The sequence below is a fragment of the Patagioenas fasciata genome, chromosome Z (genome assembly GCF_037038585.1).
Source record: "Patagioenas fasciata isolate bPatFas1 chromosome Z, bPatFas1.hap1, whole genome shotgun sequence".
NCBI classification, from domain to species: Eukaryota; Metazoa; Chordata; class Aves; order Columbiformes; family Columbidae; genus Patagioenas; species Patagioenas fasciata.
Window position 1 is genome coordinate 25,226,782 of NC_092560.1, and position 230,674 is coordinate 25,457,455.

Here is a 230,674-nt window from a genome sequence, read left to right on the forward strand (position 1 = left end):
CACAGAATCACAGAATATCAGGGTTTGGAAGGGACCTCGAAAGATCATCTAGTCCAATTCTTCCGCCGAGCAGGAACACCTAGATGAGGTTACACAGGAAGGCGTCCAGGTGGGTTTTGAATGTCACCAGAGAAGGAGATTCCACAACCTCCCTGGGCAGCCTGTTCCAGTGCTCTGTCACCATCACTGAGAAGAAGTTTCTTCTCAAATTTAAGTGGAACCTTTTATGTTCCAGTTTGAACCTCTTACCCCTTGTCCTACCACTGGTTGTCATCAAGAAGAGCCTTGCTCCATCCTCATGACACTCACCCTCTGTATATTTGTAAACATTGATAAGGTCACTGCTCAGTCTGCTCCAAACTAAAGAGCTCCAGCTCCCTCATCCTTTCCTCATAAGGGAGATGCTCCACTCCCTTAATCATCTTTGTTGCCCTGCGATTAGTGGGATCTGGTTGTCAATCAGAACCATAATGTTAAAGTTGTCTGTAAAGGATCTTTTAATATACCACAGTGGCATCTAACTAATGTAATCCGGGCTGGCTTTTTTTTCCCCCCTTCTTCAAATAAACTTCAAGCTCATTTCCAGCAGATCCTGTAAGGGTGGAAAGGGTAATGGCAAAGCGGTAGATATAGGTGAGGTCTCTGGCCTGGTGGTGTTCCTTAAAGCCTACAGGAAAAGAAAGGATGTCAAAGCTGAGTGGGAAACGGATAGCTTGCCAAAGAGATCTGTAATAGAATTTACATGTTAGTGATAATCTCAAGTAACTCAGCAAAGCTTAGAAAAATATACCAAGTGAATTACCTCCTTTATTTGCTTTTCTGTGTTCTAAAAAAAAAATAAAATCTGCTGTGAGTATTCAGCTGTCACCATTTCGTGGCTGGAAGCCCAGGCATGTTAACAAGAAGGCAAACCCATGTGCAATAGGGTGATTTTGGAACACTCTGAAGGCATCACCCTGTAAACAAAATGCACAGTGCACCATGTAGCCTACATGGTGACATTGAAGGTAGTGGGAAATATCACCTGATGTGATACTACAAAGTCCTATTTTGCTTCCTGAATTGCATCTTATAAAGGCTGTTGTTACGGGTATAAAACTATAGATGTTAACATTATTAAAATTGAAGGCTACAGAAATGAGAATCTGCCCTATAACACTACAGCTATTGAACTCACCATCAGCTGAAAACAACCTCAGGACAACCCTGGAAACCTGTCTGGCACCTATCAAGTTACCAGTCTGAATCACAGAATCATAGCATAGTTTGGGTTAGAAGGAACCTTCAAAGGTCATCTAGTCCAGCCCCCCTGCAATGAGCAGGGACATCTGCAACTAGATCAGGTTGCTCAGAGCCCCATTTGGCCTGGCCTGAAATGTCTGCAGGGATGGGGCATCTACCAGCTCTCTGGGCAACCTGTGCCAGTGTTTCACCGCCCTCATTGTGAAACATTTCTTCCTCATGTCTGACCTGAATCTCCCTTCCTTTAGTTTAAAACCATTACCCCTTGTCCTGTTGCAATAAGCCCTGTCAAAACATCTGTCCCCATCTTTCTTACAAGCCCCTTTCAAGTACTGAAAGGCCACAATAAGGTCTCCCCAGAGCCTTCTCTTCTTCAGGTTGAACAACCCCAAGTCTCTCAGCCTGTCCTCACAGTAGAGCTGTTCCAGCCCTCTGATCATTTTTGTGGCCTCCTCTGGACTCTCTCCAACAGATCCATGTCTTTCCTATACTGAGGACTCCAGAGCTGGACACAGGACTCCAGGTGTTCATGTGGCCTCAGGAGAGGTGAGGTTGCACCCTTTGACAAGGGTGACATGTGCCCCGGCGTGCTCAGCAGACCTAATGCCGCAAGTGTTCACTCTCGGTCAGACTGGTATGGCAGGCGGGTGGCAGGCAAGAGGGAGGGAGAACAGGAGAGGCCTGGGCTCATGTTGATTGCCATTTCTCTTGCACAGTGTAAGGCTGATAAAATAGTTATTTGATACCAGTGGTAGGTTCATCAATGATGTTAGAAATAAGTTTATGTAATAAAATGGAGAAACTGATCTCTACATATGTGTTTCTCTATGTACTGTGGAATAACACTCCTGTGTTTATCTTGTAGAAGAGTGCATAATGTTATGTTGTAACTAGAGAACTTAGTTTTAAATTGAGACCTAACTTTAGTTATATGGGAATGTGCATTCTTAGGCAGAATTGGGGATGCTTACTGTAATATTTACAAGTGGTGATGGGACCTAAGTGTAGAACTAACCAGTAACCTTTAATGAACTATTTTCATGGGAAAGTATATGTAACCAGACTTTTAAATGAAAATGTTTTTTAGATTCAGAGTCATCCTAAGAAGTTTTTCTGGGCCAGGGATGGAATCAGCAGAAAGCAAAGATCTGAGATCAGGGCTTCCCAAATCCCAGCTGTATACATTACCAATCAGATATTTTACTTACATGAGGAACAGTCTTCTGAAAAGTCTATTTGCCAATACAATTCAGAGCAAATAAATGCCAAAGGCAATTCTTCTTTTTCCTGTTTTAAGTGGACTTCTGATAAACTTCACCTAGAGTCTGAAAGCACCTAACGGTTCTATTGTACCTGACTATTATTTTTGCTATAAATATTTAACTGTAATCTTATTATTAATAAACCTTACACTTAATACAGAATATTTTTTGAATGCACACAGGAAAACCTAACCTGTGAATTCTTTAAAAGAAGGTTGATCTTGCAATGGAAATACCATAATTAATGGGTTGGTCCTTGCATTTCTTTTTAAGTGTCCTGCTGTCCTTTTAATTAAATGAAAGTGCATGTAGTGACCTGAGGTTGGAGAGGCAGGAACTGTTCATAGGGACATATTTTTATCTTTTTTCACCTGTCTTCATATGAAGACATTTGCAAAAGCTTTCACAAACTCCATGGTATGAATACCCTTCAAAGGCAGAACTCCTTTGCCTCTAATCATTTGCAGCCTAAAGGGATCACATTGGGCCATCTGTGATCTTTTGTCTTTCTAACATTTAGTCCAAGCAATCAGAAGGGGAAAATAGCTGTAAAACGACATGGCCATCTACTGATAGAAAACTGTATAGCTTCTAAAAGATGTGCAACTGGAAGGAAGGGAGCATAGTTTTCAGCACTTGGTTAACAGGAGTTTTCCAAAGATGTCATCCTCCACAGTGGGAAATTTCATGCAGAGCCAAACAGCATTTAAGGAAGAGCAGGTGTAAATTACAGATCATCAGATTACTACTTACAATTCATCCATCTAGGAAAAAATACTGGTAAAATTACAGCAGCATAAATCTTCCTGTGGATAATATGTTGTTGATACGTGTGTGCATGCATTAATTTAACTGTTCTAACTTTATGCAGGTAGTTATGCTTTCAAGTCCTCAGTGCGAACACAGCCTAGAGGTAAGCAAGTCATTGCAGAAGTTCAGATACTTGAGAAACTCCAAGGTCCCTTCTTCTGCCTTTCTTCTTTTTACACCATTGGAAATGATCAAAGATTGTAGAAATCCCCAGACTGTGAAAGTAGTCACACACGATACAATGTAAAACTTCAGTCAATCTTCTTGGTGGTGTACCACTGATACTCTGCGAGAAATAAGGACCTCTATTCAAAATTATAACATCTCTAGTTTATATTTTACTAAAAACAGCTGAGAAAGATGTTAGATATTTAGACACTGTCTTGGTAGAAGCAATATTGGAAACACCTAAATGAATGGATATTGTGAGGAATAAAGCCATGACAGTATCCAAGGGGTTACCCCTCAAGTTTGCTTATGACTAATTCTTCCTGACCCTCCTGAGCCTCTTCAGCATTGCTGTGATACAAATGTCAGCAAAGTAATTATCTTGGGGACTTTCAGGCCAATTCACCTCTGAGATCTCTGTGAATGCACTTTTCTCTGCAAGGATGTGTAGAGAGCAATTAATGGTTCTTCTGTGTGCTGTTCTGCCAACTAAGTTTTGCACATAAGGATCAAGTTTGATATCAGCTGCAGCCATTTCAGACACGGTGAAGCACCATCTCAAGGGAGATTATATCAATTTGCCCCGGGTTTGCCTTTACGGGGAGGGAGGGGTCCTTCCAGAAAGAAATCACCTCTTCGCTCCATACTGTGCATGAATATCAAAATTATCTGAAGAGAAGGTGAGATGACAGAACTAGGCAGAATTCAAATGCCAAGCAGAAACTAGAAATAGCAACATTTGACAGAGGTGAGAATAAGCTGCTACAGATTGAGGCAGAGATGCAATATCTTTCAATGAGCATTAACACGCTGTGTTAAGACTAGAAAAATAAAGTTTAACTTTCCCTCATGGAGTGACATGATGAGTGGATCTTGCATATGAACTGTGCACTAATAGCTGGATGCTTATGTGGTTATATGTATACTTGTACTCTGTGTGAAGGAAAGAAGTCAGAGAGGTGTGGTCAATGGGGCAGAGTCTAGTTGGAGGCCTCAAGGGTCAATACTGGGACCCGTATTATTCAATATATTCATCAGTGATTTGGATGTGGGAATAGAGTGCACTGTCAGCAAGTTTGCTGATGACACCAAACTGAGAGGAGTGGCTGACACACCAGAGGGTTGTGCTGCCATCCAGCGAGACCTGGACAGGTTGGAGAGTTGGGCGGGGAATAACCGGATGAAATTTAACAAGGCAAAGTGTAGAGTCCTATATCTGGGCACGAACAACCCCAGGTTCCAGTATAGGTTGGGAAATTACATATTAGAGAGCAGTGTAGGGGAAAGGGACCTGGGGGTCCTAGTGGACAAGAGGATGATCATGAGCCAGCACTGTGCCCTTGTGGCCAAGAAGGCCAATGACATCCTGGGGTGTATTAGAAGAGGGGTGGTTAGTAGGTCAAGAGAGGTTCTCCTCCTCCTCTACTCTGCCCTGGTGAGACCGCACCTGGAAGATTGTGTCCAGTTCTGGGCCCCTCAGTTCAAGAAGGACGAGGAACTGCTGGAGAGAGTCCAGCACAGAGCCACAAAGATGATTAAGGGAGTGGAACATCTCCCTTATGAGGAAAGGCTGAGGAAGCTGAGTCTCTTTAGTTTGTAGAAGAGGAGACGGAGGGGTGACCTTATTAATGTTCATAAATATATAAAGGGTGAGTGTCACGACGATGGAGCCAGGTTCTTCTCGGTGACAACCAATGGTAAGACAAGGGGTAATAGGTGCAAACTGGAACACAAGAGTTTCCACTTAAATATGAGAAGAAACATCTTCACAGTGAGAGTCACAGAGCACTGGAACAGGCTGCCCAGGGAGGCTGTGGAGTCTCCTTCTCTGGAGACATGCAAAACCCACCTGGATACATTCCTGTGTAACCTCATCCAGGTGTTCCTGCTCCAGCAGGGGGATTGGACTAGATGATCTTTTAAGGTCCCTTCCAAACCCTGATATTCTGTGATTCTGTGTGTGTACGTGTGAGTACTCCTGTGAGTATGATGATGCAGATACCTTCTGATGTGTTGCTATACAACAAGAGTCACCTTCCTCGCATCATCTGCTATTGCCATGTCCAGACAAGTGCCATAATTAATTTTAGGAAGAGTGTGAACATGAATGACACATGAATATATGTATGTGTGTGTGGAGAAGATTTACTGGTAGTTGAGTGACCCTCTCTGATCAGATGGATGAGCAATGGACAAGTGGAAAAGTTCACAGGCTTACACCTTCTTAATGTCCATGTAACTAGGAGCCCAAAACAAGTTACATTCATCCTCAATGCCTAAGAGGAAGACAAGAGCAAAATTAGTCTTTTCCTTTCCTACAAGTGCTGAGTTACTCTATTTTCTGACATGACCTCTCCACAATTAGAAATACACACTGATATATATTGTATCACAGTGGATATCTTTCAGATGGAAATAGAAAACACATTGTCAGAAGAGGATAACAGCATTTGGTAGCTAGCTCTGGGTTATGTCGGTAAAATAATGCAAAGTAACCTTTGACAACTGCCAGTTCTTAGGAAATGCATGTGTTAGGATGGTCAGCGGAAGAAGGAGTGTATATGGTACAATGTGACACCAAAGGGCTGAAGTTCACCTTGTTCTGTTTTTGGTCTCATATTCTGTTTTATCTTTTCTGCAGCTGAAGTCTTCCTGTTAACCAAACTCTTTCTACGTCACTCTTTGAGAAACACTCAGCAGTTACACAGCCAGAGGCTCCGATTACTGAGCTACTTCAATCCAACATAAATTCATGCTAATTCTAGGAGAAGCAATGCTGCTTCACCACCACTTATCACTGCTGCTGGCACAGGCATTTGTGAGGCCATGTGTCAGGATGGGTGAAGCAAGTGATTAATCCAAAACTGGTTGGTGTGTGCCAGCAGGAGAAGTATTCACACTGGATTGAAGTAAAACTGCAGCTTGTGGCCCAGGTGTCCATAAAAGGCCATGTGGGGAAGTGGGAGCTGATGGACAATGAGAAGGGGAACATGAAGTCTTAAATCTGTTTTTTGAAACACTGAAAAAATTGCCTGTCCTGACTAAAACAGGTGAGGTTTCCTCTGAAATTATGAAGAGAGGGTTTTACTAGATCTGGCTGAGGCAAAATCACTGCTAGAAACTTTTGTATGAACAGTGCACTGTACCCTGACTGCTCTTACCTTAAGCCTCCACAAATTTCAGATCTCCAGAGAAAGTATGAATCAGTTGTCTCATAACAGTTAAGAATAAAATTGTTCTTAGAAAACGAAAGCTGCTAAATCTCAAAGTGCTCACATTTCCTGGGGAGCTGGCTGGCTTCCAGCGATGATAAACCAGCACTCAGCCCATGGGGATGTGGAAGATTTGAGGGCATCATCAACAGGGAATTAAGTGTTAGCTTTTTACTGACAGTTTTCTTGTGTAAATGTAGCAACCGCCATGACATTTCTCCAAAAAAAAAAAAAAACCCAACCAAACCAAAACAACAACAACAACAAAAAAAGTAATTTGTAAGATTAAAGTAGGGCTTGGTCTTTTTCAGGAGAGAAAAGGCAACAGAAAAGGTATTGTACGTGAATCTTTATTATGTTCGAAAATCTGAGATGTCAAGTGTTTCAAATTGAAAGTTTTCTGCCACGATATTATGCAATAAAATTGCTGAATATGAGGTAGTTGGCATAGGTGTCAGACTCCCAACAACTTACCAGGAGTCTGAGTTCATGGGTATTGCTGAAATTTCCAGATTACAAAGTTGAAGAAACTATTGTTTTCTCTATCCAATGAGCAATAATGATGGACCCTGGAAAATTATTGGTCAGTCTTGCCTAAGGAACCTTACAAATATGCATAATAAAACTAATAAAAGTAATATTGCCATCTACCCCTGGCTAATCATCAGCAGTGGGTAAGACTCTCTACACTTAAGACTGGTCTCTAAGGGTTGGCTCTTGGTTGTCCCATTCAAAGTGCTTGGCTGGTCACTCTGCAGCAAGATGGTTTGATGCAGGAGGGGATCAAATCTGCGCTAGAGACTTCCAATGGTAAACACCTGGCCCTTATAAGCCCATGTTTTAATGAAACACAAAAGATTTTACAGTCTATAGTTAATTCCAGGGTGTTAGGGAAGGACTGCTAGAGAGAAGTTTGTACCATCACAAACTCAGATTTCGGAGGACAACATAGATGTTTCAATTGTAATGTTTTTAATGTTAAATCTAACAAGTGGTATTATGATACCTTATAGTTAGTGTATGGGATTATAGTGGAAGATCGGCGAGGAGGTTGGTTAAATGTAAATACGCTCAAGTGACTTGCAGCTGCCTGTAGAAAAAGCACATACATCACACTAATGGTTTTACTGACCTTGTGTGCTTGATGAGTAGAATCTCTGTGTTAGACAACATAGGCCTGTGAGAAGCTCTAGGCACCTTATCACTTGTTTGAGATTCCTGCTTTGTTGTGAGAAAGAGCGGGAGGCTGCACCTGCCTGAAGCCTTGAAATACAGGTGAGCTCAGCAGGCCCAGTGATCTTCCAGCAGGGCTGAACGGACCAGCGCCTGCGTCCCCGCTGGTGTCACCTCTGCCTGGGAGCTCAGGTGTGGCTTCGGAGATCCCCCAGTAGAGAGGTAACTAAAATAAAACTTGCTCTTTGCAATGCATTCGTGGCCTCGGGCTCTTCTTGCAACGTGCCTGTGCTTGTGCACACAGTTAGTAAGATTACTTTTAAGCATATGTCACGGAGGCACCCCGAGGCTAGTTTGAGGGACAACAGGGTCCAAAACAACTTTTATTAAACCGGTGAGAAACAGGGTTTTAGCACTCCAAAAGTGACTTAAATATAGGTTCGAGTATCAGTTGAGGAAAATTATTAAGGGGCAGCAACTAGTACAACAGGCGGTCCACAGAGTGCATGCACGTGGCTTCAACCAAAACAATGCCGGAACCGCCCCTGAGTCCCAGAACACAGTGCGGGATTATTCTTAAAGAGATATAGGTACTCATAGTGAGTACGGAAAGTGTACCCTCGCGATTGTGCGAGGGTAAATTTATAATACACTTGCAATCCTGTGAGGGTTAATTTACTTACATGTGCAAATATACATGGAATACTACACGTGCTTATATGGAAGCACAGGAGGAAAATACACTCACGATTGTGCGAGGAAATAAAGTTACACTCATGATTGTGCGAGGAAATAATTTAAAGTACGTGTGCAAATGTGCACGGAATATAAATACACTCGTGATTGTGCGAGGAAATAATTTTATACATGCTTGTATTAAGCACGGGAAGTTACACGTGCAAGTGTGCACGGAATATATATATGTACTCGCAATCTTGCGAAAAGTTTTACTCACACACGTGGCGGCAAGGCAAGCGGAGTTTCCATCCCGGGGAGGGGGGCTCTCAGCAGCAGCATCTTCAGCTCACGCTCCGAGAGACCGGCGACAATGGGCCCAGACTCGACGAGAGAGTCCCGTTTTTATACTGGCTGATCAGACCTGACTGTAGGCATTCTAGAAGCTTCTCTGCACCCCCACACTGGCTGTGGGGTGCCCCTGAAGCCTCCAAACATCCCCCACACTGGTCACAGGTGCCCAGCGGTTCACTGGCGCCTTGGCAATCCCTTCTCCTAATGGCCCTGGCCAGGGTGCTCTGGGCCAAACAAAAGAAGCTGTTGGCCTCAAACAGAGAGAGGGAGATGTGCCTACTCCTTTCATGATGAAGGAGGGAGGGGGAGAAAGGTGGGTTTGCATCCTGCCACAGCATAAAATTAACAATTTTGAAAAATATTGCAGGTCATGCTAGTATTTTTTAAATAAAACATAGCTCTAACCCACTGGATTTTCTCCATGCCATGGCATACAAAATTCAGAATCTTGTAGTACCAAACTTCGGATGGCTAATGTTTCTGCTTCTGAAGCACTTCCATGAATTTTGATATTCTATGAATCCACAATGGATGGAGAGCAGTTTGTGATATACGGTACAGTTACTCCATACTGACTGGTATATATCTTATTATAGAAAGGAAATTACCTACTAGTTCTATACCTTGCTATTTCTCAGAATTTAGGATATTAGTTTTTTTCATATAAAATTAATTCCACCACTTTAAATGAAGACAAAACTATTTTTTCTCCCCCACAGACTGATTGGCTGACCATATTTTAAGTCAGTTTCCCATAAAATAAGGATATCTCTCACTGATTTTTATTAATATTTTCAATATTGTATTTTAGAAAACCAATATGCTCATTGCTCTTATCATTTTACCAAATGAGCATTTCCAATAAAAATTTTGTTTATACTTGTGCAATAAATGCACATCCAGCCTGTGTTGTGTTATATGTTGGAGCACATGGTGTTCCAGCTTTTAAAGAGGATGACTATGTCCTACAGAACCAGAGATATCATTCAATAGATAATTTTTTTTCTGTAGGGAAAATGAAATTGGGTATGACTTTTTAATCAGATATGACAGCTATTTAGGTGTACTTTGAGACTAAATCTGATGTGCCAAATGCATTTAAAGACTGAGCCATGTGCAATGTGTTAAAATTAGAACCGAAGCAGTAGATCATACAATTTGGTTCCTCCAGCACATTATTGTGGTTTTTGCAATGACCTATACCGTATTTTTCATAAAATGACCAACTGGTCACTTACCATTGGTGCTACATTTGGTCAGTTACACCGTATCACAGACTGCACCTTGTAAGCAAGACCGTATTTTTCCTAATCTCAAAAATAATGGATGTATCCCCAAATAACCGGGGCTTACACTTTACTTGAAATTTTAGATCTGCTTCATACCTGAGAATTCAAAACACTCTCCATGTCATTTGTGCTTTATCTAGCTTTTGAATACAATTGCCTGTGTGGGGCTGTGTAAACTGAAAGAGTGTTTGTATATTTGAGTGAGGTGGTCCAAACCACACAGTGAAAAGGCAAAAAAAAAAATGGAACAACAAGGAACAGAAGGTTAGCATCCAGAGGATCTTAATGCTTCTTTATGGCATCACTGTAGTTGAGGGAAAGATCTAAACATTGGTGATACGAAAGTGAACAGCTAGTCTGTACACGATAAGCATTTGGTAATTCTACAAAATAGGTGATTTCTTTGTACAGGGTGGATGAGGACTACATATTAGTAGCAGTTTTGTGGCTTCCCACAGCAAGAGTATTGCTAGTATTGCATGTCATTTGGACTGATGATAATTTAGCAGAGGTATTTAAAAATTGTTTACATGATCAAGTCTAATCTTATTAATGGAAAGCTCCTTTTAATTCATGCAGCTAATCCAGAAGTCAAAAGTTCATTCGTGTTTCATTTGGGAATGTGAATTTGTGTAACAGGTTAAGAAATGCAATTTACAGTAGAAATAGCTTTATAATCCTGTTTTTTCAGAAGCTGTATAAATTGGTGATATTTTTATAAGTAAGCCAATTTTATAAGTAAGCTGAAAATTGGCTTACTTATAAAAATATCGCTAACTGTGATCAACTTTGCATCATTGCTGCATACAGTTAGTAAGTTCTGTGCAAAATGCCTGCCTTACAGAGTTTGTAGCTCATTGAGAGTACGTTTCAGAGACAACATGCGATGCTTCCATGTTAGGGTAAAAAAAAAAAAAGAGCTGTGAGAAGAAGAGGAACAAAAGTAGAAATAATATCCCTTCATCTCAGTTCTCTATAGCTTTCATAATAATTTCAGAGTATAATTCTTCTGCTTTGAAGAAACACTTCTGATTGTGTGTTTGCTAAAAAAGGGACTAATGAAGCAGAAGAATTCAAGACAGTAAAATGCATCCAAATGTGGCTTACTTAGTAAGCATACGTAGAGGTAAATTAAGCCATGTTTTAGCTGTTGCATAACAGCACAACTGTTTAGATTTTATGGAGTTCATCTCCCAGTTCATACTTGTATTCGTAGATTTTACTAGACTGATTTTCAGAGAAAAGTTAAAAATGTGGGTAAGGATTACAATCTTGAGTTCTAACCAAGCACAGGTGACAAATAGCACCTACATCTTGGCACCGTGAAAGGAATTTCTTCTAATGAGATTCCTTGAAGGATGCTTGTTGTCTTCAAGAAGTGGGTTTTCCTTCTGGCTTCTACAGTGAAACAAATCAGGCAGTTGGCAACTCTCTCTGCTCTTTCCAAATATTTGAACAGAGGTAACAGCATTTTCCTGAAATTCTTCCCTAGGAATAAAACTTCTGATGACTAGTGAGCAGGAGCATGAGCAACAGGTGGGACTAGAGACTAGTCTGTACAAAACGTCTAATGCTTGATCCTTAGATTCAAAAAACAGTGTAATGAAATTGCTGAAGGATGGGGAGGGAGGAGGGGATAATGCATAGCTAATGGCCATAAAGACCCGCTTGTGGTGAAATATGCTCCGATAAACCCAATTTACAAACTGGAACAATCCAATGTACATGAAAGAACAGGAATACTTTGATTCAGAGAGCCTTTCTACTCCACTTAGCTTATACTCTAGTTTTTCTTCTAAGCATAAATTTCTACTGCCTTTCAGCATACAATCATTTTTAAAGATTATTTTTTAAAAATTTTTACCTTCTACACTAATTGCTGATACTATAAAAGCTTTTTACTAAACTTAAATCTTTCCTTGCATTCTTCTTAAAACTCTCTATGTGAATCTTTATGTGGCCCCATAAATGACCAACAGAGACTGACTTTTATTTTGAAGCTCAGCCTCAGCATAATCAGCATTTCCAGGTCTCCATGATCTATTCATGTCTGGTTTACAGAAGGAAAATATTATTTCCACTCTGTAGTGAGATAAGAATGATACAATAGACGTTTCTACATATTTTATCTTGAAAACTTGTTTTTCTCAATTTTTTAAAACACTGGGCAGTTTCCTGACATAAGTTCCTAACATAAACTTTTATACCCAGTTCTCCATCAACTTTCAGCATTTCAACTATGTTTAGAATTTTGGAAAAATCAGTGTCACCCCCTTGTAGCTCTGTGAAGCAGACACCTCAGGCTTTACTGCATTTTCAAATTTATTTAAAAGGAAGTTTCAGGAAAGATGGTCTAAGAGATCACAGTAGAACTTGCCTCTTTGGCAAGCTGTTGTCCATCTCACAAGTCAAGATAAGTTTCCAAGGAATTTCTTTCCCATTAGATAACAGTAAACTCAATAACAACTACTGCCATGATCAGTAATTTGGAAAACAAGGGTATATTCAGGTAAGTGAGTGAACCAAATCAAAACTAGTAAACAGCTTCCCACTGGCTCAGTGTTTGCTCTCCAGGGGCAAATACAGGAGGGAGAGCTTGGAATAAGTGAGAACTGTACAGCCAGGAGGAGCATGAAAGGCCCTTTATTTGTCCAGGCCAAGTTCCAAAATTAACATATTTCTTTTTCTAGTGCCTTCATGTGAATCTTTTGACTTATCTGGGACTGAGGAGATACCAGTCACTTTAGAAGAGGAAAGCCATCCCATGGCCAGAGGTCTCCTGGGAGCAAGGACGCAAACTTGCTTGAGAATTTTAAACTCATCTTTCAAGCTGACACCTGACAGACAGTACTCGTCATATCTTTGTGATAAAACAATACCAGTGCACGTGCCAGACCAGCCTTTGCCAAGACATTTGCTGTACCATTTAAGAAAAGTTTTCAGAAATGTAATTCCTTGTAATCCAACATATCTACTTCAGTTGCAAGGGTAAGTAACACAGTAGCTTAAATGAATAACAAAGTGACGTATCTGAATGCGTGAAATTTTAAACATAAAGATGCAGTCCTGATTTCATGAAAGGATTTTTTTTATTGCAGGACTTTTTTTTTTTTAATTTTAGGACTACAAAAAAAAAAAAAAAAAAAGAAAGCTGAAAAAAATCACTGTAACTGCTTTGTGCGTGGTGGTTGTCAAAACACACAGGGGGTTTCAGACAGATTTTTACAACAAGAGCAGGATTTAAGCAAAAATTGCATTGCTTAGTGTGGCTTTGTAAAGAGTTTATTGCTTCTGCTTTCTCACTCAAGTGACCAGAAGAATGTAATACAGATGTTCTTTAACATAAGGGATGACTGGTCACAGTAACTTAGTGTCAAATTAAAATTGCATGCATTTTTCTCAGAGCAATTTTAAGAGGAGGTAGAAAAGCTGCAAACATTAAAAAGGTATGTCTGAGATCACAAAAGAATATAGTCTCTTGCAGTACTTAAGCACTATTGAGTGCTCTTCGAGCATTCAGAATATAATTCTGAAGCTGCTTTAAAGTGCTGCAGACAGTGTGCTTTAATCTTATGGGGGCATCCAGTAGGCTACAGAAAGGAAACTTGCCTTACAGGTTGCTCATCTTCAAGTTATCAAGTTTTCAAAAACATAGCAGCTGTGCCATAAGGTGCTTTTGTTTTTTTTTTCCCTGTAGTGTCCTTGTTTCAAATCAGTTCCTCTAACTACTTGAATATTTGAACGCCTTGCTGTAACGCTGGGAAGTTTATGGGGCTTATTACTAAAGCATTTTCATTGTTTATTTTTAAAATTACTACTTTTCAAATAGAATACCATAGAAAACAAAATTTTTATAGCAATTTAGAACTGCAATACTACAGCAACTAGAAGTTGTGGGGAAAAAAAGAGTTTGTACTGTAGATTTCAAATAAAATATTAATAAACATATTTCAAGCATCTTCCTGAGCAGCTCTCCTTTTTAATGACCACTGATACTGTGTAAGTAGATTTAAGAGTTAGTATAAAAATGAGTCATAGTTTTTTGCCTGTAATATGATAGGAGAAAAAGGCCTGATTCAACATTTTTTCTGAGGAGGTTTGCAACACCTGGTCAGGGGATAAATTCTAGAAAAATTGAGGAGGGTCAGCAGCTTGAAGAGCACAGGCATTAATTCTAGGAAAAGGGCTAAAACTGAAGTTCTACTACTTTATCACTGCTGGAATTTTGGACAAGTCTTGCCAGGAAACGTTACTTCTGGAAGTCTGTTTTTCTCTTAACTGAGTATATTTGTAAGCCTTTTCTGGCCATTTAAGAATTCATTTCCTAATACTTGAGACAGCACTTAGGATGGGAGCCTTGGAGCACACAAGGAAACAATACACTCAGCCTTTCCTAGGAGAGAAAACTTACTGTAAGAATTTGTGCTGTAACATTAAATACTGGGAACAGGTGCAACTGAAATAAAACCAAAAAAGGTCAAAAGTGAAAGAATAAAAATCCTGCAGTGAAGGCAGGAAACATCTTCATTTATGAATTGAGAAAGACAGATGTTAAATGATGGGGAGCGAAACAGGAAGGCAGGAAAGAAGCAGGGCCCAACGCAGTTATAATGAAAGAGGATACTTGAGCCAAATAGATTTAAGCATATGAAAAGCAGGAAGCTTCTGAAACTAATGTTGCCTTTGCTGCATTTCCAGCAGGTGAAGGGAATGTAAAGACTCATTAGGAAAACAGCAATTTATTTCCTCCCTGCTGAGCATGGTGAGGGTGCATGGGGCAGGTTTATTTACTCAGTAGGTAAAGCTCAGGTTCAACTAGAAAAGGAGAGCAAAACTGAAGTCACTGGTGCAAAGTAAACTTAGTAAATTCTGTATGCCAAAAGCTTGTCAAACTGACAGATCATTTGGCTGTATTTCTTGACAGAAACATTTCAGCATGTTAGAGCAGTGAAAACCAGAACATCTAACAAAAATTTTGTTGCACCTTAAACTGTCTGTTTTACACAAGTGTGACTAAGGAGATGCAAGGTCATACTGTTTTGCAAGTATCTTAATAACGATTACAATACAGCAGCAGCCAGTTGAGCCCTCACTTAGGAAGATGAATGTGCGGACAGGACACTTGCAGTAAATGCTCTTAGTCAGACCAGAGAATAAAGCAGGGAAAGGATCCCTTCTGAGCATCTGATGGATGGATCATTAACACATGTGGCTGTCAGACTAGCAGCAACCAAAAAAGCTCTCTTTACCAGAGGAAAATATACCGCAGGGTGTCATTAATGTGCTCTGACCTAATGGCTCCGAAATGCCCAGTTTTCTGACACACTCGGTGTTCCACACAGTAGGGGTTTCTTTAATTTTTAATATATTATTTACCCAAGTGTGTACTGTCTTGAGTATCACAGAAAAAAAAAAAAACAAACCCACAACGTTTTGATAAGTCTTCCTTCCATGCCCCAGTGCTAACAAGAACTTGTAAATGGGAATAAAACCTGGTAAATGGAAAAATTTTAAAGTGGGGTAAAAAACATTATGCAAGCTACCCTAGCCTGTGTTGCCATCAATAAACGGCAAACGCTCAGTCAGTCAATTGATTGTGTATGGATTTATCACCAGGACAAACACGGTGACACCGTTCCTGCTGTCACTCATGATGACTTCAATATCGGGTCAAACCAGGGGCCTTAACTTCATCTGGCACAAGTAAACATGAAGAAGGTTTGGCTCACTGTGTCTTCTGGCTTCAGGCAATGAAGCTCATACACAAATTTACCTGCTGGGAAATCATATTTGCCCTGTCCCAATGAGCTGTTTTGGTCAAAAAAAAAAGGCACCTCACAGTGACTGCCAAATCGTCTGAAAGGCAGCAGAACAGTCCCTTTCCCCTCAATCCTCTGGGCCCCTCTTTCCCCCAGTTCAGGTGAAAATACTGCATATTAACACAATTTATCTTTCGTGTGTGGAAGGGATACAGTAGTGTGACTATAAATTCACTCAGCATAGTCGACTGTGGGTAAGGTGAATTGATTTTCCATTCTCTGTCTCTCAGAGCTTATTTCCTTGAAAAGAGACAAGTCTGGATACAGCCTTAGTAAGCAGTAAATCAAAAAGTCTTTTTTTCCTTACTGTATATTTGGATAAGTTTCAGTGACCATTGCTTTCGTTTTTTAAAAATACTTTTAGTATTTTTATACAATAATGTATCCTAATGTCACCCTGGGGATGTTGGGAACAGTCAGCAAGGATAAGAGCTCTGAGATTCATTGAATCAGCTCATGTACTACAGCTTAAGCCTCATGTTTGAGCAAAAGTACCTTGTTATTACTTATAATAGACTATAAATTCTCCAGTTACCAAAACCTGGAATATTTGAGGTTTCTTTTTAGGATTTGGGGGTTTTGTTTTCTGAATCTTTAGTTCCATAAATTTCCTAGGTGTTAAGACATTGTAGTCAGTGCAATAAAAGTACAATTATCATTACCTACCTACCATTGAAAATACCTTGTCATATAAGATCAATTTCTGACTCAGGCTGTTTATGATTTAGTTCAGATACAACAAATATGGTTTATAAGGAGTAGCAGAATTAAGAGAACCCACATTGTACCAAATTATGTATCAAAACATCTTTAATTTTGAGTGGGAATAGGGTTCTCTGAGTAGAAGGGCTTTGGTCCATGAAGACAGTTGTAGTAGTAGTAACAATGCTGAGGGTAAAAACGGGTAGGATTTGGGGTTACATAGAAGGGCCAGTAGATCAACATCTGATTTGCAGGAAACCTCTAACAGCCCTGCTGTTCACTCAAGATGCTCATAAAACTGAATGTAGACAGGCAAGGCACCTGATCTAGGAAATGCACATGGACATCAAGACATGTCCGCCACCAGGGCTGCTTTTGAGTGAAGCCTAAAGATGCACGGTTCCTCAAACACCACGACATCTTGCTCAACCCAGCTGCCAAGCAGTCAAAAAACTGTCAAAATAAGTGGTGCCTGTCTGCATAAATGAAAATCTGCGTGGCAGGGAGCACTGTCAGCTTTCTTAAAACTCCTCTTAAGCTTTGCTCTTGTCGGCCCCCTGGCCGCACAGGCACGTGCGATGCTGAGTAGCAAGGGATGCTGCTTATGTCCCCTTGCTGCTACATGTGAGGTGCTTTTGCTTTGGAGCAGGACTAACTCATTCTCATACATTTTACAGCATAAAGCTAGAGAACAAAGTTTTGTTTGTTCATTTGATTTCTCATTTTCTTTCTGGTTCTATTTTTCCATCAAAAAAACTATTTCATTTCCACATGGGTTTTTTTTTCTTAGCACTTTGTTGAAGCTTGACCTCTTTTGCCTCCCAGCAAAATGTGATACCTTGTTGTACTACAGGTGTTACAATAAGAGAAATGCGAACCAAATCTGAACCAAATCATTTCACCATAATCTTATAACAAGGACACTTGTGAGCTTGTTTCTGTCATGGGTTCATCATTGAATCATGGAAAACAAGCACTGCTTGGAAAATAACCCACTGCTGGGTGGGTGGTTCCATTTAACAAACAGCACGTGCCCTTCTCCAGCCCGCTGAGGATTTGCAGGAAGGTCACTTGGTGTGTGCCTGCGGTGGACCTGCACATGGCTGGTTGCAATGCTAATAGGTGTAGTTCAGGTACAGTTCAGGTGCAGTCAGCGTCAGTTTATGCTGCAGGTGATACCTGGCTACCCTAAGCACAAGATATGAGCGGCAGAGGGAGAACAGCGAGGCTGGGAAACCTGGGAGCTCTATCTAGCGCTGTTACCAGTGACCTCTTGTGGCTCTGGCAATGCTGTGACAGGAGAATATTTTGCTTGGGGCAGGATGGGAGGCTGCTGAGAACAGTCTGCATGGCAGCTGTCTCATCTGTTGCTTTGCATATGTTGTTGCCCACTTCCCTCATCCTGCCCTCCAGCATCGACGTGTGAATAATCCGCTTGTACGTACATTGAATCTCTCCTTCTAAGTCTCGTCTGAGGAAAAGGATCAGTTGCTTGAGAGATAGTTTTAGATGCTGCTAAAATTATGGGTTTCCTAGACTGTTTTTACCCTGGGTTTCTACCTAGTAATTTCTCAGTCAGTCCCTCATGTATGCTGGTAGTTTTTGGCCACATTAAATTCAAAACACAGGTGCTAACAGGCTTTTTCCATGAAGCCTGCCCCTCTTTATGTACAAAATTTCTGGGAAAGTACAGGAGTTTTTTGAGGGGAATATCACAAAACCTGTGATTTCTTGGACATATGTCTGGATGTTACTGCAAGAAGCTGGCAAAGATAGGGGTCCATTTTGTAAGACATCTAGGGCAGGGAGTGTTTCAGTGCATAAAACATCTGCATGACAAAATCAAGAACAGCATTGGCAATATCTAACAAGTCCACCCTGCTTTGAGGAGTCTGGTCTATAAGGTTATATCTCCCTGACCTACCCTAATTAATCACCACCCAGTGATCAAATAAGGAATGAGTAGACTGGGGGAGGAGGCAGAGGGTCCTCCAGAAAATGTCTTGAGAGAAGTCATGGGAGCTGCTCCTAGTGCCAGATATCCATGCAATGGCCACTGCATGACTGAGTTTATTGTCTGCGTTTTCTGGTCAATCCAAGGAATAGTCTGAGGAGAGTGTGAACAGAAATTGATGTATTGGGAAGCCCTCAGGAATTTGTGGTAGAGTCTGAGAAATGCACTTGTCACAGAATAGGGGTTTGGGAACATATGAGTAAAAGGTGAGGGTAAAAAGGAAGAAAGCTCTTTTTCTTTGGACATTGTCAGATGAGAAGGAGGAAAATCACAGGATGCCTGGTTTTAACTTATCATTCTTCTTCTAAGCAGCCAACTATTATAGTATTTGCCTTAATAATCCATGTTGCTGAGACTGGTTCTCTGCTGGTTACATGCCTGTAAACCAGCACTGTCCTGGGTCCCCTGGCTTACTGCAGTAACACAGTTTACATTAATATGGTCGCGCTTTCCATCTGGCAAACTTACATTCCACGGTCAACCTTTGGGTGTCCCTAAGCTGTTTTTTTAATTGTATGGCTTTTTGCAAAAGTTGTGGCTAAACAAGCTAGAATGATGGAGGGTAGTGGACACAGAACAAGCAGTGCAGAATCGCTCCCATTGCTCATACCTGTAAGTGCAATATTCTTCTGCATGTTGCATCTCTGATGTGTCCTGTACACTGATTTATGAATTATCATCCGTGATCAGTTGCCATTGTCAGTAGACAGATGCGTGCCTTAAACAAACTGTGAGTGTGAGTGATTCTACTTGTGTTTAGGTATTTAGATAAGCAGCCATTGTAGTCCTCCTATCACTTCTGGAGGGTCAGTTAGGTCTATAGCATTTTGGGGCAGTCGACTTCCAGATTGTAGCTACCTAGTAGGAACTGTCTCAATACATTCCTTAGTAAATAGAGCACAAGTTCTTCAAATTGCTGCATAGGCATGGGCTTCCTGTGTTTTCATGTTCTGCTACAGAGACCTTGAACCTGCTCCCAAGGCTTTGGGGTGGTGTCAGGAGGTGTGAAGATTTGAAAAATCTAGGGAAAACAGCTCATTAAAAAGGCTATATGAGCATCATGAAGCTGAAAACAAGGCAAAATAACAGATTTGACTCAAGAGATTTTATTGCTGTAACTTCCAAGAGTTAGTTCAATTTGCTTGGAGCTTTGTCGAGGGATAGGTCCTAGACCTGTAGCAATTGTAAGGAGTGAAACCATCAACCTGCCAGAAGCAGAGCTGAGAGCTAAGCACACAGTAGGCATCTCTGACACCTGATCTCTTTCTGGGGGCCATTCTTTTACACAGTGCTACTGTCAAAAGAATCACAGAACTGCTTGCACTCTTTAGTTCTGTTTATATCTGAAAAAGATAAAGTATAATAGCAGATCACAAACAGATTTCCAAGTATTTAAATTTTATCAAATTTGAAGAAATCAAGGTCATTCAAATGACCTTTTGTCATCCTCAGACACAAAGACTAGTGTAGCAAATGGATCAGTCCCTGAGAGAAACGCCACAAAAGTATTTGCAGACAGATCGCCAGCACAAAGTTAAGTTGTTGCTTTGTATTCTATTAGCATTTTCTAGATCCTCCAAACTTCACAGTTTTCCTGCACTTGCATGTATATCCTAGCTTCAGGACACAGTAGCAATGACTAAGAAAACTCACGAGGACTGAACTTGAGATTCTTCCAGTATCAAGGATTGATCATAAAGAGGAGGGCAAAGCCTGTAGTCGTTTCTCACCTTACACCAGGTAACCAGATTTGAGGTAAATTAGGTGACTCAGAGGAGAAACGAGCCTGGCAACACAAGGAGCAATGTAGTGTGGTCACTGTCACCTTTTACAAAATGTAAGTAACATTTCTAGTGGTGGGCAAGTCAGGTCAGTGAGTTGCAATATTGACCCATCAGACAAATGGAAAGAGGTCTTTCAGGTAGAGTTGTTAAAAGCACTGTTGAAAGAACAGATTGGAAGGTACCATTGATTATATTCCCTCAGAAGAAGCTCAGAAGTATCCATCAGTCTAAAAGAGGTTCACAGTGCAGCAGATTTAAAGAAGGATGCAACTGGTGTCTGAATGTCACTCAAACACCTTACTCTTGACATTCTTCGTAAGTGAGGAAGGGCTAGTATATATTACCCATCACATTACTGATGCTGATTATCATGTGCTTTCTGAAAAGCTGAGGAACAGCTGAACCCCAAAGTGGAGAAACAGATCAAACCAACGTTGATACTGGAAGTCAGTGAGCCATGGAGTTCTCTGTGGGTTAGCCATCAGTGTCATCCCAAAAATGGAATGGGGAAATCTGGCTTAAGATTCTAGGAAATTAAGGTCACTTCAAGAGTGTGTTGCACAAAGTCCCAAGGATGTGTGTCCCAAACTCTTATTAAAATTTTTTATTGCTGGGTTTCACAGAAGAGCTGTTGGGGACAACTGTGCTCAAATCCAGTTACTTCAGGGATCTGCTGCTCACATCCAAAACAGGCAGCATGCTTGGTGATTGTATTCCTCTAAAGAGTGACTGAAAGTGTTGCTTGAGTCTTTTATAAGTTTCTACACAATGAGACATAAGAGACTATCTTAACTTTAACCTCCAGGTGTGTGCTAGCCTGCTTGAGGACGACATTCCCAGGATATCTGGTCAGTGAATGGAAAAGCTGATCTGAATTTTTCTAAGAATAAAGAAGCTGTCATTCTTTTACAGAGAAAAGCGGTGACCAAGGAAAAAAAAAAAAACCAAACCCCACAAGCAACAACAACAAAAACCAAAACCAACCAAACAACTAAACAACAAAAACAAACCCCACAACAATGCCAACCAACCAACCCAAACTCCTAAAGCATAGTGGAATTCCCTTTTATGCCTCAGAAAAGGTTCTCAGCTTGGAACCAGCTTTGGCTTTAAAAAAATATTATAGTGGACATACACACCAGGCTAGCGCTGCAAGTTGTAGTAATCCAGAAGAAAGAGGAAAAACATACCCTTAAAAATTAGCAGAAAAGTGGACCTGCAAGAGCACTAAAGGCTTTGTGTGTGAGGCTTTGTTTCTATATTAGTATCAAAAGCTTCCATTGAACTGGTAAAAAACAATCAAGTATAAGAATGCCACTTACCAAATTCAACTCAACGAAATTTGGTCTTGTATCATTACACACCAGGAAGTGGGATATACAAAGTTTCAGGGCTTTTTTATTTTTTTATCCCCCACCCATGGCACCCATCCTATTTTCATTTAACTTCTGATAACTTTTACAGCAGATCAGCCAAATTCCATCACAAAATCTGATTGCTTGGGTTGCAACAGGTTTTCTAGCATTTGTGGAGAAGCACTGTATTAAGTGAGCTTGTAGTGCTGGCTTTGCAGTGATATTAATAACTCTTTCTTCTACAAATTGATAAAGTAGCAAAAAAAGAAGAAAATCTCATTCAAACATGCGCGCACACACACAAAGCCCCAAATAAACTAACCAACTAACTAAAACAAAACCCAAAACTACTAAAAAAAACCCAATGCCAAATCCACGCCAAATTTGCCACCCTCAGCTGCTGCGTGCCAAAAGGTATCTGGGATGACTAACTCATTCCTTTGAATACAGCAAGGATTGGCAAGAGCAGGGAAAAAGGCTGAGAATATTTTAGAAATCCTCTCTCAGAAGACAAAATGAATTTTAAGGAGAGATTACAGCCTGAGCAAAATCGCAGTTCCCGATTCTGTAACTGGATTCTCTTCATTCCTCCTTCCTAGGTGCATAACTTTGCATCTGGCTTTTTTAAAAATATCGCTTCATTTGAACAGATCTTCATAAATATTAAACTACATCACTATTTACTGTTTCACAAGTTTGTTATTACACCCACAGATCTGGTTGTAAATAATTGACATAATTTGTGTTACATAGTTTTCAGCATTTAACAGATCTTTGCCAAAACAGACCTTTTCCTAACATGTGAGACATTAACAATACCCTGGGTTGTAACTGTGTTTGAATATCATGTCACAAGTTATATGTTGTATGAAAACAGATATGCTGTTTCTGAAAGCTGGTAATCTTCAGAAATAGCATCATCAGGTTTGATGAGACACTCAGGATAACTGCTTTTACACTGCTAGCCTTTATTAGTAAACTCCATTGTATCAAATTTCTGCAGGCTTACTGCAGCTGTGCTGCTTTGTTTCCCATGTATGGACAAAACACTAGTTTTCTTCTGTTTGACTGGAATTTTCTAGTGTTCAGGGTTATGTTCCAGCTTTAAATACTCGTCTTTAATAATGTTAATAGCCTTTCATACTAAGGAGCTGGAAAATATTGCATCTTGGTACATGTTAATGGATAATACATGGCCTGCGCTTATCAGATTTTTGATGCTTGGAAAAGATCAGCCAAATCCTCCTTTTCAATTAATTTTATCACAATCTCCATTTATGCTCTCTAGTGCAGAACTGAACATGATAACAGTCTGCTGAATTAGGACCATGTCAAACAGTTGCAACAGCTAATAGAATTAAGGTAACTAAGAATGCAGTGACTTGTCTTGCCTACAAATTACATCTGTTCTGCCTTTTAAAGTGAGAATTAAGTCTTTCCAAGTAATTGGTAGAAGGTTAGGAAATCAAATTAGCAGAAAAAATGTTTTTAAGGAAGGAAAGACATACAGTATATCTGGACACATAGGGGAGCAGGAAATGACTAACCACAAATCTTCCTACTGATGAGAAAAGCCATTTGCAGTGGTTCTGCCTCTGCAGTGGTTCGTGCTTTCGAATTACTCTTGTCTGACTAGAGAACACTCTATAGCCTTTTAGCAGGATGAAATCTGGAAGCATTTTGATTACTCCATAACTTTCCACTGCTGTAACTCCTTGTGGAAACTTTAGAAAAGTTCTCACAGCATTTTAACTGAATTGGCCACCTTATCTGATTAGATGGAGTTGTTAAAACCAAAGTAAATGCTACCTCAGGACTTCAATCAATCTACATAAGTTTCTCATAAGTACAATGCCTGCTCTCAACCTGCCTCTCACATGAGTTTTTCATTAATAAAATGGTTACTGCTCTCACTTTCAGCATAACTGCACACAGTCCAGACACAATTTCTTTTCTTTGTTACTCTTTTGTTTTAAACTCATAGTTGGGCAGTATGGTGTCAGATCTCCATGGGATTTTCCAGGAAAATAGCTTTAACAGAAAAGCATAAATTAGCTTTTGTAGAGAAGTAAAAATTGATAGACTGAGAAGGAAATGTACTACTCTTCCATGAATTTCAGATTATGTGAAGTGTATCATAACTTTACCTACTTTAGGGAAATAATGTGAAAAGATAAAATTAAAACCTTCAATTAAAAAAGCCCCAGGTAAACTACTAACACTCCAGAACTACTTGTGATACAGAAGTCTGCTGAATAGGAAAGACATTAAAATTGGATGTAAATTTTGAGGATTTAATTCTGATTTTATGTTGAACATCTCCAAAGAGGTTTAAGGATTCGGTTCAGTATGTCCTTGTAGACATGAAGTCAACTGGAGGTCTGACTGCAGCAAAGCTGGGAGCAGAAATATAGTACATTAAGTAACACAAATCATGAAAACAAAACCAGGTCTGTACTGATCTTAAAAACAGAGTTACTCCATTTCCTATGTATTTTCACTGTTTTCCAGAGACTTCAGACCTTCAAAACAGAAATATGAATATAATCAACTTTTAAATGTCCAATTTGCTTAGTGGTACTTCATGTCTTCACATATGTTTTATGTGAAATCTCACTAAGGTCCTTTAAGTTAAGAGTCAGTCTTTGGAGAGATGAGGAAGAAGAAATACGGATTTTCAATCTAAGAAATAGCACATACTCCAAATAATCCACCTCTATAAGGAAAAGCTCCCAAGTGAGGGTGGAGAACAGATATAGATCCTCTGATATGTGCTTCAGGATTTCAGTGAAAGCTCCAACTCTCAAGGGAACAGGGTGAGTTATGGACCCTTTTCTGGCTGCAGAAACTTAATGCACGGGGAACAGCTGAGCACCGGTATCCCGCCAAGATCTGTGATGTTTTATATGCACTAAAAAACTCACATAAATTACTGTTACCTTTGCAAGAGGCTCCCTCAGCCTCCAACCTCAGGAGGTGGTCACAATCACAGGAAATTGCCCCAGTTCTGTAATTGAGAGGATCAATATTGGTTGGACCACACCAGTTTTTCCAGTGACATTGCTCACGGGTCAGCTAAAGATCACTCTCACAAAAATCTGTCTCCCAGGAGAGTTCTCTGGCACGCTACAGACCTGCTCTACAGAGCCCAGAGGAAAGCCACTGAACTTAGTAGAACGAAGTTGAATAAAGTAGTGATGCGGCTTTCTAGGAGAGGCTGCTGGCTGGACTTCAGCATCATTGATCAGCCAGGAAACATGAGGCATCAAGTAAATGGGTACTTGGTAGTTTTTTCCCTGCCACAGGCAGACACAACCACCATTCCAAATTCTGCCCTTGAACCTGTGAAGTTACATTTTTCTGAACTGCTTTTGTACTATCATTTTTAGATTATCTGTTTTTTATTGTGTAACTTAAAAAAACAAATAAAGAAAAAACAACCAACCAAATTAAAACAAAAACAAACAAAAAACCAAACAAACAAACAAAACCCACCAACCCAAACAGACCAAAAAACCCCCAGCTTTTCCCTTTTCATCTGTTCAGCGAATGAAGATACTGACTTGGTATCGAATTAATTTGATATAAAACTAATTTATTTTGAAGAGTCCTGTTTCAAGTTATTCAAAACCATTTCTGCTTCTTTCTGTCTCCCAATATGGTCAAAGCACAGTACGACTAACATTGTCCTGAAACACTTTCTGTAACTTCAGCGTACATCTGTCTCAAGAAGCAGCAAATTGATGGCCTGTTACTTTTCACAATGTTCTATGTACTGTTTCAATGGCTTCATTAGAAGTTGTCAGTGGCTGAAAACAAATCATTAATTCAGTGATGTATGCTGAATGCTCAAACACCTGACTTTGTAGCACATAACTGAAATGATCACAAGGTCAGGCTAAATTACTTTCAGCAATTTTTGGGTCTTGATATACAGCACAAACACAAGCAACACAATGCTGTCGTGAGAAATTAGGATTTGGGTGGCAGGGAGGGTTCTAAACTGGAGAGTGTGTTAGGAAATAGGCCACTGAGTCTAAACATTTAGTGTGAACTTAACTGTTCTAAGCATATTACATTTCAGGTAATAACCGAATTCAGTACGTGGGTTTTTCTTAGTAAAACAGCATAACTTGAAGATTATCCACATGGACTCTCTAAGAATCATACTAAAGTAAATTCAATAAATATCTCATTTTCTCCTGTAGAAAACAGGGATTAAGCATTTGATTTTTGATGAAGTAGAAAGAAAACGTACTGTTTTAATTTGAAAAAGCCTCAAATAAATTAGAACAATTTCTATCTTCAAACAGCACAGCACTTCCAACTGGAACAGAACTGATTTTCAAAAGAAAGCCATGCATGTATTCAACCAGAAGCATGAAATATTGAATAGCCTTAAATGTGCAGTCAGCAAGCCCCATGAGCTTGACAACTTTCACTTTGCTGCTCTTCTTAAAAGTCTTTTCTTCTTCTTGTTACAAACCTGAAAGCAGCTCTCCTTGGAAAGAGTCTTACATTTATGCAAGAGCCTGCAGTGACACATACATTGGAGAAAAGTAAGGGGAGTAAGCACGTTTGCATAACTAGTAAAACATGGTATCATCTTACTCCAGCTGTAATTTCTTCTAATTAGAAAGCTTTTGCTCTGGGTTTTGTTTGTTTTTAAATCAAAACTTAACTGCTAGAGTTAGGCAAAAAGTAATTTATTGCCTGGAAGTTTGCACAGTGATTTGTATTTCACAAGATAAGTAGACAGTTGCATGAGGAAAAACAAAGTCATGAACAGAAGAAAAAAAGCAGGAGTAATTTTGGTCCTAAAAACAAATTATAGCACTTGTTATCTGCGTTCTGATGTTATGTGCCTCCTCCAGGACACTCCAATGAGGACTTCACGGGCAAACTCTGAGCCCAGCTTTTGCTCTTGTCACCATTATGCCCTTGCAGCACCTACATCTGTCTGCAGAAGAACACACAGTCTTCTGGCAGCAGCTAATTCCACAGACCTCGCTATAACATTAAATTTTTAAATCAAATGCTGCAATTAATTTGGAGAATGTTGATCCCACGGCAGCAGAAGGCATCATGTTAAGACTTCCTTATGAATACAACCTCTGCCTCCAAAGCTTGATAGAGAAAACAGTGACTTGGAAAATGTCACTCTCTCCATGACAATGAAGAATTTTGACCTTGTGAGCTTCATTTATGCAGGAAAAAGACGTGTAACATGGTTTTTTTGCTTGCACTGTAAAATTGCATCATGTTAATCAACAGCATGCACCATGTGTCTTGACTGTGGTAGAAGTCTGAGTCTAAGCTAGTGAAAACAGCTGTCCATAAAATGTGAAGCAGGACAGTCTCTGTCTATTACAGGTCATGTTCGACCACGGTTCCAATGAAAGTTAAAGAGAAAAACTTGGTGTCTTTGGTTTTTATTTCTTCCTCTGTAGGATCTCCAAGTTCACACAAAATAAAACATTACTGTTCAGTTGACCACAGTCTTTCATAGGGTTAAAACATTCATTCTATGGTTGTAACACTTAAACAGTTTAAAATCATATCATCTGCAGACTACTATTTGTGCAATGCCCCCATCTTACACGATTCTGGTCAATCAAATGCTGCCTTCTTTGGTAAGTGCTCATTTAACAAGCTTTATTTGTATCTAGTTCTTTCCAGAATAGTAAAAATACAAAAATCTGGTTCAATACATTTTTTAAGCGGGATGTTATGAGTGCTCTAGGCTTCTTTTAATCACTACAAGACTTAGTGTGATTTTCATTTATCCCCAATCTTTGACAAGTGCTTTTCATTTATCCCCAATCTTTCACAAAAGCTTTTTTTTTTACTTTTTTGTTTGTTTGTTTGTTTGTTTTAAGCATTGCAGACTGCTGTGTTGGACTCAATCTGTCACAGTTGCTCATAGGGAAGTTAGCAACAAAAAAGGAAAATGAGATTGTATCTCAAATACTTGTAACATTTTCTTACCATTGCAGTAAGGAAGTATCTCCCAGTATGGCATAATATTTGGCTGTAGCTACTTGAGCAATTTGAAGGAAATACTTATTTTTTAACTCTGCAGGGAAGCTTGAAAGTGGTCTAATTTATTTTTTAGTTCTCTTTAATTCACAGGAAGAAGCAACACATTTTTTAAATGTTTATTCAGCTTCAAATACATCTTCTATAGATTCCTGTGGTATATTTGATATACATCTTCCCTCACTCCTTCAAATATACTTAAGCTTTGAGGTAACGTACGAAAAAAATATAAGAACACTTTAAAAAAATAAAAGCAAAAGATCAGTAAAAAAAAAGTTATGCAGGATAAATAGAAAAATATTCTGTCTTCCTTTCACTAAGAATAGTTTCAGCACAAAGCACTTCAAAAAGCAAAATAATCAAGCCATTGAGTCCAACATTAAGCGTATTTGTCAAGCAAAACTGACTTAAGCAAGCATTTCACCTGAGTTTACATTTCAGGGATTGAGCCCACAGCAATAGAGAAAACAAAGCGTCCAGGGCAGATGATCCCATGTCATTCTACCCCTTACTTAGAGGGGTACACAAAGGAATGGGGGGGGAGAAATAATAATATATATATATAAAAATTATATATATATATATATATATATACACACATATATATATATATATATATATAAAACCTTGTCTTGTTGGTTCTGTGTGGGCAAAAGATGGTCACTTTCTACAGCAGCATCTCTACTCATGCCTGTCAGCCAGTACTGACTCTGCCAGTACTATCCACACAACAGAACCTATATCCCATGAGATTTTGGGAAATTATAGCAGTGCTGTCCTGCTATCCCGGAGGGACCTTTCAGTTTGAGGAGTGTATTCAAGAGACACAAGGCACTTGCTGGGAAGGCCTGAGATGAAACCTGTGAATTTAGAAGGTGGTCCTCTGCCCATTCAACAACAAGGGTATGCCACATTTCACCTGTGAAATTATTCCAAAGGAACTCCGATTTAAAATGTGGCACCTTCTGGCACACATGAAGATTATTCCTCTGGAAAGCATGATTTCACCCTCTCATTTATATACTATATTGTAAGACTGCAACAGTCTAAGAAAAATATTTTTACAGTTGTAAAGATATGTTTTGGGAATGACATAGGAAACACAAGTCATAGTTCCTCAAGCTGAATCAAAAAAGCTAATCAGAATCTTCATCATCGAGGTATTCCTCTGCGTTACTTAATGTTCGGACTGTACCTGGAAAGAAAAAAAGTTCTATTTTAATCTAGGATATAATCAGGAAAAGCCTCATATTTACAACGCTTGCAAACCAGCATCTGAGAAACCTGATTTCTCTGACATTTAGAGATACTAAGGCTACACAGATGGGGCTGTAGGTCTGGATCTCAAAGACAGGACTAAGCCAGTAGCCACATCACCTACATATGTGATTTGGCCTGTTCCTGTGAACTTCAAGAGCCATCTTCTGGCTCAATGGAACCTGTACAGCAGAGTTGGAACTCTTTAATTCTATTTTCTGTATGTATTACCTTTAAATTGCAAAAGAAAGGATGGGTAAGTTTGTTGAAAAGCCTCTATGATTTTATTCTGAGTGCCCAGATGGCTGCCGTTCTCTGCTTAAAATCAAAAACATTCCACCTATTCTCTCTGTCTTTTCTCACCTAGGGTTTTTTCCTGAATAAATATTTCTTATATCTATTTATGAGCTTTTGCTATTGAAGGACAGCAAGCAGAAAACAGCAGTAATTAAAGTATATTCACCAGATGTGCAGCAGTGCCTGGAGAACTACATCTACCTTTGGGACTGCACAAAGATAAACAGCATGGGCTTTTTGTGATAGATAATTATTTGGCTACACATTTTCAAATATATAGGAATAGGAATACAGATTACATATAACATATATTATATTGTACTACAGGGAGCCAGGAACCACGAGATCCTAGTCAGTCATAGCTTTGCAATAACATATTAAAACAAAGTATTAAAAATATTGGGTGCAGGCATAACAAGACTGACATAATTCACAGAAGTGATAATCATATTATCCTAGAAGAAGAAAAATAAGTGCATCTAAAACTAACCTGCTCCATGGTTTTGGTAAAAGAAATCTAATACAGAAAAATAATTTTTTTTTTCCTTTTTGAGTAGGAGAAGCAACAAAGGAAGAAAGGAAAGAAAAGAATCTGTAGAGCCCTGTGCTGAAGGGGTCATACTTCAAGAAAAGACAAATCTCATTTCTTCTGGATAGTTGTTCCCCCATTCAGGAGCAAAGATGACATAGACTTTTTGTATTTCTGTGACAAGATTTTAGTAACTTTCATTTCTTAGAATATACTTCGGTAATCAAAACATTTGAATGTATGCGTATACATGCAAAACAAGAAACTGAACATTTAAGTGGAAGGAAAGTAAGCTTCCCTGGATAAAACATTTTCCAGATGGACTATGACAGAAGCCATTTCTACATAGGAACAGATTTGAAACCAGGGACAGGAAAACTACTGATATCAGAGTGAATCTGAAAGATCATAATTGTTTCACTCACAGTCACTGGAAATACTGAAATGTAGAATCAATAGACACTGAAGAATGAAATTAACAAAAATAACCAAGAAAACACAAAATACAAGAAGGGTATACAGATCAGCTGTGTCACAAAGATTATAAAAGGCCAATTAAAACAGAAAAACTAACAGGGAAGCTAATACTGAAACTGTAGGTAGACTGAGAACATCAGCTCTCTTATCAAGGCAAACAAGAAATGAGAGTGTGCAAGAGTACCAGAGACTGGTGATAGAGAAGCGACGAAGGATGAAAAATCAGTCACCCACAAACCAAAATTAATTTAGAGGGAGTGAAAAAAAATGCACTAGAAGCAAAAGATTAGTTAGCTAGCAATCAGAAAAGGAAACATAAATATAATTATTAGAGACATTAGAACAGAGAATACTCCTGCAGCGGTTGCCTACAACTGACAAAGATGAAATAAGTGCTCCTAACAGAGATTAACTAAGATTAGAAGTAAATATGGAAACAGAAGAAATTCTGCCATTTGTAACAACTGTTTTCTTTAGAGTCAAAACTGATGGAAATATTTTGTCAAGGTTTTCTGGGAAATTATGATACTACTTCTGTCAAAGAGCTGCACAGTATTTTTGCTGCAATTACTCTTCTCGGTCTTCTAAAGCTGCAGTCAGCTTTTCCACCATTAATTCCCAGATCTGCTAACTGCTTACAGGTTAGCATTCCTCTGTTCTTGCTTAGCCCTGTGACAATACAGTTGCTAGTCTGGATATCCCACTGATACAGGCTGTAACTCAGCATGTGTTTTTCAGTAATTTCTCATCTTATTTGTAATTCACCTAGGATTTCCACCTGAAATTCAGCCTCCTGAAAGCTACAGATAACATTAATCACGCAATACTGAACAAGTAAGTCTCTGCTATGCTTTTAAAAATATCCTATCTCTTTAAATCTTTTGTACAAGGACACTGTGCTATTAGAAGAGATGAACGCAAGTGGGAGGCAGTGAGACTATTTTGATAAAGCATTCTTTCTTTATTTCTCTATTAGAGAGCCACTCAGAGAGACACAGGAATAAGAAATTTAAAATCATTAGCAGCAAGAAAACAAAAGAAGAGCACCTGCTAGTGTTTGTTTGGCTTAGTTCAGGGGAACAGACAGGCATAAGGGAGAACATACCACATCATTTTACTCTCATACCCTGTCCCTTGTGGCATACTGCTTTTAAAGTACTTTCTATCCTTGCTTTCTTTCTGTCTCTCCACTCTGAAGTGCTTGTCTTCCATTTCTTTCCCTTTCCTTACTATTTCACATCTTCTGAACTCTTTTGCCTCTCACCGACACCAGATGGCATTTTGAGCGCTCAGCAACACTGAATGTGATAAACCACAGGTCTCTATCACAGCTCTGCTGAACTAATCCTCTCAAGTGAACTCTTCCAAACACAACCCTTACCCTATGTAGCCCACAAGTGGTTTTACAGCTATGAACATATTGATACTTAGTTGAAAAATTAAGTGTCCTTTAAAACAAAAAAATGTATCAGAGTAAAAAAAATCAGAAATACCTGCACTCTGTTTCTTCTTAAGCAGGGAAGCGCAAGCTGCATTGGTTGCCATATCTAAAGCCAGTTTCTTCTCATTGTTCTTCAGATCTGTTCTTGCCCCTTTATAATAGAAAATTTTCATCATGAATCACTGTCTCAGCTATCTCTTGAGCAATGGTATTATGATACTAGTTTCAGTAGCATGAGTGGAACAGTAATGGACAAGGGAATCTCATCTGTGGACCATTCTGAAGCATACTAAGAGCTATGGATGCTCTTCCATGAGCTACAGTTGGCTGGGGAACTCGCTGGCTGCTCTACCTTTCCAGGAAGCAGGTGTCATTGCTGTTCTGCAGTTAAGTGCTTAATTTTGTCTGCAAAGCAGGATGAAATTTATCTTGAGCAGGTGAGATGTCTACTTTCCAAATAGCTGCCAGAATTTTCTGCAAGGCTTACAAAGTCAGGAAGGTAAGTTGGCTAAGGATTTTACCGGAGTAACAGTTTAAAAAAATACAGATTAATAAACATTCAGGAATCTAGTCTGCCACACAAATTGTTGAAACCTTGGTGAAGATCTTTACCCTTTGCCAGCAGCATCTCTACAATATCTGCATAACCTTTCCATGCAGCAGCATGCAAAGCTGTGTCTCCCAATTTGTTCTGTGGAGTTAGAGGGAAAAGCAACAGGATTAAAATACAGCAAAAAAACTTTCAGCTTGTACCAAGGATTAATAACACCACACCTCTTCTGTAGAGGTCTGTTGGTTTAACTTACCTGTTGGTTTAACTCTAGATTTGCCTGGGTAAACAGAACATCCACTATATCTGCAGAAAAGAGGGAGAGGGAAAATAAAGATAAAAACTTCAGGAAACAAATGGGATTTTTTGCATTCGGAGTATAAATTTTGTCTAAGATTCAATGAAAGAGACATCCAATCAGCTAACAAAGATCTGTAACAATCAGACAGCATTGAGCAACCAACCATTAGTCACAAAGAAATGCTACTGCATAAAATAGCCAAAACAATACAGCACTTCTTTTTGGTTTGTCCTGCTTCCCACTCTGCTTCTAAATGTTACACTGATTTGAATGTCTGCTTCAACAGCAACAATAAAACGCACAGCATTTGATGGAGCTGAACCTTCCCTCTAGCTTTAACTTTTAAAAGAACCAGAATGATCTTTAAAAAATCTTGGTTTGGTTTTATTATTTAGTACTGCAATTTTAGCAATCAGTCTAACAAGCAAATGAAGAAAACCATTGAACAGTCATTTCAAATTAATTCTGTTACCTTTGTGGCCTCCATGGCATGCCCAGTACAAAGCTGTGTTTCCAGCTTTGTCTAAGCCATTGACTCCAACTCGATTATCCAAACACTCTCTCAACCAGCTCAGGTTGCCTGAAAGACAAATTCAATGTTGATAATTTTTTTTTTTCTTTGAAAAAATAACAGAACCATTAAAGGCACATAGTTCTTTCTGAAGGGTGTGAGCCCTCCTATGAACTTATTAAGGGAATAAGTATTTAGCACCAACACCTACAATTCATAAAACAACCAAAGTCATAACAACCATATTTTCTTCCACTCCCAGAAGACCTTTAGATCCCTGTGCAGTTAAATGGATGGTACTAAACACTTTTCCTGTGTATACAATCACGGAGTGGCAATTCTTTCAGGCCGTAAACCAGCTCAGCTTCTGAAAGCTGCAAAACTTACCAGATAACTTGTTCAAGATACCAGACAACCAAAACAGACAGGACATCTTCATTCTAAATATATTATTATTTTGAAAGAAAACAAACAAATCATCCTTCAGCATTATACAACTAAAACTCAAATCACACTTACCACGTTTGGCAGCTTCATGCAGTGGGTTATCAATAGACTCAGCTTGCTCTGCCACTGAGATGAAAAAGAGAGAAAATTCTAACTACTTAGAAACTGAGCAGATATTTCATACTGGTGTGGAAATAAACCTTTGATTTATTCCAGAAGAACCAGTAATATATTCGACTCTAACGTGAAAGGAGATTTGTGACTGATGGACTAGTCAGATGCACTTCAATTCCCTGTGTATCGGAAACCAATTCAGAGAAGAGCTTGTGAAAACTTCAAAGAACGACATCAAATTGATCAACAGTTGCAAGCCACCAGGAATCTGGAAATACTTCATCTCAGCTGTTACTTCTCTTTCTACACTTGTAAGACGGTTTTGAGCAACTGCATGTGGCTAGGCTTTAAAACTACAGCTTGCCATCTGTACTTATGAGTGAATTATTTCCAAGAGGTCTGTGAAGGGTAACTAGAAAAGTCCACTGTCAATACGCTTCTTTGTTTTATGGAGTCTTTTTATTTTCCCTGGAAAATTGCAGGAGGTCTGCAAAACAAAACTGCTTAAACAAGGTATGTAGTGATGGGCAGATTGAAGTTCAGGCTTCTATAGACCTTTTCTTAATCTCACAAGCTTCATGTTTCACTAGAGAGGAGCAGCGAACAGTTCATGGTCACAAATAAACTGAGCAGCATGGTCAGAAGTGGGACCATGATCTGGAAACACTTTTTTAAAAACTTAGGTTTTGGGTGTAAAACCAGGTGACTACCACAGGTACAGGCAATAAGGACAGTGTACAATCTGAGATGAGTAGGATCTCTAAGACCTTACAACTGTGGCTTGTTACAGGAAGCAGTGAGAATGTGAAAGGGTGTTCCTCAGATCAAATGTTACTGTAATCAGATCCAATGCAGGGAAATGCTATCTATGTCAGTTACCAGAAATATTAATGAAAGTCTCAAGAATGTTGTGGCCTATCCAGAGCTCTTCTTACTTTGGTGTGTATTTCTCCTCCAATGCTTTTAATTGCAAGATTTCACATGCTTATCTCTCTACATGTAAGTAAAACAGAACACAAATGCTAGACTCTGACCATTCAGTTAGAAAAAAATTTGTGCAAACAATGAACAGAATCCTAATGCAGAATGGGAGAAGCCAGTGCCAGAGCAGTCAGGCACTACACAAGCAGAACATGCCAGTCATCCTGAGCAGTGCTTGTGCACAGCAGAAAGCATTAACACTAACCTAGCAACACTGTCCTGAAAGCCTAAAAATCACTTTGTATTCAGAAAATTCTTATCAGAAGTTAAATAGTAAGGATTTTTAGCACAAATAGAACTGATCCTGTCTTCATCAGCTTTTCTATTCACAGGCTTTCCAAACTTGTTCCTTCAGTCCTATCAGGTAGAGCTCAACACCTGACCAGACACTCAGTAGTTTCAGATCTGTCTCCACCATTTGCAAAAACATTGTACAAGAGCACAGGAGGTGACAGTGTTTCAATGGTTAAGACTGAACCTAGGCAGTCCTAATGGTGGCAACTAGTGGTAGCAGGCCTTTGGGGATTCTGCGCAGTTTGTCTAAATCAGAAAGACTCATTCTGGTACTCGTCCTTCATAGGGTCTGCAGAGGCTTCTGTTCTGCTTTCGCATTAAATTTTTGCAAATCTGCAGAGACACCACCACCTCGCACCTCTCCACCTGATCTAAAATGGAAGTTAAATTGTTGTTCAAATAACTTTTCAGTAAAGCACTCTGCAAGCAACTTTTCCAAACTATCTCAATGGGAACACAAACTGAATTCTTAAGTTTTTTGCCTTATTTTGAATATTACACACTTTAATGTTGAAAAGAAATTTGAGTACAGGTAAGCATGTATAAACTCTTCTTGTATGTAACAGTGGCCACCTCTGAGAGGTGGTAAGAGTAGAAACAGCCTGGAAGTCACAAACTATGCTGAAATTTGATGTGATGTTCTCACCACAGGCTTCTATTCATGTACTTCTACTTATTACAAGTCAGTGCAGGGAATTGTAGCACTACTACCATAATATCTTCTAGTGAAGAAGCAACAACATAAAGCTACCGCAGTTTCTAATGTATTAGCAGTTTTGATACAATCTTTCACATGACACTACTGCTCTGCCCACATTTTCCTGGAAGGACTTGGAAGTATTGTGCTGTGTTGTCTGTACACAACGGTTTTTCAAAGTGATTTTAGTTGAATCTGAAAAGACAATTTCTATTCAGTCCAAATCAGTAGAGGATATTTAATCCACAAGAAAACAGTGTTTTCGGTAGCTGAATATATTCATTAGAAGAAACAAATGGCAAACAGAACAGTTCTATCACTTAACTGGGGGAAAAAAAAAACCACAAAGGTCTACAGAATTGCTCACAATCTGTTTTAGCTTCCTGTCCATATGCAGGTTTACTTAACAATTTCAGTATTGACTATCTATCTCTGTAAGAAGCCACCCCATGCTGAGTCAGACTTCTTGATCTGAAAGCTACTAAAGGCTGTGGCTGTCCATCCTGTCTACTTAAAAAAAAGGCAATATACAGACTGAAGTAATGTAGCCAAGACACTGCTAATGAGAAGATCTTAAACACTGCAGTGTGTTTATTGAGAGTATTAAGAATACAAGTCAATCACTTTCACGTGCCATCTGTAAAACCTTACTTTAGATCCAAGTGCTCTTGCCCTCAAAACTGAGAGCATCTATTGCTGTTACCTGCACAACCAGAAACATGAACAGTGAGCAAACTCAAGGTGCCTCCAGGTTATAAAAACATAAGACAGCCTGTCTATTGCTCGTGTACAGTGCTGATTGATATTGTAGATGTATCTGAAACACTTTGGTAGAGGACTGTTAAACGCTAATACTGTGATCAGTTTCTGGAAATAAGTGTATCAGTTATTTTTATTCAGTGATTTTCTTTGATTGTGAATGATCTCACCACATGAAAATATTATAAACATTACCATAGTTGCTTGGAATTAGTCCAGTTCTCCCTTTGCAAGTTCCTTTCCACCAATTTGTATCACTCTGCAGAGAAAAGTTAAAATATTTCAGAGGGGATATGCTGCATCTCAGAAGTATTCAGACTGTATGGGATGTGTTAGACTCACCATGTCTGAGATGTAAATGATATCTCCTTCTTCAAAGTACAGTTCATCTGGCTTAAAAAAAAAAAAAAAAAAGGAGGAGTAAACAAAAATCTCAACGTGTGCATTTCTGTAAAACAAATACTTGGATAAAGCAGAGTACATTCATCTCTTCTTTCAAAAGAACAATAAATCTAATTCTCTAGCAACTGGACAATACTCTCACAGTCTTTCATACTGTAGTTTGACTTGCCTACAGGTAACTTTCTGGAGCTGTGACCTTCCTGACAACTAAAGAAAAAGACTGTGGCCTTTCCAACAGAACACTGTCCAACAAAGCAGTGAAAAGTATCTCATGTTTGTTAACTTCATTCCTTTCTTGGTTGGTCCCAGTTCATCACATGTCTTAGTTCTCAACTATCTTTGTTGCCTTTGGAAGAAAAGAAAAAAGTCACTTAAATTGCTCATCTTAGATTGCAGGTAACTGACATTAGGGAAGAAAGTATGTTGCTTTTAAAAAAGCTGGACTTAAAATAGGAGAGTGGTGATTTATCAGACAGTTATGGTCACATTAAGAATCTATATCCACCAACAGGCTTTTTTACTGAAAATATAGTACAGTAAGTCTAATAGGTTAACCCTAGTAGAACTGAATAAATGTTATTATAGACAAGACTAAAATTAAGCTGCTCAAAACCCTAAAATCTAGATGTACTTACCGTTCTGGGCTCAAATGTATACAGGGCCCTGAACACTTTAACCTGCCCTAAAAAAAGAAAAGAAAAAAACCAGTATCAGTATCACATCTTCTAAACACAGCATTCATGTACAGTCCTCAAAGCCAAATAAATTACTCTTCTTAATCCTTAAAGCTGCCTGCTGAATGAATTTATGCTATACCTCCATCAATTAAAATCATGATGAATAAGACTTAATCCAGCAGCATGGTTTCTGAAGGCAATGGGCCAACTGATCCGTGAAACGTAAGCTGTCTCTTGTGCACACCTAACACAATCTTCACAGATTACCATGCAAGTCACCTAAAGCATTGCCAGTGATTTCTGAGGCAAATTGTAGTTTCAGTCATATACACTCCCACACACTCATACATGTTTTATACATTAATAATACCTATATTGTCAAATGATACAAAATTAAGGGAAAAAGGAAAGAAACAAAGCAACGACCAACATCTGCAACATGTTCTCATCCTTACTTCAGTTGTTACTAATTAGGAAAATCATGCAGCAGCAAAGAAATCATTGCATGTGAAAAAATGGTAAATAGTCATCAAGTCCTATTTATGGAATGTACAACTGACATGGCACTCTGTTCAGATGCTTAAAATAAGCTATAGTATTTACAATTCCACTAAGTGGGCAATGTTTATTTTAATAGGACAGTTTTGAAGACACTGTCAGCAGCATCCAAGCCAAGAAAAGATAACCTTAATGCAGAGAGGTACAAATTTTATTGCATAAACTGCAAAAGAAGCATCCCTATAAACATTAAAAAAAAAAAAAAAAAATCCATATAGGCACATTTCAAGAGCACAAAGCAGAAAGTATAAGAAGAGTACAGGAGAAGAAACATGTATCTTATGTAATTCTATTAGCTGAACTGCCAAAGCCCACTGAACTCACTGGAGAAATGTATTATGTAAATTGTTCTGTATTGTTTACTTTTAAATATCTTAAGGATGTATCTGTATTTCAGGGTCTTCCACTATACTTTGCATGTTTATATAGACTAATTAGTGATTGAAACAGTATTTGCTGCATCAGGACAATGCATTACCTAGACCACACTTAGCCCAGGCTGGTTTGTATCCTCAGAGAAACTGATGAGCTTACTGTCAGAGGTTAGTACTGTATAATAAAGTGTGCATAAAAAAATCTTGTGTAGTGTAATACACAGAGAGAACTGAGTAATGAGACAGCAGGCTTCCTTGTATCTCAAGGATAAGCCTTTAACCTTCCATGAAGAACCATGATTGCTTAAAATGTTTTTGCCCTTTTTTTGCTAGATGTACTCTTCATTACCCCAATTGCCAAAAATCGTACCGACAATTGTAATCATTTTCAAAAGTTAACTTAAGGCCTTTAGAACTGTCAGTTTAAATTGATATATGCTGACAGGCTTGAGAAAGGAGGATGGTACTCAACTGTATAAGATGACAGTTTGCAGCATACCCCACCGTCTTGAGGTGGCTCTTAAAAGACATTTCAAATAACTGGATATTCCTCAGCAAAAGCCATGCCACAGCACATATTTATGTAGTGGCATTTACCACATCATAACTACTAAGCAAAACTTTTCTGTAGTCCTCTGTCTCAGCCTTTTTTGGGGTAAAGTGTATGTAAAAGTTTAACCATAAAATCAATCCATGTAAATCTTCTAGATTGCTAAATGTATATAGAAACAGTATATATGATTTTTCTTCCAATTTATAACTGTATCCCATGCTACTCCCAGATCTTATTTTTTAATAACACTACAGATCTTCAGTTTGGCTTTACTGGTTCTCTTTCTCACACAACAGCCATTTACTAGAGATAAAAGGTCAAACACTTCTTAGATCTTTGCCTCAGAAACTAAATACCTGCATTGTGGCAACAGCTAATAAGGATGAAACCTTTGTTCTGTCTGTTATCCATACAGAAATTATGAACAACAGTAGACAGTAATGGGTCTCAGATCTAAGAGTTTCAGAATTAAACATCTAAACTGCAGCTGGAGATAATTTAAATGAAACAACATAAAACAACACAAAAAGAAGAAAACAAAACAAAATAAAACAAACAAACAAAAAGAACAAGATGGCGAAACAGGATGGGTGACACAGAGTACTGTTCCTTCTCCTTGGCTTTCTTACACAGATGACAGCAAAATGCAAGACAGAACTGCACACTGGTGACTTTAACTTTCACCTATGGATTTTCAAGGTTTTATGTAAGCAAAAGGAGGAAATGGACAGCAAAAGGGACGAATAAGAAATATTAAAAGGGGAAATGAGAATAGGGAAAAAGACAGGGAAAAGCAAGAAATACAGATATGTGTGTCGTATGTGTGACGTGTAATAATGTACTGCATCTCTGTCAACAGGTCTTCTAAAGCTATCACACCCTAAGGCAAGGAAAAGAAGAACGAAGACACTGATGCTGATAAAAGTCTTGTTGACATGTTTTTTAAACAAAAAGCAATTTACACTTGTGGAGTTTTTTGTGTTTTGGTTTGTTTCTCTTTTTTTTTCTTTTTGCTTTTTAAATTCTGTACATCCGAAACAGAAAGTTACTTCCATAAATGTCAAGCTGTGGTATCACACATAGCGCAACACATTCTAAAGTATTTTCCTGTCATCAAATACAAAGTACAGATTTGCATGTATAGAACTGCAGGTCTGATTAATTTTGATTTTACAGCACAATACGTGGGAGTTAAACACTACTCATTATTGGCATCAGTCTTTTAAAAGTTTCTTGGTAAACAGACATTAAAGCTGGTTATGCTGCTGCATAAGAGCTGCATTTAGGAGCTAAGAGCAGGACTTCAGCACTTGGTATGGCAATTATTTGTGCCAAATTTTTAAGGAAAAAAAAAATCAGCATAGGTTACTTTAAGTAACAAAATGTAAGGACACAAAAGACACATTAAAACTCAAATCTCTGTTCTGCAAATACTGATGAATTGTATCTTACTATGTACATGAGCACCAGTAATCACCTGAGGTACTTTTATCTAGCAATGCCCATCCCTAAGCATGCAGACAGACTTATTAATGGGTGTCCTTTGCAAGAAGCAAAAAATTAGAAAGTGCTTAATGACCTCCTGTGCTCCTTCTTACGACCATCTCTCCACTATGAATCACGTTGTATGATTTATGTAGGATGGAGAACTAATACATTAGCACTGATCTGAACTTATCAAAGTTGACTTACTGCACATCCCCATGTACTTCAAGAAGACATAATAAGTAAAATACACAAGACACAGGTACCTTTTCAGGATTTCAAGGCACCAGATAAACATTAATTATTTTATTCTCAGCATGACTAATGAGGGGAGTATCCTTTTAAAAACAGTAAATGGAGGTCCAGTGCAGTGATGTGTCTCACAGTAATTTTTTCCAAGTGCAGGGACAAATTTAAATGGTTCTTCTCTTCAACCCCATACTTTAGTCACAAGGCTATCCTTTTCCTTCACATGCAATTTGCATTAAACATCTGTAAAACAACTATCTGACAAATAACAAAGGCAATTTATTATAAATACCAAACAGATACAACTACTCTTAGCATACAAACTCCCCCAACCACAATTTGCCAAACCCTCACCCAGCAAAACAGGGTAAAGGAGTCAAACTAACAATTCTCTCTAACCAGCAACATAAACCAAATGGTTTATCAGGCTGCTAGGCCAAACCCATGCCCTTCAAATTATTTTGGATAATGTCTCCTATAAATGTCTCTGCTTTTATGAGGAAAGGAAACAGGCGATTCAGATTTCTAATATGACCCTCTCCCAGATAAGTGCATAAAAGTGAAGAAACTGAGGTAACAGCTTCAAAATGCAGATTCTGATATTTACTGAACTAAAGCAAGATCGCTGCTGTGCTTTGTAACACAAACTAATAAAAAAGAGAACATCTTCTCAAAAGAGCAGGAGTTTTTGTTCCATTCTAGAACTTTTGAGGTTAATTTTTAATTAATTGCAGCATAACTATGAGATGGTTTCCAAATAAGTGCTAACTATTTTTGCAACAAGGACTTACTGTTTCTCTCACAGTGACGCTTCTTTTTCCCCACTTCCTTTCTACTTTTACCTCAGCTTCTCCATACCAACATCTTTTACTCAACTTGCCACCAAAGCACTCTCTGTTTTCTGCTTTCCTCTTATTTGCTTTCACCCCTCAAAGAAAAGAAAACGGCAAAACCAAAACAAACAACCAAAACAAAACCAAACTACCAAACAAACAAAATGACCCATCCCTGATGGCATTACTTATTTTGGCATTTGAGTTAGGCTGAACTTTCAGTACCAAACGGGAGGGAAAGCAATTTCATAAACTGCCAACTTATATTACTTCCTCAACCAAAAAGAGGTGCAAGAGTCATTTATTTTATTTAAGAAAATAATCATGGCAGTAGGCCAATGTTCACAGCAGTTTCCAAGGCCTAGCCCCAGTGAACTCATATGAGTCTTTTGTTACCAAAAACATTTTATGATTTCAGGCTTCACCTGCCACTGACAGACACAATCAAATCTCATTGAGGCAAAAAAGATTTTACAAACCAGATATTGATATTTTCATTAGTTACATTTCATGAGCAGCTCTAGACTACCAAAAAAATCAGAGTAATTAACTTACTTTAGATAAACAGGCTCAGTGCGTATCACAAAGCACTTAAAGTGCCTGTAATACAGTAAAAGGGTAATCTCCCTACTAAAGAAAATAAGAATTGGCCATGGTCACCTATGGATAAATTAGAAAACTTAAAGTCTATCAACTCCTATAAGGGTTCAAGCTAAACCTGGGCTAATTGTCATCAGCCATCTTCTCCCTTGCTCCCACAAGGCTGCACAAGAGCAGCTGAGAATCAGGTACTGTCTCTAGCACCAACTTGATGGAAAACTACTAATTTGAATCCCCACATGTAACAAATGAAACAAAAAGAGAAAATATGTATACAATTTAGGATGGTGGGAGAGGGAAAGGACAGTCTGCATGTTCCAGGGCCTATGTTAGTTTTAGAGTCTCCCTCACAGAATATGCGTAAATGGGAATCTGAATTTTGATACACAGTTAGATTGATTTCTCTGAAGGAACCAAGAGGTACTTTCTGCCTCACCTCACAGAAAGCATGATGGCAAAAGGACAGTGTGTTTGTTTTCTCAATAATGGCCTAAGAACCTTCAAATAAATTACCTAACCTGGCAGTGTACACCAGCAATTCAAAGTCACAATCTTTTGGTCAAGTGATAATATCAAAGGTAAGATACAAGTCAGAATAATTTTTTATATACTTGCAGTTTGCCTTAGTAAGCAAAGAGATGTTTGTGTTATGATCTGCATGTCTCTTAGGAGATGTGCAGTTTCATTCAAGGACATTACTGGCCAGACTGAAACATTTTTTCTGGCTTCTTACGAACTGGAAAATAAGGTGGTTTACACCAAGACCTTCAAGCATGAATAACAGTAATGGAAATACATTCTACTGGAGTGCTACTTGTATTTTGGCATTTTGCTCACAGGATCTTGCACAGAGACACAACAGAGTACAACACAGCATTCAAGGATTGCCACAACTGAGACAGAAAAAAGTGCAGTCCCCACTTTAGAGAACTATCTTCCACTTCTAAGTAGTGCTTGTTACAAAGGGGAAGCGAACACATGGCACACAGAGGGGAGAAATAGAGGGGAGGAAGCAGACAACAAAAAAGCCAAGGAATCTGTTCAGGGACATGTTGAAAAGACTGCAAAGGGTAGGCTGTGCCAGTGTAGATGACAAACCGGGGTCGCCCAGGAACAACCATGGACTACACCATTGAATATCTGGAGTGGTAGGAACAAATAGTATTAATATTTGTTTACAGAAAATCAGAATTAAGAATATTCTCACAGAAGATACCTGTGAACACAACTTCCCAAATTAATTTTGGCTGACACAATTTGATGCTGAAAGCTTCTACTTCTTATCAAAATTATTTCTGCAAATACACGAAATTTCTTTACTTGTAGGAAGCTTGTTTTTGGCTCCAGCAGTTTGCAGTACAAAGAGGGTTTGGGGTCAGAAATGAAAATTTAAAATTCATGTTGAAAGCAGACTTGGAACTGTTTAATTGTTCCTCTGTTGTCTTTTGCAGCTTAGAGCTGATGATCACAGTGTATTTCCCCACATTCACACATGCACATCTCCCCAGCTAATAGAAACCTTTCTTCGACTACAGGTCTGCTAAGACCTTAGGCATGTGACTCAATGGTTTTCTGCTCCTGTGAATGCTATCACAGCTTCTACTTTACCTAAGATTTAAGGTGAAGTGAACCTGATTGCGAGTCAAATTCAATATTTATCTTCAGAATCCTTTTATTAACTGTGACAACTACTAGTGGCTGGAAAGTCAATAGACCTACGTCAAGAAGTAACCCTTTATATTACATATGTTATGTTTCCTCCTGCTTCTCTTCCTCTCTATTGGCATAATTTAAAACTGTAAATTCCTTGGGACAAAGACTGGTCTTTCTCCATAAAATCTAAATGTTGTGTGAACTCTAGGCCAGGATCAACAAACCTTACTCACTCCATCTGGAGAACATGAAAATAAGTCAAGTTTCTTTAAAATATCAATACACCACTTTCATCTCCCCAAAAGCTGTTGCTGCACAGTAGGAAAGGCCCTAATGGAAAACACATGATAAGATAGAGAGCACAGTTCAATGAGACAACTAGCAGAAGACAATATAGCTTGCCAGGTTCAAAGGACCTAATAAGTAACTTTTTAAAATAGGATTAATATCCAACACAGAATGTTTAAGAGGTTTATGAACTCTGCAATAAATAATGTAGTTTGAGATACAGATAGAATTTTTGAAAGACAGAAGAGAAAACCTACACTTGCACAACACTGACAGAAAATAAAGTGTCTACAATTTTCAACCCCCACTTCACTCCTTCAGTAGCAAGTTTAAAAAGGACATACAGTTAGAAAACAGTACTACTATAGAGCCCCAAGAGAAAAGCAAAGCTAGGCACTTGGTTTTTTTTTAAAAAAAAAGGTCTCAAAACAGTAGAAATTAAAAGCCTTCAAAAGCATCTAAAAACAGCAATTACCCCTTACAAAGGGGATAATGACAGACCCCAAAATACTAGCTCAAATGTCGGCAAATGTATCAGATGATTGTCTAATACACATTGATGTCAAAATCTGTAACTGAAATCCTAATATGTTGTGCATGCTACAAGATTAATAGAAGAGCCTTCCATCAGATAAAATGCTCTCATGTACTGAAGAAAACCACACTTAAGGCTATAGCTAGTTAGTGTTTCTCCTTTCACACCTCCTTTTTTCCCCACATTTTTAAAGCACCATCTAGTCATCCAAGTCTTATGTCCAGCACCCCTATGAGGAACAGTGAACATTCACTGTTATAGAAAGGATGAATATATATTTCACTTCCCAGCCACCTGCTGTATCTCCTTTAATCTCTACCTAGCCTGCACTTTTTTTTCTTTTTTATCCTGAACACAGAGTAAAGGACTATAGCAACTAATGTCTTGTTTTTCCTTCTGTCTTGAACTGTAGCAATGCAGCAGCAAGGCAAGCAGGTTCACCACCCTCTGACACAGGTCACAGCCCAGTTTACAGACTGGATACCTGATAATAGTCAGTGATGAAAAATTAACACAAGTTGACCGAATGCACTAGGACATTCCACCAAAGCCACCAAAAGAAACATCATTACAATGCTGTTGCAACTGTTTCAACACTGCAGTTTCTGTATTTATCTGTCTTACTTAGCATATTTTAACATCTATAATCCTGAGGGACTGAATGACAGTACCATAGGTGTAACTGATATTATAGACAGAACAAAGCCAGACATGCAACTACCGAAATATTTTGGAGTATGCCAGAAGACAGCCTGTTTCTTAAAACGCCTTGAGAAAAAAATAGCACGTTAGCCTCCATAAGACTCTCTTCAAAAATTAGGGATTTAGCAAAATTAATCTTTTTACCCTTAAAGAGCTCTGAAAGCCACTACCTTCTCTTATTCTCTTCCTCTTCCTTCTTCAGCCATTTATTTCTACCCATTTCCGTTTGCTGTGTCGAGCACTCATGCGGTAAACCAGCTCAGCAAGTTCATTACACATAAAAATAACCTAACATAGAAAGTCAGAGCACAGATCCAGCTTTTCATGTCACTAAATGGAATGGAAAGGGGGTGGCAGGGAGTGGAGGGGGTAGGGAACCTGTCCTTTTGATGGTAGTATGCATTTTATTACATCAAGCATACCACAAAAGTGCACGCTGGTAAACTAGTGAGAAACACCTAGTATTAGACATAACACATCTGAGTCTGAGAGCTCCTGCAGGTCAGGTAGGGTTAGAGCCTTTAAATCCTATAGAATCTAAGGTTAAATTTAATACCTCAATTTTATGATCTAAAAAAAACCAACCAACCAACCAAACAAACAACAAAAAACAAAAAAAAAAAAAAAAACCAAACAAAAAAACAGCTTAATGGGAAAAATCTACCGTTCTTACATATTTGGCTGTTAAGAGGCACACCACACCCTTTCAGTAGCTCACAGATTTCCTCAGTATGGGTTTTCAGTGAGAGTCCACAACAGCAATCCTTCTATTACTGCCTTTTAATTTCAAGTAAGCTGTTTTCAAAGAGGCTTTGCAAACTGCAAGGCAGAGAAAATTCTTCCAAGGATGAAACTCCGCATTCAGAGAGCTTTAACACATTTTCTTCCATGGGAAGGTTGAGACTGATGGTTTAAACAGCCTAAATTAGGTTTGCACTTACTTGACTTCAAATTAAAACTTGTTTTATGAGCTGTCTAGTTACAATACACCAGTAGTTTATGTATTTAATTATTCCTAAAAAAATACTTATTTCAAATAATATTTAAAATATTGAAATTCAAATGTATCTACAGATCAGATAATAATATTTTGGGAGACACCAGCTAGTGTTATCTATTTAATTGCATCCACAATGAATATTTAACTTAAAGTAAGAATTCAGCCTTTCATACTGGGAGATGATATGCAAACATGAAAAACAGCAACTGAATTTTCCTGATCAAGGCCTTATTTAAAACAAAACAAAACCAACTCTATATCTAATGGCTTAAATTTTAACAGAAGAATGTATGTTTACCTGAAATATGCCATTTCTATTCCAAGGTTTAAAAATGCAACTTCCAATGCTTTTTTCTATTTGTTTTTAGAAAAATATGTGATTGTTACTAATTTTTTGAAACTGACTTTGCACTAAATTAATCTGAAAAGGCTACAGGCGCATGGAATTTATGCATTGATAACTAAATGCACTAGAAAGGGCAACGTGCACATCTGCACCAGGATGTGGAAGGCCACATCATGAATTTGGCTGCAGAGAGTCCTCCAAGGCAAAGCAGTGGATGCCACGGAAGAAGAACAAAGTAGCACGGAGCTATACTACAAAACCATTTTCACCCATCAGCGTATCGCTAATCCATGCAATCACAGGACAAACGTCAGAGTATTGCAACGCCTGTTTCTCAAGAAGTTAAAAGGTTTCCTGTGCAGCTCATCCCACGCCAGCCTCCCCTCGAAGGCCGCCCGGGCCGCGCCTCACGGGACGACGACCGGGAACGAGGAGGTTCCGCGACAGCCCGCGACACGGGGGTCCCGTCCCCGGAGCTCTCGAAGGTTCTCACAAGCCGGAGTAGGCGCGGGATCCCGCCCAGACACGATGCCTGCGTGATGAGGGCAGCTCCACGAACGCTTCCAGCGGGGCCGTGAGCGCTGGAGCCGCCGGAGGGGCTGCCCGCCCCCCGGCACCGAGGAGGCGATGCGGAAGTTAATGGCGGCGGGGCTGGGAAAGAAGGGGTAGGCGGCCCTGCCCCGCTCCCCGCCAGCCGGGCTCCCGGCTCTGACAGCACCGACCCGAACCCCAAGCCGTCCACGTGTCAGCAGGCAGCGGACCGCCCCACGCCCCGCACTGACTTCGCGCTACCGCTGAGGCGGTGGGGGGCGACGGGACGGGCCGCCGGGCCCCTCCCTTACCTGGTTTGGCCGGCTTAGGTGGTGGCTTGGACATGGCTGGGGCTGGGCCGAGCACGCACAGGGACGCGGCGCGGCGGCGATCAGCTGCCTACAAGCAGGCCCGCGGTGCCGGGCAGGGCGGGCGGCGGTGCAGGCCCTCGCCTGGCTCCCGGAGCGGTGCGCGGCAGGCAGCGGCGGGAGGGAAGAAGGAAGGAAGGGCGGCAGAGAGGGCGGCCGGGCGGAGCCGGGGGAGAGGGAGGAGCCGGTGCTACAGGCAGCGCCCCCCAGCGCCGACCACTGGCGCTTCGCCAGGCCCAGGCAGGGCCCAGCCAATCCCCGCGCTCGCCCAAGCCCCGCCCCTCCCCACCACTCTCTCCCACCCCAACGCCGAGTGCCGTGGCGGGCGGGGTGCCGGAACGGAAAGTGGGTTGAGGAGGTGGCCGGTGGAGGTTCGCGCCGAAGAGACGGTTAACGGCGGCCGTGCCCGAGGAGTGCGGTCGAGTATCTGCGGAGCGGCCGGTGGGCGGGCCGCGGCGTGACCCGGCGTGACCCGGCGACACCGGTGAGTTGCGAAGTGCCCTGTACCGGGCGTGTGACAGAAGCGTCCTGCCCGCGGGGGCTGCCACACCGGGCGCGGCGGTGGGCACGACTCGGACAGGTCCATAACCGGGAGTAAGAGGCGGGGCGCCCGCGTGGGAACTCTTGAGTTGGGACCGTTTCCTCAGGGTACCCTCACGGTGTCTTCACGCAGTGGTTAAATGCTAACTCAGCGGCGCTGAGGTGTTGTGACCGCTGGGACAGGTGCGGGGCCCCGTGGCGGTCGGAGCGCACACCGCTTGGCGCCTCTGCCAGCCCGGGCGTGCGGGTATGGTGCTCGGGAGAGTGGGTTCCTAGCCGGGTCTGGTGGTGCCTTGAGGGAAGCATGCTTCAGCTGTTAACCCTGTGCTGGACCTTTGTCACGCTATGCTGTTAAAAACAGGATGATAGCAAGTCTGCGTTAGAGTTATCACAGGTTCATGTTCTGTTTAAAGATGCTAAACTGAGCCCTGGTAGAGCCATTTAGGATTTTTGTGTTGCACTATTGATGACAAATTTGCTTTTGCAATTCATGTTATACATTAGTGAAGGGGGAGGAGGAGTTTGTGAGTTTTTTAATCCTCGTGGGTTTTGCCTGAACCTGGGATTAACTTTCACATACGCGATGATGTAAATTAAAGTCCAAAGCTCAACACGTGTCCAGATGTTATTTAGTTTGTTACCTAGCTTTTTTTGTGGGACAAAGGCTAGACCTCTGGAGCACAAATCTTACTGATGGTTTTTAGAATTTTTTTTTTGAAGTGGACCGAGCATCATGATTTCCTGAGAACAGATCATCTGTTTGCACTCTGTGAATAGACAGCCGATACCATAAACACGTGATGCATCATTGAACTTGAAATTACAATATTCTTAGAAAACCCTCTCATGCTAACCCATGAAACTTGCCAGTGCTAGCTAGTGTAGGTATGCAGCACCATTGTAGAGTAATGGCTGTAATACTGATGATGACTTGAACTGGTCAGTATGTCTTTTTTTATTATTATTATTATTATTCTTCTTTTATTTTTTAACAGAAAAAGCATATAGAGCAACCATGCAAAGATCACATCACGGACCTGTTCTCTGTTGAACTTCCAGTCATTGCACCAAGTGCAAAAGGATATTATTATTTTTAAATGTTACTTTGACAGAAATAGTGTGATTTTACTTTCATACTGATGCTCTGTAACAGTCTTTTTTTGTAGTATAGTACTGTTAATTGTTTGTCAGCAAGAGGAGATGGTGTTACCTACTCAGTCCTTTCAGATCTTAGGTGTCATAGGCCTTATCTCCTTAAGTGTGACCTAGGAGGACAGAGCAGGTGAAAAACAGGGTGTTTGCATGCTATTGAATAGTTATTAATTGTTGTGTGCTCATGGAGAACAATGTTTGACAAATGTTAAACTGCTTTGACAAACCCTGTAGACTAGTGCCGCCGCAAGAGAAGTAGCCTCGTTACTACCTGTCCTGCTACACCGCACCTTTGCAGGCATGGGTAACTGGGTGGTAAACAGGAGGGAATTTGTTCAGCTGAAAACCAAGTCTTCCCCTCCCTTTACAGAACTGTTTTTCCGCTGAAGTAGTTTTACAGTTCACTATGGATTCTGCAAACACTTGCTCCGGGAGAAAGTTCTAGGAAAAGAGCCAGGGAAAGACAAGATTGTGTCTGCTGGTAGCTCTGACTGCTGAGTGTGTTCAGCCAGCTGGAGCTGCAGGGTTGGTTTCTTGGCAGCACCAGGGATATGGGTAGACAAATGTAACCTTTTTCAGACTTTCAGTTTTTGATCTTTTCTGGAGAAGATCGAGTGCTACCTGGTCCTTCACAGTGCTAAGTCAGCTAAGATGGCTTAAACTGACTTTACAGATTATTCTGTGTTGGAGCAGAGTAGGAGTAATTGTGTGGTCTGTGATGTTAACTCTGACAACAAGGGAGTGGTGAATTCTTATGTTGCTGAGACCAGATTAATAAAACAGTATTTTACCATAGGGTTTCTTATAACCATTAATGAAATTCTAAAAACATCTTTCTCCTCAGCACGTCTCTTGTTTCTTTTTCAAGTTTTTGTTTGTTTGTTTGTTTTGCCACCACAGCTTCTGTTTACTTAGTCTTTTTTATACTGTTAATGCTTGAGTTAGAGATTGTGCTTTTCTTTAGGGACTCCTGTGATGTTAATATTGGTAGAACTCTCAGAGTTTCCCCAACATGACAAAAATACTTTCTAAGGTAAAATACATTGAAATCTGTGATGTGGCATGTATGTTGCAGGCTTTTTTTTAGCATTAGAACAAGCAGTTGAGCTGCTGACAGTAGCTTTGCAAAATGAAAAAAGAAAAAGGACAGAAAATAGGTCTTATCTATAATTGGTATCTTTTAATATAATAGCTGCTTTACTTGTTGTTAAGAGTTTTCAATGGCTGCTATTTTTGACAGTGAAAAGGAAGAACTGACAAGAAAATAAACTATGAAAGTATGGGTTATTGGCCTTGGAGGGTAAGTATTAGCAAATTAAATTTCCTCTACAGCTCAAGACTGAACTTCCTTTCAGAATGATGTAATTTCTATTTCTGCATGCATATTTTTTGAAAAGAGATTACAAATACACATGTATTTGTCTCATTTTATGGCACATAACTCTTAAGAAATTGTTCTGTCTCAGCTGGAGATGCCAGGTACCACCTCTTTCTAACCTCTTTCCTGGAACTGCTAGATTTACTGTCTGAAAGCTGTTGGAACCTTCCAGAAAATTTCTAGAGGTAGAGAGTATTTAATGTGGATACATTCTTGAGGGGGGTTGGATTGTGTCACTGTGTCTATATAAACATTTGTGAGCTTGTACATGTGTTTAAAAGATTGATTTTTTTTTTAATTCATGCAGTTTTTACTATGTTTTGTAATTCAGTGTAACAAATGGGGGGAAAACAACGCTGGCAGAAAAGCTTAAGAAAATGCTTCCCAACTGTGATATAATCTCTCAAGATGACTTCTTTAAGGTAACAGTATTGACGGAAAAAAACCTGATAGGTAAAAGTAGTCTTGAGTAGATTTTACTATAATTTCTTCTCTTTTCAGTTCTCCTATTGATAAACTTTTAAAATGTATGCTTCTTAAAATAATGTTGACTTCATGAGAAAAACAAAGAAAATGAGCACTGGGGTAATTGAACTTTCAGTGGCCAAAACCACTGAGCATACTCAGCAAAAAGAAGTTTACTATCTTCTTTGATACCTTTTTTAAATAAGAAACAGGTATACGTTGGATGCATATTTCAATTTACTTTGTGCTATTCAGTTTAATGATAGTGTGTTAACCCTACATCCATACAGCAATAGGTAGTTCTTTATCAAAACAGAAAAACAACTTTTGCGTTGGTGTTTGTTAAGGAGAGCGAAGCAGTTCTTATTTCTGGACTAAAGCTCTAATGAACTTAAGAGGTGTGATTTGGAGAGTTTGTTACTATAAGTGAAGTATTTGTATTGTATTTTAACAGTTGTATACAGCAGTTTAATTTTTAAGATAAATATAATGAATTGGGAAACAAAAGTGTATAACCCTTACGTTTGTAACTGAAGAGCATATATCTGTGACAGTTGTCATAAAAGTGGCCTTGAAAATATTCTGGTTTTTTTCCCCTTCAGCCAGAGTCTGAAGTAGAAACAGATGAACGTGGATTTAAGCTATATGATGGTCAGTAGCTTTGCGTTGCTTTTAAACATTGTGCTGAAATTCTGTTGTGCTCAGCTTCAACACTTCTTCCTCTCCACTCCGTACCCCTCTTCCCTTCTGAGCATGGCAATAAGCAAATGGTTGTTTCAGAGCAATCCTTTTCTCAGTTTCTTTCAGCTCACTGAGATAAATAAGGAAACTTGCTCAACTAGTGAATAGCTCAAGCTACTGCTTGACCTTTCCTTTTCACTTTTTAATCTTTTCCTATAATTCTACAGTTGTGTCTGGTGCACTAGCAAAAAGTACTGTTAAAAGCCTTGGCTTGCAGCATTGGCATAAACTTAACTTCATCACTTGCTATGTAATGATGGTGGGGTTTTTTTCACTCTGATAATGAACTCATGGGTTATCAGTACTAAGTTTTTTTCATTGTCGTGTTACACATAAGTCAAAACTTGGGTCTAATCCTGATACCTTTATTTCATGTTAGATCTCACATAGAGGCCAAATGTTTTGAAGTTTACAGTTAATGCTGACTCAATGTAACAATTTACTTTTATAGACTTCTAGATCCAGATCCATTTTAGGCCAGTGCTTTGATTCAGGTCATATCTAGTTGTGAAGAGTTACTTATTAGCTAATCTCTGATACTTGGTGATCACAAAATGCATTACTCAGAACATTGGCCAGAACCTTAAATTGTACCTGAAAACTGACTATTATCACGTATGAAGTCTCTGGCTCAGCTTCTAGACTTCATGAAACTGGAATGTGTAAGTGGAGGGATAAATTGAACATTCTGGTTCAAATATCTGGATTTAATGCTGCTCATGAAAGCTCCTCTAAAACATGTTCTCTCTTATGTTATCTCAAAGGCTGCCTTCTCTGTACTATTCAGTATTTATTCAATATTCTTACTTGTCTACAGACAAAAACAGGTGCTACGTTGTATTGTTTTGCTTTGTATGCTATCCTCCTTTCAATCCATCCATCCCCACTCTCCAAATATCTGAACCCAATAAAAACCCAAAGCAAAAAATTTTCAGTGCCTGCCTTTTACATCTGTGTCAGTGATACCTGACAGAAGGGTAAGTTTTTACAATTTTTGTGGACTAGGAGAATGCTCCCTGAAGTTTCTACTGTCAAGAGAAAGGCTGTGAAGTTTGTTTACACACTTTTTTTGTGCCACAGAGTTCAGAGAGACCACACTCACCAGAAATACCCCAATCCTGGGGAAAGCTTTAGTTTCAGAGTATCATCCGTTGTGAACATGGAACTACTAAGTGAGGATTTTTGGGGTAATCCTGTTCTGTTTTGTTTAGACTTACATGTAGATTATTTGATTCTTACTGATTAACCTAGGGGTACTTGGGGTTTTGGTTTGGTTTTATTACCTGTTTTTAAGGGGTGCCTAACTTCCTGTTTTCATCTAGTACTTGATGCCCTCTATATGGATGAAATGGTGAAAAGTATTCACAATTGGATAAAAAGCCCGACAAGCTCAGGTGCTGGGACAGAAGAGCCACAGAATACATGTGACAATCTGAAAAATACTGAAGATGTTTATATTTTGATTGTTGAAGGCTTTCTGCTATACAATTATGAGTAAGCAGTATTCTGTAACCCAATATATTCAAAGCTGCCCTAAAAAGGAAGAGGGAACTAAATATATTATTATCTTAGGCCACTTAATGAGCTGTGGAATAGAAGATATTTTTTGACCCTTCCTTATGAAGAGTGCAAAAGGAGAAGGAGGTAAGATTATGCAGTTATTGCTCACGGGGGTTCACTGTATTCCCTAACCTGGAGTGGTTCTTTTGTACTAGCTTTTCTTTGGTTCTTGCCAAATGTAAGCTATTAAGGTCATCTGTCCTCTGTGATTCCCAGTGAAAACTGTGTGGGTATTTAACCAACATTAACAAAAGCATGCTGAGATGTATAGAGTTATTTTTTGCTTGATTTGGTGTTTTGTTTTGTTTTCATTTTAGAGCACAGGGATATTTAAGTGTTAATTTTTTTACAAACACTGAAAATAGTATTTATTGTCCAGATAAATTGTTTGAGATTACTGACTGTATACTGGAGTTAAACTATGTTTAAAATGAGAAACCATTAAAAATATACTAGGCAGTATTATCCTTGGTTGGATACAGCTATGTGATGATTATTGTTAAAGTAACAATGTCCATATGTGATTTTAGTGTATACTTTGTTTAGACTGTGCATTGGTTGTACCATATATCTGATTTAGAGTATTGAGCCAGTGTCTGACTTGCCTCCAGTTTGGAGCAATACTGTGTTCTTGGAGCAATACATGTGCACAAAGTCAGAATCTTCTGGCTGAGTGAAGAAATCCTCCATTCAAACGGCTTTGGTTAGTTCTGCTTCTTGGTTCCTCACTAGACTCACCTTTAAAGGACTTAAGTGTTCAGGCTGGAAGTGACTAGACAAAACTGCTAGTAATTTAGAACTTGATAAATCTGTATACTAAATAAAAAAAGAAAAAGTAATTTGTTTTGTTAACATTTTCAGTGCAGCTTGATTTATAATTAGTACCGTTTTCAATTAAAAAACACACCAAACTTTTACCTTATCTTAAATGTAATTTGATTGACAGAAATAGGTGAGTTAGCAGATTATATTAAAACAAAAGAGCCTCCTTTACTGCAGCAGTTATACAGCCTGCTAGTCTGTTTTGGTTTTTTTTTTGGTTTTTTTTTTTTTTTTACTGTTTTGGTTAGATGCTCTTGTTAAACCATCTGACACTAGGGAAAAAAATGTAACGCATGTATGGGAAAGCAAATATATTTTTGTGTAGCACCAGAGTCTATCAGCCAGCAGATACACCGGGGTACTTCGATGGACATGTGTGGCCTATGTATCTGAAATATAAAAATGAATTGGAAGAGAATGCAAGTAACGTTGGTATGGTACCCTTAATTTTAAACTTCTAATACGCTTAAGTGTGTTACTTGTGCAGTTTTTATTGGGCTGTAGGGCTTTTTGAATGAGACAAAGTTTTCTTCAAATTTTTTGTGGCACTTGGACAGTAGGTTTGGACCTTTTGTTGGTTTATTTTTCATGTCTATAGGGCTTTTTGTTGTTGTTGTTGTTTTTGTTTTTAAATAATGATAACTATGAAGTTTAAAAATAGTAATGTTCTGATTGCTAAGTCCTTTTAACAAGCTAGTTCGTGTGTGTGTGCATATATAGGAAGCTTCTGAGACAATAGCTGTTGCACTAGCTGAATTCTTCAGAACAGAATTGAAATCTTGCTGAAGGCTGAAGATACTTTCTAGGTGCTGGATGTGCAAACTACAGCCATCAGTCTTGCAGAAGTGTCAAAGCTAAGCCAGCTCATAAGGCACTGCCATGGGCTTGTCTGCTGTTCACACTTGTACAGCTCTTGGACTGCCTTCTTCAGGAAGGCGGGGGAGGGGGGTGTGCAGAGGAAAGAGATGTCAGGTGGCTCTTCATCAGCACGAAGAATAGTGCGCTGCTTCTTACTGTACAGTGAGAATGGGAACTGCAGTGCCCTACCTTGACTTTCTCAAACCCTGAAACTGAGGTCTTCCACTGCATAGGCACCTTTCTGCTGAATTATTCCATTGCTCTAGAATATTATAACTAGAATATAGAATATTATAACTAGAATATAGAATATTATAACTAGCATATTTTCCCCTTATGTTATTTTTAACATGTAAAATTAATTTGGGAAAATAAAAAAAAAAAAAGAGAAGTACTGTTCTTGGCTTTTATTTTTTCATCTGTTCTGATGGCACCCATAGGAATACTGAAGACTTTGCCAATTGCTGTTACAGATAACTGGCATAGAACTCATGAAAACTTTTTCTTTCGTCTTTTAGTTTATTTGGATGGAACAAAATCACAAGAGGAGCTTTTATCTTTTGTGTATAGTGATACAATGCAAGAATTGAAAAAGCTAAGGGAAGGAAGTAAGTAATGTTGTACCTGCCTATCCCATTCCAACTTAACAAAAAGCTAATCCTTTTATATGGAAATACTGCAAGGATTATGTAGATCTATTTCTCCTTATGTATTATTATCCTTATACACATTTGTCCATTACTTTAAGTCACCATAAGCTATAATTTTAAGTTCCTTGAAGCTGGATGTTCTGAAGCAATAGGTGAATGCACTGCTATCTGATGATGAAATAATAAAGAAAAACAAAGTGGGGAACAGAAGGAACATGGGGCAAAACATCAATGAAAGCAGACGTGTTGGTGGTATTAGTTTCTAATATGCAGTATGTCACGTGCAGTATGTACAGTGATGTCATGTGCAGACAGAGAATGACACTACAGGTTAAATGTATACTTTTCATTTTTATTGTAGATCAGCAGGTTACAGCATGATAATGTAAAAGCCTGAGTTCCATTTCATATGAATTGAAAACCCCAAGACTGTCAGACTTGGCAAGCCAACCAACTGAGCAGGTGTTGTGTATGTCTATAATAGTAGTTCATACAACACAAGTGGATTTGTAGTGACTATTAATTCTGTAAGCCTCAGATATTGTTGAGTAGTATTGACAGTGCATTATTCTTTAAAATGCCATTAATCAGTCGTTTTTTTGTTGATCTTTAAATATGATTGAATATGTACATTTTAAAGAATATAAACATGTCATAGCATCCAAAACTAAAATATAAATATGCAGTTCTGTTGGATTAATATGTGTATTTGAACATGGATAAATGCAATTTGAAATGTTCACATAGAAATGGCAGTGATTACCTCTATTTTTATGAGCTTCTAATTGCTGTTAGACATAGAGGACTTAGCTATATGTTAGCTAATACTAGACGTAAGGTTGTATAAGCTGTTACACTGCTTACTCAGGAGCTGAAACTGTTATTGAACACATCATAACTGAACTTACTTAGACTTGCTAAATACCTCTGTGGTGTTTATCAAGTAGTTTTTATGTTTTGTATTGATTGGAGCAGTTGGGAATGGATATTTAAAAAAAAGCCGAACACCTGAAGAGAAATCAGGTTGCTGGAAAACATGGGGGAATAAGATGGAGAGAATGCAGATGCATCTCCAACAAGATTAAGTGTATGTGTTGTGTAGAGATCAAGGATCGCGATGGCACAGACTACTAGACAATACATGCATGCTTCAGGGAGAAAGAAGGAAGAAAGAATTCTTATTAATAGTTCAGATTGAAATTATAGTAATGAAGGTGTTCAGAAAGCAGGTATACTAAATGTATGCTAGAGCTCCGTTATAGGATTTGTGTACCTTTAGATAAACTAGAAAACTGGGAAGTTGAATCATATTTGATTGCTGAATAAGTAATGTATTAACTCTTACGTTTTCTTTACACTATCTTAAATTTTTATCAGCTAGAAAAAAAAATCGAGCTACATACATGAAAAGCAAAGGATGGAGTGTATTACTTACTATATGTCAGCTGATCTGATCACAGTGACTGCAATGTAATGCTTTATTGTTAACAGTATTAAGACTCTTAAACCTCTATGTAAGAAAAAAGTCTTAAACAGATTAGAGCTGTGTAAAGGTGTGTTTAAGACAAAGTGCTTCCAAATACTATTTTGTATTATTATTTTGCAGTAAAAATACTTGAAGTTGCATTTGTTCAAAATCAGTGATGGACTGACTGACTTCAAAGTGTATTTTTGCTTTTATTTCCCTTTGGAAGGGCTACAACCGTGACATACAATAATGCTTGGATGGTTGTGGTGGGTTGACCCTGGCTAGCCACCAGGTGCCAATCAAGCTGCTTTATCACTTCCCCTCCTCAACTGGGAAGGTGGAAAAAAAGGCTCTTGGGTCAAGATAAGGGCAGGGAGATCACCCAGCAATTACAGTCACAGGCAAAACAGACTTGCTGGAGCAAATTAATTTAATTTATTGCTAATCAAATAGAGTAGGAAAAGAAGAAATAAGAACTAATATTCACACACCTTTTCCCCCACCCCTGCCTGCTTCCCTTGAGTCCCAATTTCTCCAGCTTCTACCAGCAGCACAAGGGGACAGGGAATGGGGGTTGCAGTCGCTTTACACATTGTCATGTTGTCTCTGCCACACCTTCCTCCTCACCCTCTTCCCTTCTCTGGCCTGGAGTCCCTCCCACAGGAGACTTGGAGAACTTCTTCAAGCTGGGTCTTTCCCATGGGCTGCAGTTCTTCACAAATTGCTTCAGTGTGGGTCCCTTCCATGGCATGCAGTCCTTCAGAAACAGACTGCTCCAGCCTGGGGTCACAAGTCCTGCCAGCAAACCTGCTCCAGCCTGAGCTCCTCCCTCCACAGGGCCATAGGTTCTGCCAGGAGCCTGCTCCAGCACAGGCTTCCCATGGGGTCACAGCCTTCTTTGGGCACATCCACCTGCTCTGGTGTGTGGTCCTCCCTGGGCTGCAGGTGGGTCTCTCCTCCCCAATGGACCTCCACATGTGCTGCAGGGGACATCCGGTCTCACTATGGTCTTCATCACAGGCTGCAGGGGAGTCTCTGCTCCAGTGCCTGGAGCACCTCCTGCCCTCCTTCTTCACTGACCTCCATATCTGCAGAGTTGCTTTTCTCACACGTTCTCTCTTTCAGCTGCTGTTGTGTAGCAGTTATTTTCCCTTTTTAAATGTGTTATCCCAGAGGCATTACCGCTGTTACTGATGGGCCCAGCCTTGACCAGCAATGGGTTCATCTTGGAGCTGACTGGAAATGCTTCTCTCGGACACAGGGGAATCTTCTCACGTCTACCTTGACTTCAGTAAAGCCTTTGACACAGTCCCTCACAGCATCCTCACAGCTAAATTGAGGAGGTGTGGTCTAGACAATAGAGTAGTGAGGTGGGTTGCAACCTGGCTTAAAGAGAGAAGCCAGAGAGTGGTGGTCAATGGTGCGGAATCCAGTTGGGGGCCAGTATCTAGTGGAGTGCCTCAGGGGTCAGTACTGGGGCTGGTATTATTCAGTATATTCATCAATTATTTGGGTAAGGGAATAGAGTGTACCATCAGCAAGTTTGCTGATGACACTAAGCTGGGAGGAGTGGCTGACACGCCAGAAGGCTGTGCTGCCATCCATTGAGACCTGGACAGGCTGTAGAGTTGGGCGGGGGATAACCTGATGGAATTTAACAAGGGAAAGTGTAGAGTCCTGCATCTGGGCAGGAACAACCCCAGGTTCCAGCAGAAGTTGGCTAATGACCTATTAGAGAGCAGTGTAGGGGAAAGGGACCTGGGGGTACTGGTGGACAACAGGATGACCATGAGCCAGCACTGTGCCCTTGTGGCCAGGAAGGCTAATGGCATCCTTGGGTGTATTACAAGGAGGGTGGTCAGTAGATCGAGAGAGGTCCTCCTTCCCCTCTACTCCGCCCTGGTGAGACCCCATCTGGAATATTGTGTCCAGTTCTGGGCCCCTCAGTTCAAGAAGGACAGGGAACTGCTGGAGAGGGTCCAGCGTAGGGCAACAAAGATGATTAAGGGAGTGGAGCACCTCTCTTATGAAGAAAGGCTGAGGGAGCTGGGGCTCTTTAGTTTGGAGAAGAGGAGACTGAGGGGTGACCTTATTAATGTTTATAAATATATAAAGGGTGAGTGCCATGAGGATGGAGTCAGGCTCTTCTCAGTGGCAAACAATGATAGGACAAGGGGCAATGGGATCAAGCTGGAACACAAGAGGTTCTACTTAAATTTGAGAAAGAACTTCTTCTCAGTGAGGGTAACAGAGCACTGGAACAGGCTACCCAGGGAGGTTGTGGAGTCTCCTTCCCTGGAGACATTCAAAACCTGCCTGGACACATTCCTGTGCGACCTCACCTAGGCGTTCCTGCTCCAGCAGGGGGATTGGACTAGATGATCTTTTGAGGTCCCTTCCAATCCCAAACATACTGTGATACTATGAAGCCACCCCGTTACCAAAACCTTGCTACATAAGCCAAATATAATATGAAAGGAATAAATTTTTGTTGTTGCTTTTCCCATCCCTTCACAGAATTTGTAGGCTTATGGTGACCCTTTGATAAACTTTTGAAGTATTTTGTTACGTGGAGAAGTGTGCGTTGGTTCCAGAGGAACATAAGGGATCCTTTTATGAACTGAGAAGGATAGGAAGTGAAGAGTTAAGACTTAATGGGCTCCTCGTAGGAGGAGGAAGCATTTCAGTATTGGAAATCCTTGAGTGATTTTATTCAGCAAGTTTAGCCATGATTGAGAGGAGTAAATGAACAATGAAACTACCCACGTTTGCAGACAATACCTAGCTTTCTCAAGTGGTCTAACATTGGTCCAGTGGCAGGAGCACAGTTTTGTGAGATCCTTCCATGGACAAAAGTGGTAGATGAGTCCCAGTAAAGTTTTATGCATTTGAGGTGTAAATCATTTATCAGACTATAGATGGTAGTGAAGTTGTACTTCAGCAAATTGTAGTTACAGCTCAGGGCAAATATCTTTGACAATTCTTCTGAAACTATGAACCACGGTGTGGAGCTGCATCAAAATATTAGGTAGGCATCTCATGAAAGGGTATTGTGAACAAGACTGGGAGTGCTACTTTGCTCCTGTGTAAAACTAGTGGACTCACATTTTTGGTATTGGGCAGTTCCAGTTTCTACATTTGGAGGGAGTCCATAGTGGAGTTAAAAGAAGGACAAGTAACGTGATCACATGAATGGAATAGCTGCTTTGTGAGGAGAGACTAAAAATGCTGGGACTCTTGTCTAGGTTTTGGTTAAAACAAGACCAGTTCTCTTTCAGATAATTTTTCCTTCAGGTGAGTTCTTCTAGGTAACTGCATTTTTCTGAAGTGGGCTGCATGTTTTTCAAACACTGTCCACTCTAGAGCTGATAACACCCGATGTTTACAGTTTGACTGAGCTAATGGTAGGAATGGTATGCAGAAAAGGCCCAGGTTTATCTTGTATTGCTGTAGCGGCCAAGGCTGCTGATACTTGTTTCCCTGAAAATAAGCCTTAGCATGATTTTTCTGGATTTTTGAGGATGCTCAAAACATAAGTCCTGCTCCAAAAATAAGCCCTAGTTACAGTTCATTTAAGAAGTCAATTTAAACAGTGTCCAGGCAGGTATAGATGTAAAAAAGTAATAAGTTTTGGAGCAAAAATTAATAAGACCCTGGCTTATTTTCAGGGAAACAGGCTAAACTCCCTATTTCCCATAAGTGAGTGGGTCGTACTTGCAGGGAGGGTCAGACAGAACAGGTGACCCAAATTGACCAACGAGGTGTTCCATGCCATACGCATAATACAGTTTAAAAGCTGAGAGGTCATGAGGGTCTCACTTTATTTGTCCATGTGCGCCATCTGAAGACCCTGCCTGTTCTCTTGCCTGCAATCCTGATCCTGGTTGCAATCCGTGTACTCCTGAATCCTGTTTCCATCTAATGCTTAATCCAGTCCAGGACTTCCTGGTGTCTGCCCCGCAGCCTCTGCTACCAGCTCTCCATGGCTGCTGTGGTGCTCCAGGAAATTCAATCTTGGTGTTGGTATAGAGTGTTTCTTTGTTTATTAATATTATTAGTAAAGCTTGGTTTTAACTTTCCAGCTTGTAAGTCTCTTTCTCTTGTCCTCCTATGGCCTTTCCTTAGTGGGCAAAGCAGGGAGTTTAATAGAGAGCAGCTGCTACAATTTATTGTTGTTCTGCAATAAACGGTGACAAGACTCTTCACTCTGGAGATGAGAAGACTGAGAGGAAAAAAGGTCAAGGTTTACAAAATCTTCAAAGCCATGAGTCAAGTGGACGCAGAAATACTATTCACCACGTACAAATACTAGTTTAAGAGGCACTCCTTCTTCACATGAAACAGATTGACCAGTTATATTGAGGTAATACTTCACACAATGGTGAGCTCCTGAGATTTATTGCCACAGGAGGCAGAGAGTACCAGCACGTTCAAAGGGATTGGGAAGATCCATTGATGCAGGACCCATAGGAAGCAGATGGGGCTGTAGAAACTGGCCAGGCTCCCCTGTGGTGCCTAAACCATGTGTCCTCTTGACAGTTGCTACAACAATTCACGTCAGTGGGAAAAGAAGATGAACTCTTCCGAGTCTCCTTGTGAGATAAGGTGTTTCAGATGCTGGTATAAAAACTTACAGAACTCCACTGCAATGTGTGTATGGTGGCAAGATGGATTTGCTTTGAAGGTGTTACAGCCCCTGACAGGAATAATCTAGTCTGGCCCTGGCAGTTGTCTTTTGATGGCCAGGGCTGTGCCAGCTGTAAAGTATGTTAGAAAAGTTCCTTTTCCTTAGGTTTCCCATAGTGGAGACTCAGGCATGGATTCCAGAAATTCTTCTAAAATAAAAAAATTTATTCACAAGGTACGGCATTGAGCAGCTTGAGCTGGGTGTTTCCTGAAGAGGGGACAATTAGCAGAGGAAAAACTGTGACAATTATACCCCCACAGTCCAAGCCACCACCCCTTGCCTGTCACTCTGGGCCAACTGCAAAATTAGGGTCTGGAGTCTCACTGTTCTTCATTGCATCTCTTTATTTTTGTCAGGCAGGCTGTCAATTAAACCTCTAGCCTTCATTTGCTGTTTTTCACCTGCAGTTGTAGAACGTAAGTTCTTGGCAACAGCCAAAACATTCTTCTGGTTTGTCTTCTGTTAGGTGCAGTTCTGTTGCATTACTTACCTCCAGGTATGCAGCTACCCTTATCCTCTATAGCTTGAAGACTCTCAGGCCTTTATTACTTTACGATGCAGAAAGTTCAAAGTTTCACAGCTTACAGAAGTTATGCTAAGCAAACTTACTTATGCTAAGCAAATTCTATATTATCAGTTTCTAAACAAGTTCTACAAAAAGCAGTTGTCAAAGTTTAATTGCAAGGTGACAATAAACCATGGCAGATGCTCTCTGTTACCCCCTCTCTCACCCTCCCCTCAGATAGGAAAAAGTGATAAGGAGGAAGAAAAAGAGACTTCAAGTTGTAAAGGTTTTAAAGGCTTTACTAATGTTACTAATAAATAGAGAAAATGATACAAAATAGAGGAAACCAATCTTGAATGTCCTGTGCAGAGCAGGTGTGGCTCCAGTGGCTGCAGGGCAGGCACCCAGAAATCCTGGGCAGGACTTTACAGCAAATTGGAACTGGATTCAGGGATGCAGAGTCTCAGGCCTTGGAGCCCAGGCATGGGTGACGAGGTCCTCTCCAGATGCCGGCTATGGTCGAAGAGAGCGAGACCCTCATGATCTCCCTCTTTTGTAGGGTGTATGATGCGTACGGGATGGAATACTCAGCTGGTCAGTTTTAGTCACCTGTTCTGTCCGCCCCTCCTTGCAAATACACCACTTTCGTGATGGGACATGTGAAATCTTATCAGAATACCTGGTTGTTACAGTAATAAATCTAAACATGAGCTGCTTCTGCATTCCACTGGTCATCTCATCAGTCCTGGAGTGACCAGCATCTCAAAAAATGTGCAGCTAACTTCAGGAAAGTGCAGTTACTTAGAAGAACTTAGCTGAAAGGAAAATTCACTAAAAGAGAACTGGTCTTGTTTTTAACAAAACCAGGACAGCAGTATACCAAATAATTCAATAAGCTAAGGCAATCTGTTCTCCTACAAGTGTTTGGGGAGAGCTGTAGGACAGGAGCCTGTGGTTCGTTTGTGAAGAAAGGATGTTTTTTTGGAAGTCATGTCACCTTCTGCTGGCTGCAACTTTAGGTTGTCATAGCCAAAGGAAAGCTTTGCTAAGTGTCTTGCATATGTTTATAAACATGGTGGTGATAGAAGTGGTGCTGTTCTATAGGAGGCTAAGGGGCTGCGGCTTATACAGGGTGTTTCAGAAAGATGGCCCCAATTTGCAATCGCTGTATCTCTGCAACCACTAACTGCCCACTTGAAAGGGCAGGGCACAGAGTTTCCAATTATTTCAACCTAATTACTCATTAAACCATTTGTAAATTTTTGTGTAATTGTAACATGTTGCCATCGTCAAATACAGTGCTTTCAAATTGGGCCTACCTTTTTGAAACACCCTGTATATAAGAAGTACAGGATTAGTTTGACATCAAGAAGGTGTCAAAATAAGGGAAAGACCATTGTAATGTAGTATTCATAAACTCCTATGTAGTAGCAACAAACTTTTTTATCTCACAGAGCTAGTGCTGCCAGTGTTAGCGTACCAAAAATCTTCTCCTGTTACGTTACTTGGTTAATTGCACGAGTACCACCTCCTGCAGGGCTTTTAGCGGATGGTTGATGAAGGACAGTGCTCTTCAGGCTCTCAAACGGAGGAGGGGACGGTCCTTACGAAGGAAGACTAGATTATCTCCGGGGGTCCCTTCCAACCCTGACCATTCTGTGATTCTGCGGTTAAACACTGTCCGGGGCTCCCTACCCCACGGAGCCGCCCGTTAACTATCCGCCTCGGCTGCGGGAGTGCCCGGTAGCCCCGAACCCGCCCGAGTGACGCTCCCGGCGCCGCGCGGCCCCGCCCCGCCGCCGCGCGGCCCCGCCCCCCCGTCGCGCGGCCCCGCCCCCCGTCGCGCGGCCCCGCCCCCCCGTCGCGCGGCCCCGCCCCCCCGTCGCACGCCGCAGTGGGCCTGCGCATGATCGTCTTCTCGCGATACTCCCTGCCTGAACGCACGGTCGAGCGCGCTCCGTGCCACCTCCCTCCCTCCCGCCTGCGCCGGAAGTGAGGGCGGGAGCGTGCGCGCCGGCGCGACCGTTGGCGGCGGTGGTTGCGGGAATGTCGGCCACGTGCGCTGTGTCCCGCAAAGCGCAGCCGCCGCTGCCGCCGCGCCCCGCGGGCGAGAGGGACCCGCCGGCCAAAGCGATGCGCAGGGGGCTGCGGCGAGGCCACGAGCAGGAGCGGGAGCAGCTGCCGTGGCCGGGGGAGAGCGCGGAGGGTGGAGGCAGCGAGCCCGAAGGGGAACAGGCGGCCGCGCCGAGCGAGGAGCGGCGGAGGCGGCAGCCTGAACAGCCGAGGGTGCTGGCGGCCAGCGGGGAGGAGGAGGCGGAGGAGGAGCGGCTGGAGCGGGAGCATTTCCGGAGGATCATCAACGCTTTCCGATACTACGGGTAACCGAAACCGGCCGCCGTGTGTGGAGGCCTTGCCGGGGCCCCGTCCTGTCCGCCGCGTTCTTCTCGCACCTGCCTGGCTCCCCGGGCTCGGGAGCTCGCCGGCCGTGCGGCGGCGCTCCGGAGCTCGTGGCTCTAATGAGCCTGTGGTGTGTCCGCCTCCCGCGGTCCGTGCTCCGGGAGGCGCCGTGCCTGCAGCGGAAGCCCGGGTCAGGAGAGAACCGCTGCTCCCCTCACCCGTCTGCATGCGCACGAAGCTGCCTCGGTGCCCTTGTCAGCCAGGCAGCACAAAAAAGGAAGCCCAAGGCACCTCGAAGTGCGATGCACCTGAGAAGAGTGTAGAATCTCTCTTTAGAAGTCAAAATGCTTTTTGACGCTGTGAAGTCCTCAAAACGACAATAGCACCTGCTGGCAGAGACGCAGGATTGTTGGGGACGTTTTTGACAAGCTGTTAATTTGCGCTAAAGACCTGTTGTTAGGGCTAATGGATGCTATTTTGTTATAACTTGGGTTTTTTTAGACAGCTATTGAGTCAGAAGACGTCTTTATGGCCCCATAGGTGTGAGGGAGGGCCCAGCTTTATGTCTGAATGCATTAGATGGAAGAGAAGACAAAAATTACTCAAACTGCTGGTAGCGGGGACTGGCTGAAAAAGTTCAGTCCTCTGTAGTACTTTGGTAAACAGTCTCCATTACTTTAGGTTTGGGAAGCAGATTTGGGATGTAGCTACACTGTGTATTTCTGTGGATCAGTTGAAAAACCCGCATCATGTGAATCGTTATTATATTCTTCACCTTTTCTATTAACGTTAGACAAGTATAATTTTTACATGATGGTTCTTGGAAGGAGTGGGTGATTTTTATTCTGTATGCTGTTTTTATATAGGGATTTTTTTTTGTTTTCAGGACTACTGTTTGAGTGGGAGGTTGGTCTAGATGATACTTCGATGTATTTTTCCAAACTGAATTCTGTAATTCAGTTTGGCCATACTAAATACTTTATGTTAGTGCAACAGTCAACTGTAGTTTTCTTATATCCGTGATGTAATTGCATCCTCAGGCCTTAGAAACTGGGAACATCTTTCTCAACTTGAACTGTTTTTCTGAGTTGTTTTTGAATACTTCAGTTTCAGTAAACACATAACAAAAGGATAGGACTCAAATTTTCAGTGCAGAAATTGAATTAAATTACCTCTGCCTCAAATAAATAACACTGAATATAAGTTAAGTTACATATCTTGGTAATTGAAAAATAATTTAATTTGAAACATCTGTGTGAGTAAGGCAATAACACATTTTCAGTCCACACTAAAGTTACTGTGGTCTTGAGACATCATTATTTGTATGTAGTTCTGATTACAGTGAATTATTAGTCCTGCTAGAAGGTTGCAATTCAACATGAAAGGGTGGAGTATCATGGGTGAAAGAGTTTTTCTGATAAAACTTTGAAGATGATGTTAAGCTGAGCTTATATGCTTTATATAGTGGATGGGTTTCTTTTTCTTATTGTTCCTTCTCTTTTTTTGTTCTTAAATGTAGTTTAAAACTAGTGTAGCTATTGCAACGAACATGCTTTTTTTAGTAGCACATATGTGATGTTGGAGATATTAACTCATCAAATTTCTAGACTGAAGTTGCAGTTAAAATTGCAACAGTTGCAACTTATGCTCTCTGATGGCTAGTTTTCAATTCCTTGCTGCTGACACAAGAGTTTGAGAAACTGAGTTATGACTTGACCTGATAAAACGTTTTGCTGCTGCCAAAAGGGGCAGTATTGCTTGTCCTGGTTTTATGACCTCTCTAGAGTCCCTATGACCGTACTCAGCCAACTTTGCTTGCTAAACTGACAGAAATCAAATCAAGTCTGTGTCAGGGTCTCTTCAGGGTTAGCAAGTTAAATGAGCTCTATGATAGGTCCGCTGAGTGCTAGAACAAGGTGGAGGGCAGCACTGTTCTGGGTGAGGAGAAGGAAGAGAAAAGAAAAAACAGACCTCTTTCTCCTGGCAGTAGATTCGTCTTTTTAATGGAACTTTTATTTTGGGGAAATGGAAGAGTTATTTTTATCTTGGATCAGTTACATCCTCAAGTAGCAGTACTCGAGGGGAATATGCAGTTAAAAGAAGGTAGTTTAGTATCTTAGTGCGACTGCTAGGATGCCAGTATGGTCCAGCTGTGACTTGTACGATTCTTTCAGTAGTAGTTGATTTTGAAGGTCCCTGTTCCCATTCCACTTCTTGTTATTTCATCCGAAGTTTATCACTACATTCAGCAATTGATTCCATTTAAATTGAATTTGTGAAACAATCTGGCTGGTCTTTATGGGTTTGGGGGCTGGTTGTTCATCAAATTTTTTAGATCTGTGTATTGATCACCTGTGCTGGAAGTGAATGGCAAATGATAAAACTGCAAGAAGAAAACAATGGCCCTCTTAAACTGCAACATGTTGGAAAGAGTGGTAATGTAGAACTAGGGCTTAAAACAACCATCTTGCCTAAAAATTATTGAAAACTCGTTTTTTAGTGAGGAATTACAAAGTCTGGTCACTTTCTATGTCTAAAAAAATGAATAATTGTAATTGGAGTAGCTTAAAGTTAATTATCTGTATTTAGTGTGTGTATTTCTTATAAATATCTCAATGACCTTAAACTTTTTGGTTTTTAGAACGAATATGCATGAACGAGTGAACAGAACAGAGAGGCAGTTTATATCTCTCCCAGCTAACCAACAGAGTCTTCTTCCTCAATTCCTTCCTCACCTTGACAAGATTCGGAAGTGCATTGATCATAATCAACAGATACTACAGACCATTGTGAATGACTGTGCTCATATGTTTGAAAATAAAGAATATGGAGAAGATGTATGTTAAAATGGACTTTTTCATACTCCAAATTTAAATTTTGTATGCTTTTGGATTTTCTGCCTTCATTTTTCACAACTTTAGGCTCCTTGACTTTCTTTCCTTTTGCCTTTCTCCTTTCTTGCTTCTTGTTTGCTTATGTTTTCTCACTCTTGTTTTTCACATCTTATAGAGCTGACGTGTAATAAAATGATTTGTGGTTAGTCCTTTAGTTACTGTTAAGAAAACCAATGGTGAATCTGGCAAATGACAGTAATCATGTATTGTGAAAAAGCAGTTTTTCACTCCAGAGTTCTAGCTCTACCCTTATTACATTTTAAAGTTATTTTTTCAGTTGACAGTTTAGAGTATAAATGGTATTGCCTGTCTTACTGTAGGTTATTATATGTTATTGCATTCTGAATCAGTTACAATTTTAGATAGGCCAAGTATTTTTAGCGTTATCATCTAAAAACTTTTTCACTACTTACCTGCTTTTTCAGTGTGGCATCTCTAGCAAAAAAAATTGCACTCAGACTGGCAGATATGGAAACTAAAGTCCTTTTTTGGTATCTGCAGGCAAGGTACAGTAATGGGCAGCTCTAACGTGAGCTGCTCAGTATTGCCTCATGAGTACCTAAAGGGATCCTCTTCTCAGTGTAAGCAGTTCAGACTCTGCACTAGCGAAGCCCCAGTCCTTGAGTGAGGACTATTGATTATGCTCTGCTATGCCATACTTGCTGTATGGTTTTTTTGATGTGGAACCTGGTCTCTTTGGTGCTGAATTTAAACCAGCAATTTTAATTTGTGTAGGATTCTAGGTTGGATTTGAGCCCTGGTGCCAGGAGTGAAAAGCAAGTGCTTTGTCAGCTAAAACTCCCAGCAGGCCTTATAGCATGGCTTTTATCTGTTTTTTATTTTGTTTGTTTGCTTGTTTGTGTGGTTTTGGGTTGGTTTTTTTTTTTCCTAAGACTGAAGAAACTTTGTATATTTTCCATTAACCTTTTTTTTTTTCCTCCACTTTAATCAGGGAAGAGCGAAGATTACACCAGCTTCAACATTTGACATGGATAAATTAAAATCCACTTTGAAACAATTTGTGAGAGACTGGAGCGAAGAGGGAAAGCCTGAGAGAGATTCCTGCTACCAGCCAATCATTAGTGAAATTGTAAAGAACTTTCCGAAAGAAAGATGGTAATAGTGTTTTAAGACTTTTTTTTTTTTTTTCGGATGTCCACTGTTGCAGAAATATAACAAACTTTTTATGAAGTAATGAAAAATTTGGATTTAAAAATACAGAAATTACTGTGAATACAGTGGAATTTATTTTTTGATCAAGAAAGTTTTTGTTTCTAATACAAGGTGTTGGAAAAGAGCATAATCATAAACTTCACAAAGGAATAACAGACCAGGAATAATTGTTTTTTTGCAGCTTGATATGGTGGGATATCTGTTAATGTTTAAGAGACCTTGGGAGGCTGTGGAGTTAACTCAGTTGGGCTCAGTGATGTAAAGTTTGCAGATTCTCAGAGTGCATGTACTGCAGATAAAAGGAAGGATCTTTGTGACAGCAAATATGAGTATTGTCTTTCATGGTAGAATGAGAAAGGAGGGAAGAAGACTTATAAGCTCTAGTGCAGCTTTATTGCACTAAGAATTTAAGCTCTAAATACTGAATTCTAGCCTTGATCTCAGCCAGATGTTACAAGGCAAGTCTTGAAAAGAGCTTTTCTGCATCTGTGAGGGTAGCTTTGTAACTACTTTAGCTTGTTAATGCCACCAAAATAGTAATTGGTGCAGGGTTTTCTTAGGTAGCTTTAAGTAGAAGTATACTGGTAGAATCTCAGAAGATACTGCTGCTGTAAGAATTCTATGTGTAACTTTTCTGCAACTTAGTCAGCCAAGTCATCATAAAGTACATTTCAGTTTAAAGTTAACACTTATAATGGGAAAATTTGTGAACTTTTTACTCATAAATGTAACCGGTCAGAACTTAGGTTTGATATAGCTGGGTGTTTCCATGGGCCGCCTTCTTTCTCACTAATTGCTGATAATGCACTTGTGCCAATTTGAAAGCAAGTTCTGCTGGTCATCTTTTAATTTTCATTAATCAAGATTGTTAGTGGTTGCAGAACATGGAGTGGTTATCGTTGATTTATCCTTTGCTTTGGGTTAACTTACCTCAAGGTGGATGCACCACTAAAGATACTTTTTCTGAAGGTAAACTTTCTACAATATGTTTTTAGTGCTAATAGTGCCCCACGTAAGATAAAAATGAATTAGATACTATAGGTTACCTGATGTACCTCTTATATGCACATCTGTAGGAAGAGTCATAGTTTTGAAAGTAATCATTCTAATCTCAAAGATAGCACATTTTTCTCTGTATGCTAGCTTTTAAAGCATTTTCATTATGGGAGAAGTAACTTAAGTCAAGTCTTAGAGATTCATGACTGAATTTGGGAAGTCTTTTAATTTATCATCAAGGATCACTATTTCAAAACACCCAGTTGGTATTAGGAAGCAACATGTGGTAACAGGTTGGGTGAATCTGAAGTTGATGGTTTTGTGCTTCTTCACTAGGAATTCTGTTGTTGTTGTTGTCAAACACACCAAATATGACAGTGCTTCTGTCCCTGTTGTCGTGGCTCTGAATTACCAGTTAGGGTTTTTTGTCTCTAGAGAAATCTCAAACATCTCCAGTAAAAGTTGCAGTTTGTCAAATTAAACATTTTTTTATTTATAAAATATGTATTACATACCTATTTATTTAATATTAATTATTGTTATGGAGCTGTAGTAGCACTTACGCAAAACCTGTTCGCTGTGTATGTGTTGTTACTTACTGCCATCAGCTTGCTCTTTTTCTTACTGACAGAGGCTCTCTAGCTCAGGTGCACTTAGCTTTTTGAGGCAAGAAGCAGTGTATTAACTGTCAGTGCCACCCCACCCTTGTGCAAGAAGTAATTTCCCTGGCAGGGCAGGCTGGCTGACCAGTTTGTTCCTTTTTCACAGTTTTGGAGGGGAGCAGTTGTTTCTGATTGAACAGATGGACATGGCCTGAACGAACCGTCGTGAAGTTAGTCTGACTGTTGTGTATAATGGATGCAAAGTCCATTTCCTCTGGAGAGGACTCACTGTGGGCACTAATGCGGGAAGATGTTTCTTTAGAGTTCCCTTTTGTAGCACGAAGCGCTGCAGTCTCGTGAGATGATGAAAACGCTGGAGTGAAAGTGTATTGTTGGCACTGGGTGATGAAAAGAGCTTTGCCTTGGTGTCTTTTGGGTTGAAAATTATGAATAAATAATGCCTTTAAAGTTGTCAATACAAGTCACTTTTTGCTCTTTAATGTTTTCGATGGAATTGTACATTCAGTTTCTAGTTAACAATATTTGTGAACATTATTGATTTCATGCATTGGAATAATGTGAAAAAAGAGTTTAAATTTTTGAAGCTATTGTGTATATCTTGTTCCATGCATGCTCATGTTGCTTTGTTGCTCTTTGCACAACTGGCCTGTATTGGTTCAGCTGTTATGCAGAAAAAGGGAAAATAAATGATGAAGTGCTCTATATGCTTGCTTTTCTGTCATGCAGAAGAGATACAAGCAGGGTAAATAAGAACAGTCTTGTGATAAGGTGCCTAGTTATCTTGTTTTTCAGCCCAGTCTTCTGAGAAGACTGTCATCTAAAAATAAAATGGCAAAAGCTGTTTCTTCCTCCCATTCCTCTTCAGAGAAAATTCCTTCTTTCTGCTTAGCACCTTAACACAGACTCTGTTAACAGGATCAATAAAGTTTTAAGTGAAGTCCCATGAGACAAGGTCTTCCTGAAGAACTGATAGATTTCCTTTATTATTCATGTTAGAATTTGTCTGAGCTCACAGGATGTCTGTAATGCTGTGTGCCTTTTGATGATGCCATTTAAATTTCTTGGATTTCTTGGATCTGAATGAAACATGATTACTGCTTTCTGTAGGAGAAAATACTAAAACATAGATACATTATTATTTCTTGATACATTATTATTTCTTGTTTGTCAAAGCATTTTTATGTGGAAACACTAAGTTGAAAATCTAAATGAGCATACTGATACATTATTTTTTTTCTACTTTTGTTTTCTTTATTTTCTTTTCTACTGTAACCATTCCTCCTTATGGGAAAGGATGTAAAGATCATCAACTTCTTGTCCAAAAGAGAGCAAAGAAATTATTAACCTTTTAGTTAATTATAATTCCACAGCAGAGAACGGTAAACCTAAGGTATTTTCTCCAAAGTTTTCTTTTATTCATTAACTTGGCCTCTGAAGCCAGTTGAAGTTTTAATCTATCATGCAGTCTAGCAGTTCATTGCATTTTCCAAGACGCTAAGTAGAACGGCCCCAGTCACCAGTGCTTAGTTTCCATTTTATCTGAAAAACATAGCTTATTATTAGTTGTAAGGCTGAGCTTGGCTATGCTTCCTGCATGTGCTCAGCCACATTTCTAGTGATGGTAAGATTTCTGCTGTTTACCTTATATGAAATACATCTGTCTTTATAGGGTTTTTAATCTCATCAAAATTTGTGCTTTGCCTAAACTTTGCTATAAGCATTGGATTTAAGAACAAACTATGTCTTCAGTGTTATTGCAGTCCACTGAAGGCTTTACAAGTCTTTACATGGAATTACAGAAACCTCAGCTGCTAAGGTTGGAGAATAGTTGGTCTTCAAATGATTGTGCTTTTTAGCTATCTTCATTATTTTATTTGAAAAATAGTAGTTAAAAAAAAATCTGTGATTCTGTGCTGTTTCCACTGATTTCTATGTATATGCTGTATATTAGCACTTATCAATCTTAGCTAACACAAGGTTGCAGTGATTATTTAGTTTATGAAAATGAGGTTTGTGTTTAGTCACAGACACTGACCTTTCTTTTACTGAACTTCAGTCTACCTTCAGCACCATCTTTTTTTTGTTAAAGCACATTAGTCATAAAATAAGAAGCCTCTATTTTTGTAATTTTGCAATTTCAGGAGTTGAGACAAACAGAACCATGCGGCCTGTTGTCTTGCTCTTTGCCCAGCCTCCTCTCCCCACACCTGTCAGGTTAATGGGCCGGTGTTTATTCCCTGCTACCACACAGGTTTGTAGTGGGTATTTGTTGGATACCCCTATGTGCCTAACCTATGCTAGATCTGTGTCATAGAAATCCTCCTGCTGCTGGCTAGTTTGGGGATAGTTTTCACTGTGGGTAACCATGGATTATTACCAGTTATCCCAGCATTTTTTTTTAGTTGTCTTTGCTATTGCTGCAATTACATATCCACTGGAAAAAAAACCAGGTCTTTCTAGCCTCCTAAATTATCTTATGACTTCAGCCAGTTTCTGTGCTGGTTTTTAGCTGTTCTAATGATTCAAATGATAGCATAATACAGGCCATTGGACTGTTCCCACTATCACTGGGTTTGTACCTTCATTTTTTGGAAATTCTTCATTTTTCACTAGCAATTCCTTTTAAGTCTTGAAAAGCTAAAGGTGTTTGAACATTGCTTTTGATAGCTGGACACTATCAACATTCAGTACTTGTTATGCAGTAGGTTTGCCACATATCTGATTTCTGATTATAGCTCTTGAACCAATTTGGAAGGCTGATATCAGTGTTATGGCCTCAGATTTGATTATATTGTGTTCTATTAGCTGTGCTCTGTATGCTAAAATGAAGTTGGTGGCCACCACCAGATCCTAGCAAAAGATATGAAGAGTGTAGATAGAAATTAAATTGCTAACAAGTTTCCAAACAGACTTTAATCCTTTACTAAAGGTGCAAAGGGAAGTTCAGTTAAAATCAACTATTTTCTAAGAGTGGGAATTGAGAAAATTAGTTCAGAGATACAAAAGCTGTATATTTACAAGCAATTTAAAATTAACTCGCTTGTCTATTAGAGGCTTTATCTTGTTTTAGGATGAACAAAGGTGCAGATTTCAAAATGTGATTACATGTGCCTAGTTATTAGATTGTTTTAAGAGAAGTGTCTTTTCTAATCAGTGCCACTTGGAAGTGGCATAGGGCTTTTCAACCCACTCATTGTAGAAGCATCCACATACAGCTGCAAAAATCTGTGTAAAGCTAATCTGAATACATCATAAATAAAGTTATATATAAGGAAATAATAAAGTTAGAAATGCATTTAGGATAACATTGTACCACTACAAATAGAAAAAACCAAGATTGTGGTTTTTCTACCATCCCTTAGAAAGTGGATTTTCTTCCTTGTTCTTCTGAGTCCCTATTTTCAAAATTTTCATCTTGATCTGGTAGTTTTCCCCTTAATTAATATTTCTTTTTTCAGTAGGACTTTCTGGCTAACTTTCTTCTGGCTTTCCTTCTAGAAGAGAGGTAGGGAGAACTGTTGTTTCGGAGAAGTGCTCTTAAGTATTAGCGAAGTCTTGATTTCCTGCTTGTTAATCAGAAAATGAATCTGCAAGTATAATGGAATGGAAATGAAAATCAGAAATGAGAACAACTTTGGTTTTCCATCTGGGAGGCTTCACTAGTCAGATGATTAAACCACAAACTGAAAGTCACTGTTAAAACTGCTTTGTTAGTTTGTGTTGCCTTTAGAAAATAATAGTACTTTGGGGTAATGTTTTCAGAAATGTACTACTTCTCAGAATTTACATAACTCCCTCACTCCTCTTCATGCTTATGCAGCATGCTCTTTTGAACCCTTTCTGGCATCCTGAATTTTTATGTAGTCAAAGACTTTGCATTTTGCTTCCATTTTATGTTTGGAAGTACTGATTGTGGCTTCCTTTGTTTAGTTGCATATAAATTGGTACATGTATGTTTTGCCTTTGAAGGTGACACGCAAAAGGGAAGGTGGTCTGAGTGTTCACACTTGGCTTGTTGGTATATGAAATTATGAAGTCCTGTTCATGACTGGAAACAGAAAAAAATATTTCTTTTTAGATGTGTCTTTCAGTTTGGTGTCGAAGCAGTTTTTGCTTTCTGAGTGAAGGTTTGATTGTATTGTGAGTGAAGGCTGATGGTTAGAATACCTATATATTACCTTTTCTGCCTGAAAGAGGAGAAAATTTTGAGATTCTTAGTTCTATTTATTAGTTGCTAAAGTTGTAGATGGGAGAGATTTTTCTAGGTATCTCAGTAAACACACACTGCTGGATGTCTTCTGATTGTCTTCAACTTGATACCTAGATAGGGAAAGTGGAGGGTTAGAGGCATGCAATGTATTTTGATTTAGAAAATCTTATGTCACTTAATGCGCTTGAGTAAAATCGGTGAATGGCATATGTGAAACCCGCAATTGCTGAGAAGGTAACTACTTCAAGGCTTTTACAGTCCAAATTGCTCATCAGCTTATGGAAGTTTGCTTTGCTTTGTGTTTGTGATGTCAAAATACTTGTTTGGTTTTCATGTAATATAACCAAGAAGATTTCTAGAATATTTACTAGTGATCAGTGCACCTCATAGAAAAAATAAATGGTGATATTTGACAGTGTTCTTTCTTCTATTCACTTCAGAGATTTCTAACTTGATAACTGCGAAAGTTTGCTGAAAGATGTTTTGTAATTATGATCTGTATTCTGAATAAGGGCTGTATATGTTCTTTTGAGTAATTTTCTGTGATTGTTTTGACTGTACACTTAGCCAATCTGAGAACTCACTTGGTTTGCATTTAAAGTCATACAGGAAATATATTAAAATATCTAAGTATATGGGGGAAAATGTTTAACTAGCCCTCTGTAAGTTTTGTTAAGAGGTATCAGATAAAGACTTAACTACTATTTTTGTTCTGTTGCAGGGATATCTCCAAAGTTAATATCCTGGTACCTGGTGCTGGGCTAGGTAGATTGGCGTGGGAAATAGCTATGCTCGGTTATGCTTGCCAAGGAAATGAATGGAGCCTCTTTATGCTCTTTTCTTCTAACTTTGTACTCAACAGGTACATAGCTTATGTTTTACTTACTGACTGAAACCTAGGGAGGCAAAATTATAAATGAGAGAACCTTGAATAAATAAAACTCAAAAGAAGAGATTTGTAAGTCCTAACACAGGACACACATAACCACTTCTGAGAATGTTTTAATGAAAAAGTAAAAAAGGTAGTGGGATAAATGGGGGAGGGAGGCATTGTATTGTGACTCATTAAAATTATATCAGGTAACCTGGCTTTTGTTATGAGACTTAAATCCCTAGATTGTGCTGCCGATCTTCTGCATAATGTTGAGTAGATTTTATGATTGATTTCATGTCTGTTTCTGTAAAACGCACACTTAATCACCGGTGTCAAATATGAACTAGTTAGTATGTGCATGATACTTAGTGGTGGTGATGAATAACACAGGAAACCTGTTGAAGTGTTACATTCCATACTAAAATTTTAGGCACTGTTTAGACATGAAAATCACTAAAACACACTAATCCACTTCTTAGGCAAGTCCTGTCACTGAGTAACAGTGAAAATGATGTAGTTAATGTTCTACAATTACACTGCGGTACTAAATTTGAATGTAGTAAATTTCACTTTATGGCTTTAATTTAGAGTTACATTTCTGTATTGGTATTCTGTCACTTGCATTGGAAAATTACTGTTTTCATGACAAACTTCTTAGAGGGGAAAGAAGGCATCTACTGTAGCTGTTCTTTTAAGAAAGAGGGAGGGAGGACTATGGGTGGGCAAATATGCAAGAGGTCTGGGGGGTGTTTTATTTCGGGGGGGGGAGCTGCTACCAAGTTCAGAGAGACAGAATTTGCCAGTTAACTCATTCTTCAGTCTGAATTAGACACCTTTGCTGAAAACACGTAAACTATTTGCTTATATTCTATATTACTGTGACATTTTGGAGCCCTGTTTGTCCACAGAGACAAATTTGTCTGATTGTCCACAAATCCGTTATATTAATAGCTTACTGTTCAGAAACAAGGAGAAAACACTTTATTACAGCTGCTGCATGTCTGCTTTAAACAGTAGTGGTCAATGTGATGAAAACAGGTGTTTGGTATAGATTTTTGGTCTTTCTTTTGTATTATTCTTAAGTGACTCATCTGGTGGTGAAAGTGTATACTACAGTTGAACTGGTCTAATGCCTTGCAGCTACTGAAAGAAGGTCACATTCATCTTGTCTTTAGCTATACAGCCCTCCTGGCTCTTTGGCTCTTTGGAACTTCTGAAATTATTTAAAGCAGCAGAAAAGTACTCATATCCCTTCTTTGGGACCACTGATCAGCTGTCAGAGTGGTTCAAATCTGAAAGTTAACTTCACTCCTAGTTGCCTCTGAAGGCATGGGTTTTGTCTTCCTTAAATAATGAGTCTTGGGCGTATATGTGGAATTCTCCTTAAGATCCATGCTTAACTTACAGTAGTAATCATTCTTAGCCTGTAATGCTCATATTTTTCTAATTTATATAAGGTATTTAGTGAAGAGGTGTATGTCATTTAGACTTATTAATAGTATCAGATCTTGAATAGCAAAATTGAGTGTTGCTCAGCTGCTGTAATCTTCAGCTTTGCTGGGCAGATTATCAGTTCCAAGTCTTCTTGCTAGCATGGAAGAGAATACTGCTAACCTGACTCTGAGTTTCAGCTGGTTCAGTTGAAGTCTCACCAGCCCTTGCTGCCAGATCTCACTGTGGACTTCTTATGTCTCTTAAGGTTTTAAGGACTTCTGGGATCTTTCATTTTAGTCTCAAGTGCCTGTTCCCAGTTAGCCTTCTGAAATGGACATGTTTGCCTTAGTGGAACTAGAAAAAAACAGCAATGATCAGTGTGAGCCAAAGATACTAGTTATGGAACCGTTCTAAGAAAGAAGGATTTTGCAAATCAGCTTTCAGCTACAGTCTTAATTTAATTAACTTGCATTCTCAGTTCCTAAAAGCATGAGGAATTTGCTAACGTGTTTACAGTTTGGATCCACCTTCTTTCTCTGACCTTGGTTTATATTTAGGAAGACAAAGTACTACTGCAGTGGGCTCCTAGCTGTGGTACAGTGACTTAAGTCTTCTGTACACAAAGTGGTATCTGCTGATTTGTACACGTGTAAAAAAACCTTAATTCTCTTAAATTATGAACTTTTGTTGCTGTGGATAAAGTTACATGGTGTGTAGAGAGTGTGTCAGGACTAACTATGGTCACTGTAAGTATTTGAAATTAATTACAGTGCATTATTGAGCAAGCTCCAATTCGAAAATAAATTGACCCTGGAATAGTTAAGCTACAATGGCTGCAGCACTGCTACAGTCCTTGTATGGGAAATTGTGCTTTTTCTTGTATGGATAAAGTTCTAATTGCTCGTGTATTTTTCTAATGTTTAGATGACTTCTGGTTATAATGGCAGAGGTGATCACTGGTGATGTACAGATACGTGTAATTTCTTAGATGTTTTGGAAGAGCAAAATCTGAAGAGCGTAATCTGTTTTCCAGCTTCTGGAAAGCATACTGAAGTTTTCAGGCAGTCTAGAGCCGGAGGACACACGTTACTTCCCTTTGACATCTGGTAGGAGGGGAAACAACGCTATGCTGGTGTCTGTGTGGAGGAGACAGGAGTAGCTTGTTGATTTGCTGTTTCCTGCAGCTGGAGATTCAGAGTACAGGGTCAGCAGCCTCAGTCCCATAGCCCTTCAGTAGCAGTAGTCCCACTTACTTGAGAAAGCTCAGTTGAAATAATAGAAAATCATTTTGTACTGAAGTCAGAGTAGGGTTAGTTCAAAAAAGTTTTAATACCGGTAAGGTTCATGCTAATAATTGGCTTATCTTTACTTTCTGGATATAATGTAGTCTAGGTAAATCTTGACACTTTGAGAGAGCTGCTTAATTGTATTTATTGCATGTCCATGAATACATTAGGATTAAAGCAGTTAAGCATTTTATCTTTAAGTCAGTTGCCAGAAGTAAGATTTTACCTACCCATTTTTTCCAGAACCCTGTTTATTAACTCAATAGTGAACAGTAAATGCCCTGCCCCTATGGAAGAAAGTGCATCACAGTTAAAGATGATAAGATGATAGAAGGAGGACTTAGTAAAAATTACTAAAACTGGAAAATGAGGTTTTCAAGCTTGAATATGAACAGGAATTGGTCTTTTATGTTAGGGTGGGAATGCCTTTTGGAATTTTTTGAAGGTCCACATGAATATGCTTTGTGCTGGGGGAAAGAAAAAGTACAAGGAGGTATGTGTTCTCCCACAGTATAGCCCAGGGAAAAAAAAAAAAAAACCAAACCTTTCTAATCTGCTTAGATCTCTTATTTTCTTTATCTTACTTTTAGAGAAGTTTTAATTGTTTAAAAAAATGTCCTGAGGATAATACAAATTAACTGGAAGCATATGGAGAATGCTAGAATGGTTAACATACAGCTTTTATTGGCCAACATGGGTTTTTTTTGGTGTGTGTTTGTTGTGATTTGTGGGGGGAGGAGTGTTGGGTTTTTTGAGTCAAAATAGAGATGCCTTTCTTGAAGAAATTATGCCCATGTTATGAAGGCTTTTTCCCTGCCTTTTTTTTTTTTTTCTCACACTGACTGTATATATCTGATTTACATTTGTTTATTCATTATATATGGAGACAGTCGATGAGTGCAGTATGCTGCTGCTCAGATACAGGGGGTTTTGTGTTATTTTTTTACTGACAAATGAAATAAAAGTATTACATGGAGAAGGTAAAAAATGTTATTTCAAAGACTTTACCACAGATGTTTTCTGTCCCCTAGTCAAAAGAAGTAGTTCCTATAAACTCGTAGATTGCTTGCAGCTTGTTTGATATGTGTTTTATGGGACAGATGTGTCCTCTGTTGTCTCTGAAAGGGAGGGGCTTAATTTTTAAATTATGAACTTATTTTACAGAACTGTGGGAAACACTGCTTTTTAGATGTTAATGGTATTTTTTTAACTCTTTAAAATGAGTTGACTTAGTCATATCAACTTACAAATTTTATTTTACAGAGACATGTTTACACAGCATAATTGCAACACTCTGGATGTTACTAACTTAAAATGACACCTAGTGCAAAACTACTGTGCTTTACAAAACGGATTTTATTTATTTTTTTAAATCTAAAAGCACCCTTTCTGTTAGCATCTGAAAAATTATTTTTTTCTGCTGTGCTTCAAGACCCCTATGATTATGGTTCAGAAAAGATACAGAAGTCTAGAATGAGAACAGATGTTTCCAATAAAATTCATGGAACTAATCTTACTCAATTTTTTTAGTAGAAAAAAATATGATCCAGAAAGGCTTAGCTTTACTGAATGTGCCAAGTCACAAATTTCATTAATCTTGCAAAGCAGTCTTGTGTATTTTCTTTTTAGCGGAGAAGTAAGTCTAGGAAGAGGGTAAAAAGTGGGGAAATAAAATCTTAAAATTAAAAAGGCAGTTATTTTTGTAGTGGTAATTTGTGTGTCAGAGTAAAACTGGTTTTCTTGATCACTTGATAAATTGATGGACAGTCTGAAGTGTTATGAGCTATACAAAAGTGCTTTAGAAAATGTATAACTTTTGCAAGAACTTTATCAACATTACAGTGGATGCTGGTGTCTTTGACTCCTGCATTTCTAGATCATAGATAAGTGTTTAGTTGAAACTGAATTGTGCTGATTTCTGTATTTTGCAGATGCTCTGAAATTAACTCGTGTAAGCTTTATCCTTGGATTCATCAGTTTAGCAATAACAGAAGATCTGCTGATCAGATACGTCCAATTTATTTCCCTGATGTTGACCCTCACAGTCTTCCTTCTGGTTCAAACTTCTCTATGACAGCAGGGGATTTTCAAGAAATTTATTCTGAGTGCGGTGAGTAAATGCAAACTTCTAGGTTATCCATGTAACTATATCTTCAGAGTATTCGTTACAGGACAGTTAATGAATACAAATAGAAGGGAACTGTTATCTACAAGCATTAAGCAAAAAGTACTAGTTGCTATAAGATTTTATTTTTCCAAATCACATTTTCTTTTCCTCTTAGTTATAAAAAAATATGAACACCTTCTTGCTTAACAAATTTTTGCTAAAGTAGTTTCTTTCAGAATAAAACAGCATAGTAATATTATAGAAAGGTTTACTTGATTTACAAAAGTGATGTTACAAGTAGAATGTCACAAGTAACTTCTTTAGTGTAAAAAATAGAATTTTTTTTTGTTGACTCATTTTCTGTTGTAAAAACAAAGCAAACTTTCAGTAGTAGTAAATTCTAAATGAAACATATATACTTTGTTAATATAATAGTAAATGTTTCAGGAGCACGTGATGGCGACAGTAATTATGAAGGACTGAGACTTCTGTTAGTAGAACTAACCGCTTCTTCGTGATACCAGGTTAATTGTGCTGTCCTCATTGCAGCTATGAAGTAATGTTTTATGACTAACCTAATGCTGAATTAGCCTGCAGAAGACTATTGTATTTATTGCTTACTCTGCCAGTTACAGATTGAGGATTTGAGCAAGGGTCATACTTAACCAGTTCTTTTTATCTAGTCTAATATTCTAATATATGCCTATTTAGAAGTCACTATTTTTTCCTTACACAGTATTGGATTATCACTTTTGGTCCCTAGTAGACAAATAGCTGTTTTTCACTAGGATTATATAGCTATTGATCTGCCCTTTACTTGCAGCTAGACTTGCAGATATTTTCTTGTAGGAGCCTTCCTTACAGTTGCTTAATTTTCTGAAGGTTCTGTCTTACATGAGAACATCTTATACTAGCATAAGTTGATGGAACCTTAAATTTTGCAATTTCAAGGATATATCTTTACAGAGAAACAGAGAGACTCATGCTCTAAATGGTAGACTTTGAAAGATTCTGCTTGTTAAATTAGTAAAAAAATAGTAAAAAACAGTTGGAGAAATATTCAGATACTGGATAAAATGTGGTGAAGCTATATGATTTGTGAAAGTACACTTTACTGTACAGACTTGTGTTCTAGATATTAACTAGAGAGACCCCAAATTACTGGGTGTTTTTGCAGTTGTATTTTTAACAGTTGGGGTAATGAAGTTTGTAGCTCAGATGAGTAATAGCACACTTGGGCCTTCATTTATATAAAATGTTTTATGATGTTTACATTTTACAGTATATAATACCAATCTCATATGTGTATGAAAAGTTTTATTAAATGTGTAAATAATGAGTGTGTTTAATATTTTAAAGTTTGTGTATATACATATATGTATCTAGGTCACAGGAACCAAAATTTAACTGTTGTTAACATATACTGAAATATTTTATTTACTTGTAAATTGAATGAAGAGCCTTCAACTGTTGTTAGTTCAAGTTGATGTTGAATGTTTCAAGACTAGGCTTAAATGATGAATTTTTACAGGGGTAGAAACATTGAAACTAATCTCTTGTATAATTTGCCTTTTTATGCAGATACCTGGGACTGCATAGCAACTTGCTTTTTCATAGACACAGCACATAACGTTATTGATTATATTGATACTATATGGAAAATACTGAAGCCTGGAGGAATATGGATAAACATAGGCAAGTGTGACCAGCCTCTCTTCCTACTAGCTTGACTTATATTTGATCACATAACAGGCATCTAGTACTTGAAAGGAGTTCTGGGAATTCATGTCTGTTCTGAAAGCTCTGTAGAGGTAGAAACATCTACAGCTTGGAAATTCTCAGATGTATTCAGAATAGGTCCAGATGTTTGCTAGTTACAATCAAATCAACCCCATGTGATATTTAAATACAGAAGTAAATTTTGCTGGTGGCAGGTCTTGCATCCATGAATCAAACATTTGTTATTTCACAAATGTAGTGTCTTGTATAATTTTTTTCTGTTTCTGTGTGTAAATACATCCTTACATTTTTTTTCTTACTCTGTTTGATTTGTGCTAGCCTTGGAAATCATATCTATGTATGCCTTGTCTCAAAAGAAAAGAGACTTAAATCAAGCCTCCCATGGTGAAGAAATAGACAAAACACAGGAGATAAAATATTTTGTGTCAGTCATTACACCGGTCCTGGGCAGTCACAGAATGCAGGCAGAACTTCCAAGTACACCACAGCGTGTTCTGCCTCCTGCTCTATGGAGACAGCAGTGATGCTAGGCTGAAGAAATTTTAGGATACAGAAAACACAATCTGGTGGGAAATGAGACTTCATTTTTGAATAAGCAGCTGAACTAATATGTTCTTATTTTGCATTGATTCTGAAATGATTATAAAAATCACATTTGAGTGACAGAAATGCATTCTTCTGTCTGTATTTGAATGACTGAATATAAGCATTCATAACAGCACATACTGAAAATGTAGATTTTTAAAACATTTTCATGTTTTTAATAGCCATTTCCATTGAATCTTTACTCTAGGTCCTCTCCTTTATCACTTTGAAAACTTGGGAAATGAACTTTCTATAGAATTAAGCTATGAGGATATAAAAAATGTTATACTGCAATATGGATTCCATATAGAGGTAAGAAGATGCTGTAGTTTGCAATGAGTAGTGTTGGTATCAACCAGACAAACTCCTTTGAGTAAGCCTTTATGTTAAATATAGTTCATCATAATGTCATATACTGATAACTTCTAGGGTAAAGGTTTTTAAATGTGTTGCAGATTATTTGCTGTCCTCATTTTTTAAAAAGCGCATATAGATGGGCCTTGAAATCTAGTAAATATGTAGCAATTTCTTTGTTAATAAGAGAAACATGTATAGTTCTTGTAGAGAAGATGTTTTGAAAACTGCAATTTTTTTTTCAGGTGGAGAAAGAATCTGTACTGACAACTTACACTGTGAATGAACTCTCCATGATGAAATACTACTATGAATGTGTGTTGTTTGTGGTGAGAAAACCGGAATAAAAGTGGTCTAAATACATTAATCAGAAAAAAGAGAATGAAGTGGACTGGGGGATGTCTGGACACAACCTCAAATCAGTGGTGCCTTCTTAATACGATTTAGATAGTGTCTATTTTCTTAATGTCTCTGTTGCTATCCAGACATGTACTATGCCATACACATTTGTAATATAGTCATGAAAAAGGAGGAGGAAATACTGTCATACACTGTCTTTGTGTTTAGAATGCATTAAAAATAAAAGCAAAAGTGGTTTCTTGGGAATAAAGTTTAACATTTGCCATAACCAGGCTGATTCTCCACATATGCTGCCTCATTTTTAATGGATTTATAATTATTTTCTTTATTTACTGGTGTTAGGAATGCATAGAGGTGCTTACTGTACTAGCTGTGTCACATTTAGAAAAGTATTTCTAAATATATACTTAAATTATGAAGTCTGAAATGTTTGGAAAGTGATAAAATTATTCTTGATATGTACAATAGCCATCAGAACTGTTGCAGCATTTTCTGTAGAACTGAAAAAAGTAGATGGTTATACAAATCCTAATCTTTGTACCACTGTTAACAATTTAATCAAAATAAAGAACCTGTACGCGATTTGAAACACTATGTTAAAGCAGAGCGCTGAGTAAAGAAGCAGTATGTTAACATTAGTTCAGGAATAACACCAATTTTGATTAATCTCTTAGTGCTGAAACTGAAATACATTAGCTGCTTTTTAAAAATATATTGATTTTGAGTCACCTACTTACTGCTTAAGCCAGAACACTGAAGCAGTAATTTTTCGCGAAGCGTAATTAACAGAAAGTCAAGTTATACCTTGAGCTCGTTCCTTTGTTTGAAGTTGGTAATATAGCTGAGTTACCATTTGTAGGTAGTACAACAGAAAAATCTGTTTCTCAATGGGGAAAAAAAAATTACCTGTAAATATTGTGTTCTGTAACCTAATCATCTCTACCAGCATGTGCAGGCCAGTTGGTAAGGCAGTTTCTTTGTAACTTCAGGCACTTTACCACTGTGACTTTGCTGACTTCTTGGTTCCTTATCCTACTTCTTTTTTTTTCCTCAGCAGATGTGGCTCAGAAGTGATGTAAATGAAAAAAACATAACAACTGTGCTGAAAGGAGGTATCATGTGAGCCATTTTGTTTTCTTAATATATTGATTACCATAAGTATCATTTTCAAAAATTTCTTCAAAATATAAAAATGTCATGATAAGGAATCAAGGGGGTTTTCATATTTGATCATAATAGCACTGCACAGTAGCTTCTTTGTTTCCTGCTAGTTCTAATCCCTTTTTCATGGTGATGTCCTAGTCACAACTCTTTGATAGATCTGTTACTGGCTTTCACATTTTTTCCTATTAAGGCCAGAAATTTGTGCCTTTGTTATGAAATTGAAAATCTGCAAAGAGGGAAAATACAAACTTTTTTTATAATTTCAGCACTGCGTAAGAAAACGCATGCCAGGGTATGTTCAGTACTGTACCCCTTTCCGCTCAGAATCATTGTTCAGAATAAAGGCTTCTTGACTACAGAAGTTTTTTATTAGAGCTTTGCTTAAAATAGTCGTACTGTGTCTTCTTCCTAGAAGTGCACCACTGAGATTTAGCTCCATAAACGAACTGTCAAAGTTCTACCCTGCTCCAAGAAAAATGTGTTTGCAACACTGCCATTGCAACAAGTGGATAAATTATAAAAACCCTTGCACACCTAAAAATAAAAGTTGCTTTAATTTCTTTATTTTACTATTTATTTTTGAGGGACTTGGTGATTCTTTGCTTTCATTCTGATTTTTTGTTTCTCTAGATAGAACATGATTAGTACTTTACTTTATTTTCAAAGTCCTTGAAATAAAATGAGATTAAGTGACTGTGGATTATGCTTTTGCTGAGTAGCCTATAGATCTGTAATATTGCCCAGTTTCTGCTTCCTATGCAGTCTGTAGTTGGAATGTGATTTTCATGTTCTTCATAAATAGGCAACTGAACTCTTGCTTTGGGGTTGAATGTTAATATCCTCTGTTCTGCCAGTTTTGTTCTTGGCCACCTGGCATTGTCATAAGTGCCATTTTTTGTGTTATTTTTAGGAAATGTTTTTTTTAGTTATGTCAGGTGTATAGTGATGTGCTTTCATTTTTCATCTAGAAAACGCCAGTTTTCCCCCCAGTGTTTTCCTTTTAAAATTTAACAGTTGCATTAAGAGATGGAAGCAGAATAGTTTTGTGAATGAACTTCATGAGTAGTGTTGTACCTGCAGTACTATTTACAAATAATGAATTTGAAGAGTTTATATCTTTATGCATGGGGATAATTGTGTATTATTGACTGTGATCATATTCCTCTTGTGAATTGTATACATGGGGGGAAAAAAAATGCTTAAGGTGTTTGTCAACTGAAGCCGAGACTATTTCATTGAGGTTGCTATTAAACCGCACATGGTATCAGGTGTGAAATAAAATGCTGCATAATCTTTGGTGTGATACTTCTTTACATGGAGCAAATTTGACAAATGTAAAGTGTCCTGTATTTTTATTTATATTTAGTATGCTCTAAAATCAGTTATGAAGGAAAGAATGGGAATGTTGTGTCTGTGTGAGCTTCCCCCCGTTTTCAGTGTCTGTAACAGACTTGATTTTTCTTGGATATTAAAGTTTGCGGTATGACTTGTTCTCGCTCCTGTTTGGTTTATCCTCTGCCACGGGTGAGATGTAGTTTTGGGTGCCTCATCCGTGCCTGAGCGCGGCGGCGTTACGGACCGCGAGGGCGGGAAAGCGACCCCGCCCCCAGCGGCCCCGCCCCCTATGGGCCGTGGGGCCAGCACGGCGCGGGCGGCGCATGCGCCGTTTCTCGCGTGGCGGCGGTGCGTGCGCGGCGGGAGACGCGCGCTCCGTGGGGGCGCCGGTGTTCAGCCCCTCATGGCCAAGCGGCGCGGGGAGCCGTTAGTGTGTCACGTGCCCTCCAAACGCCTCCTGCGCGAGCCGCCGTCGCCCGCCCGCGCTGCCGCGCCCGAGCGGCGCCCCCGGGGCGAAGCGGCGGCCGCGAGCCCCGCCGCCCCGAAGCGGAAGCTGGAGGAGGTGGAGGCGCCGCCGGGCAAGCGGCCTGGGCTGCGGGGGAGCAGCCCCCGCGGGGAGCAGGAGGACGCGGGGGCCAGGCGGCGGCGGCGCGTCGGGCCCGCGGTGCCCCAGGACGAGCAAACGGCGGAGGGACGCGCCGGTGACCGGGGCAAAGAACGGGCCCCTGTTGCTGAGGTAACGCGGCGGGGCTGGGACCGCGGGAGACTTCCGGGGCGGATACCGCGGTGGGCGGGCCCGGGCTGCTCGCCTCCGGGGAGGGAAAGTCGCCGGCGGTGCTGGTGGCAGTCGAAGCGCTACCGTGGGGCCGCCGGGGCGCGTGTGTCCCGGGGAGGCTTAGTGGGACGTGCGGACAGAGTCCCCGGCCCCGGCCCCGGCCCCGAGCCCGTGCTGTGCCTAGCGCTGTTAGTCGGTCGTGGGCTGCAGTGCTTTTTTTCTGTTTTCCTTATCCCGAGGCAATGAAGTAGCATTTCTAGCTTTTTTTTTTTTTTTTTTTCCCCTATGGAAAAACTGATGGGAAACAGCCTGTCTGGAGTTCGCTTTAGTTACTCGTATCTTCAGCCACATTCCCATCCTAAAGTATGGCGGAAGCCTGAGGAGTTTATTTTGATGGTGACTCTGTTGTTTGAGGTTGCATATCAGGCTTCCTACTATATCTGACAACTTACTTTTTAAAATTTTTGTTCGGGGTGGGCGTTTAGTAGCGATATCAGAGCTATCTTTTAACCAAAACGTCTAGTGAGGGCAGTGGTCAAGTGAAGAGGATCAGTTATTTCATGATCAGGATATAATTGAAATACACAGTTAACTCCTGACGCTTCTAATTGTCTTTGTATAACGTACATTCTTCTCCATGGCCTTGACCACATTTTACACAACAGGCCAGAAGACAAGACATGGTACTAAGAAACTTTTCTTCTTAGAAAAAAAAAAAAAAAAGAAGGTGATAGGTCAAATTTGGTGCCTGCCTAGAATTGTGATATATGTAAACTCACCATTCCTCCCACTGGAACCTTTTCAATAAGACCAAAGTATTTAACCCAGTGATACAGATGTTGCTGGAAGTATAATCAAATCAGATAGACTTTGAACTCTACTTTTAGACTGTGGTTTTGAAAAGTTGGGGTCTTCGATAGTATAACGCCTTTCTATGATCTGTAAAGAAAGTTGTGGCTTTTCTTTCTCAGGCTGTGCCTTTAGATGTTTTCATGTTTGGTTGTTGGAGGGGGTTTTGTTTGTTTTCTTTGTTTTTGTGTTTTTGTGGTGGTTTTTTTTGTTTGGTGGTGGGTGGTAGAATTAAGGCACAAAGTAGTTGAGCAAAAAATTCTGTCCTATGGAAATTATACATCCTTTTTAAGCTATGCCTTTTAAACACAAGCATATCTTTCATTTTTCAAGAGCAAACAAGCATCTTCTGAAGCAAAGCATATTAAACAAATGGAGAAAACTATACAGAACAGTTTTGCTCCATCACGGATACGATGCTGAATTCTTATACCTAGGGTTATTAGGCATAATTTTGTAAGCTTTAGCGGTGGTAGGAAGCCAATAAGCCCCTTGGATTTCACACAGTGAAGAGTATTTGTCTCTATACAATATTTTTGTAAGACTGTGTTTTTAACAGGTTGTTTCCATAAGTACAGTATTCTATAAAATATTTTTGCTTTAAAGTGAAGCTTGGTTAACTGCAAGCAAGAGGTGTTTCTTCCGTCTTTTGTGTGTTCTACCTGTATGTTTTAAATCTTTCATGAAGATGTATCTGATGATAGTTTTTGTACCTTTTTGAAAATAGATCTGTAGGTTGGGATTATTCTTTGCTGTTTTGTGCCATGTGTAGTTCATTACAGTAATAATAAGCACGATCAGGCTAGTGTTCATTTCACACTGTTTTTGTTAAAGTTACAAGCAATTTCAATTACATTGTAATAGATAAGTTTTCATCTACTGCTTACCAGTTCTGAAACTTTTCCCACCCTGCCCCTAGAAGAGATTTTCATTTTTCTCATGTATTCTTGAGTAGAAAATGTAGATACAGAAAAGAAATGGAATGTGGTAGAAATACTACTCAATAGTTGACTTTTCCTGCAAGTGTCATCCTCTGAGTTGATGTGAAATAGCCAAATGCATTTTTCTGAATACCAGGTTCTAAATGTGCATGAAATCTGCATACCAGTGAGAAGAAAAAGCAGTGAACAGTTTTTGTATGCGAAGTCCAATAATTGCACAAGTCTTATAATACTGTTTTGTGCAAAGGTTGCAAGTTGAAGAAATTGATGGAGTTATGGAAGTATTTCCCAGAGGTTGTACAGTAGTTATTTGCAGGAATATTTGAAAAGACAAAACACAGCTGGTTAGTGAGCCTACTAGGGAAGGAGCCCCACTGGATGTGTAGTTTTTAAATAGAGAAGGACTTGTGGGCAACTTGTTGGTTGGAGGTCACCTTGGGCATAGTGATAATGAAATGACTGAATTTTCTATCTTTGGGGAAGTTAGAAGGGTAGTCAGCAGAACTGCTGCCTTGAACTTCTGAAGGGCAGACTTGGATCTGTTTAGGAGGCTGGTTGGCGGAGTCCCTTGGGAGACAGTCCTGAAGACAAACGAGTCCAGGAAGGCTGGTTGCTCTTCAGAAGGTAATCTTGGAGGCTCAGGAGCAGGCTGTCCCTGTGTGCCAGAGGCAAGCTGGCGTGGAAGAAGGCCAGCCTGGCTGAATAGAGAGATGTGGCTGGAACTTGGGAATAAAAAGAGCATTTATAACCTTTGGAAGGATGGTCAGGCTACTGAAGAGGAATACAAGTATACTGTGAGGTTATGCAGGGAGAAAATCAGAAGGGCCAAAACCCAGCTAGAGCTGAGCCTGTTTACTGCTGTAAAAGGCAACAAGAAATGTTTCCATAAATACATGAACAACAAAAGGAGGGCTAAGGAGAATCTCCATCCCCTGATGGATGTCAGGGGGAAACATAGTGACAGAAGATGAGGGAAAGGCTGAGGTACCAAATGCCTCCTCTGCCTCAGTCTTTAATACCCAGAACAGCTGTACTTCAGGTACCCAGCCCCCAGAGCCAGAAGACAGGAATGCGGAGCAGAATTAAGCCCCAGTACTCCAAGGGGAAGTGACCTGCTACACTACTTGAACACTCACAAGTCTGTGGGGCCAGACAGGATACACAGAAGGGTGCTGAGGGAGCTGGTGGAGGTGATCACAAAGCCACTTTCTATTATTTATCAGCGGTCCTGGCTAACCGGGGAGGCCCCAGATGACAGGAAGTTGGCAAATATGACACCCATCTACAAGAAGGGCTGGAAAGAGGATCCGGGGAACTACAGGCCTGTCAGTCTGACCTTGGTGTCAGGAAGGCCATGGAGCAGATCATCCTGAGTGACATCACATGGCACATATAAGAAAACCGTATGTGATCAGGTCCAATCAACATGGGTTTATGAAAACCAGGTCCTGCTTGACCAACCTGATCTTCTATGACAAGGTGACCCACCTAGTAGATGACGAAAAGTCTGTGGATGTTGTGTAGTTAGATTTCAGTAAAGTCTTTGACACCGTATCCCACACCATTCTCCTGGAGAAACTGGTAGGTCATGGCTTGCATGGGTGTACTGTGTGATGGGTAAAGAACTAGCTGTTTGGCCGGGCCCCAAGACTTGTGGTGAATGGAGCCAAATCCAGTTGGTGGATGGTCACAAGTGGTGTTCCCCAGGGCTCAGTAGTGGGGCCAGTTCTGTTTAATCTCTTTATCAATGATCTGGATGAGGGCATTGAGTGCACCCGTAGTAACTTTGAGGATGACACCAAGTAGGGTGGGAGTGTTGATCTACTGCAGGGTAGGAAGGCCATACAGAGGGATCTGGGCCAGCTGGATCATTGGGCTGAGGCCAGTTGTCGGAGGTTCAGCAAGGCCAGGTGCTCAGTCCTGCGTTTGGGTCACAACAACCCCAGGCAGCACTACAGGCTTGGCGAACAGTGGCTGGAAAGCTGCCTGGCAGAGAGGGATCTGGGGGTGTTGACTGACAGCCATCTGAACATGAGCCAGCGGTGTGCCCAGGTGGCCAAAAAGGCCAACAGCATCCTGGCTTGTATCAGGAACAGTGTGGCCAGCAGGACTGGAAAAGTGATTGTGCCACTGTACTCAGTGCTGGTGAGGCCCCACCTTGAATCCTGTGTTCAGTTTTGGGCCTCTCATGGCAAGAAAGACATTGAGGTGGTGAAGAGAGTGCAGAGAAGGGCAATGAAGCTGGTGAGAGGCCTGGAGCACAAGTCTTGTGAGGAGCAGCTGAGGGAACTGGGACTCTTTAGCCTCTAGTAATGGAGGCTGAGGACATCAGGCTGTCGACATCACTGTCTACAACTACCTGAAAGGAGGTTGTAGCATGGAGGATGTTGGTCTGTCCTCCCAAGTAGCAAGTGAAGAGACAGTACAAGGGGAAGTGGTCTCAAGTTATGCCAGGGAAGGTTTAGATTGGCATAATTCCTCACAGAAAGGGTTGTCAGTCATTGGAACAGGCTGCCCAGGAATGTGGTTGAGTCACCATCCCTGGAGGTGTTTGAAAGGTGTTTAGATAAGGTTCTCAGGGACATGGTTTAGTGCTAGAGTCAGGTTATGGTTGCAGTTGATGATCTAGAGGGTCTCTTTCAACCTAAAAGATTGTGTGATTCTATTCTATGAAAAGTAAATTATCATTTGGTTGAGATTTTCTATATTTTCCTTAGAAATCCTCTGTATAAAATGGTAAGAACAGTTAATAACAGAACAGCTGAGTAACTCTTCCTTGTTTCAGTTTCTTTTACAAAAGTTTCTTTTTATTACTTTGTATTGGTGTGATACATGTTAATGGTTTTTTGCCTTTTTGTCTCTTTTCAAAGCAAGCAGAAGAATTCTGTCAGTATAACTCATTCCTGTACTGGAGAGCACCATTGCCTACTATTGATTTGTCTGATGTTCAGAACCTACATGGAGAGACTCCACCAGAAGCTAAAACTCCTTCAAGGACTGATACCATGGAGACTGAAATGGAGACCTGATCAATTGTTTCAGTTGTACATCTACTTGCAGGAAACTTGTTTCCATTGGGATTCAGGTTTTTGTACTTGGGAGAAAAATAAGCATGCTTCTGCCTTCTTGAAAAAACAGTGTTATGTCAGTCTGTGAAAGCAGCTCTGAATTGCCTGAGTGGAGGGGATAATCACTATTGGGTGCTTAATAGTAAGCTGTCTGGAGGTTCACAGTGTGGAGGATGCTATGATGTCTAGCAAGAATGCTTGAAAACATTGAGACAGACTAAAAGAATACTACAGAAAAGTAAAACTTTGGAATACACTTAGAAGAAACAGGTGGATATGTTACATGTCAAAAGGAAATGGAAAATTGTTTTGCCTGTCCTGAACAAAAAGACGTAACTGTGGTACCCAAAAGTGAAATATTTATCATAAAAGCACACAAACTGTAGTGATTTTTAGTGTGGGGTTTTTTTCTGTGTAATAGCTCAACCAAAAAATAAGAGCCTACCAAACCAGACAAAACATTCCCTTTTCTATGCAAACCAAAACCAAGTGTGGCAGGGAGGGGGAAGGAAAAGGGGATCTTCTTTTCTGTAAGCTGACACTGCTCTGAAAGTTTTTCACATTCTCATTGTGAAGAAGTTATTTCACCACCTCCTTTTCACTTTACCCAAACCAGTGGGCTGTGAGTTTCTAGGTTTTTGGTCCATTCTCAAGTTAATGCTGTTCTTTGTGGTGTTAACTCTTAACGGTAGCATTGAAATGGCGGGTGTGCACAGATGTGTCAAGGGAACTTAATGCAATATAAAAGTACCACACACACTTTTCAAACTTAACTGCCTGAGGTGTAGCTTTTGTAGAGACCATGAATCTTGCAAAAAATTTTTACAGAAGTTCATTGAATTAGTGTTTTTTGCTGTGAATGACAAACTTCATGCTTGTCTTTGTAATTTATTTACAAGTTGAAGTACAATTAGAAATCCTTATCTTCAATAATAGACTGAAGCTGTATGAGCAGAATGTCAGACTTTGCAAATGTGATTTGTCTTTAAGGTTAGAAAACACTGTATTCTCGCTGGAATTATTGAAGAAGGCAGCTTGTGTTGTTTTGTTATTTTGTTTATTTTTTTAATAATATCTCTGCTAATGAACAATAAAGTTTTGCCTGTGTGTATCTGAAAACTTTGTGACTATTACTGTGTGAAGTTCCTGACTTTATATCTTGGGATCGTTATTTCTATAACTTTGTCTTTTTATTAAGTCTTTTCTCAGTTTGTCAGCTTTCTTATAAAACATTAGTAAACTGTGATTTGGTAACTTTTTTCAGTATTTCTGCTGTAAGCATCTGTGTGTGTTCTTTGCATATTGGTTTAGATTGTTAGGGTCTCTTAGTACCCTCAGAAGAAAGGAGGTGCCTTAGTGACAGGCATTTCGTGGCACTTGTTTGGATGTGCTTGTACCTGCTGTCAGATATCTGAATACATATTTAAACAATTTATTTTTCTCACACATTTTTAATTCTAATTTTTTAAGTCCAAACACATCAACTTGTCTTAGGAGGTACTGTAAAAATGTTTTTAAAAACAAGCTCCTATTCTGGCAAGAATGCAACTGCTGTTTTGTGTTTTCTACAACCAAACCAAGTAAGTGAAGAAATTCATTTATTTATTTGTTTAGATTTTCTTTTACCCTATATTTGTGGGTTTTACGGTGTGTCACACCATCTGGTATTCTCAGGATCCAGTATTTTGTGGTATCTTTGGAGATATACTTTACTCACTTAAAATCTTCTCTGAGCTTCATGCAGAGGAGGTATGTCCTAGCAACAGACTGCATTTTAACATTAAAATCTCTCTGTGCTATATTCACAAGACAGATTTTATTATTGTCTTTAAAGTATAAAATTGAGGTATTCTATCACAAAATAAATAAGCCCTTGAAAACAAATTAAGCTTGCACAGTGTTATAGGCCGTATGTTTATTTGCAATTTATGCAGTAGACTGGCACTTTCTTGTTTACTTTTTCCAGTCATGGGCTCTGGGTTATGGGCTGGAATGTTACAGCTACTTCCACAGCAGTTGCTGAGATGATTTTTTTTTTCCATTAATCTGCAAATAAAGGCAAATCTAAAAGCTTTGTAAAACATTTTGAAATTAGTCTGAGAGTTTGGGTTATACATAAGGCTGGGCAAGGTAAATTGGAGTCCTGATAGGTTCCATAACCTTTGCATTAGAGTTGTCAAAAGGTGTGGTCAAGACATGTCCTGGATCAGTGTCTGATGTCTCCAGATGTCTTATATCACTGGGGGCTACCAAAACACTGGTCTTGACTTTAACACGAGAGCTCTTGTTGAAGGGCTGTACATAAACTATAAGTAAGCTTAAGAGGTTTTGATTTGCATGTGCACTCATATCCAGTGAGAATAAAATGTTACTTTGAAATTCTGAGACAACTCAGAAGTAGCAAAGTACCAGCCAACTTATGACCTTCATTTGATAAGCTTACAGCAAAAAACCTGTGTAATTCCCTCTAGGTAACCTGGAGTTTCCTTTTCTCTAAACCGTACCTCTATAAAAAGAAGAACCAGTGTTACAAGAGTAAGAAAATGTCTAGCATACCAACAGAGATCATCGGGTATTACCCAGGCTGTTGCATCTGGAAGCAGCACAGTAAGGGTATGGGCATACTAATGAGAACTGAAATGCTGGAGTTAAATATGTTTCAGAGCAGATTTGAACAGCAAAGTAGTATTACTTGCGTGTCTGGCTTTGTAAATTTTCTGTCTCATTCTAAACTTGAGACCTGTTTTGTATGGTCTGATTTGTGTTAATTGAAGGCCTGGACTGTATTTGTGGTTACCAAGTTACCAAGATAGATAAGCCTCCAGGAGAAGCTTAAAGCTCGGTCCAAATCAGGGAAGTGAAGAACTACTATGAAAAACAGGCTGCATGGCTGACCATGTCTTGGTAGACTGTGCCAGAAGTAGACAAAAAGTGGGTAATGTAAGACAGGTGATGATGAAGTAATGTAGCAAATAAGTGCAGGCATAGTTGGCCAGGAGAACGATGACACATAGCAGGATTTTCAGCGTTGGCTCTATCTTCAGCACAGCAACATCTACAATAATTTGAATATAATGATCAACAGTGAGTTTATTAAGTTCCTCACTGTTTTGACAGTTATTGCTTGATGTTTTTTCCTGTTGGCAAGGCCAGTAATTTAATGGACATTTTAAAAGTCCATGCTTATGTATTAATATATGGGGAGCTGGAAAATCCACAAGATCCTTCGTGTAGAAAATAAGTGCAAATACATGCTTCCAGGTGCCACCAAACATAATTACTGTCCAGCATTTGGCAGCTAGTTCTGGTTACAGCAGGTTCATTATGGGGAACTTGTGTATTTTTGTGAAAGCATCTGATGACAGCTGCAGTAAGAGATGCCAAACTGAACACAATCTTTTGGTATAGCAGAGCTTATGTTCAAAGCAGCATTTCAAAAAAGCTGGTCTGCTTGTGCTGACTTAATTATTTCCATGCGTACAGTTATAACCTTGACTGTAGGTGGCAATACACGTACATAGTAAACTACAGTGAATCTGGAAAATGTTTTGTGTATGCTTTTATTCTGAACTGCTACTGAAAATTTAAGCAGTGACATCATGAATGTTAATCATTTCTTTACTGTGATACATACATAAAGGCAGATCAAGTTACAAGTTCCTGACTGTAAGGTGACACAAAGTCTTCAGCATAATTGGAGTAAAAACATTTTGTTGAATTTTTGGCTCTTGTTTCTCTTCACACCCACCCACCCCAAAAAGAAAAAAGCTGTCAATTTAACACATGGGAGTTTGTTGTCACTACTTCTTAGCACCATTTCCATTTGTTACTGGAAACAAGCTTTATCTCATTGCGCACTGGATGGAAACCTCAATCAGTCACTGAAGGCTTCTTGAAATGTACTCATTAAATATGGGGAAGAAAAAGGTAAGGGCTAATTAATAAGACAACTCATGAAGTAGTGTTTAAATGTTGGTATATAGGTACAATGTATTTGAAATGTATGAGGAAATTTCAAATAGGGTATTTCAATTACTCTTATTTAAAGGTTGTGTATTTAAAATTCCTATTTCAATCTTTTTTGTATTAGAGAATTTGATGTTGATGCAGCACACAGTATATTTTAATTTGCAAGTGAACTCACAAGTACATTTGAAATGCCCTTGGTCAAAAAACCCACAGCATTAGTCACTTTAAAGGACTTAAAAATCATTACTAGTTCTTCTTTGAAAGCCATACAGATCATAACTTTTTCACTACTGAAGGCAAAAATAGTTTTCTTACTATAGAAATGTTATCATTCCCAGGGGATGAAGGCAAAGTCAGGTTTTTTTTGTAAATTTCTTTTGATTTTAAGAATCATTGTGGTAGATTTCCTGGTTTTGTTTTGTCTTCTTTTATAATAGTGAATTTTTGAAAGAAGGGATATGGACTGGCTAAACATTACCCCTTTTTCCAGTTATGTGAATACCTGGGGTTGGGTTGGAATATGATGAAATAAGTGGCTTACCAAGTAAGCAACTGAAAAAGTAAACAGAAATAGTATTGTACTAACATCAGTGAAGTGTGAGCCAGAGAAAAGCTTTTTTGTGCAGAGCTATGACTGGAAATGAACCACATCTATTCACTATTTTCTAACACAGGTGAATTTTCTCATGTCCTTCATTTGAGCAGTGCACAGTACTCTTCCAATTAAATTGGAAAACACAATAATTCATTCCATTGGATCTACTTTAAGTGTGAAATGTCCTTTCTCTGAAGCCTGATGCTATACAGCAGATATTTCCTTTTGATGCCTCAACTTGTAGACTGTTGTGTACACATACGCAGGCACACCACAAGAAGAGCCCGAGGCCACGAATGCATTGCAAAGAGCAAGTTTTATTTTAGTTACCTCTCTACTGGGGGATCTCTGAAGCCACACCTGAGCTCCCAGGCAGAGGTGACACCAGCGGGGACGCAGGCGCTGGTCAGTTCAGCCCTGCTGGAATATCACTGGGCCTGCTGAGCTCACCTGTATTTCAAGGCTTCAGGCAGGCGCAGCCTCCTGCTCTTTCTCACAACAAAGCAGGAATCTCAAACAAGTGATAAGGTGCCTAGAGCTTCTCACAGGCCTATGTTGTCTAACACAGAGATTCTACTCATCAAGCACACAAGGTCAGTAAAACCATTAGTGTGATGTACGTGCTTTTTCTACAGGCAGCTGCAAGTCACTTGAGCGTTATTTACATTTAACCAACTTCCTCACCAAATCTTCCACTACATTCCCATACAGCTGCAAAACTTGCTTTCAGTTTCTTTTACTTCCTTGCATTTAAACAAACTAATTTTGCTTCTGATTGCATAAAAAGCAATTATAATGTAAGAACTACTTTGGCATAAAGTACGCTACCAGAATCCTGTCATGACTGTCAGTTGTAAACTGCATTTTTTTGTTTTATCAAATAGTCACAAAATATTGCATCTATGTATTCTGTAATGATTTTCCTACTTCAGCCTTTTAGAAACTGGAGAAACCTGTGATTTAAAAGAGGAAAATCTACTTCAGACAAACTCCTGTATTTCCAAATGTGTAATGTGCAAATACAGAGACACCAAAGACAGCTTTTCATTGTTTAAATTGAACCCATAAAAATACTTCTCAAGTATGATTATGAAATATCAGGCTATGATATGAGAAGGTATGGCTAACAAGCAAAAAGTGTTTACACGCAGCTGAGAGTGGCCTGCGCAGCTGAGAGTGGCCTCACAGTCACAGGCCCTGGTTGTTGTGGGTGATTTTAACTTCCCTGACGTTTGCTGGAAGGACCATTCAGCCAGCCAGCCACAGTCCAGGAGGTTCCTCCAGTGCATTGATGACAACTTCCTCATGCAGATGGTGGAGGAGCCGACCAGGAGAGGTGCACTGCTGGATCTCATCCTCACTAACAAAGAGGGTCTGGTCGAAGCAGTAAAGGTTGAGGGCTGCCTGGGTTGCAGTGACCACGAGATGGTGGAGTTCAGCATCTCGTGTGGCAGGAACAGAATAGCAAGTAGAATTGCAACCCTGGACTTTGGCAGGGCTAATTTCGGCCTTTTCAAGCAATTGCTGGGGGAAATCCCATGGGCAAGACTGCTTGAAGGAAAAGGGGCCCAAGAGAGCTGGATTGCATTCAGAGATTGCTTCTTCCATGCTCAGGATCAGAGCATCCCCACACGTAGGAAGTCGAGGAAGGGAGCCAGGAGGCCTGTGTGGTTGAATAGGGATCTGTTGGGTATGCTCAAGCAGAAGAGGCGAGTTTACAGGTCATGGAAGCAGGGACTGGCCACTTGGGAGGAATATAAGGCTGCTGTTAGAGGATGTAGGAAGGCAGCTAGGGTAGCCAAGGCCTCCTTAGAATTACAGCTGGCGAGAGGGGTCAAGGACAGCAAGAAGAACTTTTTCAAATACATAGCAGATAAAACTAATACCAGAGGCAATGTAGGCCCACTGATGAATGAGGTGGGTGCCCTGGTGGCAGAAGACACAGAGAAGGCAGAATTGCTGAATGCCGCCTTTGTCTCTGTCTACTCCGCTGGAGGCTGTCCTGGGAAACCCTGTACCCCTGAGACCCCGGATGAAGCCAGGTTAATGGAGGAGTTTGCTTAGTCGATGAGGACTGGGTTAGGGAACAATTAAGTAGTCTGGACGTCCATAAATCCATGGGTCCAGATGGGATCCATCCACGGGTGCTGAGGGAGCTGGCTGAAGTCACTGCTAGACCGCTCTCCATCATTTTTGCCAAGTCTTGGGAAACGGGAGAGGTGCCCGAGGATTGGAGGAAAGCAAATGTCACTCCAGTCTTTAAAAAGGGCAAGAAGGAGGACCCGGGTAATTATAGACCGGTCAGCCTCACCTCTGTCCCTGGGAAAGTAATGGAACAGCTTATCCTTGGTGCCATCTCAAGGCACATCAGGGATAAGAGGGTCATTAGGGGCAGTCAGCATGGCTTTACCAAGGGTAAGTCATGCTTGACCAACCTCATAGCCTTTTATGAGAATGTAACAAGGTGGATGGATGGTGGCAGAGCGGTGGATGTGGTCTACCTTGACTTCAGTAAAGCCTTTGACACAGTCCCTCACAGCATCCTCACAGCTAAATTGAGGAGGTGTGGTCTAGACAATAGAGTAGTGAGGTGGGTTGCAAACTGGCTTAAAGAGAGAAGCTAGAGAGTGGTGGTCAATGGTGCGGAGTCCAGTTGGAGGCCAGTATCTAGTGGAGTGCCTCAGGGGTCAGTACTGGGGCCAATATTATTCAATATATTCATTAATGATTTAGACGAGGGAATTGAGTGTACTATCGGCAAGTTTGCTGATGACACTAAGCTGGGAGGAGTGGCTGACACGCCAGAAGGCTGTGCTGCCATCCAGCGGGACCTGGACAGGCTGGAGAGTTGGGCGGGGGATAACCTGATGGAATTTAACAAGGGAAAGTGTAGAGTCCTGCATCTGGGCAGGAACAACCCCAGGTTCCAGTATAGGTTGGGGCATGACCTATTAGAGAGCAGTGTAGGGGAAAGCGACCTGGGGGTCCTGGTGGACAACAGGATGACCATGAGCCAGCACTGTGCCCTTGTGGCCAGGAAGGCTAATGGCATCCTTGGGTGTATTACAAGGGGGGTGGTCAGTAGATCGAGAGAGGTCCTCCTTCCCCTCTACTCCACCCTGGTGAGACCCCATCTGGAATATTGTGTCCAGTTCTGGGCCCCTCAGTTCAAGAAGGACAGGGAACTGCTGGAGAGGGTCCAGCGTAGGGCAACAAAGATGATTAAGGGAGTGGAGCATCTCCCTTATGAAGAAAGGCTGAGGGAGCTGGGGCTCTTTAGTTTGGAGAAGAGGAGACTGAGGGGTGACCTTATTAATGTTTATAAATATATAAAGGGTGAGTGCCACGAGGATGGAGTCAGGCTCTTCTCAGTGGCAAACAATGATAGGACAAGGGGCAATGGGATCAAGCTGGAACACAAGAGGTTCCACTTAAATTTGAGAAAGAACTTCTTCTCAGTGAGGGTAACAGAGCACTGGAACAGGCTACCCAGGGAGGTTGTGGAGTCTCCTTCCCTGGAGACATTCAAAGCCCGCCTGGACACATTCCTGTGCGACCTCACCTAGGCGTTCCTGCTCCAGCAGGGGGATTGGACTAGATGATCTTTTGAGGTCCCTTCCAATCCCAAACATACTGTGATACTGTGATATCAATAGCAATATCAAACTTGGAGCATAAATATCATTATGCCTTAATTTATATGACATGCAAGGCTTCGGGGAGAAATTATGATGGTTTTGTTGTCCAATACATTGTTGGTTTTTTTTTTTCCTTAGAGTCCATACATACAACGCATGTATGCCCAAAGTGCTTTAAGGATACAGCTTGGCCAATGGAGTCCCTTAGAGTCAAACAAATAGGGACTAAGAGAGCTTACTGGCACACTCATTTTCATGTCAGCACATAGCATAAAAAGTAGAATAAGTTCCCCAGTATATTTCTCATTTTGAGCTGTGAGACAGATTCTGGTACCAGCATTTCAATGCATTTCCTTCTCCCATGTTTATGTTGTACAGCTTATCTGTGAGTATCTTGGATTTGTCAGTGCTAACTACTCCAATCTCAAATCATTTTGAGATTTCTGTTTTATCTTTGGTCAGCTGGTCTTGAGTTATTGTGAGGCCAGAATTGCTAATTTATAAAGGCCAGTCATTTCAATGAGTTTAGCAATCAAAACATTCAAACTCCTTAGACCACATTATATGGTGATTACCAGTGTTTATAATTTACTTAAAAGAGTGATAATAGTGCATTATTAGATTTTCAGTAAGGAAAATTAGAAACACTTTGTCTTTTAAACCTATGATTTCGAAGGTCTCTGTACTTCAATGGTACTGCTTTTCTACAGGTTAGCGTACTGGAATTTGGCTTCTCAAGATGTGTTCTAACTTATGGTTCTGCAAATCCAGTGTACTCACGCTATAGAAGATGTGTGCTTTCAAGACAGCTCACAGTAATGAGCAGTAACTATTAGTGTTTACAAGAACAGGTCCTTGTTTTTTGTCTTAAGTAGTTAAGAAAACAATTAACTGTATTTTTACTGTGTTTTCATTAAAAAGTAAGGTCTATCTGATCACATGAAATATTTTTTAAAAAATCATCAGTCACATCACTTTGAGCCAAGGATGCAACCAGACTCATTTCCTCTCAGGGTGGTCAGCTTCTCCTCAGAAAAAAAAAATACACTAGGTGTTTTCATATAAGAGGTAAGCATTTAAGATAATTATTTCAGTTGTGGATACAGATTTCTTTAATGTAAAAAACTACAATTTTAAAAACACAGTATAACAATTAGCAACCACATTGGTATGAAATTATGTAAAGGCCAAGACACTGGGTCATAGCAGCAGAATGTGGTTGTAGAAAGGGATGATTTGTGCAGGGAAGAAATACAAATTAAACTTCTTAATTTGTTGAGTAGAAGGAAGCTTAAATTTACTTTGCTTTCTTCTTACAAATCTAGGTACCTAAAGGTGAAACCTAAGCAGCCAGAAACAAACAGCTAAGTTAACCAGTTTGAAGGTTCACAATATGCTGTGTGTCTGTCATCTAGATAGCTCCTGAAAACTCAGCCTGAAAGCAACAGTAATCATAACAGCACCTTGCCGAGCTGACGCTTGCATCTCGATATTTTTATGTGGTACTTCTGCCTGTGGTTGCCTGCCTGCTGTTTTCAGCGGAGAGTGGTTGATGCGGTGCCCTGCAGACCAGATCCAGCCCACAGGGTGAATCCATGTGGTCAACTTGCCTCTTGCACCGTGGCCTTGCCATCAGGCTGTGCCAGATGAGGAGCCTTTGTCCAAACCTCACAATTGCTAGGACAGGCTGTGAAGCCCAACAGCCAAGTGTTTTAGGCTCCCCCGCAGGTCAGTCAGCAATTGTATCTTGAAGATACAGTGTCACATGAACACGGATGTGCCTTCAGCTGCCCTCTGCTTTTCGAAGACTGGCCAGGGACAATACTAGTCCCTGCAAATGGCCCCATCCTCTTACACTGGATCATCTATCATTGCTTTAAGTCTTCTGCAGATGAGTTTTGCTCTGAGAGCATCTGCACTCAGTGTACTTGACTGATATCCTAATAAATGTCTTCAGGTTTTCCTCTTGCCTCCAGGCATGGTTCAGTAAAGGACAGAGCTCTTTCTTTCTGTGTGAAGCATGGTGCTCCCTGTATATTCATCACTGTTTCACCCTCAATTTTTAGATAAATAACTTTAAGTTAGCTCAAAATAAAGAGGTCACGTGGATAAGGTTCTTTTTTTTCAATCTCAAGCAGGGTTTTTTCTGTTTGTCTCATCTAAAGCTTGAAGCATTTGCTTTGGCATGTCTTTGAGTGTCAATAGTAACACAAACCTCCATCCTCACAATTATACCTCTGTGAGAAAGACGTATTTTATCTGGTATGAAGAAAGGAGGGAAAGAAAATAACAGATTTTTAAAATTGCTTTAAACTGAAGATTTGAAATCTCTGGTGTCACATCTGGAGAAAGTATCCCTGAAGCATTTGACTCAGGCCAGGAAGCTGACAAGTCAGAGGTCATCTTCTAGGAGGACCCTGAAAGATGACACATATGAAAAATCTGTTAACCAGTCTGAGGGATACAAGGAATGGTGGGATGAATCCTGTGACTGGTGATCCATGATGGATGGTTACAGGCTGTTCAGAAGGTGCAGGCAGGGCAGGACAGATGGGGGGTGGCACTGTATGTAGCAGAGGGGCTGGAATGCACAGAGCTGGTGGTTTGCGATGGCAAAGTTGAGAGCCTCTGGGTAGGGATCAAGGAACAGACAAAGCGGATATTGTTGTGGGTGTCTACTATAGGCCACACAGCCAGGATGATGACACTGATGAGTTATTCTTTAATGAACTAAGCGAAGCCTCCAAGTCATCTGCCCTTGTCCTTATGGGAGACTTCAGATTGCTAGATGTCAACTGGGAATATCATACAGCTGGCACAAACAGGTCTAAGAAGATTCCTAAAGCATCTGGATGATAACTTCTTGGTGCAGATATTAAGGGAACTGACCAGGAAAGAGGCCTTCCTAGATTTGATTCTCACTAACAGAGAGGGTCTTGTGGGTGAAGTGGTGACTGGTGGCTCCCTTGGCCATGGCAAAGACAAAGCAGTCAGGTTCAAAATCTTTGCTAATGGGAGGAAAACCGCCAGCAAGGCCTTAACAGTAGATATGAGGAGAGCAGACTAGAAATACTTAGTAAGGTTCCCTGAGAGAAGCTTTTGAAGGCATTGGGGTCCATCAGTGTTCATCCCTTTTTAAGTGCCACCTACTAAAAGCACTGGATCAGGCAATTCCAAAATGCCAAAAATCTAGCAGGCAAGGCAAAAAGCCAGCTTGGTTGAGCAGGGATCTTCTTCTTGAACTATGGTGAAAAAAAAAATTATATGATCAGTGGAAGCAAGGTCAGGCAACATGGAGGGGCTACAGGGATGCTGCTCACCACTGTAGGGAGGAAATTCGTGCTTCCAAAGTACAATAAGAATTGAAGCTGGCTGCTACTGTGAAAGACAATAAAAAAGGCTTTTTAAAATATATTAATGGCAAAAGGCAAACTAGAAGTAACATTGGCCCATTCCTTGAGGAGCATGGTCACCTTATTAACAGGGACATAGACAAAGCTGAGACTTTTAATGCTTTCTTCACCTCAGTCTTCAACACTGATGATGGACCTGGGGGCCCCCATAACCCTGGGTTAGAAAAACATGGCTGCAAGAACAATAAACTCCCAATGAATCTGGAACTGTACAGGTTTTGCTACTCCAGCTAGATCCCTGCAAGTTGATGCAGCCTGAAGGGATTCATCCAAGGGTACTTAAAGAACTATCTGTGATTTTTCAACACTCTTGGGAATCTGGAGAGGTCCCAGATGACTGGAAGCTGGCAAACGTCCTAATCTATAAGAAGGGCAACAGGGCTGACCCTGGTAACTACAGGCCTGTCAGCCTCACTTCTGTGCCTGGCAAAATCGTAGAGAAGATTGTTCTGAGAGTTATCGAAAAACACCTGAAAGACAATGCAGTCATTGGTCCCAGCCAGCACAGGTTCATGAGGTCTTGCCTGACCAACTTAATTTCTTTCTGTGACAGGGTTGCCCACTTAGCTGGCCAAGGGAAGTCTGTCGATGTGATCATTTGGATTTCAGTAAAGCCTTTCATACTGTCTCTCACAGTATCTTCCTGGACAAGATGCCCAGCACACAGCTGGATAAACACGCAATGCAGTGGGTGAGCAATTGGCTGATGGGCCAGGCTCAAAGGGTTCTAGTAAATGGGGTAATGTCAGGCTGGTGACCAGTCCCTAGCGGGATTCTGCAGGGATCCATCTTAGGGCCAGCACTCTTCAGTGTCTTCATAAATGAGTTAGACACAGGACTTGAGGGAATACTAAATAAGTCCACCGATGACACTAAATTGGGAGGAACTGTTGACACTCTTGAGGGCAGAGAGGCCCTGCAGAGGGATCTGGACAAATTGGAGAACTGGGCAATCACCCATGAAGTTCAACAAGGGCAAGTGCCAGATTTTGCACCTGGGACACAGCAACCCTGGCTGTACATACAGACTGGGGGATGAGATGCTGGAAAGCAGCTCTGTGGAGAGGGATCTGGGGGTTCTGGTTGACAGCAAGTTGAACATGAGCCAGCAGTGCCCTGGCAGCCAAGAGGGCCACCCGTGTCCTGCGTGCATCAAGCACAGCATTGCCAGCTGGGTGAGGGATGTGATTGTCCTGCTCTGCTCTGCACTGGTGTGGCCTCACCTGGAGCACTGTGTGCAGGTCTGGGCAACACAGGATAAAAAGGATATAAAGCTACTGTAGGGTGTCTAGAAGAGGGCTGTGAAGTTATTGAAGGCTTTGGAGGGGAAGCCGTATGAGGAGCGGCTAAAGTCACTTGGTTTGTTCAGTCTGGAGGAGACTGAGAGGAGACCTCATGATGGCTACAGCTTCCTCACAAGGGGAGGAGGAGGGGCAGGTGTCAAACTCTTCCCTTCAGTGACCCTGAGGGAATGGCAGGAAGATGTGGCTGGGGGGGATTAGGTTGGACATTAGGGAAAGGTTCTTCACCCAGAGGGTGGTGGAGCACTGGAATGGGCTCCTCAGGGAGGTGTCACAGCCCCAAGCCTGACAGTGTTCAAGAAGAGACTGGACAACACCCTCAGACACATGGTGTGAACTGTGGGGTTGTCATATGCAGGGACAGGAGTTGGACTCAATGATCCTTGTGGGTCCCTTCCAATTCAGGACATTCCACTATTCTCTGGTTCTGTGAATGACAGAGCAAACTGGAGAGAAGCAGTGTTCCACAAGACTATTCTATAAAACCCTTAAGGCTTTTTATTCTCAGAAGCAGGGATTGTGTTAATGTTTGAGAAAGGCCAGTCAGAAACTTAGAACATACTTGAGGTGTTACTGTTTAGTTACTGTCACGGAGGCACCCCGAGGCTAATTTAAGGGACAACAGAGTCCAAAACAACTTTTATTAAACAGGGTTTTAGCACTCCAAAAGTGACTTAAATATAGGTTCGGGTATCAGTTGAGGAAAATTATTAAGGGGCAGCAACTGGTACAACAGGCGGTCCACAGAGTGCATGCACGTGGCTTCACCCAAAACAATGCCGGAACCACCCCCGAGTCCCAGAGGAGTACACACTTGCCTGAACACAGTGCGGGATTATTCTTAAAGAGATAAAGGTAAAGTGTACGCTCGCGATTCTGCGAGGGTAAATTTATAATACACTCGCAATTCTGTGAGGGTTCATTTACTTACACGTGCGAATGTGCACGGAATACTACACGTGCTTATGTGGAAGCACGGGAGGAAAATACACTCGCGATTGTGTGAGGAAATAATTTATAATACACTCGCGATTGTGCGAGGAAATAATTTAAAGTACGCGTGCAAATGTGCACGGAATAAAGTTACACTCGCGATTGTGCGAGGAAATAATTTTATACGTGCTTGTATTAAGCACGGGAAGTTACACGTGCATATGTGCACGGAAAGGATAAATATACTCGCAATCCTGCGAGGGGTTTTACTCACACCCGTGGCGGCAAGGCAAGCGGGGTCTCCATCCCGGGGAGGCGGGGTCTCGGCAGCAGCATCTTCAGCTCGTGCTCCGAGAGACCGGCGACAATGGGCCCCGTCTCGACGAGAGAGTCCCGTTTTTATACTGGCTGATCAGACCTGACTGTAGGCATTCTAGAAGCTTCTCTGCACCCCCACACCGTGTGTGGGGTGCCCCTGAAGCCTCCAAACATCCCCCACACTGGTCACAGGCGCCCAGCGGCTCACTGGCGCCTCGGCAATCCCTTCTCCTAATGGCCCTGGCCAGTGTGCTCTGGGCCAAACAAAAGAAGCTGTTAGCTTCAAGTAGCAGAGAGAGGGAGATGTGCCTACTGCCTCCATACTGAAGGAGGGGGGGGAGAGAGGGGGGTTTGCATTCTGCCACAATCCAACCCGTGACTACAGTCATGGTCTGATACTTTGGAGTGGTGGTGCAGTCACCTCTTGCCTCCAAAGTAAAAAGGGGACACTTCTGCCGGTGAGCCTTAATGTCCACTGTGGATCACCGTACCTCATGGGTTGACTTACTCCTGCAACACAGTTATTAATAACAATCAACAATAGAATTGAAATAATTAGAACAATCAACAATTGCCCAAGGTAATTATTGAGTCCCAGCATCAGTCACAGTTTGTTAGTGTTTCCATTCCTGTGACTGCCTTCCTTCTGAATGGCTTGGTAGTGTTAGCTGGATCCTCTTCCAACCCTTGCTGGTGATAGCAGGATCTCTTTCCACCCCGTCATTGCTGATGTCGTTTCGTTTCCAAGGCATCTGGATCCTCTTCCACCCCGTCATTGTCCTTTGCCCTGCAAGGAAACACAAAAACAGACCTCGGTTCCTTTGGAACCGGGCTTTCATTTTTTGCATTACAAAAAATAAGACAGCAGTGCCACAATACTGAAGGACAACATCCTAGCTTGTCCTCCCTGTTGCTGACAAACAGAGATGGACAAATATCCAGCTCGTGCGCTGCTGAAATTTTTAGCCTGTTGAATTAATATGAACCATCACCAACCATGGCCTGTGCTAATGCATTGAGCTGAGAAACAGTGGGAAATGAACTAACACACCCTGTGCTTAGGGTTTCCTGCTCCTGACAGCTTATTGAAGACACTCGCAGTGTGTCTTATGGTTAAATCTACCACCAAACATGAGCCAGGACTCTAATGTTGGCAATCAAATTAAATATATGCCTTGTGAATCTTGAAACTGTGCTCAGTTCAAAGCAGGGAGACAGGGAATAGTTCTCTTTGGGGTGATAGGGTGGATCAGCTATTCAATTAATTTTAGTCCACAGCTCAGTCCAAAAAACCTGTACTGTTTCATGGATATAGCTAGCTGGTTGACAGGTATTTGGAGGATGCTCCATTATGCAAAGCTGTCATGACCTTAGACAATAAGCAAGGAAGAGTATCTGATTACATATGACAGCCTCACGGTAGTTTGGATTTTTTGCTAGACAGAACATGTAAAGAAGCCAACAAAATCCACTGACTGCAAACACACCAGACTAGGATGTTTGATTCAATACTACAGCTGATCAAAACCCAGAGTGACTGTCCCCAAGCACTTTCCTGTATTTCCCCTTTGTTTTCATCTAAGGTCAAAATGTTTCATTCACCAGCCTGCACTGTGTATGCTTAAACTACCTTTGTGGAATAACATGTTGAACTAGGTCAGAAGGTTCTGAGCAGAAAATATCTCCTGGACCTTTTGTTTTGGGGGCAGGTCTTCATCGAGTCCACCCCATTACTGACTCTTTATCAAAATCATTAATGGCCTCCATAATGCCCCACTCAGCTGCAGTGGAGTGCCGGTTAATTTTCTGATAGCAAGTAATGTTAGCAGCTACTTTTAGTAAGCAGCAGTGCTGAGGCCTATTGCCGGGTCCTAATGCGAGCTGCCTCTGAACCTCAGAGAGAGCACTGAGCCGGGGTGGGGTTGCTGGTCACAAGCCGCGGCTTTTTTTCTTCATTTTGAAAGAGTGGGGGGGCGCACCCGCCCGCAGCGAGGAGGGGGAGGCGGCCAACCCGGGGAAGGTGTTTGCCTGCCAGCTCCCGCGAGGTCGAGCTGCCTCGCCCCACACCACCAGCACTTGGATGCCAGAAATGGTGGGGGGGGCCAGCCGGGAGGAGGTGTGCGGACAGGCGGTAGAAGCTTTACGGGGGGAAGTTCGCCTCCGTTTTTTGGGTCACGCCCGTACCGGATATGTATTTCTAGCGGCTCTTTCAGGCTGCCCCGTTTCGCGCCGCCAGTCCCGGGGCGGTCGCCGGCACTCCCGAGGTCGGGCTTTGCTAAGCCGGAACCTCCGAGCTGCCGGTACGGGGGAGGGACCGTCTGGGCACCGCGGCTAGGGACAGGTCGCGGTCTCGACTGCGATGGGCAATCGGGACCGGCCGGTCGGGAAGGGAGCGGCCAGCTATAGCGAACCCACCAAGGCTCCCACGGACCGGTCGCAGCGCCACCAGTACCGGATCCCTCGGTAGAGGGTGGGGAAGCATCCAACAATATCCGATCACCCTCGGCACACGAGGCAACACAAACAAAGCACGTATACGTCTCCATTTCAATGAGAGGTCGCGCATCCTCTCTATTTCATCAACACTGTTTCCAGTGTCGAGAAGCGGGGGGGCGAAGGGGCGTTCGCTCAAAAAGCCCGCGCGTTTGTTTTGCCGCAAAACCTCTTCCTCTATTTGGAAGTCAAGTTTACGCACATCCCGCGCTAAGTTAAAGCAAACGGCCAGAAGGAAACACACTACGAGATGCCAAGTTGCTGCAGAAATATTACTCAACCCTCTAAATAATTCCTCCATCTCTGATACCCTGCTCGCTGCGCCAAAATTGTCACGGAGGCACCCCGAGGCTGATTTAAGGGACAACAGAGTCCAAAACAACTTTTATTAAACAGGGTTTTAGTACTCCAAAAGTGACTTAAATATAGGTTCGGGTATCAGTTGAGGAAAATTATTAAGGGGCAGCAACTGGTACAACTGGCGGTCCACAGAGTGCATGCACGTGGCTTCACCCAAAACAATGCCGGAACCACCCCCGAGTCCCAGAGGAGTACACACTTGCCTGAACACGGTGCGGGATTATTCTTAAAGAGATAAAGGTAAAGTGTACGCTCGCGATTCCGCGAGGGTAAATTTATAATACACTCGCAATTCTGTGAGGGTTCATTTACTTACACGTGCGAATGTGCACGGAATACTACACGTGCTTATGTGGAAGTACGGGAGGAAAATACGCTCGCGATTGTGCGAGGAAATAATTTATAATACACTCGCAATTGTGCGAGGAAATTACACTCGCGATTGTGCGAGGAAATAATTTAAAGTACGCGTGCAAATGCGCACAGAATAAAGTTACACTCGCGATTGTGCGAGGAAATAATTTTATACGTGCTTGTATTAAGCACGGGAAGTTACACGTGCATATGTGCACGGAAAGGATAAATATACTCGCAATCCTGCGAGGGGTTTTACTCACACCCGTGGCGGCAAGGCAAGCGGGGTCTCCATCCCGGGGAGGCGGGGTCTCGGCAGCAGGATCTTCAGCTCGTGCTCCGAGAGACCGGTGACAATGGGCCCCATCTCGACGAGAGAGTCCCGTTTTTATACTGGCTGATCAGACCTGACTGTAGGCATTCTAGAAGCTTCTCTGCACCCCCACACCGTGTGTGGGGTGCCCCTGAAGCCTCCAAACATCCCCCACACTGGTCACAGGTGCCCAGCGGCTCACTGGCGCCTCGGCAATCCCTTCTCCTAATGGCCCTGGCCAGTGTGCTCTGGGCCAAACAAAAGAAGCTGTCAGCCTCAAGTAGCAGAGAGAGGGAGATGTGCCTACTGCCTCCATACTGAAGGAGGGGGGGGGGGGGGAGAGAGGGGGGTTTGCATTCTGCCACAGTTACACATATCATCTGAGGAGTCATCTAATACTGAAGTAAGAACAGCAATTGAAGTGGTTGTCCTTCAATCCTGTATCTTCCTCATGCTTTTCTCCATGATTATTACCTTACAAAAATAGATTGTGCTTCTCTGTCACTGTGAGAGGTTTCTTCTCAAGAGATGGAGACTACTACATCTTAAAGCTGCAGAACACACTCCTACACTGAGTCCTCTTTGGCCTTCTCCACTTGTTTTCACACCTCTATAAAGAAAATTGAGTAACAGAGACCAATGATGCCATCTGAAATGTTATTTCTCAATTCTGGACAGTGATGTCCTGCTGTAGGAAGCAACATGCTGGTTTCCATGGGACTATGACTATGAACAGAAACTATTTGTGATTGTAATGAGACTAAACTCTACTGTCACATTTTGGGTCTGCACTGACTTCAAAGGTATCTACAGAATGCATTTCGGAACAATTGATGGTTGGATATTTGTGACTCTGACCATCAAGCTGACAAAACCTATACCACTATATTCCTGAGTACTTCCAGACTCTAATAAAAACGTTTTTAAAGCCATTTTTTCTCATAGGATAAGTTCTGCAGACAGTCTTCTTGACTTTAATTCCTCATGCAAATACAGTGTCTGAACTATCTTGAAGGATTTTGAGCCATGTTCAGGTATTGGTAACCACTTGTTGCAACCACTGAATGATATGACTGAAAACACACCATAAGAACAAGTGGCATCCTGGCTGTGTATAATTCAGTCTCCAAGTATGTCTTCATTCTTGCCTCCTGTGAACCATGTGAACCAGAAGCTGATGGACATTTATATGACTGTCTGGGTTCTGTCATCCCTAACTTTAATTCAAAAAAACCCAGTTTATTTGTGATGAGGGAAGTAATGTTCTCCTTCTTGGAAAAGCATTTGTTGGCAGATCAGTGTCTAATATCAACGTGTACTTAGTGGAAGGAGGGAAGATTTACTCCATTCAGACCTGGAATAATCACTACATAGTTGCATACTGTGAGATAAGCAATACAATGTGACTTAAGCGCACTTCAGAAGGCTACCTCTACAAACTCTAAGTTGAAGGGAAAAATAGAAGCAGAAGGTTCTGTACTAGTCCAGAATCTGCATAGTAAAAGAAGACTGCCACAGTGTCTTTCCACAGCATGCTAAAGCAGTAGTTGAAACAGTCAACACCTGATGTGTGTGTGTACGTGTTCAGTGTATCTGCTGCCAGCCTTTGGTGATGGCCTAACTCAAGAGAGTTCTTCATTTATGTTGGAAATTAAATAAGTGTAGTGGCAGGCTGATTTGCTGCTGATGATATGGACAGGGAGAAATCTAGAAGCAGTCTTTACCAGTTTTATTCAATGCTCCTCTCTTTACTGCTTCATCAGTTCTTCAAGATCTGCTTGGGCACCAAGGCAAAGGTCAAGTTTGATCATAGTCTTATGAAACTCAGTGTCTTCAGCATGTTTGGAGATGATGAAACAAAGAAACTGGGAGTTCAATATAAAACAGATGAGCTCATAAGATGTAGATTAGTTTTGACTTTTTCATTTTAAAATCTCCACATTCCTTTAGTAGATACTGCCTAATTAAACACAGTCATGGAAAAAACATAGAATCATAGAATCATTTTATTTGGAAGAGACCATCAAGATCATCGGGTCCAACCATAACCTAACACTAGCACTAAACCATGACCCTAAGAACCTCATCTGTACATCTTTTAAACACCTCCAGGGATGGTGACTCAATCACTTCCCTGGGAAGCTTCTTCCAGTGTTTGGCCACCCTTTCCATTAGGAAACTTTTCCTAGTATCTAACCTGAACCTTTCCTGGTCCAACATGAGGCCATTTCCCCGTATCCTATCACTTGCTACTGGGAAAAGAGACCAACACCCTCCACACTACAACCTCCTTTCAGGCAGTTGTAGACAGCAATAAGGTCTCCCCTCAGCCTCCTCTTCTAGAGGCTAAACAGCCCCAGTTCCCTCAGCTGGTCCTCACAGGACTTGTGCTCCAGACACCTCATCAGCTTCTTTGCCCTTCTCTGCACTTTGTCCAGCACCTCAATGTCTTTCTTGTCGTGAGGGGCCCAAACTGAACACAGGATTCGAGGAGTGGCCTCACCAGCACCGAGTACAGTGGCACAATCACTTTTCCAGTCCTGCTGTCCACACTGTTCCTGATACAAACCAGGATGCTGTTGGCCTTTTTGGCCACCTGGGCACACTGCTGGCTCATGTTCTATCAAATGTCAATTAACACGCGCAGGTCCTTTTCGTCCAGGTGCTTTCCAGCCACTCTTCCCTGAGCCTGTAGCGCTGCCTGGGGTTATTGTGACCCAAGTGCACGACCCAGCACTTGGCCTTGCTGAACCTCAGACAACTGGCCTCAGCCCAATGATCCAGCTGGCCCAGATCCCTCTGTATGGCCTTCCTACCCTGCAGCAGATCAACACTCCCACCCTACTTGGTGTCATCCTCAAAGTTACTACGGGTGCACTCAATCCCCTCATCCAGATCATTGATAAAGAGATTAAACAGAACTGGCCCCAATATTGAGCCCTGGGGAACACCACTTGTGACCAGCCACCAACTGGATTTGGCTCCATTCACCACAACGCTTTCAATCTGGCCATTCAGCCAGTTCTTCACCCAACAAAGAGTACACCCATGCAAGCCATGACCTACCAGTTTCTCCAGGAGAATGGTGTGGGATATGGTGTCAAAGGCTTTAAGAAGTATAGGTGGATAAAATCCACAGCCTTTCCCTCATCCACTAAGTGGGTCACCTTGTCATAGAAAGAGATCAAGTTGGTCAAGCAGGACCTGCCTTTCATAAACCCATCCTGACTGGGCCTGATCACGTATGGTTTTCTTGTATGTGCCATGTGATGTCACTCAAGGTGATCTGTTCCATCACCCTTCCCCAGCACCAAGGTCAGACTGACAGGCCTGTAATTCTCTCGATCCTCCTTCTGGTTCTTCTTGTTAGATGGGTGTCATATTTGTCAACTTCCTGTCATCTGGGACCTCCCCAATTAGCCAGGACCGCTGATGAATAATGGAAAGTGGCTTTGTGATCACCTCCGCCAGCTCCTTCTGTACACTTGGATGGAGCCCATCTGGCCTCACAGACTTGTATGTGTCTAAGTGGTATAGCTGGTCACTATTTGGCCTTGGAGTACTGGGACTTCATTCTGCTCCCCATTCCTGTCTTCCTGCTCTGGGGCCTGGGTACCTGTTCTGAATATTAAAGATTGAGGCAAAGGAGGCATTTAGTACCTCAGCCTTTCCTTCATCTTCTGTCACTATGTTTCCCTCCTACATCCACCAGGGGATGGAGATTCTCCTTAGCCTTCCTTTTGTTGTTCATGTATTCATGGAAACATTTCCTGTTGCCTTTTACACCGGTAGCTAGGCTTAGCTCTAGTTGGGCTTTGGCCCTTCTAATTTTCTCCCCACAAAGCTCGCAACATCCTTGTAGTCCTTCTGAGTAGCCTGAACCTTCTTCCAAATGTTATAAGTTCTCCTTTCATTCCCAAGTTCCAGTCACAGCTCTCTATTCAGCCAGGCAGATCCTCTTCCCCACTGGCTCATCTTCTGCCACACAGGGACAGCCCGCTCCTGAGCCTCTAAGATTTCCATATTGAAGAGCAACCAGCCTTCCTGGACTCGTTTGTCTTCAGGACTGTCTCTCAAGGGACTCTGCCAACCAGCCTCCTAAACAGATCTAAGTCCGTCCTTCAGAAGTCCAAGGTAGCAGTTCTGCTGACCACCCTCCTTACTTCTCCAACAATAGAAAACCTGATCATTTCATGATCACTATGCCCAAGGCAGAGTCCAACTGACAAATTACCCATGAGTCCTTCTGTATTCACAAACAACAATCTCCTGGAGTGTGTGGAAGGCAATTTCCTGACACAGCTGTTTTGGTGGGGGTGCAGATTGGCTTATCCTCTGCAGCACCTCCAACTTAGTTGTACCACCTTCCTCAATATTATATTGTTTCGTTCCACTTGCAGAGCCTCATACCTGTTTTGCAAGGGACCCTGGGAAGGTGAGGCAGTCACAGCAGAGACCCTCCTCCTTCTGCGCTGGGCAGGAATGTGCTGCCATTGCAATCTGTCCCAAGTCACTATGTTCCATCATGCAGAGAGAGGGTAGGCAGTCCTCTCTACCGTGAGCCCTGTCTACCTGCTGGGTCTTCCCTAGAGAAGCTAGGGTGTGACTCCAGCAGTCTATCTTCCTCTCAAACTCCCTGATACTCCTCAGCCTGCTCACGTTCTGCCTGAGCTCCGTCACTAAGTGGAGTAGTTCTGCCTGAGCTCCGTCACTAAGTGGAGTAGTTCCTTCACTTGGGCACACCTCCCACAGCTCTGCTTGCTGCTGCCATCCAGTGTTGGCGTAAGAGCAGGGCACACCCTGCAGCCTGACACCTGGGTGGCAGTGTCCTCCTACCAGATCTCAGTCTGGACAGCTGCATCACTTGTGCTGGGGGCTGGCCTTACAGATGCCATGGCTTTCTGCTGGGTGGATACCATACCCCCTGGTGGAGCTGGCAGAGTTTCCCCGCCCCTTCTGCACGTCCTTCTGTGCGAACTGCGTCATCCTGCTCTATTTGCTTGCTCTGGACAGCAGGTATGATCTACCAGAACATAGTGAGCAGAGTGGGTATCTGGACGCTCGTGCCTACAGGCACCCCATGGCAACAACAGAAACAAAGCCATTCCGGTTTTGGTTAAAGTTTCTGTTAAGCGTATTATCCTCCTGTAAGATTGCTTTTGGTAGGAGATTTTTGGACTTTGAAAACAATGGGAGTTTATGCATTAATTAATGCAGTCATACTTTGACATGTCTGCATTTCATTTACGTAGGACTTGAAAACTAGGAGGTGTGAAGCCTTGTTCCCAACGGACATCCAAGAACTGAGCTGGCCACACTGCTGTTGAAGTGACAGTTAGACACTGGAAATGTAAGACTTATGAAAAAAGAAGAAGAAAGTATGGACAAGCAAGATAGCGCTGATCATAAGGTAAGTCTGTATAACAGGACTGATATTCTGCAGTAGGACTGCAGGAGAGAACAGCTCATCAGTTTTGATTTCTAGACCCAACAGGATAAAAAGGACATGATAGTTATGTGGACTTTGAACTACTAAAATATCTGTTATAAAACACACCACACGTTTTCCTATCAGTGAAGTGCTGGGGAACTGGGTGCAAGAATTTGCAGAATGAGAACTCGTTTGTACAGCTTTGCAGAGCAGATCTTTAGGTCTTTGTATTAGATTACAAATGCTGAGTCTCAATTTCAGGGAAGAATGAGAATTTCTCATGTCTGACAGAAGATGCACAACTTAGAAATACATGGCAGAAATTCAGAATTAAGAAAAAGCTTGCAGTTGGAGGGATATATACACCTATCTAAGTTCCAGTCAAAGTCCAGAGCATCTGCATGTACTGGGATTTCCTACAGGGTTCCGGTTCATATGAAGAGTGGGCCTGGTAACAGTGACTGATATGTCTTCTTTATTTCATTTCTAAACATTGCTGAAAAAAGCAAACTGCACTGAAAATTTCTATGCTGAGGCAGGATGACTTGTGTTAGAAAAATTAATTGAAAATAATTTAATGTCTTCAAAGTTGTAGCTAGGGAAAGAATGAACAGGCTGTTCATCACCTGCTAAAATTTCTAGCAGTGCATTCTGTTATCGGAAGCCATAATGCTTTTTTAAGGCCTACTATGTAAGAAATACAATATAAGGAGTCTAAAGACAAAACAGAAGCAGTGTAAGAAGCAGAAAACTTATGTCTGGCAGGGAACAGAAGCAGTTTTCTCATCCTGTCTTTCAAATAATAGTTTATATAAAACCACTGCAAAACATAACAAGGATTGTTTCAAAAGGCTGTGAGGCACACCTCAAGGGAGAGCAGGCTTTTCTGCTCTGGTTGTCAGGGTGCTGCTGAGCCTGGGTGCTTGACCTGACAGTGGGAACATCTTCTCTCTGGTGCTCTCTCAGGCTCCCTGTGGTCAGCCAGCGTGGTCTGAAGGCAGGCCTCTCCTGGAGGAGAGGAGGAGGTGGTAGAGCTGGGCACCACAGAGGAACATGAGACTTGTCTGGGCAGGAAAATCAGAAATGGAGAGATCACAAAATGAAGAAACATCTAGAAAGAGTAAGTGGGTGGGAAATACAGATAAAATCCAGAGAAAGGTGGACATCGGAGTCATAGTCAATACAATGGCACAGCTGAAATGAACAAAATGAACGAAACATTAGGTAAAAAGCGGGTAAGAGGGCAGGGCAGAGTAAGTAAAGAGCTGAAGCACTTTAGAGGAACAGCTGAGATGCAAACAAACTCGAGACAAAAACCGTATGCTGAGCTTGGGATACTTTCGACCGGGTTTCTCGACGTGATGAAGAACTTGGCAGGGTGGTGAAGCAAAGCGCCGCTGGGGCCGGGGGAAGCGTGTCCGCGGGGGGCTGCGGAACCAGCACCCGGCCCGCCTGTCGGGCCTCCGCGGGAGCGGCAGCGCAGGCAGCGCCGGCGCTTGGCTGTCGGGCAGTGGAGAGCCTCGCCTGCAGCAGCGTGTACCCTCCGACAGCGGGGAAAAAAAAAAAAAAACAAGCAAACAAGCAACCGAGAGGCCGGGGGTAAAGGACGGCGCCCCGCCACTGCCGCGCCCCGCGGACGCAACGCCCGCCCTCCGCTGCCGCGGGACAAGGATCGCCGCCGCCGGTGGGCATGGCGGCGTGGCGGGACTTACTCTTCTCGCAGCTGGACTCGGTCTGCCGCGGCGGCCGGGACTGGCGGGGTTGCAGCTGGCGGCACCCGCCCCGCGATCGCTGCGCGGCGGCGGAGGACCGGTGGCCGCGGGCTCCCTCGCAGAGACCCCGTCGGGGCGGCCGCGAACCAGCAGCCCCGCAGGTGAGGGCGGTACAGGCGGGGACGGGGCGCGGAGGGTGGCGTGGCCGGGGTCTCGCCGATCTCCGCCTAGGGACGGGCTGCGATACCCGCCGCGGAGGGCGGCTGCAGGACGAGCGGGAGAAGTTGTTAAGGCTGATCCCCTTGGTCCTCGTCGGGATCAAAGTCCTCTCGGCCTGAGGGAGAAGCAGCAGATGATGGGGTCACCAGCTCACCGGCGCTCGGCATGGAGAGATGCTCTTCTTTCTGCAGTGGTGTACACTGCACTCACCGTGTCACAAGTGGAATTTGAGCCCATCAGTAAATGGCATCAGACTTCATCTGAAAGTCCAGGCAACCTGGGGAGGCACCAGATCTGTTGGACTGATGGTAAAGAGGAAAGTTCAGGCTACAGGGGGCTGTTTTGCCAATGATTTAATGCCCTGTTTTCCATGCTGATTACCGCCCTGTGCTTCTGCAGGTGTGGACTCGAGTGATTTTGTACACTCACCTTCTTGTATTCTAGCAGCCATGAAAGGCTTCCAGCAAAAAGGATTGCCCATGCTTCGAGCAGGATATCGCATGGTGATTTTGTGGTGGTGCCATTTGAATGCCATGAGGTTTACAATGCTTAGATGTAACATGTAAGAAAAGTGCCTCTGGCTCCAGTACATTTTCACTTCTTTTTACCACGATGCTGACTGAAGCCTTCCTTAAAAAAGAAAAATAAAATTAAAGATTAAATGTCTGTGACTGAGACACTGGGACTTTAAAAACATAGCTTTGCTACTATATGTAAAATCATGAGGCTGGATGCTATTTCACACAGATCATACTGTAGCAACATATGTAATGCATCCATTTCTGATATAAGAAGCACGTTTACAGTGGAAAATTCTTTGTATTTCTGTTCATTAATATAATTTTCAGAATATGCAGTATGTGCTTGTACAATGAGAAAAAACGAGCTGGTGTCTGAAGTCTGGAACACCTGAAGTTAAGCCACAAACTCCTTTCCTTGGTACCAAAATGGACTGCCCAGGTTTTAGAGATCTAACGTATTTTGGACCTCCCAGGGGAATTGCAGTGTTACCTATAAAAATAAGCTCATACTGTTATGAGACTATAATGAGTTTAAGGAAACACTTTTTTTTTTTTAAGAAAAATGTACTCTGAAGTTGTGAAATCAGTTTATAGACTCTTTTTTGCTATATTTAAACTAGTCGCAGGCTTATATTGTAGTATTAAAACACATGATAAGCAGCAAATAGGTTATGTTTGAACCTAAGTTTCCTTAATTGTTTTGTGGCTTGATAAGGGACAAATGCCAAAGCTTTCTTGACTGTCACAAGGTAGGAGGCACAGAAATTACTAAGTAGTCAATGTGCTGAAGTATTTTGTCCCTGAAGTAAGGAGTATCAGGTTAGAAAACATAAGAATCATACAGAACCATACCAGAGAAAGACATTTCTCTGCCAGATCTGCCTTTTTTTTTTTTTTAATTTTTGTTTATGTTGCAGGCACAGGGAGCACATTATTTGTTGCCTCTTCCTCCCCCTCACCTCCTGACATTTGTGACCACCTAAGTGGAAGGCAAAAAGTCATGTAGTAGTTTAAAGGAGCAGAAGGTAGATGAGTTTATAATTTCTACAGCTTGTAAAGGAAAATGAGGTGTTAGTAGATGTCTGTCCATGCATGCACGCAATTGTGCAGTGCTCACAGTACTCCGCTCTGGGCTGCAGGTAGTGTTTTCAAAAACATCTAAACAATTTATGGGCCTAGGTCCCAGTTTCCAAAAATGTTGTTGGAACATAGGAGTGTAGGTCCCTCTGGGACCAGCAAAGCTTTGCATACTTCATGGCTGCTTTGTTTATACAGAATCTCAGGCTCTGGGCAGCTGCATCATGTCACTCCTCTGTCATTCCAAGGAGTTCTTGTTCACATAACCGCAGTCGCAGGTACCCAGAGATAACAGAACATGGGTTTTAATGGTTGTGAGGCCAGAGTTATCCTCGATTTATGCTATTGTCTTTAAAGTGGAGTTGTGGTACAGGACAGCATTACGGGGAAAGCTGCAGCAGTAAGAACAGGAGAATCCCTTTATGTTGCTAATCAGCGCAGTTGATGACTGATGTTGCAAACAGGATGGCACAGACCAGGCTGGACTGCTGTGTCCCATCTATCACGTCCATCAGTGTGGATCTAATTTGGTTACATTTGCTGAAGCTGAACCAAACTTTCCCAGGGGGACAATCTATGTGAACTATGTGCAGTTCTCTTCCTACTTTGTTTCCTAAATACATCACTCTGTCATCGTGTTTTTTCATGACTCAGTCAATCTTCAATTTGTTTTTCACTTGGTAGCACCATGTCAACTGAAGAGGTGCGTCCCCCCATGTGTCCCCCAACAAGCCAATCCATAGGCTTTTGAGTGCTACTTGGGGAGGTGGTAGGTCCAAGCTGAGTAATCCAGTTTTTGGAGAATTGCGCTAATGAGTCTGAGACTCCTCAGGCCGTTCAAAGCACAATGGGAAGCTGAAGTTCCATGATTTAGCAAGTTTTTATCTTCCCTTGGTGTTGTTTTGCTCTGTCAACTATTGTGTAAAGCTTCCTGGACTCTTGTAATACGTAAACATATTGTAATACCTAAACATATTTCTGTGCAACGTGCGTATTAGGTGAATCATTGTGATCCACTTTGTATGCTTTGATTTACTAGTTCCTTTGCTTTATGTTCTCACTTCTAACATTTTACCTCTGTTTTTGAGAGCTGGTCACACCTTCTGCCAGTCCTGAAAAGTAGTGCATTTGGGGAGCCATAGCTCTAGGTAAAATGCTTAAACCTCAAGAAAGGCAGGATTTATTAGGCACTTGTCTTCATTCTTTTCTTGGGTCTGGCGTTGCTTTATGTCTCTGACATAGTGCAGTTGCTGCTACCTGCTGTCCTGAGTTTTCCAGTTTCCTCTATCCATTGTACAAGAGCAGAAGGAAGCGTCGAAAAACTGTTTCTGGGGTTTCTTGCCATTTTCACTGGGACAGAAGCTGTGTGCTGTCATGCTGCATGCTGATAACTGAAAAACAGAAAAGGGATTTTTTAAAACCCATTGATGATGTGACATCTTGTTGTCACTGCTTCCAAATCAAATGTCCTTGGGCTGCTAATGAAATGGGTGTTTCTGTTTTTTCCTAATTATTAAGTCTCAGGGATGAGAATTGAGTTTAGCCCTTTTCAGTGTTGCCAGTAATGATGAAACTGCACAGGATCTGTGATGGAGCAGACACTCAGCTGCCAGCCTTCAGTGGTTTCAGGTGTAATGGTCTGGAACTTGGTAAACAAGGCCATGGCTGTGCCTTGGTGCCAGGCCTTCAGGGTAAAAAATAACACATTTTCATTAGAAAAGTGGTTTCCTAGCTGCCATGTAGTGCTAGGGATTACACAGAGGTGATGATGGACTCGGTCACGTCCATAAAGGGCTGGTAACCTGTTGTGGCTTCATTGACTTCATTGTTGGGTCAGGTTGCATTGCTGAGGTCTGATTATGGATATCATTTTTTTACCAGCCTGTCTGGGATGGGACAATCCCAGGTTTGATCACAGTCCTACTGCTATGAACTACTGCACTTGCTGACATTTCATTGGTGCAATTTAAGCCCCACAGAAGGGTAGAGGAACTTCTACTGGTACATCCCACAAGCTTACGAAATACTTTCGTCCCTCCACCTGCTGACTCACCAGCATCTTGGAAGGGCTGGGTGGTGGTGGCAGGTGACCTCAGCCCTCGCTATGAGCTTGACCTGTCCCTGCCCCTGGCAGTGCCCTCCTTGCCCCTGCTCCAGCTCTTGCCTCACCCCTCGGGCCAGCGTTGGAACACGGATGGAGCCAGGCAGCTTGGTGAGCAGGGCGCGCTCCCGGGAGGCTGTGGGGCTGCAAGCCAGGGGAGAGATGTCAGCAGCAGGATGGAGCAGAGACATTTTGGGTTGCAAGGCAGTGTGCCTCGGAGCGCAGCCTGGTGTGGTGAGCGCCAGGAATTGCAGCCCTCCTCAGTGCCAGGAGGGCAATGGTGGTGGCTGCCAGGTTGTCCTGCACAGCCCAACATAAACAGCCCTTGCAGCTGTTCCTCGCTGCCTGGCCCCGGGGAAACACACATTTTGGTGGTCCTTTTGGCATCTGCTGCAACCTCCAGTGCAACAAACCAGGTCATAAGCCTGGCATTGCAAAATGCATCTTGGCATGTGAGGCCGAAGGTGCAGAAAGACCCTGTGCAGGGTGTGTTCAGGTAGCCGTGGTGGCAAAGGGGCAGGAGGACACTTCTATCCCTGCGGTCCCCGGCGACTGCTACCAAGCTGTGGCTGGATCTTCCTCCAGCTGGGTCAAGGCAGTTGCTTCTGGGTCTGCAGCATTCAGTGGGTTAGCAATGTGATTTACATTTAAAAACAAGACAGTGCTGAAAAGGAAAGCTTTTTTGCAAGGCGGTGGGTGGGCAGGGCTGAGGAGACTGATGAGCCATGGCGGTGTGGGAAATGCAGAGGTAGTAGTGTACCTTCAGCCTTCTCAGAAATCGTCCAAACCTGCTCTGTCTCTTGGGAAAATGGGATTTCAGTCTTGTGACAGTCTTGCTGTATGCAGCTGTCAAGCCCATGAAGATTTTATTGCTGTGTGAGACAAGTGATGGAGCAAGAAGGGCAATGCTGTCAGGAGTGAGAACAGACAGTCATGTGGCTGAAAAGGTGAGCTATGTGGCTTGCTCACATCCTTTCAGTTTCATAGTATTACAGTTCAATACAGATTGCTATCAAGTTATGACTTACTGGAGCCTTCATGCTTACTCCAGCTGAATTTCGCAAACTGAGTTTGCTTTCCACTTTAGATACTTCAGATACTCTTCAGAGTCACCTCTTTAGTCAGTATTAATCCCTCTTAATATTAATCCCTGTGCTGTGAAAGTGTAAAACAAACAAAAGAAAGCTGTGAAAATTACCAGCAATTACTTTTATTCTCTTCCTCCTGGTTTAAACCAGGAAGAACTTTGTGCAGTATGATCTTGAATTCTTCACTGGAGGAATGCATTTGTAACAGCAGTGGGTGGTTGACCTCTGTGATTGCTCAGTGCCAGGTAGGTGAGACCCAGCTTTAAAAATAGCAAGTTTATTAGCTCTTTGCTAACATTAGATGTTGAACAAAGAAGCAGCACTGGCTTCCACTGATCTCAAAGTAGGAATCTGAGCGAAGCCTGAAGCTTCATATTGACCCTCTGAATAACACACCTGGAGCCTCATTTTCTGCCTAAATTTTCACTTCTTTAAAATGATTGGCAACAAGATTGTTTCAAAGAAACACATAACTTGCCTTGATTTTGTGGAATTTTCTGATTACATTGCAGTAGTTAATAAAAGAAGACCAAATACTTGGTATTCTTTGGCATATGAATGGTACTACTGACTTCCAAAATATTGTCAGTCAGACAGGCAGGAGTGTTCATTCAGAAAACCCTGCAACTTTTGTCTCTGAAAGAGACACAGTAAAATAAAGTCGTTCTTATATCTAAGGATTTATAATGATTTGCAAGTATAGTTTGGATTAAATTGCCATTTCTCAACCTATTACTGGTGCCAGCTCTTGTTTGCCACAAGTTTTGTGTGTGTTTTATAATTTATTCCGCAGTTTGGACTGTTTTCCTTGAGTTAAAATCCTGAGAAGAAACTTTCTGTATCTTTATGTATGACTAGCTTGTTCAATAATCCACATTTTATGCTGGTCATTGCATTTACTTTATAAGAGGAGATGATATACAGTATTATATTGTATTTTATTAATAATGCTGGCAATGTAAGATGTCAGCTTTTAGCTTAAAGCACAGATTATTTCCTTGCCTGTATGGGCCACAGTTATGAAACTGCCAGATCCAAACTTTGTCAACAATTGCTGTGCCTCTAGAGCAGTGGGTTTTGGAGTGGCCTGTTGAAGGTGGAAGGCCAAATTATGTTTCATGTCACAGAGACTTTTTTGTCATTTCCAGTTGGAGAATGGACCAGGAAACCTGTTTTTAAGTAACTTGAAGGTGTCTAATGCCAATGTAGGATTTTTAGCAATGTTTTGAGGACCTGTTTTCAAAGATAGGGCTGAGGAAAATTGTGATTGGAGATTTCTTGCGTTTAACTCATCTGCAAAAGCCTGGGCTGTTGGCAGAAAAGTTAAGGTTGAGGACCTGTGTGGCCTCCCCTCTCTAGTCCAGTGCCGTGGGCTGTGCAGGGGGACAGGAGAGTCTCCTTGGACCCTCCACCTGCAAACCAGGGATCCCTCCATGAGCACCTGCAGCCTGAGCTGGGCATGTCCTTAGGGCAGTGCTGCTTGGTGTGTTTTTCCAAAGCATTACATGTTCAGGGATAGCAGAACGGCTTAGTTGATTAGTTAATATACATAGAAAGTAAAAATTAATGACTTAATTAAAGGCCTAGTATTTCAGACTGAGCTGAGCTTTCTGTCAGTTGACTTAGGTTTGTGCTCCAGAGGTCAAGCTGGGGCTGCTTTGACAAGGGAAGAATTTAGTGTTCAGTCTTTCCTGCGTTTTGCTGTCATGACCCTACCTCTGTTTGCATTCAGAAATATTCTTCCGATTGTGTTGTGTGGTCTACTCTGAGATCAGAAGCAACATGTTGGAAAGCTCATTAAAGGTGAAGGGTTTTTCTTTTACTGGCTAAGTTTGTGATCAAAATATTGGAAGCATTTTTATAAGCCTTCAATGTAAGGCCCTGATCCAGAAAAGCACTTAGGCATACGTACTTAGCTGTTAAGTGCACTTGATTACATGTGAGAGAAAATGCCATAGCACACTGTTGGTTGAAAACTGAATTTATATCTTTCTGAGAAGCTGATACGCTCCATTTATACTAAGGAAGATAATCTAAAATCTCCTCAGTATGACTGAAGATTTTTAACAGTTTCCATTATCCCTCTCTGACTTGGGTCTACATTTACTTTGCAAGCATAGGTCACTTTGCTTCTGTTAGTGGAGGCAGTGTATCTGTGAAGATCTGAAAATGTGTTTACAGTGGATGTGTTTCAATTAATTACTAGGAAACAATCACAGAAATTCTTCTGTGATCTCAAATGGTATGTTATCTTTAAAAGAGGAAAATAGCAAAACTTTCCACTGCTATTGAATGTGCAGTCCGCCTACAAAAGCAGTTTGGGATTAACTGGCAGCTGTCTTATTAGTGGACACAGTGAACAACAGTGGAAGCATTCAAATGAAATTATTTGCACAATACTTTGCAAGTCTTTTTGAAATGTAGTGATGAAATTTTTCTTGCCAATCAAGTTACTTATAATGCAGTATTCCCACAGATGTAGAGAGTCCTGAACACTTGGGCAAAGGAGCAGGTGAGAAAGACTGGAAAAGCAAAGATGCTAGTTACTATCAGATACAGTGATGTGCTGTAGTGATGGAGGCCAGGGGAACTGCAGCATGTCTGTGTTACAAAGCCAGGCTGTTCTCTAATAGGGTAACCTGAACACAAGGAAATTCTACAAGACCTCAAAGTTTGTTGAAAACCTTACATTGGGTTCATATTTTATTGCACATGACCCTGGAGTTTTACAATGCACTTCCACTCTACATGGATCTACAGTGGTATTCTTTATTACAATCAGTTGTTATATTACTTCATACCATAAGCATGCATGTGATGGATGCTGAGCCAGAAAGTTCCTGCCCTGAAAAGTTTATGCAAGACAGCCTGCTAAGTTGGAAATCTCTTTAATGCTGGCAGTAATTTACCAGTTGCTGTGGGATGCAGAAATACTGCTGAAGTCCTGGTTTTACTTAAGAACTATTACGCATAAAATAATGAGACCTGCAAGTCCACCTTGGCTTTTATAGCTCAGGATGTGTTTCCAGGGGTAAGGATTCAAGAGATACCCAAGTGCTTATAGGCTGAGCTCTTGTAAAATAGTCTTGAGTGTTAGCTTACAAGAACTCTGGCTGCAATTCAGGTATTTAATGTTCTTGCAAGTGATTTGCTCTATGTGTAGTTAATTTTTAAAAGCACTTAAGATATTTTAGGACACTGCTGAACACAGAGGCTGGATGCTTGCAGTGGCTGTAATAATTGTGTTTTTTAATAAGAGTTGGTCACACTCTGCACTACGCTTACTTCTCACAGGTATGCTTTCACCTGAAAATGGTGTCTACCACCTTCCCGGGCACTGAAAATCAGTTTTTGATCTTTTGGGTGTCTCTAATTCTGGCCATCAGTAAGTCTTGAGGCAATTCTACTAGCCCCATGGTGATCTCTTGCTCTGATCTAATAATTTTGAGGGTAACAAGTAATGTGTGCAGAGCTGAGGTATGGTGCTTGGCTGCACTTTTCAGCTCTTGAAGTAATGCTCTGGCTAAGACACAAGATAGACATTTTTGCTCTCTGTTAGTAGTGCAAATTTGTTGCAGTTTCAGTAAGCGACTTACAATTTGATTGTTCTGGCTAGTTTCCAGCACAACTGTACTTTGCCTAAATGAAATAACCTGTTTCTTGAAACTGGCTAGTCTTTATATGATTTCTCATTATGTGCCCCTGTCTGGATCTACAATGTGTCATTGAGGGCAACTGCTGTTGTTTTATCCAATAAATGGTTCTATTTCAATAATGGATGAGATTATTCTGACACAGAAATACGTGCCTTTTCATTTTGTTTTGTAGGCAATTGAACAGTGTCCGGAGCAGCGTGCTGTTTCATTAGAAAATGTGTATATCCGTGCCTTTCACCCCAAAGGGGACCTAAGTACAGCTAACGACACTAAAAATTTGTTGTTTAGTATTGGCAGTGTAACCTAGTTTTCCTGATGTTGGTACTCAATCAATGAACAGTGCTTATTGTCTAATCTTGAAGGGGCTGAATGTTTCCTGCAGATCTTGGTTTAGTAAAGCTAATTCCGGAGCTCGACAAATGCACATTAGCCCCTACTTATCAGTGTTTAATTGGTGCAGTGCATCTAAAGGCTTTGACTCTGGCAAGTCCTTTACGAGGGGATGGGGCGGTCCCTGTGGCAGAAGAAAGCAGCAGCAAAAATTGAAGCATTCACCTGTTTACACTTGATGAGTGGTGAAATCGGGGCAGGTGATCCCAGGGCTGTGTCGCCTGGTCCTCTGAGACTGGTGCTGTATCCCTGCTTGGTGGCCCCAGCAGGACAGGTGCGCAGTCCCTAGCCTTGCTGATGGAACCCCTGGGTTTTGGAGGACAGATTACCTCTGTGTGAGGCTGAGTTTTTAGGTTTTGTCTGCTCTCACTCCCCATAAGCCAGGATTGGAAAGAAATGAGTGGTGCAGGTGTTTCTCTGAATTTTATGCTCTGATCTCTTTCTTTAATTCTGGAAACCTTAATTTTTGAGTGCTACATATGTTTAACCGATTTGACCTGACAATGTCCCTTTAATACCATATTATGCAAGAATCTCAGACTTTAAAGATATTGGAGAAGCGATTAAAAGCAATTTCTAAAAACTACTCATGTGCCTTAATTTTCAGAGCCAGACTATTGCCACTCCGTTAACTAAATCAGTCTAGAAATCTCCAAAGCCTCTTCTGTGGCAGGGAAGTATAAGCAGCAATCTTAATCCTCAGACTGGCGAGAAATGAGAAGGCAGAACTCCCAAACAAAGGTCTCAGGACTTTCTGGAAAGGAAATTGGAAGGAGAATAGCAATATAAACATGGCTTCAGTTCTTCTGTATATCAGAACAGAAGCTTGCCAGTCAGAAGGAATATGTGGGTGTATTGTTGTCTCCTACAGGGTTTGGTGGTAGAAAGGATATTGGGTGATGCTCTCTGAGGTATATGTACCTCACTGTAGTGATGGGAGAAATTTTAATTTGTTGTTGATATTTAATTAAATTATAACAGTTTTGAAATATTAGCCAGAGTTTCATGAAGGGAAATATGTGTGTTACAGGGATATTTTACAAAGCTAGGAACCAAGAGCAAAAAACCAGCAGTACAGACGTCTCCTCTTTTCAATTTTACTTGCTCAGCCCTGAATTCATGGATGAGTGTAAAAAGCATAAATGTTTAAAATACTTTTCCTGATTATATAATTAGTTTAGAAACCTAGGTAAAGCCTTAGATTAAGAAATAAATATTATTGTTATGGTGTAAATGTTACATACCAAGTGAAGATTTCACCCTATAGAAAACAAAGAATAATGGTAACTGTGTTGCATCTCACAGTGTTTCACTTTTGAAATCTGTGCTTCATGAGATGAAATACGGTGATTTAGTCTTCTATTTGATTTTTTCCTATGGTTGATTGAAATCTTAATATATATATATTTTGAAGTATTACCATCAGTACAGGAACTTAATTAAAAAAAAAAAAAAGTGGACTTTGCAAATAGTGGTTTTTGCTATATTCACATGTTTATCATTTGAGATGAAAATAAATGTTAAAATTCCAGGCTTCATCAGGATCATATCACAGAATCACAAAATGTTAGGGCTTGGAAGGGACCTCAAAAGATCATCTAGTTCAATTCCCCTACTGGGGCAGGAACACCTAGATGAGGTTACACAGTAATGCGCCCAACCGGGTTTTGAATGTCTCCAGAGTAGGAGACTCCACACCCCCCTGGGCAGCCTGTTCCAGTGTCTGTTACCCTCACTGTGAAGAAGTTTCTTCTCATATTTAAGTGAAACCTCTTGTGTTCCAGTTTGAGCCCATTACCCCTTGTCATACCATTGGTTGACAAGAGCCTGGCTCCATCCTTGTGACACTCATCCTTTGTAGATTTATAAACATTAATAAGGTCAGTCCTCAGTCTCCTCTTCTCCAAACTAAAGAGACGCAGCTCCCTCAGCCTTTCCTCATAAGGGAGATGCTCACTCCCATAATCATCTTTGTTACTCTGTGCTGGACTCTCTCCAGCAGTTCCCTGTCCTTCTTGAACTGAGGGGCTCAGAACTGGACACAATATTCCAGGTGTGGTCTCACCAGGCCATAGCAGAAGAGGAGGAGAACCTACTCTCTTGACCTACTAACCACCCCCCTTCTAATATACTCCAGGATGTCATTGGCCTTCTTGGCCACAAGGGCACAGAGCAGGCTCATGGTCATCCTGCTGTCCACCAGGACCCCTAGGTCCCTTTCCCCTATACTGCTCTCTAATAGGTCATGCCCCAATTTATACTGGAACCTGGGGTTGTTCCTGCCCAGATGCAAGACTCTACACTTTCTCTTGTTATATTTCATTAAATTTTCCCCTGTCCAACTCTCCAGCCTGTCCAGGTCTCAATGGATAGCAGCACAGCCTTCTGGCGTGTCAGCCACTCCTCTCAGTTTGGTGTCATCAGCAAACTTGCTGATGGTACACTCTATTCCCTCACCCAAATAATTGATGAATATACTGAATAATACCGGCCCCAGTACTGACCCTTGAGGCACTCCACTAGATACAAGCCTCCAACTAGACTCTGCCCCATAGACCACGACTCACTGACTTCTTTCCTTCAGCCAGTTCACAGTCTACCTCACTACCCAGTCGTCCAGACCACACTTCCTCAGTTTAGCTGTGAGGATGCTGTGGGAGACTGTGTCAAATGCTTTACTGAAGTCTAGGTAGACCACATCCACCACTCTGCCATCATCTCTTCACCTTGTTATGTCCTCATAAAAGGCTATGAGGCAGGTCAAGTACAACTTCCCCTTGGTGAAGCCATGTTGACTGCCCCTAATGACCTTGATATGCCCCTAATATCCTTGATATGCCTTGAGATGGCATCAAGGATAAGCTGTTCCCTTACTTTCCCAGGGATGGAGGTGAGGCTGACCAGTTTATAGTTACCCGGGTCCTCTTTCTTACCCTTTTTGAAGACTGGAGTGACATTTGCTTTCCTCCAGTCCTCAAGCACCTCTCTCATTTCCCAAGTCTTGCCAAAGATGATGGAGAGTGGTCCAGCAATGACCTCAGCCAGCTCCCTCAGCACCCACGGGTGCATCCCATCCGGACCCATGGATTTATGGATGTCCAGTTTGCCTAATTGCTCCCTAATCCAGTCCTTATCAACCAAGGCAAACTCCTCTGCGAGGGCGAAAAATCATGGACTCCACACAATCCAATATGAATTCAAGCGAAGCCGTTTATTACAGAAACAAGCCTCCTTATACATGCAGTTATTTCTTGATCATGTGTCCACGCTCCAAGCATGCATTAGCTGACTGGATATTGTCCATGTTCACGAGCTGTCCACGCGCCCGAGTCTCGCTGCTGTTTTTCAGGGTGCTGTTTTTCAGCCTTCGAGCTGACCTTGAGATTCCTTTGGCTAGTTCAGAAGTAAATCTCCATCTAATAGAAACCCATCCACATGACAACCTCAAGAAAATCCCTCAGATCTCACACAATTCCCCCTTTTTGTTTTTGAACCAGCTAGGCCTTGTTTACAACGCACGGAATCATCTTTGAAATACACTGCAGCATACAACATATGATTAACAACAATTATTACAGTTACATATAATATAGCTAAGCCTTACATAATATGATCAAACGACTACCCACCATTGTCAAACCCTAATTCTACTATGACAAACTTATTAACGTGCTGGTTTAGTTTGTCTAAAATACTATGAAAAGATCCAGAATGATTAAACAAGTTAATACAACATCTTTCTCTTAAATTCATCACAACCGTGTCCTTACGATAACATCAAAAATCTACAGCAACACGATTTTGAAGTGTAACATGCCTAATACCATCGACATCTACTATTGAGTTAGTATCTTAGAAGTTAGATTAGCCTGTTTAAAAGACCAATAGCTTAACTTTGATATGTCTCCTAAAACTTTACCAGCTGCTAGACTAGGGAGAAGGAGTGCAGTAGATACTATGGTAGGAATGTCTCATAATTTTACCTCATTTTTGCATTGAATATCTAAGTGTAATATCACCCTTTTGACTCTCTTGCTGTTTGCTCAAATTGCCATTCTCCACAGAAGGTACACCACCTGCTTGCTAATGGGCTTCTAGACCACCAGGTCTGTGAGCATCCATAACACTGAATTAAGATCCACGGTTTACATCCGCAACAATCCTCACAACTTATCTCCCTCCTGTCTGTCTGCATCCATTGAATCTTTGTTGAATCCACTTCAATCCTTGGCCTGTAATGACACAAGCATAACCTTTTCCCCAGGTTATCAATTGATGTGGCCTTTTCCATTGACCATTAACTAGTGATTTGACCATAACTAATGTAGGTTCTTTCTGATTTAGCATGGTTTTGGATCATACTTGCAAAGTGTTTCATCACAGGACAAATTTGGGCTGCACCACTTATATCTAAGTGATTCATCACATACAATGCTTTTGACAATTGGTTTTGTGGAGTTTTCCCTATTTCTCCCCTCTTTTTGTTTTTAAAAAAACCCACAAAAACAAAAACAAAAAAAAACAGTTCAGAATCAGATACTTGCGTTGGACCTTGACTACGTACTCAGAATCACAAATCAAATTTAGAGGTTCCTCCTTAAAAAGCTCTAAGCAATGTAAAGCTGCATCAAGTTCTGCTAATTGGGTTGAACCTTCAATAATTTTACAGAATGATGCCAATTGTTATCTTCATGCCAGACCACTACAACTTGATGAGACTTCCCAGAACCATCAACAAAAACTGTGTAAGTATGTAGGATCAGACCAACTACACGTATGGTCTGTGACCTGATGTTAAAGACTTGCAGGTTCTTCATCAATTCACATTTAGGCACGCCAAAAGCTGTGCTGTTAAGAAAACCAGCTAGTGCAATTTACAAGGATGTATATTGCAAATAAAAAATAAAAATTAGATTTCACAAATCGTACATATATGACAAAAGGATCATAGCCTATTAAGACTTAAATTAATTCCCTGCATTTCTTGATTGGAGTAACAATCGGCATTTCAGTCTATTAGCATTCTCATCATACTGTCCAACAATAGCCACAGGTTGTTTCTATGTTGTAGCTATAAATAGACAAATCTGCAAGTCCAATCGAATGCAGTCAGCCTGTAAGGTTGTCATAAATTTATTCCTCAAAGTTTCCAACTCCATTTTAGCTGTCATATTTATTGGATATTGTTTTGCCTTACCGGATCGAAGTCCTGTTTCAGATCTATCAGTGTAGTATTTGCTATATCAAAACATGGGCAGTTAATACTAGTGGAAATATAGCTTTCAAAATTTCCTTGGAGATTTCTCACTTGCAGCAAGCAGATCTGCACCATCCAAGCAGCTTCTTGTAGGACATGCAACTGAACAGAATTCTCAGAAAACGTCATTTGAGCTTACAATTTACTTAATGAATCTTGACCCAAGAGAGGTATAGGGCTTTCTGGCAACTACAAGAATTCATGTATTAAAACTTTGTTCCAAATTTGGCATTCTATTGGTCTCAAAAACCAGCCTTTCTTTCATTCTCTCCCATGACCTCAAAAACTAGCACGGTGAATTTACTAAGAAGTCTCTTACACCCAGTTACCACAGAATAAGTCTATTAAAAAAAAAAAAATTGTTTTAATTTCCCAGCTTCATTAGAACTATGGATCCACTGGCAATGCCTTTAAATTTCAACCCTCAGACTCCTTGATGCAGTATTACAGTTCTCTAGCAGTAACATTGCTGGGGGCGGGGGAATAAAACCTCCCTCTCGCCCCCATCTGGGACGGCAGGATCTCCAGTCCAGCATGAAAACAAATCAGTTCCAACTCCACGTCAAACCAACCTGGCTGCACTCTACACCCAAATCAGTACCACTCTGACCCAGAGAAGCACTGAGCACTCTGACCTCCCCAAAGCTGACCAGTGTGAAAAGACTGACTTCAGCAAGGAGGTAAAATGATGAGCTCTCTCCCCAGATGTGTCAAAACCTAGGAAACAAGACAGAAGCAAAAAGAAACACCACCAACAACCCCTGATTCAAAGCCGAGAAGCAACACAGTGCCACAACAAGGATGGATGACAATATTCCAGAGAAAAAAAAAAAAAAAGACAGAGCGGGGGGAGTAAAGTCCCCCTTTCTGCGCTTAGCAGCGGGAAAACAGGTTCTTTCCTTTTTTTTTTTTTTCCTCCTTTCTCTTCTTGCTGCAGTTCAGATGTAGCCAAGGCCACGCAGCTGGCGTAATCGCTGGTACGAAGTGGGAGGCTCTGGCAAACTCCTCGGTTACAATGAGCTGAGTTTTGTACACAATTCCAATTAGCTCAACAGTTGCTACATTCCTCAACCCCATTTACCTTTCACAATTTATAGATGTCAAAATACAGTATATTAAGCATCAATCAATTATTCCATTTTCCTTGATCCGAATCAGTTCATATTCTAGCAACTTTTAAATACAACTTCATACAATACCAAGTTCACATCCATCATAGCATTCAAGTGGTTTGTTGTGGTTTTGTGGGTTTTTTGTGTGGTTTTTTTTTTTTTTCCAATGCAAAGCAGAGTTTAACAATTTAAATTCTTTTCTGGTCTCAAAATTACTAGATAACAATATAAGCAATTACTCTAATGCATAAGGATGCATCCTAAGGGGGAGCAAGGTGGAATTTTAGCAGTGGAACTGGTTCCCATTTTGTAATTATCTCCCCAAGCAAAATTCTTTTGGTACGAAATATAAATATGCAAACTAAAATACTGAGCTCAGATATGAAAACCAAATACCAAGTTCAAATATGCAGATAGATCAGAGTTACACTTATTCAAGACAATATCTCAATTTTTGCATTGCACCTTTGGGCCGCTCGCTGCTCAGTCAGGCAGAGGTGCCGCTGGGTCTCCCTGACAAGACAGGTCAGTGCGCGCTGGAGCCCAATCAGCACTCACCTCCCCACCGCCGCAGCAAGCTGGACTGGGCAAGGCTTCTATTAGTGTCTCATCTGGTGCGCTACAACTGTTATTCCAAAACCAGGGTTCTTTACTTGGTGTGCATACAAAAAAGCCAAATCCAGCACATCGAGATGAGACACAGCCTATCAGAGTTGCGCAAGTCTGGATATTGGAATAAAGCTAGCATGGTAGAAAGAAAAGTAACAGCTATTACGCATAAAATCTTATAATCACATTCATGCAGTAAGGAACTAAATTACTCATGATCTTTTGTGTTATCACAAAATGCACATTTTGAGTTAATGGATTCTCATGATTTAACAGTCTGTGAACTTACTGTATCATATAACAGACAAAGACTTACCAAACTATAATATGCTTAAACAGATACCTACAGAGAAAACAGGTTAATAAGGAAAGCATCTTGCAGACTTCAGCACGTTTACTGTGACCTGTGTGTTATCAGTTAACTCTCTCTCAGCTTGTTGAAGTTCAAACCATTCCACCTGTAAAACTGTCTGAAATGATTTAATGATCTCTTGTAGGGATTTATTTGGTCCTGCTCTTCTCACCTTAAAAGCAACATTAATTGCAACAAAGTGTTATACTTCAAGATTCTATTATCTGAAGACTTTTCCCAATCGTTTAACTTATACAGCAGCCACCATTAATTACAGTATTTCACGAGATCTTCCTTCCTCATATTTCCAAGTGCTTTCCTATGTTTTAAAACACTTCCCAATACTGATTTCTTAGGAACACGACTGAAAATAGTAATTCCTGACCCCACCTCATAAGTAAAAACCATGAGAAGAGGGAGGGAGGGGTGGAAAGCACAGGGCTGCTTGCAGCATGAGTGGGAAAAGTGGGGAGAAGGTTTTACAGTGCACTTATCTCACAAAGAAACAATTCTAACAACAACTAGTAAAACAATTAACTCACATTCCTGACAGACTGCTTGATTTTCACAGGGGCAATACACAGAAGTATTTAATATGTACTGTAAAACTCACAAATAACATGTTGATAGCAAACATTAGCATTCTCTACTGCTAATTTCAATGCCAGTGTTTCCTTAGCTTCTGTTTTCAACCTGCTTATTGATAGCCTCTTGAAGATGGTCAATAAATTGCATGTAATTCTCACTGGTATCCTGATAGTAGTTATAAAAGATTTGGCTGCTTTGTTGGTTTCGGACACCTCTGTCATAGCTTGGTCTGTTGACTGCTTTAGGACTTCAGAAACGCCTGTAATTGTGGTGTGTCAATTAGTGTCTGTTCCAAGAGTTGGGATACTTGCCCCTTTTAACGAGTCCCCATCGTTCCGTTCTAAATGATCTATAGCTGTTATATTGCATAGGCCTAATTTTGCTTGAATCATTCATAGTTTTTATCTGATCTTGGGGCAACATGTACACATACTGTTTTTCCTGTTAACTCAAAAAAAAAATGCTGCAGACCCTCATCCTCATCCGAGTCCTCAGATAATGCGGACTTGAGTGGTGCTGGAGAATCATTGATAACAGGGGGGTTCGGAACAGTGCACATTCTTGCCAATACTTTCTAGCATCATAATTATTCATATAACCTGAGTCCCCAGGAGCACCCCCTTTCCCGTCACGATCATCATGACTGCATTGCCGACTGTTAGATCCACTCACTATTAGCTGATCTAATCTGTCACACAGTTCTGTTGTCCAATTCTTATCCAGTGACTCCTTCTGCTCTCTCGTGGAAGTTGGAGGGTTAAAAGGCAGTAAAGGCAGACACAAATTGGTAAAAGGACTGACAGTACACTTGTTTACGACCTTAGCATTCTCAGCTTTCACAGGTTCTTTGGGCAAGTTGTCTGACTCCAATCCTCTGGACTTGCTGTTCTCACCAGGGTTGGGCAATGGTACAGGAGGCCACTCACTTGGCATTTTTCCTCCCCCCACCCCGGACTGCTGAACTATCATGGGTGCCGAAAGCACAGCAGGGGATGGAATAGGGAGGGTATCAAAGATACGAACTGGGTAAACTTCACAGCGACTTTCAGGATACTTATCAGACTGCAATGCTGCAAAAATTCTGGCAACAGCAGACCATTCAGCCTTAAGATCTTCTAAGGTAGTGATTATAAGCTTCCATGTAGTTACTAATGATTTAGCTTCTTTATCTCCATTGCTGACTTTATCCCATAATTTCTGCCCTGTATCGTCCCGAAGTTCAAGTTTAAGTTTTGAGTCACTAATGCTCATAAAAGTCTTTTCAGGTTTTAATTGCTTCACTGTAGTAATTATCAGTTTCCAGGCAGTTACAAGGCCGAGAATGTATTTTTCACTGTGACTGCCTTCCACAACACAGTTCCCACCTTATCCCAAGTCTCTATTTGAAAAGCTCCTAACAGGTCAGCAGGAAACCCATAGCCTCTACACCAAATTCATAATCTTTTGAGGTTACTCTCCTCATACTTCACCCCTCTCTTAGAGAGAATATGCGAGAGGAGCCGCAGTATTTCTTCTTCTTCTTCAAAAATATTCTGCCCCATCTCCTCTCGACCCCAGCTGCTCACCTCTTTGGGTGCCTGTTGCAACGATATTGGATCCTTTATCCCTCCTCTGCCGCTTCTGTAGCGATCAATCAGGAGTCACGCAGCCCGCAGACTGCGTCCTGGTCACGGTCCAGCTGAGCTGTTCCAGCTGGGGCTCGCTTCCTGCAGCAGTTGTCCCCCTTCCGTAAATTCTCCTTATGGATCACGTCGGGCTCACCACTTGCGAGGGCGAAAAATCATGGACTCCACGCAATCCAGTATGAATTCAAGCGAAGCCGTTTATTACAGAAACAAGCCTCCTTATATATGCAGTTATTTCTTGATCATGTGTCCACGCTCCAAGCATGCATTAGCTGACTGGATATTGTCCATGTTCACGAGCTGTCCACGCGCCTGAGTCTCGCTGCTGTTTTTCAGGGTGCTGTTTTTCAGCCTTCGAGCTGACCTTGAGATTCCTTTGGCTAGTTCAGAAGTAAATCTCCATCTAATAGAAACCCATCCACATGACAACCTCAAGAAAATCCCTCAGATCTCCCACACTCCTCCATTGTCCTGACTTCCTCTTGGGCCTCAGGGGTACAGGGCTCCTCAGGACAGCCTCTGGCAGAGTAGACAGAGACAAAGAAGGCATTCAGTAACTCTGCCTTCTCTGTATCTTCTGTCACCAGGGGACCCACCTCGTTCATCAGTGGGCCTACACTGCCTCTGGTGATAGTTTTATCTGCCATGTATTTGAAAAAGTTCTTGACCCCTCTCAACAGGTTTAATTCTAAGGAGGCCTTAGCTTTCCTAGTTGCCTCTCTACATCCTCTGAAAACAGCCTTATAATCTTCCCAAGTGGGCAGTCCGTCCTTCCAAGGACTATAAACTCTCTTCTTCCACTTGAGCTTGCCCAGCAGTTCCCTGGTTAACCACGCAGGTCACCTGGCTCCCTTCCTTGACTTCCTGCGTGTCAGGATGCTCTGATCTTGAGCTTGGTAGAAGCAGTCCCTGAACACTAACCAACTATCTTGGGCCCCTTTACCTTCAAGCAGCCTTGCCCGTGGGATTTCCCCTAGCAATTTCTTGAAAAGGCCAAAGTTCGCCCTGCTGAAGTCCGGAGTTGCAATTCTGCTCAGTATTTTGTTCCTGCCACATGAGATCCTGAACTCCACCATCTAATGGTCGCTGCAGCCAAGGCAGCCCTCAACCTTTACTGCTTCAACCAGATCCTCCTTGTTAGTGATGATGAGGTCCAACAGTGCTCCTCTCCTGGTCAGCTCCTCCACCATTTGCATCAGAAAGTTATCATCAGTGCACTGGAGGAACCTCCTGGACTGTGGCTGGCTGGCTGAATGGTCCTTCCAGCAAACATCAGGGAAGTTAAAATCACCCACAACAACCAGGGCCTGTGACTGTGAGGCCACTCTCAGCTGCCTGTAGAAGGCTTCATCAACTTCTTCACCCTGATCTGGTGGCCTGTAACAAACACCCACAATAGTATCACCTTTTCCAGCCTGCCCCTTAATTCTCACCCACAGACTCTTAACTTGCTCCTCATCTGCCACTGGACAACACTCAATGCATTGTAGTTGCTCTCTCACATAAAGAGCAACCCACCACCACACCTGGCTGGCCTGTCTTTCCTGAGAAGGACATAGCCATCCATGACCACATTCCAGTCACGTGAGCTGTCCCACCATGTCTTTGTAATTGCCAGATCATGAACTCCTGACTGAACACAGGTTTCTAATTCCTCCTGCTTATTCCCCATGCTGCACACATTGGCGTACAGACATTTCAGAGAGCAAACTGAGCACAGATAATATGCTATTTAAGTGCTGCTTTTTAAATGTAAAAATTACAGGAAACAAGGAGATTTTTTTTAAAACAAGATATGATTTTTAGGACACAGCTTAGATGTTCAAAAAAGTAATAGTAGAGAAGAAGCCTTTTCATCTCCCATATTAGATGATGTAGCTTCAACTCACAGTGTATTGCCATTACTGGGGACTGTAAGTTAAGTTTTGGGTTGAAATAATCACACCAAACAGCTGTTGTCTACCAGATGACCTCTCTCCCCTTTATAATTATTAATTTGTGTTTTATCTTGTATCGTGTACTTATGACGAGGAACACTGAGCTTTGGAGATAAACTTGTTTGAAACCCCTTTTCAAATGCATTCACATACCCATTAGCTGAGTGCCAGTACCTTGCTCAGCTGGCAGCCTGTTTTGCTGTTGGTGCCCAGGCTGATTAAGTGCTTCCCTGTTACACTGGGCTGTATATCTCTAACGCTGGCCTTCACCTCTGGAAAGATACCCAGATAATGCTTGCATTCCAGAATATGTTGTGCTGGAGGTAAAGTAGCTTGAGGGAAACTACCAGAGACTGTGAAATGCCAACAGCTTGCTTAAAATTACTTTGAACTACTAGTGCTCTTACTAAATTGAAGTGACAGCAGTTGGATGTTGTTCTTTCACAAGGCTGAGCATGTAGCTTCAACAAATGCTATAAGGCTTGTCAAGGTCTTGGACATTCTGTCACACCCTTTCCTGTTAATGAAAAGTTTAGTAAAGTTCATTCCTATCCAAAGCAAGCCATAACATAAAAAGATTTTTTGTTCCCTAGTTTTGATTGAAAGCCAATTACCAGAAATAGTAATGGGTTTCAGAAAAATCAGAGTCCCAGGGCATTGTAATATTAGAAACATTTCCCTGTTTTGATTGGTAGCCCAAACAACTAGAATAAAGTGGTTTAGCAAGCATGAAACAGTCCTGATTCCTAACAAAAATACTACTGAAAGGTTTTAGAGAGCAGTGTGTGCCTGCCTTCAGGTACAGAAATGTGCTTCACTGTTTCCAAGGTTTTTCTCTGGATTTAATTTTTGCACTTCGTGTTCAGTAGGCCTAAGATAATTAATTTTCTTGCATGCCTGTGTTCTCTCCAGCCCTGAGGATCTTCCACGCTGTTACTTCTTCATTTGAAGCTTAACCAGACACAATTCAATTAGTTGCTTCCAGAAGAATACACATGCACACCAATACCAGCAAACTGCTTTTTAATGATCTCTTTCATCTTTGTCAGTGGGGACCTGTTTCAGAGTACATTAAAACCAAAGGTAGGACTTCCATTAGTCTTGGTGGAAGCCGGGTCCCCACCTGCAGACAAGCTGACAGTTTGTTCATGTAGCTCCTGGCCCTCCATAACTGTGTGAATAGCTGGGAGATTATACAACGGTATTTAGGGATGTGAAACTGAAGTAAAAAAACCTCAAATGGGACTGCTTTATTAAGGATCATAATTCCATTCAGGAGATAAAAGAGAGCTATTTTCTTTTATAAAAATTATTGCTGTACTCCATCCATAAAATGCTCCCAGCAATACTCTTAACAAGTTGAATTACTGGCATTCTCATGAATTGAATTCTTTTCTAAGGCATTGTACGAAAGATACATTTTACAAACGAGTATGGAGACACCATAAGTATTTTTACAGGGTAGGCATTTTACAGAGGAACCATAATTTTTAAACATGAGGAGTGAATAAGGAGTTAACGTTTATTATTTGATTACTCTTTGCCTTGTATGCCCAGTCATAAACTGGGACCTTATGGTGTCCTGCCCTAGAGAGCTTGCTATCTGTGTATGAGGTAGACAACAGATAGGTGAGATGAACATGAGAAATGAGATAGCAATGGTCAGTATAACTGTATTACTCTTTATGTGTTGAGTCCCTGCTTTAGCATTTCACTGTAGTTCTCGTTCAGCAAACATATAACCAGGATTAATGTATTCACAACCCTATTAAGAATGATAAAATAAGGAATCAACTGTCTCTTTCAGATAAAAATAAAATCATGCCTTTTTTTGACATTTACAGCTTAAGTGAGATTGCCGTTTGCTAGACTTCTGGCAGAAGGGAAGTGCAGTCCTTTAAGCAGTTCTGATTCACTCTCACCACTTCTTCTATTGTGCATATTGTACATCTGTGTTTGACAGATCTCCTAAGTAATTTTCATGTTTATTAGCAAGAGGTGGGAATAAATTTTAATGTTGTTCTTTCTGTGGATCTGTGTAAAGCTTGGGGCTAGGACTCTTCAGAGCTGTAGCTTCAGTTTATAGTGTCTGGTTTCATCTAACACAGTGATGGAAATCACTGTGAGTTACGTGTGATGTGTATATAGCTATGTAGACATTCAAGTGCAATTTTTGGCATTATGTTAAGTTCAGGAATGCAATTATGTTTGAAATGTTTTTTCAGTCCTCCAAATCTTGGATTGAAGAGGTCTTCATTAAAAGAGAATGTGCACACATCATTCCCAGTTCGAAAGATCCTCACAGGTAAAACGATGAATTTCACTCTCTTTCTGTTAGATTTAGAAAGAATCAGAAGAGTTCTTTAGATGTGTTGTGTGTAATTTGGATGAAGTTCTTTACAGTTGTGCAATGCCCAAGTTCATAATTGCTGGTGTTTGTGGGTTTTCACAGGTACTGTCATCAGTACATTTTAAATTAGGCTGTTCATTTGAATTAGAAATTGACAACAACTGACCTTCCTATGCTTCTCAGATATGCTGCTCTCTGTCCAGTAACCAGAACTGTGGTATGGCATCCAGTTGAGGGATTGAGTTACATGGAGATACTGCTGCATGGGAATTCCTAATCCTGTGCCACCAGTTTCTCCATTCCTCAGAATAATGCGTGCCAGTAATCGAGGTCACCTGAGTTTTCTGCTCAGGCTGGTGTAGTGTGAAAAGACTAATGAAAAGATCAAATCCTCAACCTGTGTTTTAGGACCTGAGAAAGACATAATTTGGCAGTCCAGATTTGGTATCTAGTGCATGGTGTTGCCTAAATAAATTAAGTGAAGTCACATTCTGAGGATGTAGATGCATGGGTAGTGTAGAGTAGATAAGACAGATAAGTCATCTATGAGATGCAGATTTGAGATACAGTCTGAGATGTAAAATACCAAACAAATAACTGAAATTTCCCAGTACATCTTCCAGGATGAGTGCAGAAGAACACAGCCTTTAATGATATTGATGATAATTCTTTCACAGTTGAATTGATACTTTATGAATACCACTAAAGATGTTTTCATTTATACAAGCATGTGCTAATTAATCCATCTTTTATCACAGGTGTCCTGCAGGATGCCAGGTGTGCCAGAATTTAATCAGGTAGGAGTCCATAAATATGTATCTGATTTTTATAATGACCTGAAGTTCGTGATAGGTATTCCTGGTCAAGGAAGTAATGACAACAAAAATAAACTTCCTCTTATATTGTCAAAGCAGAATTTCTGTTGGTGTACTGGAGAATGTTTAGCATAAATCAGAGTAAAATAAAGTGTATTATAACCTTTAATTTATTTGTAATATAAAATTTTATGCAAATACTTTATGTGGATCAGTTTGTCTTAATCTTCTCCTGAGGAATGAAAGGCAGAAATATGCCTTTAATGGGAGACAGTTCCAGGTATATCCTGGTTGATACGGTGGAGACTGAGATGAAAAAAAAGTAGAACAGTAAGAATTATGGAAAGAGGAAGAAATAAAGGGAAAAGAAAGATGGTAATATAAACATCCTTGATGAGAGGTTTTCTGAAGATTTTTCATCTCTGTAGTGGGCATTCTGACCTTCTGCTTTTGGGAAGGCAAGCAACAAAAATTACCTCACTTTGGTGCTTTTAACTTGTCTGTAGGTTTGTATTAGTTAGCTGGTGTTCCTAAACAGGTTTTGATACTGTATGTTTGTGATAATAAATTATCAGTTGTTGGAACAAAAATTTTATCTTTCCTTGACATTTCTTTTGTGTTAAAGGCCTCTGAAGGCTGCAGCAACAGCAAACAATGAGTTTCTGATAACTAATAAGTAGCAAGCTGGTGCTAACTAGTCCTGTCACCTGCGTGAGTGCGATTATTTGTTTTTTCATTCTGTTTCACATTGTATTTTGCTTCTAAGATTAACGTCAAACGAGTCTCAATTTCCAAAAAACAAATAAGTTATTCCTTGAAATCAGATCACTGTAAAAGGCTGAAATAAAGAATGGTGTTGGCCTTGTGAGTAAGGCAAATTATGCATGCAGCATCTGTTGAGAAAGGGACAAGTCCCTCTGAGGGAATGGTCATGTGTTTATTTTGCTTTAGAGCAGAGATTCAAAGATTTTTGCAGGTGTTCTGGAAGTAGAAATGCAGGGAGGATTTTATCGCTTCCTGTTAACCTGCAGATACACAGGTGGGTATCTAAACTGAAGTTAACTTGTGCTTAGAAATATGGTGGTTTAACCCCATCTAAGTTGAGACCACAGCAGTTCTGCAGTCCTTAGCTTCCCGCACCACTGCAGGGTGATCATGTTGTTATTTGGTCTGGAAAGCTCGTTGGTATGAAAATTAACCTGGATGGGGTGGAAAACCAAACCAAGATCAGCTTTCCACCAAATCAGCCTCTTAAGCAAACACAGTTAAGCTGCATGAATGTGAATACTACAGTGGGAGAGCAAGAAAGAGAAACTGGAAATGTTCAGCCCACAGGGTGGGTTCTTTTTTCTTTTTTCCTTTTTCCTCTTTCATATTTTTTCTTTTTTTCATTTTCCTTCTTTTTTCCTCTTTATCTCTTCTCTTTTTCTTTTTATTTTTTCCTTTTTCCTTTGTTTCTTTCTTTTTTCTTTTTTTCTTTTTCTTTTTTCTTTAATTTTTCTCTTTTCTCTTCTTTCTTTTTTCTTTTTCTTTTTTCTTTTTTCCTTTTTTCTTTTTTCTTTATTTTTCTCTTTTTAATATTTTTTCCTTTTCCCCTTTTTTCTTTCTTTTTTCTTTTTTCTTTTTTTCATCTTTTGTCTTTTGTCATTTTTCTCTGTTCTTTCTTCTTTTCTCTTTTTTCTTTTTCCTTTTTTTTTTTTTCCTTTCACCTTTCTCTGTAAAGACATCCCATACCTTTGCAAGGTGTTTTTGTTTTGTTTTGTTTTGGTAAACTTGTTGTTTCTTTCACTTTTTGCTGAGCATTTTCATGCTGTTCAAATTCATGTGAATCCTATTTGTCAGTCTGCCTGTATATGCAGAATATGTGTAGGTGTCTGAGGTTCATTTTAGCCATTCCCTTGCAAGTCTATTTTCCCAAATGTTAACTGCTCTTGTCTAGTACATCTGAAGGTGTACACAGAGCTTTATTCTAGGAGAATTTTTCTGTTTCTAACGTGGGTGAAATAATTTTCACATGAGTGTTATAACTGGTTATACTGTGTTTATTGGATCTTTAATGAAGCAGATTTTGTGCCTCCTGAGATCTGTGATTTTCCATAACATTCCAAACGTGATGTGATTGTACTTGATGCCTACTATAATTTGACCTAATATTGTAGGCAAATGAGGTCTGTTAATGATTTCTTACTTGCAGAGAACTTCCAGGATTTGCAAACAGTTTATGAGTGGGTTATGCAATTGTTTGCTAAGACTAAGCATAACAACCGCATTTAATAGTTGCTAATCAAATTTGAGTGACTTAGTGGCACCTTTGCCCATACTTCCCTGGTGTGTTGAAATGACCTCCAGCTGCTCTCCAGGGCAGTGCTCACAAACACGTCCCAGGCAGCATCCGGACTGGTCTCACTGCATGAACATTCAGGAATGTGGTGCTGAACTTTGCATCCTTACATGTATGAGATCTTCTCACATGTTGTCACTATATGTGGCCTTTTAGGAATATATTTTGTACACGGTCTCTGAAGTGCTGACTGCTAGGGCACCAGATTTTGTGATCTGGCTACTGCAGTTATCTTTACCACAGCGTCAACCCTCCAGGTTTCCCTTTGTCGCTGAAAGTGTGACTTCTCCAGGAGTCTGCTTTCATGTTGCTGATGTTGCTCCCTCCTTCACTTTAAGGCAAAGAAGGTAAAGTAATTGCAAAGATGCTTTGAATCAATGCATATGATATATTCGTAGGGTCATAGGGTAACTCAGGCTGGTAGAGACCTGGGGAGGTCTCCAGTCCCAGTCCAGAGCAGGCTCAGCTGGGGAGTCAGACCGGGCTGGCCAGGGTGGGTGTAAAACCCTCGAGGTCAGAGAGAGCCCACCTTTCCCAGGCCCTGGCTCTGCTGCTGGGTTGTCCTCCTGGGGAAAAGGCTTCTCCTTATCTCCAGCCTGAGCATCCCATGTTTCAGCTGTGCTGCTGGCGTTCACCCTCCTGCTGTGCACGTGTGAAGAGCCCGACTGTACCTCCTCCATCCCCTCCCATTGGTGCTGGGTGTGCTTCTGGATGCTCCTGAAACCATTCTTCCTTCCCGCAGTTCCAGAAACCATATCCAGTCCCACTGCCTCTTCTCGCCAGCACACCGTCCATCACTGGGATGGTCACTCTCCACTGAAGTCCTTCCAGTTTGCTGATTTCTCTTCTCTGTGGGGGACCCAAACTGGAGGCAGAACCCAGACAGGATCTAACAAACACCAAGCAGAGGGAACAGTCCCTGCCCTGCTTTGGCTCTTGGGCTCACACCATCACATGCAGCAGTCGCCCTCATTGCTGCCTGGGCACACAGGTGGCCCCAACTCACCTTGATGCCCAGCAGTGCCCAGGGCCATGCCCCAGAGCTGCCCTCCCCAGGGCTGCACGTGCCTTCCATCCCCTACTGCGGGTCACTGGTGGAGATGCTGAACAGTTTGATACCAGCGTCCAGGCAGTATCCAGCCCATAACCAGCATCCTGTGAGCCCATCACCCATCCAGGTCCTCATCCACCAAAGCATCCTCCCTTCCGAAACAAAATGTCCCATCCCAGGTGCAGGAATTTTGGGAGAGGCAATACCAAAAGACTGGCTGGAGTGAATATAGATCACATCCACCGCTTCCCTCTTGTCCCCGTGATTTTGTCACAGAAGGCAGTCAGGTAGGTCAGACATGATTTATCCTTGGTAAAGCTCCACATTGCTGTCTTCTTCTTGCTGTTACCAGACATGGGCTCCAGGAGGTCTCACTCCCAGACTTTACCTGGGACTGACAGGATATTTGCCTTTCTTCAGTTGTTTGGGACCTTCCTGCTTTCCTTGACCTTTGCGAGCTGATGGAGAGTAGCTGCACAAGGACATGAGCCACCTCCTTCGGCACATCCTGTCTTCCTTGAGCCCCATCACTATGGCCACAGCACAAAACTTTAGAGAAAAAAATCCTAACAGTTGTATGTGATGTTCTGCTTTGGTTTCCTTAGCCCTCCTGAGAGCCTCTTAGTCTTGGTTTTTGACCTCCCAGGTAGTCAGGAGGCCTTAGCACCTTGTCCCCTCATGCTAGATGGCTAGAGAGAGCAAGCATGCCAGCTTGGAGCAGAGCCTGAACAATCTGGGAAATAACATTCCTCTTGAGTTGATACCTCTTGCTATGGTAGTCTCTGAGGTAAAGGCAGCTGCATGTACCCTGCACACCTGTGTGTCAGGTCTACATACAGTTCCTCTGCTGCGTGCTCAGCATGACTGAGCTCTTCTGAGTGCAGCTTACCTCTGAGTGCATTTACATGTAAATGTTAAGTGTGTAATGCAAATGATGTTAATTACTAAAACAGTTCAGTGTTCATTTGACCTCTCAGTTTCAAGGTTACTGCACTGATTTGTCTTGTCAGATGGTTAGTTCCTTTCTGTAGGATCTCAGCTTTGGAAAGACAGGTTGCTCTGGCGCTTGCTGCACTATGAGGGGCTGTTGCTGTACTGTTCTGTGTACAGAACTGTAATGTGTGAGACAGATAGTAATTCTGTGCTCATACCTTGATGATGGGCTGAAATTAATTCAGATTTTAGAAAGTGTAATCTATGGATGATGAGCCTGATTATTTTTCAGTGCTGTGCTTCCAAGCACTGCTATTTGCTGAATCAGAAGGTGTAATCTGGCATTTAAGTGAGTAATGCAATTTAATGTAGTATTTAGTTGGGACTCTACTGGTTCTCTGTCTGTCAGAATGACTTCTGGAAGGTCTTGTTATTGTGAGACCACTCTAGGAGCAGTACAGTGACCACAAGGTATTTTCAGGACCAAAGAACAATACGGTATCTATGTTTTTTCTCATATTTCATCAATTTTTGCCTGAGATATGCTGTGTCTTACCCTGGAGTTCCCCCAAGAAGCAAGCAGAAAAAAACTGAAGGAGGGAGTCTAGTGTCTCAACTGTAGAGAAATTTGTCCTCTGAAGACCAATAATAAAATAAAAACTATCTCTTTTTTTCTGATTCTTCCTTTGAGGTGTGCAGGGAGAGTCTTAAACAGGTACAGTCATTGGCCTCATGCTCTTTGTGGGCCGATTTTACCCAAATCTGCTTGCCTTCTGCTACCTGCTTTGCAGCTACATTGCTCTGAAACTTGTAGTTCAGATTTATCTCTATAGCGACTCTGACTGTGGATTCTGAGTCCACATGTTATTTGACAAGGTGAGGTCAGCAGTGACCTTCATCTGTGTTGATCCCTCACGGTCTTCTGAAATAGTTATGTAATCGTATAGCTGTAAGTGACTTAGTGTGTTTGACTAAGGCTTATTCTCCAATCTGTGTGTGACTTGTCTTGTTCTCTAAGTTCCAGCTTGGAAGTTTTTTGCTTTAGTTCATGGGCTTGTCTTGGTTTGCCTAAGAGAAGGCAAAATTACAATGCATTTTTCTTTTGGGTTAACCAAAATGAGCTCCCCAAATCAGTGGTTTGTTTCAGCAGCTCTTGTGCTCCCTCTGCTAATCCCTGTGGTTTTTTTTTCTGCCACCACCACAAGAACAAATGGTTGTGGAGTCATGCAGAGCAGCCAGATTGAGCAATACTTCTGATGAGAGTAATTTGTCAATAAAATCCCCTCTGTGAGACTTTTCCGTCCCCTGGCTAGGTCATTTCCTTTTCATTTTTCCTGGATTCAGTTGTGAGCGCACACCTGGCTTCTTTCTTACAAATCCCTGGATTTCTGTGATATCCTACTGATTGTCTCAGCTAGGAAAAAGGTGTAGGTGGTCCAGGTTAGCTAATCCACATTGAATTAGGTTGACAAAAAATGGTGCATTTTTTGTAGTCCCTGTTGCCTTCTGACTTGTACGTGTCACAATACAGCTCAAATAATTTCTGCAGTGATAGGCTTTGAAAAATCTTTAATTCTTCACTGAATAAGATTTTTTAATTGAATTATTATTTCCCCAAGAGTGTGTAAGGCTTCCTTCTCCAGTCTGCTTTTGCAGAGCATTGAATCAATTGAATGAATTTGCTAGTGCTGAAAAACTGGAGTGCAGACATAATTTCATGGTTTCTGGGTATCAAAAGTGCCTTTCTAAAGCAGTTTATTTCCTTAATTTGCTTAGGTTTGTTTCGAGATTTGGTTTTGCTTGTTATTTTTAATCTATTTCTCTTTCACCAGTTATTTGTCACTCATCCTCACAGAAGACCCTCTGAATGTACCTCTTCAGGGTTTTGCACGTGTCATGTATGTTTAACCTGCCCCTAAATCTACAAGTAGAACATCTGAGTTCTGAGGCAGTCATTGAGTTCAGGTCGTTGGAGGCTGTTTGGTATCTTAAAGACTAAAAGGGAAGAATTTATCTCTATTTCCCAGGGTATATTAACTTCTGAAATGCCTAAAGGAAAACTGGACTGTCAGATGTCACTATAAATTACATTGAAATTAATCCTGTAGAAGAGACTGGAGCCTGTTGAAGCCTGTATGACAGTAATACTGATTGAGTTTGGAATCTGGGTAATTCATCCAGTTGCAAACCTTTAATGCTAACTGAGCTTCTGCTAAATTTTCCTTAACATTGCACTTCAATATATTCACTTCACTGGCATCCAAGAGTTATTGAAAAGGTCACGTTGGAGTTCTTTCTAGGCTGAGGTTTGCACCTCTCCATGATTAATGGAGATGATTAATGATGGTAACTCCTACATCTTTCTTCATAGCTAGAATAAGCTGTGGCAATAACCATAACAAACCTTGGTGTCCTGAGAAGCTCCTCTGTAATCTCACATATGAAAGCAGTAAATCTGAGCTGCGTTGCTTGGGTCAGAATTGCTGTATGGGACACTCAGGCTGTTACAGAGTCATACAGAATTACAGCATGGTTTGAGTTGGAAGGGACCTTTGAACATCACGTAGTCCAACTCCCCAGCTGTTATTAGCGTTCATCAGGTAAAGAACATGATCTGTATCCAACAGAACATATTTATGATTTAATACAATGTCATTTGTATGTTGAGCTGGGTTAATTTTTATTATATACTGTGTCAGCAAGCTACAATATCCTTCTTTGTAGAAAAACTATTTGGGCTATTCTGATGCAGATCCTAGAGTTGCATGCAAGTGTGTTTGTTATAAAATATTTTCTTTATTTTTAATATGAGATGTTGCTGTGGACGGCTGATTGGAGATCACCCAGGAGTAGACTGTAGCTGGCCTGTTTGTCAGACTGCCCCTCAAGGAGATGATGATGAAGAATGGTCTGTGCAAAAACACACAAAGACAAGTCCAACAGATGCATTTGGTACAATCAGTTTTCAAGATGGAGATCACACATACCATGCCAAGGTAATAAATCCTGGTTTACATGTCTGACTTCTCTTTATAATTTCAACATTAAAACAAAAAAAAGTGGATTGGGGTGGATATCAGATTATTTGGCTTAAGAGAGCAGTGGAATCTTAAGTCAGGTTAGAGTGTATGTATGATATTTTTACTTTGAATTTCACCACAATTAAGCATAATCTGAATTGTTAATTGTATTGCTCACTGATGTATTTTTGTGCTATCATATTAGCAGTATTTTGAAAGTCCTAATTCTGCATAAAAACTTTCAGACATGAATGCTGAGAACTTTGTAAGATGTTGCAGTTAATTCTATTGGAGGATGTTTATTTCACCCATTATTATTTCTTCCAGTATATTAGACTCTCTTATGATAGCAATTTGGATCAGCTGTTGCACTTGATGGTTAAGGAATGGCAGATGGAGTTGCCAAAGCTAGTGATCTCTGTTCATGGAGGCATTCAAAATTTCAAGCTTCCCTCAAAGGTCAAGCAGGTCTTCAGCAAAGGGTTGGTGAAGGCTGCTGAGACTACAGGAGCATGGATAATTACAGAAGGCATCAACAGCGGTAGTATTATTATTTTTGTTTGTCTCAGTCTTCCTCTGTGTTCTTTCTCTGCATGAAAGCATATACATATATATAATGAAATTGTTTGATAACTTGTGATATTTTAGCACAAAATAAGGCCTTTTCTTTTTAAGGAACAATGCATAATTCCAAGAGTGACATCATGTTCCTCTGCTGTTGTCAGGTGTTCTAAATATTTTATATATATATAATTTTTTTTTTTTTTTAATTAAGGGGTAGAGTATTCTGCATGTAATAAGAAACACTGGTAGTAGATAGCCAGAACTTATTTGCAGTCAATTTTGTCTGATTCGTTAAGATACTTAGGTTCTGAGGACTGTGATTGGTGGTTTTGAAATGGTTTTCAAATCTAAATTTAACTTGCATTTTATAATTTAAAATTATTGAATCATCATAATCAATTAATTAGCCTATTAGTATCCGAAACTTTCTGTAGACTACTCTCAAAAACTGAGGGGGTCAGTAGACCACAGAACTGAAAGAGTTATACTTCTTTAGCTTTTATGCAGTCTGGTGACCTTACTGAAGAACTGTCTGTTGCATTTGTGTAAAAATAAAGTTTTTATGGAGGTAGAAAGCACCATTAGCAACATATATGGGTGTTATTAATTACGAATATGTGTTGAGTTTTAAGCATTGATGCATTACATCTGAGCCTTACAATTCCTACAGTGCACATCAAATATCCAAGTGAGATGTGATGGCTTGTTTCTGGTTAAAACATGACCACAGAATAAATGAAATTATGGGAAACCCTTTCACTGGTGTCCTGTATCAGATCTCTAAATGTAGAAATAAATGATGATTTAATTGTCTGTTTAGGAGTGTCCAGGCATGTTGGGGATGCGCTGAAAGGCTGTGCCTCACCACACATGAGAAAGATCTGTGCTGTTGGTATTCCTCCATGGGGTGTCATTGAGAACCAGAGGGATCTCATTGGGAGAGATGTGAGTTGGACACATTTTCATAATAAAAGCCTACACATTCAGGGGAAGTTTGAGCTTTCTTGGATACTTGATTTTCTGCTTCCTTCGTTTCACTGGCTTGATAATTTTTCTCAGTAATAGAGGCTTAGGTTTTGCTCAGCATTAGAATTCTGTGACATGTTGAGGCATTGTATTTTGCTTTTTGTGTGTCAATGAATAGTTTAAAAATGTTTATCTTCTTACAGGAAATTGCAATTCCTTTTTGAAATGTTGTAATTAATTAGGCAATTCTCTTGTGGTTGCTAGTGATGTGTTTCTATGGCTGTGTGATTCAGGATGAACAGTCAGCTCAAAGGTATACACAAATAGGCCATTAATATGCATGATTTTTATTCATAAACCAGAACTTTATGTGAGTGCCAGTGTGAGGGCACAATCTGTATAACTGTCTAAAAACACTTGACTAGTAAGGTGAAATAATTCCTGATAAGTGAATGCTGGCATGTTTTAATGGGACTACAGCCAGGAAAAATATGCCATTATGTCTCAACTGTTGCAAAAAGAGGCAAGCAATGATTCTGACTAAGAACTGCAGGCCTAATGAGAAATGCAGTCTGTGGTATTAACTGAGGTTTTGTTGCTGTTAAGAATAAAATGAAAACCCGTGTTTGAATAGAGCAGCAAAAAGCATGATGGGGGCTTTCAGAAGATCACAATATGATGAAGAAATGCATACAAGCGAGGCAACATAAGTTATGGTATTTCGTTGGTTTGTTTGAAGATCTTTTTATTTTTGTTTTCTTAGGTAGTTTGCCTGTATCAGACTCTTGGTAATCCACTCAGCAAGCTGAGTACCCTCAACAGCATGCATTCTCATTTTCTAATGGCAGATGATGGGACAGTAGGCAAGTATGGGAATGAAATGATGCTCAGAAGGAATTTGGAGAAGTACATATCACTTCAAAAAATACACACAAGTGAGTACTGCTGTGGTCAGCTTTATGGAAGAAAATCCTGTCCTTTAAGTTCTGTAGGTACTTGATGTTTCCTGTTACATGTTGTACATCTTCATTTGCCATAGATTTCACTGAGGTTGAAAGTTATTAATTGCACGTGTCTTGAACTTTGAGTGTCAGGAAAATGAAAAGGACAATATTTTTATAAAGCGTTATGCATTCGAGCTAAGTTGCATTTTAGTTTCTTAGTTGTCTAAATTTAGTCTAAATGCGAAATTATTTAGTAGGTACTGAGCATTTGCTTACTTTGCAGTTTTGCGTGGTCTCCTTGTTTCCTTTATCTGCTCACATTATAGTATTTACAAACTGAGATAACTACCCAACTTTTAGTGTGTTCCTACTTAGAACTTATTACTTAGGCTCTTATATATTTTCTTACAATAAGTTTTTGCAAATCAGAGGTTTTTTTTGGTTGGTTGGTTTTGTCTTTAGGGTTTTTTTCCATTTTATTGCATCTTATTTGAAATTTATTTCTTATTGCTAAAAGAAAAAAACTGCTGTAAAACCTGAGAAACTCTGTAAAGAAGTGCCTGATTACTTTTCTATATGTGTAGATAAATGGATATTGACAATATTTCAAACACCATTGATGTTCTTGTGTTAGAGCTATTGAAAAGGACAGAGAGGTATTCTGAAGGATGTTTCTTCTTTCCAACGCTAGGGTCATGTACCATGTTATTAGAATGTTTTAATGGTCTTTTTGATCTGGTTGCAGAAGTTCTGTGAAAGTCTTAAAAAGTGTAAGTCAAATTAGAAATGGTGAAGGCCCGGTTTCGTCTCAATCGAACCATGTATGAGACTCCTTCATGAATATTTATTTACCAGATGTTCTGATTTTTTTAATGCGATTGAGACCTGTTTGTAACTGGTGAGGTGTGTTTTGAAACAGGAATGGGCCAAGGTGTACCCGTGGTTGGGCTGGTGGTGGAAGGAGGCCCCAATGTGATCCTAATGGTGTGGGAGTATGTGAGGGCCAGCCCAGCTGTCCCTGTGGTGGTCTATGAGGGCACTGGCAGAGCTGCAGATATCCTGGCTTTTACCCACAAACACACGGGTGATACAGGGTGAGTAGTGGCATAATGCTCCTCCTGCTTGGTCTGTCATATTGGGAGGGACCTGAAAACACCTGTCTCAAATCCTCTGAGATAATTTCTAATGCTTCTAATAATTGTCTTTTGCTGGCTTTTACTTCTGTGAAGTGAGAGCAGAGTTTCTTCCTTCTCTGCCTCAAACTAATGCTGAAAATAATTATTCTGTGAAGTTTACTCAGACTTTTTTGAAGAGAAAAAAGAAACTGCATCTAGCTGTTTTGAATTACTGTAATGTTTTGCACCTTTGGCAAGGGACACTGTTGGGTGACCCCAGAGTGCCTGCTTGGGTTTTGACTCAATCCTTTATCCTGCCATCAGTATTCTGTAAGTGGGTTTGCATCTGGGTCGCAAAAAGCTGTTGAGAGTAGGGCTGGGGTTAGTTGCTGTAGGAGCCTCAGCCTATGGTAGGAGAAGGACTAAGATGCTTTGGCTTTGTTTTGCCCAGTGGTAATCCAGATGTGTCATCCTTGTCTAGCTGTAACTCTTAATGTCACCTCCAGTGCAGCCTCAGCTGCAGACTCTATTAAATCTACCTGGCTGAAATTTTTATGTCTAAATTGGAGATAAATATACATATATTAGTAGAAATAACAACAACAACAACAACAATATTGTGAAAGTTTTTCAAAGTCAAAAGGGCTTTTAAAATAAAAAGTCCAATTTTAGAAAGGTGACCCAGGTTTGTTCCGATTAAAATAAAATATGAACAATTTAATAAACTTTATATCCTAATGGTTTATTTATTATATTTTCCAAGTATTCTTTTAGAGGGGTGGTATTTTTCCCTAGTATGTTGTACTGAGAACTTCTTTCTTCACTTGCCTTTTCTTCCATGTTTTTTTATCTTTAGAAAAAAAGTCCTAACATTTCAAAAGTAAATGAAAATATGAACAGAAAGGTTAACAGAAAGATAAAAGAGGTGGAAGGAATGGGAGAGGTATGAAGCCTAATGAAATGATAATGAGGAATTTAATTTTATCCCTGTATGATTATTGAAAGAAAAAAAATTGCTAAACTTTTAGTGGTTTTTAGCTGTATATTCACAGGCGATCCTTTGAAAATTGTTAACTTTTTCCTTTGTCCTATTTCCAATAGTATATATCTATGATCAGAACTAATGCCTGTGTGAATAATAATTTATGTCGTGGGATACCTTTGCTTTGTTTTGTTGAAAGAAAACAGGAATAAGTCAACAGAGAAGTAGAAATGGAAGAGATTTCTCATACGTCTCTGCTTTGCACAAGTTTCATCTTTTGCTGAGGTGTCGTTTGGGCTGGTAAGAAGTAGCTAAAAATATTGTTGCTTGTATATCTGTTTTTCAGGGAGCTGCGCCCTCAGGTGAAGGAGGAGGTCTTAGTGATGATTCAAAACACGTTTAGCTTGGGACAGAAACAGTCCAGTCATCTATTTCACATTTTGATGGAATGCATGGAGCGCAGAGAGTCTGTGAGTGGGGTTCATGATCTGAGTTTAGGGTGTCTTTGTTTGCTGTTGTCTTTGTTTACTGCTTCTTTGGTGGGACAGTGTGGGCACAGCAGTTGTAGAAGTAATGGTGTTAACTCTAGTGAAAAATGTCTGTGCTAATTTATATATTGCGTAGCTCCACAGAGCCTGTTAACTTCTAAAGTCTCAGTGGTTACTTATGAAATGACAGTTCTGTTTTTATTAAAAGGCCAGACATCTGCTTTTGCAGGAAAGATCAAGCAATTTCTACTTTTTTTTTTTGTTTTTCTTCTGTAGTAGTGTCTTTTTTGTAGTTTAGAAATGTTTCTATCTATTCTTCTGCTCATAACAGGCGCTAGAAATTATCTCTGAGTATTGAAATGTACTTTAGAAAGGTGCTGGCATGTTTAGTGGTTCATTTGCAAGAAGAATCATAGAATGGTTTGGATTGGAAGCAACCTTGAAGATCATGTAGTTCCAACCCCCATGCCACGGGCAGGGACACCTTCCACTAGACCAGGTTGCTCAAAGCGCCATCCAACCTGGCCTTGAACACTTCCAGTGTTGAGGCACCCACAGCTTCTCTGGGAAGCCTGTTCCAGTGCCTCACCACACTCACAGTAAAGAATTTATTCCTAACAATCTAATCTAAATCTACCCCTTTTCAGTTTAAAACTGTTAATCCTTGTCCTATCACTGGACTCCCTGAAAAATAGTCCCTCCCCACCTTTCCTGAAGACCTCCTTCAAGTACTTGAAGGCTCCTGTAAGTTCTCCCTGGAGCCTTCTCTTCTTCAGGTTGAACAATGGCAACTCTCTCAGCCTGTCCTCACATGGGAGATGTTCCAGCCCTCTGATAATTTTCGTATCCCTTCTCTGGACCTACTCAAGCAGGCCCATGTCTTTCTTGTGCTGCGGGCCCCAGAGCTGAATACAGTACTCCTGGTAGGGTCTCAAGGAAGCAGAGTAGAGGGTTAGAGTCACCTACTTTGACCTACTTGCCACAGTTGATGCAGACACAGGATGCAAATTGGCTTTCTGGGCTGCAAGCACCTGTTGCCGGCTTATGTCCAGCTTTTCCATTCACTGGTACCCTCAAGTCCTTCTCCTCAGGGCTGCTCTCAATCCACTCATTACTCAGTCTGTATCCCTGTTTGGTATTGACTAGGCCCAGGTACAGGGCCTTACACTTGGCCTTGTTGAACTTCATGACATTCACACAGGCCCACCTCTGAACCCTGTCATGCTCCCTCCAGATGGCACCCCTTCCCTCTAGAGTATCAAACACACCACTCAGCTTGGCATAACCTGCAAACTTGCTGAGGGTGCACTCCATCCCACTCCATATTGCTGACAAAGATGTTAAACATCACCAGTCCCAATACCAATCCCTGAGGAACGCCACTCATCAAAGGTCTCCACCACTCTAACTCTTAGAGTGTGACCAAGTGGCCCACCTGTCAAATCCACTGTCTCTCCATTTTAGAGACAAGGATGTTGTGTGGGACAGCACTGAATGCTTTGCACAACTCCTGGTCCCTGACATCAGTTGATCTTCCTTTATCCACTAACGCTGTAACCCCATCATAGAAGGCCACCAGATTTGTCAGGTACAATTTGTCCTTAGTGAAGCCATGCTGGCTGTCACCAGTCACCTCCTTATTTTCCATGTGCCTTAGCATAGTTTCCAGGAGGATCTGCTCTATGATCTTGGCAGGCACAGAGATAAGGCTGACCAGCTTGTAGTTCCCCAGGTCTTCCTTTTCAGCATTTTAAAAATGGGGGTTGTTTCCCCTTTTGCAGACACTGAAATCTTCACTGGACTGCCACAACTTCTCAAATATGATGGAGTACCAAGAATTTGTTATGGGAAAAATGACAATTGTAGCAACGATCACTAAAATAGAAACTACCAAATGTGTTTTTATTGTCTTTTGTTTTACTTTATTTGAATGTCTGTTTTCTAGTGGAACACTGAGTAGATGTCAACCATGTTGCATTTTTACGTTGCTCAGCTTTAAAGGCCACTCAAAAGGAAATAGACTCATGTTCTTATGCAGTAAGTTGATGCCAGTTTGCTTGGCATGCCATTGTGTTAAAAAACAAAATAGTATATTTTCTGTCTGAAACAAAGGAAAATCATGGCTAGGCCTTTGCTATTGTTTGTGTTGAAAACACGTATGATTTAATCTACCACAGCCCTTACCAAGAAGAAATAACTACAGACTTCTCTGCCTCACCTCAAATAATATACTTCTGCAATTCTAACAGATAACCATATTTGATGCGGAATCAGAAGACCAGCAGGACATTGATTTGGCAATTCTGACTGCACTCTTGAAAGGTACCTGTCTAAAATTATCACCTGTTTTCAGCTGACATATAATCCTATTGGCTTACCTTTTCAAAGCAAAGGGTAACACCAATGTGTGAAAACCACTGGGTCTTTTGCTTGTTTCCTAGGTACAAATATGTCTGCTGCAGATCAGCTAGATTTGGCGTTGGCCTGGAACCACCTAGATATTGCCAAGAAACACATATTGGTTTATGGACAGCACTGGAAGGTACTATTATCTTTTAATTTTCGCAGTGGCTTTACACTTTATTTTGATGATTTGCATTTGTTAGGCTTTAACTGAGGAATAGTTTGGTGCTTGGAGTCAGTCCTCTGGAGTAATCATCTTTGGTTTTGGAGAGGCATTATTCTTAAAATTGTGAAGTATTCAGCTGCAGAGTGCATCAGATGAAAAATTGAATAAATTTTATTTCCCCAGAGAAGAGGTGATATCTAAAATTCCTGTAGTTTTTTTTTTTTTTCTGCTAGCTTTTCCAAATAGTTTCAGTGGGCCTTCTTGGACATGCATTCCTCAAGCCTGTGTTGACAATCATTGATGGTCAAGGATATTCATTGTAGATCAGAGCACGCTTTTCTCCAAAGAAGTAAAGTCCAAAGGAGTCTTGCCTCTGTTTTCCTAGCTCTAGTCAGAAATACAGAAATCATGGTCCTCTATGGTGTTACCAGGTAAAAAAAAAAAAGTAGAATTAACTGTGGTAATAAGGCACCATGGCATTATTTCAGGTATTGTTTCTTGGGAATAGCTGCCATCAAGGCAAGCCACTATTTAGACCTACGTTAACTGTATGCATGTGAAAGAACTTACCAGTAACAATTTAATCAGTCCTATAAATTGTGTTTTTCAAACTTCCAGATGTAATCTGGCATTTAAGTATAATCCTTCCTGAGTAAGTTTTTATGTACATAATATGATTTTTATAGATTAAACTCTATGTGCCTTAGCACATGCTATTCCCATTTGTAATGAAAGTAAATATTTTCTTCAAGGAAATATATCTGATGATCCCAGAAGTAGTTTTTAAGTTTTGCCTTCCAAGAATTACAAGGTTAATGTTTCCAGTCCTGAATGCCCTTCCTCTTTACAATGTAAATTTTGGAAAATTGTCAGTGAGGTTGTTTCTTTGTTTGTTTGTTTTTTGTTTTGTTTTGTTTTGTGTAAACATTGCTGATTGTTTGATAGAACAAAAGAGCTGAACTTACCGATCACCAGTCTGTATTTTATTGTGGTGTATAAGGCTGAATACTTGGAGGACTATGCCTGAGATGTTTACAGTTGGCCACTCCTGAATTAAAGCATTTTCTGTGCTATTGTTACCTCTTTGGGCTCAGTTCACTAGCTGTGAAGTGGAGACGATCATGTCATGTTCTTACACTAAGCCTAGTAAAAATAAATGCCCACTGAAAGGCAAAGAAGGAAATTGCTGGTTTAATTTTCAGGAATTGAATAGTGTGTGAATAATAAGGGATGTGCCAAGCCTGGAACAATGAAATTGGAAGAACATGTTGAATTGCTCCCTGCTGAGAGCTCATTGTTCATTCTGTAAACTGAGTAAGACTAAGCCCTCCAGTGAAACATAGTATATGATTGAACAATGAATAATTGTACCATGGTGATGAATTATCTGATAACTTTTGAGTGTTTTGAGTGCATAATATTAACAGTGTTTTTGTCCAATGGACTTTTGTTTTTATGGATTATGAGAAAGATTTGTGTATATACAATGATGTGTGCATATTTTTACCTTTATCATTTTTTTTCTTTTTTTACAATACACTGTTATGTTTTGATTCTATGAAGAAAACGTGTTTTCCCCCCCGTCTTCTTTCATTGTTTTATAGCATGATACATTTTTTATTTGTGTTTATTTAGTTTTTTTTCCTTCAACAGCTCTGCTGTGAACTGTTGATAAGCTTTACTAAAGCACATCTGTGTGAGATATTCAAGGAAGTGGGACACCATCTATCTTATTGCTTGAAATTCTATACTATTGGAGTAAGAGTGAAGCATTATGCTTTTGCCGTTTTTTATGTTGAAGACATATGTTGGCAATGCCTGCAGGTCTGCATCATTCCTTTGTGTTTACATGCGAAGTGTGGCAGGTGAATCTTGCTTTGACTGGTGAATTAGTATAAATGGTATAAAAATAGAATCATAGAACCATTTAGGTTGGAGAAGACTTTTAAGATCATCAAGTCCAACCATGAACCTAGTGCTGCCAAGTCTACTACTGAACTATGTCCCTAAGTGCCAACTCTACATGTTTTTCACTTACCTTCAGGGATGGTGACTCTACCGCTTCACTGAGCAGTCTGTTCCAATGCCTGACAACTCCTCTCATGAAGAAATTTATCATAATACCCTGAAGGACTTCAGTCTGTTGTCCCAAGTAACAAGTGACAGAACAAGAGGAAGTGGCCTCAAGTTGTACAAGGGGAGATTTAGACTGGATATCAGGAGAATTTTCTTCACCAGAAGGTTTATCAAGCTTTTGAACAGGCTGCCCAGGGAAGTGGTTGAGTCACCATCTCTGGAGGTGTTTAAGTGTAAGTGTGGTGCTTAAGGACATGGTGTAGTGGGACTTGGCAGTGTTAGATTCACGGTTGAACTCTTGAAGGTCTTTTCCAACCTAGAGGATTCTGTGATCCTATGTATATGGGAAATGATGAATAACATTTTCCTAGTCACCACTGCTTTATCACAGAATGTTTTAGAGAACTATTGAAGGCTTCCCCTTTACTCCTGACTTTCCCAAAGTGATTATCTGTTCATTTTTTTTCATATTTCTGGCAATATTTTCTACTCTTCAGTGTGCCTTTTTTCAGGTCATATAGTCATCTTTTGGTACAGACAGACACTGTACCAAATATTCAAGATATGGTGTTCTTCATTGAAATATTTTATGAAATACTAATATTTAGACATTCTGTGTTCATCTAAGTGTGTTCATCCTAATAGTCTGTATCCCTCTTTCAGTTGTTTCCAACTTATATCCAGCTTACATTAATGCTTTCAGAAGATAAGTTCACTAACATTTTTTCTGAGTTAATTTCAAGACTGAAGTGCAGGTAGAGTTGTTTCCCAGATGCACATTTTTTTCACATTTACCAATATTGAATTTCACCTGCTTTTTTGGTTGGTTAGTTCATATTACGAGATTCTTCTGTACCTCTTCCCAGTCAATTTTATGATGATGATAATTTTTTTATCATCAGCAAGTGCTGACAAAGTGGTAATCAATATGTGGGATTTTCTTGGTCTCCCACTACTATTAATAATCATTTTCCATACAATTTTTTCAATTGTTAAACAATTGGAGGACCTTTTTCCTTGTGACAGCTTGATTTGTTTGGAATTCCTTCAAAAAAGCCGTCATCAAAAGCCTTTGTGGGGATGCAAACATCCTGTATCGATCAAACAGCCTTATCCTTGTTGTCCCTGCCAAAATTCTGGTACAGTTCTGATTTTATTTTACAAAATAACTTCCTTGCTTCCTCTTACTCTACTGGATTTACCCATGTTGCTATTATTGCTATTCCTTATTGTAGTTTAATTTTATTTGTCCTTATGAAGTTCTAACTGTATTGATATGCCATACTTTCAGAAGTTGTACACTCCTTTGACTTTTTCAACAATTTGCATATTTTCTATCATCTTCCATTCTGCTGTTAGGAAGGCTGATTTTTTCTGTAGTTCAGTTCCCTGGTAACTTTTAAGTGAATACCACCTGGTCCTGATAATTTGCTACCACTTTGTGGATTACTTCTGTAATCTTTTCTACTGACACTTCAATTTCACACAGTTCCTCAGATTTGTCTGCCATAAAGAAAAGCTTTGATGTATGACATTTTCTCACATGTTCTGTAGCGAGCAGTGAGGCAATGAATTAATTTGCCATTTCTGCAATAGCCTTATCTCCTTGCATGTTTCTTTTATAGCTTGGTCATCCCCTGGCCTTACAGATTCACTGGCAGTTCCCTTACTCCTGCTCCTCTGCTTCTGATATGTTTGAAAAAGATCTACGTGCCTGTCCATACCTATTTCAGTGCAATTGTTCAGCACCATTTTGAATGAAAATTCTATGTCAAATAATGAGTGTGTTCTCCTCTTCAAGTAAGATGTAAAGAGCTTGTAAAAAACAAGCTTTATATTTCTTGCTGCTTCTTCAAGTGAAAAATAGAATGGCATAAATTCCTGAAAGTTTTTCTTCTGACTAAGGAGGAGAAAAACGTTAACAATATTTTCTTAATGCATTGTAAAGAATTTAAAATAAAGAAGAAAAAAGAAAACGCGCAAAGAGAGTTTTAAAGTTTGCTTTTGACTTAGTTGTTAATTAAAGAGGAATACCCCTCTGGCTGTTAGGGTCTGCCAGACCTGCAATTTCCAGGAGCTATGATTTGTATTAGATTATTGTGGTTGTGTATTCAAATTTTGAATTAGATATTTCAGGAGAAATTTTTAAGTAATTTTCCATGCAGTCTTAGTATTTTTCTGTCTGTTTAAGTGTTTTAAGAGAACATGCACAATTATGCACAGCTTTTTGCTATTTCTTCTTAGAATTTTGATCCTAAAAATTCAGAAGGTAAAGATTGTATGTGCTGCAACTATGTTTCTGCTTAAATGTCAGCTCAGTCTCAAATGGACTTTAGAACAAAGAATGTCATTCCAGTAGTTAGCGGACAGCTGTCTAAACCTCTTTAGACATGCTGCCAGCATAAGGAATGACTGCTGGAGGAAATGTAATGCAAGAATGGTCACTTTGAGGTATTTCTGGAAGAAACACCAATAATTCAGGAATAGGGCACAAGTTTTCTTTTCACATGTGACAATTCTGTAATATTTATTGTTCATCTTCTAATATCGCTTCTGCCATACTTTAAAAAGTACATGGAAAGGACTAACTTCACATGCCAAGTTAGCACTAGCACCTGCCCAGTTTGTGAGTCAGAGCTCTCATTCTGCTCACCCCACTGCATTTTCTGTGCATACACGTTCTGTAAAAATTCTTTATATGGATTTATATGAACCTCATATATCCAACTCCTTTGCTGTTTTGCATGTAGAAATCCTGCTGAGCTCTGTGCATGTGCCATGAGTAGAGTGCTTTCACTATTTAGACACTGTTGTAGGTAGACCTCTGCTTCGTGGTGTCTTTGAGAGAGTTTATCCTAATGCAGATTCTCTCTCATTTTAAGAAGTCTACTTTGAAGAACTTCAAGTTCTCTAGAGATATCTTGAAATACAGTACCTTGAAATGGCTTTTGTCATATGTCAAAAAAGAAAGGCTTCCCTCCACCCCCTGCATTATCATACATTAGCTTCTGAAGTGAATTAAAGAGTAGGGAATGTATTATCAGAGTCTGGTTGTAAGGTTAGACTTGTAAAAGTCTGTACAGACATTTGGTTTATGGAGACTCAGTTTTACTTCCCCTCTGGGTTGGAGTTTTTACACAGATGCTTCCTCCAGCATATTTTTGTTTTGTACTGTGCACTTTAAATATACATGAAGACAAATCATTGCGATAAAGGAATGTCTAGCTGTTCAGGCATGTTTTATTTATTTCCAAAAGCAGATAATGATTTTCTAAGCTTTTCCTTCATCTCTGTCCTTGTGGAGGTTGGTGCCTTGGAACAGGCAATGCTGGACGCTTTAGTGATGGATCGTGTGGATTTTGTGAAGCTGTTAATAGAGCATGGAGTGAACATGCACTGTTTTCTTACCATATCTCGTTTGGAAGAACTCTACAATACAGTGAGTATTTGAAATCTCAGTGTACAGCTCTAGATAAGGATGCCAAGAAAGAATACTGTTTTGTTTAATTAAGCCACATTTTTATGAAAGATTTTTGAAAAAAATAATTAAAAATTAATGACTTTTGATCACTTTTTATTGTAATTTTGATTTTTGGAATAGTGTCCAAGCTTTTTTTTTTTTTCAATTAACGGACATGATTCAGACTGAGTATTTGCCCAAAGTTCATGAGAAATACATTCTGATTTTAATCTGGTATGTGATACATGCTTATCTTCCTGAAATGATACGTTGTTTAACCTAAGGGATACCAACTTCTTTCTAGAATATGTCAAGATTTAAGATAGTAGAGGTGTTGCAGACTGGTGTTGAAATGTTTTTGAACAGGTTTATGGGAAGAGTTTGAGTGTAGCTTATGCTGAAGATCCTTTAGCTGTTTTCTTTTGCTATATTGATTTCCTAATACAGAGTGATGTGTTTGTTTACTGTCTTTTCTTTCCACACCACAGAAGCAAGGACCATCAAATCTACTTTTGCATCACCTAGTTCAAGATGTGAAACAGGTAATAGACACAGGAAATACTGGAGAGCAAAGATGGTAGCTTACAACTTCAGTCAACTTCAGTGTCCACTGCCATGCTACTATTAGGTAATAGAGAAGAATTTTGCAAATAGAAGTGACAGGTTCATTACTATGCTCCTATATCTACTAAATGGTTTTATCTTCATCCCGCTGATCCCCTTAGGCAATTAACTAGCACACTACTACTGAATGCTCCCAAAGGTCCTGTACCTTAATTTCAAAGCCAAGGAGTTCATCTAGATCAGACTGTCTCAAGTTACTGAAGCGACATTATGAAATGATGGTAAAGAAGAATTAGCAAATTAGTGCCATAATTATTCTTGTTGCTTTAAGGTTTTATTTTTTTTCCCTTAAAACTGAAAAAGTCTCCCTTTGTTGAGCAGTAACAAAAAGATGCTGTGACAAGATATATGATTATAATGTGCTGGAGAGAACAGAAGATGGCAGTGGATGACTACTGCATGGAGCACTGGCTCTGTTAATAGTTTAGTCTGTCAGCTTTGTGACTTAGCTACACAGTCAATTTATTTTGTGTTTCTGTTATGTATTGTACCTCACAGCACTGCTTAGCCAGGAAGGGATGAGCTGTTCTTTCTGCAGCTACTCTCCACTGCAGGAGATGCCTAGATCCAAAACTAGATCAATTGGCTAATTTTTTCCAGGTTATGAATATTAAAGTAAAATATAATGGTAAGTCTGACTGTTTGCAGAGTTCCGTGGTCTCAAGTATTGGGATTTCTAGTATTATTTTCTTATTGTGGGTGACTTTCGTATCAGTCCCATTTATGGTTCTGTAGATAGGTGTAGGGTAATCTGATCTCCATAACAAGCTACTTTCTGTGTTTTCCCATGCTGATGTACATATTTGAGATCTAATTTGTGTGACAGATCTTGAAAATCTCAGTGTTGAGAATACATTGAACATTTCCAGGCTGAAAAGTCTGTCTGTTTCACTGATACTGAAGTGATTTTTCTCCTTGATATGACTTGTCTCCTAAAACTCATGGCCTGATAACATCTGAGGACACTCTGGAAAAACTCTGGGTGTGATCTAAAGGGAAGTATTTGGCACTTAAATGGAATAGGGGAATTAGGGTAGAAGATGGGTGCGCAATCTCAAAACTTTCTGCACTGTTAGGTAGGCTAAACTCACTTGAGACATGCGAACAGATCTAAACACTGAAAAGCCTTTTTCTTCTGGACTTCTATAAGTATGCATAAGTGCTCTGTGAATGGGTTGAGCAGTTGCACTCTTATTGAATATGGTACCGCATTAGCTAGGACAACCACCAGGGTGATGTGACCGTGGATTTCACAGTATTTTCTCCATTAGTGTGACCAGCTTTACTGGTGCTACATTTGAATGAAGATACATGGCAGTCTTCCCTGGTAATATAAAAAGTGTTTCTTAGTGTAGAATATTATCTACAAGTACAGGTAGTCAGAAATACTTGCTTAACTCTCAATGGCAGAGGTGGCAAGCTCTTTCCAGTGAGATACACTTTTGCCCTAGAGTGCTCAGCATATTGGTGCCTTCTGTTCCCCAGAACAGGCAGCAGTCCTTTAAAGAGATGTTGTGAGAGACTCCGGAGCTACAGCTAATGCCCATGCAGCTGCTGTCCTAGTTGTCCTGAGAGTCTTGAGCCTCTACAAGAGATTACCAGTCTCCAGGAATTACTCTACAACATTAAGTACAACATTACTCTACAACATGCTTCATCCACTTCATTTTTAATTAATGAATTGGCTTAATGAGCAAATCATACCCTGCTAGTTTTCTCTTCTTATGAGAAGAAGATGACTTTTATCAGTCTCTCTGGCTGTTGGTGATTGGCCTGAAGAACCATTACCATTACTGTTGAGTGCAGATGGTCTTGTGAACATTGCAATATATGTCTCTATGCGTTGTGGGTGCAGTGAACTGTAGACATCACACTTTTCAGGCTGAAACTGTGGATGTGCCTGTGTTCTCCCTCCTAGGAGAATTCCATATGCCTAATGAATGTGTGCACTTCCCTGAGAGATGCAGAAACTTCTACTCCAGCTTCTTCCAGACTCCCCTCATAGTGGTAGAGCTGTGACATGTTGAATGTTGCATATAATAACATCATGAAATGCTTGTGACATTTGGTGTTTCAGAATACCCTTTCCTTGGATTACAAGATATCACTGATTGATATTGGGCTGGTGATAGAGTACCTCCTTGGTGGAGCTTATCGGAGCAGCTACACAAGGAAGCATTTCCGAATTCTCTACAATGATCTCTACAGAAAACACAAGGTAACTTCTGAGAAATGGCTACCACAGGTCACCAAGAAAAGCCAAACATGACACCCAAAAGTAGCTCAGGTTGTCATTGTGGTTTGTCTGAAGAGCATCACTTAAATGTAGGCCATGCTGGCCTGCTTTATGAACCTCTTTGCCAACTGTGGAGAGATTCCAAATAAAACAGACATCCCCCCTCAAACTACTTCCTGCCCCCCAAGAACACTGGTGATTGTTAAATTAACTATTCTTTCAGTGAATTTACCTTTGTGCTCAGCAGCAGTGTTGTGTTCTTTGTCATGCATCCATAAAGACCAACAAGGCTGTACCAACCACCATTTTCCCTTTTGCAAAGCATTTGCATGTTTCTACTCTTGCAACTTGAACCGCCTCACAGAAATACTGAATTCAACAGGCATTGAATGAGACTTAGAGCATGTCAGCATGACATAGTGAAGAGCAATATGGAGATCCCCGACCCAGGTTTTGAGCAAATGTCTTAACCTTTTAGAAGCAGCTCAGTGCAAGTGGTGTGTCCTCCAGCCCAGGCCAGTGAGATATGTTTGCCTGGCAGAGCTTTTTCCGTGATGCACTGGTCATCACAGGGGAAGTCTCATGCTACATGTACCAGGCTGCACCCGTGGTGCAGTGGTTTTGTTCAAGCAGAGGTTTGTGCTTGGACATGTGTGCCATTCTGCACCATCTAGATGCCCAAGATGTTTCACCGTATGGCATAACATTGTGCCATGTCTGCATACCAGTAGCATCACCTCTACACGCAAACAAACTGCCTCAGAAAAACAGTGTGCAAACATACTGGCACTTTGATTTTCCTCATTGACTTTCCAAAATGAGTAGCCTGAAAACAGCCTAAACTTCTCAATAAATTAGCTGAATATCATTCTCAGCATCACAGAAAGAGCAGATTTACCACATCAGAATTCTCCCTTGTTTTTGGAGTAGAACTAGTTTTTGATTAAATTACTTCCATATGTTAAAAAACAAGCAACAAAAACCTCTCATCCCAACATACTACTTTCATGACTAGTAGAAGTACCTCAGAGTGATCAGGGAAAATGGGAAGAAATAATTTCTTGGAGTGAATAGAAACACATAGGCAGAGCTTTCTGGGAGTCTCAGGCTTAATACATTGCTTAAAAAGAGATATTTGAGATGTTGTAACACTTTTCTCTGTATCCTTATGAAATATGACCTTAACAGAAATGAGTGAAACCACATAATCATGTAACTAGGAACTTCAGGGAAGACAGTTAGTGATTCAGCTGGTAACATTCTTCCCTCTCAGTCAACACTGAACAAAATGCCAAGGGATTCTAGACGTGCCATCCTTTGGAGGAAATGGTCAGCAAAAAAGTTTGGAGAACTTCTTTCTTCTAATGGGTTTATGTCACTTTTTATAAGGGTGGCACTTGCAAGATCTTCCAGGTTGGGTGATTCCAATCTGGTGCAAGACCTGTTGTTGTAGTTGTTGGATGCTATTGGAGAAATCAATATTTTGAATTGAGAGCTTCAGGAAAAAACAAAACAAAACAAAACAAGAAGCAAACAAACAAACAAAACCAAAACCAAAACCATATATGTATATATTAAGTTAGATGTGAAAGAGGCTATTTTTACCTTGATGGGTAGTTCTAGTGATTTCTGATGCACTAGTCTTGAGTAACATCAGTTTCTACACACACCATTGCAATCAGAGATAAATATAGGAAAACTTCATCTCTAATTTGCATTTCTCTCCTTGTGTTTTATGGTATGCCTTTGGATCTAGAGAGTGCTCTCCAGATTTTCGCCGAGTCTGTCTCACTCCCTTCATCAGAGTAATCAGACAGGTAGCAGAATGGGGTCTGCTGAAAGTACTTTGCATTCTCAGTTCTTCAGAACAGCACAGCCTTACAAATACAAGGTAATATAATTGCTTATTCTAGGCTTTGCTTAGGACATATTTGGCTGCTAATTTTATTGAGAGATTTTAGACATATGTTGGTCAGGCTTTAGTTAACATAATTCTACTTGAATTCCAGCAGAAGCAACATTTTACTGCTTCTTGTTCATGCAGTACAGGTGTTGCAATTTTAATGTTGAAATCAAGCTCAGACTCCTCCTGTGATACTTTTTAACTTCCATCCATGTGTCGCTAAGGCCTTTTGTTCACTGAAATGTAATATCATGAAATTTCTAAATATCAAGAATGGGTGAAAACTCTTCTTATTTGGAAGCAACAGTACAAATTCTCTGACTTTCCTGATGTTTTCTCATGATTGCTTATTAAAGTAACTACAGTAAGCCTGTGAAGAAAAGATACAGTTCTGATATCTAGAAAATGATATGGCTTTATTGGAATTAGTCTGAGTCAAGATGAAACCATTGTAGCCCTGGGACAACCTCACTTACACCAGTGAGAATTTGCCTTTAATGGAAGAATATCCAGACATGAATGTAGAGCGAGTTTGCATTACCTTTGTGACAGACAGTAAAATCATATTTTATTAAGTATCACGAGTTCATGGTGTATGTTTCAGTCTACTGATTGCTTTTCCTCTTGTCATGACACAAGTACAAGAAGGGAATGAATGTAGGATCTTGGTATCACTGTGGAAAACGAGGCTATAAATGGCATAGGTACAGAGCAAGGAGTGTTTTCTCCACTAATGTTACCAGCTTCTTAGCACTGGTAATCTGAATGTGATCCTAGCTGTGGTTTATGACTTAAATGTATATTATGATAAAATATTACTAGTCACAATTCAAGTTGCATGCAGTTTTATTTATATGAATCTGAACCTCAACCATTCATTGAGATTTTCTTTATTTGAAAAACAAATTTGTAGGAAAGATCCACTGCTTTCCATAAGTGTAAGAAGAAATCAAAAAAGGATATAAACTTTGCAGAGAACTATGAGTCATCTGGCTTTATCTACCCCTATAACGACCTTCTGGTTTGGGCAGTATTAATGAAAAGGCAGAAAATGGCAATGTTCTTCTGGCAGCATGGAGAGGAAGCCATGGTCAAAGCTGTTGTGGCTTGTAAACTCTACAGGGCAATGGCCCGTGAAGCTAAACAGAGCAACATGGTGGATGACACTTCAGAAGAACTCAAGAAGTACTCAAAGTATGGGTTCTCCCTTCGCTTCAGTTAATAAAGTTCTGCAGTGCTTAGAGTGGTTAGATATTTTCCTAATCCACTAAGAGCTTGTGCGGTTAGTGGTACAATGGAGTGTAAAATAAATACTATCAGCTTCCCACTTTTCCTATTATATAATGGAGCTATGTATGGGTATGCAGTCTGGTCAAGAGTTAAAGGAAATCTATTAGCATGTTATCTAGTTGCATATTTGAAAATTAAAATATAGGTGAGTAATGTGTGGCTTGCTGTGAATTGGTCAAGTGGAAGACTGAAATTTCCCTTACAGCTTCTTTTCCAGTTCAACTTGTTAAAAAGCCATATGGCACATATGTATTGGGCTTTTCAAATCTGTAACATGTGGTAATGTGCAAATGAAAATCAGTGCTTAAATCCTGCTCTGTGTAAGACCTAAAGGAAAAATGCATGCTGAAATAACCAAGTGAATAAAAAAATGAAGTCAACCAAGGATTTTCTTCATGTTTGTAGTTTCATGTTAGTGTTTTCTGGTAGTTTTTCTTTGTAGACATCATGCTTCAGGTTTAGAGTACAATAGGATGTGCAGTCTTGTTTTGCATGCAGTTCCTCACATTAATTTAAAGAAAAGTGTATCTTCCTTGAGGGATCTTCCCAATGGAGATGCTTAAGAGCCAATGTAAAAGAAGACAATTTTGCAGCTGCCTGCTATACTTGCCCACAGTGGCAATGAATCTGTTGTTGAACTTCATAGGGTCCGTTTTGATCACTGAGTGAGATTAAGAACCAAACAAATAAAAAAATAAAAATCTGGATGACTCTAAATCTTGTAATTAGGACAAAATAGTTAGATTTGCTCCCCAAATTATTATTCACTAGATATATTGATAAAGCAATGGGAAAAATTAGAGAAGGCATACTTACTTGTTAACTGAACTTTTGATAGTGGAGTTTTCAAACCGACCTCTTTGCAGCAGTGATTCTGAGTTTTGACTGATCACTGTTATGTTAACTGTTAATTCTTTTCTGCTTTAGGGAATTTGGACAGCTTGCCTTAGATGTCCTGGAGAAGGCATTCAAACAAAATGAGCAGATGGCCATGAAGTTGCTGACCTATGAACTGAAAAACTGGAGCAACTCAACTTGCTTAAAATTAGCAGTGTCTCTGGGGTTGCGACCTTTCATATCCCATACTTGCACACAGATGCTGCTGACCGATATGTGGATGGGACGCCTGAAGATGCGGAAGAACTCCTGGTTTAAGGCAACATCACTCTAGCTTTTTCTGAGAATTTAGATGCTTTTTACATGCTTTGTACATGTCTTTGTGGTTATGAATGTGTCTAATGCAGCCTCAGACAGAAGTACTTAGGCATGGATTGAAGTGTGCACATCTGGGACAGAAAAGAAAGGCAGGGAGGAAAGACAGCACTTGCTTCTATTTTACTTCTTTGCAAAAGCAGTTGTGGGGTGACCTTAGGAGAATGCACTTTGCGAGGGTTTTGGGTTTGTTTTTTTTTTTTTTTTTGCTGTTCCCATTCCCTCAGTGCTTTTCAGTCCCTCCCCGCCTGCTCTCTCTACCCTGCATTGCTGGTTCTCCAGCAGAGCTGCTGATGGCAGGGGTGCTCTCTGGACATGGGGTGCAGTATCTAAAGTATCCCCAGATAACACGACACTCTCGAAAGCCACAAAATAGTCAAGAGCAACACATTTATTTGGAGGCTGTAGGAGTGTAATACAGAGATCCCCTGCACCAGTGGCTCCCTCCAAGGCCAGTGGAATTGTATTGGATTTGTGCTGGCACCATGCATACCTGACTATGGCCTTGGGTCTGTGTTATCACTGCTGAATTAAGTTCATGTCTCTCTTTTAGGTCATTATGAGTATTCTTCTGCCTCCCACCATCTTGATGCTGGAGTTTAAAAGCAAGGCAGAAATGTCTCATGTACCTCAGTCTCAAGACTTCCACCAGTTCACATGGTATCATGGGGATCAGAGCCCAACCAGCTCTAAAGATGCCTTGTCTCTGGTTAGTGTCTGATGATCAGTCATTTGTGTGTTAGAGTCTGTCTGTTTACCGCAGTATGATACTGAGGAGTGAGGAAAAGGTGATCAGTTGGAAGTGTTGGGGCTGAACTCTCAAGAAGTAGGGGTTTGATCCCTGGGTTGGATACGAACTGAAGTGACCTTCGAAAAGTCACTTCATCTGTCCTGGGTGTTACTTCTGTTCTGGTCATAATGAGAAAATCCTTCCCAAACTCACAAAATTATGAGAACAGTATAATTAGCTGTCAGTCACACAGGTATTTTAGGGCACAAAGTCTACTCAAGCTGCAGATAAATACCTATGTAATCTTCTATACCAAATAATCTGAGAATGGTTTCGTATCATATACAAAACCACAACTGTAAAACTCCATTCAGGTTGCCCAGTCGAGCTGACCAAAGTAGGGAGACGGCAGAACTGAGGCAGTCCACGTCTTGTCCTCTCCAACTCACTCCATGGTCCCCGTCTTCCTGACCAGCAGCCTCTGCCCTGTATTTCAGCCACAGCCGCTCCCCCTCTCCATGGCCACCCTTCACTCTTAGTCTCTCCTTGACATTTTGTTTCTTGAATTACGTAATAGCACTTCCAGAGGTCTAGCCTCTGCCCTTGTTGAAAAACAAGGTGTGTCTACTTCTGCATCACTTGAGCCTGGCAGAGATGCCATGTAAAGCAAACCCTAAATCCCTGTTTGTAGTGGAAAAGTGTGCATTATTGCAGTTGCCATGGTTGTAACCAGTAAAAATCAAGCTACATTAATGGTTTGTATATCCAGAAAAAAGCCCAAACAACTCTGCCTATCTTCCCTCTAATGTAACATAACCTTTGCAATCATAACCCATGGTTTCTTACTTTTAAAAATGCTCTTTTCTTTTAAAGAAGGATTATGATGTGGAGAAGGTTGCTCAAAAGTCTGATGAAAGCCAAGTAGACAGTGGACAAGGAAACCTCCCTGGAACTAGAAAAATCTATGAATTCTACAACGCACCAATTGTCAAGTTCTGGTTTCACACGGTTGGTCATCATGCTAGAACCTGGATTGCCAAAATCCTCTTTTGATTTTCCACTTGATGCTGCTTTTACTTTGCAGCCCGCATGGATTTGCAGCCAGTTAATGGTGGGAGTGGATGGGAAGACATTTGGATATTTCTCTCTCAATTAAGTAGAAAGTTTTTCAGCTAAAATAATGCAGCTGTGGTAAAAAACCAAACAAAAAAACACAATAAGGAACTAAAGAAAACCCCAAGCACAGCTTTTTAAAGTGTTTAATTGCAGGTGTAGAGAGAGATTTGAAGCTGGCCTTAAATACCTTAGAGATATTAATGTCACTTTCTTTAGGAACTGTTTCAGAATTAGTGAATATTAATCTATGGGAGATCATTTGTTATAGAGAAATATGCATTTATTAAATCAATTTTAGTAACTGACCCTGTGTCAGTGTAGCTTAAGGTGTTTAAGATAAGGCTGCCTGTTGGATCAGCCCACCCTGTACATAAACTATTACTCCTTTAGTAGGGTGTGGTTAACTGCTTTATAGGTCATTAATCTATTATCTCAGATACATTTCTAATGTGTTCTGGTACCTTAAAAATATATGCTTTACACCAGATATTGTTCTTCCTGTGTTTCGGGAGGCACTGATTAACCAGCAGGGATTCATACAGCTCTGAGAGCGCTTACTTGCTCCAGCAGAAGCTGAGGATAAAGGCATAGCACTACCTTTACGTTCATGTAATGATGGCAGATATAATAGCCTGTCTTATACATGGATTTGGAGTCTAGGTGAGCTTGCATTGCAATAGTGCATCTTCCCATTTATTCAGTAATAAAGCACCAATTTCCAGATGATATTTAAGGATACTCCTACAAAACATATTTGGAGAACTGGAGGAAAGATTTTGGGCTCAAAATTCTGATTGTGCCCTGTACTTTGTATATCTATAGTCAGGCTAATCACCTGTTAATATGCTTGCAGAAATTTGTTGGAGATTTTTGTGCCTATGGGTTATATACTGTGTGTTTTGCAGATGGCGTACATGGTATTTCTCATGCTCTTCACTTACACTGTGTTGGTGAAGATGGAACCAAGACCAAGTGTGCAAGAGTGGCTTGTTATCATTTATATTTTCAGCACTGCTATTGAAAAAGTCAGGGAGGTAAGCTTTTCCATTCACACTTCTTATCGATAGAGGATATATTATAAATCAGAGAATAACATAAACTGAAGAATGCAAATCCTGCATTTTTTGTAGAGAATTTAGCACAGGAAAGAATTATACAAGGCATTTATTTCTGAAAAGTCTTTTATTTGAAGACCAGTACTTGGGCTTCGAAAATGCATCTGAAAGTTTGTTCTTAAAGCTATTTTTCTGTGTAATGCCAGTGGTAATGTGCATGTCACTTGAAAGTGATTGTGCTGTATTGAGATTTGGAGCCCCAGTGTATGCACCTCTCTCTCTTTTTTTTTTTTCTTTTTTGAGTGGACCACTTCTCATAATGAATATGGAATTTGTCTTTAGATATTTACTTCGAGTGTGGACATTGTTATCACTTAATAGCTGTTATGTATAGAATAATTTATGGTTCTCCATCAAGTCTAACTGAACCTCTACAAACAAAACTGGAAAAACCCACCATGAACTTTTAATGCTGGATTCATTGAACACAGAAAAATGATATACCAATCAAAATTAATCACAATTATTTGCAGTTAATTAAATCTGAGCTTCTGAACACAACTTGCAGTCCAAACCTAAGGGTGGGGACAAATCCAGCCATGTATTGCCCAAATTATTGTGTCTGATCAGGCATATCTTCACTGTAGGATCAGCACATAATAAACAATATTGGTGTGAATTATCTTTTATATGACAGTAGAAATGCTGTAGCTCTTGGGGAATAAAACTACAAAAAAACAATTGCAGTTCTGAGTGAAGGATTCTGTTACAACAGATCACTTAGGAGACTGCAACATCAGTACAAGGGAGGTGAAGGATTTCAAGGGGTAGCAGAGATGCTGGGAACATATTGAAGCCTGGATAAATATACAAGTTCTGTGGCTGCACAAGATAAAGATGAAAAAATCTACAGAAGGATTGTCTAATTGAGAAACAAAGTGAATGTGAAACAGCAAGAACTTTTAAAATGACTGTTGTGCTGTTGCATTGTGTTGATGGTGGGACAGTGGAAACATCAGTTATTTCTAGCATTACCATTCATTGGAGACTTGGAAATTCATGTCTTCTGCTTGATTTTCTTTGTCTATGCACTAGTTCTGATCTGCTGGCAAAGACTTTGTAGGACATTGTGTCTTACATGTGCAGCTACTTAACTGCTGAAGGCCTTGTTATATATATCTTTATTTCTCTAGATTGTTTCAACTAATTATTAAAGCCTTAGGCCCTGACCCTGCAACTAGTTCCTCATGTGAATTAGTCCAGCTGAATTGAGTAGGATCAGTTGTTTACATTAATGTGTTTGTGTGCGTAAATTCTCGCAGGATCAAGGGTAACATTTGAAAATCTCTCCTTTGCTTGCTGCTTATCAGTGTGATCTTACATAGCCCTGCGTAATTGGCCTCACTTGTGTAATGTGCAAAGGTTTTATTTACAGCCTCCCAAAGATTCCACTTCACACATTTGCTCAGTGAAGCTTAAAATCCCTTTGGGGCACCTCACAGTTCAAGGAGTGAACATTTCATTCTTTACCTTGCGAGCTGCCAGTGCTTCTTTTTTTAGTGTGTCCTTGGTGGATGGAATACAAGGATCTTTCTTTGTATTTTCAATCTGAAATAAAAAGCATTAGTTATTTTCCCATCAGCAGGGATAAGCTGGTACTTTCCATGGCCAAGGGGCTTTTTAAAGGGCTCTTGTAGGTCATGGCCATTCCTCTAGAAAATGCTCATTAATTTATAATTATACATATGCATAAGAGCTCTAATCTGGCTGCTCTTTTTTTTTTTTTTTCTGAGGAATATGCTCTTCAGTGAATGGGTTTGGCCTCAGAATCTGTTTTTCCATAGGCAAAGCTATCCTATGGTGTGCTTTAGCAATACAACACCATAGATTAAGTACTAACCTCAATTAACAGTGAATGAAAATATGCAGTACATGGGCCTGCAAAAAAAAAAAAAGAAAAAAAAATATTCATTCCAAAATATCAGGACACAGTTCAGACAGAAAAGGTTAAAGAATGTATCTTCAATTTTAACAGAGTTTTGTTGTGTTTTTTTTTTTCCACATTCTACTCAGGTATTTATTTCGGAACCTGGAAAATTCCACCAAAAAGTGAAGGTGTGGATTTATGAATACTGGAATTTTACTGATTCTATAGCTATCATCCTGTTTATGATTGGTTTTGGTTTGCGCTGGTCCAATCCTCCTGTTCAAACTGCAGGGAGGCTACTTTACTGCTTGGATATAATATTTTGGTATGCACGGCTCCTTGACCTTTTTGCTGTGAATCAGCATGCTGGCCCATACCTGACAATGATTGGGAAAATGGTAAGTATTATGCTTTGGAGCAATATTTTTGTAGTTAAGGCATATGTTGAGGAACATGCAAAGGTCAGAAGTGACAGAAAAGAATTATGGTCAAAGGAGAGGTCACCTAGTAATCTGTAGTGAATGTATTGCTTGAAAATATAATGTCTTTTTCTGTTTGTGAGTTGACCATAATCAGGTTTCAGTTCTCTCTAATTTATTCATTGTCTGAATTTATTCACAAAAGACATTTTTGCTGCATTCTTTAGAGAAGGGTTGCATTTGAGTTGAGTTTCTGATATGGCTTGATAATAGGAGAAATAAAAATCACTGTCTCTTGCAAATGGGCTCACTACTATGGAGCATTCCCCTAGCTCTTGGAAACTGTCTCATTATTATTTTATGTTTTGATTCAAATAATTATATCCCATTTTTAGCAGGCAAAATTTCTCTGAGATCAAAGTTAATTTTTTTCTCTTTTGCTATAAGAACTGCTGTTGAACTGCTGCCTAGTCTTGAGGGACATCTGCAGATTCCTGCTGTAATTTCCCTCGGTTATTGGGAACTATCTTATTAATACTTTTATATTCTGTCTTGCATAGTAGTTCTGATGCAGTGTTAGAAGGCAAAGTAATTTTCACTGCTATTCCTTGCTCTCAGTTTGGAAGAAATACCACTGAAGAAAAGCACCATCATAGAGTCTCTGCATTTTTCAAAGCTTGCTTAAGATCTTAAGAGGGACTTGAGAGGCAAGTAGATCTTGCAGCCTTTTTGGTTCAGGATGACTTTAACCTCTATAAAATACCTGGGTAGTCCAGGTCACAGAAATAAAATATTTTCGTTTTCTATACCATTATTAACTATATTTTTTGTATTCTGCTTTGTAAAAGCAGCTATTGACACTCTTCCCTAAAATGTGTGTCTCTTTTACATATAATTAACACAACTAATTCAGTCATGCAAAAATGTCTTCCAGACAGCAAACATGTTCTATATTGTGGTCATGATGGCCATAGTCCTGTTGAGCTTTGGAGTGTCACGAAAGGCAATCCTTTCCCCAGAGGAACCTCCTTCTTGGACTCTGGCACGAGATATTGTGTTTCAACCCTACTGGATGATATTTGGTGAGGTCTATGCTGGAGAAATAGATGGTAGGTAATTTTCACAGTACAACTCAACAGTTTAAATTTAATACGTGCAGGAACATGTCCACTTTGGGCTACTAAATTTTTGACCACATATTGAATCTATTCTTTCTTAAATAGTTTTGGTTTAAGTATATATATCTATATATCCTTAATGAGTAGTGCTGCATGAAAAAAGGTGAGTTTCTTTGTTTAAAATAAAGATTAAGCTTTGAAACCTTCAATGTTATCTTTTCAAATTAAGGGTAATGCAAAGCTCAGATGAAAACACATGGGAACTAACACTGAGCTAGTTCATGGTCAGGGTATCTGGCAGTGAAACGAATTTCCAGTTAGGTGAATCCAAAGCTGCTGACCTCTTGGAGAAATGACTACAAAGTTGCCTTAAAGGAAGAAAGAACAAAAACAAAAATGAAAAGTAAAAAAAGAAAAATTGTTTTTCACCATATTAAGAGTTAACCACCTGGCATTATTCTTAAACAGATAAACCTGTTGAACACAGGAAAAATAGAACTAAACAACGTAAGTAGGAAAAATGTTATATCCTTATCATGGCTTTGACCTTGGCTCAGTAAGAGAGAAAAACCAGACACTCCAGAAGGCATTTCAACATTACAGATGGAAGGCGCTTTCTTGCTGGTTAGTGATGGACACAAGTAAAACAGTCCCTAAAATAGAAAAGTAGGTTTGCAAATAGATAAAAATATTTAATATGCATAGTTCAGCATAGATATGGTTCATTAAAATAATTTCAAGTGTTGCATCCCGTATTATTGCTGAAACAGTCACATGATGGCTATGTGTTTCAGTTGCATAAGTCAAAATTCTTTTAAAGAAAAGCACACTGTTAAGTTTCACGGTTTAATCCATTTAATCACTTATTAATCCTAAGCCTTTAGAAATTTGACACTTCCCAAATAAAGCTATGATTTCTCTAATGACTCTTTATGCTGCAGAACATGTCCTGAATTTAGGACTGCTGCCTTATAAATGTGTTTAAAAATTTCCTCCAAAGTGCAAAATTTTATTAAAAATTATAAAGATTGAAAAGTATTTATTTTGACATTGACAATTTGAAAACATTAAGAAGGATTCCTTAGTTTCAATGATTTGTTTCTTCATCTCACAGATATTTGTAGCCATATATTCTTTTGCACCTGAGTCAAAGTGATCTTACTGAAGCTCTGAAGGAATAACACTCCAGTACTGACAAAGCAGACTTTGGGCTGTATCCTTTCCACAGTGGAGCCAGTGAAAGCTTTGCCACTTGCTTTAAAGATCAAAGATTTCAATTTCAGTTTACTTGAGCATGCGTCATCTCCCAAGTACATTTCTGCTGCATAAGAGGGGAGACTGGCATAAGAACTGACATGTATGAAAAGGTGTCTCCAGCTTCCAAATTGCAATGGAAACTTTGGGGCAGTAGTTTCATCAAGAGGTCTCACGTCCCCTTTACGTTGAGGTGGACTGTTTAGTTGGAAATTTAGTAATGTACCTCTGTGAAAGTAATGAGGACTGTTCTATTTCTTGCTGGGGCAAATGAGGAGCACATACCACTGCTGTGCTCTGATCTGATTTCTATGCTAACCATGCTCTGTATGTCCTTCACTTTCAGTCTGTGAAACCAGTGAAGACTGTCCTCCTGGCTCCTTCCTCACGCCATTCCTCCAAGCTGTTTACCTCTTTGTGCAGTACATCATCATGGTCAACTTGCTTATTGCTTTCTTTAAGTAGGTACCATGGTATGTTGCTGCAAAGGCAAAAGCAACTAGTAGATGTTCTGCCAACACTTCTGCAAAAGTCTTCTACCAAAAATGTCCCAGCAGGGACATGCTGATGGTGACTGTTACCCCATTTTCCTTGGGGGTTCAGTGAATAAAAAACATATGGTGGAAGCAAGAGTGTGGGAGGAAAGGGCTGGTGAGCAGATGCCTAAAGTGTTTTGCCATTTAAACAGAATCTGCCTTTGTGAAAGTGGGCAACTCTAGTTGGCAAACAAGCAACATTAATTCAGCTGTAAAGTACTTTGTCCTTTGTTCCTAAAAGTTGTATTTGTTGTGCTGAGTGCCTACGTAGTGTTCATCATAGAGCAGCTCAAGATTTAGTTTGGCAGATAAGTTAAGAAGCTATTCAAGGCAACAGGGTAATGACTTCATATGACCATGCTCTTCCTTTAGGAAAAGATTTGAAAGTTCCTGTTGTTTGGTGCAATTTGGTGTGTTCTAGATTGAAATATTACTGTAGTGTTTTTAACTATATGCTTTTTAATGTCTGCTACCATAGTAGGAAGGCTATTTATAGTAATTCTATAGTAATTGATCAGTGTCTTTATAGTAATTCTAACCTTGCAAGTTTTAACAGGGGAACCTTTGTAGTCATCAAGTTCTGTAAAATATTAGTAAAGACCAATCTAACTCAAGTAGTTAATTATTTTTTCATAGAGTTCTGGTATTTCTGGGGAAGAAAAAATCAGATGTAGATTAAAAAAAGTTACAAATGAAGAAATGTAGTGATTAATATTCAAGAAAACTGAAAGATCAAAACTCTATTCCCATTTCTAATTAGAAATCCCTTTCCTGAAGTTGTGGCAAGGCATCAATTGTTTTTTGTTTTTTTTTTTTTTTTTAATACGCATCTCTGAAATTGTAATTTGAATTATTTCTAGATTTAAACCTTCAGCAATGATGATATGTTAATGCTTGTGCCTAGTGGTTTGATTGTTCCAGAAGTGGGACTGAAAATGAGTATGAGCAATATATTTAATTATGCTCCCAGAAGCAAAGCTGATGTTTTTGTGATTATATTCTGGGTGTGTAGTATGATGGTGCAACTGAAATTACAGTGCCACAAGCCATGAAGTTATTTGCACATACTTGAGCCTATGATAGTAGATAAGGGAAATTATTCAGTACAACAACAGTCACGTTTAGTAATATCATAGCTCCAAAGAGTACCCTGCAGAAGAATTGCTCGTGTAGCTGTGTCTTGCAGCATGTATTTTGTTTAGAGGCAGTGCACTAAAGAGCAGTGGAACCATTTTGTTAACACTCTTCCCTTAGCCTGACTCTTACACTTAATTCAGTCCAAAGAGGCAGACAATGTTGAACTCCCAGTTAGACTATGTATTAAAGTTTAAATAATCTGGCTGAGATTTCATAGCTACTTCAGGGATATTTTTTGCCCAGTTCCTATTAATGTGGATGGGAATTGGATCTCCAAATCCGTTAGGCAGCTTTGAAGATCTCATTCTCAGTGCACTAGCTGCAGGCACATGCTGCTGCTTTGTTAAATGAAAGTTGCTAAGCTGATTTACCTCACTGGAGGGATGGGACTTTACTTCAGTGTCAAATTAGATCTGTAGACAAGCATCTTGTGCTGTGTTGAGAGTATTCCTCACAGGAGTGTTTTACTCTCCTTCCCCTTCTATCTCTCTTCTCAGTAATGTTTATTATGATTTGAAATCCATATCGAACAAGCTCTGGAAGTACAACCGGTACCGCTACATTATGACCTACCATGAGAAGCCATGGCTGCCCCCACCTTTCATCCTTCTGAGCCACATTGGACTTCTCATAAACTGCATCTTCCACCATCGACCCCCAAATGAACTGGATCAAGAAGAAGGCGACGTTGGACTAAGTAAGCAGAGCTAAGCTGGGGACCTTACAAAATAGCTGACGAGGAATGTTTTGACAGCCTCCCATCACTTTGTAGCTCAGTTGTTAAAAAAAAAAATCTCTGGGTAGGAGGCTGTTTTTATTTGCAAAGCTGAATTTAAATTGCCTGTCTGAGAACTCTTGTAGGAAACCATGTCTAGAGGAACGCTTTTCCATGTATTTGGCTTTTGCTCTGCTGCACACTGTGCATCAGTCAAGACACATCAAAACCCTGAGCTGAAATAAAGTGACAGCAGCTTTTTCTGTATAATGGAATAACCTAATTTTGAAAGAAATCAAACAACACTAGAGGTATACATTTCTGTACATTTGTCTTGAAAAGACCAGTAACTCCTTTTTAATTGCCCAGAGAAAGTAGTTGCAGAGCCTAAGGTCAGAGGAGATGCTGTGATGGCAGACACAGGGAGAGAGCACAGGGGCCTCCCACCTGCTCACCACATCTTCCCTTTCTGCATTGCCTCATCACTGCATCTTAACCCCACCTCCTTTACCCTTCCCAACCTGGACTTCTCCATCCCAGAGTCCTTCCTAATGCCTCTTCGAAGCAATGCCAGTTCCCTGTCCCACTGTCACCAGCTCCTGGATCTCTGGCAGGAGCAGTCCTAGCCATTGCGGGGCGGGGACCACAAGATGTTTGGATGGGAATGAATGTTCAACAGTGGGGCTAGGTGGTTCATGGGGTGAGGCAGGGGAATGGGGAGGAACTGGTGGCTGTAGCCTTATCTTAAAAAACACTGGGAGACATTGGCACATAGTATTATGCAGCCTCATCCTTTTCGATGCAACGTACATCCTTGATACCTAATAACAGAGGTGAGCAGACCCTGCTTGGGTTATGCTTTGCCTAGGATTTTCTCTGCTGAACATGAATCCCTGAAGATATCTGGCATGCTCACAGGTGGTTACAGAGTTCAGAAATGGGCTTAACTAATCAACGCTGAGCTGCTTTACTGCTGCTCCCAGGCTCAGCTCTTCCATCACGGTTGGATACATCAGCCTGCCTTTGAAGTGCTTTGAAGTACCACTGCTCATTTCATATGCATGCATAGTATAAGTCACTGACGTAGCATAGTGGGTGTCTTACTTGTAAGGTGCATTAGGCACAAAAAAACCTGAAACACTGCTTAGCACATCTAAAAGCACTTGGATAGAAGAGGGCTTGCGTTGCCTACACTCCTTTCAGAAAGAGACATTTTTCCTGTTTATGTACCTTTGCGTACCTTTTCTATATACCTATGCATTACTTGGTAAGTTTCTTCAACTTACATTTTGGTGTAACTAGCTGGTTTTAGCAATAAGGATCCAGTGCCACCCTGTGGAAAATCAATGAAAGTGCCAAGGTACAGAGTAAAATCTTGGAGGCAAGAAAACAGAGGGATTAAGGGGGAAAAGAGCCTAGGAGGTGATTCAGTCTTATTCGGAGTGAGAGGGGGACGCCAGAACACTTCGGGGGGCTTCCCTGCTGACCTGTCTGTTGCAGCTGAATACCACACACTTGCAGCAAACACTGTGGTGACACTTGGCACAGATTCCCCCACTAACGGGTACAGTGAGGAATCTGGAATGTAAAAAAGGAAAGAAAAAGGAGCTTGGAAGATGTAAATTTGGATCAGAGAAGCAGCTTTCCAATGTGTACATTTCTTCAAACTGACTTATAATCAATCTGTTCTCTGAGAAGTCTTGGTGTGCTAAAGAGTAGCATCAGGAGCAGCCCAAGCTGTGAAATTCTAAATTTCTGAATGTGTTCTTTTTCACCCAGTAATTTTGCTTGATGCTTCATACACATGAATATGTGAAGCAATTAGGTGAAAAAAAAATCTTAGTAGCTTTGAGTGCCTGAAAGGATTGTAATTGCTATAGGTGACTAGCCCTCACTGAATGCCCGGACCAAATTACAGTGAAATCTTTGTAAGTCTTGCATGTGTGTATATAAGTTTTGTGAGTCACACATGTATAACAAAATGAAAGAAAAAGTTTAGGAGAAAATACGTTGTTGTGAGCTGCCATTTGGGTATGTACTTTTGAGGCTTTAAAAAGGAATGCACTGGAATTTTTGTCGGTGTGGTTTTGCTCCCTTCCTAAGGAAAGATAAAAAACACATGTACATGTATTTGTCATATTGAGTCTTTATACATAAGCCCAAATTCATGGAGTTAAATCTGTTTCATTCTTGTAAAGAGATTGAGAGAAAATCTGTTCTGACAGTTTTCTTTTTTTTCTCATGGATGCTTACAAATAATTGCATTTGTCAGCATGCTTCACACCAACTCCTCCCTCCTTTGTCCAGAGCTGTACCTGAGTGATGAAGAGTTAAAGAAACTCCATGACTTTGAGGAACAGTGTGTGGAAGAATATTTTCATGAGAAGAACGAAAGCCTGAGTTCCAGTGACAGTGAAAGGATCCGTCTGACAACAGAAAGGTGTGTTTTGCTGCAGAGTTGTGCTTTTTGTGTAGATTTCTCATACAAAAAGACATTGAGAAGATAATGTTTTTGGAACAGGCTACTGCTACTGTGAACACGAGGGGCAATAGACTACACAGGCCTTGGAAATGTGATGGAAATGTAATGCATGTGTTCAAACTGCGTGGCAGGCCTGGCTGAGAAGCCTTGCTAGCAGAATTACATCCCCAGATGTATACAGTGTGCAGGTGGCTAAAGGGGTACAGTAAGGTATTGCTCAGTTTCACTTTTGCATATGAGCAAAGATTTGTGATTTATAGCACCACAAAGACATGCCACAGTATGGCATAAAATACAGATCTTTATTTAGAGGGTCAGCAGGCTAGGAATGCTGTGAGAGTATTGCTTGTGTTTAAATGTAACTGCTGTTTACAGAAATAACCATATAACCATCTGCAAATAGTGTCTTGGTTTGCAAAATGTCAATACACAACTGTCGATGTGGTTTCAAAACTCTCAATATTAGCCTAATTTAGCTTTCTGTTGAAATCAATAGCAAAGCTGCCATTACATTTAATGGAAAGAGTTAAAGAAAGTTAGCAGTATAAAAAATCTTACTGAATGTCAATACTGGTCTCATCTAATAAATTTGTTTTGCCTAGAGAAAGATAGCTTCTTAATCTTTGCCTGTTCATAGTCTTATTTTCTGCATACTAAACCAAAACATGCAAGCAAAATGAATGTCCCCTGTAAAAGAAATAAAGTAAGTAACTTTGTTTGAAAGCTGCAGAGACAATTACAGAAAGAATAAATACAGATCTGGAAAGGAATTTTTTTCTGGGTGCAACCATAAAACACACTTCACAACATTGCATAACATTAATACAATGAATTAATTTAGAGGAATAAAATATTTTTGAACACTGGTATTTAATTTTATTTAGCTGTTGATTAAATACTACATCTCTTAGTTACGCAGTGACAAAGGAAAGGAGCAACTTTTGCATATTGCCTGCAGCTAGTTTATCATTGTCTTAGTAATAAAGCACTAGGGAGACTATCTTCAGGAACTGCGAAGATAATGATTTGGTTAAAATGATGTCATTCCAGGCCAAGAAACTCTTGCACTGTTCACTGGGGATTTGAAGACGATAAAAAGGGCTTTGCTTTTTGGGCAGTTGAGTTTTACCTGAAGGGAACTGATGGTAACAGACCTATAGAATCTGTTCCCAGAGGCCAAATAGGTTACTGAGAGGACCCTTTTCCCAGTAGTCTGCAGTATTGGAGAAATGGAAGAATATCCTTAGGTTTGTCTGAGTGTTGTCCTTATGCTCACACAAGTAATGTAGAGAAGTCAGAGAACTGGCTGACAAGAAGTATACTTAACAGCATTTTACATTTACAGCAATGGCCAATGCAGCATTTCCAAAGCTGTGTGCTGTTGTGTCCATAGTTTAGTAGTTCTATGGCAAGGAATGGACATTAGTAGGAAAACAGTAATTTAAAAAATACTCATTGAGCAAAAAGCCTGTTTCTTTAAAAGTTACTGGCTGTTGGCCCCATAATCCGAATAACATGTCGTAAGTCTGCATGGGTTTTGTCAAATATAACTATTAATGGGAATGGAAGTCAGCATTAGAAAAGAATAAAGGGTTCTTTGAAACACTGATTTTTTAAAATGTGATAATGGCTTCCTTCATGATCTGGCAAACAGAAGTAAAGATCTGGGTTTTGGTACTCTAATTATGTATTTTTTTTCTACCTAGAGTGGAGGAGATGTTTCTGCAGCTTAAAGAAGTGCATGAAAAAGTATTTTATATCAAGGAATCTTTAGTGTCCCTGGACAGCCAGCTAGGACATTTGCAAGACCTATCTGCCCTGACAGTGGACATCCTGAAAGTACTTTCAGCTGCAGACACTTTGCAGGTGGAAGAAGCTTTCCTGGCTGATGCAAAACATCAAACCTCTAGGAAGCTGCCCCACAGCTGGAGCAATGCACTCTTCTCCAAGACCTTGAGCAGCCTGGAGTGTTTGTATGACAAGAAGAACCACTACTACAGCATGCCACCCTCCCTCCTACGGAGCTTGATAAGGAGTCAGTGGCCATCAGAGTGCAAAGAACATGTGCTGAGGACAGAGAGTAACAAGGTGGTAGAATACAGCTCTCGAAAGACAGAAGCAGAAAGTGACACGCTTACTTCAGGAGTATCATCTGAGACTAAGTCAACCCCTAGATACGGACAATTTTTGCTGGTGCCACCTGACCATCAGGGAGTGGCTTTCTCTGAGGATATGACCTTCAATTTGTCTTTTTTGAGCACTCCTTCCAAGTACAGGGAAGATGCATTCAGAGCTGAACTGCAGAGTAGAAACGTGAGGCAGCAAAACTTGCCAAGTGTCAGCCACATTGGAAAAGAGCCAGAAGATTATCAGTGGAGCCAGAGAGACACTATTATTTGTTCGCCATCAGAACAGACTGATGTTGTAGAGGCTGATCATCCTCTTGGTCTCCAGCCATCCCTGAATATTGAAGAGAGTGCAGCACCTTCCTCTCATGACAGGGAAGAAACTGAAGGTGGTTATGTGAACTGGGGATTCTCTGAAGGTGATGAAAAAGGTGTTTTCAGCTCAGGGAAGAAACAAAAGAAGTCCCTGTGTATACATTCCACTTATAACAGTGACTGCAATTGCACAGGTAGTCCTCCCAGGCATGTCCAGATAAGAGAATCGAAGTCCTTCTCCTACAACTCTGACAGGTCATGTCACAGCAGCATCATCTCTCAGAACAAGCTGAAACGCAGCATGTCCTTCTGCATCAGCCCATCCTGGAGAGACTGGAGTTTCTGCAGGAGCAGCAGCTTGCAGTCCTTTAAGAAAGAGAAAAGAGGGAAAACCTGCAAGGCCATGAGTGGTAATTATAAAACACTGAACCTGTACAGTATCTTTTACTGGGGAACTCAAGACATTATAAGAATATTTCCTTTGCACCCAGGGGGTATTAGCTGCAGTTGAGGGTAGTAACAAGAGAGTCCAGAGCTATTTTTTAACTTTCTTTCTGCTGAGTCTGACAGCTGTAGGGAATTTCTGAAGTGTGCCTGGTATGCAAACTGTACCATTCCTGTGCGTCAGTCACCCTGATTCTCCCCATCTCATGGGAGCCCTATGGCTGTGGCTACACAGCCAGAGTGACAGAGAGACTGTGCTCGCTCCAAGGAAGTCTCCTGCCCTGGGGATGGAATACAAGAGTTGCAGGAGTCAAAATAAGTTACATAATCCCTAAGAAATATGTTAGCAGTATCATTGGGTCAGACGGGTGCATGGAGAGTGAAGAGGTATACATTTTTATAGCCCGTTTCAGACTCTCCACCACTGAGTTTGCTTACTAACAGCTAAAATATAGCAAATTCCAGTTCTAAGTATGAATAGTGTAGGATGATGGATAACATTTGTTGTTTTATGTCTTGTGATGGTGTACATCTTTGCAGTGAACTGTATGAATATAAGCTTTGGGTGTCACAAGTCTTTCTCAGCTTGCTTTGGAGATCTGCCAACTCTCAGTCTTGTCAAATCTTCTCTTAGTAAACAAAAACTCTGTAGCTTAATGGTGTTTTTTGAGTCTTTCCCACAGAGTCTTTACCATCCAGTGAGCTACACCACAGTGAGGCAAGGAAAGCAAAGCAACAAAACAGAGACAGAAAGTCTGGGAGAGGAAAGAAGAATAAAAAACCCCTTCAGGTGCCGGTATGTGCAGATACAAGAGAATCACATATCACATAGCTGTCTTTTTCATTCATTAAGAGCAGGTGGGCAGTGTGGCTTAGTTGAAAATGCTGCACAGAAATTGGTGTGGTTTTTTTGTATGTCTGGCTTTGGTTTAATTTCCCTTTTGTTTGAATGTGTGGAATTTCAGTTTTTAATGTGTTCAACCCTATGGACTTTGCTAGATAGTATACCAAGGTGTTATTGATTTACACAGAAAGGAATCAGTCCTTGCACTGTAGCTGACAGATTGACTTGTGGAGACTTCATATGATCTAGGATAGACTGAAGGAGTGATGACCTGTACCCAGATGGTGTGCACCTGTAAAAAAGCAAGCCAGGACTCCTAATGTTATCTCCTGCCTACAAGAGTCCCACAGTCTTGTCTCTGAATCCATAAAACATTTAGTACATTACAGACAATATATTGATTGTGTCATATGTATAGAGCAGCTTTTGTAACGGTATGTGTATGTAGATATATCAAAATCTATTTATACAGTTAAAAGAGATTCCTAGGATGTTTGTCAGCTGGAAAGAGTTATCTCTGTTCAATGCAATGAAAGCTGAAGTCTTACATGCTTACATAAAATGTTCAGGTCAGCAACAGATCTTAGACTTGAACTTTGAGACCTAATACCTCTGAAGGTATCCTGAGGGACTTCAGACTTTGTTTTAAAAAGCTGTAGTGCTAGATCTTTCATCAGTAGTATTTACTAGACAAAAACAATGTGTCTTCTGCAACTTGTAACAAAAATGAGAAAATCTGTCTCTCAGCTGGGAGCAAGTTCAGTCATTGGCATTTCAGTGATGCTCTGAAAGGCCATGTCACAGGCTGTCAGAGGAACTGCAGAGGTGCTAGTCATCCTATAAATTGAGTGTCATTTTGTCTGTGTTTTGCCAGGTGATTAGAGTGGATGATTGTCCCCAGAACACCCAAGTGAGCTCAGAGCCTGCAGAGATCAATGTCTGGGATGAACAAGAGAAACACAGCAAGAACTGGCTCACTGTGTCTAATTTCAGTCAGCTAAGTATGTGATATTTTGCAGATGGTGAAATTCAGAACAGCTTTTAAAAAGCAGCAGTAAATAAGAATTCACAAATTCAAAGTGTCATCCACCACTTTCAATTGTGGCTTAATTTTTACAGAATGAAATTTAGGTTGCGGGCACACATGACTTGATTATTTTCTGTGTCATTGCAGAGGTAAAAGAGACATAGGCTGGGTGGAAGGTCAGTTAAATCTTTTGGGGAATACTGCCTGAATAGAGTATAATCCTCAGGAATAAGTGGGAAGCAAGGAGGATGACATCCTTGTCTCCTCTCCTGAGGTGTCTTCTAAAGTGGCATCCTGGCTAATTACAAAATTAAACTATCTCCTGAATTTCTCAAGGCATTTACACTCCCAGGCAGTGCTGTAATACTGTATCTGATGGCAGATCCTCTGCATACATTATTCATTACTCGTTGCTCATTGCTCAGAAGCACATCCTCCAAAGGGTGAAAATGAATTCTATGTCATCTCTGTTGGAATGAAAAGGGAATGGCATTCTTACTCTTCTTTTAGCAGTTCTCCAGCTTTTTCATTCTAAGAAATCCTTTGCACAGTTCATCTGATCTTCCAGTTTTTCTGTGATGTGGTTCCCTGACTTCATCCTGAGAGCTGCTGGGAGAAGCGTCAGGGAATGCTCAGGACAGTGTGGTCTGAAAAGGGCTGCACTCCTCTGAAATCTGCTGACAGAATGGAAACAGTCTGTTTTAATCCTATGGAATTCTGTTTCTGCTTTTATAACCCATTACATGTTTGCTGGGGCAATATGGCATATAGGTGTTTATTTTATAGCACTGCATCGGTGTTTAATTTGTAGCAGTAGAGCTGTTCATTTACACTCTGGAAATAGCTGACACATGCCCTTTTGGCTAGGTTTGGAACGTCTCAGTTGCATGCACCCGAAAACGAAAAATCAAGACATCGGTAGACATAGCATACCATTCAGTGATTACCTGAGGCATTCCCGAGAGGTAAGACCAAAGATTACATCTCCTAGTACATTATTTTGGCTGAGATAAGCCCAGGGTAGCTCCACTGAGGTCCCTGGACTCACTACTATAGATTTTTTGTCATGAAATGCCTCTTGAGAGATGAGGAACTTTGTTGTCTGCTGGCACAGCCCATGTGTGCAAGTAAATGAATAATTTAACAGCTGTTGACACTCTATTAATATTATTGAAGTAGGATATTAAATTATTGAATCATGGAGTGGTTCTGAGTATGAAGCAGTTGGTCAGAAATGGTGCATGAGTTGATGTTTCATTAGGCAGTGAGTGAGCACACAGCTTGATCTTGAACCCGTAAGCAGAACTGGTGAACAGAGTGAAGCAAATTTTTGGAAAGTTAGCTATATAGCTCCTAGTCTATCACTCAGAGATAGGTTTTTGTTTTTGTTTTTGTTTTTTTTGCAAAGTGAGAGTTAAATATTGATAATAATTGCAATGTTTGGATTTCTTAACTGCTGACTTATAAACGTGGTATCTTATTATTTATCAGAATTAATTCATAGCTCCATAATGTAGTGGTCCTCTGCCTATGTAAATCAACATAGGTTCATTGACTTTGATGGAGCTAGATTAATACGTCTTGAAGACTGGGGACAGGAATCTGGATTACAGAAACTTCCATCTGTTTTAAAGTCGTGTAGCTAATCGAAGAAAATGTATCTTTCACAATATTACACACGGATATCTCAGAGGTATGAAAGGAAATTAAGAAAGAGTATATTAAGAGAGAGAACTGTGAAATAATCTTTTTGTCTTCCTTTTTAAACAGCACTCTTGCTAGCCTGTTTTACTTATAACAGTCTCGGTTATTAAAATGGTGATCTTTAAAAACCTAGCTTATTTTTCACTGTAAATGCTTTGAGTTGCCTTTTTTTTTTCTTTTTAAGGAATACAAATAAACCAGATATTTTCAGATCTGCTGTTCTGTGTACTGTAGAATTTCAATCCCAAATAGCAGGGAAGAGAGCCTGAATCTAAATTTTAAAATTGGCAGGTTTTTGTATGAAAGAGTGGAAAGAGAGAGAAAGAGAGAAATGGAAACAATTTTCCTGATTTTCTATTCTTTAAAACCTTAGGCTAGAGTTTAAAGCAATGAATCTTTCAAATGTTAACACAGGATCAGACAAGCAAAATAAAGGCACAGTCAGGAAAACTGTGTGAAGGGACCAAGTAATCCGGTCCTTCAAAATTCATGTTGAGATATCTCAGGTAAAACTCAAAGGTGGGATTTTTAAAGTTCTCAGAGAAATTCCACCGATTACGACAGGATTGGAGTTAGACTGAAACTCATCCCTTTCAGAACACCAGCTTCAAATTAATTATTCTTTCAAGATACAGCCTCCAATACCTACTGAGTTGCTCTGCCTCTCTTGAAGTCCTGAGTGGGTTATGAGATTTTATATATATCACTGATAACAAAGTTGCTGCATCCAACTGTTTCATTTGGAGCATGATATATTTTAAAGAAATATGTTTTTCCTGAAGTGATGGTTTTCAGATTTACCTATTGAACACCAGTGGTTCAGAAATCCCTCCTGATGGGTAGCAGGGAGCAAAGCAATGGTGTGTATAGGAAGGTTTTTTGTCAAAGATTTTTTCGTCTGCAAAGTGAGCTACAAGGTGAAAATACGAGTGAAATTAAAAAAAAAAAAAAAAAAAGAGTTAAGTTTCAGGTAATATTCAAAGCTGAATTTTAGCTAAATTATCTTTAAACTGCATCGTCTTTGAACTTTTCTGGGGACCTCTGTTGCTTTTGAGGGTTGAAATCTGCCTGACTTCAAAAGAATAAACTCATTTCTGACTAGCAAATTAAGAGGACCAGGCTAGCCCAGTTGTCCTTAATATGGCTGGAAGTCTAAAAGACTATTTGCGTACTTCTTTAACTATAAGACCTGGAAAATATGTAATCCAAGTACCCCTGGAGAGCTGCTCAATGTATTACCTTCTTCTGTTAGAGAGATTTAGGGTGCATATTTTTAACAACTGTAAAGCCTATCCCTAAACTGGAATTTGCAATATGAAGAGAGTTCTCTGATACTGTCCATATTAGCAGACCCTTAACACACTTTTGTGAGGGTATTGAGATATAGGTGGGTACCTGCGTAATTTGTTCAAGTGTGTGGAGACAGCATGGCAAACTGTAATGTGAGCAAATCGGTTCCATATTCGTGTAGGTATGGCAATGTTGTGATTCACCAGCCTGTCAGTGTCATTATTCATGCTAACAATAAGTATATCAATAAATGCTTTCAAGATTGTACCTTTTTGAGTTGTGCAGTGTGTATATGACAGTGGTGTGCAGATTTCACCAGTAAAAACATCTCTCTTCTTTACAGGATTTGAGTAATAGCATATTTGGAACCACCAAGAAAAGTAATCTGAACAGGAACTGCTTGTATGTATTAAGATATTCACATGCTTTTAGAAAGAGTCTTCTATATATTCTGCAGGCTTCAACTCCAGTTCTGCACTATCCTTAGGATGAGAAATTTATGTGAAATGAAGAGTTTAGGCAATTCAGTCTGTTTAAATTTCTCTAAATGAAGTCTTATTAATTGAGACAAAGGAGATCCATTTACACAAAGTGTATAATTTTAGGTGGACACCTCTTTTTATTCCAACAATGATCCATTTTTCTAATTCAATCACTGAGATCACCATAGCATCTTTAATTAGCCATTATTCCAATCCAGTGAGCATAAAAAGTTATATTTGCTTTTGCTGCGCAAATTGCATATTTCCTTTTTTAATAATTGAAATACTAGCAGCTCATGAAAGCTTCTCTCATTCTCTGATTAATCTATTTTTTACTGACTCTGTACATTTACAAAGTATTTAGCCTGGTTTTCTTGATGGGTTTTCAACAGTTATTAAGCTTTGATTATATTTAGTGAAAGTATACTGCTTTCAAAAGTATTTTCTATTTTGTTGTTGCTTTTTTGATTCTTTCCACCTTGATTGATCTTAATATTGGGGCTATTTTTCCCACATGCAATGCTATCTCTATTTTCCTTTTATTTTTCTTTCTTGTTTTGATCAACTTCTTTAATACCTCTCTTATTTAGTAACAGTGGATATAATAAACAAAAGACACTAGAAAGCTGTCACATCCCGTGTGGTTTCACCATGGAAAGTAGAAAAAAAAGAGAGAGACTGTGTTTTTTACCCGTCCTGTGTCATTTATAGGCAGTACGCAAATTGCATACTTACTATCAGGACTTACAGGCCATTGAGTGGCCTGATTCTGTCACTTAGTCTGTTGTCTTCAGTGGGATCTCTCTGGTCTGTGAGGTGAATCATATCTGCTGTCTTCTGTAACAAAGACTGCTTTAATGTTGATGCTGATGCTGTAGTCTTTCTGCAGCCTTGCTAATCCAAAGGACCATCAGTTTAAAAAGTCTGGTTTTGTGCAAGCAATATTAATGGCACAGGCAGCTTTGAATACCTCTCAACATAGATTGAAAAATGTGTGTGATTGAAGTGGTCTTTAACTGACATTGTTATTGCAGTGTAAACAGCATGAACAGTGGTGCAAAATCATAAGAGCAGCTGAACATAAGCAGAGAAAGAAATATGCAGAAATTTGTGGCCGTTCTTCAGTAACTGAATATTATTTGCTGATTGTTGCAATGAACAAAGTTGCACCGAGGGTTGTTAAGTTTTATGATTGCTGACCAAACCTTTGTGAGTTTTGCCTTCACATCGATCACAGATGTGCTAATGTTAAAGACAGAAATTTTGAAATAAAATATTGAACTTTTGCTTTTAAACAGGTTAAGAACTTCAGAGAAAACTGACAGTAAGTTTTTGGTTGCTTATCACTCATTTTATTTCCTCTCTGCAAATCGCACTCTGACAATTTTGGGGTACAAAATCCAAAAGGAAGTTATTCTAGTTGAAGGGTTATAGGAAAACGTTCAGCTATTGTTTCATATGTTATTAATTTGTACTTTAAAGTGAAAGGGGCTTTGTTTGTTTGTTTGTTTGTTTATATGAGGGCATGTTTTCTTCATGGTAGCTGCAAAATCTTAAAATAATTTATTTTTACTCTAGTCTGCCAAGTTATGTTATACTGTTCAACAGGAAGAAAATCTTTAAGATGATAGTAATGCTTTCATCCCTGGCAGTCTAAGAGACCTCCAGGGTTAAAACAGGCTGTATACCTGAAAATAAATTTTTAATGTACGCTTAATTTTTCAAGTTGCACTTTGGTGTGATTCCTCTGTTTGTGTGATTTCCCTGAAATTATGAAATCAGTGAACAATAACTGGCCATTATGAAGTGGCCAATGAAGAAATTCAAGGTTCACAGAATCACAGAAACACAGAATGTTAGGGGTTGGAAGGGACCTTGAACGATCATCTAGTCCAATCCGCCTGCCGGAGCAGGAACACCTAGGTGAGGTTACACAGGAATGTGTCTGGGTGGGTTTTGAAAGTCTCCAGAGAAGGAGACTCCACCACTCCCCTGGGCAGCCTGTTCCAGTGTTCTGTCACCCTCACTGAGAAGAAATGTTTGTTTCCCAGTACTGACCCTTGAGGCACTCCACTAGATACAGGCCTCCAACTAGACTCTGCCCCATAGACCACGACTCTCTGGCTTCTTTCCTTCAGCCAGTTCACAGTCTACCTCACTACCCAGTCGTCCAGACCACACTTTAGCTGTAAGGATGCTGTGGGAGACTGTGTCAAATGCTTTACTGAAATCAAGGTAGACCACATTCACTGCTTTACCATCATCTATCCACCTTGTTATGTCCTTATAAAAGGCTATGAGGTTGGTCAAGCATGACTTCCCCTTGGTGAAGCCATGTTGACTGCCCCTAATGACCCTCTTATCTTTGATATGCCTTGAGATGGCACCAAGGATAAGTTGTTCCATCACCTTTCCAGGGATGGAGGTGAGGCTGACCAGTCTATGGTTACCCAGGTCCTCCTTCTTGCCCTTTTTGAAGACCGGAGGGACATTTGCTTTCCTCCAGTCCTCAAGCACCTCTCCTGTTTCCCACGACTTAGCAAAGATGATGGAGAGTGGTCTAGCAATGACCTCAGCCAGCTCCCTCAGCACCCACGGGTGCATCCCATCTGGACCCATGGATTTACGGATGTCCAGATTGCCTAATTACTCCCTAACCCAGTCCTCATCAACCAAGGCAAACTCCTCCATTGTCCTGTCTTCCTCTGGGGCCTCAGGGGTACAGGGCTCCTCAGGACAGCTTCCGGCAGATTAGACAGAGGCAAAGAAGGCATTCAGTAACTCTGCCTTCTCTGTATCTTCTGTCACCAGGGCACCCACCTCATTCATCAGTGGGCCTACATTGCCTCTGGTGTTAGTTTTATCTGCTATGTGTTTGAAGCTCTTTCTCTTGTCCTTGACCCCTCTTGCAAGGTTTAATTCTAAGGAGGCCTTAGCTTTCCTAGTTGCCTCTCTACATCCTCTGAAAACAGCCTTATAATCTTCCCAAGTGGGCAGTCCGTCCTTCCAAGGACTATAAACTCTCTTCTTCCACTTGAGCTTGCCCAGCAGTTCCCTGGTTAACCACGCAGGTCACCTGGCTCCCTTCCTTGACTTCCTGCGTGTCAGGATGCTTTGATCTTGAGCTTGGTAGAAGCAGTCCCTGAACACTAACCAACTATCTTGGGCCCCTTTACCTTCAAGCAGCCTTGCCCATGGGATTTCCCCTAGCAATTGCTTGAAAAGGCCAAAGTTCGCCCCGCTGAAGTCCGGAGTTGCAATTCTGCTCAGTATTTTGTTCCTGCCACATGAGATCCTGAACTCCACCATCTAATGGTCGCTGCAGCCAAGGCAGCCCTCAACCTTTACTGCTTCAACCAGATCCTCCTTGTTAGTGATGATGAGGTCCAACAGTGCTCCTCTCCTGGTCAGCTCCTCCACCATTTGCATCAGAAAGTTATCATCAGTGCACTGGAGGAACCTCCTGGACTGTGGCTGGCTGAGTAGTCCTTCCAGCAAACATCAGGGAAGTTAAAATCACCCACAACAAACAGGGCCTGTGACTGTGAGGCCACTCTCAGCTGCCTTTAGAAGGCCTCATCAGCTTCCTCAGCCTGATCTGGTGGCCTGTAATAGACACCCACAATAGTATCACCCTTGCCAGCCTGCCCCTTAATTCTTACCCTTAGACTCTCAACTCACTCCACATCTATGCCTGGACAACACTCAATGTATTGTAGTTGCTCTCTCATGTAAAGAGCAACCCACCACCACACCTGGCTGGCCTGTCTTTCCTGAGAAGGACATAGCCATCCATGACCACATTCCAGTCATGTGAGCTGTCCCACCATGTCTTTGTAATTGCCACCAGATCATGAACTCCTGACCAAACACAGGTTTCTGACTCCTCCTGCTTATTCCCCTTGCTGTGTGCATTGGTGTACACGCATTATAGTACAGGTTATAGTGGGGAATTACTTAGTTCCACAAAAAGTGGAGTGCTAGTTAACTTCACCTGTATTTGTTGCCTTTTAGTCTGTCTTCCAGTTTTCCTGACATGCTACTTAGCTGTAAGAGGCTGAGCAGCTGGGCATCTACCTCTTTTTGAGGCTAACTGTGATGCAGAAGTGAGTTGCTCTTAGGCTTATCTCCCGTTCAAGCACTGCACTTTCCGAGCCTGGCTGTGCACAAAACTCTGCAGTGCCAAAGTGCACTGCTGCAAGCGTAGTGAGTTGTGGGGCAACTCTGTGGAGCACACCATTGCTTTGATTAAAATTCAGTTTTCCCATTCTCAAAAGGAAAGACTTCTTAGCCCCCATTTGCCTTTTCATGGTTGTTGTTTTACTACCTACAAAATGCAACAAAACTAGTTGGGTCCAGCAAGGAAGAGACCAAAAGGGACCTTAAATCACCAAAGGCACTCAATGGGAATGCTGGCCGTTCCCCCAACATCTATTCATGTTTCTTATGTAAGATTTTTTTTTTCCCATAAAAAGGGAAGATAAGCAAATAAAATAGAACAAGAAGTGTAATGTTCAAGTATTTTGATGAAGATTTGGTTTTGATTATTTCATTTTTCAGAATTAAAACTATACCTATTTTCTCAAATCTGACATTTTGAAATGTCATTTTCCAATAGAACAAAGCGATTTCATCTAATTAATGGAAATGTGCTTATTAATCTTGGTTTTATTAAAAAGATTTTTTTTAAAACAAAGATTTTTGGACAAAATTTGATCTGGCTGTGGCTGTTAAATATATAACCACAGGAATTGTTTCTCTGTTTATATTTTAACAGCATTTTAGACACTGTGAGTTAATGGGACTGTATTATAATAGCTTTGGTGTAATTGTATAGTTAATGGAATGTTTAATGACTGAGGATGAAGTTGGAAAAATCATGCCTTTGGGAGGCTGTGAAGCATGATGGACAGCAACGTGCTTTTAATATCCCAGAGGTGTAACTGGCTTAGAGAAGCTACATGTCCTTGAGGTTAATATCACAAGTTTCCCACCATTTCCTTGAATAAATAAGTCATCTGGCTATATTACATTGATGACTGAAATCTGCCAATATACTCTACATTATAATATACTTAAAGCCTAGTAGTAATTCTCCTCCTTAGAATGCTGAGACAGTAATTCTCATTAATCTGTTTCATGACAAACTCTGGGATGGAAGGCATTAAAAAATCATACATTTACTTCTGCTATAATAATTAACATAATGATCCTTTAAACTTATTTCAGATATCTTTGCGTGCTCGAAAACATCTCAAGACCTTCATCATCACTACTCAGGTAAGCAGGAGGCACCAGAATGATAGCTGAGTAATTTAACAAATTAAAAAGAACACTGGTACTTCCATTGTCATCCTCTGTGATTTTCATTTTGAAGAGTTGCACAATTGCCCATTGCTAAGAATGTTCTGTGTTAATTCATGTCTAACACTCCAGTGAGGAAATTATGAATTATTTTCTTGCTGCTAATTGCTGCATTCTGAGTATTTCTGGCAAATCCAGAGCAGAATGTAGACAATCACTTTCAAAATATTAGTGGAAATGAATAGCGCTCTGATTCCTGGGGAGGCAGAAGAGGCATTTATTTGTTTATAGCTGTCACTTCCCCTCACACCTCCCACATCTTCCTTTGTACTTTCTGGAATTGGTTTCTTCGGTTAATTGGTCCTGTACTAGTTAATCTGTGTTTATATACCTATGAACTCCTGGAAATCCGGCAGGGAATAAATCATTTGGATGCTAATTACCTGCAGTCCTGTCTTTTCCTGGGCTGAGTATGCACAGATTTTCCCACAAGGTGTGGATTTCAGTTTTTCCTGGAGGAGAGCTGAGCAGAGCGTGTCAGTAGGTGTCCCTGTTGCCTACAGGACTCAGCTGCCTCTAAAGGGACGCTGAGGGTAAACCAGAAGCATTAGCAGCTTCCTGAAGTTAAAAAAGCTGTGCGATTTTCACTGGGAACAACACTTCCTGGTTTGTAATCAGTGTACAGGAGTAATTTCTCTGACATCTTGGCATTGTTGCAGTGATTAATTTGGCTCCTGTCAGGCATGCTATTTGAGATTAGGTAGGACTTTTTAGCACTGATGAGGGTGGTTTCCATTATGAGTTAACAAATGTCTCAAGAGGTTTCCAGTGTAGATTTTTTTTCCTTTGGAAGTTCAGGGTGGAATTTAGCCAACTAAGCCCAAAAGTTTTGTACTACAATCCTGCACCATATACTGCTTATGCATTATTTTTGCTATCCCGTTGTGCATGCAAATACAGTTCTGCCTCTCTATACACCCAAATAGAACTTGAGTTTTGACCCAAGCTCAGTAGCTGGTACAAGTCCACTTCACATTGGTTCTGGAGGCTCTAGACCAGGGATGTCAAACTCATTTTCACCGGAGGCCTTGTCAGCCTTGCGGATGCCTTCAAAGGGCCATATGTAATTTTAGGAACATATAAATGTAGCTATTCCAACATATGGTCCTAAAATTACATTTGGCCCTTTGAAGGCAACTGCGAGGCTGATGTGTCTGCCCCCCCCCCCGTCCCCCCATGAAAATGAGTTTGACACCCCTGCTCTAGAGTGAGTGCTGGCATGGTCTGACCAGGACAGGTCTGGCAGCTCCTCTATTCGCATTGTTGTCCCTGCTATGCACTAGTTTTGTGACTAGAACATGTTCCTAGTGAGGCATCAAGATAGGACCCTGAACTACACTCCATGTTCCAAAACTATTCAGGCATGTTAACCAATACCTGTTGAATTCAGAAAAGATAAACAAGAAATGCAGTCTGAAATGCAGATCTAAAATGAGGAGCTTAATTCGTGGGTTGCCATGTCATGTGTCCCCTTTGCTCTCTCCTTCTGGACTAAATAATCTCTAATTAATATCTGCTCAGAAGAGTAATCTTAAAAGGATGGACAGATGGTGTCCAGGCTCTGGAAGAGTCTGCTGTTAGGGCTTTTAGGTTGCTCTGCAGAGAAACACAGCTCTGCTGTGGTTCACTCTCTGCTTTGGATGCTAGTTTTGTCTTCAGCCATTGAATAGGGAAATTAGGCAGTGAGCACTGTAGCATCCAAATTGCCTCATTCCCTGATTACCCTCTTTGTGGCTTACTTCATAACTCACTCCCCCTTCCTGATAACTGAGTCATTGTGAAGACAAATCCATAAATATCTAGTTGTCACTCTGAAGTTTTGAAAGTGTTTGCCTGAGAAACAAGCAGCCAATTAGGGAGATATAATAATGTTACTGATGTTGTTTGGTGAGAAGCCCAGATGAAGAAACAGTGCTCTGTGCAGGGCAAGCCTGGATTTTCCTGTGATGCCTTGCTAAATCCCCAGGTGCTTCTGAGCCTGACAGATACAGGCAGGGATGGCAGCTGGGACCAATGCATCTTTTTGGCACAGTATGAGTGTCACCACCCTGGAGCTGGCAGGAGGAAGAATTAGCAGCAGCCCTTGATGGAAGGAGGAGGATGAAGAGTTAGCAGAATCTAGCCGGAGTGCAAGGGGCTTGTCCCAAAGAGCTTGTTTCCTTGGAAGAAGGGAGTCAATGAATGGGTGAGAGAGTGGCAGCTGATGCTTATGAGATGCCATAGGTGTGCAAAGTGTATTTGGTAGCTGGGTAGAATGGTGCTCAGATCTGACACAGGATCACACTGCAGCCTCCTTGGCTTTGCATAGTACATTAAAGCGTGGCCAGATATTTCTGAAAAGCAGCCAGCTTATTCTTTATTCAGTATAATAGTGAAATCTATGTTTGCAGCTGTTGAAAGAAACAACTTAATGAGACTTGCTCAGACCATACCGTTTACACCAGTCCAGCTCTTTGGTGAGTACCAGCTTCCTGGTTATGTTTTTTGTCTTATAAATTGTAAGTGCATTATGTCTTTAAAGACTATGTTTGAGAAAATGCCTTAGATTAATTTCAGCAATTATTTTCTAAAAGAAATTCTCTTTCTAGAGAGTGAGAGTTGTAATCATGCAATAATTTGGGAACTTTTGGAGGTTATCTGGTTCAACTCACTCTACAGCAAATTCTGATCTGGTTGCTGAGGGACTGGCCAATTGCCTTTTGAATATATCTATAAATGGAGAGTCCTCAGCTTGTCTGGACAACCTCTTCCAGTGTTTGACTGGCTTAATTGTGAACCTAGTATTTTTCCCAGTATTTGTTGGGGTTTCCCTTGCTGTATCTTGTATGTGTGTGCACTCAAGTGATTATCACAGTATCACAGTGTATTTGGGATTGGAAGGGACCTCAAAAGATCATCTAGTCCAATCCCCCTGCTGGAGCAGGAACGCCTAGGTGAGGTTGCACAGGAATGTGTCCAGGCAGGCTTTGAATGTCTCCAGGGAAGGATACTCCACAACCTCCCTGGGCAGCCTGTTCCAGTGCTCTGTTACCCTCACTGAGAAGAAGTTCTTTCTCAAATTTAAGTGGAACCTCTTGTGTTCCAGCTTGATCCCATTGCCCCTTGTCCTATCATTGTTTGCCACTGAGAAGAGCCTGACTCCATCCTCGTGGCACTCACACTTTATATATTTATAAACATTAATAAGGTCACCCCTCAGTCTCCTCTTCTCCAAACTAAAGAGCCCCAGCTCCCTCAGCCTTTCTTCATAAGGGAGGTGCTCCACTCCCTTAATCATCTTTGTTGCCCTACGCTGGACCCTCTCCAGCAGTTCCCTGTCCTTCTTGAACTGAGGGGCCCAGAACTGGACACAATATTCCAGATGGGGTCTCACCAGGGTGGAGTAGAGGGGAAGGAGAACCTCTCTCGATCCACTGACCACCCCCCTTGTAATACACCCAAGGATGCCATTAGCCTTCCTGGCCACAAGGGCACAGTGCTGGCTCATGGTCATCCTGTTGTCCACCAGGACCCCCAGGTCCCTTTCCCCTACACTGCTCTCTAATAGGTCATTCCCCAACCTATACTGGAACCTGGGGTTGTTCCTGCCCAGATGCAGGACTCTACACTTTCCCTTGTTAAATTCCATCAGGTTATCCCCCGCCCAACTCTCCAGCCTGTCCAGGTCCCGCTGGATGGCAGCACAGCCTTCTGGCGTGTCAGCCACTCCTCCCAGCTTAGTGTCATCAGCAAACTTGCTGATAGTACACTCAATTCCCTCGTCTAAATCGTTAATGAATATATTGAATAATATTGGCCCCAGTACTGACCCCTGAGGCACTCCACTAGATACTGGCCTCCAACTGGACTCCGCACCATTGACCACCACTCTCTGGCTTCTCTCTTTAAGCCAGTTTGCAACCCACCTCACTACTCTGTTGTCTAGACCACACCTCCTCAATTTAGCTGTGAGGATGCTGTGAGGGACTGTGTCAAAGGCTTTACTGAAGTCAAGGTAGACCACATCCACCGCTCTGCCATGTCATCCTCAGAGATGAGGCTAACTTCATCTTCTCTATGCCTATCATTACAATAGCTGAAGACAGCAAAAACGTTCCCCTTAACCTTAATACCTGCATTCTCAATCTCTTTCTCTCTCACAGACGCAACCATGTAAATATATATGTAGGGTACATGTTCTTTAGGTACTTAAAATCTGTGGCAAATGATATTGATTTATGTAGACCAGAGTATCAACGAGCTTTGTTTGTGTAGAAGTGTGCAGGAGGTCTTAAATTCATCTTTGTTTAGAGGCTTAATACAAGCTCTTTGGACTGCTTATCACAGTAGATCTTAAGCAGAATGTATGTAGTAAGTAGTATAAATTTAGGCTGGGTAAGTTTTCACAGAGATTATCAGTATGATAAAAAGGCTCTCCTTTAAAATGTGGCTTACGAAGGTATGTAAAGTGGTATGTTATTTTAAGATACCAGATGACAAAGCACTTCTCTCCTGTTTCTGCAACATGTGACTTCTGCTAACAAAAATTCCTTTTATTTAAGCTGGAGAGGAAGTGACAATCTATCGGCTAGAAGAAAGTTCACCTATGAACCTTGGTAAAAGCATGTCTTCCTGGTCCCAGCATGGCATGGCTGCAATGATCCAGGTCTTGTCACAGGAGGAGATGGATGGGGGTCTGCGCAGGGCCATGAAGGTCATTTGTACTTGGTCAGAGAATGACATATTAAAGTTGGGACAAGTATTTATTGTGAAGTCTTTTCTGCCGGAAGTGGTTCAAACTTGGCAAAAGATCTTTCATGATGGCACAGTGTTACATCTCTGCCTGAGGGTGAGTTCGGACTTGAAGGCACACTGACTGGTCTAGCCTGATGTGCCTTAAATGTTATACTGCTTAGATGTGAATGTCTTCAGCATGGTTGACATGTGGTTTGATGTTCACTTTTGGAAAGGAAAAAGATTTTGAAGAAGATATATCTCCCATTTGTAAACAGTATACAATCAGATGTTTGTTTGGTTTGTTTAATTCATGGCACGTTTCTTCATGAAAATGAAAATAGCGCTGATAACATTATTTTCTTCAGGAGATCCAACAGCAAAGGGCTGCCCAGAAGTTAATCTATACCTTCAATCAAATGAAGCCTCATACTATTCCCTATACTCCAAGGTAAAATCACTGTCTTTATGTACTAGGTGCCATAGGTCTCTCTTCTTAGCTGTGTCCCAGGCATTCTTCTTCATAGTGGATTGAAATAGCTGCTGCTTAGACAGTCTGATGATAGTTAAACAACTTTTTTAACAGGAAAGGCAAGCAGCTTTGAACTTAGTCTTTATAGCTACATGTGATGGCAAAGTAAGCTGCTTCGCAATGCTGTTCCTGAGACTTAAGCAAGAATTGCCTTTTATACAGTTAATGTAACACAATTTGATATAGCTTATTTACAGAGGGCTGAAGTAAACCAGATTATGTTGTTTGTCCATAAACTATGTTTTCTAATTAAGTGCCTTCTTTTGAGAGTTATCAAAATGAGAAAACCTCTGTGCTGTCTGCCATTTGTTACCTCCTACTGTTCAAAACATTCCAGCTAGGGAAGATGTGTCCTCCTTTTTGGTATGTTTGCTTTGCATCACACTGTGTGCTGACTGTGAGGATGTTCATTACCCTGCCAGCTCCTGATAGCATTTATGTCTACAGGTTCCTGGAAGTTTTCCTCATCTACTGCCATTCAGCAAACCAGTGGCTAACCATTGAGAAGTACATGACGGGCGAGTTTCGGAAATACAACAACAACAACGGAGATGAGATCATGCCCAGCAGCTTGCTGGAAGAGCTGATGCTCGCTTTCTCTCACTGGACCTACGTGTACACACGTGGGGAGCTCCTTGTTCTGGATTTGCAAGGTGACTGCTAGCATGGGATCACCGTTTGAAACCCAATGAAAAGCAATTTTATCAAAAGAGAATTTCATATTGAGGAATGGGCCAAATTCTGGTCTCATTGACATACTGGCAAAGCTCAAAACCCCCTGGATATCTGTGCACTGGTATATCAGTATCCACAGAAACACTCTGGATTAATGTAGGTGTAAGGGGAAAATAATTTGGCTTCAAATGCATCTAGGCTAAATGGGCAAAAGACTAGGTAGATGAAGTGTTCAGGAGCATTTCACCCAGCTCCAAAAAAACACTCTACAGTTAAGGTATTTTTGTCAAGATACATAAATAATAGAAACTCAAGCATACCTATGTATCTGTGCACACTTAGTATATATGTATACCTGTCAGAGAGTGCGAAGTGCTATCTGTAATTTTTTTTTTTCATATTAATAAATCTGTAAGCAGTTTACATAAGCTGGAAGCCTGAATGCTATTCACAAAGTCTGGTGACTCCTTCAAAGAACATGTGATCACTTTACATATGTAAGTGGGAACATGGCATATTTTAAAGAGATAAAAGTTGACAATGTTCAGAAGATGAACAGCACCCATCAAACAGTATAAACACAATTGTTTGTCATTTCTGTCAAGAGAAATGTGTATGGGTAGACAGAGACTTAACATATTTACATTTTACAGCATTCAGAAGCTGTGAATTGCAAAAAGACATGCTTATTATGCAAAATAAACCTATAATTCCATCCGTGCCTTCATTTGGTTTTAGCTGCACATAAAAAAAACCCCCACACATAAAGAGTGTGTCTTCACCCTAGCCTGCTAGAATTTGTCTGAGGTTTGCTTGGGTTTTTCATACAACTCTTGACAGTTCCAGACCAACTGTGTTGGCTCAGACACGGACAATTTAAACATCTATGTAAATCTCATCAAGACTGGAGCTTCAGTTTCCATCCAAAGCAAACTGAAATCTGCTCTAGTTTTGGCCTTATGTTTATCTTGTACTTCTCTAATCTGGAGTTTAGGAAAAGTGCAAGGGCTGCTCCCCTTGAATTTCTAATAGGATTAATTTCTATCATTATTTACTGTATAATACCACGGCGATCTCCACATACACATACACCACATCTTGTCTAATCTACATCAACTGAAATTATTTTCATTGAAGAGTATTGCAATTTCAGGGTTTTTCAGCCACAATATGCTATTTCCATAAACTTTATTGTTGTTTGTTGCAGAATATAAACTTACCGTTAGTCACCTATTGACATAAAAATAATTGCATATCATATGATCATGGACTTATTTTGTTAGTGTAAAAGCACACCCATTTCCTGAGATATATGAAAAAAGCTTTCTGTTAAAATGGTAGTGTGTCACCAGTTTGGGGAAAATGGCAACAGAGGTATCAGCATTCAATATCATAATTAAATTGTTTGTTTAATATGCTCCCATGGCCACCAGAAGAAAAAAGGGATAACAGACCTAAGCATTTGCACATCACAAAGCTGTGGTTTGTTGTTTTTTTCCTTTGAAGAGAATCTGTATCTGAGAATAGATCTATTGATATAAGGAATGTCCACATGATACAATACCTATAGTCCAACTTAAATAGCAGTGTTACGGTGGTTACATTTTACTTAGTTGAGCTTCATCGTTATATTTAGTGCATTTGCATAAGGCCTCCATCTACATATAAATAAATCCCAAAGCAGCTGAAGTGAGGACTGTAATAAGAACTGTATATTTTTGCCAACACTCAACAGATTTTTATACACGTAATTTCTTTTTAAGTCAAGATCACTTTAACTACAACACTTTATGACCTACAAAGAACATGGATAATTACAATTTAGTTAAGTGACAGATTATGAAATCATGTCTACCTTCTTTTGTAACATATTCTGTTGACTTTATTGTAGGTGTTGGGGAAAACCTTACAGATCCATCTGTGATTAAACCTGAAGACAAGAAGTAGGTTTATTTCTGATGACGTTATCATTCACTTCAGAAATTCTGCTAACAGTCTGTATACTTTGGGTATCTTATTTGTTATGGTTTGTGTGAGAGATGTAATTAGTTTTTGCATGGTGTTTGAGCTGTGGACCTGCGGGCCTGTAAGTGTCCTAACTCCCAACATGTGGTGTGTGATGTATGAAAGGTGGGTAAACTCTGTGTTGCTGTGCTGGCAGCCAAGGAGTTTTCCAGGACTATGCAGCGAGAGCAGGAAAGGGAGACAGAAGACCCTGTAAGTCTCTTCACAAATTTGCACCAAAGAGGGTCACCGGTAACTTGAATGTCGCAGTCCGGTTTCCCCTGCCTGGTGGTGCACTGTGTCATTGATTATATGGGGCCACAATGGCTTGAGAAGATGAGGAGAGGGTCTCTGGATCTCCGGCCTTTCTGATAGATTCTAGTGGTGCATTTAAGCATGCTGCACATTACAGTCCCACAGCTGTGATACAGGGATGGTGAATCATATGTGGAAAGTTACAAAAACTAGAGAGACTACAATGAAGCAGCAGTCAGCTTTCATGCATCAAATTTCAGAATCAGAATTATGGCCGTTCTCCCATCCTGGGACCATGCTCCTCACTAGCATTTGCTGTAGTGAGAGAAGAAGCAGTGGTGTTGATGATTACTCTACTGCAGGGTCCTCTTCTCTGCAGAGTCTTCCTAAACACACACATCTCTTCAGCTGTGCCCTCCTGTTCCTGCCCTTCCACTGCCTTGTGCTCAGCTCGACTGCCTCTTGTTCAGCTCATGTCATCTGATTGAAGGTGTGTCTCATGTTTGTAATGAAGGAAGATATAAATATGAATAGTCTGATTTAATACAAAGAGCAATTAACTATAGAAATATCAGATGACATGCCCAGAATTCAGAACAAGTTAATAATGGCAGGAGGTTCTTAGTTCTGGGACCATTATTAATATTTAATTAATAAGATCAGTAACAAATAACCGCATAAGTGTTGTCTGAATGTTTAATTATCAATGTAGGCATATTGGCCATATAATATTTATTTCAGAAGCAACATCAGAAATATGCTGAGCACCATGCAGTGACAAGGTCTTTGCCCTAAATAGGTCATGGGACTGTGACAAAAGCACTAGCATAGGTAGCACAGGGTAGAGAGGCAGAGAGATCAGTCATGTACTTGTTCACTAGATTTTAGCAAACATTTTTAAGGTATTGCTGCAGATGTATCAAAGTCTGGTTTGCTACTGTTCAAGTGTATTTTTTATATTAGCGGTAGTATAAACTGTAATAGGTATTACTGAAGACTGGGGCTAGTCATCGACCACAGTACTTCACATGGCAACTCAGCTTATCCTGTTTAAAATAGGAATAATATTTATCTACATTAACTTGTTCATTAGTGTCCTTCTGGGTTATTTTTGTTATAAATAATTTTGTCATGCTTAGTAAAATTTGATCACACAGATCTTATTTTCAGAACTTCTTGCTGTTTTGTTTTTTACCATCTGCAAAACAGTCAAGTTCTAGTTAAAGACCGAGTGTTGATTAATTAATCAAAACCAGCTTGATTTTCTTATGTTCAGAGAAATCTTGGAGACAAAATCAGACCTTTAATAACCTGGAGAGTGACCTTGTTTATAAACTGTTTGTAAGGTTAGAAGCCACCCAAAGAGTTTGGGTGGTTTCTCTTCTATATCAGGTTGTTCCTAGCTTTACAGGTCCTGTACAGACAAGTCTTAAGGTCTTCCAGGGATGACCTTAAAAAATTCCAAGAGCCTCTGTTTTCAATAGTTTGCTGTCATTAGTGTCTGAATGATCTTTTTCCTCTTTTCCTTCTTGAAACATTTTTTTCTGGTCCTGTGCACTGTAGACAAAGAGAAAAAAAAAATGCAACAAGCTTATAGATACTCACTATTATCTTCAATTTATTTTTTATTATTATTTTTTTAGGCCAGCCCCTAATCTTGTAGTGTATGCCATGATTTCTAAACTATTGGTCATTCTTTAAATTTTCCTAATTTATCCCCATATATCTTGAAATAGTTTTCCAAATTTAAGTACAATATTCTTCTTGAACCATTGCCGGTGCTGACTAGAGAGAACAGATAGTTCACATACATTGCAGGCAGCATCCCTGTTTATCTCACAAGAGCATGAGAAAATTAAGAGTCTGTCTTGTGCTACTTGCTGCCCCTAATGTGGAATAACAGATCAAAGGAAGCATCAGAGTGGTTCTGTAGCCTTGGAATTAGTGAAGTCTTCTCAATTTCCTATAAATGCCCAAGAAAATACTTAACTGTGTTCTGTTCTTACTGGCGTTTTACCAGATTATACCAAGGGATAGAAATGGCCACATAGTACTGTGTCATTTAAAGTATGTATATGGAACTTAAATAATATTTCCCTTTTTGCCTCATTTGATGTACTAATTTGGAGTAAAGGCTGATTAGACAAGTCCTTCAGATAATCCAAGAGATAGATCATCTTTAGTGTCTACCAGAAATTAGAGATATACTAAGCTTTCTATAGTAGTTTTGGCTGATCACTGCTTTTCTCCTTTGTAAAAGGGGAGAGCGTCGTACTTGAAAACTTCCTTGTTTGGAGAGAATATATTTTGTTAGTGTGGATTACAGATAGATTTGAGAGAGTTAAAATATTTTTCTGTAGCTTCTCAGAGCTATAATTGATTTCAGATTTTAAAATGTGTTGTTTCCACTCTGCATGTCATTAAAATAAAATGCGAGCATTCATAAGGTTTCTTTGGAAGTATTTGTTGTGTGCAGTGCTCTGTGATGTCTAGGATGTCCATTAAATTATTGAGAATAATGCTGTAGCAATATGAAAATTAATGAACACTGATCTTTCAGACTACATTAAGAATCTGTTATAATTACATGATACTTCTAATACATGTGTATATAACTCGCTTCTGTTTGTGTCAGCTTCATTCAGAATATGAAATACTCTTCCACAAATGGATCTCCTAGTAATGTTGCTGAATTGGCCTGCATGCAGACACACAGAAATGAGCACAGGAAGAAGCCAATAAATTTTAAAGTGTTGCTCGTCAGCAGCAGTTTTTTGTTTTTGTTTTTTGTTTGTGGGTTTTTTGTTTTCGTTTCTCTGGGGTTTTTTTTGTTTTGTTTGTTTGTTTGTTTGTTTTTGTGCTGCATATTGATGTGACTATGGCTCTGCTTGCTTTTGACTTTTTGCTCTTAAATAAGGTAAAAGTAAGTCCTTGCTAGCTCTGGTTTGTTCCCAGATACCTACCATCAAAACCAGAAACAAACCATTTGCTTGATGAGAACAGGTGGTGGCCGCAACAGAGTCACTCAGATTCTGGTGTATGTTGTCTAAATGTCACTGTGCCCAAAATTTCTTTGAACCTTTTAGTAGGAACTGCTGGGTCTGTCCGGTCTTGTGCTAGAGCATCTCTGAGATGCAGCAGCAAGGAAAAGTGGTATGAGGTATATGTAGGATAATATTTTGTTAGAAATGGCAGTTTTCTTGTCAGAAAGCTAAGAAACTAGTCGTACATGCTAAGCCTTGATTGTCTTTACAGAAAGGGCTAATATCTCTGATTTAAGAACGGGAAAACATCATAATATCACTCCCCTACAATTGCTTTTTTTTCCAAGTTCCTCAATTATTTAATAATATTTATTTTAGGTCTGGAAAGATGGCATTTGGACCAGCAAACCTAGGAGAAGGTGCAATAAGAAATTTCATCACAAAGCATCGTTGTAATTCATGCTGCAGGAGGCTCAAACTTCCAGGTATGCGAAGTAAAGATTGATTTTTATTTATGTATTATTTTTTTAAGTGCAACGACGTAAAGGCCTAGGCATGCTATAAAGACAAGAACCGAAGTCATGTTGAGCTGAAAAATTATAGCAGACACACACTCTGTGCAAAAGCAGATATGAAAACATTGCTCTTTGGCTTTGCTCTTGCCCAGAACCTGCGTAAAGGTTGGAGCCTTTCAACTTGATGTTTGCATGCAGCACAAAAACTTCTACCCATTGAATTCTTTCCTCTGCTTTGCAAAATGACAGCTTATTTTCCCAGGGTCATCACTACAGACAATATCAAAAATAATTTTGAGAATGAGAAAGAGTATCTAAAAATTGGCAATGCATTAGCCAGGGGAAAACTCACTGAAGGCTTCCTGGTGCGGGGATAGGGTGCTGTACACTGTAGGCTTAACTTCTGCTTAGTTGGATTGCCTGTTATTTATGTTGGGTTTGATAGAATGTGCTTCTGTTTGATGTGGGGCAAATTTAAAAGATTCAAAGCCAAAACACTGCTATTCTCGATGAATTTCCATGCACCTATTTTTTTCTAGGGAAAAGCTCCTTACTTTCAGTGCCTACATGGAGTAATAACTAGTGTTTGATTCTGAAACAGAAACTGCAGTGTTACTGTTTTTCATCATTTGTGTGTGGCACCTACAGATAACGGAGGCAAAAATAATCTGAATGAGTATAATCAGGGAAAGTTTGTTCATTTCAGCTCAGACCATTTTGGGTCCCCCCAGGGCTTTCACGCCCCTGGCTCCAGTTTGCCCCCCCTGCAGATTTTCTTCCTCCTGGAAAAAAGCTGCCACCCATCACTGGGTGGGACACTGCCTGGGGTGTACGTGCTTTTCAAACATTTTCTTTGCTGCATCATGGAATTTATTTGCTTGCCGTAGATTTGAGAAGAAGTGACTACATACTGGAAAGGATTGGTCCAGCCTTTGAAACAGAAATGGAGACAACCGCCAGGGAAGCTGAGGATGCGGACGAGCCTTTAGAGTATGACACGCGACTGTGAAGTGGTGGCTGTGAGCTGACCCTGTGTGTTGGCGTGCTCAAAAGCCTGCCCCTTTTCACTGCCATAAGCCGGTCCAAAAGAACAAAATGCAGGTGTTTGAGTGCAGCATCTATCTGCCCTCAACAGACCCTATAGGCAAGGAATTAAAAAAACCCAACTCTTTCTTTACTCCCCTTTCATGCTCTTGTGCTGATCTTTCTGGTACAGTTCAGTGAATTGCCAGGAGCAGGTCACCCCTTAGCTGGATGAACTGTCTCATCATTCATTTCCAGAGGAAGAGACCGCTCTGCCCGATGCTCACTTTTCCATGGGCATAGGAGGCTCTCCCGGAAACTGCAGAAATATTACTTTATTGTTGATTTTGATGCAGAGACAAACCAAGAATGTGTGAGTAATGAATTAATGGTTTAAACAATAGTCACTGATATAGCAGGTAGACTGAAAAAAATTCATGGGAATTTCACCTTGAATTCTTTTCATGTACCAAGAACAAGTTGAACAATGAAGGATTAGATAGTGGACCCACATTTTCAGCTGATGAAATCAATAAATATATGATCTTTAATACAAACATAAAGAGTAACCTTGAATGTGATTCAGCTTCTAACCGGGACCTGCCTTTGTTTATAATATTGTATTTTCAGAATGTTTTAAAGTTGTAATTGTCAAAAAAGATTTTGTAAGTCACAAATAATAATATATTCCAGTTACCATTAATTTCTTGTTTTCATTGTCAGGCTGTATGTAGGACTTTTGTCTAACACTGGTTGGATTGTATGTGTTTGCAGCATCTGTTTTTATTGATATTATCTGATTTCAGTAGAAGTTCACAAACCACAAAAAACAATTATGTGCAATATGATTTTTCTAGAATAAAGACTGAAATGAAGTGCACAGCAGATGTATCTCTCATACAGTTAGTATTGTATTACAGATCACATCTATCATTAAAGTAACTTTGTACTTTCTTACTGAGTAGAAATACCTGTAGTTGAAATGTTAAGTCAAGAGAAACCTATACTTGAATAAGAAACAAAATAATATTTCTACCACAGCTAATAATTTTTAATGTGTAAGGGGATATTTGTTATGATTTATCATTCATTTGGTATATTTAGAAAGTGTCTGTGTACACACAGAGTTAGAAGTTATATGTTCCTAATTTTTATATTGTTTATGATATGATGATGGCATTGCAGTAATCACCTACGCTATGTTCAGCTGAGATGCCTTCAGTTCCTGAGAGCATCCTGAAGACATTTTTTTTCTTTTCATCTTTTTAAAAATAGTTTTATAAGATTTTTGATGGAGAACCCCGACCTTCCTCCCTATTAGATTATACTATTCATTTTGCAGAAAATGTACTTCCCTTTGGATTCTTTGGAAGCAATCAAATGTATCAGAAGGCTTAACTTGTCTGTGAAAAAGATTATTTAGTTGCATCTCAACAGAATGATGGTGGATTTTGAGCCATTGCTGGTCAGGTAGTAGTTCTTCTTCCTGTGATTATCATCTCAAAATTTGGCTTTAGGGAGAAATATGCTTACATTCATATGTATATATACTTATATACTTTAAAGAAGTAATTTTCTGTAAAGGATCTCTAACTGATAGTGTGCCTTTAAATTCAGTTGAGTTAAATGACACATAAATATGTCTTTAAAGCCAAGGACAATTGAAGTCCTGTCCTGATAATGTTACTTTCCTCAATCATTGCCATAAATTCTAAGTGCATATGAATTAGACACAAAAAATAAACCTCACATCAGGCTGGGCCTGAGTATCCTTTGTTCCTTTTGAAGTTCTGAAGATGTGCACAAGTCATACTTCAGATGATCTTTTCTTGACAACCCTTCTGGTCCCTTCACGCATGAGTGGCTTCTGCATTCACAGCAATACTTGTGAGAATTCTTAAACTATATATCTCAGTGTAGATTCATCTTACTCCTTCTATTTATGTACCTGTCAAGGTATGTACTACCATCCCATCAATTTGGGGATCTTGCAACATAATAATCTGTGTTAAAATATGGTTGATATGAACATGTTTGGTATTTAATTTTGCTCAGCGCGAGGTACTACTGTGATGAAACATGGAGGCATTTGAAACTGTCTCATCATATACTTGTGTCTTAGCACTAATTTTTCCACACATAGAGATGCTGAGTTAAAAGTTCTAGTGATTCTGCTGGTTAATTAATTTTGCCTCATCTTTCTTTTTGCACTTTTTTGGGAGGGCTGATTCACATTTCAATAAACTCTATAATTAGGTGTTTGGGTTAAGACCTTCCCCCCCAGTTTTGACATAGTTCAGTAATAAATTATAATGAAAACAATCTGAAAAGGTTATTTTAATGTCTTTTGAGTCCTTGATGTCTTTCTTACTACACACTCTGTACATTCTTTAAATTGTCTTTTTATGTCTAAACACTGACCTCAGATTGAAGCCTATGTCCACTGAAAACATGAAAAAAACCCAGCAGCCTTTAACAGAAACAGTAATAAGCTGCATACTAAAACTGTGGTGCATGTGGAATGAAAGATATTCAAAACAGAGTTCTTCTCTAGCTGCTTGACAACTAGTGCAGAAGAGGAAATCTTGCATGGCAAACCATAGGGTTTTCTGATTATTAGTTCAAATGTTTGTTTTCACTTAAAAGCATATTCAGGAATTTATTTTATTCTTCTGGTGGGTTCAAGAAAAAAAATGTCCTGTTTACTTTGCTTAAATAAGTAGGCAGTAGGTAATAAACAGGTATTAATTCTGTATTTATCATGTGGTTTCCAGATATCATTTTGTTTTAGTGGTGTAGTAGCATTAGTTTCTATTCTTGTAGTCAATATTCTTGCATCAGGAATATTTCTACACCTGTCCCATAAGTAAAAATTTATTTTTACAGAAGCAGAAAGTAGATACTCTGTGAGATATTTTATGTGTTTACTAGGTCATATTTTATTAGATGTTCAATAAACTTTGTAATTTTTTTTTTCAGTTGAGATCCATGCTCAATTCTTTGGCAACTTGGTAGTTAGTAAACAAAATCACTGTTGCAGATTTTAGAAAAAGAAATAGAGTCACTTTGACAGTCTTATTTTCTACTCCAGTTCTAGATCTGTGATGTAAAAAGCCTGTGTAGACACTAGTGTAAACCAGGGGCTAATATAAATGAATGGCATTCTGTTGACTTCATTGTCAAATGTGTTGTTTTGTATCAGCTATCTTTTATACCTGATCTCCATTCTTAGGATGTTGATGCCAGTTGCTTTCTGCTTGAAGAGTGATCCCAGAAATAAGGAGTGAACCAGGCTTTCTGTGCTGGTTTGACTCTGGCTGGATGCGTAGTGTCCAACAAAGCTGCTCTATCAGTCCCTTCCTCGGCTGGACAAGGGAGAGAAACACTCATGGACTGATATAAGCACAGGGAGAGATCACTCAGCAATCACAATCTGTCATGGCTTTGGCTTAGATGGAGATAATTTTCTTCCTATTAGCTGGTGCACTCTGTGTCTGGGATTTAAAATGAGAATAACATTGATAATGTTGATAATACACTGATGTTTTAGTTGTTGCTAAGTAGTCCAGGACTTTTCAGTTTCTCATGTCATGCCAGGCATACAAGAAGCTGGAAGGGAGAACAGCCAGGACAGCTGATCCAAATTGGTCAGAAGGATATTCCATACCATATGATGTCATGCTCAGTATTTTTTTTGGTGGAAGCTAGCTAGAAGAATCAATGCTTGGGGATGGGCTAGGTATCAATTAGCGGGTCATGAGTGATTGTGTTGTTCATAATTCATTTTGTATATTCTATTATTACTAATGTTGTTATTTTCTGTTCCTTTGCTGTCCTACTGAAATATCTTTATCTCAAGCAACGAGTTTTGCTTTTTTTTTTTTTTTTTTTTTAATAATCTTCCTCATCCCACTGCTGTGGCGAGGTTGAGTGAGCGGCTGCATGGTATTTAGTTACCAGCTGGAGTTAATGCATGACACCATCACGGGCTAAACAGACTCATCTTGGCGAGATTAATTTATCACAAATCAAATCAGAGTAGGATAGTGGGAAATAAAACATTAAATCTTAAAACACCTTCTTCTCATCCCTCCCTTCTTCTCAGGCTCAGCCTCACTCCCGATTTTCCCTACTTCCTCATCTCCAGCAGTGCATGGGGACAGGGAATGGGGTTTGCGGTCATTTCATCACATGTTGTCCCTGCTACTCCTTCCTCCTCACACTCTTCCCTGCTCCAGCCTGGGGTCCCTCCCACAGGAGACAGTCCTCTGTGAACTTCTCCAAGCTAGGTCCTTCCAACAGGCTGCAGTTCTTCATGAACTGCTCCAGCGAGGTTCCCTTCCACAGGGTTCCATCCTTCAGGAACAGACTGTTCCAGTGTGAGTCCTCCATAGGGTCACAAGTCGTGACAGCAAACATGCTCCAGCCTGGGATCCTCTCTCCAAAGGGTCACAGTGTCCTTCAGACACATCCACCTGCTCTGGCATTGGGTCCTCCCCAGGCTGCAGGTGGATCTCTGCTTTAGCATGGACCTCCATGGGCTGCAGAGGACAACTGGACTCACCATGGTCTGCACCACAGGCTGCAGGGGAATCTCTGCTCTGGTGCCAGGAGCACCACCTGCCCCTTCTTCCTCACTGACCTCGGTGTCTGTAGAGTTGTTTCACATGTTCTCACTCTTCTCTCTGACTGCAACTGCTGTTGTGCAGCAACTTTTTGCCCTTCTTAAATACATTATCCCAGAGGCGCTATCACCATCACTAATTGGCTCAGCCTTGGCCAGCAGTGGGTCCATCTTGGAGCCAGCTGGCATTGGCTCTGTCAGACATAGGGAGAGCTTCTGGCACCTCCTCACAGAAGCCACCTCTGTACCACCCCCCAGGCTACCAAAACCTTGCCATGCAAACCCATTACACCTTCACAGCAGCTGTCATCACACAGAGCTGTCAAACCTTTCCTTGTTGCTACACCTTTTGCAAGATCTGCTGTAGCTTTTCAGGTTTTCTTCACTGTATTTGTTATTCTGGAAGACAGTTTGATCCCACAATTTATGGTAAATGTTCCTGGGGAGAAAAAAATTCAAACTAAAACCAAACAAAAACTATTTTCCTCTTTGATATTGAAGAGTGTGTAAAAAGCTGCAATGCTCTGTTCATTTGCCTACCTGGCATTAGTTTTGTCTGTAGGGACACATCAAGTAAACCAGTGTTTTCAAATAAGCTGGGTTCATTTAGATGTTGGTGTTCAGTTGTGTTAAAGTGCTGAAGATTAAAGAAGAAAAATCAGAGGAAAGTCCTGCAGAAAAGCAGTGACTTTGTTGCCTAAAGAAAGTCTGGCTGTGTTCTTTATTTCAGGGGTTTAGGCAGATGGCTAAAACCTTTCATTCCTCGGGTTGTTGTTGAACAAATCTGATTTGGGTTTTGACACTGTACAGGCAGTCCATAGCTGGCAGAACTGAGGAGGAGATGAAAGAGAAGGGGAAGTTGAGGTGCAGAGAACAGTGACTTCTGTGCCTTTCTTCTGCTGTTTTTCTTGACTGAACACTCATCCCATATTGCCAATGTCACCTTGTTTCTGTAGCCTGTTGCTCTACTAAGCACAGAACATTCGTGTGTACCATCCATCCCAGGTGGCCTGGCTTCAACAGGAAATTGTTTCACCAAATGAAGAAAAAAGAGATGCTTCTCTTCAGTTGATCCCTGCTATGAAATTTGAAATATTACCTGACCTCTGAAAATATCTGTGCAGCGAACTGCTGTGTCTCATGAGCTAGGACAAACTACTCCATTAAATCAACACTGAGCTTTAACCTCACAAGACACTGGAGAGTGAAATTCAGTCAGAATGTGAGATCCTACCCTGGAAATGAGAAGAATATTCAATTTCAGATAATCTCTGCAGAGCAGCTCAGATTAACACCTGGCCTTGTATAACCATCTTCCACAATACAGAGAATGAATTTCAGCTGATATGACCAGTAAACAGAATATAAATGTCAAGATTAAACTCAAGCTATACAGGTTGGCCCAAATTAAATCAGGATCTGACCTCACCTGAACCTGCAGGAGAGTGCAAGTGTTGGATCCAACTGAGCTCAACTGACTGTTGGAGAAAACAAAATTAGGTGACCACAGATCATCCCAGCCTGCACCCACCTAGAGAAGGAGATTTAAACTCTTGTGGCAAGCCCCTCAGATTAGGCCTGTAGCTGAGATTTAATAGCCATAACGCATAGGAGAGCTAACTGTGACCTGTCTCAATCTTTGAGAAGCACAAATGGCCTGGAGTTGACCTGTAAGGAACCTTAGCAGAGTATACAGGCAGAATATACCCACAAAATAGTAAAGAGAGAAGAGGCCTGAAATGGATCTTGGGTATCTTCTGTGTATCAAATTAAGGGAGTGGGAAGGGGGGGCATATACTGCTTAAAGGTCCCCATTGCACAGAAACTGACCAAGGAGAGCAAAGGAGGTCAAGGGTGGTCTTCAAAGACCCCATAACGGCAAATCAAAGCCAGAGATAACCACAAATTACCCCAGTGTTAATAACTGGATTTAAGGTTGGCCTCAAGTGACCTGAAGAATATGCAGTCTGGATTAACTTCAGATGATCTCTAGGAACCAAAGGAGGCCAAGCTGACCTCTAATGTTCATTTTCTGTAACTAACCGGAATTAAAGTTGATCTCAGATGACTCCCGTACAGGTTAATTCAGTCTGAATTTGACTTCAGGTTACTTGTGGAATGAAAACAAGGTCCAGGGTGATCCTGAGCAACTTATTGGGTATAAAGCTGACCTTCAATGGCCACAGACATCAAATGAGAGCAGCATTGTCCTCAGATGACCCTCAAGCAGACCATTGGACATCATGTTTTCTTCAGGTGACCCGTTATCTAATTTGTCAGCATGTTGACCTCAGGATGAGTCTTGGGACTCAAACAAGGGCCAATTGGGCCTCAGGTGACCCTTATAACTAATTAGGACTCATGTTTACCTAAACTGATCTGTGCCACAACCATGAGGGTTGACTTCAAATGACCCTGCAGTGAGAGCTGCATCTCTGATTGAACTCAGATGACCTCAGACAGGGGAACAAGGACTGTGATGGACCTCTAATGACCCCTTGGCACCCAATGAGGGCGAGGTTGACCTCAAATGACAAACCACGCAATTAATTAGACCTCAGGTTTACCTTAAATTACCTCTGGGCACTGAACAAAGGCTGGGCTGACCTCACATGAACCCTAACAGACTCTCTGGTCGACCTCAAATGAACCCTGGCTGCTTAATTGCATCTCAAGCTGACCTTAAGCGATCGTCTCTTCTTCAAATGAGAATAGTATTGACCTTAAAGGACCCCTGAGGAGGTAACTGGATGTCAAGTTGACCTCAGATAACCCTGGTTTCCAGACAAGAGCCTAGTTTACCTCAAACAACACCTTGCATATACCTGGGTCTCAAGATGATGTCAAATGACCTCCCCCCAAAAAAAAAGTTAATTGGCCCCAGGTTGACTTCAGGTGACCTTTAGCAGTGATTTAGCCCTCAAGCTGACCTCATATGACATTTTTTAGTAGCTATGGTGAACTCCAGTGATCACAGGCAGGTTGACTCATGTTAAGCACAAATGACCCCAAGCAGGTATTTGGATCTCATGGATCTCCTGTTCACTTTAGGTGACACTTAGAGCCTTTTAACTGTATCTGAAGTTGATTTCAAATGACCCCTAAGAAAGAAATTGGGGCTGATGAGTAGCCTTAAGTGACCCCTAATGGGTCAGTGGTTCTCATGTTGATGTCTAATGACCCTAGGTTGCGAAAGCAGATCTGTTTGTCTTGAAATCAGCTAAATGTACCTCAGGTTTACTTCAGTTGACTCCTAGGCAGCACACAAGGACTTTGTTGATCTGAAATGATCCCCTTGTCAACTGGTTACATCTCAAGTTAACCTGCGTTGACCCCTACACAAAATATGAGAGCTGTTTTCAACTTGAACTGATACTAAGGCAGACATCAGATTATCCCTGTGAAATTCACTGGATTTAAATTAGACTTTAAATTATCTGCAGGCAGAAAATAAGGGATGTGATTGACCTTACATGACTCCTTGCATTGGTAAATGGCTCTGAGGTTAAACTGAGATGACCCCTGGTCAGGCAATAAAAGCCAGCTGACCTTGAATGACCTCTGTGCAGGTACTTGCATCTCACATTGATCTCAGATGATCTCTGTAGAGCAAACAACAGCCAGGATGGTCCTCAACTTACATAAACATAGATCAAGCTCAGTTTGTGAGTGTCCTCTGAAGTTCATCTAGTCCACCTCTCTGCACAAAGCAGTTACAATTTGATCAAGTTTGAGGGCCTCAGCTCCCATGAGAAGAGTTAGAGTCCCCCAAAGGCACTTTGTCACACAGTTATTTTCACAGAGACCTGATCCCAGGTCGCAGCAGCACTTTGTCAGAGCAGATCCAGCTGAACTGCTACAAGTAAGGGAAGGAGGACACACAGCCTGCCAGGGCACTCAGGGCCTTGACACCCTTTTTGCCACGAAGGCACCCTGTAAACTCCTGTTAGATTTTTTTTGATCACTGAAAATGTGGAATCATAGATCCTTTTTTATCACTAAAAACATCGTGTCCTTTTCCACAAAGCTGCTTCTCATCCGGCTGACCTCCAGCCTATACATCTGCATCAAGTTAGTCTACCCCATTTTCAGGACTTTGCATTTGCTTTGGTCGCACTTCACAATGTTCTGTCAGTCCACTTGTTATCCACCCTGTCTGTGTCTACCAAATAGCTCTTGCATGCTCTACTTAGCTCAATTTGTTGTCCTACATTGACTTGCTAAGAACGCACTCTATCCAATCAGACTTGTCATCTATCTGTAATTTTACTTAATTTTTGTCAGACCTCCTAACAGCTCTTCACCCCAGCTTACTTGTTTCCCCAGCAGTGTAAGCAGAGGCCATGTGGCGGAGCCTGGGACCTGTGGATCTGAGGCAAACCGGAACTATGTCTGACTTCAAACATCTCCTGAGTGGCAAAAAAGGAGAACTGATTTCTGTGAAGGGCTACAGTGAGTCCAGCTGAAGACAGTATTTACTTCAGGTGACCTCTGATCCACAAAACACAAGAAGCACTTAAACTGAAAGAACCTCTGACTGATAAATTGGTGTAATCTTTGAGCTCCTCTGTGCATTGTATTTAAGAGGAGAGCAGAGAGTTCACACTGGGCATGAATCCCAGACTGCACTCAAACTTGGAAACTGCTTCAAACAAAAAGACAAAGTCTTTCAATTTCTGTGGTTCTTGTTCAAGACAGTGTAGTTGTGCTTGACTGCAGCTAACTGCTCTGTGTACAGATGTGGTAGAAACTGATCTCTGTTAATCTCAAATAGTAGGCGTTATCTCTCAGTATCTACTCTTCACTGGTAGTTGTGTGGAGAACTTTATCAGCACGTTACTTCAGAGAACCTCAGGTCACAGCATTCATTGGTGTTTGATCTGATCTCAGATGAAGATCGGTAGTGTTGGGTGTGAATATATCTTTAAGCATGAAAAGTTTCACTTGCTTAACCTCATTTACCTCCACAATCAAACTGTGGCTCAATGGTTGACCTCAAATAATATCTGAGAAGCATATGTAGTAGATAGATTGATATTTGTTACATCTGAAGAGCAGTCTGGAGCAATAGTTAAATTAGGCTGACCTAATTATAAAGATTTGGGCAGTGGGTTTAACAGTGTATCTACATATGAAAATAGGACAGCAACTGTCCCTGTTTGGGCCCTACACATATTTCTTGGGTATCATTAACATTTGAATGTCCTGCTTCAGTGAACTGGGTCAGCAATCGATATTCATTGACCTTTGAGTCCTAAACTAGGGCAGGCACTGACCTCCAGCTACTCAGTGCCAGCCACAGATGACCTCAGAAGGTCCAGTGAGAAAAGTCCATGTGACTTTAAGTGATCTGTGTAAAGATGATTAGTTAGTTCTTTCAAGCTAAACTGAATGGAACTATGACTTTTTACCAGTGCTTCCTGAGTAGCAAGTTGGGGCAGTAATGGAGCTTTGGACTTATGAACCCTGAGATCAAATGTGGGATGCAGAATAGTATTTAATTTCACGTTGTTCCTCAATAATTAACTGAGAGAGTAATTAAACTCATATGCATACTTAGAATTGGAGAACAACCCTGTTACATCCCAAGCAGCAAAAAAAGTGCAGTGACCCAACTTTAGTCTGCATCCATAGTTAATCATTTGACTCCATTTCATGAGGTGGTGGCAGGATATAATCTCAGTTAATGCTCCCTCTCTCACATTGGAATTTTGAGATGTAAATTAGGCCAATGTGTTGAAAGTTAACAACATCTGAACAGCAAATAGAGACTGGCAGCTACTTTAGGAGAGTTTGAGCACCAAAGCATGTTGGAACTTAACCTCAGATTTCAACTGACTGGGACATGTAGTCTGCAAGTGACTTCTTATGAACATGAATAGGAAGATGGACCAGGCAGCTGCAATTCCTGAGGTCACCTGCTATCAGCTCTGTGTCGGACTGTCTGATGATTGGCGTGCAGTTTCCCTGTTCTATTCTGGTGTCTCACTGCAGCTGCCAGCTCAACATTTAAATCTTCTGAACTGAGAACTCTCAAAATGTCATTCAGAGTTCTACACCACCCATTGAAAACATCACTTTTACACAATTCTGGGTAAAAATCAGGCCTAAAGGAAATGCACAACTGTACTATTTGCTTCAGTGAAGCAAGGATTTCAGTCCAGACTTCAAGTACAATGTCTGTCTACCTCACCATCTCAGCCTGTCTCTGAACCTTTCCTGATGTTTTCCTCTCTCCTGACACACTTGGATCTGTATTTTTTTAGTACTATTAGAACTTCTGAAATGCAAAATGCCTTTCATTCTGAAGAAAGAATTCCAAGTGAAGATGCAATAATATCCAAACCAGGACATCTTATTCCACCCATCCTGAGTAAGAGTATCAGAATTATTTAGGTCTTTAAAATACCTCTAATAGTTTGTGTCTAACACACCCTTCAGAATCCAGAATAAATCTTAATAATTGATACCATATTAGGTTTCCTAAAAAGCCAGACATTAAATTAACTTAATATTTGAACAATGGAAAAATTTGCTGTGAGGTTCTGCACCTTCTGCTTAGAGCACTGAATTACTTTCTATCAGGCAGATTCCTCAGAGGTATATACAACATGAGTATTTCTGGTAGGATCACTGAGGTTGTCTGCTTCTTGGTTCCTTAATTACACAGCAGGTCTAGTCTCGGTAATCCAGGCTGTAAAGGTGCCAGTGGTCATGTTTTGTCAGCTGCAACTGACTCTCTTGGCTTGTGTGGATATCTATGATTCTCTGGATTGTTTTGATTTCAACCTAACACAACTTTTCTGACCACTGCATATTCTGCATGAGTAAAAGTGACCTTAGAGTAACAGACCCTGAGCCACAGAAAATCTCAGGTAGCATCAAGCAAAGATATTGTCCTTCGCTGCTCCTTCATCATTAGTCTAAGGAACCTGTACACATTCCAGCTACAAGTATGGCAGGTGAAAACAGCCAGAAAGGACATGAACAGTACAATCTCAATATACAAAATTATAAAGTCTTTCGTATTTCAAAGAATTCCAGCCCCAGTTTCATGCTGACTGGTATTTGCTACCTTGCTTTTTATCAGAAATGGAAATGCTTTTCTTCCATGCATTCCACAGTATACCCAATACTTTGACAGATGTCTCACATAGTGTGATATGTTTTCACCCAGACAGAAAGAAAAATTGCTACTTCAAGCCCCGTTAGAAATTCAGACTCTCATTTATTTTATGTACTTGGATAATCCCTCCTTGGATGTTTAATGTTTCCTTTACTTCAATAAACTTTGAACTTACAGAACACCAATAATGTTTCCTAGATGATTCAAGTGTACTCTGAACAAAATACAAATATATAGCCACTGGAAGAGACTGAAAGTCAAAACTGGAAAAACATATCTCTTCCCAAGTTAGACAATTACCCGTCCTCACACACGTCATGGACTCTTGTAGTTACTTCACTCCTACGAGAATGTTACAGCCATAGGGCATAGATCAAACAACTCTCACTGCGAGAGAAAAGCAGAAAAGCCTGTGTACTGGTGTGTGTGGAGCGGAGATTTTGGTAAAGGTTGGGATAGAAGACTGGTATTCCCTTGGTGGCCGAATCTAAGGTGATGGAGTTTGACTGGAAGTACACCAGACTTGCTTTCTTCATTTAGTGAAATTCTAGCATGGAATAGATATTGATCTAAAATTAATAGACTTTCTGGAGAGCTACACAGAGCTTTGATGTTAAAATTAAATTTCTGTAGACACATCTATATTACTATCCTTTAAGTACATAATAGATCATCATTATGAAACAAATTGGATAGGCTAAGTACCAGCACAGAATGGATTTGCTGTCTTTTTCCTCTGCATGAATGTGTACACTAATTGGAAACCGTAGGGATCTCAAGAGAGAAGTCAGACAGCTGGCTGTTTACCCTCAGTGTGCCAGCAGATTTCAGAGAATTACTTTCACCTACGTGCATTCTTGCTTCCATTTAATTAATATAACACATTTATGTGAATAAGGATGAAATTGTGCTTTTTGTGGCCCTTAAATGTAGCAGTGTTGGTTCAAATCCATGAAAACACTGAAGACACTAACAAGAGAATACCGTTGAGTTTTGCACTTTTCTCCATTGACTGTGTTTGATTGCTAGGAGGAAGAACTGGAAACCAGCACATCAGGGATGCACAATTTTAATTACTGGACAGCAACTACAGATTGTCATTTACCATCAATGACTGCTATTAGGTGGCCATCAGGCCTTAATTTTCTTAGAGTGTGGCATCTTCATAATAAAAGGCTTACTTTTGTGCTACTTCATAGTTAATGGCATATATTTTTCAAGCCCCTTGTAGTCTCTTATCCTATAGCTTCCTTTAGCAAGCACAGAAGTTCAGCACCAGTCTCAGACTATTACTCTTACCCATCATCTTCATTTTACATGGTTCATACTACCATTCCTCACCTGCTGTCAGGTGAAAAGTTTTGTAGCCAGAGATGAGTGTTGAATGGGACTGAAAAAAAGGAATGGAAATCTTAGCAGGCAGCATGATTTCCTTTGTCTATTCTGGGCCATCCCCAAGATTTCTTTTCACAGCTGTTGCACTAGGATTGCTATCTTCCAGTCAATACCTTCTATAAGTGCTATAACTGTCATTACAACAAGCTCATGACTTCCGATATTTTCTTGAGCAAACTGAACCTTAATTTTCTCTCAGGGGCAGTGGCAGAATGAACTACTGGCTCCTGTGAGACAGGGGGTCATTTACTGTATGGAAAACCAAACAACCCTCTATTCAATGTTCCAAGTGTGACCAAAATATTAAACAACACATATATGCATTAATTTTCCAGATACCAAGTACCGTTTCTGTTTCCTTCATGGAATGCTGTATCTCAGAGTTCTTACCACAAGTAGGTCTGCTTACACGATCTTCTCCTTGTTGAATCTCCTAAACCTGAAAGGAACAGCACACTACACTCCCCAGGAAGCCTGCTTTAATTAGTTAACCAACACCCTAGTAAGACAGTGGACCACCTGTACATCAGTCTTTTCATAAATCTTCCACATGGTTGTTTACCATATATCAGTGCTTCTTTATCTTTTTTTGGTTGTCTTTCTTACTCTAAAATAGTTGTAAGTAAGACTTAAGGACCAAGCTGGGCTCCTCATGCCTGTAAAGCAGGAGCAATACATAGTGTTATTTGTTTCTTGCTGAAAACTAATAAAAGCCAATGTGCTCTTCACCACAGATTGCATTTCAATGATGGAGAAGGCAATTCCTATGCTCAGACATCAATAATGAAGACAATAATAATGAAGAAATTCTCTTCTCTCTGTGTCTCTGTTCTTTAAGGGTAGGCAAACTAAGCAGCCACCTCTTTTTGAAATAAAATACAGAACAAAAAAGCACATTTTCAAACAGAAATGTGCTAATATCTGGCAATGATTAACCTTCTGATTTGCTCTGTGTTTATTTGGGGACTAAACCCTTTTGTTCTATTTTTTAGGGTCAGGCATATAATTTGCACAGCAGTTGCATTTTGCTTCCCAGTGCTGCTGTTTATATGATGTTGGGCTTGAGCTGGGAGTAACCTGCATTACTTTTTTGCAAAGTTGTAGCACAACTGTGGAAAGGGAAATATGGGCTTTGAAAGAGACTCCTCCACTCTGCTACGCAGAAAATGGAGATCAAGGGTACAGCAATGACATCTAATTTCAGCGTGCAGGGTCCACAACATGCAAGATACTATAGACAGCGCTGGTGCTAGGTTTCCAAGTAAAATTTGACAGATCTTGTCAAACTACCATTTCCTTTAGCAAGTATCTGTGTTACTAATGTGCCCAACAACACCACCCCTCCCCAAGCCTCAAAACCACTACAAAAGTAAAAGTCTTCATGAATGTTTACTATTCAATTCAGGAACAGACAAAAACATATAGAAACAAAATAGTAAATAGTAAGAAAGCAAAGTGAGTGGGAAGGCAAAAGGAAAAGATCTCTTATTTCCAGCCTTACAAAGTTAGGAAGCACAGCCTTGCAGGTAGCTGCCTTCACCTGAACCCAAACTTTTCTTAAAGTCTGCTGTTTCATCCAGGGCTGTGCTAAGGTAAGTCTTCTGAGGCAGTGATACAATTACTGTAACAGTGCAATGAGTGAGGTACTTGTACTTTCAGATTAATTCACTGCAGAACCTTTCGGGGTGTTATGGAGCAGGTGAAGCTTGTTGGTTGGCTAAAAAGCTCTGATATGTGATCCATAATATAAAAACCAAAATTGCTTATGGAGAGCATCTGGTAATCTGGTAGCCTTTTTTCTTCTTCTTTTTTCTTTTTTTTTTTTTTTTTCTGGACCTGCATCTCATACTAGAGCTCTCTTGAAGTTGAGGATTCAGACACAGTAGTTAAGGCAAGTTTAGATGCCCTGTGAGGACAGATATGTAGCTTGAATCCAGTGTGAGGTCCCAGGTGGACTGAGCTTTTGACATGCTTCTTGATTTTGGTAGCATCTCCAGGGCCCTCCAACTGTCGTACCTTAGCAGCTGCCTCCCAGTAATTCTTGGTATTTGGAATAATTACATCCTCTCCTTTTCTTGGAAACAGAACTGGTGTTCCCTTCACCCACAGGTTGCAAAGTGGCTGATAGAACTGCAGGGAGCCTGTTGTAAATGTTGTCAGTCACTTCAATTTTCCAAGCTCAAACTTCTGCAAAAATGTTTTCTGTGCATGATGCTCTCTGTATCTGTCTAATGAGTACAGAGAGAACTCTGTATGCGCACTTCTTGCTATAAATATCAGCTGTTTATTAGATGTTGTGTTCTATTTAGTTTTCTCTCTTGAATCTGCAATTGTATGCATTTTACTTCATTACCTAGTGGAAAGTCCAAAAATGCTGATACTAACTGGCTATTTCAGGCAGTGTGCCCTCCTCTCAAGTGATAAGGCACAAGGAGTAATATCATTTCATCTTCTCTTGCTGTTCTAGGGCATGCTGGATTGGAACATCCCAGTAAAGAGAAAGACCCCTTCTCCTCCCTCTCAACCCTGAGTTTCAGTCCCCACCTAAACGTTGAACTCAGGTTAGTAAGAAGGATGGATTAAGGCACTGAGCTCCCATGCTGACTCCATGAAAGCTTTTCTTTGAACTTCTCCATTATCTGAACAGCTCTGTTAACCAAACCTATTATCCTTCCCCCTTGGTTTTCAAGTTGAAAAAGGAAAAGCAACTTCTTTAATGGCCCACAGATTGATTATTAACATTTTACATGTCCCTGCTGGTAAGTAAAAGAACTGCTTTGTGGACAGTGAAAATGCCGGAGAGAAGGAAGCGGGAGTCAACTTACATTATTAAGTTGTACTGCTTCATTAATCACAATCTTTTCCTATTGCATCGCTCAAAGCCACATCCATTCTACTTCTCGGGAATGGGTTAGATCAAAACCAAGTGCTCTTAATGCACCTTTGACATCTGGCCTATCAGCTGGCTATCTGCTAATATTGCTCTTAAGAAATGTCAGGAGCCACATTCACTGTGACCATTCTACCCCTTCTGATTTACGCTACTGTAGAGGGCAATGAATTACCTTAAAGGAGCTCCTCTGGAAAGCCCTAAGTTTTATTCTGGACCCCTGCCAGCCTCACTACTTCATGACTATGAACAATCAGACAATTGAACTGATTTGACTTTGCCACTCCTGGAGTTTCATTGCCTTTAACCTTGGGATGTAATGATAGTAATGCCATGCTAAGTGCCTCTCCTACCAGGGGGAATAGGGTTTGTCGGCTCAAGTAGGGCACCCATTCTTGTTAGCTGAAAACTGCATTGATTTGCAGTGAGAGGGGAAATAGATTGAGCATGATTAATACCACTTTGAATGCAGCTTCATTTCTTTCAAGGCTTTTGAAGGTGGGAAGTGCCCAGATGTATTTATTATTCTTTTAATTGTTAGTTCATTACTAAACAAGACTGAGCTTAGCTTTTTTTTGCCAGGCCCCCGCCCCTGAGACATTCTTTGATACCTACTCAATAACATCATCCTAAACCCCTTGTACCCTCCTGTCTCCAGGCAGAGCAATGATGGCTTGGTTTGATTATGGGCTGCATTAAATATCAAGACAATTGTTCCTCTCTGATGAAGGTGCTGTGAGAGTTTTATTTTCTAGCAGTGGAAGGTAAAGAAACTTTCCATTCCACACCACGGAGGACATACTACAGAGTCCTCAGCTTTCCAGTAGCTATGTTGCCTACTTTCTTTCCTAGTTACTTTCCAGTGCCATCTCATGGTGTTATCTTCTTCTGACTCTCTGACATAGAAAGAAGCTCAGAGATGGGATGAAGACAAAACTGAACGGCAGTTTAACAGTCTTTGTGATATCTTGGCTCTTCTCAGACTGAAGGATTTTGACAGAGGCATCAACTTCCTCCACAGATGCTGTGGTCAGAAGAGGCAGCTGTACTCTTCTGTCCAACAGAAGCTCCTGTCTGACGTTCCCCAGATAATTGGGCAGGAACTATTGTGCTTGCTGGGGCCTCTACAGGGATCCTATCTGCTCTAGGAAGAGCCTTTTTTGTCATGCTGCAACCTAAAAACTCTGACTGACATTTCCCAGCAAATACCATCACCTTGTGCACTGTATGGTGTAGGGACCAGCATGCATTCACTGCTGCCATTCCAACAATTAGTAACACCCAACAACATGGCAGAGTGGATGCTGGAGACCTGTGAGACCTTAAATTCTTGCAGCTGTCTTCGCCAGCAGGTGGGGACCAGAGATGTAATTCTTACACTACAACTAAAGAGAGGAACAAAAGACCCTTTGGGACAAATTGATCCAAAAAGCACGGTCCATCATTGCCTGCTGCAAGAGCAGTGAATGCTGAGGAACACCTCTCCAGGGGAAGGGAGATGCTGCAAGTCCAGAAGTTGAGTAACTCTGCTAGTACAGTGATGTGCTCTGGCTAGGAGTCCTTCCTGACAGTGGGCTGTACTGAGGCACAGAGTTGTATTGAGCTAGTGGGAAATAGGTGGCTTTTGTTGAGAAGGGGGGATAAAGTTTCACAGAAAATTTTCTTCTCTCAGATTTCTCTCCATTGTGGGGAATACACAAATAACACCTCTCAAAAGCCCGCTGCCTCTTGCCAATCAGCAATGCTTGTTTCAGGCCATTCTATAATACAAGTGGGACTTCAAGTCTGAAAATACTCATCTGTACCTGGCACTGATTCATTTCACCCATATTCAGTTGGTTATCATTGTGATTACCCCAAAAAGACAAGAAAAAACACAGGGAACGAAGAACGGTGTAGTGACTTATTCAGGAAGGTTGAAAATCTCTCAGTGGCACTGGTGAGCTGAGCTGGGGATGACTCATGTTACATGGCACACCCAAACTGCTGTCTTCCGAGGGCAAAGTGGTAATTTTGGAATTTACCCAGATATTTCCATGTGGATCCACCCATACTGCCCTAGCTGCTGGGGCTGCAGCATGTGTGTGGAGGTATTCAGCCAGATGTGATGGAGAAAATGTTTCTTCTAATGTTTCTTCTGATTTCAGGTGAGCAGTGCTATGCAACCCTGTATTTATGGGCTATCAGGGCTAGAGTCAGAAGTAGGTAACTAGGAAAATTACTTAATGGTGTCATTTAAATTTCATAAGGAGTAGAATTTAACCCAGCTTCCTTCCAAGGCTAAAAAACACTGCCACAGGGGCAACAACAAAGACCAACACACCGAATGGCTTGCTCGTGACCTATGGGCTGGAAATTCCTGCTTAAGCTAGAGTTCTCAATAACTAAGGTCAGTGGCAAAGCACCAGCATATGTGATGATGAAAGATAATGGGATAAGAAGTTTCCTACCTGCTTTGAATGTTTCCTTGGTGTCATACCAATCTACGAGCTGTTTGGCCAAAGGCAGATGAGAAACAAAATTCAGCAAACAACCTTCATAAGACAGAGGTGTTCCTTGGTTCACTCTGTGGGTTTATGTTGCCAGTGTCTGGAGCCTGGATGTCAGTGGGAGTTTTTTTAGCTTAAACAGACTGAATTAACGCAGAAAATTTAGAGTGTTTAGCAGCAGCTATAAACATTTCTAGCCTGCCATTATTTTACATTTCTGTAGGCATTTATTAATGTAAATTTTATGCTTATACAATGATTTTCTGCCTCCAGTTCCATCACTGTCAAGTAATGCTGCTGATTTCAGAGTAACTATGGGCTAATACTGCTATAGAAGGAGTGCTTTTGACTGTCAAATATGTCAAGCCTTCCTTGCTTCATATGCTCCTATTTTTCTGCAGTTTACTTACAAATGTTTTCTAAGGGAATCCCTATGAACAGTTTATTTTTAAACTCTATTTAATAAAAACACAATGGTGGCAATCGAAGCATATGATTGGATGGGTACTTTGTTTACTTAAGACTGGAAAACACTATTCCTAATGGAAAAAAAAAAAAAAAAAGATTGATCCAATGTGAAACACTCCTGCCTCTACCTCTTTGCTGGAGATAGGCTGAAACAAATATTTTTATGGTAAGTTGACCTTTCCAAGAGAGGGTAATATGTCAGTGACTCTCTATGTTGCAACACTGTTCCATATTAGAAAGAACATTACAGCAATTCAGAGAGGTCCAAGTTCAACACAGTATTGGGAAGAGAAGCTCCTGGGATATGGCCCCAAACTCAGCTAACAGACACCAGCCATTAGCTCAAGTCGATCAGGTCTGTAAATTTAAAATAGAAGAATGAGAGTTATTCTCTGTGCTTTTGATGCAAGCACTTAATGGACACATTTTTCGTCTCATTCGATAATAAATAATGAGTTGTACAAAGGCATTAAAAGACTGAAGAAGTTGAAATGGAACTTCCATTTTCAGTCTTCTGTGGTGTGTGTTCTGGTTCCTAGTCTTTCTATGGAATACCATAAAAAGACATAATATTTTCCTTTAAATTTAATGAAAAAAATGCATAAAGTTTATGTACTTTTCTAGTACTTGTCAATGCAATATTCCTCACTGAAAAACTGTGCCCATAGGAAAATTTTGTTTTTCACTGAAAGAACAGTAGGTCTAATAATAATTGCGTGGGTTTTTTATGGTTTGTTGTCTTGTTTTGTTTTTGTTTTTTTGTTTTACTCTTTAGACTGTATATGCCTTTCTTAGCAGCAGTCACAATTACCTTCAAAAAGATTTTGGTGGATTACATCTCTGCCTGAGGGCTAAATGTTCAACACCTTTGAAAACGCAAAGCTTATTTTCATTGTGCTCACTGAATGTTTTCAAGTAAAAAGAAAAGTAACAAATCTGGATTTCTTATTTCATACAAAGATTTTGAAGAATATTGTTTTGGTTCCGTGACGTGTTAAAGTCGTAGTACCCATGCTTTGCTAGTGTTTGGAGAAGGTGCAAATAGTGTCCATTTGAGTAGAGCTGGATATCCTTTAGCATGCAGCACTGAAGATCAGGAGTGATAACTTTAAATACTGGTTTGCAAACAGCCACAGCTTCTCAGCATGCTGTTTCAGTGATACGACAAGATTAGGAGGATTTTCCCTTAAAGATGAAAATGTTGTGACCGTCCAGGCTAACTTGTACAGAAGAAGTCACTGTGAGACACTGGAATGATAACTCACCTCCCAGAGAGGCAGAGTGGATTTCATTAATAACCTAGATGGCAGCAAGAGAGTGAGGTAGTCATTGATTCAGTCAGCTGATCGGAGCCAGCCCAGCGAGAGCCAGAGCCGGCGCGGTTCAGCCAGCCACGAGGTTCAGCAGAGATGAGAAGCTCCGAGGTAAACGTACAGGCACAGCGCGATTCCCGCCCTCTCGCGATCCCCGAAGCCCCGGCAGCCATTGCGAGAGAGCGGCTGACGTCACAGGGGGCGTTCCCACGGTGACGGCGACCACACCCTCTCCCCTTGCCTTGAAAAAGCCCTTGGGAAGGCAGCGACTAGTCGCAGGTGCGGAGAGGAGCAACCGGCCTGTGCAGCGGGGTGCGGAGAGCACTTGTTGCTCGTCAGCCCCTCTAACATATTGCCAGTGTCACAGACTGCTGATGACCATGGTCGCCTCCAGAAGCAGAGCTTGTCTCAAAAAGACTGTGGCAACGCAGACTGAGGCTCTGTCCTGAACAGTGGCTGTTCAGGTCTCCGGCTGCAGGGAGGGCCAGAGCCTGCTGCTGCCAGAGGAGGGGAGACCAGCACTCCGCTTGTGTGAGGTGTGAGCAGGGGCAAGATCTGCTCGACATGGTTGTGAAACTTAAGGAGGAGGTTGAGACCCTGAGGTCCGTCAGGGAGTGTGAAAGGGAGATCGACTGGTGGAGTAACACTCTGACATGCCAGCTGGAGAGGCCCCAGGGAGGTACCCCCCAAAAGGAGATGGACCTCCTGCCCTCCTGAGACAGGCCCACCCTTGTTTGCTGTCGGGCAGAGGTAGGGGACCTAAAAGACGACAAGGGTTGGAAGCGTATTCCAGTTCGGCATCACGGGCAGCCCCCCTCCCTGCCTGCTTTCCCTCCCCAGGTGCCCCTCCATCATAGGTGTGAGGCCCTGGATCTTGAAGAAGAGGTAGGTGAGGAGGTGGTGCCAAGCCGCCTACAAGATCACATAGGAAGATGCGGTTGACTTCACAACTTAAGACTGCCTCTGATAAGAAGGAAAGAAGGGTGATTGTAATAGGAAATTCCCTTCTGAAATGAACAGAGGGCCCAATATGCAGAGTTGACCCTCATCTTAGGGAAGTTTGTAGTCTACCTGGAGCCCGGATCAAGAATATCGCTAGGGAGCTCCCCAAACTGCTGCACCGACAGACTACTACCCGCTGCTGGTCTTCCAGACAAATGGGGAGGAAGCTGCTTCCCATAGTCTGAGGGGAATGAAGAACGATTTCAAGGTCTTGGGAAGGATGGTGAAAGACTCAGGGGCTAAAGTGATTTTCTCTTCACTCCTTCCCTCTTCAAGTGACGATGTGGGATGGAATAGGAAAATTCAGTCTCTGAATGGTTGACTCCAAGACTGGTGCTACAAGCAGGGCTTTGTATTTTTTGATAATGACTGGTTTTATAAGACTCCAGTCCGGACAGTGTTACACGGGAAAGGTTTATCTCGCAGGGGCAAAAGGATGCTGGGGCAGGAATTAGCTGGGCTCATTTGGAGAGCTTTAAACTAGGCTTGAAGGAGGATGGGGTAGTAGCTGGACTTGTCCCAGTGGGGCAGCATTCTAAAACTGATGAGGACCGGGTGGCTGCCTATGCCCCTAGGGAGAAATTGGTGTGCTCTGCTCGCTCCCTCAACTGCCTGTACACCAATGCGCACAGCATGGGGAATAAGCAGGAGGAGTTAGAATCCTATGTTCAGTCGGGAGATTATGATCTGGTGGCAATTACAGAAACATGGTGGGACAGTTCACATGACTGGAATGTGGTCGTGGATGGCTACGCCCTTTTCAGGAAAGACAGGCCAGCCAGGCGTGGTGGTGGAGTTGCTCTCTATGTGAGAGAGCAACTGCAATGTACTAAATTCTGCCCAGGAGCGGATGAGGAGCGAGTTGAGAGTGTATGGGTCAGAATTAAGGGGCAGGCTGGCAGGGGTGATACTGTTGTAGATGTCTATTACAGGCCACCAGATCAGGCTGAGAAAGTTGATGAGGCCTTCTATGGGCAGCTGAGAGTGGCCTCACAGTCACAGGCCCTGTTTGTTGTGGGTGATTTTAACTTCCCTGATGTTTGCTGGAAGGACCATTCAGCCAGCCAGCCACAGTCCAGGAGGTTCCTCCAGTGCATTGATGACAACTTCCTCATGCAGATGGTGGAGGAGCCGACTAGGAGAGGTGCACTGCTGGATCTCATCCTCACTAACAAAGAGGGTCTGGTCAAAGCAGTAAAGGTTGAGGGCTGTCTGGGTTGCAGTGACCACGAGATGGTGGAGTTCAGCATCTCGTGTGGCAGGAACAGAAGAGCAAGTAGAATTGCAACCCTGGACTTTAGCAGGGCTAACTTCAGCCTTTTCAAGCAATTGCTGGGGGAAATCCCATGGGCAAGACTGCTTGAAGGAAAAGGGGCCCAAGAGAGCTGGATTGCATTCACAGTATCACAGTATCACAGTATGTTTGGGATTGGAAGGGACCTCAAAAGATCATCTAGTCCAATCCCCCTGCTGGAGCAGGAACGCCTAGGTGAGGTCGCACAGGAAGGTGTCCAGGCGGGCTTTGAATGTCTCCAGGGAAGGAGACTCCACAACCTCCCTGGGTAGCCTGTTCCAGTGCTCTGTCACCCTCACTGAGAAGAAGTTCTTTCTCAAATTTAAGTGGAACCTCTTGTGTTCCAGCTTGATCCCATTGCCCCTTGTCCTATCATTGTTTGCCACTGAGAAGAGCCTGACTCCATCCTCGTGGCACTCACCCTTTATATATTTATAAACATTAATAAGGTCACCCCTCAGTCTCCTCTTCTCCAAACTAAAGAGCCCCAGCTTCCTCAGCCTTTCTTCATAAGGGAGGTGCTCCACTCCCTTAATCATCTTTGTTGCCCTACGCTGGACCCTCTCCAGCAGTTCCCTGTCCTTCTTGAACTGAGGGGCCCAGAACTGGACACAATATTCCAGATGGGGTCTCACCAGGGCGGAGTAGAGGGGAAGGAGGACTTCTCTCGATCTACTGACCACCCCCCTTGTAATACACCCAAGGATGCCATTGGCCTTCCTGGCCACGAGGGCACAGTGCTGGCTGCTTCTTCCACGCTCAGGATCAGAGCATCCCCACACGTAGGAAGTCGAGGAAGGGAGCTAGGAGGCCTGCGTGGTTGAATAGGGATCTGTTGGGGATGCTCAAGCAGAAGAGGAGAGTTTACAGGTCATAGAAGCAGGCGCTGGCCACTTGGGAGGAATATAAGGCTGCTGTTAGAGGATGTAGGAAGGCAGCTAGGATAGCCAAGGCCTCTTTAGAATTACAGCTGGTGAGAGGGGTCAAGGACAGCAAAAAGAACTCTTTTAAATACATAGCAGATGAAACTAATACCAGAGAGCAGTGCAGGGGAAAGGAGCCTGATGATTCTGGTGGACAACAGGATGACCATGAGCCAGCACTGTGCCCTTGTGGCCAGGAAGGCCGATGATATGCTCGGGTGTATTGCAAGAGGGGTGGTTAGTAGATCGAGCGGGGTTCTCCTTCCCCTCTACTCTGCCCTGGTGAGACCCCATCTAGAATATTGTGTCCAGTTCCGGGCTCCTCAGTTCAAGAAGGACAGGGAACTGCTGGAGAGGGTCCAGCG

The 230,674-nt window shown here is 40.7% G+C and overlaps 5 protein-coding genes across 16 annotated transcripts; 4 read left to right on the top strand and 1 right to left on the bottom strand.

Moving 5' to 3' along the window:
* Nucleotides 1-27,275: 27,275 nt before the first annotated feature.
* OSTF1 (osteoclast stimulating factor 1) lies at nucleotides 27,276-47,862 on the bottom strand. Its single transcript, XM_065861212.2, has 10 exons — nucleotides 47,651-47,862; nucleotides 37,591-37,637; nucleotides 36,896-36,946; nucleotides 36,749-36,812; nucleotides 33,781-33,834; nucleotides 33,223-33,330; nucleotides 32,706-32,755; nucleotides 32,512-32,590; nucleotides 31,952-32,050; nucleotides 27,276-29,093 (listed from the first exon to the last, which is right to left on the bottom strand). The coding sequence occupies exons 1-10, from the start codon at nucleotides 47,682-47,684 to the stop codon at nucleotides 29,035-29,037; spliced, it is 645 nt and encodes a 214-aa protein (XP_065717284.1). The 5' UTR covers nucleotides 47,685-47,862; the 3' UTR covers nucleotides 27,276-29,034.
* Nucleotides 47,863-47,961: 99 nt separating this feature from the next.
* Nucleotides 47,962-67,700, top strand: NMRK1 (nicotinamide riboside kinase 1). Of its 2 annotated transcripts, XM_071801843.1 has the most exons (9): nucleotides 47,962-48,191; nucleotides 50,640-50,699; nucleotides 51,109-51,199; nucleotides 51,845-51,893; nucleotides 53,306-53,477; nucleotides 53,556-53,627; nucleotides 54,691-54,797; nucleotides 55,742-55,831; nucleotides 67,572-67,700. In XM_071801843.1, the coding sequence occupies exons 2-9, from the start codon at nucleotides 50,671-50,673 to the stop codon at nucleotides 67,592-67,594; spliced, it is 633 nt and encodes a 210-aa protein (XP_071657944.1). In that variant the 5' UTR covers nucleotides 47,962-48,191; nucleotides 50,640-50,670; the 3' UTR covers nucleotides 67,595-67,700. The 2 variants fall into 2 exon arrangements, with proteins under 2 accessions (XP_071657944.1, XP_065717785.1); XM_065861713.2 differs by lacking the exons at nucleotides 47,962-48,191; nucleotides 67,572-67,700 and adding an exon at nucleotides 56,235-57,510 and having other exon boundaries at nucleotides 49,212-50,699.
* Nucleotides 64,498-86,216, top strand: CARNMT1 (carnosine N-methyltransferase 1). The gene is made up of 8 exons (XM_065860507.2): nucleotides 64,498-64,911; nucleotides 67,572-67,767; nucleotides 68,777-68,940; nucleotides 75,548-75,688; nucleotides 80,352-80,530; nucleotides 82,109-82,222; nucleotides 83,061-83,164; nucleotides 83,452-86,216. The coding sequence occupies exons 1-8, from the start codon at nucleotides 64,580-64,582 to the stop codon at nucleotides 83,551-83,553; spliced, it is 1,332 nt and encodes a 443-aa protein (XP_065716579.1). The 5' UTR covers nucleotides 64,498-64,579; the 3' UTR covers nucleotides 83,554-86,216.
* Nucleotides 86,217-86,391: 175 nt separating this feature from the next.
* On the top strand, nucleotides 86,392-92,817 carry CZH9orf40 (chromosome Z C9orf40 homolog). Its single transcript, XM_065860508.2, has 2 exons — nucleotides 86,392-86,801; nucleotides 91,501-92,817. The coding sequence occupies exons 1-2, from the start codon at nucleotides 86,469-86,471 to the stop codon at nucleotides 91,657-91,659; spliced, it is 492 nt and encodes a 163-aa protein (XP_065716580.1). The 5' UTR covers nucleotides 86,392-86,468; the 3' UTR covers nucleotides 91,660-92,817.
* A 2,540-nt stretch (nucleotides 92,818-95,357) lies between these two features.
* On the top strand, nucleotides 95,358-209,115 carry TRPM6 (transient receptor potential cation channel subfamily M member 6). 11 transcript variants are annotated; one of them, XM_071801836.1, is made up of 40 exons: nucleotides 95,358-95,625; nucleotides 114,638-114,795; nucleotides 139,286-139,365; nucleotides 140,169-140,207; nucleotides 147,363-147,546; nucleotides 147,898-148,111; nucleotides 148,955-149,079; nucleotides 149,864-150,035; nucleotides 150,964-151,138; nucleotides 152,488-152,611; nucleotides 154,879-154,951; nucleotides 155,071-155,171; nucleotides 160,579-160,713; nucleotides 161,223-161,276; nucleotides 163,436-163,576; nucleotides 165,351-165,485; nucleotides 166,411-166,691; nucleotides 167,715-167,943; nucleotides 168,553-168,708; nucleotides 169,603-169,737; nucleotides 170,751-170,879; nucleotides 172,974-173,225; nucleotides 174,181-174,355; nucleotides 175,965-176,079; nucleotides 177,789-177,988; nucleotides 180,314-180,446; nucleotides 182,195-183,339; nucleotides 184,045-184,169; nucleotides 185,092-185,218; nucleotides 186,112-186,209; nucleotides 188,582-188,640; nucleotides 190,019-190,044; nucleotides 193,950-194,000; nucleotides 196,475-196,540; nucleotides 198,626-198,912; nucleotides 199,166-199,248; nucleotides 199,777-199,982; nucleotides 201,896-201,947; nucleotides 205,626-205,732; nucleotides 206,650-209,115. In XM_071801836.1, the coding sequence occupies exons 2-40, from the start codon at nucleotides 114,745-114,747 to the stop codon at nucleotides 206,769-206,771; spliced, it is 6,162 nt and encodes a 2,053-aa protein (XP_071657937.1). In that variant the 5' UTR covers nucleotides 95,358-95,625; nucleotides 114,638-114,744; the 3' UTR covers nucleotides 206,772-209,115. The 11 variants fall into 11 exon arrangements, 10 of the variants coding, with proteins under 10 accessions (XP_071657937.1, XP_071657935.1, XP_071657936.1 ...); XM_071801834.1 differs by lacking the exon at nucleotides 95,358-95,625 and adding an exon at nucleotides 114,426-114,547; XM_071801835.1 differs by lacking the exon at nucleotides 95,358-95,625 and adding an exon at nucleotides 114,426-114,532.
* The last annotated feature ends 21,559 nt before the right edge of the window (nucleotides 209,116-230,674 follow it).

Excerpts from the sequence above, each read along its gene's own strand:
- CARNMT1 (XM_065860507.2), top strand. The coding sequence starts at position 64,580 with ATGTCGGCCACGTGCGCTGTGTCCCGCAAAGCGCAGCCGCCGCTGCCG. Across the intron at positions 67,768-68,776 it reads ATAAAGAATATGGAGAAGAT|GGAAGAGCGAAGATTACACC; the intron begins GTATGTTAAAAT and ends CACTTTAATCAG. Across the intron at positions 68,941-75,547 it reads AACTTTCCGAAAGAAAGATG|GGATATCTCCAAAGTTAATA; the intron begins GTAATAGTGTTT and ends GTTCTGTTGCAG.
- CZH9orf40 (XM_065860508.2), top strand. The coding sequence starts at position 86,469 with ATGGCCAAGCGGCGCGGGGAGCCGTTAGTGTGTCACGTGCCCTCCAAA. Across the intron at positions 86,802-91,500 it reads AACGGGCCCCTGTTGCTGAG|CAAGCAGAAGAATTCTGTCA; the intron begins GTAACGCGGCGG and ends CTCTTTTCAAAG.
- OSTF1 (XM_065861212.2), bottom strand. The coding sequence starts at position 47,684 with ATGTCCAAGCCACCACCTAAGCCGGCCAAACCAG. Across the intron at positions 37,638-47,650 it reads ACCTAAGCCGGCCAAACCAG|GGCAGGTTAAAGTGTTCAGG; the intron begins GTAAGGGAGGGG and ends TTCTTTTTTTAG. Across the intron at positions 33,835-36,748 it reads ACTAATTCCAAGCAACTATG|TGGCAGAGCAAGCTGAGTCT; the intron begins GTAATGTTTATA and ends TTTTCATCTCAG.
- NMRK1 (XM_071801843.1), top strand. The coding sequence starts at position 50,671 with ATGAAAGTATGGGTTATTGGCCTTGGAGG. Across the intron at positions 50,700-51,108 it reads TGGGTTATTGGCCTTGGAGG|TGTAACAAATGGGGGGAAAA; the intron begins GTAAGTATTAGC and ends TTTGTAATTCAG. Across the intron at positions 51,894-53,305 it reads TGGATTTAAGCTATATGATG|TACTTGATGCCCTCTATATG; the intron begins GTCAGTAGCTTT and ends GTTTTCATCTAG.
- TRPM6 (XM_071801831.1), top strand. The coding sequence starts at position 138,087 with ATGATCTCTTTCATCTTTGTCAGTGGGGACCTGTTTCAGAGTACATTA. Across the intron at positions 150,036-150,963 it reads ACTTCAAAAAATACACACAA|GAATGGGCCAAGGTGTACCC; the intron begins GTGAGTACTGCT and ends GTTTTGAAACAG. Across the intron at positions 180,447-182,194 it reads ATCCGTCTGACAACAGAAAG|AGTGGAGGAGATGTTTCTGC; the intron begins GTGTGTTTTGCT and ends TTTTCTACCTAG.